General features: G+C 33.7%; 6 protein-coding genes across 10 annotated transcripts; 2 read left to right on the plus strand and 4 right to left on the minus strand.

The window, feature by feature from the left end:
- Nucleotides 1-6,088: 6,088 nt before the first annotated feature.
- Nucleotides 6,089-74,447, minus strand: LOC131848649 (protein stum). Its single transcript, XM_059198574.1, has 10 exons — nt 73,735-74,447; nt 37,042-37,175; nt 34,118-36,611; nt 17,465-17,777; nt 17,016-17,245; nt 16,273-16,396; nt 8,612-8,738; nt 7,656-7,736; nt 7,339-7,452; nt 6,089-6,728 (listed from the first exon to the last, which is right to left on the minus strand). Exons 1-10 carry the CDS (start codon nt 74,445-74,447, stop codon nt 6,640-6,642), a joined length of 4,419 nt encoding a protein of 1,472 aa, XP_059054557.1. The 3' UTR covers nt 6,089-6,639.
- A 21,181-nt stretch (nt 74,448-95,628) lies between these two features.
- LOC131848551 (thyroid receptor-interacting protein 11-like) lies at nt 95,629-166,597 on the minus strand. Of its 2 annotated transcripts, XM_059198467.1 has the most exons (9): nt 166,318-166,597; nt 156,163-156,216; nt 103,555-106,647; nt 103,011-103,195; nt 102,069-102,232; nt 101,126-101,329; nt 97,574-97,718; nt 96,441-96,667; nt 95,629-96,040 (listed from the first exon to the last, which is right to left on the minus strand). In XM_059198467.1, exons 1-9 carry the CDS (start codon nt 166,486-166,488, stop codon nt 95,823-95,825), a joined length of 4,461 nt encoding a protein of 1,486 aa, XP_059054450.1. In that variant the 5' UTR covers nt 166,489-166,597; the 3' UTR covers nt 95,629-95,822. The 2 variants fall into 2 exon arrangements, with proteins under 2 accessions (XP_059054450.1, XP_059054457.1); XM_059198474.1 differs by lacking the exons at nt 156,163-156,216; nt 166,318-166,597 and adding an exon at nt 151,300-151,432.
- A 1,167-nt stretch (nt 166,598-167,764) lies between these two features.
- LOC131848668 (zinc finger protein 62-like) lies at nt 167,765-176,311 on the plus strand. 2 transcript variants are annotated; one of them, XM_059198595.1, is made up of 4 exons: nt 167,765-168,259; nt 170,364-171,116; nt 171,415-173,469; nt 173,546-173,634. In XM_059198595.1, the coding sequence occupies exons 1-3, from the start codon at nt 167,966-167,968 to the stop codon at nt 173,203-173,205; spliced, it is 2,838 nt and encodes a 945-aa protein (XP_059054578.1). In that variant the 5' UTR covers nt 167,765-167,965; the 3' UTR covers nt 173,206-173,469; nt 173,546-173,634. The 2 variants fall into 2 exon arrangements, with proteins under 2 accessions (XP_059054578.1, XP_059054586.1); XM_059198603.1 differs by lacking the exon at nt 171,415-173,469 and having other exon boundaries at nt 173,546-176,311.
- Nucleotides 176,312-176,892: 581 nt separating this feature from the next.
- Nucleotides 176,893-180,986, minus strand: LOC131848590 (zinc finger protein 59-like). 2 transcript variants are annotated; one of them, XM_059198517.1, is made up of 3 exons: nt 180,868-180,986; nt 179,363-179,606; nt 176,893-179,223 (listed from the first exon to the last, which is right to left on the minus strand). In XM_059198517.1, the coding sequence occupies exons 2-3, from the start codon at nt 179,582-179,584 to the stop codon at nt 176,893-176,895; spliced, it is 2,553 nt and encodes an 850-aa protein (XP_059054500.1). In that variant the 5' UTR covers nt 179,585-179,606; nt 180,868-180,986. The 2 variants fall into 2 exon arrangements, with proteins under 2 accessions (XP_059054500.1, XP_059054493.1); XM_059198510.1 differs by having other exon boundaries at nt 180,722-180,986.
- Nucleotides 180,987-181,727: 741 nt separating this feature from the next.
- On the plus strand, nt 181,728-183,628 carry LOC131848684 (zinc finger protein OZF-like). The gene is made up of 2 exons (XM_059198614.1): nt 181,728-181,982; nt 182,595-183,628. Exons 1-2 carry the CDS (start codon nt 181,809-181,811, stop codon nt 183,618-183,620), a joined length of 1,200 nt encoding a protein of 399 aa, XP_059054597.1. The 5' UTR covers nt 181,728-181,808; the 3' UTR covers nt 183,621-183,628.
- A 1,912-nt stretch (nt 183,629-185,540) lies between these two features.
- LOC131848635 (pro-resilin-like) lies at nt 185,541-233,150 on the minus strand. Of its 2 annotated transcripts, none has more exons than XM_059198559.1 (6): nt 233,111-233,150; nt 223,935-223,969; nt 201,676-201,810; nt 196,538-196,660; nt 186,918-187,145; nt 185,541-185,872 (listed from the first exon to the last, which is right to left on the minus strand). In XM_059198559.1, the coding sequence occupies exons 2-6, from the start codon at nt 223,953-223,955 to the stop codon at nt 185,756-185,758; spliced, it is 624 nt and encodes a 207-aa protein (XP_059054542.1). In that variant the 5' UTR covers nt 223,956-223,969; nt 233,111-233,150; the 3' UTR covers nt 185,541-185,755. The 2 variants fall into 2 exon arrangements, with proteins under 2 accessions (XP_059054542.1, XP_059054549.1); XM_059198566.1 differs by lacking the exon at nt 233,111-233,150 and adding an exon at nt 230,137-230,157.
- Nucleotides 233,151-288,358: the final 55,208 nt, after the last annotated feature.

The raw sequence follows: 288,358 nt of genomic DNA on the forward strand, positions 1-288,358 counted from the left end.
CGATATAAGTTCGTATATAACACACTCGGCTCTATTACGCCCTCGCCTTCTGCTCGTGCTAAAATTATGCCTAGTGTGTTATAACCATCATAATGCACTTATATCGTAACATACTATACCATAATACCAAGTGTTATGTTACGTTTATTTAGAAATAAATTAATAAATCAACTTCAGACCATTCTATATTGGCGTGAAGTTGATTAATGAATTCTAAATTTAAAATTAATGACTTCTCATGATTCGTTAAATTATTTTTCATTAATTTTAATAAAGAAACATGAATTGGTACCAAATACTATATTTTATTTTAAAAACGAAGAAACGTTATATTATTACATTTTAATAATCAAAAGTAAATTGTAAAATGGTATTGTCATATAGGTACTACATTTCTAAATATGTTTTCAAATTTGGTTTCATAATAAATGCTAAAAAGATGTGAATTTTATTAGCTTCAGTAAAAAAGGTCAATATTAATATTATATTTAAAAGATGTAATAAAAAACAAAACAAACTATAAACAATAAACTTCAGGTTAACGTATTATAAATGAAATCTGTCTGAAGTTTACAATTTAATGTATTTAAGTGAGGACTGCTATTGTATTCCCTTTCCTGTTTTATTTGTCTTATTCTAAACTAGCTAGCCGCCCCGGCTTCGCACGGGTGTACACATGTATTATACATATAAACGTCTTGAATCACTATCTATTGCTAAAAACTGCATTAAATCTGTTTTGTAGTTTAAAACATCTAAGCGAACAGACACCGGAAGCGACTTCATTTTATACTATGTAAACATATTTATGTACACTATATTGGTTAGTTACTTGACATATATATAGTTAGTGAATCACATTTGTAGGTCTGTGCAAAACATGTAATACGCCATAATTGTCTGTATTTATTGTAATGCTAAAACATGGAAATAAAGCGATTCTGTAAATTATATTGTAGTATTATTGAAAATAATCACCTTTATAACATACTAGCTGTGCCCGCGAGTTCGTCTGCGTAGAATAGTGACCATGAGCAAACAAAGAAAAAACATTTAGTAATCTAAACTCAAAACAGCTAACGAATAAGTTTTATCGTTCTAGTTTTATAAATTACAAGTCTCCATAAACATTTTCTTCCCCTATGAAGCTGACGATCTACCTGATGGTAAGTGGTAACTGTCACCTATATACATCGATGCAGCTCTGTGACATACATATCTTTATTCTTTCACTAGACGTGCCTGCGCCGCATGAAATTGAAAGCCTATGTACCTAATATTTGTACGTATAATTAGTAAAAATCACGGGATCTTACCACGTTTTATATTTATTTGCTGAGTTCCCGATATTTCGATACTTCAACGACCATGATCACGGGTAAACTGATTTATTTGGTAAGATCTCGTGATTTAAATTGACCGCGTCAAATTTAAAACTATGTAATATTACTGATCATCAAAAATGTTATCTGTGCTTAAACTAAAGATTACAGTGTGTAGGTAAGTGTCTGCTATAATAATTATTATTATACCCACCTAACAGATTTTTTCTGTGATTATAAAATACTATACCGTATACGTGGTGGCGTAAACAAATACGATTATATTTGTCTCACTCATTCCAAACTGTTTCTGTATGAAAGTTAGAAGGAGACGTCAAGTGTTTTCTGTTATCCTGGTAGTTGAGTTTGCATGCGTGTGCGCATTGAGTTATTTATCAATGAAACACATCGATGTTGTACAGCTATGTGCGTACTACTAGGTTGCGCTTGTAAGTTGGGAGTACTGTGATTGGTCAAGAATTATTCAATAGGTTATCTGGATGGAAAAAAATGATGTATTTATCTCCCTCACTCCAAAGTGCTTCTTTCTAAAAGTTGGAATGAGACATCCAACTCTCTCTGTTATCCTGGTAGTTTAGTTTGTATTTTGAGAAATTCAGTGGAGAGTAGTTAATTTATTAAGTTGTTTAGCAACGATGTGTGCACATTGGTGTATATCCATCACGCTACAAAATGACATATTTATCTCTCTTACTCTAAAGTTGTCTCTTTCTAAAAGTTTGCATGAACCGCCCATTTCTTTCTGTTTACCTGGTACCTACTTGAGTTAGCGTAATTCTTACTGGCGTGCAGAGCAGCGGAACCGGGCCCGAGTCCCCTCACCAGACGATGTTCGCACCCAGAGGCTTTTAGACTCACGAGACCAGTTGGAGGGATGGAGGAGTAGATTGGAGGATCCAAGGACAGGCCTAAAATCTGTGGAGGCCATCCGGCGGACCTTCAGATTGAGACAGGTCCAGTGACCAGTCATGGTTGCTTCGGTAAGTATCTGTGCGAGATTGCCCGTAGAATACATGCGTACATTACAAGAATGTTCAGCATTCGTGGAAGAGCGTCGCGTCCTGGTTACAGTCATAGGAAACCTCTCGTTGCCAGCAGTTATACATGAAATGGTGAGCAACGAGAGGTCCTGGAGAGCAGAGAAGGGAGTCGTTTCCCTCGCTCCGCAAGGGCGCACGGGTTTCAATGATATTTCCTCAAGTTAATTATAAAAAAGTGTAATTCGTAAATGTATTTGATTTAAAAGTTGAAAGTAAAGAATAATTTTAGTTTGAATTGAATTGAAATGTTGATTAATCAATTTGGAGATTTCAAAATAAATTATAAACGACAGGATCACAGAATGAGTTCCTTGTAATTTTTTATAGATTATTGGTTGTACAAAATAGGCGCTGATTAGCGCAATCATTAATTTCATTTTCATTACATCCAATATCCTCGAAGCAATCATTAATTCCGATTTCATTATATCCAATCTCATCAGATCAAGAGTAAACCGACATGCAGATAAGGTGTCAAAATAAAATGTTTTCGTTGTAATTTTTTTATTGATTATTCGTTGTACAAGCAACTATAATTATATAATAATTTTCAAACTTAATATAACAATTGTTAACGAATTAATGGAAGAACTTGTCAAGTAACAATATTAATAAATGATATAATTGCTACACCGTAATACAATGGGGAATGGTAGACTTATTTGTTAAATTAAAACTTATTTTACCACAGTCAATAAACAATTACATAAAATAGGTGACACCCTGTTATCTAAGTTTAGATTTTCACCGCGAAGTGATTACAGCCGCCCATGAGCACCCGCAATACCAGGGGTTTTACAAGTGCGTTGCTGGCCATTTAATAAGGAATAAGCTCTTTTCTTGAAGGTTTCAATATCGTATATGTTCGGAAATACCATTGGTGATACTATATGATTTCACAATATGGTAGTGCGTGGCAATGTTTCTGGAAAAACTCATTCATCCAAATCATTAGGATGGAAATACTATAGATGTAATAGGTTACACATATATAGATATATATATTTTTCAAGAACTTATAGCATATATATGTAAGTATAACATTATGGTCCTCTGGAAGGGCAGCGCATGAGTGGTATCACGGGCGTCACATGATAACGTGATGACGACGGTTCATAAGTAAAATAAACTAAAAAGTTTCTTTTATATAGGGTTGTCACCTTTAACAGTTTTTGTGGCATTAAACCAAACATATTCAATATAATAATCTACTATAATAATAATGTTTAATATCGTAAGTAATTATACACAAACAATAAAAATATATTAATACTGCATTTATGTTAATATACCTGGAAAAATGTTAGAAAACTACTCAATTGATTTGCTAAAAAATGTTACGTGATCTCTACTTCATACAGTAATCCCTACTGTAACACGGTACTATGAAAACGCATTTCATATTACTCGGATATTAATCCGCCGTATATGAGGAATGTCCGTAGCATTCCTCAATATAACACGGGGATTTCACACATTATATTTCTGTACACTGAAATTTATGATTTGTACAGTTTATAATTAGTTTTATTACTTCATATTCATATTTGTATTTATAATAAATCTATAATCTGTATTTTTGTAAACATGTATAACATTTAGTTGAAAAGAATACGAGCTGAGTTTCTTGTTAGTTCTTCTCATCTCAAAATCATTCCGAACTGACGGTAGATTTGGCATATCATAAGAGTCTGTAATAGACCTACATGAATAAAGATATTTTGAATTGAATATGCATTAAGTTTTTATTTAAAATGTTCTTAGTTCAGTTTTATTTTAATAAAACATACGTATTTCGTTCATTTTATAGTTTTTTGTTATTATATTCGATTTAAACCCGCTTTAGGGAATAATTTACATGTTATTAGGGAAATTTCCTGCAACGCGTTTATCCTATAATACGAAACCAATCTATATTGCTATAGGGGGGATTACTGTATTTGATTCGTCCAAGTGGCCATTTTGGTCATATACAAAAATCTTATAGTAATTTTCATACAACTAGCGCGACATACGCAAGATAGAAGTTAAATACATACATACATCTGTATGTACCAATCTGTAACATTATACTGTGCTCCATTGTACTCAAACATAGTTTAAAATAATTTAGAATAATAATATTATTTTTAAGATTTGAATTAAATTTGGAAATCTTATTTGATTGAATGCTGATATACATCCGTTTTTGTACCGAACCGAATTTCCTTTGGGACAATACCTTTCAGATTATAATAGTCTTTTAGCGAGAAGCCAAAAGAGTTCAGTTACAATCAGATTTTTTAAATATTTTTTAGATATTTAAGAATATTTCACTGCCTCGGTTATCTAGTGGTTTAGCACACCGCATTACATAGAAATCGTCCATACCGGTACCAACAATCATACTCATGAATACAAATGTTTACATTGTGCGAGGAATCGAATTCGCTACCGTCTATATAAGATAGTGTGCTAAACCACCAGATCACTGAGACCGTTATAGTTACTTATTATCATTATATCCGGTCTCCACTGTAGTTATACCACCTCTGTCATATAATATATATCTGCAGGAAGCTAAGAAAATAATATATTTTATATTTAAATATAAATTTATTTTATCCAATTATATTACATTCAAATTTCAGACAACCTAACGGCTACCCGACTGTATATCAGCAGTCTTAATATCGCGTAAACAGTATATTACAATTACAAACAAAACTTTCTCGCGTATCTTAATTCATATACGATCTCTATTGGTTCTATCTTGCGTCGCTCTATATTTATAAGTGTATATTTTAGAAGCACTTGGGGCTTAATACCATGTACATATGTGTTCACTTATTATTAGAAAGACCATAAACTGGCCGGAAAACTTCGTATGGAAGTTATTTTTTTTCCAAAAAACCACATTTCCAATGGTTGAAAGACTATTCTGACCAGCAGATAAATATTTTACATTTTTTTCTTAATGTCTTCACGTATTTATACGTTACTTGCACATTTAGGTAATTATTTACATTTAGCCAAAAGTTACTTCAATAACGTTATAGTCTAAACTTACGTTTGTTCAATGAATATTCGGATAAATCCACTTAATATGGACTAAATTTTAGTCCTTTATTCATAAAATTGTCATTTTAAAAAACCTCAATTTCATGTATTGAACTGTTTTGTCCTTTTCTAACACATTATTTTCGTCATTTGAGAGAAAGTGACAAAACACTGCAATAGTTAATATATTTGAAGTATTTAGTTTTTATGGATAAAGGGTTAATGGTCCGCAACTTATTTAGAGAATAACTTATTCACTAAATCTTTTTCCACTGTAATTACAATTGTACATATTATATATAAACAAAATATATACCATGATTATATTATTAATAATCTCTCATAAAAAGTATAATACTGCTGTTTTATGTTGCTGTTTTAGTCTCTCTGTTTCGATGCTGGTTTCTTCTAAATTACGCAATGGATATTAATTTAATCCTCACTATAATTTCGAGATTTGTTCGGAAGATATCGGTATATGTATATACAATATAAAGACATTGAAGGGATCACACACTATATCACTATACGATACAGGTTTGTATGTACATATGCACCGTGCGAGATATCGAACCCACGCCCATCGGAAGTAAATCGGAGAAGTAAATGCTAATATTGTATATACGCTATATTAAGGAAACCGTTATAGTTATTTAGTGGTAGTAATCAATCAATTGTAACCGACAGTATATCCGGTTTCTACTGAGTTATACAATCTTCATAACATACACTATATACGTACATGAAGCTGAGAAAAGAATACAATCACAGTAAATATCAAGTCTATTTTATACAATTATCTATTATCTTCAACTTTCAGACAACCTGACGGCTAACCGACTGTATATCAGCAACCTTAGTATCGTGTAAATACTACTTTAATAAATACACGCAGCGGTCCCGTCACGATTTCGTCATATTGTACAATTATCTATTACATTCAACTTTCAGACCACCTGACGGTTAACCGACTGTATATCAGCAACCTTAGTTAGTTATGTATTAACAGTACTTTAACAAATATACGCAGCGGTCCCGTCACGATGTCGTCATCTTGTACAATTATTACATTCAACTTTCAGACTACCTGACGGCTAACCGACTGTATATCAGCAGCCTTAGTGTCGTGTAAATAGTTTAATAAATACATGCATCGGTCCCGTCACTATGTCGTAAACGTTTGTACTGGTGCAGTGGTCGTGGTCGTGTCGTCGTCGTTACGTCCTCGTGTGGTTGTTGGCGGTCACCGGGGGCGCGGCTTCGGCCTCCTCGGCCGCCGCTTCCGCTTTTAATTTACGATATTTACCTGGAATTTAATTAAATATTTTCATTAATAATCTTCGTAATAAACATATACGCGAAAGTTTGTGACTATAGATGGATGTTGTGTGTTGTTATGTTACACTTTCACGCAAAAACTATTGAACGAATTTTGATGAAACTTTACAGTAACATAGCTTCATCGTCATACATCAGAGTAACTTATAGGCTATAATAAAATACCGAACCCCCGTCAAATTTAAACGGGGATCGAAATGTCGACGACCGTGTTGAGGTTCGAACCCGTAGTGATGCCTTCAGACTATAGTCGTATCCGTCACGCGGGAGTTGGCCTTCAGCCGCTCCATAAGTCCTTCCGCAGTTTGGAGTGCCATCTGTACTCGCACCCTATCGTTCGATGAAGCTGTAAAAGCCAGCTGCGGTCAACAGCATTAGAGTAGTCTAAAAAAAACAAAATAATGATTATTGTTCTGTTTTCCAACATGTCTGATGTTTTCTTGTATTTGTATATTTTTTGTACTTGTAAACAGTAAGATTCTTCCATTGAACCGTTTAACTTTCGCAAGCGTTTAGCTCTGAAGCTAAGCGAGTTAAACTGACGCTACAAATCTAATTAAGGTGATATTTTCACTTACGCGCTACTTTGACGAAGATCACGCCCCACCAGATGGACCAGCCCCAGCCCACCAGACAGAATAGCACCGTGAACAATTGCCCGCAACCCACCAATAAGTTAATCACGAAGGAACCTAAAAAAAACACATAAAACTTTCAAATCAACTCGAAAATCATTCATTCTTTTAGCCGCTTAGGAACGTCAAGATTTTGTTTTACGAAACTTTACAGATGTCATCCTAGACAACAGATGATGATGATCTGGAGAGGTTGTAACGGAAGGGTCTCGAGTGTTGACTGAAATATTACAAGTGAAGACAAAAAATAGACAACTTACCTATTCTATGTTTTGCACCGTCATGAACCCCGAACCTGGGTATTCCAAAACATAAACAGAACATGCCGCTGAATATTGTACCTGCAAATAAATTCAAAATATCTTTATTCATGTAGGTCTATTACAGACTCTTATGATATGTCAAATCTACCTAAATAAAATGATTAAACTTCCGTTGTCTGTTCGCTTAGATCTTTTAAACTATGCAACGGATTTAATGCAGTTTTTTTGCAATATATAGAGTGATTCAAGAGGAAGGATTATATGTATAATATATGTACACTCGTACAAAGCCGAGGCGGTTAGCTAGAATATAATAACTCTGGACAATCCACAGCGCCATCTAATGCCAAGCTAAGCAGAACTCGTATTATCGGTATTAGACAACTGATGTAAATACAAAGATAATTTTTTTTTGTAAATACATATATAATATACTTAGAATGCACGCGGAATAATACAAATATTCATACCCATGAGTACAAAATGTTTATACCGTGCGAGGAATCGAACTCATGGCTATCGGAAGTAAAGCAGTATACTAAACCGCTAGACTACCGAAGCCGTCATAATTTAAGCTCGTATACTACTCAAGGTAGAGGTTTTGCTTAGAATGACATTGAACATTTCTTATGTAATTGGAATTTCAGACTATATATATGGTAAGTAGTAATCGTCGTCTATCACGTTATCATGTGACATCCGTGATATCACTCATATGACGACACTAGTCAGAGTGTACCGCTAGGAGTTCGAACCACGACTAAGGTTCATGCGTTCAGTCCAGAGTACATAGAAGTCATGCTTCTTACTCTGTAATTTCACTTGCTAATCTGCATCCTACAAGCAAAACAAATGTCACAAAGTAAATTGCTTAGCGACTGAAATAAGTGAGACGGACAGATGACTTTTTACTACCTTCGGTATTTATTTCATTGTAAAAATGTATCACAAACCAAGTCCTGGCACAATGATGTTGCAGAAGAGACAGAAGTAGGCGAGTATGGTGGGTAGTACGGGAATGGCTCCGCGCATCACACTCGTGTGTTCCACTAGTGAGGAGTCTAACTTCTTGCGAGTGTCCTGAAACAAACAGTTTATCATTAAATATATAACAATGGTTTCGGGATGTGTCTGTGACGTTAAATATTGTTATTTACAAAAGTATGCAACCTCTTTGCTACAATGTATTTTATTCCTTTTTAAAAAAGAACATAGAGCAATCGAATTTTAAATATGTCATTCTGAGCTGAATCAATGGAGGGAAATTGCAAATCCTCTAAATATGTACAAAATATTTGTTTTATTTTCACAAGAACAAAAGGATAGTACAAATAGGATGTTGATGAGGATATCGCGTTTCTGTGCATCTGGCATGTTTGCTCTTACACGAACAGATGACTTCTATATTATAGAGAATTATAATAAAACAAATCTTACAAACGATAACGAAATATTTTATATCATAGCTTATAAACTCATCATCCTGCACAAAGGAAGATCTAAAAAATGCGACCGAATGCGCAAAAGTCGTCGCAATATTCTGGAGTAAGTGCATTTAATTGCCATTGAAACGAAAGAAGCTTACAAACCTCAACATCTTCTTCTAAATCAGTATCGCGTTTCATGAAGTCAGTTGTGATCAAAACCTTCACTTTTCTGGAGGGTTGTGGTGATGGGGCAGGGGGTATTTGCAATGTGGTCGACATTTTTGCAAACGTAACGCTTTAATAGCTCTATTCTCATCCAAATTAATTATACACTGTTTTTATATGAAATTTGTCATATTTATATATTTTATATAATGTACTAGTTCATTTACATTTATATTCACTTTCATTTTTCAATGACTATGCATTTTCAAACACAAAAGATATCGTTTAAACAAAAAATTTAATAAATAATATAACATTTGTTTCGATCCATTAACAAATTTGATTTCACTATAATTTATCACTAATAACTTGATATTTAGGTTCTATTTTGTTGTCTTTATTATTATTTTAAATAAATAATATAACATTTGTTTCGATCTATAAACATATTTGAATTCACTATAACTTATCACTGATAAATTGATATTTAAATTATATTTTATTTTATTTATTTCGTAAACATAAAGTTCACTGCACAAACATAACAATTTCCTGAATTTATAATGAGTAGTTTTCACTGTAAACTCAAGGAAGGTACTAACGAAAATCGGCAACTCGGTTCCTCATTTAGAAATTGAATGTTATTGATTGTAGGAACCATTGTAGTAGTTAAAATACGGCGACCTTCATTAAACTAACGTATTTTTATATGAACAGTGAGGAAAGTTTTAATTTTAATAAAAGATCATAATCGCGATGAAGAAAAAAGTGCCCTTCTCACGCGAAGAACTCCATGCATTGTTTTATAAAAATATGTTCTCGTGTCGACAGTTCTTATGAGTTTTGCAATGTTATGCAGATTGCATTGAGCGATCGTGCTTGCCAAGCATTAAATAATTGTAGTTGATATGGATCTATATAAATATGGTCACTTTGGCACCCAACTATGCCAATATGAATAGCCATGTTGGGCGCCAATATCCTATTTACAATAAGAAACTGTAGGTGTGCTATGCACACACACATACATATTGTTAATACAGAGATTGAATTACATCGCGTGGCACAGTGCACCTACTACACGTCCCTCCCCAGTCAGATATACGATGTAGTCCCGTATCGTCGCATTACAATTGTGATAAAATATAAATGTGTTATCATTTGGTAAAGCTCATGACACCACACCAGAACACACAATATATATGAATAGGAGAACCTTCCATTCATAGTAGATAAGTGATAACAGAGACCTGTGAAAATACCAAAGATACCAAAAATATATTGGATTATCCTTGAATAAATTCAAAACATCTGTTAAATCATATTTGCCGAGCAAAGCCTATTACTCACTAAACGATTACTTGAATGAGCGTGCATGACAATAGTTGTTCCTGCACGGGATTTTTATTTAATGTTAGATATAGACACCTGTATAAATATACATTGTAAATAAACTGGCTTATAAAAAAAAGTAATTTGGATCTATATACTGAGATGGATAGTGGTAAAAAATTATAATATATAAAATTTGACGTTCATAAGCGGCTAAAATGGTCTACATGAATAAATGACTTTTGAATTTGATTTTGTATACATAATAAAAAAATATACACTTTGGCGCCCAAGGTGGGATTAAATATGAACCAAATCAGAAGATATTTATTTGGCGCCCAACATGTGATAATCCATGTTGGGCGTAAAATGTAATGTAGACTAAACATGGCAATATTTAGTGCAAACATTTTATAATACATAGATGCCAAAGATTCTATATTTCTCTTGTTATTTGGGTGCATTGGGCTTAATATGGGTATATTTAGTCCGATTTTGGGTGCCTATAAATGTCTATGTTTCTATAGGACTATCTTGGATGTTAACATTTTATTTTTCTAATATTATAACAGCGAAAGTTTTGTATTTATGGATGGATAGATGGATGGATTCGTCCATCCATATTTGTTACTTGTTAACGCAAAAACTACAAAATATATTTTGATGAAACTTTACAGTAGCTATAAATTTCATACGGGTGAAATCGCGGGCACAACTAGTCAATTATAATTAATAAATTTCAACTCGTATAAATTAGCAACAAGTAAACAAGTTTTATTGAATTTACAATCAAGTATTATTCGTGAGTAGATAATATTATCAATTTTATCGTGAGTAGTACAGTATCACATCAGATCCAGCATAATATTTATTTATTTATTTATTTACTTACACAACTATTATTACAGGCCTAAGCCCAATACAATAGTGTATCTAATTCTATATTATACATGTTCGTTAATATAGCATATAACATACAATGTTGTTTTTGTGAATTCACACAGACTACATATGATTTTCAAATAAAAAAATATAAGAATAATATCTTTAATTAATCGATGGGATAATTGGACACGTCAGAGAAGCACAATTTATTAGTTAACGTTGTACTGAAAGGAATAATTCCTGATATTGTTATCACTTCCGTTTTTTCGAAATAATTACTTGTACCCCACAATATGGCGGTCTATGAACAGTGACTCGTATAAAAATGGCATTATACGAGCAGCCGGCGAACAGAACGAAGAATTCACACGCCTGTGCTAATGTTTTATACTAGTGCAGGATCACAAGATCAGCATGAAGTCAGGCCGCCATCCGTAGCGAATTAACAACAATGTTTTCTTAGGGTACCTTTGTTTAGTACCTTATAGAGTACCATTGTAGGGGGGGGGGGGGGGGCTTACAAACAATTTCCCCAGACCTAATTGCAAGTTAGTTCAGAAACAATTAGCCACACTATAAAAACTAGATGACACGGTGATTGTCGATGTAAGTACTTATGTGAAGGTCAGAAGGCGACGGCAATTCGGTGACCAGTGTTTAGTGTCGTGTTTGCACGCGATCCTTGACTCTGATTATATATACAGGCTGTGATTATATATACAGAGAGACGTAATGGCTATTACGCAGTCGCCATAAACTTCCTAGAATTCGTTTCAACTACGGCTGGTATTTAAAAAAAAGTACTCTTTTTTTTTTTTCAGTGAATTAGCTTTTGGCCGCGGCTTTGGCCGAATGTCCGTGGTTGGCCGAAATAAAAATTTGCGTATATGATAAATGTTTGGGTTTGGTGTTGTGCTAGTTTTTTTAAAGAGGCGTAAATATAAAAAAACAACAAACCAAATCAAATCTAATCAGAAATTTAGTCATGTAGGACTTCGTTATGAACGTAAAATTTTTTGTATTAATATTTTTCCGTACCGTCCTGTTCAGATACAGATTCAATGGAGAATCACTGGCAAGAGACTCAACTAAATTTTCTTTTTTTTAAAAGCCAGTTTAATTATATTGTGTACTTATGTAGGTGTCTATGTCTAACATTAAATGAAAATTCCGTGCGTGAACTACTATTGCCGTGCACGTTTTTCATTCAAGTAATTGTTTAGTGTTATTACACTAATGCTGGCTTTGTTCAGTAAATATGACTTAACAGATGTTTTGAATTTATTTAAAGATAATTCCAATATATTCTTCAATATCTTATTGTAAATTTTTATACCCATTCCCATAAAAGACCCGTTGAATTTTTCTAAACAATACTTAGTAACAACAAGTCTGTCCTTATAATACCATGTACATTGAACCTTTATTCCACTTATTTTACAATAATTTCTCTTAACACACACTCTTCACTAAACAAGAAAAGCACGAAGAGAAGAGAGAATGAACCCACAGAGCAGTCTTTCTAGTCTGTGACATATCTAAATATATATAACTCAAAGGTGACTGACTGACATAGTGATCTATCAACGCATAGCCCAAACCACTGGACGGATCGGGCTGAAATTTGGCATGCAAGAAGATGTTATGACGTAGGCATCCCCTAAGAAAGTATTTTGATTAATTCTACCCCCAAGGCGATAAATTAACGCGAGTGAAGCCGTGGGCAAAAGCTAGTTTTGACATTTATTTCTACTTTAATATACATTGCTTGTTTCATACATTCACAACATCATAAGATCGTTTATCATGATCGTAAGATTTGAAAGCGTAACAAACAAAATATCTTTACTCATGTCGACAAGATTCAAACTCACGACCTTGAGGTCTAAATCGGATGTAAAATCACTAGACCACGACGCGTTGAACGTATTAATAATACATACTAATATTATAAAGGGTCTTAAAAGTAAAATCTGTGCGTATATCTTTTTACAATTAAACGACTTAAGGGATCCTAATTTAAATGTGAAGAGAAGCAAAAGAATAAAAAAAAATGGATCTATATTATTTCACTTCTAACATCCCCCTGACTCGGTTTTTGGCATTGTTTTTTCTACGTACAGACTGTCGACCTCTGCAGTTTTATTATTTACACATATAAATAAAATTGGAGTGTCTGTTTGTAATATTGAAGTAACCGTTTTATTACTACATGCATATAATATAAATACTGTACATACACCAAAATAATATTTTTTTTAAATTTTTGTCTCTCTGTCTGTTTGTTCCGGGTTATCTCTGAAATGGATGGACTGATTTTGACGGGACTTTTATTGGCAGGTAGCTGATGTAATAAGGAGTAACTTAGGCTAATTTTATTTTAGAAAAATAAGACGATGTCGCAGGCACAGCTAGTACGTATATATGGATAAACTACTTTGTTCTAAATACGATTTATTAGTACTGAGGTATTTTGAATTTTTTAGTACATTACAGCAAGTTAAAAATAGATCAACATACATTAATAATAATTAAATTCCATATAATTTTCACGCATGTACAATTTGCTACTTTAATTGCCACCTTATAATTATGTATGTAGGTATGTAGTTTGCGTGTCAGTACTTACTCGAATGTTTATGATAATGTGTCGTTTTTATTATATTAATTTCAATAATAGATGACGTCATTTTGCAAATTAATTTCGCTCGTTTAGTACAATGTATATGCATATGATAAATAGAAATAATCTTTATTCAAATAAATACATTACAAGCACTTTTGAATAGTCATATTTTTTTATTCTATCACTCATTCGGAACGTAGATCCATCACAAGTAGAATGAACAAGAAATTTTTGAGTAAATGTTATTTTTTATATATTCTCTTTTGAGTAAATGTTATTTTTTATATATTCTTTATTGCACAGATAACACTAAGATATTAAGTTGGACTTATCCCTAGAAGAGATCTCTTCCAGTCAACCTAAAACAGTGGGATATGTGGTACTGCGTGGGTAATAACTGGTGCAAACAAAAAAAAAATGTCAAAAGCTAGATTTTTTTTTATAACACAGGGGACAAACGAGCATGCGGCTCACCTGATGGTAAGTGATTACCGCCACCCATGAGCACCCGCAACACCAGGGGAATTGCAAGTACGTTGTCGGCATTTTAAAAAGGAATAAGCTCTTTTCTTGAAGGTTTCAATATCGTATCGTTTCGGAAATACCATTGCTGGAAGGTGATTCCATAATGTGGTTGTGCGAGGCAAAAAGTTTCTAGAAAACTGCACTGTGGAAGACCGCCATTCATCCAGATGATCAGGATGATATTTCAGTTTCTGGCGGGTGGTACGGTGGTGAAACTCCGCAGCTGGTATTAATCCGAACAATTCCTCAGAAGCTACATACTTAGATTTAATAAATAACTGCACATATGATATTAATTATGATGACGTCTCATAAAAACTGAAGTTTCAAGCTTTCAATTGACATATAATTTATATTAAAATGTTGTATACTTTGACTTAAATCAATGTTTGAATGCAGAGGTGGCGCGAGTCGATTTGGTTGCTCGCGACTGTACTCGTAGATCTGCTCGCGGTTTTACAAGCGTGAAATTCATAGGCTGTGTTATTCTAACGCATAAACTATATAATTTGCAATTATTTGACGACCTCGGTGGTCTAGTGGTTTAGCACACCGCTTTACGTCCGATGGTCGCGGGTTCGATTCCTCGCACGGCACAAACATTTGTATTCATGAGTATGATTGTTTGTGTCGATCTGAGTGTTTGCTGTGTATAATATGTATGTATTTACGAAAAAATATGTATAGCTATGTATTTGTATCAGTTATCTAGTACCCATAACACAAGCTTTAGATAGCTTAACTTGGGTCTAGATGGCGCTGTGTGAATTGTCTTGAGATTATTATTATTATTATTATTGTAAAATTTATTTAAAATCGATTCAGTAGTTTCTACGTGAAAAATCCATCCATCCACACTCATCCACACTCACATACTTCTGCGTTCATAATATTAGTCAAATTCGTAATGAACAAAGGGCGTCATTTTTGGTTGTCAGCGTCACGCCAACCGACCGTCATTCCGCCGCAAGGAGTAATTACAAAGTCATATTTCTAGTGACTCACGCAAATTTAATTGTACCGTAGAAAACTTAGAATTAGTATCTAAGTCTAAAACAAGTAAACAGTCATAGTGACTTTGTATTTATATTTACGTCAAACGTCTAACTTAACGTTTAATTAAATCGTCAAATGGCTGAATAGTAAAACATTTTAGTCAATTAATTAATTTGCTTTTTACTTTACGCATTTTTTTTTATTTGAAAGATTAATAAATTAATTACTTCTCAAGTTTTCTGAGGAGGATGAATATATGATAATTGAAGGAGGGAGGAGTGGACCAGTGTTTTTATAAACGTGTACAAATTAATTTGAAAAGAATAAGAGCTGAGTTTCTTGTCTGTTTTTTTCTAGATCGAAAGCATACCGAACTGACAGATTCGACATGTCATAAGAATCTGTGTGTGATTAGATGAGATTTGATTTGAGTGCAAATAAAAGGCTGCCAAAAATATTTTACCTCTTCTTTGTTTAAGGAAAACTATGTCCATAGTTTGATGCTTTTAAACGCTCTCAAATATATATGATCACATCAAGTGTTACGTTCACTACAACTTTGATAATACGAGTAGTAGTTGTCATTAACTACTACTCGTATTATCAAAGTTGTAGTAGTCGTCTACTGCATGTAAGACTAAGTAGTTTTTATTCTTACCTCAGGCGGCAGGGTGGGTGAAAGACTCTTGTTCTTGGAGAACAAGCTGGTGCGCCTGCTGGATGACTGTTCGGAGTGTCGGCGGCACGCGCCACTCATCCAAGTGCACATGCGTGTGCAACAACTGGAAAAAAAATCATATATACTTATAATGAGCAATACAGAAATAAAAAAATAAAAAAAAGTTTTTGTTTGTTCGTCTGTACATTTATAGATATTATGGACAGACTTGGTCATACTTGTACAGACTTGGACAGACTTTGACATAACAATTTGAGTGGAGAAGGGATTGTTAATGATGGTCAGTATTGGGTCTATTGCTATATGCTGTATGTACTTATATCAATAAAAAAAAATTAAAAAATTGTCACAGCCACGTTCTTCGCCGTCAAGTTACTTGGCGAGTGGTCTGTCACTCAGTATGCTGTCACTTCTCTCGATCTCGGGCCGTTTCTTCTGCTAAGTAAAAGAACGTTAACTTACTTGGCTGGTTATCTATCACTCAGTATGCTGTCTCTTCTCTCAATCTCGGGCCGTTTCTTCCCGCAGCAACCAGTGTTGACCACGTGTGGTGACGCCGCCATCTCGGCCAAGTAAAAGAACGTCAACTTACTTGGCTGGTGGTCTGTCACTCAGTATGCTGTCTCTTCTCTCAATCTCGGGCCGTTTCTTCCCGCAGCAACCAGTGTTGACCACGTGTGGTGACGCCGCCATATCGGCCAAGTAAATGAACGTCAACTTACTTGGCTGGTGGTCTGTCACTCAGTATGCTGTCTCTTCTCTCGATCTCGGGCCGTTTCTTCCCGCAGCAGCCGGTGTTGACCACATGTGGTGACGCTGCCATCTCCGCCACGTTCCTCGCAGCAACTTCAGACACGTCGCTGACTCTCCGTCTACGTCCGCAGCATCCGCATAGAACGTCACGCAACTTCCGCTTGTGTTTCGTCTCGCTCTCAAATTGGATCGTTGCCGCCTGCTTCAAAATATATCATGATATGAATTTTACTGAAATTATAATTACTAGTGTTGGCCTAATGGTCTAAATTCGATTCATTAACTATAGACGATACGGACCGTGTGGGGCGTACACGGTCCGTATCGTATTCGTATCGTACCGTGCTTACTCTGTTTAATTAATTAATCCATCCCTATTACTATTCTAAAACATGTTTAAACTTTAGTATAAACATACCTTATCTGCTGCTTTTGCAATATTCGCATCTTTATCTTCTTCGTCTTTCTTCTTACAACAATTAAGTCTGCTCATTGTTCCTTTTTTCTCTGCTGGAGCTTCAGTATCTGTTTCAACATCGCTTTCTCCTTTTACACAGCATTTCTTACATTTCCCCATTAACCGGGAACCTATTGTAGGTTTTTTAGGTTCTTTGTCGGTGTCTGGTGTTCCTTCCTTGCTGTCCTTGGAAGATTCAGTTTTATCTTCTTTGGAATGGTTTCGATGGGCTCGGGCGGGAGGCTTTGGTGTTGTACTGGTGCTTTGGGGGAATCTGGTGGAATTAACATATTATTTAATAGTTGAATATGGAATGTTGGATCCGCTTGCGCTGACAGTATACGCTGGCGGGGCAACTATGAAGGGTGATAGGTGAATGTTGGGTGTACTTATCAACTGCAGAATTTCAAGAGTGTTCATCCATAACATAAATGCTAATGACATGAGTGTACAATAAAATAAGAATGTATATCATTACAGTATATATATTCATCACAAATGGTTTGGGGCTTAATTACATATGGTATTTGGTAGAAATTCTCGTTTAAAACAGATTATTTACGTTTAGATATGAACCATGTTACATTTGATGTTGAATCATAATTTACCTTACTTTAAATTACTGGAATGGCAAATTAGCTGCCATATCACCAGAGATAACCGTAATCTATACAATTAAACAGCACATCGGACATCAAGTTATCAAGAGACACTGTGATACTATACCCAGGAGTGGGTATATCAGAGGTCTAACAGGGTCTAACAGGGTCTATCATGCTTCTATATACTGTAAATTCACTGGTTGAAGGGTGAGACTTCAACCAGACATCTTACTAAGCAATGCGATACCCATGCAGACTTTAGACTTTTTAATAAAGTTAGAGTAATAATAAGTAGTTAAAGTAACATTGTCATTGCTACTCTCAAACTTGAAACAAAATCCCAAACTAATAATACTCTATACAACGTCTTCCTCAGTTAGAAGTAACATTGTATGTGTAGTCTCAAATTTAAACAAAATTCCAAACTCAGAATATTTTGATTCTAATTTTAATTTTGATTTTGACCTCGATTTTAATCTTATAATTTTTAATTTAGCTATAATTTTGTTGCGTTTTTTGACACGAGATGAGGAATATCATAGAATGAAAACAATAAATGACCAAATTGACAAGAGCAAGGACTTTATGTCGGCTGATAATGATGAAAACAAAATGGTACAATAGAGAATCGTTATAATGAACCAGCTGGTTTGTTTGTTGTGTTTGTGCATCAATAAATATAACAGTTTATAATGTTGCATGATCATTCACGAAAATAGTACGAGGTTATTGCATGCTGATGTTAACGTGCCATTTAAAATTAGTTTTAAGTATGTGTCAAGATTTTATATAACTTGGAAAGACAGATTGACAATCTATTCGATGAATATCTGCTTGTGGGGACTAGTCTATTCAGGTTACGGATGTTGATTACAATATTTCCTTTTGACAAAATTTGCATTAGCATATGCTGATGGTCGCTTTATTCTCCCTAAATTGAATTTAAAAAGCTGTATTTTTGTAAACATGTACATGATGATTTGAAAAAAATAAAAGTTTCTTGGCAAATTGCAATATAGCATATGCTGGTGGTCATTTTATCCTCCCAAAGAATTATTCTCCCAAATTTAAATTTAAAAGTGAATCTGTATTTTTAATAACATGTACAATCTCATTTAAAGAGAATAAGAATTTCTTGTAAGTCTTTCTCTGCTCAAAAGCATTACGAACTGACGGTAGATTTGACATATCAGAAGTCTATAATAGACCTACATGAATAAAGATATTTTGAATTTGATTTTGAAAAAGGGGTAACAATCATACTAGTGTCTATGTATATGTCCCATAAAATTTCCCACAAACAATGTCCCGTAGAAGACCTTACTCAAAAACATCTATTAATGTTACACAATTTAGAATCCCAATAAAGTCCGCAACGAGCATATTAAAAATTCTTTCAAAGTAGCTCTTATCGTGGAAAAAGTGAGAGAAAGTCGCTTACGCTGGCATGGCCATATCCAAAGACGCAAAGACGACTATGTGGTTAAGAAGATACATAGGATACCAAACTCGACCAATATTACGAAGCAGATGGACCAAGACAACCTTACTACTCAGACAACCCAGAACAGAGTTTTATCTGGCGCAGATGTACAGGCAGATCTGTCTCTAGATAAACTGGGAACATGGGTTGGGCAGAGAGAGAAAATCAAAAATTTGCAATGCATCCATCCGAAACTGGGACAGGTTGCTTGTATTAGTATAAAAGTAATTCTTCTTTAGGTGCCATCTCCTATCGGAGGTTGGCGATCATTATGGCGATCTTTACTTTGTCCGCGGCGGTCCTGAAAAGGGACCTGGTGCTCATCCCAAACCACTGCCTGAGGTTTTTTAACCAGGAAGTGCGGCGTCTGCCTGGTCTTCGGCAACCTAAACCGGCAACATAAAAGTAATGTCAAGGCCTTTAATATTATTTTCTATAGGTTACATTATTAATAGCGTGCTTTGAGAACATTTCTATTATTAAGCTTTGATTTCATACGTAAAACACACGTGGTTCGATTTGGCATTAAAAGGTATGGAATGTGTGACCATTTACCATTAAAATACTTTATGGTAATCAATACTAATGTAACTAGCTGTTACCTTCGACATCGTCCGCGTGGAATTTTTTTTTATGTAATCGTAATCTAAGTCACTCCTTATAACATTAGCTATGTCTGAAATCGGTCTAGTGTTACTATTTTGTTTAATTCCACTACCATTAGCATGTGTGGGAACACTTATATTTAGTGCGAAAACTTGACTATCGTTACGATCTTCTGTATTGGTTATCAAATTCCTTTCGTTATTGAATCTACACCCATATTAATAATAATAATAATAATAATATATTTTATTGACACCAATTTAAGTAGTTACAGTTATTCTCCTTATAAACTATTACATTTTTGTTAATATTACGAGACGTGTTTAGTCTTTGAAAGAGGCATCATCAGGCACTGAATAGAGTTCGGATATAGCTTGGAAGCCTAGTGTTGATTGTTCGGCTGTCGATCATACAAGAATTGGTCACCGAACAGTCAACACTTTAAACATATTTCTGTATGTCTATTCCTTGTTATAATTATTATTATATACAACAATATCTCGACGTCTCCTTTTTCTTTCGTTCAAGTATGTATGGCTGTAGTTGTAGTTCTTTGTTTTTGTTCGTTTGTTTGCTGGAAAAATATCTTTTTAGAGTTCAGCTCGCCCATGTAGTTTAGATTTATCGAATCACTGTTTTTCTTCCTTTGTATATACAATCTTTACATAGTATAAAATGAAATCGCTTCCGCAGTCTGTTCGCTTTGATCTTTTAAACTTTGATGCAGTTTTTAGCAATAGATAGAGTGATTCGAGAATGTTTACATGTATATTACATGTACACCCGATGCTAGGGTGGGTAGTAAAGAACCGTAGCGCGGTGGTTATCACCTCACTTCTGTAGCGTTATGTATGATGTAATGAGGTGTCGCCATATAATATATGTTTATTGTAGTATGTAGGTAGAATATTGTACTACTTATTGTACATTACTAAATTTATTGGATAGTGTGCTACATGGCTTATTATAATCGCAACGCGTATCTTTATTTAGTTTCTATTTCAAATGTATACAATGCTCTGGATATGGGCGCAAATAACTGCAACACAGTTTTTATAAACTAACGTAGTTGTTTCAGTTTAACATGTCATTGTTATAACTTTGTTTTTGGTTTAAATAAATTCTTTAATTCCTTAATTTGACGCTGAGTTCGAACGTGGACTACCTTTATATTCATAAATCTATGTTATCTGGAGAGGCTAATGGGAGAATGCCGAGTGTTGACAAAAATATTACAATTGTAGGCACAACTTCTATATATATATGTATAACTCAAAGGTGACTGACATTGTGATCTATCAACGCACAGCCCAAACCACTGGACGGATCGGGCTGAAATTTGGCATGCAGGTAGATGTTATGACGTAGGCATCCGCTAAGAAAGGATTTTGATTAATTCTATCCCCAAGGGGATAAAATAGGGGATGAAAGTTTATATGAAACTTTGTCAATTTTAATGCGATCGGGCTGAGACTTTGCATGCATAAAGTTACTATGACGTAGGAATCACCTAAGAAATGGTTTTGATAAATTCCACCCTTAAGGTGTAATTTATCCAATTAACGCGAGCGAAGCCGCGGGAAAAAGCTAGGAAAGAATAAATGCAATAAGTAGTGGCATGTAAAGAGCTGCTTTTCTAACAACGGCCATGGACAATTTTACTGACCACTTACACTTTGCATTGTAACCGTAAAGATACTTATCACAACATCGATCGAGAATCCTACTGACCATCCCACCTACGATTGTAGCCGTGAAAGTATTGTTTGAAACATGCTTTCCTATTTATTTTGCACAGTATCAAAATATAAACTGGTGTTGTTTAAATAGTGTTGTGTGGGTATAGTTTCTTGAAATGACGTGATTCATTCGAGTGGTCATGCGAACATTCCTATATAAAATTAGTAGGTACGTCTGTTACCTCTGCAGCGTGGATTGCCCTGGATATCTGATGGGGAAGGTAAATCGAATTGTTAAAGGAATAATTCATTATAAGAATAATAATAATCTCAGAACAATTCACACAGCGCCATCTAGACCAAAGTTAAGCAACCTAAAGCTTGTGTTATGGGTACTAGACAACTGATACAAATACAGACTTTTTTTCGTAAATAGATACATATTATACGTAAACACCCAGACCGATACAAACAATCATACTGATGAATACACAGGTTTCTACCGTGCGAGGAATCGAACCTGTGGTCATAAGGCGGTGTGCTAAATTGCTAGACGCCGCTGAAATTAACACTAGTAATTTAAATTATAATAATAATATACTTAACAATCGATTTGAGACAAAACAGATGGAAATTTTGTAGGTTTTGAATATACAGTGAGTAAAATAATATGGGGCTATATTTTAGTCTAAAGTATTAAATGAAACATAACCTCTCTTATTTTTGCAGGTGGAAAAATTTATAAAAAATAGTCAAGTTATTTTTCAGATTATTAATTACAAACATAAATGAAATCTTTGCCTCTTCATAATATAATGTATAAAGTTAGAAAATGTCAAATATTTGATCTATCTATTTAGGTTATTGGAATATTTTATCCTTTTCTTTTAAGCAATTTTTTTAATTTGAAAGAAAGGGACTGTAGTAATACTTGAAATTTTTATGGATGGTATATTTTGGGAAGTAAGTAGAAAACGGTTTTCAACATATCTTTTTTCAGACAATAATTACAGATACGGCATCTGTACTATACAGCATGGTGCTGTGCTAGACTGCCAATGACTACCGGTGGCCGTAGGTTCGATTCCGTTCTAATTAGTATTCATAAGTTTGTAGCTGGTGTTTTCTATGTATTCACAAAAAACATATTTAAGTATTTATATCAGTTAAGTACCTCTAGCTTTGCTTACCTTTAGATTAAATGGCCATGTGTTAATTGTACAGGGTTATTATTATTATTATACATATATTAGAGTTTCATTATGAAATTTCTGAGTTGATTTTGAAAGACATTCATTATACAGATTGATATATAAAATACTAGCTGTATCCGCGGATTCACCCGCTTGAAATTATTAGCCTATTTGTTATTAAACGTATGGACTATATTATTATAAAGTTTCGTTAAAATCTATTCAGTAGTTTTTGCGTGAAAGACTAACAAACATCCATCTATCCGTCCACATTCAAAAACTTCCGCGTTTACAATTTTAGTTAAATAAAATACCATATATGTGAATATTCTTGGCAATTCATTCAGAATGAGGAAAGAAGAAGAAAGAGGAGGTCATTAGTAATTGGCTAGTGGTCCTATTGCTAAATATGGTACATTGCTACCAACCTATAAATGACCCGCCCTGGAAACTATTGTGGATAACTTCGAAATGAATTTGTTACGATAGGCTAACTGATCTGACTGTCTTTAGTCGCCTGCAAGTATTCACTGGTGCCCCGCCAGCGTATACCATAAGCACAGGCGGGGACACCATTCCTCCTTCACCGCTGGGAACACTGGGCACGTGCCCAGTGCCCCGCGATGGAATGGGCCCTCTGATCTACTCTAGTCCCTACTCCATTACCAAACGATAGCTACTCTACTCTTGCCTGAAAATCAGTCTTAACTATTTGCTTACCGACTGTGGTTAATTTGTACGTAATTGTTATTTTTTTTATAAATATCTAGCAATAACTTGAACCCCTTATCACATAACGACATTTTAAAATTATTTTTGTCCGGTTTGTTTTGAAAGCAGGGCATTTCTATATACATCTATAAAGAGTCATGTTCAAAAATGACTTTGTCTATTCTAACAAAATAGTGCTTTATTACTATGGCCATAGGGTCCCCATTATCCTGTGCCCAGGGCCTCTAATAGGTGAAAGACGGCCCTGCTTATCATTCGTAAAAAAACACAGATTGTTTACAACACTACAATTTAAATTTTACCCGTTCTCATTGTCGTACCGCTTTGGCAGGAGTTCGTTTGGCAATATGTAGACCGTCCGATTATGTATCATTGTCTAAAAATCACATACAATTCACTAAATAACAACCATCTTATAATTATAAACATCACTATCGACATTATATTCGATTCAAACTGTAATCTTGGAAGCACTAATCATTTTGGACCATTTTGAATCATTTTGAACCATCAAAATGGAATCTCACAATTCATAGACATCCTTTGTTTTTATTGTCAATTGGAGGCAAAGGCACAATGTTGTACGTTTATATGTTACATACATTATAAATTTTGTTATATTGTAATATATATTTCACGGCATAGTGTTTTTTATGGACGGGCGAGGCGACCGGCATCCGAGGCCAGACTGGCATGAACCAATTTCTTAAGGGTTGTATTGAGTGCCAAGAATTGCGTTATGTGGCGTGATAGTTAATGGAGGGTTGTCGATACGAGAGCGTAACAGTACTAATAAGGGCGGTTGTTCCTCACATTTCGCTATTTTAATATTTTTTCCTTGACTAACATCCGATTTCTTTAATAAACTTCACTGGTTTGAATGTTAAATATAACCTTTCAAGGTTATTTGCAGAAACACAGTCAACTACAAATGTAGGTATGAACGTATATATTTTATATAAAAAACATATATCCAAGGAAAGTACAGTTTAGAACAAAAAATATGTTTCAAAATGATAATAGTCGAATTTCTTTCTAGCTCTCCTGAAAGGAAAATATTCCCTGAGTATAGTATGTTTTTATATACACATATATAGAGTATATTTATCTGAGTAGAGAAAAAAATTGTTACATAAAAAAGAAAGGCAAAATATTCTAATGACTGACTTTCAGGATTATAATATTAGATTTAGAATTCTTTTTATGATCATCCTTTCAAACACATTTATGTAGGTTTAATATTAATTACAAAGGATAATACTTGATGCTGGTGAATTCCTAAATTGAGATATATATTTAACCAGCTGTATCCGTGACTTCGTCCGCGTGGAATATAATTTTATTTTTCTATATTAAAGATTTTTTCTGAGACAAAGGTAGCCTAAGTTACTCCTTATTACATCAGCTACCTGCCAAAAAACGTCCCGTCAAAATCGGTCCAGCCATTTCAGATATTAGCCGGAACAAACAGACAGAAAGACAAAAATTGTAGAAAATGTTATTTTGGTGTACCGTATTTATATTCATATGCGTTTAGTAAAAAATGGTTATAACAATATTACAGACACTCCAATTTTATTTATATGTATAGATAATGTAACACCCCCATTAAATTCAGTTAACACCCATATATAATTAATATAGCATAGTGTTTAATAAATATGTAGTTAAATTTATATGTAGTTAAAGTTAATTAAGCATTAGTGAACTATATAATTAATACTAGTCCAACCGTATGGCTTTGGTCGTGTATTGTATACAATTACCAGATTTTATATTATGAAGTAGCCTTTGCCCGAGGCTTCGCTCGCGTTAATTTATCCCCTTAGGGGTGGAATTTATAAAAATCCTTTCTTAGGAGATGCCTACGTCATAGAAGCTTTATGCATACAAAGTCTCAGCCCGATCGTTTTAAAATTGACAAAGTTTCATACAAACTTTCATCCCCTATTTTATCCTCTTGGGGGTAGAATTAATCAAAACCCTTTATTAGCGGATGCCTGCGTCATAACATCTACCTGCATGCCAAATTTCAGCCCGATCCGTCCAGTGGTTTGGGCTGTGCGTTGATAGATCACTATGTCAGTCACCTTTGAGTTTTGTATTTTATTCATATTTTCTTTCACACAATCCATCCATCTTTTTTTGTTCGTCATCATTTGATAAAGATGGATGGAAAGCCTTTCCATCCATCTTCATCAACTGATAGGAATATTTAAATATAAGTTTATTTGAATCAAGAATTGTCTGTTCTATCTTATATATAAAATTCTCGTGTTACAATGTTAGTTACCATATTCCCCCAAAACGTCTTTACCGATTTTTATCAAATTTTACATGCTTATTATTAAAAAAAAAATTGTAAAACATCTATGTTAATGAAATAAATTTATTATTATTATTATTCAGTAGGTCTAAGAATCGGCTACTATCTATTTTTCATACCTCTAAGTGATAAGGATTGTCCACCCCTAACATTTATTTTTTTTATAATGTGGCATTAAAAATACAATCCTTTTTACCCTTCTACCCCCAACCCCTATTTTTAATAGAGATATTAGTGCTTAAATTTATATGGTAACACAACGTTTGTCGGGAGAACTAGTAATAATATATATACAAGTTTTATATGAAGTATATAATGTGGCATTAAAAATACATACTACCCTTAATTTTCACCCTTCTTTCACCAACCCTTATTTTTTTAATATATGTGGCAAAACAACGTTCGCGGGTTAAGCTAGTACTAATGAATTCGTGCGCACCCTCATATATTAATATACAGGATACGTTTTTTCCTTAATTTTTTCTCTTTTTTATTAAATATTTTGTTGTATATTTTTTTAAACCCCTTAAACTTAAGGGCAAAATTTACAAGACCATGATCCGGGCTGCTATTTTGTATGGATCAGAGTGCTGGCCCATAAAATGATGAGAAAGCGACGGATGAGAGACGACTGCATGCAACTGAAATGCGAATGTTGAGATGGAGGATAGATGAAGATGATATGGTGAGAAAGGGAGTAAATAACGGGATGACTGCGAACAGAGATGAATGGAAGAGAAAAACATATTACGACGACCACAAATAAATGGGATAAGGAAGAAGCAGATGATGATGATTTGTTGCATATATATTCTAATAAAATTAATCTTGGTGGGTAATCTTCATAGTACAGTTGCTTGATAGATTAGTAGTATTACCGGGGCCAGAATAAAGGCCTATTTTTGATTGGTACCTAGTTTATAAATAGGCTATATTGACAGCATGATGTGAGCATATTCAGCCATTGTTAAGGGGTTGTTACACTATGAAATATATAGGTAATTGCCTTGTAGGCGACGTAATACGTTCTTAAAATATTTTTATCTACCTGCCAATAAAAGTCCGGTCAAAACCCGTCCAGCCATTTCAGAGATTATCCGGAACAAACTAACAGACAAAAATGATAAAAAATGATATTTTAGTGTATGTACCGTATTTATATTCCTATGCATGTATTAAAAAAACGCCTATTTCAATATTACATCTTATATATAAAATTCTCGTGTCACAGTTTTCGTTCGCATACTCCTCCGAAACGGCTTGACCGATCCTCATGAAATTTTGTGAGCGTATTGAGTAGGTCTAAGAATCGGCCAACATCTATTTTTCATCCCCCTAAATGTTAGGGGTAGTCCATCCCTAAATTTTTTTTTATTTTAAGGCAAAACAACGTTTGCCGGGACAGCTAGTTTATTTATATGTATAAGATTAGTGGGTACTATCCCATTGCGAAAACAAGTCGATATTTTAACGTTCCAACCTTTGTATGCCTAAATAAATATTTCAAATAGAAATAAATAAACATCATCACCTGCATCTAGTTGCTAGCTACTTATCTCTTCGTGATATTTTGAACAGAAAACTACTAATGGACGGGGGAAAGGGAATGTGGATTGATGGTGTTATTGCTAGCAGATTTATTTAAAAGAAAACTGCATGAATGGATAGTTACCAAGTGTTTTTACTCAATTCAAGAGTTTTTGGAATACTAAAAAGATAAATTGTTCCTCATGACATTTAGATTTATATACAAATTGACATATACAATACAATAATTCATAATTATATAAAGAATCGATAATTTAATTTATTTAAGATTTGTACACTTGATATAAGCAGATTTTGCAAGAGCCATGTTTTTGTATAACATCATATATGTACGTACCCAAAATCTATTATAAATAAATTTATTATTATTATTACAATGTACTATGTCAGGTTGACCTCCACGCAGTTCCCCCTGGAAACCATCGTGATAAAATCTTGGTGAATTTGTCACGATGGGCCATCATCGTCACGTTGTTTGCTTGCGAGCAAAACACGATTTTTCTATATATATCTATCACTAGATCAAAATAAAATCTAAATTACTAGCTCTGTCCGCGGTTTCGTGTCATTCATCCGCATGAAATTTAAACCCCTTTGTGTTATTCTCTGCACCACCTATGGTTGACTGGTAGAAAATGCCGCTCGGTGTTAAGTCCGCCAAATGTACTGTACTATATATTGTATTGTGTGCATTAGAGTTAAATAAATAAATTATTCTGATGTACATATAAGCTTTTGTTTCATGAAAATCAGTTCAGTAATTTTTGCTTGAAAGAAAGAGTAACAAACATCCATCCGTCTATACATACATACTCACAATCTTTCGCGTTTATAATATTACTAAAATAATATTTATTTAATGTTTCAATATTTAGAGAAAATCTAGTATTTTTTTTCTAATTTTATAATTATAACATCTAATTCTATGGTGTAATTTGACAGTGTAATAGGTGCTTTACGTGTTCACATTGGACTCTGCTACCAAAAATCGGCACCATCGATCAAATTACGTTTAATTTCCTTTGCGTTGAAATATCTGCTTGTAATAATGAAGTTCGACAGTGCTTTTGTGTCTGACACTATTCCACCTATTATGTAGTAGTAATATAATGTAACAATGACTTTATAATGGGTCTATTATTAATAGTACTTACAAAGTATTGATACGAAGAGATAAGATTATATTTTTTAAACAGGGTGCAAATTAACTACAGATCGGACGCTCAGAGTTTGCGCTTCTTTCGGTCGGGATCGAATGGGCGATGTAACTTTGAATTGACGTACAATTTACGGCAATAGAATAGAATAGAATAGAATAGAATATCTTCTTTTTTGTCTTATTAGAGTGAAAACATTAAAATTTTAATAAATATTCCAATCTAAATATATATAACTCAAAGGTGACTGACGTAGTGATCTATTAACGCACAGCCCAAACCACTGGACGGATCGGGCTGAAATTTGGCATGCAGGTAAATGTTATGACGTAGGCATCCGCTAAGAAAGGATTTTGATTAATTCTACCCCAAAGGGGATAAAATAGGGGATGAAAGTTTGTATGAAACTTTGTCAATTTTAAACCGATCGGGCTGAGACTTTGCATGCATAAAGCTACTATGACGTAGGCATCCCCTAAGAAAGGATTTTGATAAATTCCACTCCTAAGGGGATAAATTAACGCGAGCTAAGCCGCATAAACGTATAAACGTATTAATTTTAAGCTAAGATTATTAATCGTTAACTACTGAATATTATAATAAAAACAATAATTTTTAAAGTCAAACCATATCAAATTACTCTGTTTCAAGGTTATTTGGTCACATCACTACAAAAACAAACATGCAGTTGATTATTTCATTCAGTTGACAGAAATGCAAACTCTGAATGGTCGGACTGTATCGACACATCTGATGTGTGAAGCTGGGGCAAATTGCTAGTTTTTCTTTACCGCGGACAATTAACACAAGCCATCTAGTCCCACGGTAAGCAGAGCTTGTGTTATGGGTACTAGACAACTGACATATATACCTATAAGGATTTTTTTGTAAATACAAATATAACATACAGGGGGAAAGAGGGTTGTTAGTAATGTGAACAATTAACCCCATTCGTAGCAATGTACCATGTCAGGTTGACACGCGGTTCTCCCTGGAAACCATCGTGATAAATTCCTGGTGAATTTATCACGATGGGCTAACTGACCTGACCTCATGCTCATCTTATCATCCTCCACTTGTGCCCTGCCTGTGCAAACCGTTGCAGGCGGGTGCAACATGCCATTATCATATATAAAATAACATAAAAAGTATAACATACATATAAAACACCCAGACCAAGTTGTTAGTATTCTTTTTAATAGGTGATAACGCTTAATGACAATAGGTTATGGGGTTTCCGTACATGCTAATGACTGTCGAGCCAACAGAAGGGTGATAGAAGAGCAGATAGGGTCTTAGTCCATCGTGGCTGATTCACCAGGAATTACTGACGATAGTGTCCAAGGGGGACCTCGTGGTGGTCAACCTAGTATGGTTCATTACTAGCGATCGGTCTATTAGTCCTAGTTACAAATCTAATATTAATATTACATTCGAAATCGTGTATGTCTATCTGTTTGTTACATTGTCATGATTAAACGGCTGAACGGATCTTAATGATATTTCATATTAAGATAGATAGCATCACGAGGATGAATATAGGCTATATTTTATCTTAGAAATGCAGACACAATCGTGTGTAACAGCTAGTCTTACTAATGTGACTCAGAGAAAATAGAAAAAAAGAGAAAATAAAAAGATTCAAATGTCACATACATAATGTTTTTGTAGAAAAAAATCTATTTCTATTTCTTACTAATATTATAAACGCGAAAGTTTGTGAGTATGGATGGATGTTTGTTACTCTTTCATCAAAAAATACTGAACGGATTTTGAAACTTTACAGTAATATAGCTTATACATCAGAGTAACCTATAGATTATAATTTCGAAAGTCATTATGTAAATTGGGCGTAATATAAAGATGTTAAGTAAGTGATACAGGCGAAGTCGCGTGTAACAGCTAGTTTACTATAAGCTATTGTTGTAAATTCAAATTGTTATATTTTATTTTGTTATATATACAATTCAGTTGTGGTATGTTTTCAAGGTAACAATTTTTTTTCGAACCGGCGACCCCGAGTCCTGCGCTGCGTCCCGTATGTTAATGCCGGCTGCGGTCACGCGACGCCGCGAGTCGACGCTCGATATACTGACCGTGTCCCCTACTACGGACTGCAAACTCACTCCTCACTCACTCTTCAACTCATCGACGAGTACATATTTTTTTTCTTTTTTACATAAATATATATGTGTGAACTAGTGTCCAGTAATTCTTTGTGTAATAGAAATGGCAAACAAGCAAGTAGTAACCATTGTCAATCTAAAGTGTTAGGAACATGAGCATAACTCGTCCGTTCTGTTCACTCGTATAATGCATCTTTTGTCAGAATCACTGATCATAGGCTGCCATCTTGTGTCCCACTATTCTCGAAAAACGGAAGATTCAACAAGAGGATATTATATGTACATGTCCTGTAATGTCACTGCAAAATGTCACCCTATAACCGAAACACATCTTACAAAACAAGCAGCTCGGCGGCTGCAGTAGGTGAGACTAAGTTACATACGTGTAAAGAATATTTGATAATCGGCAGCCATCTTGCTTATTTCTAAATAGAATTTATTATTGTATTATAGCATCTATAACATATTTAAGCAAGCTATTTGGCAGCTAAAGTAGGTGAGACTGAGATGCCTACGTAACTGACTTTGTACAAAACGTAGTCTCACAGGATAAACGTAGGCAAAATTGGGGTCAATGACTATGCTCTTGCTTTATTCGCTTTAATAACTATCTCATGCTCACATAGAACGTAAATTGACTGATTACAACAGATAAATTTGTTAAAACAGTTTCTAGGCGCCCTTCGATATCTACATCAAAATGTAAATATCCAAAAAAATATTAAAAAATCTATTACTTTTTAAGATGAAGAATGAATTCATTCATTCATAATTTTTATGAAATATTTACTTTACTTTCACTGAAAATTATAAATATGAAAGTAACTCTGTCTGTCTCGCTTTCACGCTGAAACCACTGAACCGATTTAAATATAATTTGGTACACAGATAGTCCAGACTCTGACAAAGGACATAGGCTACTTTTTAATGCGAAAAAGGGTTGTAAGGGGTTGAAAGGGGAGATGAAAGGTTATATGGAAGTATTGTCATTTTACGCGGACGAAATCGCGGGCGCAGTTATTAATCTAATAAATATAACGGCATTTACGAGCTATAACTATTCATATATTACCAGCATTATTACTAATTGACATTGTCAGATAAAATAATTCTCACTTTATTCTCACACAACATGTTCATAAATGAGTTTTGGACAAATAGTGTAATAATATGTGTTTTATAAGTACATTAATTTTATCGTCACAAAAATTACCCTGAGGTATAAGTAATAATAATAATTAGTGTGCCATGATACATTGTTTATAATAAAACTGTTTTTAGTATTAATAGATTAATCTATACATCTATACATATAAATAAAATTGGAATGTCTGTTTGAAATATTGAAAAAAACATTTTTTACTACATGCATTTGAATATAAATACGGTATATACACCAAAATAATATTGTTTACAATTTTCGTCTGTCTGTTTCGGCTAATCTCTGAAATAGCTGGACTGATTTTGACGGGACTTTATTTGGCAGGTAGCTGATGTAATAAGGAGTAACTTTAACGCTACTTTTATTTTAGAAAAGTAAAGTTAAATTCCACGCGGACGAAGTCACGGGTGTAGCTAGTTAATAATAATAATAACTCTGGAGGATAGATAAATAACGAACATAAAAAGTAAAAACATAAATGTTTTACCAAATCAGTTCAGTAGTTTTTTCGTGAAAGAGTAACAAACATCCATCCATCCATATTCATAAATCTTTCGCGTTTGTATTATTAAAAGATCATGAGGAATCGAACCCGAACTATCGGAAGTGAAGCGCTGTGCTTAACCGATAGATCACAAAGTATTGTGTAATTGGAGTGTAATGCAGTGTATAAGGGTCTTTACTTATTCGTTACTCAACTATTCACGTTATTGTCAGTTTAAATAACAATGAAACGTTTTAAACGTGAAACCGAGAACACCTCGGGTTATTAGGCATGCGAACCGCATGAAATCTCTAAGGTATTATGGTGAAAATAGATATCTGTGAGGGAATTAACTTTCCTTTCATTATACCCGCGAGTTACGGCTGTATATTAAGTAGGCTTCAAATAGAAATTGACAATTTCGATAGCAACGTAACTTGTTTGTTATGCATTCGGGATTGTTTATGTGACATTATATAAGAATAACTTTTTTTTTTAATTAAATACAATTTTTCACAAACATATTCGTCCGTGCCTTTTTTAATTTACTTTAATATTATTATATTTCTTTAATTTCCACTTTTGTACAACTCCAAAGGAGTCTTTGCTGCTATATGCTTTTTTACAAAGGAAGTGTTTCATACATTTAAATCTTTTTTCAGGCAGATTTAGAAGAGACTGGTAGTTTGTTGTAAACCCTTACGCAATTGCCAAAAAACGAATTACTAACTTTAGTTAAACGACATTTAGGTAAAATCAGTTTGTTATTGTTGCGTAAGCTTTTATTAGTGTAATCACTAACTCTTTTGAAATCGTCTTGGCATAAATAATATTTTCGTACATGTATTGAGAAGTTGATTAAGTGTACCCTTTTTACCCTTTTTACAATGGTGGCAAACAAGCGTACGACCCATCTGATGGTAAACGGTTACCGTACCCTACACGATGGACGCTTGAGACACCAGGGGAGCCATGTGACCCATTGTGAGCATTGCTAACCCTTAAGAAACCTTAATATACCCCCTACTTGATAAACTTCATGCTGTAGTCTCGTGAGAAAACCTCGGCAGGTAGTTCAGTTTACAATTTAGATTGTGTAGGCGGGAGGAAGCTCCTGTGAAACTACACGGTCCGAGACCACTTAGATTCTAGCATAACATAACTAAAATTTGTAAAAAATATACTCGTAAAATAAAATAGGGAATAAAAGATTCTATGGAAATTCACTATAGAATTTAGAACGAATAAACTTTTTTCTTTGGCTTTTTATAATTAGCCTAAATAATTTAAAATGCTTTCCAATGTCTCTGTTCTATACGGATGAAGAAGCGGGTACAGCTAGTATGGTATATAACTTTACATAATGTGTACAATTGCAATTGTTATTTATTAAAATCATCAGATTCTTTTACAAAATTATAAAGAACACTTAATCAATGAACAATTACCCCAATTTTCCAAACAATAAATTATAATTAATATATTTGTAACAATAGTTAAAAAGTGGGTCACTCACCCGCCATTGCTGTGAGTTGATTTATCCGACCCGCTTCCTTCGACCGGCTGGTGTACCGCCATCTTCTCAGTTCCCGGCGTTGACAAATTTGAACTTTGTACTTCTACTTCCGGTTCGCCTTTAACAAGCGTTTCCGTCACCTTTTCCATTTCCGTCGGGCCATTTTTCTTTTTTTCATTCACAACAACGACTATCGGTTCTACATCTTTTTTGGGTTCCACTTTTTCTTGATTCTCTTTAGGCTTCGGATTTTCTACCGGCGTCATAATGCTATCAACAATTTTAGTAGCTTCGGAGCGCATTTCTGCGGTAGTTTTATCATTTTGTTTGACGAGATCATTTTTAATGTCAGTTAACTTACTTGCAATCTCGTCTTTAGTTTCTTTTATCTCTGCTTTTGTCTTATTGGCAACGTTTTTTAATGTACTTTTAGTTTCAGCGGAGGAAGTTTTTGGTGGCACGGATAAAATATTCTCCGTGGATACTTCTGGTTCTTTTAATATGCTTTCTATTTTTTGTCGTGCCTTTTCTACTTGAGGATTATTGTAAGGTGGTTGTAAGAGCCTTAACTTTATGTTCTCCTCATTAAATACTGTTTTTTCTGTCGCCTTAGTATGTTTTGCTTGCTTTTTCTCATCAGTTTTATCGGACTTTTCAACTTCTTTAACGTTGTCTTTGTCCTTTTCTTTTTCTTTTTCCTTATCGTTATCTTTTAATTTAGTCTTATTTTTCTCAGGATCCTTTTCTTTATCTTTTTCAGCAACTTCCTTCGTTTCTGGTTTTGCATGTTCTTCTTCCTTATCGTCATCTTTCGGTGCTAATGAGTCTTTTGAACCTAACCTTTCAAAAATTCCTTTCTCCCTTGCCTTCTCCAATACATTTGGTAACTGATTAGTAACTGTAGTCACAACTTCTAAAGGCTGTGAAGTAATTGCTGCCGTTGTCATAGAAACAACGCTTTTTTTCGTCAAAATTACTAACTCTCCTTTCTCATTAGTAATTTTGTCATACTGCGTTTCATTATCCTGTTTGGTTACTTCATCTCCACCTGTACATGAATCAACACCCTTTTTAGCTTGTTCTTTTTCTTTCTTTTTAGCATCTTCTTTATTATCTTTATCTTTTTTGCCAGACTTAATCGCCTTCTTTTCATCTTTTCTTGCACCTACTTCATTAATTTTATTCATTGATTGTGATTTGTCTGTTAAATCTAATTTACTGTCTCTTTTTTTGAGTAACGGTGGTTTTTCGTACAAAGTCTTAGTGCTTGGTGTTCTCGTTAAACTTTTAATGCTATTTGTTCTATTAATTGTTTTTTTAGGTTCTGGTTTATTATTATTTGTTATTGGTTTTTGAATTGATTTAGAGCTTGGTGTTCGAGTAATAGACTTGTTTGGAGTTTTAGTCACTGGTTTTGATGTTGAAGTAACTTTAGGAAGGGCTTTACGTTTCTCAGGGCTGTGGTCTCTACTTACTGTTCTGCTAGGCTGTCTAGAATTTAATCTAGATGTAGCAGGTGTATTACCGACTGTTTTTATAGTCTTTCTAGGCATTGGCGAAGGCTTTGTGGATGTTTTAGCAGACTTAGGTTTCAAATCTTCTGTTGGGCTTTTATTTGGAGTGCCTACAATGGGAGACAGTCTTTTAGAATTAATAGATTTGTTTGCTGGTGGTGGCCCACCACGACCAGGAGAAATAGGAGGCTTTCCCCGAATATGAGCTGGTGCAATATTCAAAAACTGAGTGCTTTTACTCATAGCTCTTTTATCATGTGCCTGACTTCCAACTTTTATACTTTCATGAATACTACTAGTACTATTTGAAATGAATCTTTGATTTTTGTTGAGACTATTTTCTGGAAATCTTGATTTGGAATTATCTCGTCTTGATGGTGAAACAGAGTTTTGGCGTTTGGGTACCTTAGATGAATGCTTCGGTGATCCATCATTCGACTGAGGCTGTGACCTTGATACAGATCGAAGTCGAGATTTATGCGTTACAGGTTTGGGCATCCCGTCATCTTTGTTGATGAATTCATTGTTGCTAGCAGCAATGTTTTCGAAATGTAATATAGCTGAAGGGGAATTAGATCTGGATCTAAGGTTTATTTTATTTGGGGAGTTGCTTCTGGATGTTGTTCGTGAACATACAACACTTCTAATCGCGTCACTCCTTGCATTCTTATCCAATAAGCCCATTTCTTTTAATAGAGCTTCTTCTTCTTCTATTTTCTTCCTCTGTGCTTCAGCTTCATGTTTTTCTCTATTTAATTCACTTAATTCTCGAATCTCTTCAATATTTTCTTTAAGAAAATTCCTAGGTGAATGAGGCCTACTTAACGTGTGTATAAGAGGTTGTATTGTAGCTGCTTGAGCCATTTTATCGATTTTAGACAAGGAGTTGGTTCTTCTTCTGGGAGGTGAGTTTGTTCGGGAGTTGGCAGCTGATGTTTTTGGTGTGGTATGTCGTGAGGTCTCTTCTCTGAATCCTCGACCTAATAATATTAAACGTATATGTAAGTCATATCTATATTTATTATATAAGTATTTGAAAACCATTTAGAAAAATAAATGTTTTCAATACATGTGTCTCTGAAAAAAATATGGATTTGGTTATCACATGGATATGATAAGTACTTTCCTCTATTTATATCCATTATTTATATTTGTAATTACACCTGTAATTTGTATACAGGTATGCATATTTCCTGGATAGTGAATCGAAATAAAAAAAAATCAATTAACAGACTTTAGTGATTAATATTTCGCTTTGTATGGGTCAAGATCACACAGTGCCAAATTGACGTAGGAAGAATTTTTATAATCTAGATAATAGGTGTCTATCTATTAATGCACTGTAGGTCACAAGGTCTAAAAGAGTATAGGGCCGTGAATTGCCGACTACTAATTGTGTTAAAGATTTACCTTTAAATGGCGATACTCTTCCAGGTTTTATTTCAACTGGCAAAGACCTCGGACTGGAAGGTCGCGATGCAACTGGAGTCTCTGTTATGATAGCGAATGATGACTCTCGCTTTCTCTTCGATGTTGGCACCACTCTGGAAATAAAGAAAATGATTATCTATACTAATATAATAAAGACAGATATAATTATTTACTTACAGAATTTTAATGCACACAGTACAAGAAGTAAATGTACATTTGGCGGACTTAATACCATGCGGTATTTTCTACCAGTCAACCATAGCTAGTGCTGAGTATAATTGTTGGCGGTGCAAATAGAATCATAAATAAAATCTAGGCATAAATTTATCACGGAGAATGTTCTGAGGAATTGTTCAGATTAATACCAGCTGTTGAATTTCACTGTCGTTCTACTTGAAAGAAACTAAAATACCACTCTTACAGAATGAATGGCTGTCCTCTACAGTGAATTTTTCCAGAAACTTTTTCTGACGCACAAGCACAATGTTAAATCACCTATGAATCGAGCGTCATGTATTAAATGTAGTCCGAGACTGTTTCTACCGTTTAAAAATATTATATAAAGTACGTAATTATCTCACAGAGAGAGTAAGAATATTATTATGTGAGTCCCTTATTCTCTCTAAGTTCAATTACGGTGATCTAGTATATGGTCCTCGCCTTGTATGTAATTCTCGGAATATAATGCAACGCGTACAAAATGCTTGTGGCCGCTTCTGTTTTGACATACCTCCACGTACTCATGTCTCTCCATTTCTAAATAATGCATCAATTCTTAACATGGAATCACGGAGGCGGTTGCATCTCGCAGTACTGATGTTTGATATAATGACATTTAAAAATCCAGAATACTTATATAATAAATTAAAATTTTCATCTTTTGAAAGTCATTATGTCGGCGTCCCTAGATCAGCACGGGTTCCTTTAGCAATGTATTCTCACCGAACTGTTGCTTTTACGGGAAGTTTCCGCTACCAGGCGACTAAATGCTGGAATAATATCCCTCCACCTATAAGAGCCATTACTTCAAAACAGGTATTTAAGAAAAAGATAAATCTTTTTCTACTAGACAATTCCTAGCATTTATATATTATTATTATTTTTTGAAAGCCTTTGGTCGCTTAGGTAATGGTCTGCGTCAACAGTTATTTGTATTTGAATTGATATTGATATTGATACATTTTGATTTATTTATTTTATTATTTTTTTTCTTCTATTATTTTTATTAAGAATTAGTTTAATTTAAATTTTGGTAACATTAAGATTGTTGAGTGAATATGTCGCTGCACGCGATCGCACCACCACTGGGCTGCTACTGAAAATCAGTGTTTTGCTCGCTGAGCAAATTGTTCACTGAGTAGCTCAACCCTTTCGTATCCCTGTGGCACCTAATATATATTTTAATGTTTATTTTATGTTTTTTATTTTATTTGGAAGTTAAAGTATTATGTGTTGTATTTTTTTTTTATAATTATTTACTATTCTTATGTGTTATTTGAATTTTGTTTGTACTATCTTTGTTATCGGGATACGAATAAAGATTTTTATCTATCTATCTATCTATCTATCTATGCAATAAATATTCTTCAATGTGCAAATGTTCTGACCTGACTGCTTTGACCCTCATGCTATCATCTTCTAACAGTCTCTCGCCAGCATGTACCGTCAACAGAAGATTAAACACCATTTCATTATCATCGTTTAAAAATATTAATTCACTTATAATTTTTCTATTTTCCATTAAATTAAATTAGTTTTGACACTTTTACTTTGAAAAACGTAATTAACACCGTAACACGTATTTTGCCATGTTGTTAATGGTGTAACGAACATAACGATAATGGTGTTTCGTTCGTTATAGATCATAGACCACGTGGAACCATCAATGATGGTAACAATAACATAATGACTTGCGTTTCAATACAAATGGTTGATTATGGACGAAAATCGTAGTGAAATGGAAATTACGAAATGCGTTTGATTGATTGATTTTTTTGTTTTTATTCAATTTGAGACATGTGGCATTATTGGAGACGAGTCACTCGAGCGTTCGTGGCCTGGTTCCCCACCAACATGCTGTCCACCTTCATGAAGGTAGACTACTAGCTGAAGGGTGTTGTGCACCACCGATACAGTGGCAAACTGCTACAGTGATTGTGGTAACCACAAAGACTATATTCATATTTTATTATTTTCTACCAGCTGTACCCGCGACTTCGTCAGTGTGGAATTTTAATTTAATTTTTCTAAAATAAAAGTAGCCTAAGTTACTCCTTATTACATCAGCTACCTGCCAAAAAAGTCCCGTCAAAATTGGTCCAGCCATTTCAGAGATTAGCCGGAACAAACAGACAGACAGACAAAAATTGTAAAAAAATGTTATTTTGGTATATGTACTGTATTATATTCATATGCATGTAGTAAAAAACGGTTATTTCAATATTACAAACAGACACACCAATTTTAATTATATGTATATCTATATAAATAAAATTGATGTGTTTGTTGTCTATACATGTGTACAAATATATGTTAGTTCTTAAGGTATATATAATATGGGTCAATATTGTTGTATATACATATAGTATTAAATTGCCTGAAATAAATAAATTTTACTTTGGAAAGGTGGTGACATCTTAGAATATGAATAACAATAAAAAAATTTGCTATTACCTATTACCTAAAAAAAAACTTTGTACAGTCGTCAGCGAAGATATCTCGTCTTACCTATTTCATTACCTTTTTCTCGTCTTACATATTTACCTTTAAGTAACTTGCTATGTTTCGGTCAAAGAAGAGTGAGAACTGCCTCCGAGGCTCGTTGGTATGCCAATTTAGCTTTTAGGTATAAGTACAAGGAACAGTGCATACAATAATAATAGGCTTGGGGAATACACACAGCGTTCTCTAGACCAATCTTGAGAGCAGAGCTTGTGTACATTTTTTGTATATACATACATATACAAAGATATTACTGCGATATATCGCAATATTATATGTAATTATAGTTTTAAAAACGTTTGGTTTCCACAAATTTTAATTATCTTGTATTTAATGTGTTTCTGTATGTTTTATAGGGTTGCAATAAGAAAAAAATTCGGACTACTCTAATGCCGTTGCCCTTTACAACATCACCGGAAGACAGGGACGAGTGCAGATGGCACTCCAAACCAGCGGAAGGACTTTTACGGCGGCTGAAAGCCAACTCCCGCCTGACGGATATGACTTTAGTCTGAGGGCACCGCTAAGGGTCCGAACTTCGGCTCAGGCCGTCGTAATTTGAATCCCTGTTTGATTTTAAAAGTTAGTTGTCTTTATTAGGTACTTCTTTTAATATATCAATGGCAACTATTGCCTCGTCGTTATTGTAGAATAGAATAGAAAATCATTTATTCAAATAAACTTACATTGAAGCACTTTTGAATAGTCACCACATTTTTTTTAATCTACCGCTAATTCGGATAGCTGTCTCATCACAAGAAAAACGAGCAAGAAACTTGTGTGTTGCTGTTTTAAATAATTTTATTCTTACTTTACAATTTAAGTTTAAGTGTGTGAATACAAACTACCAATTAGCACTAATTCAATTAAATAATCAAATAGAAAAAATATTGAATACACAACAACTGGTTAAACAATTAATAAGAGTTGTCGTTGGACAGCCGTGATGTTCCTGATACATTTATAGCCACAGATGTCTAGTGGTTTAATACATCGCTTTACGATGATCGCGGCTTCGATTTCACGCGCGGTACAAACATTTGTATTGATGAGTATGATTGTTATCGGTCTGGGTGTTTTCTGTGTATATGTATTTATTTATTTTATTTATCCTTTATTGCACTATTTAAAATAATGTACAATTGGCGAGCTTAATGCCATATGGCATTCTCTATCAGCTAACCATTGGTTGAAAACAGAAAGCGGTTGAAGGGTAGTAATGGGATAAGGCATACTATTTGTATTTACCTAACTTAGGTATATATGTATATAGTAATAAGCTTACATACATACCTATGAACATACATATATACGTACTTAAATACTTGCTATAACAGGTACTATATATATATATATACAAAAACACAAAAATATAAATGTATAAATAGATAAATAATAATAATAATAAATAAATATATGTATATATATATATATATATATATATACAAATATGTACTAGTATGATTTGACAAAAAAATGTGTCTAAGACGTCAGGTATTGTTACTTATAAATGTATGCTACCTCATTTAGCTGCATTGTATTATATAACTTTAAAAAAAAAGAACACAGAACACTAATTTTTATTTGTCCTTCTGAGCTAAATCATTGGAGGGAAAATACAAATCTTTATTCTTTACATTAGTACAAAATATTAGTTTTATTTTCACAAGAATAAAAGGATAGTACAAACAAAATATATCAAAGTATTTGTATCAATTGTCTATTACCTAATGCAAGATCTGCTTAGCATGGGACTAGATGACGCTGTGTGAATTGTCCAGGGTCATTATTATTCTGTCTATCTATATAAATGACTAAACTGACTTATTTTAATATGGACTGTATAAAATAAAATGTTTTATACAATACAATTACTCAAAGGTCACTTCTTGACCTGTGTGTCATGAGAAATGATATGGTGCTACTTGTCTGCGTGTATACGCCATTTTATCGTTACAATGATGTGAAATCGTGTAAAAATCAACTTGATCGCAAAATAATGACTAATTTAATTTTCAGTCGTGGAATAACTATGAATCATAAAATATAATACTTAGTACATAACAAAAGTTCATAGGTTACGTTATTTGTCATTGAATTCACTAAAGATTAGAGGTTACTCGATCAATGAGGTTAAGCATCGTTGTGACCAGTCATTCCTTGGATGGGAGACCATAATGACTTTGCTTTTTCATTAGAGTACATAACAAAAGTTCATAGGTTACGTTATTTGTCATTGAATTCACTAAAGATTAGAGGTTACTCGATCAATGAGGTTAAGCATCGTTGTGACCAGTCATTCCTTGGATGGGAGACCATATTAACTTAACGTTTTCATTAGATAACTAGTCGTCGATTAATTTGAGCCATCTTTATTTATTAATTTGACTTTATTATTATCATTTACAAATTTTTCAATTTTATAATAAGTTTTTTACAAATAAAATATTTTATATGACAATTGAATTTTTTACTGGCAAGTTGAATACATACTCTGGCAGTTTGTTGTCATAATAAATACAAACTGAATTAGAAGTGAAACAATCTTGATTTTGAAGAAACAATTCTGGTAATGACTGCTAGGAGTTTGTACCGTGTCCTTCATTCCACTTCACGCGGATATCCGGCAAATCAAAACGTCACTGAAACGACCTTCGACCTGTTTCGGACCTGTCGATAGTGGGGCTAGCCGGCGCGTTGTGGCTGTCGACTAATTTTCGAATCTATGTGTAAAATAATAAATCCCCATTTCCCTTGGTCACTGAAATACGTCTTAACAGGTTTGAAAATTTTTCTTTCATTGTTTTTTATATGGGTCATTGGGCTCCCTAAAATATGGTCGTGCGCAGTGATGGCTGTCTCATCCGTCATACTCGTGAACGACTACTGCTTGTAGGGACTGGTCTGCTCTTATCACTACGAGTGATTTAATCTTATTGTGTACTTATATTTAATCCTAATAAATTAGTGCTGGTTGGTAGTTTGTATTCACACGTTTCGAATTGTATAATGTGAACTTACAAGGATTGTTTAAAAGAGCAACACACAAGTTTCTTGCTCGTTCTTCTTGCGATGAAACAGCTTTCCGAAGATTAAAAAAACATTGTTATGACTATTCAAAAGTATTTAAATTAAGTTTATTTGAATAAATAATTTTCTATTATATTCTATACTATAACATACGAAACTGTTACACAGGTGTGTTACCCTGTGAGGGTCAGGTTCACCAATTTTAGCCGCTTTTGCAGCTTGCTTTATAAGTTATGTTTCAGTAGACGGTAGATTTGACATATCATAAGAGTCTGTAATAGACCTACATGAATAAAGATATTTTGAATTTGAAGTTGTAATTCAGTGATCTAGCGGTTTATCACACCGCCTTACTTCCGGTTCGATTCCTCACACGGTACAAACATTTGTATTCATGACTCTGTTTGTATGCATTTGACTGTTTTCTATGTAATAAATACTTATATCAGTTGTACCCATAAACAAGCTCTGCTTTGCTTGAGACTAGATGGCGCTGTGTGAATTGTCATGAATTATTATTATAATTGAAAGTGTGTGTCCTACACTAGTAATATTTCTGCCAACATTTGAGACACTTCCATTAGTTTACATAGATTTAAGTTCAGTGTAAAGTTAGTCTTTAGTCTACGGAGGCGATTGAAATTAAAAAACATCCCAATTTCAACAGAGAGGATGGCTTAAAATTATCATCTACGTGGAATCCAGTCATAAATAAATTCAAGCAAAGTTCAGTAGCATCAATAGTCAATAAGTGTACGGATACCGTGAGTGCTGTGTGTCGCGAACTTTCGTTAAACAATCTAGTGACGGTAGATGAAAAAATAACTGCTGTCACCTATCTACATTGACATCGCTGTTACTCCAGTCAGCTCGTGACCACGGCTAGTGCAACCTAGTCGAAACGTCGAGGGAGGTAAATACCTTTATTTGCCATAAAATTATTCGTGTTAATACCCGGTTAATAATTTAAATAATGAATATAACATTATGTCTATATATATATATATATATATATCGGCTTCGGCTGTATAGATTATAATTAGATAAATAAACTTCGATAGAAGAAAATCAAAAAATAATCTAGCGTTACATATTCATTAGACACCTTTTACTAATTACCTAGTTAGTTCTCCATCAGATTGTTATCGGAAAGCAGAACAGTATTCAGTATAATGAGTTTATTCTTGTAAGCGAACGTTTCGAAACGATCTCGATTATCTTTTACTTGTTACGATTAAAATCAACAATGGAAAATTGTCACAGGCAACGCTAGAAAACGAGGCATGGACTAGTAACTCAGTGGTATCTATTACTATATTTATATACAAGTATATAACGCTTCGTTGATTCACTGACTGACATATATTTACAAATAACACGGCGAAGTTTTATTACGGACTAACTGTACCCGCGACAACGTAAGCTTGGAATTTCTATTTAACTTTAATTTAACGAAAATCTAATTTAACTTTATTTTTTTTAAATAAAAGTAGTATAAGTTACTTTCTATTACATCAGCTACCTGCCAAAAAAAGTCGTGTCTAAATCGGTGCAGCCATTTCAGAGATACTCGGAACAAACAGAGAGACAGACAAAAATTGTAAAAAATGTTATTTTGGTGTATGTACCGCATTTATATTCATATGCATGTAATAAAAAATAGATATTTTAATATTACAAACAGACACTCCATTTTTATTTATGTGATGATTAATACGTGAAGCAAAACCTTTTTGCCAAAATTGAGCGGACGGGGAGTATAAAAATCTATATATTTATAGTTACAGAGAAGGAGTGCAGAATGCTAATATTTCTTAAAATTATACAGGAAATATTAATTAAATCAATAAAAGAACATACTACCATTTTTTTTTAAATTGATGCTACTCCAAGGCACCGAGCTCAAAACCGTTGAAAGTTTCAAATACTTGGGTAGTGTAATAGCTAACGACGGCAGCATCGACAAAGATATCACGCACTGTAAGAATGCAGGATGGCATAAATGGAGAGAGCTGTCAGCAGTGGTCTGTCCAGGATTAGGTCAGCAGTAGCTGTCGGTCGGTCAGCGCAGTCGGTTCAGCGATAACATATGGCGCGGAATGCTGGCCACTCGCGAAACGGCAATCGGACATACTTCATGTCGCCGAGATGAGAATGCTCAGGTGGTCTGGCGGAATTACCCTCTTGGACAAAGTGCCAAATCACTATATCAGAGGCTCATTCAGAATAAGACCTATACTGGATAAGCTGGAAGCACGTCTTAGATGGTATGGCCATGTCATGAGGAGACCGGAAGACCACTTGGCCAGAAAAGTTCTCGATCTCAATTCAGGATCGAAAAAGCGTGGACGACCCCAATTAATATAGATGTCAGTAGTTAGTAAGGACCTTAAGGACAACGGAAATAGAGCCAGCAACAGTCCAAAATAGACACCACTGGAGAAGAAAGATTATGGGAGCCGACCCCAAATGAAGATGGGATAAGGCCGGAAGAAGAAGAAGAAAATTGTTGAACCCGCCAGCTCTAACGGTTTGCGCTGGTGGGTTTCCAGTGGAGGTTGATAAGATGATCACTAGATCAGTTAGCTCATCGTGACAAATTTCAAGGAACTGAACGGGTTTCCAAAGAAAACCATCATTGACGTCAATCTGACATAGTAGCTAGCAATGGATTCCTAAATCCACATTACTAACAATCCCATTCCCCCCAACTAAAATGTATTTGATACACAGACGCATATCTACTCTTTTGTTTATTATCTGTGGTCAAATTGAGTATAAATTAATATTCTTTGTCTTTAATAATAAATGTCTAAAGTCTTTGATAATAGAACCCTAATAATGTACAAGCTTAATTTTTTTTTCAAATTAAATCAAATTTATTGCATCTAAACAAAACAATTTAAATTCAGTCCAAACCAATTTAAATTAATTGTGGTCGAATTTCGACCACTATTATTGTAATCATTATCAGACGAGTGCCCTGTAAATCATAGGACACTGGTCCGGCATTCGACCCTGACATTTCTATGTGTAACCAAATCTAATGTTATTACCCGTTTACCATTTTATTTTTTTTCATGGATTGGACAGGTGCACTTTGCGATTTACGCTGGCGGGGCACCAGTGGAGGATGATAGGATGAGCATAAGGTCAGGTGTTATATTGTTATATGGAGACCATTGTGTTAAATTTCTAGTGAATTTTTCACGTTGGTTTCCAGGAGGAACCGCGTGGACGATCTAACATGGTACATTGCTAGCAATGAACCTCCATTAGTTCTTATTAGTAACAATCTCCTTCCCCCCAATCCCGATATTAGGAAAAGCCGATTTTGTCTTCTGTATAAATTGTTCATCTGATAGCGATAAAAAAAATCAAAAGGGAATACTTAAGTAGTAATAGTAATAAAGTAAACAGTTTAATTTTGTTTCGCTAACGATTTTCGCCACTATTGGAGCACCCGATAAGCACTTGGTTTGGTTATAAAAGTGCTTACGCGCTTTTGTAAGCACTAGTTTCATATGATGGTCTTTCAGATGTTTTACTTAATTGTTCAATATTTCTTCTATATTCGCAAGGAATAAGATTAATAATCATTACATAGTATAAAACAGTCGATGTCGCTGTATGTTCATCCCTATGTATGCTTAAATCTTTAAAACTACGCAACGGATTTTGAAGGGGTTTTTTTAAATAGATAGAGTGATTTTTGAGGAAGGTTTGTATATAATACATGTACACCTGGGCGAAGTCGGGGCGAGTAGCTAATTAATTTATATAACTTTAATGCAAACAGAACAATACGTAGCACATGGTGGGCTTAACACCATGCAGTTTATATACCTCCACGCCTTAAATTTTTAAAGCAATATCGTACATTTAAACATATATATTACCATTTTATTTATCATTTAATTTGTCGTAAACCATCGTGATAAATTCTTTTGAATTTGTCACAATGTACAAAAAACAATCATTGACCTCATGCTCATCTTATCATCCTCCACTGGTGCCCCGCCTCTTTGAAACCGATAGCGCAGGCTTTGGGCAAAATTCCATTATCTTACATATATATAATTAAAAAAAACACCATGCAGTTTATATACCTCCACGCCTTAAATTTTTAAAGCAATATCGTACATTTAAACATATATATTACCGTAAATATAAGTACAGATATCTTTTCATAATTCAATACAAACAATTACACAAAGAAGATATTTTTAATCCAACGCGGCTTTATCATCGGAAAAGTTAGCGTAACCCAAGAGGCTTTTTCTCAATTTTTTCCTCTTTGAAACCATATTTAGATAGAGAAAGTTGTGTTAGCAAGTGAAATAGCTGCGACCAGCATCTGAGGTCTTATATATATGATCCTAATAGGTTTTTTGGGATATTGATCACCTGTGCTTGGACCTGTAGCGAACTGGAGATTTTATATATATTATGCTTGACCCTTTTCAAAGTTTGTACCGTCGTCTATATACATGAACAAAACCATCATATTCTTGTGGAACATATGTTTTATCTTATCCTGTAATTTCACTGCCTAAACTTTCCTACAATCGAAACATATTTACATATGTAGCTTATCCACGAGCTTTATCCTGTACGGGGTGGAAAAGGGATAGACTGTGAATAGAATAGAATAGAAAATAATTTCTTCAAATAAACTTAATTTAAGCACTTTTGAATTGTCATTACATTTTTTAATCTACCGCTCATTTGGAAAGCATTGAGGTCATCACAAGAAGAACGAGCAAGAAACTCTCTAGCATTTTGGACTCTTTTAAGGATAATTGATCACCTTGACCTTGTTTGCACTTGTATATACACGATATATAGAAATGCAGATTTTTACATACAATGAAATGAAATCAAATGTTTGAACTGTGCGAGGAATCAAACCCCTGATGGTAAAGTGTGCTAAACCTGCTATATACATCACAGCACCATCATTTAAATCGTAGAACATATTATTATATATAAAAGTTCTTTATTCTGTAATTTTAACTTATAATAGCGAAAAATTTGGAGAATATAAAGTGTGAAAAATAAAGAAGAATAATAATAATTACTGCCAAATAGTGAGTAAGAAAATTATAATCTAGGCATTTAAAATCTGGGCTTAGATGGTAAGGGAATCGCCTAACCTAGATTATAATTAGTTATTGCCTAGATTTTTTTGAGGGATGATAATGGAATGGTGCGCTCGCCTGTGCTAACGGTTTCCACTATGACATATTCATCTTGTCATCCTCCACGGGGCACCAGTGGAGGATGATAAGATGAATATGTCAGCTTAGTTAGCCCATCGTGACAAATTAACCAGGTTATCACGATGGTTTCCAGGGGGAACCGCGTGAAGGTCAACTGACATGCTGCATTGCAATGGGGTTGCAATTACTAACAATAATACCCCAATATGATCGCCTAAATTTAGTTCCGTGAAGTGTATATGCTGCTTTATAGTAGTAGTTCATTTCAAGGATGTGAAAACCTTGGTCAGTGCGTGGTCTGTGAACAGGGCTGGTAGTAATTTATATAGCATGTTTATATATATAAATGGTGTATTTAATAGTTTTGATGTCAACGTTTGGCCTTTATAACATTTTCACGCTGTTTTTATTTATGTTAGCATCTCGAATTCATTGTTTTATGAATATTGTGCGCAATTAAAGGTGTGTTTATATGAAGTACTTCGCATGTTACACAGTATTAAAATTAACACAATATTTGGCATAACCTTGATGGAGTAGCAGCGTAATTTACTGCCTCACATATATATAGTTACAGATTCGATCCTTTAATAATAAATAATTCATATGAATATATTTTCCGGATTATTGTCTTACTAATATTATAAACGCGAAAGTTTGTGAGTATAAATGGATGGATGGGTGTTTGTTTCTTACTGCTTCACTCAAAATCTGCTGAACAGATTTCGAAGTAACTTTGCAGTAATATAGCTTATACACAGAATAACACATAGACTATAAATTTCACGCGGGTAAAACCGCGGGCAAAGCTGTATATGTATGTAAGGTCACGCCTTACATACATATATAAGGCTATCAACTTCGTCTGCATCACGTTTACTTGACATTTATCATTATATTTCGCATTAGACTTAACAACATTAGTGTAATCCGAAAAAAATTACAATAAAAGTTATATTATCCGTCCCTACTTTATGATGAGACTACTTGACCTGAGCAACTTCATCTTCTACGCTTACTTGACATTTATCATTATATTTCGCCCTATTTACATAATACCATTTTAAATTATAGCCTACATGTTATTCTGATGTATAACCTATATTACTGTAAAGTTTCATCAAAATCGGTTCAGCAGATTTTGTGTGAAAGGGTGACAAACATCCATCCATACTCACAAACTTTCCCGTTTATAATATTAGCAAGATGTTATGTATGTGACATGAAACCCTATTTCATGGTTCGTGTACTAAAGTTAAAGTCTAATACCCCAATAAGTAAAACCAGCAATTGCTCGCAATACGCAACGTTACTTTCGCCCGACACGCGCCGTCGGCCGCAACACACACGCGTGGTACAAAACACAGGAGTGAGCGACAGCGGGGAACAGAGTGGTAGCGATTTTCTAATTAACATGTTACGTTTTTGTATACAATACATTTTCGTTTTTTGACATCACAGCGAATAAATTATGTAACTCGGTAGTCTAGAGGTTTAGCGCGCTTTACTCTCGATGGTCGCGGGCTCTCAGGTTTCGACTTGGGATGGTGGAAACATGTATTCACTAAAAATATATATCTAAAACTTAGATATGATATGTTTTTTTTTTTGTATATATATATATAATATAATATATAAAATATATATATATATATATATAAAATATATATATATATAATAAATACAGACAAAAAATATAGTAAATACCCACACCGATACTGTTTGTATATTATATTCGTGAATACAAATGTCTGAGTATTTATATCAGTTGTCTAGTATCCATAACACAAGCTCTGCTTAACTTGGGATTAGATGGCGAGTCATAGAATAAAAAAGAACTAATAAATAGTTGCAAATACGATCTATCACAATGATCACTTTAGCAAAAAACCATCGCATGAAATGAAAGAACAAAAATCATATCAAAATCGGTCTATCTTCTTCGGAGCTACGACAGATATTTAAAAAACAATATTATATATAGTCGATTGAATGCGATCAGTAACTGTAAACAAACAAAAAAAGGGGGAATAAATATAAATCGCCGTAAGCTTGTCACTTGTTTCTGGACTTTACAGTCATATGTATAGTGCACAGTGACTAAACAAGGCCCTGTAATTACAAGCATAGTGCGTTATGCACAGGTTGAGAGCCGCTGGCCGACCTCGTGTGCTTTACAATAGTTTCTTATTAAGTAGGCTCAGTAAGTATCACATAGACTAAATCAGTTGTACAATCATTACATAGTATAAAACAAAGTCGCTGTCGACGTCTTTCCGTCCCTATATATGCTTAAATCTTTAAAACTACGCAACGGATTTTGAAGCGGTTTTTTTAATAGATAGAGTGATTCTAGAGGATGGTTTATATACCTATATATATGATACATATATACCCGTGCGAAGTCTGGGCGAGTAGCTAGTTCTATATAAAATTAAATTATATACATTTTTTTATTGAGGGTTTTGGCCTACGGTCAGGTGTTAGCACTGGTGGTAAGACCTACACAGAGCTATTGTGCTTGCCGTTTTTTTTCAAAGTTCGCTACCTAGGACCATCAGTGACAAGAATTAAAGGATATACTTAGGAGCGATAGTTTTTACCTCCTCAAGGTATTGTGAATACTTTCTATAGACACAGTCACCTATATAGATCAAAATAATAATTGCATTTAATAATGTCTAGTAAGACAAATTCAATATTGTCTACTAAGCACTGCTGTGTCTAAACAGTGTCACTCCACCTTACATTTTCCTATTGTTATCTAGTATATAAGATCATTATTTCTATGTACATATTCAGTTTATCATCTGTAATATACATCGTCTCGACCAACAACATCGTATCATTCACAGGCAACACTTTCCAAAGGAAATATTTCGCTTATCGTATCGTATATGAGTAGGGAGCCAATTGGGAGTAAATTGGGGGAAAAGTAAATGACAAGTTAGTTGATGCAGACGAAGTGCGCGGGTCAGCTAGTAAATAAACAAATAATCCTGGATAATTAACGCAGTGCCATTTAGTCCCATGGTAAACAGAACTTGTGTTATGGGTACTAGACAACTGATACAAATCCTTAGATGTTTTGTAAATACATTTTAGTCATCATCCACAAACAGACCAAAAGTTTAGGAATAATTGTTTAAAGTTGATAAAAGTCACTTGTAATATATTTACCTCTAAGTATTTCTAATGTATCTATAAATATAAATAAAATTTGAGTGTCTGTTTGTAATATTGAAATAACCGTGTTTTTATGCATGTAGCATTTGAATATAAATACGGTACATACACTAAAATAACATTTATTACAATTTTTGTCGGTCTGTTTGTTTCGGCTAATCTCTGAAATTGGTGGACCGCTTTTGACGGGACTTTTTTTGGTAGATAGCTGATGTAATACGGAGTAACTTAAGCTACTTTTATTTTAGAAAATTAAAGTTAATTTCCACGCGGACGAAGTCGCGTGTACAGCTACTTTTCAATATACAGACAGCTATCAGTTACATTTTAAATATATATAAGTATAGATAAGACAGGATTTCACTCTACGGTCTAATTCACTGAATCTGTGATAAAATTATAATTAATTATATATATAGAGGATATGATAGTCTTCCGTTTCTATCTACTAAACCACAATCTAGCATTTATTTATTAGTGACTAGCTCCTCGCCCCTGCTTCTCACGGGTTTACATGTATTATATATAAACAATATAATAAACTTTCCTCTTGAATCACTCTATCTATTAAAAACAACTGCTTCAAAATCCGTTGCGTAGTTTTAAAGATTTAAGCATACATAGCGACGGACAGACAGCGACAGCGACTTTGTTTTATACTATGTAATAATGACTTAGAAAAAGTTTTTTAATATGAGTATGAAGTGTTCGTTAACGATAATAATGTTTTTATAGAAAAACTTAAAATCCATAGCACTGACAATATTATCTGATTACACTAATAATGAGTGCGTAGCGATTTCTATGTTAATTATCGCATGCCTCTTGTTTTACTGTAATTATTTATATAAAAAAACATCTATTAAAAAGAGCAACACACAAGTTTCTTGCTCATTCTTCTTGTGATTAATCTGCATTCCGAATGAGTGGTAGAATCAAAATATGACTATTCAAAAGTGCTTGTAATGAGTTTATTTGAATAAAGTTTATAAGGAAATAGAAATAGAAATAATCTTTATGATTATTTCTATTTCCTTTATGACCAGCACAATGACCCAGATGAGAGCCTAAATACCGAAAATAGAGTCCAAATTACATTACATTAACTGCTTAATAAATAATTACTGTATCTTTACTTGACGGGTCATAAATTTAACTTATCAAACGCCTAAACAATATTGCATATCGACGCAATCAAGTAATGAGTTTTAAGTTATTTCACAAGTACGGAACCCGAGCGAACTCCTACGGAACCGCGCCATTGTTCGGCGGAAGCCCACTTGCGTAAATTCTGAGAGGTAATGAGTTTGCATGTCATTATAATAGTGCGCAAGTGAGTTCACGTATCACGTAAGATTGGGTCATATGCAGGGGTGACAATTGTACGAGATTTTTGAGAACAATTTTATAGATAGAATCATCTGTTTAATATCTGTATCTATACATATAAATAAAATTGGAGTGTCTGTTTGTAATATTGAAATAACCGTTTTTTACTACATGCATATGAATAGAAATACGGCTCACACACCAACTAAATAACATTTTTTACAATTTTTGTCTGTCTGTCTGTCTGTTTGTTCCGGCTAATCTCTATGTAGCTGATGTAATAATATAATATCTTCCAGATAACCTTTGTTAATACAGTTAATATCTGAATAAAGGCTTTATTATATAAATATATACAATTCAAAGGTGACTGATATAGTAATCTATCAACGGACAGCCCAAACTACTGGAAGGATCGGGCTGAAATTTGGTATTCAGGTAGATGTTATGACGTAGGCATCCGCTAAGAAAGGATTTTGATTAATTCTACCCCCAAGGGGTTAAAATAGGCGATGAAAGTTTGTATGAAACTTTGTCAATTTTAAACCGATCGGGCTGAGACTTTGCATGGATAAAGCTAATATAACGTAGGCATCCCCAAAGACCGATTTTAATAAATTTCACCCCTAAGGGGAAAAATTAACGCGAGCGAAGCAGCGGGCAAAAGCTAGTTATTATTATATAATGATTTCTTCGTCAGAGGCCAAATGTTTTAAGATTGACAACCCTAGTGAAACGAGACCTTACTCATATATATTTTAATACTACATAATAGACCTATAATCTTCATTTAAATAAACTTATTTGTCAGCACTTTTGAATGGACTCTTTTTATTACTGTCAATAAGGTTATAGAAATATTCTTCTGAGAAGAATAGACAAGAATGCATTCAAGTTTTTTATAAATAAATAACTCTGGACAAATAACACAGCGCCATCTATTCTCACGGTAAGCAGAGCTTGTGTTATGGCTACTAAATAACTGATATAATCGAATGAATCGAACCTGCGACCATCGCAAATAAAGCGGTGTGCTAAAACGCTAGACCACCGAAACCGCTATTGACCAAATTACTCAACCACAGCGTTGGGTTGGCTTTCAGAATAATCCTATCATTACACTCACATTATTTTTAACACGTGTACCATTCATTTTAAGTTAGAAGTGCATTAAATCTTATATATAAAATTAGCTTTTACCCGCGGCTTCGCTTGCGTTAATTTATTCCCTTAGTGATGGAATTTATCAAAATCCTTTCTTAGGGGATGCATACGTCATAGTAGCTTTATGCATGCAAAGTCTCAGCTCGATCGGTTTAAAATTGCTAAAGTTTCATATAAAGTTTCATCCCCTATTTTATTCCCTTGGGGGTAGAATTAATCAAAATCCTTTCTTAGCGGATGCCTACGTCATAATATCTACCTGCATGCCAAATTTCAGCCCGATCCGTCTAGTGGTTTGGGCTGTGCGTTGATAGATCACTATGTCAGTCACCTTTGAGTTATATATATTTCGATTCTCATGTCACAATGTTACTTACCATACCTTCTATTATCACCCCTTATTTTTTTATAGCGTTATTAATTTATATGACAAAACAACGTCTGCCGAGACAGCTAGTAATATATATAAAATGACTCATTATTAAAGTTAGTAATAGATATTACCAATACCATCTTATATTTAACTATAATAGATTATCTTTCACAATATAACACGTAGGTTTGATAGAATAATTGTTTAGAAGATACACCACGCACATACATACAAAACGTAACCTTCGTTAGTGAAAGATGGTACCCAATGATGTCAGTCATTTAATTATAACTGACTGATGTGTGTAGGTGTGTCTTTGTTATAGTATCATCAGAACTAATTACTACTATCCCGCCGTGGGAAAGTTTCTTGTTCTCCCTTCGTTCGTATACCTAGGGAAAATATTAAATATCATATAGCATATTTATAACTCTGCGTGGTAAAAAAAAACAATGAAACACAATGAGATGACCAAAAGGATGTCACCACAAAAGAAGCGGCAGATAATACTATAATATAAAAATAAAAAAAACTATGCGTGGATTTAAAATCTCAATCTCAGGACAATTCAGACAGCGCTAAACAACTGATACAAATCCATAGATACGTTTTTTTTTTTGTAAATATACATAGATACATACATACTCATGAATACAAACGTTTTATCTAAGAATCAGCTACTATCTATTTTTCATACCCCTAAGGGATTGTCACCCCTAACATTTATTTTATATTTTATTGATGTTTTGTTTTATAATGTGGCATTAAAAATTACATGCAATACAAAATTTTTACCCTTCTATCACCAACCCTTATTTTTTAATAGCGGTTTTAATTTATATGACAAAATAATGTTTGCGGGGTCAAATTATATTATATTGTATTATATTATACTAGCTGTTCCCGCGACTTCGTCCGCGTGGAATTTAACTTTATTTTTCTAAAATAAAAGTAGCCTGAGTTATTCATAATTACATTAGCTGCCTGCCAAAAAAAGTCCTGGCAAAATCGGTCCAGTCATTTCAGAGATTACCCGGAACAAACAGACAGACATACAGACAAAAATTGTTAAAAATGTTATTTTGGTGTATATACCGTATTTATATTCATGTAGTAAAAAATGGTTATTTCAATATTACAAACAGACACTCCCAATTTTATTTATATGTATAGATGTATAGATTATATTATTATAGTATATTACACTATATAATGGAAGAATTTGCATGCAGTAAACATAGATTCATCTAGAAATTACGAAATTGCAAAAGCATACACTGATCCTACGCATAACCGTTGCATATTGAATAATTGCATCGATTTGCATATGACATGAATACTCAATCCATTATTAATATTAGGTACACACTTACGTACTTTGGTAGGTATTGCAATTTTAACGCAATGGGCGTAAGAAGTATCTGTTAAAAGCATGCATCTAACTTAGTTATTGTATACTAGCTGTGCCCGCGGTTTCATCATATGTATGTACTTACAAAAAAAAATCTATTTTTTTTTATACCACTTAGGTGGCAAACAAGCATACGGCCCATCTGATGGTAAACGGTTATCATAGCCTATGGACGCCTGAAACACCATGTATATGTATATGTATCAGTTATCTAGATACATATACATAGATATATAAAAGTGTAATAAAGAATAAATAAAATAAAACAATAAATAAAAATATATATTTTTTTGTAAATACATACATATTATACATAGAAAACACCCAGAGCGATACAAACAATCATACTCATGAATACAATTTTTTGTGCCGTTCGAGGTATCGGACCTGCGACCATAGGTCCTAAAGCGGTGTGCTACACCGCTAGACCACCGAGGTCGTCGCATACTTTGAGAGTTTTTCATTGACGGTGCTTTGTATATTTTCTGTGTTTGGGATGGCTATATTATTATATTTATTTTTATCCGTACACATTCACAAACTTTCACGTTTATAATATTAGTAAGATAATACGGAAACATGACATGTAAGCTTATCAATAAACAAAACCTATTAAATTTGTCTAATATACTGACTAAAAAACAGTATATTAGTTAAAAATAATATTCCAGGATAATTCACACAGCGCCATCTAGTCCCAAGCTAAGTAGAGCTTGTGTTATACATACTACACAACTGATGTTATTACATAGACGCACTTTTTTTGTAAATACATACATAATATACGTTAGAAAATACCGAAACCGATAAAAATAATCAAAGTCATAAAAAAAAAAAAATTTGTACCGTGCGAGGAATCGAACCCACGACCATCGAAAGAAAAGAGGTGTGCTAAACCGCTAGACCACCGAGGCCGTCAAAAATGTAATTAAGTATGCAGAACGATTTCTAATTCGTTTATTAAACACAACAAAAAATATTTCATTACTTTGTACTATTGTATGTAGGTTACGTTACCAAAATGCTCTTTCACAAACCGTTTAAACTTGAAATTTGTCTATTGCATTACTGAATTAAATATGAAACACTCTGTACTACCACCTCTAGTGATAACTGTCGCCTATATACAGGTGATAGCAATATTTATTTTTATTTATTTCAGGCAACTTAATAATATTATATAATTAAATGAATAATAAATAGTTGCCGATTCTCAGACCTAATGAATATGCATAAAAAATTCATAAAAATCGGTCAAACCGTTTGGGAAGAGTACGGTAACTAATATTGTGACACATGAATCTAAATATATATAACTCAAAGGTGACTGACTGACATAGTGATCTATCAACGCACAGCCCCAACCACTGGACGGATCGGGCTGATATTTGACATGCAGGTAGATGTTATGATGTAGGCATCCGCTAAGAAAGGATTTTGATTAATTCTACCCCCAAGGGGATAAAATAGGGGATGAAAGTTTGTATAAATCTTCTTAGATTTTCGACTGATTAAACTGAAATTAAAGATTGGAGCTACTATGATGAAGACGTTTGCTTGAATAGGATTTTGATAAATTCAACCCCCATGGGGATAAAATAAGAGATGATCATCATCTGCTTCTTCCTTATCCCAATTCTTTGGGGTCGGCGTAATATTTTTTTCGCTTCCATTCATCCCTGTTCGCAGTCATCGCGTTATTTACTTCCTTTCTTACCATATCATCTTTCACACAGTCCATCCATCTCTTTTTCGGCCTTCCTCTGCCCTTATAACCATCCACATTCATATGTAACACCTTTCTTAAAATATTATCCTCGTTCCTACGCATTACATGTCCATACCATGATAGACGATTACTCTTCAACCTCTCTGACACCGGTGCCACTTTCATACTACCTCTAATGTATTCATTCTTTATCTTATCCATTCTTGTCACACCACACATCCACCTCAACATTCTCATTTCAGTTGCATGAAGTCGTCTTTCATCCGTCGCCATAAGGATAAAATAAGGGATAATGCAGGATATAAATGTATTAGTTTGAACTTATCAGTACCTAATGGAACGAATAAATTAAGACGAACAAAATAGTTTTTAGTTCTTTAGGCTACTTTTATTTTAGAAAAATGAAGTTAAATTCCACGCGGACGAAGTCGCGGGAACAGCTAGTTATATATATAAGATATATATACTTCTAGGCTTCGCACGAATACTTTATAAATCTTTGAATTTCTCTGATTGTTATATACTGTAATACGCATGTATTATATACTGAATTGAAAGGTAGTGAAAAATATAAATATGAATACAAAAAAATATTCGTTCATAAGCGGCTAAAATGTCCTGCATGAATAAATTATTTTTGATTTGATTTGATTTGAAGTTTACAAAGCATTAGTGATATACCAAATGAATTTCAAGGTCAAACCTGAGGAAAATAGCATCAAATTGGTATTAATCTATTTCTGGAGAGCACACTCGGACTGTAATTGTCTGAGTGTGTCGTTATGTCAATTACATCAATCACAACTGTGACGACTTGGTAATTGTGACTGGCGACCAGAGTAAAACTGTGGCAACTAGATGGAGGTATTGGAACCAGAAGGTCTTAAGGGTACTGTAGAAATTCGAGATTCTGGAGATCAGGAGAGTTATTGAATGAAATACAGTTATAAGGTTACAATCGAATATTGATCTAAACACGTATATACTTTTTTTTCGAACTACTCTAATGCTGTTGGCTGCAGCTGGCCTTTACAGCTTCACTGGGCGATAGGGGGCGAGTGCAGATGACAATCCAAACCCGCGGAATGACTTATTGACCAGCTGAAGGCCAACTCCAGTCTGACAGATATGACTTTAGTCTGAGAGCACCCCGCTAGGGGTTCGAACCTCGGCTCAGGCCGTCGTAACATCGGTCCCCGCTTGAATTGGAAGAGGGATCGATCGGAGGGGATATATAAAAAAAATTACATATATAAGGTATGACAAAAAAATCTAAACAGCGTGTTTTTTGAAACAGCGCCATCTAGTTGTACTAGTATAAAACTATTTTGACTCGAACAGGTACTACAAACCAAAACATTACAATCGTGTATATAAGCTTTATTGGTCGGTTTCAAAACAGGTACAAAAAGTGTTTTTTTTTTTTTAAATGTCAGCTGCGGCGAACATTAGAGTAGTCCCAAAAAAGACTAAACTTTGCCGAAAGTAATACACAATTTTACATACAATGTAATTTAGGAAGCAACCAAATTAGTAAATAACCAATGATGCATAAACGCATGCAACTGCCGTGTATGTTTTTTTTTAATTCAGACGTATATTAATCGGTTTTTAACCGTAAAAATGCAATATTGTTGAATTAATTAATAAATTTAGGTAGGAAGGTACTTCGACTTCGAACTGGTGTACAGTGCATGCTATAGATTACTAGCTGACCTCGCAAACGTTGTTTTGCCATATAACTTAAAATCGCTATTAAAAAATAGGGGTTGTTGGTAGAAAGATGAAAATTTAAAATTGTTTTTTATGTCTCATTATAAAAAAATAAAAAAAAAATGTCCAAAAAATATAAAATAAATGTTAAGAGTTGACAACACTGACCACTTACGGGTATGAAAAATAGACAGTAGCTGATTCTCACGCCTATTGAATATGCATATAAAATTTCATAAAAATAGGTCAAACTCTTTCAGATGAGTATGGTAAATAACATTGTGACACGAGAATTTTATATACAAGATAGAACCTAATATAACTTTCCGGAACAAAATCTCAAAATCATAATGAAAACCGTAACAAAATCAGTCCAGTTTAGAGGGAGTACCAGAAACTGGATGTCAGTGTTGTAACCAGAAAGTCCTAAGGGTACTGTAGAAATTCGAGGTTCTGGAGATCAGGAGCGTTTGTACTTATTGAATGAAATACAGTTATGAGGTTACAACCGTATATTGATCTAAGCGCGTATATAAAAAAATTACATATAATAACAATAATAATAATCTCAGGACAATTCACACAGCGCCATCTAGACCCAAGTTAACTAGCTAGACCCAAGTTAGCTAAGGCTTGTGTTATGGGTACTAGACAACTGATACAAATACATAGATTTTTTTTCGTAAATACATACATATTATACATAGAAATCACCCAGACCGATACAAACAATCCTACTCATGAATACAAATGTTTGTGCCGTGTGAGGAATCGAACCCGCGACCATCGGACTTAAAGCGGTGTGCTAGACCGCTAAACCACCGAGGTCGTCGAGTATATAGAGTAAGTATAATTAAATGCTATATCATACTCATGAATACAAATAACATTGATTGTTTTTATTCTGTCTGGGAAATTTCTATATATACATATATAGAAATTGCCCAGACAGAATAAAAATTATGTCGGTGTTAATAAATAAAAAATCGTAGAAGTTAACCTAGCGGTTCATCGAGGCCAGTATTATCTTTTAAGAAAATACTGGTCCGACAGTGGAATATTTGTAAATACTATTTATTGCATAATGTCTCGTTATGCATTATAATTAAAACATATAATAATTAGGTACAACTGTATCTAAAATAATACTCATACATATTTAGGTACATAGTATAAAGCAAAACCGTCGTCTGTTCGAATATATCATTTAAATTACGCAATGGATTTTAATTTAGTTGATAGTGTCAGCAATATATAGATTGATTCAAGAGGAAGTTTATATGTATAATACATGCGTGTCATAGTATAGAACAAGCCGAGAAATTCAAAGATTTTTAATGCATCCGAGCGAAGACGTGACGGGTCGATAGTATTAAATAAGAGAAAATTTATTTACGTTGAATGGTACAACCTTTAGTAAAGAAATGTAGGTAAACATTCATCATCATCATCATCATGGCAGCCCAGAAGACGCCCACTGCTGGACATAGGCCTCCACCAAAGATCTCCACGACGATCGGTCCTGCGCTGCTCGCATCCAATGCCTTCCCGCGATCTTGACCAGATCGTCGGTCCACCTTGCTGGAGGCCTTCCCACGCTGCGTCTTCCGGTCCGTGGTCGCCACTCGAGGACTTTACTGCCCCAACGGCCAACTGTCCTACGAGCTATGTGCCTAGGTAAACATTACATTACATTAAACACCACATCCAATATGTCGGATTGTCCGCTCCTGAGACACTGGATATCGCTACACTGCTGCGGACCCAGCATAGGCATAAATATATGAATTGAATGAATAAAATTGTCCCCTGCGATCGATCCCCCGTCCAATTCAAACGGGTATTGAAATTACGACGGCCTGAGCCGAGGTTCGAACCCCTAGTGGTGCCCTAATACTAAAGTCGTATCCGTCAGGCGGGAGTTGGCCTTCAGCCGCTCCATAAGGCTACTTCCGCGGGTTTGGAGTGCCATCTGCACTCGCCCTCTATCGTCCGGTGAAGCTGTAAAGGCCAGCTGCGGCCAACAGCATTAGAGTAGTCCGAAAAAAAAAATTGTAATTTACTAACATACCTTATACATGTATTATTTTTCTGTATCTATTTGTTATAATTTTTGTTTTATTTTTCTTTTAATTAATTATTAAAGTGGTGCCTTATTATCTCTGATCAACGCGACTGTTGACAGTTAGAGAATGCCATCAGGCATTAAGTCTGACATGTACATATACACTTTTATGCGCAAAAGAATAAATAAATAAATAGTTTATAAGTTGTTTACTAATATAATATGGATAAATATCCGAAATAAATGAAATAAACAAAAAAAAAATTACTTCCCAATGATTCTATTTCTGATTACCGTCCAATTTACCAATTTGGGAATTACGTAAACAACTGGTATAATAGCTTCAATTAAACCTAACAATAGCGTATTCTAAGATAGACAGACTCACAATGTTATTGCATCACAGTAGAGAAAATAAGAATATAGAAATCATATATTATGTATTATATATGGATAATTCAATTTTGTTTCTTTATTACAGAGTAACAAAATTATCTTATGCACACTCATAATCATGATTACATGTTTGTTCTTCATGGATATACAACGGACTGTGTTCTGAGGAATTGTTTGACATGAAGCCTAGTGCTACCTTTTACCACAGATAACATAATATTACATACTTTTACCATCGCATCGCTCGCCGTCGACAGGGAGTTCATCCCGACACGCTGAAACCTAAGTGGTCTCTGACAGTGTGGTTTCAGGGAGCTTCCTCTCGTAATATTTTAAAATTCCCTCCTTAAATTGTGGAATGAATTACCTGCCGAGGTTCTCTCTAGCATAGGCTTTTTCAAGAAGGGCTTACCATATTAAGGTTTCTTAAGGGTCGGCAATGCGCACGTAACACCCTTAGTGTTTCAGGCCTCCAAAGCCTAGGGTAACTGTTTACCATCAGATGAGCCGTATGCTTGATTGCCACCTTCGTGGTATAATAAAATGTTTGTTTCGTTTGAGGAATTAATTGCTTGTATTGGTTTGATTGTTTTCTATGTATGTTAGGTACCTATGTATTTATATGTATTTCCATCAGTTATCAAGTAACCATAACATAGCTCTGCTTACCTTAGCAGTTACCGCAGTGAGAATTCTTCACAGTTTTATTATTGTTGTTATTATCAAGGTTACTCTATCTCATCCGTCATACTCGTGAACGGGTGCTGCTTGTAGGGACTGGTCTGCTCTGATAACTGTGATTAATTTCTTTCATTACTCAAGTAGCTATTATATTTATTTACTTTATGTTCTTGCCATTTGTCAGTTTGTATTCACAAAAAATCCTAAATAAGTACTTTTAAATAGTATATGACTATTTAAAAGTGCTCGTAACATTTTTTATTATCGCTCATTCGGAAAGCAGACTGATCAGAAGAAAAACAAACAAGAAATTTGCGTGATGCTCTTTTAAATAAATGTTGTTCAGCATTATTTATTTAGGATTTTATGTGAATACAAACTGTCAAATGGCAAAATCTTTAAGTAAATAAATATAATAGCTACTGAGCACTTTTAAATAGTCATATACTATTTACATAGTCACATACTGTTTAAAAGTGCTCATAAAAAGTTTATTTGAATAAAGATTATTTCTATTCCTATTATATTACGAAATCTGTTTTTGTATTGTTTAATTGTTAACTGATGTACATTGTTAATGAAATCATCAGTCGCGTAAATGATAAATCGAAACTTGACAGCAACATACGCATAAAAATATATATTCTGTCAATTATAAAATATCTCGCAACTAATGTGAGCGAGATATTTTACAATCGACAGAATCTCCTTAAGTCCTCTGCCTTATTCAAGACATGCATGTAATAATACATAATTAATTACACATCATTACCACAGATAACATAATATTAGTAACAGATATAATTTTTTTATGCAACGGGAAAGGTAAGCAAGCTGACACATTACATGAAAATAACGTTTTTATTATCGTCATTATGTGACCGTGATACTACTCATCCACCCCTTTAGAGTACTTAAATGTTGTGCTTATGTACCCTGTAATTTTTTATTTCATGACAGATCGTATCCTCAAATTGATACGTTCAAACGTTCAAATAGTCAAGATGAAATCAAATCATATGATGCTAAGAAAGCAGCTTGGAGACCGAAATACCTTTTTTTAACTCTAGAATTCATACTGGGTACAAGATAACTGCCAGATTATATATAAAATGAAATAAAATTTGTATAAAATGTGGTGGCATATGATAATTTACATCACTATTATTTGTTTCAGACAGTGTTTTAGTCATTTCTTACATGCAATAGACAACAATTGTCACTTTTAAATATAATTAATATACGTAATATTTATAGAAAAACACCCATGAATACAAACAATCATATTCTTGAATACAAATGTGTCATGCGAGGAATAGAACTTGCGACCATCGGAAGTAAGGCAGCGCCTTAATTCCGATGGTCGCAAGTTACATCGGTTTTGGTCGAGCCTACTGAGGCCGTCAAAATATTCAATTACTAATTGTTTCACCCGCGTGAAATTTATAGCCTATATATTATTCTGATGTATAAGCTATATAACTGTAAAGTTTTATCAAAATCCGTTCAGTAGTTTTTGCGTGAAAGGTAATAAACATCCATATTTAAAAACTTTCGCTTTTATAATATGTTTAAGATATATAATAACAGTTATGGAACTTCAAGATATTCAGTAAACATCACGGATAGCTATCGAGAACTAAAATGCAATTCAGTTTCATATTTACGTCATTTTCACTTGTTTTGAAATTAGTTGAAAGTATATTTATATTCGTAAATAGCAATTATTAAAAGCGTTATTTTGTAAATAGCAATTTTTTACCACAAATCAAAATAACAATGAACACAGGCGTCTATTCAAAATCGTTCATCCATTTACAGGCAATGAAGTTTTTAAGTATTTTTATAAAAACAACATTTTCCATTCATGAAAATCAATGAGCGAGATAAAATGTTGTAATACAATTATCTAATACTGATAATTATAAAGAGACTGATTGACTGACTGACTGATCAAAGCATGGCGTTAACTGATTGACATGAGAACTGATTTCTAGCGTGTTTTCTATGTATAATATATATGTATTTACGAAAAAAGAAATATATTATGTATTGGTATCAGTTATCTAGTACCTTATATTACAAGTTTTAGGTTATGTTATGGGTACTAAAATATATAGGAAATATCTAGACCGATACAAACAATAATACTCACGAATACAAATGTTTGGACCGTGCGAGGAATCGAACCCACGACCATCAGAAGTAAAGCGGTGTGCTAAACCGCTAGACCACTGAGGCCGTCGACAATACAATAAGAATTACCAATTGATCATCATATTGACTTTATTGTTCACACGGTGATGAATTGGAAATCATTTCAACCCACGTCAAACCCAAAATTGTGGGTGTATGACTTACAATGACTTGGTGAATAACAGGTCAAGGTTATTGAGAAAGATTCACTTTCAAAAGCAATACTTCACGTATTACAAACTAAAAAAATCTAGTACAGTTACATACTAGCCAAACTTAAGAGGAAACGCTATTAACACTACCCATCCTATGTGGTTGTAGCCCATTCATGGATAAACGAAATATCTCCTTTAGAAAGTTTACACTCTATCCTGAATAGATAGAAACCATCGCTCCTAAGAATATCCTTCAATTCTTGTCCCTGACAGGTCTAGGTAGTGACTCTGAATAAGGGCAATAACAATAGATCTATGTAGGTCGCAATGCTACAGGTACATGCACCTGACAATAGCCCAAATAACCCAATAAAAAAATACTTTCCGCTCTGGTTTCGCACGGCATTTACCATTAACGAATTAAGTATTTCAGTATTTTATTAAATTATATTGTAATGTTTATGTATGTAAAGAAATATACCTAAAGAACATACAAGAAAAACAAATGAATGTTACAAATTAATAAACGAATTAACGCAAAATTGCTATGTGGTTTATTTATATGCGATCGATGTGGGAGCGAGAGGTATACTAGCCAAATCTCTACAATCTACTAAAACTTCTTGGCCTGTTTAGAACTATAGTAAATTCTATATTAGAAAGACTATACAGAGCTGCACTAGCAGGCTCTATATCAGATTTGTCTGGACAGAAGAGAAACACGCGTGGGGAAGGTGAGTGCTGAGGGTCTCCTTAAACCTACAACCATGGTCACAAATTCCGTGGAACTGCTCGGAGTTTCCCTCTTTGCCACACGATGGACCCAGCACCCGCACTGTTTATACATGGAATACTGAGAAGTTAGCCTCTCTACTTAAAGAAGTTATTTTAAAGAAATTAGATAATGCTTATGTATAAATAATAAATAAATAAATGATGTAATATTTACGTATTTTAAAGGAATTATTTAATGTTTCAACATTTTAAAGAAGAGATAATAAATAATTACGTAAAATATACGTATATTAAAAATTCTGATAATATTTAAGTATTTTAAAGAAATAAGAAACTATCATACAATAACTAAAGAAATTATAGGTTTAGTTGGTTGTAGTATAACTACCAACTAATCCTCTAATTTTGTGAAGTTATATGAATACAATACTATACGTACAATTTATTATTATTTTACTGACAGGTAGACTTTGTAAGATGTCCCCCGAGTGGGTATTTCTGTCTATCTATTTCAGCCATCAGCAGTTTGCCTTGTAAGCTGTGTTTCTGCTGATGAGTGAGAGAAGTCAGGGAAATTACAGGGTACAAAGACATTATATCTTATTCCTTCTAAAAGGCAACATATTAGAGGGTACTACCACCGTTACATAATGACGGTGTCCTTGATGCTGCTTATGTATTTTGTCGCTACCACCTACCATTAGGTGGTCTGTCATCTTATTTGCCACTAGTTGATTGTCTACGTTTCATTTCTCCACCTTTTGCAATATTTTCTATTGCAGCTCCGCTTCTATTGGTCGTAGCGTAATGGAATATAGCTTAAAACCTTCCTCGACAAATGGACTATTCAACACAAAAAGAATTTTTCAATTCTAACCAGTAGTTCCTGAGTATAGCGCGTTCAAACTAACAAACAAACAAACTCTTCAACTTTATAATATTAGTATAGACTACAGTTACATAATAAAATTGTTTTGTAGATAAAATGATTAATAATGACAAATAATTTAAACAATTTTTTTCACTAAATGCATCACGTACAAAAAAACAGACTGTATTTTACGTGATGATTCTAATGACCGGAATTCGATGATAATTATGATGACAACTGACAAGATGTGATGTAGACAGACAGATACAGATATAAAATCATTATAAAGTCATGAGTAAACATTGAAACGTGAATTGAAACAGCCTGTATATAGAGGTCAATGGACTTATCTATCTAACATTCGTGATATGAATTATATTATTATTATATTCGTGATATGATATGAATTTAAGGAAATAGCAAAAAGGTTAGTCGACATCACAGGAGACCGAAGAGATGGCAGATACCTCGGACAAAGATTTAGTATAGCTATTCAAAGGGGGAAAGCTAATAATAATAATAATAATAGGTTTTAAAATAATACCTCTATTTGCCATAACATTTGTTCGTGTTAAAACCCGGTTAATAGTATAAATAATGTATATTAAACACGAAAGTAAAAATAACAATATATTTTAGTTAATATATTATATTTTTTAAGGTTTTTAGTTGTAAGTTAACAATATTGTTATGTTGAACTGTGTTAGGTAATAAACTGCTTATATACAACAAACCTGAATAAATACAGCCCCTACTAATATATCTAACACATAGCAAGCTACTAGGCAGTAGAAAAAGTTTTTTTTTCAGGACAATTCACACAGCGCCATCTAGACCAAAGTTAAGCTAGCTAAAGCTTGTGTTAAGGGTACTAGAAAACTGATACAAATACATAGGTATTTTTTTCGTAAATACATATATATTATACATAGAAAACACCCAGACCGATACAAACAATCATACTTATGAATACAACAAATATTTGTGTCGTGCGAGGAATTGAACCCGCGACCATTGGAGGTAAAGCGGTGTGCTAAACAGCTAGACCACTAAGGTCGTCAGTTGAGACTAATGTATCCACACAGACGCCTAGACGTCTTAGTATACAGTTTACGCTCCATTTATGGTATAGGTTCCAGGGAGTCTTTGTGAGAGTGTTTTAAGGAATCAAATATTCTCACCGTTGCTTCTCAATACATTTACAAAAATATCATGTACGCCAGGAAAAATATAGTTTCAAAAGAGTTTATGATTACTCTAATAAAAGCTTACGTTTTACAACAAACTACCAAATTTTTTTCTATCTGACCGAAAAAGGATTCAAACATAGCAGGTATAAAACATTTCTTTTGTAGAAAGATTATTGTAAAATTCAAGAGTTTGTATCATCACCTGCTTCTTCCTTATCACATTTATTTGTGATCGGCGTAATATGTTTTTCTCTTCCATTCATCCCTGTTCGCAGTCATCGCGTTATTTACTTCTTTTCTTACCATATCATCTTTCACACAGTCCATCCATCTCTTTTTCGGCCTTCCTCTGCCCTTATAACCATCCACATTCATATATAACACCTTCCAATAGAAAGAACTCAAAATTCATACCGACAATAATAATCTGATTGCAATAAGAAACCGCAATGCACTTCATTGCGGTTTTTGTGTTGATTATCGCTTTTATTTGTTATTATGTAATTATTTATTTAGAAAAGTATCTATTCAAAACAGCTATACACAAGTTTCTTGCTCATTCTTCTTGTGATAAGTCTGCGTTCCAAATGAATGATAATAAATATTACCATTCAAAAGTACTTGTATTGAGTTCATTTGAATAAAGATTATTTCTTCTTTCTTAGATTATTTCACTGTAAAAGATCTTAGTTTTTTTTTTTAATAAGGGGAGTTAACGTTAACAATTTCTTGTCATTTCGGCCGAGACCTTGCCGAAGTCGCAACTGAACCGTTCGTTTATTGTTATTTTTTGTGTACAGACGTAAAAACCTTGGTTCTTGTCGGCTAATCATATGATTCGTCATTATTATAAAGTAGTTAGTTGTAGTATTGTTTGGGTGAGTAATTTTGCGTTTGATTCTTGTTCTTTTAAAGGGCATACCGCCTTCCCATTCCGTGCTAAAACTATTTACATTTATACCTTCATTGAAATCTTTTTTTTTACAACCTGTTCTATAAAAAACTGATTTTAATTGAGAGCAAAATGGTATGGTAAAAAAATTTAATAAACCTATAATGATATCTGATCTATGGTCTATCTGATGGTCACGGTGGTGCAGCGGTTTAGCATACCGACTTACTTCCGAGTGGTCGCGAGTTCTTTTCCTCGCACGGTCGATTGTGCCATTGAAGTCATGTTCTAAACATATTTAGGGTTACTATTAAATCGAAAGAAAATCTCTATAGATTTTCTTTAAAGTGGTAGCACAAACTGACACCCGTAGTACGAAACTTACTCGCTTATACACTCAACCTCACTAATACAAGATTATTATAATTAACTATTAACGTGGATGGTAGGAAAGAGAGAAGACGCCCTAAAAAAGATAAATGGATTGTTTGAAAGATGATATGCATAAAGAAGAGTATGCTCAGATATGCCAGCCGATAGAGATCAGTGGAAGAGAATGACATACTGTGCCGACCCCAAATAACGAGATAAAGGCAAGGCAATTAATGATATCAATTATAATTCGAATAGAATAGAAAATCATTTATTCAAATAAATTTACATTGAAGCACTTTTGAATAGTCATCAATTTTTTTTAAATCCACCGCTCATTCGAAAAGCTGTCTCATCACAAGAAGGACGAGCAAAAAACTTGCGTGTTGCTTACAATTTTGTTGTTTACATTTTAAAGTTTGTGTATGAATACAAACTACCAACTAGTTCAATTAAATACTCAAATAGAGAAAATTAAATATAGAACCAACTGGTTGAATAAATCAGTCGTAGTGATAAGAGCAGACCAGTCCCTACAAACAGCTCTCGTTCACGAGTATAACGTATGGGCCAGCCATCACTGCGCTCGACATACTTTAAGGAACCCAATGACAATTAAAAAAAGACCTTGCAATAGTTTATAGATTTGCAACTAAAAAAGAGCCATATACTATAGACAAAGATTATACTTTTATATTGTTGTTTATATTTAATGGAGCATCGATTACGACCTTTGTATTGCTTCCTATTTTTTTTTATTTATATAAAAAAAACTATTATTATACAATACTACTTACATAACAGTATTTATAGTACATTTTTATTTCACAATATTTTTTAAACACAAACCTTAACACACACAGGACACGTTACAGCACCTTAACGCACAGCTAATCCACAAGGACTAGCTGTGCCCGCGTGAAATTTATAGTCTATATGTTATTCTGATGTATAAGCTATATTATTATAAAGTTTTAATAAAATCCGTTTAGTAGTTTTTGCGTGAAAGAGTAACAAACATCCATCCATATTCTCAAACTTTCGCGTTTATAATATTAATAAAAAAAAAAAGACTTTTTCACTTTATTTATATTAGTAATCTTAAGATCATGTAAAGTTGTTATCTAAATAGTATAAAATGAAGTCGTTTCCGCCGTCTGTTCGCTTAGATCTTTGGAACTATGCAACGGATTTTAATGCAGTTTTTAGAAATAGATAGAGTGATTAAAGAGGAAGGTTTATATATAGGCCTATGTGAAGCCGGACCGGGTACCTAGTTAGTAATATAGTTAAAGGTTAGTGATATTATGATTCATACTCGTGGATTTAAAATAAAAACCATATTATAATTTAACGTGGGTAGAGGTAGAGTCAATGACATTACCCTACATGGTAGAGTTGGAAAGCTATTAATTTTACAAAATAAGGCAATCTAAAATTTAAGCTATTAATATTTGCTTATCTGTTATTTTTATATTAATTTGGTTAGTGTATATCTACTGAGTTTGCATTCCGAATGAGCGGTAGAAATAAAAACTTGACTATTCAATAGTGCTTATATTAAGATTATTTGAATAAAGATTATTTCTATTTCTATTTCTGAGTCTAAGTTACAGGCTATAGCTTAGTTTTGGCTCCAGATTTCCCACAAATTATATTTGTGATTTTTATTTGTTAGCATTTATATAATAAAACTAAAATTATGTAATTTGTGGAGATGAAATAAAATATATTTATTATTATTATTATTATTTCTGTTATAAGACCGCCTTTTGTTATTACTTTTCTATTTACTGTTTGTCTAAGACGTATGCTACGTTTACATTCAGCCGCTTCCCCTGCTACTCGCGCTGCCGGAAGTATTGCCGGTCGACAACTGAGCGAGAGGGCTGAATGTAAAAACACGGTGCCACTCGCGCTGCCAGTCCTTTGACTCGCGCTCGAAAAACCGACAATCGAGGGACCGCAGGACAACGCGATTGGCAGCGCCAATGGCATGGGAAGTGTTTCCACTCGTGTTTACACTCTCGCGCTGCTCACTTCCCTGCCCACTCGGGCTGAGTGTAAATTGGGCATTAGGTGTTGTTACTTTTAAATGTATGCACCCTCATTGCTACATCGTATTATGTAACTTTAAAAAAAAAATAAAGAACACTCGATCTATATATTTGTCATTCTGAGCCAAATCAATGGAGGAAAAATACAAAATCCTTTACACTAGTACAAAATATTTGTTTTATTTTCTCAAGAACAAAAGGATAGTACAAACACTGTTTTTTCTTATCCTATATCTGCCCTGTACACAAAGACTTTAATATTATTATTCTTATTATTATGTTTCTTTTCTATTTTTCTTTATTTAAATTATTAACCGGGTCTTAACAGGAATAATTTTATGGCAAATAAAGGTATTTATCTCCCTCGACGTTTCGACTAGGTAGCACTAGCCGTGGTCACGAGCTGACTGGAGTTACAGCGATGTCAACGTAGATAGGTGACAGCAGTTTTTTCATCTACCGTCACAAGATTGTTCAACGAAAGTTCGCGACACACAACACACGGTATCCGTACACTTATCGACTGTTGACGCTACTGAACTTTACTTGAATTTATTTATGACTGGATTCCACGCAGAAGATAATTTTAATATTTCTTTCTTTTATATATAACTAGCTACTCGCCGCGGCTTCGCCCAGGTGTACATAAATACAATAGAATAGAAAATCATTCATTCAAATAAACTTAACTTAAGCACTTTTGAATAGTCATACAATTTTTTCTTATCTATCGCTCGTTCGGAAAGCTGTCTCATCACAAGAAGAACGGGCAAGAAACTTGTGTGTTGCTCTTTTAAATAATCCTTATAAGTTTACATTTACAAGTCGAAACGAATATACATATAAACCTTCCTCTTGAATCACTGCATCTATTAAAAAAACCGCTTCGAAATCCGTTGCGTAGTTTTAAACATTTAAGCATACACAGATACGGACACACAGCGATGGCGACTTTGTTTTATACTATGTAATGGTAATTTAAAAGGACTTAATACTAACCTATACGGGCCTTAGCCAAGTGTGGGAGAAGTTATTCTTATTATTATCGATATGCTTCATTTTCACAAATTTATTATTATTAATAGTAAATTAAAAAAAAAGTAATTGAATAGCAGTTTAGCGCACAATTTTACTTCCGATGGTTGACAGTTTGTTCGGAGTAAGATATAAATACAACTCCACCTAGTTCTTTTCTTTTAAAAAGTGGAAAATCTTCAAAAGATCGTCACCCCGGCGGAAGGATGGCGGGGTGGTGTGTGAGACTTACTCACCAAAAACCACACGGTGTACCTACGAGCCCCTATGCCGCAGCCAGGGGATAGGCGCTCGTAGGTGCATGTGTATGTAGCCATAAGCTAAGCAGAGAGAGAGCAGAGATTGTGCTAGAGGTACTGGACTAATCAAATACTTAGATACATTTTAATTTTATAAATACGATAAAAGTGTAGTTATATGATAGACGAAGTCACGTGAAGAATATAGTCGTTTAAAATAAGATATTTATACCGGAACTATTACTTAAATGAATGACGTTTATTACGAAATGTCTAATTTCATGTGCTAGTCATTTTGAAAGTAAGACGTACCACTTAATAATTATGTGTAACAAACAGTATTTGTTGATTATGTTATATTATCGTATCGCGAACTAATTGTAACTGTATAAAGAACAGGTTTTTCCAAAACTAGTTTTTTATACAGTTAATTTTTTACACGTTCCAGAGTTCAATTCGAATGGTGTTTTCAATATCATAAGCATAAAAAAAATTGCTGAATTACGACAAAAAGTGAACTGTGAAATTAAACAATCAATAATTAAACAAAACCTGGACTATAACAAATAGTGAACTTTGAAAATAGTGTTAGAATAAGATTTCATATAATTGTATATGCAGTGTAAGAATTCATAATGTGTATTGTTACATTATGAATTCTTACATTGCACAATGTAATGAAAACTGTGAAATTAGTAGTAGTGTAAGATTTATATAATTGTATATGCATATTGATAAATCTAATCCTCCAAATAAAGATGGGTGACACTGCATGTTGTCAACTCACCCGGCCGGCCAGCGGTGGTTCTGGGCCAGACGGATAAGGTCTGCCTCGGTGTCACTGTTAGGCAAATTGTAACATCTCGGCTGGAGTTGTACAAAAATGGAAATTAAATAAATATTATAATATTAAAGTAAATTAAAAAAGGCACGGACGAATATGTCTGTGGAAAAATGTATTTAAATATAAAAAAAAAAAAAAAAATATCATAAGCTGAACTGAAAAACACTTAAGCGATTTGTATGCGGATTTCGCTAAGGTATAGTAAGTTTTACTTATAATTTTTAATACAGTCAAGTTTTTACATGTTCCAGGGTGTAATCTTATTCGTATCGTATTTACAATATCATAAACTGATCTGAAAAAACACTTAATATATTTGTATGCGGTTTTCACTAATGTATAGTAAGTTTTATTTAAAATTTAATTTTTGTTTTATGCTAATCGGTTTATAAATAAAAAATATTATTAAGAAACAATATTAATAGGTAGGTACACGCTGGTTAATATAATTAAAAAAAATATCTATTACTTTTCATTCCACTTGAAAATATTGCAAATATGACGAACAAAATTTGTAGAGGTTAATCTCTTCCAGACAACCATGAATAGAATGAAATAAACGTAAATAATAATATATCAAACATTATATATATGTTAAAAAATGTACACATTAAGAAACTAAGTAATAGGGTGGAATTGTTTTTGTTATTAACATATTTGATTTTTGTTTTTTATTGTCGTATTTTTATGTGATTTTGCTAATCATAATTTTAGTTGTCATAGCGCCATGAAAGAGTTTAAATTTTAATAGTTCTTGTTTTAATTTTATAGTACTGGGCTCTGTCTATTTAAGCAGTTGGGTAAGGTCCCATACCTTACCCAATATTAAGGAGACTCATTATGTAGTAGTATCTTCAAGAAAAAGACAACCATTTCAATTTTGATGAAATAATCGGCGGTAAATCTTACAGATAACAAAGAATTATTTAAATTCAATATGTTTTCTCTGAAATTTCAAGTAACATATAGATTGTATTTTCATTATTTTATATGACTCTTGAACGCTATGTACTATGTACCTAACATTATGTGCATAAAGTTTAAAAAATAATTAAAAAGTACTCACGGTTGCGCAGACGCCGGCTTCGGAGGTACGCTCTTCACTGCCCTCTCAGGAAGCACCTTGAACGCCTCATCTTTACCACTGTCACCACCTTTACCAACAATCCTAACCGTCCTCTCTTTCCCTGAACCGACACTTTTCACTTCAAAACTCACTTTATCCTTCGGACTATCGACAACACTACTCGATTGTCGCGACGACAAATCGAAATATCGGTCCTGCGCGTGAATCAACTGCGTTACAGTGAACGCCGGAGTTTCCTCCTCGTCCGATGTTTTCGTCGAACTTTTCGATAGAAAATCGATTTGCGGACCGAATAGTTCGCTCCGATTGAAGTATCGATCGTCCTCTATATCTTTGGACGGCGATGCCTCGTCTAATCGCGACTGTATTGTTATATCTAATAGGTTGTTGTTTAGTCGCAACGAGCGTTCCGTCGCGAATGCATAAGGCGTATTGGCAAGTTCCTCTTCTATGCTATTGTAGCGGCTTCGGAACAGTGATCGCGGGGTCTCCCCACCGTCCGTATCATATTTGCCCCCGAATAAGTCGTACTGCGCGAAACGGTTGTTGATCGTATCGAATTTTGGATCGGTTATCTCGTTTCGCTGCTCGTCAGTGGGTTGGGTGTTGGATTCGACTTGCGGTGTGCTGGATGGACTCATGTTGATTTGTAGTATACCGTGCTCGTCTTTGAACTTCAATTTTAATGCCATCTTTGTATTATCTTCTCATTTTTCGATTGGAGGTCGGATCTGGAAAGAGAATAAAGTTTATTAGAGCTAGTTTTTCTACAAAGTCATCTGCGTGTGTAACTTAGTCTCACCTATTTCAGAAACCAAACAGCTAGCTTCACAATCTGTGTATCGGTTGTAAGGCTAGATTAGGCAGTGAAATTGTAGGATACGAGGCATGATAAAGATGCCTGATGATCCTACACAGTTTGTTTTATTTTTTTTCTATAATCTGAGGACAATTCACACAGCGCCATCTAGATCCAAGTAAAGCTAGCTAAAGCTTGTGTTATGCGTACTATAAGAACCAGATCAAGAGTCTCACAAGGAATAAGTTTCAAAATTTAAAACTAATTTATTTATAATAAAAAACAAGTTTTTTTCTAATGCTGTTTATGTTTTACAGCATCATATATTTGATCCAAACACGCGGAAGGACTTATGGAGCGGTTGGCGGCCAACATCCGATACGATTTTATTCTAGGGCATTTTCAGCTCAGGATATGTTCGATCTGAACACATATATGATTGAATCTACAAAATTATAATTAGACTGAGGTACGTCAATGGAGTATAAGATACATTTTTAAACATGTTTATTTATATTAGACGAATAGGAACTGCAATGAAATTGGTAATTTAGAATTTATATCATAGAGATACGTAAACACGTTGTTTATTTTTAGTAACATCTGCGGCACAGTCAGTTAATCGAGGTTTCGGAATAGATTACACTCTATTCTCCTAAATTTGAATTTAAAAATGAATCTGTATTATTGTAAACATGTACAACATTTTGAAAGAATACGAGATGAGTTTCTTGTCAGATCTCATCTCGAAATCAATCTAATAGGGATGAGTGGAAGAGAAAAACATATTACGCCGAGCCCAAATAAATGGGATAAGGAAGAAGCAGATAATGATGATGATGTTACTGAAAGTTAAATAAATTAATAATGGTCGAATTTCGACCACTGGGCGATAATTGTTCACTATAAATTGAATGACGGACATAAAAGTTACTTGTAAACTATGAACTCTCATTTTATGCAGTCGGTTTATAATGATAAACATTTGACCGTCCAAATAGTCCTAATTAACATTGCTCCGGCAAGGTCCTTGCCTCGTATATGACCAACAACCCGCTTACAGCACGCCATCGGCAATTACAATAACCTAAAAACATAAGAAACGTCACATTTCTTGAGCCTCTACATAAGGGTGGCAGTACAGTGAAGGCGATGCGAAAGATTTAAAAATTTGTCGTTGGAACCGCAAAAAGGGCCGTCTCTCACCTATTAGAGGCCTTGGGTATTACGATAGTGGGGCCCCTATGACTATAGTATTAAAGCACGATGTTGTTAGAATAGACAAATTCATTTTTGAACGTGACTCTATAGATATATATATGCGGATACCCTACCTTCAAAACAAACAGGCAAAAATAATTTTAAAAAGTCTTTATGTGATGACAAGTTTAAGTTCTTGTTAGATATTTATAAAATAACTAGCTATACCAGCAAACGTTGTTTTGCCTTAAAATAAAAAAAAAAAATTTTGGGGTGGACTACCCCTAACATTTAGGGGGATGAAAATAGATGTTGGCCGATTCTCAGACCTACTCAATACGCTCACAAAATTTCATGAGAATCGGTCAAGCCGTTTCGGAGGAGTATGGGAACGAAAACTGTGACACGAGAATTTTATATATAAGAAGATTAACAAAAACGAACAAATTAACCATAGGCGGTAAGCATTTGTTAAGACTGATTTTCAGACGAGAGTAGAGTAGCTATTGGTTATCGTTTGGTAACTAAGTAGGGACTAGACTAGACCCAAACCATCGTGGGGCATGTGCCCAATAACAAACAGTCTGAAAGTCCACCTGATGGCAAGATAGGTTTTCTCACGAGACAACAGCATGGGGTTATTCAAGAAGGGTATATTAAGGTTTCTTAAGGGTCGGCAACGCGCACGTGACACCCCTGGTGCTTCAGGCGTCCATAGGCTACGGTAACCATTTACCATCAGATGGGCCGTATGCTTGTTTGCCACCATAGTAGTATAAAAAAAAAAAAGACATAAAGCCGCATATAGTCCTTCATACAGGCCATTATAATGACCTAGAAAGGACAGCAGTGACATAATGTTATGTTGATATTTATGTAACATGTAACTTCTTGTTTAGGAAATTTGTTTTTACATATATTATTAATACTTTAATATATATGTTCATATATTTGATAGAAACTTAATTTGAAAACGATGACTTAAATTTTTAGATATGTTCTTTAACAATATATCATAAATTTAAAATACATACACGAACCGCGCTACGGTCATCACGTTATCATGATACCACACAGCTTAACGGTCCACCCTGTGGAGGCCTTCTCACGTCTTCGCGGTCGCCACTCGAGGACTTTCCTACCCCAACGGCCATCTATCCTACGAGCTATGCGCCCTGCCCAATGCTTCCCACAATGATAGTGACTTGACAGAAAAAGAGTTGTTTGCCCTTGCTATTTACCTACACCCGCATTTCATTTGTTACGTAGTGATTCTTACAACAAGGTTAAAAAGCTGGCTCGTTTAAATAAATAAACAATACTGATTGTAACCAGTTAATTATGCATACCCGTACACTGTAATCTTTAAACATTTTTCGTTACCTACACTCAGATATCGATTGATCGGTATTCACTTCATTATGTTAACTCACTCCCCTCTTGCATTCGGAGCATTCAATCACTTGCCAGCTTTAAAGCATCTGTCAAAACCCATTTTCTTTCCCTTTAATTAATTTCTTATTATTCTCTTAATTAATCTTCCTTCATTCTTTCCAAATATATGTGCACTATTAAGTATATGTACGTGTAAGTAGATATGTATTAATATGTATATATATTTATATTTATGTATGAGTCATATATATTTATTTTTATTTATTACCTACCCTGTTCTTATTTTTATTTCTCTATCCAACTAAAGGTAGTCTGGAAGAGATTGCTTAGCGATAAGACCGCCTTTAGTATCAAAATATATTTTCTATTTTAATTGGTTTTTTTATTCTGTAATTGGTGCAATAAAGAGTATAAATAAAAAAATAAAAAATATTATTTTTAAAAGACAGCCTAGGTGGTTTATCTGTTTAGCATACCGCCTTACTTCCGATGGTCACGGGTTCGATTCATCGCACGGCACAAACATTTGTATTCATGAGTATGATTGTTTGTATCGGTCTGGGTGTTTTCTATGTATAATATTTATGAATTTATGAAAAAATATATATTTATGTATTTGTATCAGTTATCTAGTACCCATAAGACAAGCTTTAGGTATCTTGCATCTTGATGGCGTCTTGTGAATTGTCCTGATATTATTAATATTATTATATTATTATTTTAAAAGATTTAGCAGTAATAGTTACAAACTATTCAGTATTAGATACAAATTTAGCAGTACAAGGCGAGAAGGGACACCCGTAATCGCCCAGATGAAAACTTACTTCATCTTCGTTACATTTATTTATTTATATTTATTTAATAGAATGGTGCTTCCATATGCGGGTAATGGTATACGCTGGTGTGGCACCAGTGGAGGATTATAAGATGAACACGAGGTCAGGTCAGTTAGCCCATCGTGACAAATTCACCAGGAAATTATCACGATAGTTTCCTGGAGGCACCGCGTGGAGGTCAACCTGACATGGTACATTGCTAGCAGTAGGGATATTAAGCTACATTACTAACAATCGTCTTTCCCCTCTTCACTACATATTTTGTTCACTTAACGAATTGAACGCGCGACCATCGAAAATAAAGCCATATTCTAAACCGCTACACCATCGAGTTGGATGGGGCCAAGCTATATTAATAAAAAACATAGCTTGGCAGTGTATCGTGGGTTTTACACTACAAGAATTTTAATACAAAACTTTATTTTCTAGGTTATATACCGTAATTCCGCGTCACTTTGCTGGACGCGGAAAATTTTTTCAATGGTATAAAATTAAAATGTTTCAAACACAGTTAGATTTTAACCTAGTGGCGATATTTATTTATACTTAACATGTGATGTTTTTACTACAACAATGTTATGCTGATTACTGCAAACTTATTACTTTCAACTACTTATAATAAAATTATGGAAGTTACTAGAAAACTTTCAATTATTTTTTTTAAAGAATTGGAATGGCGAACAAACGGCTCACGTGATGGTGGTAATGGTAGCCGTTTTTTTATATAATTGGATTGGCAAACAAACGCTCCACGTGATGGTGAATCGTAACACTTACAGTAACAGCACTACCACATCGCGTTATCATGTGACACCCATGTTACTACTATTCAGTTGACATTTCAAGATATTATGGTGCTCCCGCCCGAGATGATGTACCTATGCAATTATAATTGTTACAGACTATGTAAATACTATAAATGACGTAGTGGAGTTACTTGAAGCAGTTATGCTCGCTATAACATTCAAACTTGTGGCGGCGTGGTGGGCTGGATTAATGTGTTCCCTCTAATATGGTTGAGTGCAATGATGGCTGCCTCATCCGTCATACTCGTGAACGGGCGCTACTTGTGGGGATTGATCTGTTAGGGTTACGAACAGTGGTTATTTGCTATTGACGAAACGAAAAATATATTTTCTTTTGGTTTTAGTGCCGGAATCAAAGTTTTTGTAACAGAGACATTGATTACCAATGATTCTAGCTGGTCGGTTCTGAAATGAAATCGGCGAGATACCTTGTGTAAGTGCAAACGATCTCTGTGCATTTTGAGAACACATAACTTTTTAGATGCTATTTTAGCCTTACCTCCAAATTACCGCAACTGAACGTCATCCTTGGCGTTGATATATCCAATCAACGCCAAGGATCTCGAGATTTGGCTTCATATTAAGGAGAGTGTCTTAAAATTAAGGAGACACAATGAACATTTCATAATATACTTACATGAATATATTTTCTTTTGGTTTTAGTGCCGGAACATTTCATAATATATCATGAATATATTTTCTTTTGGTTTTAGTGCCGGAATCAAAGTTTTTGTAACAGACTCGTCCTTTGCGGCGAGATATTGCATCTCTGTGCATTTTCTACAGCATATATCATGGTGAGTGTTCTGAGGAATTGGCCGGATTAATCTCAGCTACAGAATTTTACTATCGTACTTTTGTAACTAAAATACTATTCTGACCTTCCTGCAATGGTATTTCCAAAACGATACAATATTGAAACCTTCAAACCTTTCTTAAAAGGCCGTCAACGCACTTACAATTTCCCTGGCTTTGCAGGTGTTCAAGGGCGGCGGTAATCACTTACCATCAGGTGAACCGCAAGCACGTTTGTCTCATAAAAATATTGCCATAAAAAAGAAAGAAGATGCCTGACTATAAAAAAAAGATTTGATGAAACTGATTCAGTTTTATGAAATCAAATCAAAGAGCGTCTTCTACCTGGCTTTGGGGTTGTTATACCGCCTACCCTTTAAAAACTAACAAATTCATGTACAAATATGGACATGCAGATTTATTCATAACAGCTGACATTAGTCAAGACCTCGAGTTTGATTCGAGGTCTTGTATAGCGAATTCGTGTATGAGTAGTTCAACAAAAAATTGGAATTAACATGTATGGAATTAAACATATGTAATTATACTAATGGATGATGTTTGTCAAATATACTTACTGTAATATATATAATACTAGCTGTGCCGGATTCAATCGCGTGAAATTTATAGCCTACTAACTGTACCCGCGACTTCAAGTTGTAACTTCAAAAATGATGAATTTCTATTCAGAATTCCATGCAACTCAATCAACAGCCTAAAGAATGAGTTTCAGGCTCATAGCCTTAAAAATTACGATACTTCCAAACGACCTTTCATCTCCCCTTTCTTTCCCTTACAACCATTTTTTCGCATTAAAAAGCCCTAGCCAATGTCCTTTCTCAGGGTCTAGACTATCTGTGTATCAAATTTAATTTAAATCGGTTCAGTAGTATTGGCGTGAAAGCGAGACAGACAGACAGACAGAGTTACTTTCGCATTTATAATATTAGTAAGGTAAAAAGTATCATTTTCTTTATGCGGTTGAATACCTGTATTTTGATATTCTTCATAATATTTCGGTAGATATTATTAAACATATTTTCATAGCGGACGATATTTGATCTACGTTTATTATTAGTTTATTAGTAAAACTCTATCCAGTAATAAATATAATATATTAAAAAACATATATAACATATTTTAATAAATTATAAATAATTTTTAAAATCGGCCCAGTAGTTTTAGAGTTTTTTCTTTACAAAAATACATATATTTTCTTTTTGTAATATTAAAAACATTTTCAATGTGGACGATGTTTGAACTCGCGCTGTCTTCCCCAAGCTAATTACATTAAAACAATGTCTACGATCACCAATTATGTGTAATCTAGAACAACTAAGGAATATTTCGCGAAACTAATTTATATACCCAGTAGTTAAATTTTAAATGGGTTTTCGTATACGGAACCGCGATCCGTCCGTCCGTCACCCGTCACAGTTATTACCTATTCGTTTTCTAGCTTTGCCTTAAACTTGAGGTCGGTAAAGTAATTTTTTTTTCACAGGAGGCAAACGAGCTTGCGGTTCACCAGATGGTAAGTGATTACTGGCGCCCATGAGCATCCACAACACAAGGGGAAATGAATTTTAGCTTTTTTCTTTAAGGTTTCAATATCGTATCGGTTCGGGAACAGTGGACGGTGATTCCACAGTGTGGTTGTGCGTGGCAAAAAAATTCTAGAAAATACTGTGGAAGATGCTATTCATCCAAATGATCAGTATGGTATTTTAGTTTCTAGCTGGTACACGGGAACAGTAGTGAAGTACTTGCAGTATATATAGTGAATTAGTAAAGGTATTTTACCATCGACTATAAATGATAATTTATAGTCGATGGTTATAAAGTACTCTGGCAATTTACAGGATGGGAATCTATTATACGGGTAAATGATGTCTAGTATTACGGATAAATAACGGTAATATGGCAGGGGAACTGTCAAATTAAATATGTAGATTGAATTCGCTTTTCATTTATATTAATACTTAAATATAGTGCAATAACATACAAAAAAATGGCCATTAACGTTCCATACAGATCTTAATTTAAAAAAAAGACCATTTAGAATAAAATAGAATAGAAAATTCTTTATTCAAATAAACTTAAAATTAAGCACTTTTGAATAGTCATTCGGAAAGCTCATCACAAATACGCGCAAGAAACTTTGACTGTTGCTCTTTTCAATAATTATTGTAAATTTACATTTTTAAGTTGAAATGTGTAAATAAAAACAACAATCTATCACTAATACATTGTCAAAATATTAAATACAGAATCAACTAGTTGAGTAACTAAATGAGAGTTAAATCAGTCGTAGTTTAATATTCTAATACTGCAGACCCTAACTGAGAACAATTTTCTTTAAGCATTAACTTATAAAATTATGTCACAAAATTTATGATTATTGTCACACTAGGTCACGTTTTATTGACCCTTTATTTAGGACTCTTGTCATATTATGTCACGTTTTCTTGACCCCATATTTAGGGCTCTCGTCACATTATGCCACATTTTCTCTACCTCACACCCCCTCAATGACGTAATATGGATGGCCCCTAAGAGGTCACCGAAACTACAACGGTAGCAGTACGTAGCGAAGTCCAGCGATACAGCAACCTTGACACAGATCACGGCGAGATGTGGGCTCGATAACCAACTTATTTAAGGAAACTGACCCAAGGACAGTGTTGATCGTCCTTGGTACAGTTGTGCGAACGAATCATATTAATATAATGAAATTAGTAAAAAGTTGAATATATGTCGGCGAAGAGGGTATTCTTTTTATTTAGAACTGATATTATTGCTAATAGCTCCATTTATGGTATAGGTTCCAGGGAGTCTTTGCGAGAGTGCTTTAAGGAATCAAATATCTTCACAGTTGCTTCTCAATACATTTACAAAAATATCACGTATGCCAGGAAAAATATAGACAATTTCAAAAGAGTGATTACACTAATAAAAGCTTACGTAATAATAATAAACTGATTTTACCAAAAATTACCGTTTAACTAAAGTTAGTAATTCGTTTTATGGTAATTGCGTAAGATTTTACAACAAACTATCAGAGTTTGTTCTAAATCTGCCTGAAAATAGATTTAGATGTCGTATGAAACACTTTCTCTGTAAAAATGCTTATTATAGAATTGAAGAGATTGAATGATATTAATGTTTTTGTAGAAAAAACTTAAAGTTATCTGAATGAGAGCATTGATAACCAACATAGACACCGCTACACAGGTTTCTATGTAGCTATTATCGCATGCCTCTTACTTGTTATTGTGTAATCTATTTGAAATAGCATTTATTCAAAAGAGCGACACACAACTTTCGTACTCATTCTTCTTGTAATGATTTCCGAATGAGTGATAGTATAAAAAAATATGACTATTCAAAAGTGCTTCTCATCTTGAAATCATTCCGAACTGAGTCTCTATTAAGAGTATCAGTCCACATTACTTACAATCCCCTTACCCCCTGGGGCTGACGGGGTTGTAATGTTTAAAATGAAGGTAGATCACATAACGAGGCTGTTATACTATATGAGATATTTTGTAATATGGCCCTTTCAAAGTCTCTTGAACACTTCATCATGGCCAGGCCAACTCCTTTATTTATTTCCAATACTTTTTTATTAGCCAAAATCTCAAGCTTATTTTTATTTTTAGTTCATATTAATTATTTTTCTAATAGTCAAAACCTGGTAGGTTTTGCTTATCAAGCGAGATTTCGTCATTTACTACAGAGAATGTATTTGAAATAATATTCAAATAATGAATCTATATTTTTGTAATCATGTACAATATCATTTGAGGAGTATAAGAGCTGAGTTTCTTGTCAGTTCTTAGCTCGAAATCATTCCGAACTGACGGTAGATTTGACATATCATAAGAGTCTGTAATAGACCTACATGAATAAAGATATTTTGAATTTGAATTTGCTTTTATTGAGTTTATTTGAATAAAGATTATTTCTACTTTTATTGATGATAATTGAGAGGAACTTGAAAGTCTTGTTTGCTATAAAGTTCAAACTTCCAACACCTATTAAAGTAAATTAGATTCAATTTTCAGTACTTAGGTATTAATATTACAGTATTAGTATTTGTAGTTTCGTGGGCCTGAGTCAGCAACTCGATGTCAATGAACCGACAAATTCATTTGTACCATAGACGAAAATAATTTAATAAAGTGCCGTGACGTTATATGATCACATATGATTTGCAAAAGAAAATTTTGTTATATTGTATTTTGTGTGTTTTAATTTAATTATACAAATGTGATGATTATTATGGGACTATAAATTTAGAAAATGATAAGGTTTAGTTTTTTTTTAATTGTATTTATTTAATTTAGTACATTGTGATGATTATGTGATCTATAATTATTATAATTATTTTAATCACTGCGCACATTTTTTTAAGAAATTGTAATAGATTTCTCATCTATGTATGGTAAATGGTAACCGTTACCTATATACATGAACAGCACTACGGCCATCACGTTATCATGTGACACCCAAAGTATTCACCAAATCTTCCGTCTGAAACACCAGGGGTACAGGTGCGCATTGCCGATCCTTAAAAAACCTTAATATATGTACCCTTCTTGAAAACCCCCATGCTGTAGTTGTAACTTTTTTTATAGTCTCGTAAGAAAACCTCGGCAGGTAGTGCATTCCACAATATAAGTGTACGCGGGAGGAAGTTACTCTGAAACCTCACTGTCCGAGATCACTTAGATTCTAGCGTGTGGGGATGAATTCCCAGTCGATGGTGAATGGTACGATGGTAAAAGGTAGCCGTAAGCACCATGTCATTTATACTGCAATGATGCATTTACCATCAGATGGGTCGTATGCATGATTGTGGCAAACATGCATACGACCCATCTGATGGTAAATGATTACCGTACCTATGGACGCCTGGGACACCAAGGGTGTCACGTGTGCGTTGCCGACCCATAAGAAACCTTAATATACTCTTATTGAAAAACTCCATGCTGTAGTATATCTATACTAATATTATAAAGCGGAAAAGATTTTTTGAACGCGCCAATATCAGGAACTACTGGTTCGAATTGAAAAATTCATTTTGTGTTGGATAGTCCATTTGTCGAGGAAGGCTCTAAACTATAAAACATTACGCTACGACCAATAGGAGCGGAACTGGAATGACAAATATTGCAAAAGGTGGAGAAACGAAATGCAGATGAAGTTGTGCAAGTCTCGGTGACTTGCGCAACTTTATCTGCGTTTCGTAGGACTGTTATTAAAAAATTTTAATTGAGATTCGATTGAATATCTTGCCAGTTCTCCTTAATAGAAATAGAAATAGAAATAATATTTATTCAAATAAACTCATTACAGGCACTTTTGAATAGTCATATTTTGATTCTACCACTCATTCGGAATGCAGATTCATCACAAGAAGAATGAGCAAGAAACTTGTGTGTTGCTCTTTTTAATAGATATTTTTTTTTATATAAATAATTACAGTATAACAAGTAAGAGGCATGCGATAATCAACATAGAAGTCGCTAGGCACTCATTATTAATGTAATCAGATAATATTGTCAGTGCTATAGATTTAAAGTTTTTCTATAAAAACATTATTATCGTTAACGAATTCTTCAATTTTAATTGGATCTATATACCGAACTGGATAGTAGGGAAAAAATTATAATATAAAAAATTTTACGTTCACAAGCGGCTAAAATGTCCTACAGGAATAAATAATTTTTGAATTTGTTTTTGATCATATTTAAAATATTGTGGGACAGATTATTAAATTAAATTATTAGAGTACTTTTTTTTGCTAAACTACTCTGCACTATTGCACTGTAAGTAGGTATATGGTATATTCGCCCCATGATATTGGGATTCGCTTAATGAAATTGCTTGGGTGTTTCACTCACCCCGTTGTTGGAGAGGCACCATTAATCATCATGTTGCTGTAATATGTGAGATTAATTTCCAACTGGGTATTATCAGATAGTCTGACTTTTGAAGGATATTGGTAATTTTTTATTGAAAATTCCCGTGTGATGTAAGAAATATTTATCTTTGTGATTGGTATCATAAAAGTAAATACCTAACTACCATCGGTGGTCTAACATACCATCTTACTTCCGATGATCGATTAGAAAACCGGGTGTCGTTTTTTTATTATTTTCATGAACAGAACGATTAGCAGAAAGACAAGTAACTCGAAAGATTATAGTAAGACTTAACAGTGAGTCCGAGTATAATTGCTAGCCGACACAATTGACTAAAATACAGACTTAGTGATTTTATATACAGTAAAATAAAAAACAAACCAACTGTAATACTAGTGTGAATATCCTATTAGATACAGACAAACAAACTAGCTTTAAAAAAGAGAAATTCAGTTGAGATTTTTGCCAGTTTTTCCCAATAGCTATAGAATATGCTGGCGGTCACTCTATTCTCCCAAATTTGAATTTAAAAATCTGTATTATTGTAAACTATATTTGAAAAAAAATACGAGTACGAAAATACGAGTTTCCTGTCAGTCTTTCTTAGCTCGAAAAGACTCCGAACTGACGGTAGATTTGACGTATCATAAGAGTCTGTAATCATTACTTAGTACAAAATAAAGTCGCTGTCGTTGTCTGTCCCTATGTATGCTTAAATCTTTTAAACTACGCAACGGATTTTGAAGCCGTTTTTTTAATAGATATTTAACAGAATCACTCAGATTCTAGAGGAAGGTTATATATAATACATGTACACCCGTGCGAAGACGGTGCGAGTAGCTAGTAGACTTATATAAATAAAGATATTTTGATTTGATTTGATAGAATCTGTAAACTGGACTGAATGATAGAGGTAAAGAATATTATTACAAAATACTTGACATTCATAAGCGGCTAAAATGTCCTACATAAATGAATGATTTTTAATTTGATTTGATCTTCAGACCACTGTCAGTTGTCAGTCAAAGCGAAATGCGCTCTGTAAAGTAGTAAACTGTACATTTTGATTTCTCTGCGATTTCTTAAACAAAAAGCAAATTCGGTGAAACTTTGTAAAATATCATTTATATATTTTTTGACACCTGTTTTTATTTTTAACATTAAGGTACGATGTGACCGACTCACTTCAGATTCGATTGTACCTATCTCGGCGGCTATTCCTTTATTTATTTAAGATAGGTACATATTTATTATTGAATAGTAATAATAAATAACTCTGGACTATTAACACAGTACCATCTAGTCTCACTGCTTGTGCTATGGGTACTTGACAACTGATATAAATACTTAGATATATATTTTTTGTAAACACATTCATAATATACATAGAAAACACCTTGACCGGTATAAACAATCATACTCATGAATACAAATGTTTGTACCGTGCGAGGAATCGAACCCGCGGCCATCGGAAGTACAGCGGTGTGCTAAACCGCTAGACCATCGAGGCCGTATGACTCGCCAAACTGTAGAACAGTTTGTCGGCAAGATATAGCTCATATTTATTAATAATAAGACTTACCTACACCTATAGGGGAAAAGGGTGTTGTTAGTAATGCAGACTGATGATCTCATTGCTAGCAATGAACCATGTCAGGTTGACCTCCATGCGGTTTCATCTGGAAACCATCGTGACAAATTCAGGAAGAATTCTAACTGACCTCATGCTCATTTTATCATCCTCTACTGGTGCCCCGCCAGCGTAAACCGTTAGTGCAGGCGGATGCACCATTCCATTATCATCCATAAAAAAACTACCTAAATCTCTAAACGTAAATTTATACACTCTATCTATAGGTAATACACTTATTAATAATTTACTTTTTAACAATCTTTTATGACTATTTCAATTTGAAAAATGGGGTATACGAGTGAAACCTTCGGGTAGGAACAACTTGACATTTAGGTATGATGCCTATGGGACTAGTGGTCGTAGACATGATCGTGACAAAAGTTGGTGATAGTGTAGATAAGTTTCATTAAGTTAATTTATTTAATAAGTATTAAGTCTGTTTGAAATCTGCCTGAAAAAGATTCTAATGTAATATAAAACACTTTCTCTGTAAAAATAATTATCATAAAATTGAAGAATTTGTAAATAATAATAATGTTTTTGTAGAAAAATATTAAATTTCATAGCGCTTATAATATTATCTGATTGCATTAAGAATGAGTGCGTAGCGGTTTCTATGTTGATTATCGCATGCCTCTTATTTGTTATTGTGTAATTATTTATTTTAAAAAAATATTTAAAGAGCAATACACAAAATTCTTGCTCATTCTTCTTGTGATGAATCTGCGTTGCGAATGAGTGGTAGAATAAAATTACTATTAATGACTATTCAAAAGTGTATTGAGTTTATTTGAATAAAAAAAAATTGCAGTTTTTACTGTATGAAATTATTCTATCCAGAGATAGAAAATAGTAATATCACCAATACGTGATCCAATCTATTACATAGGTCATACTATGTAACTCAAATTCGTAATACATTAGTCAGTTGTTTTTTTAATAATTCTTACTACCAACCTTTAAAAATGATGTCACAATCACAGCCAAAATGGAACAAATGCAAAAAACACACAGTCAATATTATGGAAGATCCACAAATAGTAAACAGTCACAAATTTCACATTTTCACAAACTTGTCTCAACACACTATACACTGTTCGAGCGTCGTCATTTGAATTTAATTTTGAACACATAATAAATAACCGTTACGGTATCCACCATGATTGTTTTTTTGGCGCGAAAATATGTCAGCTTAGCTGTCATTTTAAAAAAATAAAACTATTATTCTTTTTTTTTACACTACCAACATCACGCGAGTCCAGTAAATTTATGTGGAAGATTAAGAAATAACGTTTTCCTCGTGAAAAAAAGTTAGCTTCAACACGTGAAGGTTATATTTCAGCTCGTCGGCCATGATATAAGAATTAGCACAACAAATCACTTTAAGAAAACTCTTTTCGGCCACGTTTTGACAGCACAGATTAAAAACAATTAATTTTCGAATTTAGAATGTTAGCTGACGCGTTTTATTAAAGAGGAATATTTAAAAAAAGATTGTTTATTTTTGTTTTGCGTTTAGTTTCTAAGGCTACGACATGGCTTATAAGGCAGTTGTGAATCTACTGACCATTGTACGAAGAAATGGGGTGTTAAGGGGTGGTGAGTGGCAAATCGCGGGGGTGTGTTGTTAATCACACGAGGTGGAATAATTTTGCTTTTTAATTATGGCGGAGTGCGTTTAGAAAACTGATTGTGCTTTTATTGGCGTTCGTTATTTTCTTATTGGGGTTATGATGTCATGTTAAAACATCGTTTAAGGGAAGTGATAAGTTTCGCTTTCTACAGATAATAACGGGTTTCTTGCATGTTAATACGTTATATGTAACTAACAAAATAATTATAGCTAATGTAACGCACAATTTATATCTATATACCATTACTAGACTGTAAAAACTCATCTGCATGGGTAGATCAGTCTCACTTATTTCAGATGCCAAGCAGCTTGCTTTAGAAGCTGTTTTTGTCGTAGGGTCAGACTAGGTAGTAAAAGGCATGACCTCTTAGTTAGTAACATAGATATCACAAAATTACGTGATGTTGTTAGTGATGCCTATTCTGATGTTGTCACTCCGGAGGTCTATGGTGTGATACGTAGCATGTAATTTAACTGTTCTTCTATTAGTACGAGTTTTTGAATAAGAATTGAAATGAACTTTAAAGTTATAATGAATGAGGTCTATTTACATAAAAAAAATTGAAGGTTTGTGAAGGCTCTTCAACCCACCTTTGGAACCGCAGCTGATGTTTACTAGGCTAAAGCATATTCACCCTCGAGGACATAGCTGAAAATCAGTGTTTTGCTCTTTGAGTGATTCTCCACACTGAAGAATTGAAATGAACTTTAAAGTTATAATGAATGAGGTCTATTTACATAAAAAAAATTGAAGGTTTGTGAAGGCTCTTCAACCCACCTTTGGAACCGCAGCTGATGTTTACTAGGCTAAAGCATATTCACCCTCGAGGACATAGCTGAAAATCAGTGTTTTGCTCTTTGAGTGATTCTCCACACTGAGTTATGGACCAGTTTTGTATTGCTATAGCACACACATGCAGGTTTACCCTCATTGAATTGTTATATTATAGGTACTTGTCATGTGATGTTATGATTAAGACTATATGTGTGTACTAAGATACAAAACTATTATCTATCTAATAGGCTTCATAATACAACTACCTTAATCATTACAGAAGTTCTCAACCCATAGGAAATTGTTCACATTGTCTGTTCCTGGCTCGCAGGCCATTTTTTTTAGTAGGTAACGGTTTATGTTGGCGACACACTAATGGAGGATAATAAGATGAGCATGAGGTCAGGTCAGTTAGCACATCGTAACAAATTCACCAGAAGTTTATCATAGTGGTTTCTAGGGGAACCGCATGGAAATCAATCTGACATGGTACATTGCTAGCAATGTACCATGTCAGTGTTGTAAATAAACTGGATTTCCAGTTTATTTGTAAATAATTCAATTGAGTTTCTTGCCAGTTCTTCTCAATTGGATCTATATACCGAACTGGACGGTAGGGAAAAAAATTCTAATGTAAAAACTTGACGTTCATAAGCGGCTAAAATGTCCTACATGAATAAATGATTTTTGAATTTGAATTTGAATTTGAATGGAGTTGTCGATCCACATTACTAACAGTTAACATTGCTGCCTGCGGGTCATTATTATATTACGAGAGTTGAGAAGGGTATATCATTAATAGAGACTGTTCATATTTTAATAATGCTATTACATCATACATATATATATGTATTTATTTTATATATTATGTATTTATATATGAATACGCAGTGTGAGGTACTACTGTTGCTATTTTATACGTAGTTTAAGAGGTTCCTTTTTTTATAATTTTTGTTCAACAAACAGTGTACGAACTCAAATATCTCGTATCTATCTTTAACAACTATATTCATATCTCAAATATCTGGTATATCTGGTATCTTTTTTCTGGCAATAAATAAATATTATTATTATATAATAATAATAAGTTTTATTGTGCAAAAACATAGACCGATACAAACAATCATAATCACGAATACAAATGTTTGTGCCGAGCGAGGAATCGAACCCGCGACCATCGGAAGTAAGGCGGTATGCTACACCACTAGACCACCGAGGTCATCATAGAAAAAGAAGTTGTATTATGATATTTTCATAATCGGTTTTAAGGTAAGACTTGTCGCCTGTCCTAGAAGAATAAATAAACCTAAAAGAAAATTAAAAAATAAAACATGATATTCCTAATTTTTTTTTAGGTCATTGGTGATTTACTGGTTTTACTTTTAATATGACTAACCCACAGTTGCTGGGTGCATTCAATTAATGTTGGATTCATGTTAGAAGGCAGCATAGGTGTGTCTGGTGCCGCGGCCCCGAGTTTCTGATTACACCCATAAAATTGCAATTCGGTCATTGCTTCTGCACGAAAATATAATAATTTCTATAAGACTATTTTTTTAACAATAATAATTTCTTTTTATTTATAAACTAGCTACTCACGCCGGCTTCGCACGGGTGTACATGTATTATACATATAAACCTTCCTCTTGAATCACTCTATCTATAAAAAACCGCTTCACAGTCCGTTGCGTAGTTTCAAAGCATATGTACGTAGGGACGGACAGACAGCGACCTTGTTTTATACTATGTACCTAATGATATAACATTCTCGTGTCACAATGTTACCATACTCCTCCGAAACGGCTTGACCGATTTTTATAAAATTTTATATGCATACTCAGTAGGTCCGAATATGCATATAAAATTTTATATCGGCTGCTATCTATTTTTCATACCCCTAAGTGAGGATTGTCCTCCCCTAACATATATTTAATGGACATGTTTTTTTATAAAGTGGCATTAAAAATAGATACACCCCTAAATACTATTAAAAAATAGGGGTTAGTGATAGAAGAAGATATTTTCATCCTTCTATCATCAACCCCTATTTTTTAATAGTGAGTTTAATTTATATGACAAAACAACGTTTGTGGAGTCAGCTTGTCAACCCTCCCTTTACATCTATCCACATTCATATTATACACTTTCCATAAGACATGGTCCTCATTCCTCCGCATAATATATGACAGAATAAACGATAATAGCAAATTTACAATTTAAAAGTCTCTACTAAATTAAAAATGACACCGTGTAGATCTAACTTGCATAACCGTGTAAATTAACTCACACTTCAGCTCCATACAAATATATAAAAAATACCACAGACACAGATAATATAATACCACAGATAATTCGAGAGATGCCGTTAAATAGATTTAAAAAAGAATTACGCCAATGGCTCGTTAAAAAATGCTGATACTCTTTGCGAGAATTAACCTGACATTTAATATTTTTATTTAATGTAATTTAATTGTAAGAATTATAATTTGCATGCCCCTGAATGTGAGGCGAGCATTTGTACCTAACACTGTAAATGTTGAAGTAAAAAAATCTTATATATAAAATTCTCGTGTCACAGTTTTCGTTCCCATACTCCTCCGAAACGGCTTGACCGATTCTCATGAAATTTTGTGAGCGTATTGAGTAGGTCTGAGAATCGGCCAACATCTATTTTTCATCCCCCTAAATGTTAGGGGTAGTCCACCCTAAATTTTTTTTTTATTTTTTAGACAAAATTTTTAGTTTCTATTTTTTTATGGTACAACATACAAAAATACATACAATCCTAAATTTTCACCCTTCTATCATTAACCTTTTTTTTTATAGCGTTAATAATTTATATGGCAAAACAACGTTTGCCGGGACAGCTAGTTATCTATATATATATATATCTCGCCATGGCCTCAGACTAAAGTCATATAAGATATATTATAGTCCATTGTACAATGTTCTTGTATAGCCAAAAACCGTACCAGGTGAAAAATTACAGGAGTACTGTCGCCAAGCAGAGTAACGAAGAGATACCATCATGAAAATCACGACCACTCTGAGTGAGTATACGACTAAAGAAGATATTTTATAGCATAGGGGACAAACGAGCTTACGGCTCACCTGATGGTAAGCGATCACCGTCGCACATGAGCATCCGCAATATCAGGATAATATCAAGTATGTTGTCGGCCTTTTAAAAAGGAATGTCTTTCCTTGAACGTAGCAATATAGTATCGATTCGGAAATACCATTGCTGGAAGGAAAATATGGAGTTATTTTATTGCAAATATATAATTAGGAGGAAGTAGTATAAAAAGGTGCAATCCAATATCTATTTATTGATTTACTTCCGATAGTCGCAGGTTCGATTCCTCGCGCGGTGCAAAACAATTATATTCATGAGTATAAATATTTGTACCAGACTGAGTTATCTATATATATATATATATATATATATATATATGTATAAAAATGTTGCCATTCCAGAGATTTCTCTGGATTGTCTTTTAATAACAAAAACTTTCTTTTATACCCTAGAATATCACTGTCACATCGAGGGTTTGTTTAAAAATGAAACAACATGTTAAATTATAATACCAATTTTATTAACATCTTAATATTAACATTACAAAACTAAACATATAATAATTTGAACATATATTTTACAAATGAAATAAATCGTAAATGCTATAGCGTGCGCTATAACTACAAAATAATATCAATATACTTTAATTGTTGACTATAATATATTTGCGCAAAATTATATTAATTTTTATTTAATTATTAATATTATTAATGGCCATACAATTAAGTCAATTTAAACATATTTATAACTAGCTGTACTCGCGACTTCGTCTGCATGGAATTTAAAGTTATTTTTCTAAAATAAAAGTATCCAAAGTTACTCCTTATTACATCAGCTACCTGCCAATAGACCTGCCATTTCAGAGATTAACCGGAACAAACAGAGAAAAATTGTAAAAAATGTTATTTTGTTATATGTACCGTATTTATATTCATATGTATGTAGTAAAAAACTGTTATTTCAATATTACAAACAGACACTCCAATTTTATTTATATGTATAGATACACAATCTGCAATAAAAACGATGTTTAAAACAAATAGTAGCATTTTTAGCACACCGCCTTACAGTCTATTGTCGCGGGTTCGATTCCTTGTTCGGTGTAATACAAACACTTGTATTTATATAAGTATGATTGTTTGTATCGGACTGGATGCTTCTGTATTTACAAAAAAAGGTATAGAGATATGTCATATCAACAGTCTAGTACACATAACACAAGCTCTGCTTAGCTTGGTACTAGATGACGTTGTGTGAATTGTCCTGAGATATTATTAAAACAAATATATTAGGTTGTACGGAAAGTAATTTCGTTTTTTCCTAACTTAGGATTTAATTGTATTTTTTGCACTCAACTTCACACTTAAGCCGTATAATTTTTATATGCTTTGAGAGCTCATATAGCAAGGCTTGTGCGTGAAAAATTACAATTATTTCTACGCAGTAGTTTTTGGTTGGTGCCCTTTACATATGGAGAGGAATAAGCAGCATTTTCGACATATCTTACTATTTTACTACAGAAAGGGCAAAAATGCTGTTCAAGCCAGAAAGAAATTGACCGACGTGTGTGGAGAAGGTGTGGTAACAGTACGCCAGTGCTAGAACTGGTTCGCTAAATTTCGATCCGGCAATTTTGATGTCGAAGATGCACCACCCTCGGGAAGGCCGGTTGAAGCTGATAAAAGAATTGGTTGATGCGAACCGGTGAACTTGAGTGTACAAGATACAAATAAATCTTTCATTTTTTTTTATCTGTTTTTTTTATTGTATGTATTAATGTAATTAATTTTAGGTAATTGAAAGATTATATATTATGGAAATATTTTAATGTTTCTTGTTAATAGTTCAAATTTCATGTTTTAATATATTTAAATATATAATTTTACATTAAATCTTAAGTTAGAAAATTGAAATTACTTTCCGAACAACCCAATAATTAGGATATTAAATATGACCGAATAAGGTCTACTCTGGTTTAATATCAATAGTTATTTTAATACAGTTCTGTACTGATTTTTAAAAACGTATTTTTTTATGCTATTCGAATGGTAAATAAACTGACGGTCACCGGATGGTAAGTGGTAACCGTCGCATATATACATGAGCAGCATCACGTTATCACGTGACACCCGTGATACCATTCATGCCTTACCATTCCAGAAAGCTAACACGTTAAGACTCTTATCCTGAAAACAATGTCAGCTAGTTCCTATGACTAAGATTATATTGCTAGTATTATTAAAGCATATAAAAAGGCTTTATCCATTATCATTGGATATAGTTTCCAGAGTAGATCATCTTAAATTCAGATATTGCTTTTATTTTTCATATGTGCCATGCAAATTCCTATTCAACGCATTTGGAACAAAAAGAAGTTGATATAACTCTTTTGTTTGTTTACCGAGTGGAATGAACTACTAAACTAAGTTTTACAGTAGCTCGCTGCAATACGCCAGTGGAAACCGCATTTAATTTGGTGTAGCCGTTTTTGAAGTTACTGTACACAAACGCACAGACAATAATTGTAAATGAAGGTATCATGTGAGGTCTGCAAAACCACTCATATGTTGCCGAAGAACTAAGATACCATTTCAGTGCAATATGTAAAAATTGTTTATTTTAATTATATATATATATATAAACGAGCTTGCGGCTCACCTGATGGTAAATGATTACCGCCGCCCATGAGCACCCGCAACACCAGGGGAATTGCAAATGAGTTGCCGGCATTTTAAGAAGGAAAACCTCTTGAAGTTTTCGATATATCAGAAATACAATTGCTGGAAGGTGATTCCACAATGTGGTTTTGCGTGGCAAAAAGTTTCTAGATAACAAACTATGGAGGACCGCCATTCATCCAGATTCAGATATTTCTGGCGGGTGGTACGATGGTGAAATCCAGCTGGTATTAATCCGAAAGATTCCTCAGAATTAGTACCTCTATGGTTTGACAGAATTATCATAGATAGTCAATCAAGAAATATCATAGAAGTCTATACGGTTAAGTTAAGTTACAGCGATCTGGTCAAGATCTCTGGAAAGCATTGGATGGGAGCAGCGCAGGACCGATCGTCGTGGAGATCTTTGGGGAGGCCTATGTCCAGCAGTGGACGTCTTCCGGGCTGAGATGATGTTGAATAAATCTACCCAGTTCGACATAAACTTGGAAACTATTTTTTATTACTACAATCACATATTGTCTTTTAAAACATGTTTCAAGATGGCGCTCTCCGTGTTTCTCGTTTGATTGACTCCCGTGTCTAGTTGCGTCACAACTCTATTTTCTCTATGGTCGGACTCTATTGATATTTGCGAGGAGGTTTCAATGGAGTCTATGTTTTGGAATAAGAGATTGTTGGATCCGGTTGAGGGATTTCTTTTGTGACCAGCTTCGTAGAGATTCGGGGCTGAAAGGAAAGTAAATTAATATTATAAACGAGAAAGTTTGTCTATGGACGTTTTTTACTCATTCACGCAGAAACTACTGATCAGACTTTACAGTAATATAGCTTCTGTATCTATGTGTGTGAGTGCGTGTGTATGTGTGTATTTTCTGTATTTTCATTTATGTGACTATTATGTCATTTTCATCTATCTCCAGAAATTTCCAGACAGTTCTATAAGTATTCAAAAAGGTAGCCTTTTGAGGTTTGTTTCTTTTTTTTAAACATAAAAACATATTAATATCTCCCCACTTAAGGAGACGAGATGGCAACTTATTATTATTATTTTTATTTTTATATTCTCTCAGCTATTGCTGGTTTTTTTTATTATTATCATTGTTATTATTATTATACAATCACATACCTGTAGTTGTTGAATTCCTTGAGGTGGGAGTACTACTCCTGCTGCTGGTTTGCGCCAGCCCCATCATGTTCGGTAACGGGGTTCGAGGTTTGGACTCGTTTTCTAGAAACTTCACAAACTCTGCGGCTATACCCTCCGAGGTATTGGCTGACCTCGCCAGGCCGAGCCTCTCGCATTCTTGCTGATTGAAGTCAAGGACCGTTGATAGTATTTTTAGGACTCGAGTTCTGTGGATTTAGTTATTAAGAACAATAATCAGTTTTTTTTTAAATGGAATGGAACACTAGCCTGCGCTAACGGTATACGCTGGCGGGGCACCAGTGGAAGATGATAAGATGAGTATGAGGTTAGGTCAGTTAGCCCATCGTGGAAAATTCACCAGGAATTTATCACGATGGTTTCCTGGAAGAAACCGCGTGGAGGTCAACCTGATAATACAATAATAAACCCATTGCTTAATCATAATAATAAGAGGTACCAGTGTAATAAAAAAGCCGTGGAGACCGTCCCAGTTGTTTAGTTGATTAGCACACCGCTTTATTTCAAATGGTAACAGGTTCGATTCCTCGCGCACGGTACAAACATTTGTATTCATGAATATAATTGTTTGTATCGGTCTAGATTTTTTCTATCTATATTATGTATTTACAAAAAAAAACTAAGTATTTGTATCAGTTGTCTAGTACCCATAACACAAGCTCTGCTTACCGTGGAACTAGATGGCGCTGTGTTGTCCAGGGTTATTTACAATTATTACTCCTTGGATAACTATTTTTTTCACCCACAAGTATAAATAAATGTTAATTTTTGCCCTAATGCCTTACTCCTTCGAAAACATTTTTTTCACCCACAAGTATAAATAAATGTTAATTTTTGCCCTAATGCCTTACTCGTTGGAAAGCTTTACTATTTTTTTCACCATGTGGGTATAAATACCTGTTAATATTTGTCCTAATGCCAAACTCCTCGTAAAACAATTGTTTTTACTCACATTTATATATAAATGTTCATCTTTGCCCTAATGCCTTACTTGCCTTACTCCTTGGAGAACTATTTATTTCATACACATGTATAAATAAATGTTACTTTTGCCCTAATTGACTATTGGATAATAAATATTCTTGCATCCTCACCTGTTCTGTGCACTCTGTGCTGCGGCCATCACGTAATTAATGACAAGATTCTTCACCAGATTCTTGTCGACCTTGTCTTGCTGGTTTGATATTGTATTGTTGTATCTCTCTTCCGCGGCCGCCACTGACACTTGCAGTGTGCGTACTGATAGAAAAAACATATATTACAAATTTAAAGTGAAAATTTACAAACCTAGTGAAACATGGGAATAGACGCATTATTCGAAAACTAGCTTTTGCCGCGGCTTCGCTCGCGTTAATCTTAGGGGTGGAATTTATCAAAAACCTTTATGCTTTATGCATGCAAAGTCTTAGCCCGATCGGTTTAAAATTGACAAAGTTTCATACAAAGTTTCATCCCCTTTTTTTCCCTTTGGGGGTAGAATTAATCAAAATCCTTTCTTAGCGGATGCCTACGTCATAACATGTACCTGGCATGCCAAATTTTAGCTCGATCCGTCTAGTGGTTTCGGCTGTGCGTTAATAGATCACTACGTCAATCACCTTTGAGTTATATACATTAAGACTAGTTAATTAAAAATTTAAAATGAAAATTTATAAAACTCATGGAAAATGTCATCTGGGAATAATCACTTTATTGTAAAACTAGCTACCGTAGTGTATATGTCTTATACATATAAACCATCCTCTTTAATCACTCTATCTATTGCATAAAACTACATTACATTCCGTAAGTAGTAGTAACGTAGTTTTAAAGATCTAAGCTAATAGACAGCGAACGCAACTTCAGTTTATATTATGTAAAGATTTGAAATGCACATTCTTAAAGCTCTCAAAGTATGCTGTATAGGAATAAACGTATTTATTGTAAACTAAGGAATATTACTAATATTATAAACGCGGAAGTTTTTTAGTATGGATGGATGTAGTTTGTTACTTTTTCAGGCAGAAACTACTGAATGGATTTTGATGAAACTATACAATAATATAGCTTATACATCAGAATAACATAGACAGTAAATATCAAGCGAGCGAAACCGCGGCATAGCTAGTTTATAAATAAAATATTAAATAAATCTTTTGATACAAATTTAATAGCTTTATATTATTATTTAAGCAACGACTCTAATTGATTTCAATAAGAGTTAATTTAAACCTATTTAGAAATAATTATAAAAAAAAACAATGATTACAAAAGTATAAAACAACATTAATTATCAAAACTTAGAATAATGTTACAAAAATAATAATTAATACATAGAAAGTAATTGAAAAGAATTACACTAAAATTACAAATACGAACGAAACGAATTGCGATAAGTTGTTCAGGATTATTATTATTAAAATTGTAATACCAGTAATCAGGCACAAAAAACCTGATATTAATCACATTATTAAGGATAACACAAAAATGACTACTATAAAATTACTAGTAGTACCAGTATTGAAATAAAAAAATACAGTGGAATTCGGAACATCTATTTTGAAGTCTATGGACACAAAGAAAAGGCATCAGATAAAATTACAAAAACATACAATTTTACTTAAGATTTTTTATAAAATACTAATTAAACTCTACTCTTACCATGCAGATACTGATGTTTGCAGTTTTCTCACTCGACGATAAGGCACGTACGATCTTAAAGTATTATTCAGTCACTGGGAAGGGGATCAAAGACTACAGACACTTGCGAACAATGAAATAATAAAAAGAAACTATACATCAACTTTTTGCGTTTCACTGTCAATTTAGATTTTGTCGCATTCATTTATAGAGCTACGTATGATGGTAAACCATTAGTATAATATAAAATTAACTAAGATATACATTAGTAAATATCAGTCTTTGAACATTAAAGTTTCAAAGATATAGATTTCATTATTAATAATCCTATAGAATTTAATCAAGGACTGACAATACAGAAGCATATAAATGAATCGAACAAATCCATGTTTGAATTATTACAAGTGTAAAATTTCAACTGCAAAACTGTGGTAAATGTTGCAATCAAAGACACTAACTATCAAAACAAACATGATGACAGTGGACTTTGTCTAAATAATATACAATATTATTTTGATGCGGTTCCGATCGGTGCGAGTAGTCATTGTCCCCCGTTTCAAATTCTACCAGTACCTGAAGTAATACTCAAAGACCATATGGCAGTTCTTCTATTGTCTACTCTTCTACTCAATGGAAAAGATCTAAAGGAAACGATAAATAATACTTGCATTGGAAATTACCCATATAAATTTAGTTATATACCAGAAAAAAATAATTAAAAACATAAACATAGAAGAGAGACAGATGAAATTTCCAATGCAAGAATGAAACAAAACATAAATGCACTCAACAACGACGTGTGCTATATCTTGCAAGTGCAAAATGAAAATTAATGCGACAATGAAAAATCTTGCAAATTATATAAAAGACATACAGACAACATTCTCATTCAAGATCTTTACGACAATATACAAAAATTGAAGAAAGGCTTTTTAAAATTGCATAATTTTTCATCACAAACGAACACATAAAATATAAAAGCAAAAATGGTGATTAAAAAAACACAGGGACGTCACGATGTGAAGCCAGAAGCCTCAATCAAATCCCATATGGTAATCTGAGTGTAACGCGGACTTGCTCGCTGTAATACACATGCCAGCTAACCGCCGACTGTGAAACAGGTTGCAGCCGCGGTGTGATAAAGCCTCACAGTTACCAAATGAGATTAGACCGAAGCAGGCAAAAGCTCGTCTCTTGAAATGCTATTTTCATACGTTTCAAATGAGGAATAACGTATTTTATAAGTCTAACCAGTTTTAAATACTGTTAATGTTTTCTTTTTACTATAACCTTACTTTTCTTATTGTTCATGTAACGTTTATTACATTTATACTTACCTACATTATTCAATGTTCTATTAATTATTTAATTATTAAGGGGAGTACAATAAAATATGAAAATTTCATAACAATGTCTTAACAGATACAAACACTACATGCTACAATTTGTATGCGAAATCAATAGTAAATGCCGAGACACACGTTAAAGCAAACTAAAATTGACACAACACAAACATCGTCTAGATAAAGCAAAATCTAACGTTCAACTTACATGTGTCAATAGTGTTGCTATGTTTTGTGGTATTGCAGTGTTTAACTGTATACCATCTGGTAGTCTGGGAGTAATAATCCCAGAATTACCAGCTGATATTTGGTCAAACAACTGCTCGATATAAGCCGGTTAAACTTGATTGTACTCCACGGCTAGTTTAACGGTTATGAAATGATTGCGATTGAAAATTATTCACTTTGATTTGTCTCAACTGCTAGGTTAGTGCTATAACTATATAAAACTAGAGAACTAATTATAATTTAATAACAATGTAACAATCTAATGATAAATTTTCTAATATTAGTTTATAACTACTACTTTCTACAAAAAAAATTGTGCACAAAACATACATTTTGTTTGATTACAAAAATTCAAAAACTTAAACAATTTTAAATTATACTTAGATGCATTTAATTTAGAAACACAGTTATTAGTTTTTTATAAATGTATTAACAATGTTATTAAAAATTGCATACCTTGCTCTTTCAAATCGTTGATCAGTGCAGTCTTCGTTTCAACTTGATCGCCCAATCTTGAAGCTGCTCTGAGACCCGCTAAAGATTCTTCTAATTTATGATCCAACCTTGATATTTCATCCCGTAAACCGTTGTTTTCACGTTTTAGTTCTTCCATTTTATTTCTTATCTTTTCTGTGGCAGTATGGATGTCACGCTCTTTGTCTATAATAATTTATATGCAATATTAACAATAAAATATTTTTAGTACAGTTTTATTCAATTTTTAATAACTAGTATTACTACATTACAATAATTCTTTTTAAATAAAATTAATCAAGTATTATTAAAAAGCTATTACTATTATACTTTTTAACTAGATTGTTCCATTGTTCACACTCTAGGTAAGAAACAGGAAATATACAGTTGATCTATTTTGTAATAGAAACAAAAGCTCAGGCAACATCGTATGACTAAAATCAAATTGTTTCTATGACACATAAAACATGTCACTACCACAAGAATCTCTTTCTCATATATTGGCACGTTATATTTACCTTAATATACTGTTATTTTTTTACAACAATCAACTCTGTTTGCTTTATGAACCTCAGATAAAAACGGAAACCCTAACTAAACAGATCATGAAACCACACATTTGACGCAATACATTATCTTAAAAATAATTAGTTGAAATGTCATTCTAGTTACTAATTTTGTCTTAAAATTGGTTATATTGCTATTTTACTTTATTGAGTTCTGTACATGACTGCTATTGTACAATTCGTCATTTTGCATGATTTCGTCTTTTGATTTCACCTTCTATCATAAACACTACAAGGAAACAACAAACCAACAGTTCAGTATCAATTATATGTTCATGAATCTTACAATTGAAAAAATATATTCGCAGCTTCATTGCAATATTGTTATAGGTAAGGAGATATTTATTAAAGAAACAAACCTAATTGGAACTGTTCTAGCACCACTTGTAAATTGGTTAATGCAGCTTCACTTCTGATTCTGGCGTCGTCTGCTTCGCTCAGTCTAGCCTGCACTTCCTCGCGCTGTTTCTCCAGAAGTTTTATTTGATTCCTGAGTGTTTCTACTTCTTGATTTGCTCGAATACTGGAATAGAAATATGCAAACCAACATAAGTCCAACAGTAGAGTATACGTGTAGTCGATCGAGAACAATATCTTAACTATATTTTAAAGGATTAGGTGTTATTTTACAGCACGAGTAGTAGTTTCGTCGCCGAACAGTCAACACTAGGCTTCAAAGCTATATCCGAACTCTATTCAATGCCTGATGATGACTCGTTTAGAGACGAATCACGTGTCGTAATATGGATGTATACTCAACAACAGTTGTAACGGTAGTTAAGTTTCCGCACTGTATTTTTGTGTTTTAATTTCTAATTGTAACGGAATTGAAAAAAAATAATATAAATCCATTAAATAGTGTAATATCTTAACTAGTTTTCGGCCTGCTATATATATGAACAGTGTAGTGTTTAGTAATTTAAGTCTTCTTATATCTCCTAGTATATCAATTGTTATCGCCATAATATCGGCTTGTTAACCACAGTTCCACGTCTTTAGTCCGCAGCGTCTTTTTAAATTACGCAATGGATTGTAATGCAGTTTTCAGTAACAGATAGAGTGATTCAAGAGGAAGGTTTATATTTATAATTCATGAGTGTAATAATAGAACAATTAAAAAATGCAATGATTTGTTTGCACGGTAGATACACTTACAGTTTGTATTGGTATGCGTATTTTCTATGTCTGTTTCTAAATATGTATTTCAGCATTTATCAAGATGGCGCTGAATGAATTTGGGTGTCCTAGGTTATTATTGTTACTAGAGACACGTCTCGAAAGATCGATCATATATTAAGTACCTGTTACTTGTGTAGACAGTGCTGGTTTGTTTTGCCCTCTCTTCCACTTGGTTCAATCTTGTCTGACACTCAGTCAATTTTTGTTCCGATGTCATTAACTCTTGCGTGTATGTTTCTTCCATTTCTACTAAGTGATGTCGCAGACGTTCTAGTTCTCTTGATGAGTTTTGCTCTTGTTCTGCTAACTAAAAAGCAAAGAGCAAATATTTTTAGGATATTAGTTCACTGTCTAGGTGTAGTTATTTCACTTGTCACAAAATTAACTTTTTTTCTGTCAACATTCTTTTGTCTATTCTAAAAACAACATATTAAATTAAGATTAAAATTATCAATTATTTTAGAACACATATTTTTGTTCGTTTTATAGTCTGTTCTGTATTTATACAGGGAAGGACAATGAAATTTCAAAATATCAGTGTGTAAGTAAATTTAAGGTATACCTATAAGATTATACGTATATTTTTTTTTAATGAAATTTATTTCATTTCAATTTCTCCCGGCAATTGATTAAAATGACAATATAAAATTAATAAATATTTATTACCTGTAAATTCTCTGTTCTAAATTTCTTAACAGCTTCTAATTGTATAGCTAAACTTTTGTCGAGGTTATCACGTTCTTCGGTTAAGTTCTTTATAGTATGGCTCGCTTCTACTAACTCCTCATTTGTTTTATCACAACTAATATTGGCACTTTGATTTAAGTTCATTATTACTTCATCTCTCTCTTTGAGAGTTACCTTCATTTTTTCACAATCTGAACAAGTATTAGTATGATTCTGCAGTATTTTATCTTTTTCTTCAATGACACTTTTTAACTCTAATATAACATGATTCAATCTCTGTATTTCGTTATGGTATTGAATGCTTTCATTATGTTTCAAAGTTACTAAATTTATGAGCTCGTTCTTTTCAATTGTAAAATTGTCTAATATTGTTTTATATTCTAAGCAAGCCTTTTCATACTGATCGAGTTTATCTTTGTAATTTACAGATTCCTGTTCTCTTTCTGTGAGGTTACTCTTTAATACAATAATCTCTTTTTCTATTGCGTTCTTTTCTTGAACTAACCTTGCATATTCATCATTATGAGGTGTAATATTATCTGTAATTTTCAATTTGTCAGTCAATTCCACAATAGATTGATTTAATTCTTTTATAGTTTTTTCTTTATTTTCTATTACATTTTTATATTCAGTACAAGATTTTTCTGTCTCTTGTAAGCTAATTGTTAAGTTAGTAATTTCCGCATTCTTGATATTAATTTCATCCTTAAGAGAAATTAACTGTTTATTTATATCTTCTTTTTCACAGTGGAGTCTATTTAATTCGTCTTGACTAAGACTTGATTTTTGACTAGTATCATTTAAGGTAGTTTGAATTTCTTCTAAGGATTTTTTAAGTTGCTTAATTTCTTCATTTTTATCTACTACGTTTTTCTCAAGGTTAACAGAATGTTGAGATAAAGAATTTATAGAATCATTATTTTTACATATAGTAGAATTCAAACCATCTATTAAAGTATCTTTTTCTTTAAAATCATTTAGTAGCTTCTCGAACTCCTCTTCTAAATGTTTTATTTTAGAATCCGTTGAAGATAATTCCAATTCCAGTTGCAATTTGCTTTGAATTATATTTTTATTTTCTTCTTTCAATGATAAAACTTCATTATTAAGGAACTCTTGTTGAATAAGTTTAGCTTTTAATTCCTCAATTGTTGACTGAAGTTCATAAACATTTTTACTCTTTTCTAATAAATCTGTATTTTCTTTAACAAGCTTATCAATTTTATCGTGTAATCGCATGTCCTCTGTAGTATTTAGTTCTTTTGTAAGACTCGTAGAAGTGCTATTTTTAGACGAAATTGTATTCTCTAAACTAATTACTTTTTCTTCAAGTTTGTACTTTTCGTTTTCAACTTCGGTTTTATGCCTGATTACCTCATCAAGTTTAATTTCCAAATCTTGTAATTTTTGATCCAATGTTACTTTTAAGACTTCTAATTCCTTGTGTTCACATGATTTTTCATTCAAGGAGTTTTTCAAATCATCTACTTCTTTTGTAAGTAATACCTTATCATTTTCTATTATATGTATGTCTATTGAAAGCTGTTCATTTTTAGCCTGAGAACTATTTAACCGCTTCTTTAAGTCGTCAGCTTCATCCAATGCAATCTTCAGCTTTTTTAAATATTCTGCATTTGTATCACTTACTAATTCTTCAACAGCTTTTGATTGATTTTTAAATGTTTCTAATTCAGTCAACATCGAAGTGTACTTTTCTTTCAAATCTGTTAAACTCTCCTGTAAAGTATTTTTTTCTTTTCTAACACCGTCTAATTCTTTCTCTATTCTGTTTATCTCAGATTCAAATGTTTTGTTTATCCTATTACAATCAGCCAATTCTGTTTCTAATTTTACTAGATTGTCTTCATGTGTTTCTATTATTGGTTCTAACTTGGACGTATTCTTTAAGGCCGCTATTTCAGATATTAGAAAATCATTATTTTTCTTCATTTCATTTAATTCTCTCTCAAAATGTTGGATATCATTAGTTAGAAAATCATTTTCAGTGGTTAGGTCATCAATCTGGGTTTGCAAATGGTTGGAATTCAAATTTTTTTGGGAAAGTTCATGTTTTAATGAATCTATTTCTTTTTTGAATGCATTGATTGTTTTAAAAACACTTTCTAATTTATATATAATTATATTATCACCAGCAGAAGGAATTTCGCCGACATAATCGACAGGTAGTTCGAAGTTAACATATTTATTATACAATTGTGTAATTCTTTCTGACTTTACTGTTTTATTGTCTACGTTATCCAAATTTCCTACTTCTTTTTGAGTTAATTTATGTTTTAGGTCATTTATTTCTCTTTTCAAATTTTCTATAACACTTTTAGCATTATCGTCTATGTTAATTTCATCTAAATCCACTTGATTAGAACTTCTTCTGTCCTTTAAGTCATTAAGCTCTTTTAATAAATCATCGTATCGCTCTCTGGGTACCATGTCAGATAGTTCACAATGTTTAGAAGAGATTTCCATTTCGTGCTCCAATTTTGTAACTTGCTCTTGCAACTTAAATACTTCTTCGTGTAAATCTTGATTTTCTTCTTGAAATTTCTCAGCATTTTCTCTTAATAAACTGTGTATTCTATCTAAATTTTGATATTTGTGGTGCAATGTATCTAGTTCTGAATTCACTTTTCGTAAGTTTTCAACCTCTCTGTCTCTTTCCCCTAATTTAAATAACAATGTTTTAATTTCACTTGCATACTCATCATTACTGTTTTTTAAATCCTCGTGTTCCTGTTTCAAAACTTCGAAGTTCTTCTGCAATTCCTTTTTTAACGATAAAAGTCTTTCCATCGCCATTTGATGTTGGGCATCTAATTCTTCAAGGCTTGTCGTTAAATTTTGATTTTCTTCTCTGAGACGATTCAATTCTTCTTCTGTATCAGACCTCATGTCAATAGTGCTGCGTTCTTTTAGGGAGGAAATTTCATCTTGTAAAGCGCGAATTTGTACTTCATAGTGATTTTGATTACGGTGATCGGAATTAGATGTTTCAGGCGGTGGATCCCAGTACCAACTGGACTCTTCATCTTTGAGGCCGTTTTTCCTAGAGACTCTCTGAAAAGAAAGAAAATATTTTTTATTAATTTCTTTCTAAGTAAAAGAATTGTTAGCTGACTACTTATTTAATAAATATTCTATTGCGTATTAATTAATAGCCTAAAAATAGAAAGCAGATATGAACAATATTTTTGATACTTTTTGGAATTTGTCTAATATTAGTCTTAAACATACAAAGCTGTCATGTCATATCCTGTAATTTCATCTCCCCAACTGAGCAAATCTTGCACATTCCAGTTTGCTTGTCTACTAAAGTACTGCTGAAAATTTGTGGTCACTACATTCTACTTAATTTAATTTAGAAATTATACTATATTTTTGTAATTATGTACAATACTCGTTTGAAAAGATTAAGAGCTGAATTTCTTTTCAGTTCTTAGCTCGAAGGCACTCCGAACTAAATATGTAACAGACTTACATAAAAATATTCAAATTTTTTGTTTTCAATAGTCGAGTCTACCTCGGTAAAAGATTAAAGGCAAGATGACCGTACAGTTAAAGTATAACGGTTAACCAATATTGAACCAAGCATTACAGTGTGTCACACTACGTTTAAACATGATACGTTATCTGCGCTTATGGCGACTGAGTCACGACTAACATATTGTACTTTTAGTGGATTGTTAAGTTTTATTAACACCAAACTACACGAACTCATAAAATTCTAGGAAACATAGCCTCATAGTCGACGAGTTCAGTGGTTTAGTGGTTTAAGCACGCCGCCTTACTTCTGATGATAGTGGATTCAATTCCTTGCCCGATACAAATATTTGTATTGATGAGTATGTTTCTTTGTATGGTCTGGATGTTTTCTATTGATATTATATATGCATTTAAGTATTTATATCAGTCAGTCTAGTGTCCGCAACACAATCTCAGCTTAGTTTGGAACTAGATGGCGCTGTGTGATTTGTCCAAGAATATTATTGTTATTACTGTTTAAAGTTTAATGTTTTAGTTTCTTAGAGATTTGTAAAAAAAATCACGATTTTTGTCGTCATGTTTGAATATTTTCTGTGTAAATATTTACAATTACTCATGAATACAAGTGTTTACATCGTGCGAGGAATGAACCCCACGACAATTGGAACTAAGGCGGTATCCTAAACCACCAGACCATCGAGGCCGTCATACTGAGTTAACACAGAAACATAAAGTAATAACTTAAACGATATTAACAATTCATGAGTACATTCGCCATTTAGCAAGTGGTGCGTGAAATACTGATAAGAAACAACGAAACAAGGCAACTTAGCTGGTTGGTTTTCCAACATTATATTTGATAACAATAAAATTAATATACCAACTGAATTGGCAAACGTAGCGCAAGATGTCGCGAAGTTAGCTGAAGCGACGAGCAAAGGGTTTCGGGTAATAACTGGACGAGAAGTGCTGAAGATCGTACGCCTAGCAGTTGCGAGCACGTTATAACTGGATGGGAGTGTTGACTATGCTTGCAAGGGGAGCCTATACCCAGCTATGACTAATATAATTTACTCTAATCGCAAATATTTCATGCAATCGCGCATAGAACCTCTTTTTTAAAAGTACTAATATATATATATATATATATATATATATAGAAAAAACCCAGATCAATACAAAAAATTATACTCATGAATACAAATGTTTGCACCGAGTGACCGAGAAGAATCGAAGTGGCAATTGCTCGTAGGACATCGGAAGTAGCGACCACGGACCGGAAGACGCAGCGTGGGAAGGCCTCCAGCAAGGTGGGCCGACGATCTGGTCAAGTGCTGGAACCGATCGTCTGGAGACCACCTATGTCCAGAGACGTCCGATGATGATGATGAGAATCTTTACAAATATATAATTTTTTATTCTCAACTATTAAATCAAATCACAATTCATTTATTCAAGTAGAACATTTTAGCAGTTTATGAACGGCAAGTTTTTTGTATTAATATTTTTCCCTACGGTGCATCTTTTAGCCACACGGCCTAGCTCTGTAACGGCCGATAAAATTTCAACCATATCTTATCTTAATCCAGTGTTAATAACGATTAACTATAACGGTAGAATTCAACAGGGGCTTGGCAATGTTGGTCAATTGTCCCACATTACTGTTGATATAACTACCATAAACGTATATGTTACGGCTGTAATAAGAATACATGAAGATCAGTTAAATTTTAATTTAACAAACACAAGTAACATAACAAACATCTATACATATAAATAAAATTGGAGTGTCTGTTTGTAATATTGAAATAACCATTTTTACTACATGTATATACATATGGTACATACACTAAAATAAAATTTTTGTCAATTTTTGTCTGTCCGTCTGTTTGTTCCAGCTAATCTCTGAATTGGCGGGACCGATTTTGACGGGACTTCTTTTGGCAGGTAGTTGATGTAATAAGCCGTAACATAGGCTACTTTTATTTTAGAAAAATAACGTTAAAATCCACGCGGACGAAGTCGCGAGTAGAGCTAGTACATAATAAAGATAGAACCGAACCGAAATTGAATTTACAGGTAGATGACGTAATAAGCAGTAACATAGGCTACTTTTATTTTAGAAAAATAACGTTAAAATCCACGCGGACGAAGTCGCGAGTATAGCTAGTGCATAATAAAGATAGAACCGAACCGAAATTGAATTTACTTCAACGTAAATATTTGATTTGTAACTAAGTATTGTTTTTTTTAATACATTTCTCTTCCGCATTAGGTCGTAACGAAATCCGTGAAGTAACAAGCTGTATCCCATCACCTGTGCACCATTTTATGTACCATTGTTAGAACACGCAGGCCAATAACCAGCTATAAAGGTCCGTATACATTACACTAGAAATTAGACCAGAATTTCTTCAGTTCTCAGTTTAAACAACGTTTATAACTAAAAATATTATCTAAGGATAATTCACACAGCACCATCTAGTCCCAAACTAAGTAGAACTTAAAAGGTACTAGATAACTGATAGAATATGTAAGTACCTTTTTTTGTACAAGTATTTAAATATAAGGGTTGAAGGGGGTTGTTAGTAATGTGGACTAATAACCCCATTGCTAACAATGTACTATGTCATGTTGACCTCCACGGTTCTCCCAGGAAATCTTGGTAAATTACAATTTTCAAGATGGGCTAACTGAATCAGACTTTATCCTCGTTTTATCATCCTCCATTGGTGTCCCGCCAGCGTAACTGTTAGCGCAGGCGGGTGCATCCTTCATTAGCATCCATAAAAAAAACATCCATAGAAAACACCCAGACGGATACAAACAATCATACTCATGAATACAAATGTTTATACCGGGGAATCGAAACCCCAACCGTCTGGAGTAAAGCTATGTGCGAAACCGCTAGACCTCCGAGGCCCTCAATATATTGGAATTTCATAAAAAAAACTTTAGATATATATAACAAATTTTATGATTTTAATTTTTTTTTTTGTAATTGTCGCACTGTTTGTTATTCTATTTTTTATTTGTTTAATGTGTCTTTTAGTTTTTCTTCTACTGAATAAATATCATTTCAATTCATTCATTTCATTAATAAAAAAAATTTATTCCTATAAGTCGAATAAATTTTTTTTAGTTAATGCAATTTCTATACGTTTGTATCAGGAAAAGCTAATGCGGAAATGATGTGAATACAATGGCACATAAACCGACGCAAGTCAGGGCTCTAGATTAGCGTGAAGTGTACGCCTCTAAAGTGGCTTTCATATGCGATTAAGTTTGTGTCCTATTGAAATTACTTGAATCCATATAAATATTTTTTTTTAACATTTCACACAGCGCCATTTCGACCCAAGTTAAGCTAGCTAAAGTTTATGTTATGGGTACTAGATAATATACATACATATTATACAGATCGATATAAATCAATCATAATCATGAATAGGTAGGTAGCAAACTTTTTCCCGAGGAGATAAAAAAAAGGACGAGCACTAGATCTATACATGTCGCAGTTCGACAGGTCTTACATCTGATTGAACAGAGATTAAGTGCGTAGCGGTTTCTATATTGATTGTCGCATGCCTAATCTATGTTAATCTAAATGTAATTAAAACAATATTTATTTAAAAGAGCAACACACAAGTTTCTTGCTTATTCTTCTTGTGTTGAGTCTGCATTCCGGAATGAGCGGTAGATTAAAAAAATGTGACTATTCAAAAGTGCACATATTAAGTTTATTTGAATAAAGATTATTTCTATTTCTTAGCACCTGACTATATCCCAAAACCTTCACTAATAAAAAAAACCACTACATAGTAATGGCAATGAGTTATACAATGAGTTTTTACGTAACGACCAGCTTAGAGACGGTTACCAACAATTATGGAAGTTGAAAAGAGAATCGGCGGAAATTTGGTCAAGGTTCGAACGGCGCTAGTACAGCCGTACACACTTAGATCGCATGTTGGATGTGACCATGTGTCATAGAATAGAATAGAATAGAATTTTATTAACTCGTTTTTACAGTAATAACATAGAAGTACAAGAATAATTTACACATTAAAAAACGGAGTTAATGTGGACCACAACTCAGCATAATGCTGGAAATAGCTTCCAGCTTGATTTTGAGTTGGGCCCACAGTACGGACGCGCATATATTACAATTAAAAAATACGTATACATAAACTTAATAAATCAGATATTACACAATTGCTTCCCGGGACTGTCCCGCTTTGAATAGTACTTAAGGTGAGCATTCGTCTCGCTAAGACGCGGACAGTGGTAGAGCAATGGAACAGAATTAGTCTAAACTTGTTGGTTTAATGATGAAATATTTCATTTTTTGCTCGTAACCACAGTTCGATACCAAAGGTATATTCGTGGAATTACCCTTAAATAAATTCAAAACATTGTTAAATCATATTTACTGAGCAAAGCCTATTCACTAAACGATTACTTGAATGAAGAGCCTGCGTAGCAATAGTTGTTCATGCACGGGACTTTCATTTAATGTTAGACATAGACACCTATATAAATATACATTGTAAATAAATTCACTTTTAAAGAAAAAGTAATTCAATTAAGTTTCTTGCCAGTTTTTCTCAATTGGATCTATATACTGAACTAGATGGTAAAGAAAAAATATAACGTTCATAAGCAGTTAAAATGTGTCATACATGTATAAATGATTTTTGAGTTTAATGAATAAATATAAATTTGTAATGATAAAGTAATTAATACAATTTAATAAAAAAAAATACAATAGTATATCCATACCATAATTGAAATAGAAATAATCTTTATTGAAATAAACCTATATTTATATATAGGTTTATTACTATTTTAATACATTATTATTTACGGCTATTATTTATTATTTGCCGGCCTCTGTGGTCAAAGCGGTTTAGCACACCTTACTTTCCGATGGTCGCGGGTTCGATTCCTCGCACGGCACAAGCATTTGTATTCATGAGTATAATTGTTTGTATCGGTCTGGGTGTTTTCTATGTATAATATGTATGTATTTACGAAAAAAAAATCTATGTATTTGTATCAGTTATCTAGTCTTCACAAGCTTTAGCTAGCTTAACTAAGGTCTAGATGGCGCTGTGTGCATTGTCCTGAGATTATTAATATTATTGTAAGTATAAGTGTTTATATCGGTCTAGATGTTTTCTATGTATAAAACTTTATTTTATTTACATAACTTAATTGTACAGCTAAGAACCTAAAATTAAAAACATTAAAAAATATAATATAATAACTAAAATATATTATTAATAGGCGTCCCTTTAGACAAAGTTCCGAAGATACTGGCAGCGTTCCCCCTTAGAATTGCTAGACTAATTCTTTGTCCGAGGTAGCTGCCAGCTTTTCGGTCTTCTGTGGTGTATCTATGTATAAATGTATATGTTTACAAAAAAATGTTTAAATATAGTTTTTTTTATATAAATCAGTGGTCTGGTACCCATAACACTAGCTTCGCTTGGTATTAGACGGCACTCTATTAATCGTTCAGGTTTATTATAATGATTTTATTTAATTACAGATCAATAATCATTTTATGATTATTAGAGATGAGTTTATTTAAAAAGTACATTTAAAAAATTAATAATATATCATACCTGAATATAGTCCACGTCTGGCAATAGTGAACACTTAACAACTTGTAGCACAACATACACTATATATAATTTCATACTAAATATACATTAATGCCAATTTACATATAACACGATATTTTTAAAGGCTAATAAAATCGCTCTATCTATTGCTCCATTAAAAACCGGCGAGTAATTTAAAATCTAAGCGAAAAGGCAGTGGAAACGACTTCACTATAGACAACGTAGAGTTTTTTTTTTATTTATATGAATTTTATTGAATTAGATATAACGACTGACGAAGAGAATGACATACTGCGCCGACCACAAATAATGGGATAAAGGCAAGGCAATGATGATGAACTTTATTGAATTATACAATAGGTGGACTAAATGCTATTAGCATTCTCTATCAGCTAATCTTAGGGAGTGTAGAGATACTTGTAGGTGGTTTTAGTTAATAGAATAAAAAATAAGGATTATTTAAAAGAGCAACACACAAGTTTCTTGCTCGTTCTTCTTGTGATGAGACAGCTTTCCGAACGAGTGGTAGATAAAAAACAAATTGTTATGACTATTCAAAAGTGCTTAAATTAAGTTTATTTGAATAAATGATTTTCTATTCTATTCTATTCTAATATATAAAATATTAAATAAATATACATATACATAATAAAATATATTATACAAACATATTATGAACGTACATACACATTTCACATATATATCTTACTAATATTATAATCGTGAAAGTTTGTGAGTATGGATGGATGTTTATTACTCTTTCACGCCGACTACTAACTACTGAACGGATTTTGATGAAACTTTACAGTGATATAGATTCATCAGAATAACACATAGGCTATAAATTACATACAGGTGAAACCGCGGGCACAGCTTAGTATAATATATTATTAACAAAATACACATATAAATAAGATGATGTGAATGAACTTTGTTGCAGTTTTATGATACACGATTTAAAAGATAAGTAGGTATTAACTCTTTTAAATAAAAGATAAAGATATAGAGAAAGAACATATAGAGTTCTTTACCTTTCGGTAGTGAAATTAATTATTATTATTGACGGTTTCGGTGATCTAGCGGTCTAGCACACCGCTTTACGTCCGATGGTCGCGGGTTCGATTCCTCGCACGGCACAAACATTTATATTCACGAGTATGATTGTTTGTATCGGTCTGGGTATTTTCTATGTATAATATGTATTTACGAAAAATTTATCTATGTATTTGTATCAGTTGTCTAGTACCCATAACACAAGCTTTCGCTAGTTTAACTTGGGTCTAGATGGCGCTGTGTGAATTGTCCGGAGATTATTATTATTATTCGATTAAAATAGTGATATGGACGATTATGACTTAATCGATACAAATGACTCGTTATAACGATGTACGCCTATTGCATATCTATAATAGACAATTGGGTATATGCATGAAACCGTAACGACAAACTCAACGAAGCGCGTCTGTATATAATATTAGTATAGAAAGGTTCCATAATACAAATAAATAAATTCATGAATTGAATCCTTACTTCCCTACTAATATATTATATTATAAATGCGAATGTAACTCTATCTGTCTGTAGCTTTTAATGCCAAAACTACTATATCGATTAAACCTCTCATCTGCAAAGGAGCCAATTATTGGACTCGGATATTATAATAAAAAAAATCATTTAACTTTTGACAAATGGTAGCTGTCAAAATGACATTAACGTCCCATCTTTTTTTTTGGTTTTGTTTTTCCCTTTTTAGGGAAAGGCAAAAGGACTCAGCCCATACAGCCAGATTAACGCCCCATCTGTGAGAAGTCCTGTAATTGGTCTCACAGATGAGTCGTAACTGTCATTTTGACAGCTAACAGTTGAAAAGTTAAATGAAATTTTATACACAGATAGTCTAGACCCTAAGAAAGGATATAGGTTAATTTTTAGTGCGAAAAAGGGTTGTAATGGAGAGAGAAAGGGAGATGAAAGGATGTATGGTAGTAGCGTCATTTTTAGACACCGCCTTATATCCGATCGTTACGGGTTCGATATCTGGCACGGTACAAACATTTATATTCATGAGTATGATTATTTCTATCCGTCTGGATGTATATGTATTTAGAAAAACAAAGTATTTATGCATTTATATAAGTTATCTAGTGGGTACTATAACCCAAGCTCTGCTTAGCTTGGGACTAGATGGCGCTGCGTGATGTATGTCCAGGGATTGTTATAATTTTAAATATTTTGTAATCACAACTATTAAATACTAAAAACACACGTTTATATGAGGTGCCTCAGTTGACAATCATATATTTTACGCTCTGTATACCTAATATTATGTAAGGACAAAGGTTGCACGCTATTTAGTTCCCAATTGCGCTTTGAAAAGAATCATTAAAATACTAACGATCAATATGCGTATATATATGTACATATATATATATATGTATTACAAGTAGTATACTTAAAATATATATTTTTTCATTTAATAGGACTAACAAACAGTAATACACTATATATTATGTGTTAGGTTTCACATCATTATTGTCGGAAAATCTGATATTATAAAAATATTAAAAGAAGGTAGTTTCATATCTTCTCTGTAAAAAAGGGAGGGTTTTTGTAAGCTACGGCATTCGGTCTTTGAGCACAGGATGTGCTGGTTGTATTTTTAATGCTAAAGTCAATTGTGTTAGACATATAGTTAAATTAATGCTATATAGTTATTACTTTATTATAATACATACTTTTACTAGCACACAGAGTTGATATATCTTACATACAGGATACATTATATATGTATATATGTTACAGTAGTGTATATAGTATATGTAGTCTGTATTGACTAATATTTTGGGAATAGATTAAGGACATGTAAATTTAAATTATTTCATTTCATTTCATTATAATATTTAAATTGAATAGACATATTGATTTTTATTTTCATACTTTTGTGATGAGACAGCTTTCCGAATAAGCGGTAGATTAAAAATAACTATGACTATTAAAGAGTGCTTAAATAAGCTTATTTGAATAAAGGACTTTCTATTCTATTCTATACCAGCTGACCCAGCAAATGTTGTTTTGTCATAAATTAATATCGTTTTTAAAAATAGGGGTTGATAGTAGCAGGGTAAAATTAAGCGTTGTATGTACTTTCCAATGCAAAATTATAATAAAATTAAAATCAAAATCTTAGTCAAGAAAATAAAAAAACAATACTTAGGGGTGAATCACCCTTATCATTGAGGTATATTAAAATTAGATGTTAGCCGATTCTGAGACAAAATTTCATAAAAATCAGGACGATTCGGAGGAGTTAGGGAACTAACATTATAACACGAGAATTTTATATATAAGATTCACTATATCACTGATTCTAAATTCTAAACGCGGGACATACGTACAGAACAATAGGCTGCCTGCCACACTACTGTTACCACTGTTCGAGCTACTCGTGCAGTTTTCAAAACACGGTCAATTGTACTCAAGAACACTATATTATGGCTAGAAGTAGGCGAATTCAAATATATTTTTAATAATAATTTGTTAACAATGGATTGGGCGTAAGGTGTATATATTGGTTTTAGGGTTCAGAACCAAAATGTGGAAACAGAACCCTTACAATATATATTAATTACCACCTGTGCCCACGGTTTTAGCCGCAAGAAATTTACAGCCATGTGTTATTCTGATATATAAGCTATATTACTATATAAATTCATCAAAATCTGTTAAGTAGATTTTGCGTGAACAACAACATACTCCCAAAGTTTTGCGTTCATATTATTATTATTATTAAGATGTATTTAAAAATAGTTTCTTTTATTGTCTATCAGTTGTTTTGCTTACCTTGACTTGCTTAGAACGAGATGGGTAAAAATATATAATCATTACTATATTAATATGCGATGCAAAAACTTTGTACCTACCCCTTTATATGAAAATTGCGCGGATAGAGGAGAAAAATATTCAATAATGTAACTCAAAATAGCCAAAGAAAAGGAGTCATCGTTCTAGCTTCATAAATGACGACTTTCCGTACAAACTTTCCTTTTAACCCCTTACAACCCTTTTTTTTTCACGTTAAAAAGCCTATGTCCTTCCTCAGAGTCTAGACTATCTGTGTACCAAATTTCATTTCAAACGGTCCAGTAGATTTGGCGTTAAAGTGAGACAGACAGAGTTACTTTCATATTTATAAGTGATACATGAATACACCATTTAACTAAAATAGAGATATTTATGTACACAAATAAAATGTTTATTAACTCTCTCAAGACAAACAGGTCTCGCTATAATGCCAAAACTACTGGACAGATTTAAATGAAATTTCATACATAGAGAAAGGACACTTTTACATTAAAATAGGGTTGTAAACAGAAATAGTCATACAATAGACATACATAAATGTGGAATCGCAAATTAAACACAACCGCATAATCGCCTAGAAACAATTTTCACATGACCGACTGCTGACGTCCTTCGCGCTGATGATCAACGGCGGAACCGTTGCGTGCACATTTGTCTTCATAATACACATGAATAAAATAGCAAACAAATAGCAACCTTCAAACCATATAATACCATATTTCTACCGTCAACCAGTGTGATTTGCAAGCAGAAGTTTATTCAGAAGTACGTATTAAACGCAGAGAGAAGGACGTTTTATGTAGAAGTGTCTAAACAGGGAAGAATGGAAGAGAAAACATATTACGCCGAACCCAAATAAATGGGATAAGGAAGAAGAAGATTATGACTCACGAAATGCAAAGAGAAGCACTTTTTATTTAATAGTGTTTAAACAGTGAAGAATGGAAGAGAAAACATATTGGGCCGACTCCAAATAAATAAATGATGACTCACGAAACGCAGAGAGAAGCCCTTTTTATTTAGAACTGCTTAGACAAGGAAGAATGGAAGAAAAAACTTTTTTTTTTGATGATAATGGAATGGTGCACCCGCCTGCGCTAACGGTTTACGTTGGCGGGGCACCAGTGGAGGATGATAAGATGAGCATGAGGTCAGGTCAGTTAGCCCATCGTGACAAATTCACCAAGAATTGATCACGATGGTCTCCAGGGGGAACCGCGTGGAGGTCAACCTGACATGGTACATTGCTAGCAATAAGATAATCAATCCACATTACTAACAATCGCCTTTCCCCCCTCCATAAGACAGTTCTCGACAGTCTCGACAGTCGACACAAAAATCACATACAGATACAGAGTGCTACAGAATGTAACCGTTTTGTATTAAAATTAATCGGAATTTATCACGATGGTTTCCAGGGAGAACCGCGTGGAGGTCAACCTGATATGGTGCATTGCTAGCAATGGGGTCATGAGTCCACATTACTAACTATCCCCTTCCCCCTAGAAAAACATATTAGGCAGACTGACAGACAGATGATGATATGTATCTGTATATAGGTAAAAAACCCGCATGTTAGGATATTTTTTTTTAATGAGTAATGGGGCTGCGCTGTATAGGTGCTCCTCATTGAGGTTGTACCTATGTGCAACAGCAACTCAAAACCATCCAAAACTGTACAAATATATTTTATCCTCAGGCGGTTTGGTGTGTAAGTTGGATTCTATTGAAGTGTAAGATATGTCAGTGAAATTACACAGTTATTTCTCCCAAACAACCCCATTAACGTAAAACGCAAAATTAAAACCAATTCCAGCCGATGGAGATTGAAATAGTGGTTTCACAACTTATTCTACTTCGAATTTCTGTACTGATAACATATTACTAATCGTGCACTTTTACAAATGTCTACCTGAAAAGTACTTGCATCCAAAACCGTAAAATATGGTATAAAAAAAACTAACCGACCTTTTATTATATTATACATTCATACTCCCTCACACACAGCCGTTTTTGACCTAAAAAGAATAGTAATAGAGGTCATTGTTAAACAGCGTTATTTTCCCATTGAAAACAGTAGAAAAACTTAAGTTTCCACGTCAAATGACATGTTCGTGCGTTTTGAATGCAAAACAGCATTCGTACATAAAACGCAGAGGTAATTTAAACATTGCGGTTATGGATATAGAGTTGCAATTGTGAAAATTGACGTTTATTGTTATGACAATTGTATATTGGCGTTTTGCAACGTCCATTCAATGGGCTCAGGCCAATGTCAGGCTGCGTGTGATTGACGGATAGTCTGTATTGTGGCACAGACTATTTATTAGCAGTTATATAATACAGATACATCGCTTTAAGAGGTGGGACTTTCTGTATTCGATGATGATGGAATAATGCACTCAACTGCCCTAATGAAGCACCAGTTGAAAATGATATCATGATGAATGAAGCTGAACTTACTTGCTTAGTTAAATATATATTGCAATTGACACTAAAAATTTCATACGTCATCATTACATAGTATAAAACAAAGTCGCTGTCGTTGTCTGTCCCTATGTATGATTAAATCTTTAAAACAACTGATTTTGAAGCGGTTTTTTTTAATAGATAGAGTGATTCAAGTGGAAGGTTTATATATATAATACATGTACACCCGTGCGAATCCGGTAGCCGGCGAGTAGTTATGAAATAAATAAAAAAACATACAATTTTAATCGTATTCAAAAATATATATATATATTTTTTTTATTCCTTTACGTAGACAACTACCTGCAAATGTAACTAAAATGTTTACAGCTTGTTTGTTGGAGGGAACTGGCTTTCGTGACACAGGTTCACCTATATCGAAAGCCAGGGTTAACTGTATATAATTGCAGTGTATATTTATGAATAAGAATTTATTATATTTAAAAATTATTATTATTATTATCGGTTTTACACTTTACTTAAACATGTATATAGTAACACATATACATCTATAACTAATCAATGAAAACAATGTAATTAATCTGACGATTCATTACTCTGCGCCATGTTTTTTCCCCGCCTCCCTATAATTTTACGCGCATGCGCGTACCACGGGAAATCAGCTGGAACTCGGTCATGGCGCGCACTTCATGTTCGCATCAAATTATGTGGGCTTAGGTGCTTGGTATGACCTCAACGAGCGTACTCTTTGTGTGTGATATAGCAAAACCACTTTTCGTTAATAGTAATAAGGTTCGCAATGCTGTGAACGAGTTTCTAAGTAGACAGGTAAGTATTTTAAAATATTTAGACGATTTTCAAGAACACAAAAACTGCATAGTCATTTTACTAGTTACTCTGTGCTATACCTATTGGATAGTAGGGATAATTTAATATGCCTTTTGCAGTGTACACACAACTGAGATATCTAATTACGACACGTTGACGACCTCGGTAGTCTAGTGGTTAAGCACTCGCCTTACTTTCAATATTTGCGGGTTCGATTCCTCGCACGGTAGAAACATTTTTATGCATATATTGGGTTTTATATGTATGTATTTACAAAAAAATAATGTATATATATATTTATCAGAATGGACTACCCTAGCATTATAAAACCGACCCTTAATATTGAGATGGTTTCCAAGCAGTAAGGCTTTTTAACTTTTTGGCCCAACAGTTTAAAGACAATACAACAATACACAGTTCATAACTTTTTGAGGGTAGGTTACGTTCTGTTAGAACTATCTTTTTATAGTGTTGATTAATTTATTGTAACAGCAAAAATTGTATAATTTCCAATATAATGTAAATTATTACTGAACAATAAATAAAATAAAAAAATATATCAGTTGTTAAATACCCACCATAACACAAGCTCTGATTAGCTTAGGACTAATTGGCCCCATGAATTGTTCAGAGATCTTATCTTAATTAATTAGCTGTGCCCGCAGTTTCACTTACATGGATTCAATACCCTCTACATGCTAACATATAAGCAAGTTTTCATCAAAATTCTTTCAGTAGTTTTTGCTTGAAACAGCAACAAATATCCATCCATACTCACAAACTTTCGCGTCATTATATCAATAATTTGTAAAAAAGCAGACGAAGCCGCGGTTAACAACTAGTAAAATACAAAAATACATTGGAATTGAGAATCTAAGTCTTAACGAAGACGGTTCAAAATTGAAAAGCTTCTTTCCGGGATCAAGTGAGTTGTAAACGTAATCGCTCGCAGCTGACGTTTGCATGTGGATAAGACCTTGTCCTCGTTGCTAGGCGATAATGAGTTAGTTATTATCAATTATTGGTTACATAGGCACTGCATACATTCAGGGGCGGATCGTGAATTTATGGGGCCCTGGATTAAATCTACTTAGAGGCCTACCTTTTTTTTTAACGTGTGGAAAATCTTCAAAAGACCGTCACCCCGTCGGAGGGAGGGCGGGGCGGTGTGTGAGATTTGTACTCACCAAAAACCACACGATGTACCTGATGTACTTCTGCTTTACGTTAAATCATTACAGTATTAGCTGGTAGATGTCGCTATTCATGAAAAATAAAGACGTCAACAAGGACTGTTCTATTTTTGATTGGAGAAAAAGGAGAGTGAAGTTAGAGAGCCTTCGTGCCCTAGTGATTTACAAACATGACTTCCACCTAAAAGGTAGTGAGATCGAATCTAGCCGACACCAAAATGTATTATATATATTATTATAAACATAGGCGCTCATAGGAGCGCCTATGCCGGAGCCAGGAGATTCGCATGTGCATTTCCACCCCAGCTCCGACGGCGACGGCCCGCCCTGTAGGTGTTGTAGGGCAGGCCCCGTCTCGTTTACGGTTAGGGCGACCTATTTCACACTACTCCATTGTGGAGGCGTGTGGGTACACGCGCACACCTCCGGGTATTTGGATTGGGGGATTGCCTACTTAGGGGCCTACCTACCGTAGCTTATATTCAACTAAAAAAATACACCGACCAAAAACAAGCGACCAGAAATTCCCCGTTCCTTTCGATAGATTCCCCGCCTTTTGTAAAACATTTATTTTCATTGTTTTGTACTTACTGTCCTATGTTTATGTATGCGCAATAAAGAGTTATTATTATTATTATTATTATAGACGCGCATTTGCATTTATTGATTGAGATCAGGGTTGCCAACCTTATGACAGGTTTTTTTAATCGTTTCAGTGGGGTCTGGGGCCCTTTTGTATCCTCGGGGATCTGGGATGCAGCCCAAAAAGCCCTTAGGTAGATCCGCCCCTGAACGCATTGGTACTAATAACATAATAATTACAATAACCCAGGACAAGTCAGCGCCATCTGGTCCCAAGTTAAGCAGACCTTATGTTATAGTCTATCAACTTATTACTGTTTCCTTAATTATTTTACTTGTTAGTAATGTGGACTCATGACCTCATTACTAGCAATGTATCATGTCAGGTTGACCTCCACGCGGTTCCCCCTGGAAACCATCGTGATACATTCCTGGTGAATTTGTCATGATGTGGTAATGATCTGACCTCTTCATCTTATCATCCTCCACTGGTGCCCCGCCAGCGTAAACCATTAGCACAAGGAGGTGGACCATTCATTATCATCCATAAAAAAAACTATTGAGTTCATTTTCATTCTCTCTATTAATATCTCGTTGACATCAACAAACGGATAACGGAGTAGATCGTATGTTTACATACTGATTCGTAATTATATTTACTTTAACATAAGGCCTCTGCTAACCTACTAAGAATGCTATGTGTCATCACTACAGGAACAGACTAGTTTCTTGTTCATTTTACTTCTAGTACAATATACATATATATTATTAATATTCCGCTTTTCTTTCGCGTCGCGGTCGCGGTCGCGGGTTCGATTCCTCGCACGGCACAAACATTTGTATTCATAAATTGTATCGGTTTGGTTGATTTCTATGTATTTTATGAATGTATTTACAAAAAAATATATATCTAAGTACTATATTAGTTGTCTAGTACCCATAACACAAGCTCTGCTTATCGTGGGACTAGATGGCGCTGTGTTAATTGTCCAAGGTTATTTATTATTATTATTTATTTATTATACTTCATTAATGTCAGCTTTTTAACATTCATTATAATATTATGAACAACCATTCACATAATGTATGACAAATAAAATAAAAATAGAACAACTACTAATTCCATCAGGATAAAATAGAATCAACATGGAATGAAAAGCGATTGCAAACAATCATGAATACAAATTTGTACCGTGCGAAGAATCGAACCCGCGACCATCGGAAGCATGGCGGTGTACTAAACCACTACACTACTGAGGTTGGTCGTAATATACTCTAGCTGTGACAAGTAGATGTACTACAAATTATCGTGTACCTATTTGCACTTGCAGCTTATGTCAAGGGAGATTGTGTAACGTTACCACAAGAGTCATTGTCGCTTTGTAATATCCTTTAACAAGTGCCTACACTTACTTTCTGTATGTTTAGAGGTTAATGAGAACAAAATAACAACTGTAGACAATTCAATGAAATCCATGTAGGTTTTATACACTTAGGGGGGAAGTGAGAACAAAACAATAACCCTGGGCAAATCACTGAAATCTAACTAGTACAAAGCTAAGCAGAGCTTGTGTTATGGGTAATAGACAACTGATATAAATACTTAAAAAAATATTTTCGGAAATAATATATCAAGTAACATAATAATATATAAAACTTTTCTAAAATAAAAGTAGCCTAAGTTACTCCTTATTACATAAGCTACCTACCAATAAAAATCCCGTCAAAATCGGTCTATTCATTTCAGAGATTAGGCGGAACACACAGACAGTCAAAATTTTTACAAAATGTAATTTTGGTGTATGTACCGTATTTATATTCATAGTAAAAAACGATTATTTCAATATTACGAACAGACAGTCCAATTTTATTTATATGTATTCAATTGAAATAAATTATATACTTGTATTAATTTATGTATGTACCCTGTAGCCTACTGGCAAAAGATATGGAGGTCACACCTACAAATTGAGAAGTTTGCATATAGCGAGAAGTTATTATGTTGTATATATATATAGTAATATATAAATATAGCAGACCCTGCCACGCGTTGCAGTAGCAATAAAATAATATTGCGATTATAAATTGAGATGTAAGCTATCCTATCTTTCAAGTTGGATCAAATTGCTCACAATGTGCAAATCAAATTTGCAATTGGTTCAGTCCAACGCGGACAAAAGATGTGACACGTGATTTTTATATACAGGTATTAGAATACTTTAATTTTAGTCATCAGGAACAACAACAAAATTCAAAATCCATTACAATACAAAAAAGAAAAATTCGTGTACTGAAAAGCTCTACTACATATAGAAATAGATCATCTTCTGCTTCTTCCTTATCCCATTTATTTGTGGTCGTCGTAATATGTTTTTCTCTTCCATTCATCCCTGTTCGCAGTCATCTCGTTATTTCTTACCATATCATCTTTCACACAGTCCATCCATCTCTTTTTCGGCCTTCCTCTGCCCTTATCTTTGTTCAAATAAACTCATTACAAGCACTTTTGAATAGTCACATTTTTGATTCTACCACTCATTCGGTCATGAAGAATGAATGATCAAGAAACTTCTGTGTTGCTCTTTTGAATAGTTGTTTTTTTTATGTAAATAATTACAGAATAATAGTAAAATGCATGCGATAATCAACATAGAAATCGCATACGTACTCATTCTTAATGCTATGAATTTTAAGTTTTTCTACAAAAACATTATCGTTAATGAACTCTTCAATTTTATAGTAAGGTTTTTTATAGACCTCTCTGTTATAAGGCAGGCCGTATACTATCCCCATTTCCGTGTAATTGTATTCCTAACAGAAGCAAATCTTATATTACAACCTTTCATTACACATCAATTATTATCAAAACACAATGTGTAATGTTACAGGACAGTCTGTCGGTGTATAACATTACAAAACGCCAGTGACCTGAGACCTGGCCTTAACCGCATATAACAATAATAATAATAGAGGTAAGATAATAATATTGTCCCGCAAATAGAAAAAAAAACCTTATTAACAATATTATAAGGACGAAAGTTTGTGAGTATGAATTTTTGTTTTTTACTATTTCACGCAAAAATTACTGAAACTTTACCGTAATATATCTCACTAACTGTGCCTGCGATTTCACTAGCGTGAAAATTATAAATTATATGTTATTCTGAGCTATGTGGGTACTTTGGTTATTATATTATGGGAGTTACTTAATTAAAATGATATTAAAAATAAAGCAGTTATAGTTCAGCACATTTGTTTCATTGACGTCTCCTATACGAACATACATAAAGCTATATTATTGTAAAGTTTCATCAAAATCCGTTCAGTAGTTTTTTGCATGAAAGAGTAATAAACATGCATCCATCATCATAAACTTTCGTGTTTATAATATTAAGATAATAAGATACATCAGAATAACACATCTTCATATTATATAAGGCAACAAACCAAGTTGTAGCCACTGACTGTTAGCTTATAACTTTTAAATTACTCAACGGATTTTAATGTAATTTTTAACAGTAGATAGAGCGATTCAAGAGGAAGGTTTATATGTATAATACATGCGTGTTATACTATAGAACAAGCCGAAAATTTCAAAGATTTATAATTAAACAGTGCGAAGCCAGGATGAGTTCATGATATAATATATAAGAAGCCAAAAAATTCAAAGACTTATAATGAAACAGTACGAAGCTAGGAGGAGTTAAATAATCATATAGAAACTTCAGTTTGGAGCATGTGGATCTTAATAAAATTTCATATAAGAATTGCCATCATAATTACCTCAGCATACATTTTTCAAATTTAAACATTTTACTATAAAGAATACTACATATATTGTTGCTATCATGTTTGTGAGGAGAAATAAATAAAATTCACAAATAATTTATTTATGTACTACATTTTAGCCGCTTATGTATGTCAATTTTTTAACATTATAATTTTAATTTGTATCATAATCATAATAATAATCATAAATATCATTATGATAATTTTTGAGATATAAGATATTTAAAAAATATATATATATTATCTCAAAAAAAGCAGAGGAATCCGCAGGAAAAATGTAGTATTGATTACGCAACAAATCAACAATCATGGTACTTGCACTACGACACAGTTGTCCGGCCGAGCGCAGTGGTCACGTCAGGCCACCAACCTATTGTTTGTGGTTGAAATGTTTTGCAGGTGAAATGCTCAATTGGGCACCGTTGTACCACTGTCACGTAATTATTGGAAATGGTGGTCGACCCGTGGTCGAAAACAAACTTTAGTTTTGAGCATGTGGATCTTAATAAAATTTCACTTAAAAGAATTTATTGTCTCAGGATATATCTTTTATCTCAAAAAAAGCAGAGGAATCCGCGGGAAAAACTACTACATACATAGTATGTATATATATATATACATACTACATACCTAGGTGTAAACGTTACGCTCACAGCATCAGCTGAGTCAGCCCCTTTTGCCCAGAATATGCAGTATGAGGTGCTACTGTTACGTAGTTTAAGAGGTTCTTTTTATAGTTTTTGTTCAACAAACAGTGTACGAACTCAAATGTGTATTATTATATTATATTATTATTATAAATAAATTCTCATTTTTCTTAAAGAGAAATGGCAACTTACCACCGGCTTCACAGTCGACCGGGGTTCAGGGAGGGATGAGAAACCGGCGTACAATGCGAAGCACAGTTCAGGCCGGGGTTCAGGGCTTTATTGTTATTATTATTATTATTAAACATACATATTTACGTAGGTATAGAAAGTATTGCTATAAACGGTCAGGTATTTTTTAATCCACTGCAATCATAAACATAGCAAATGGTAAACGGTGATAACCTATAATTTTTTTTATAAACACAACAACAATACTAGGTTCTGTTCGCGATATTCATTTAATTGAATTCATAGCAATATACTAGTACTAGTTGGTAGTTTGTATTCACACATTTCAACTTAAAAATGTAGAGTTACAACAATTATTTGAAAGAGCAATACGCAAGTTTCTTTTTCGTAACGTAATAAAAAGTACGAAAAAGAATTTCGTTCTTTTTGTGAAAAAACAGCTTTCCGAATGAGCGGTAGATTAAAACAATACTATAAAAAATGCTTGAATTAAGTTTATTTGAATAAAGGATTTTCTATTCTATTCTAATTACCTTAAGATACCAAAGGACAGTCTGTTTTATTCACTCAGTATTAGATTGACAGAAGACCTCTCTTAGGGATAAATTCACTTTTACTTTTGCTCATTAGGGATAAATAATTTTGAGTGCAGAATATATCTTACATATATACACAATTCTCGTGTCACAATGTTAGTTACCATACTCCTCCCAAACGGCTTGATCGATTTTTATGAAATGTTATATGCATATTCAGTAGGTCTGAGAATCGACTATCTATTTTTCATACCCCTAAGTGATAAGGGTTGTCCACCCCTAACATTATTTTTTTATTAATTGGGCAAAATTTTTTTATTTATACTTTTTTATTGTGTCATTAAAAAATACATAACCCTAAATTTTCACCCTTCTATCACCATCCCGTATTTTTTTATAGCGTTATTAATTTATATGGCAAAACAACGTTTGCCGCGACAGCTAGTACATATATATATAAAATACTACCTGTACCAGCGGTTTCATTCGCATGAAATCTGTAGCCTATAGTGCTATTCTGATTCGTGAAAGAGTAACAAACACCCATACTCACAAACTTTCGATTATAATATTAGTTAGATTAATAAGTTTATGATTCACGTACCAAACTCTTTTGTGCGGTTACAACAGCGCCATGTTTGTACGCCTTTCTTTTTTAATTTCGCAAAGGTTCAAAGTTGGTTTTACAAATAACTTCGAGTTAAGTGATAATGTAAAATGCGTGTGAGCAAACCCTTTGTCTTTTTTAGAGATCCGTATTTAATTAAGTGAAGTTTTGTGCGATTTGTTTAGAGGATTTTTTTTTTAATTTTCTATATGAATTTAGAATAACAACTAACGGCTAATTTGACTATACGAGTAGCCCCTGTAACATACATTTGTAGTTGTACCAGAAATGTTTGACGTCGTATTTTTTTTTAATAATTAATATATATGTGCAAAAAATAAATTATTTATCAATATAAAATAAATTATTAATATTCTGAAGGCTATTGTAAAATAAAATAAGTCGTCCCCTTCTGAGACACTGATTGGGACACGTGATAACGTATAACATGTCCCACGCAGGGAATGTCCTAAAGTTCTTTACAAGGTTCAATAATTGTTACTAAGAAAATGGACTATTGTTGTCTGAAAATATATTATTATTATTATTATATATATATTTCCCTTTTTACGAGGATAATACGATCAAACAAGCGGGCCTTAGCCAAGTGTGGCTAAAGTTTAAAACTTATACGAGGATAGTACATGTGATGATGAAAGAAATTTTGTTACAATACGTAATGTGTTAAGGGTGACGGATTTTTGTTACAGTTCTATTGTCGAAAGGGGATTTGCAACATGTCTAGGTGTTTCCTAAGACTTTTTGGTATAATTCCTGTGGAACTATTGGAACTGTATGGATGGTGTTCTTTCCATTGTTCTTTGGCTATATTTGTATACTTCGTCACTTTTTCATTGACGATATATTCAAATTCAAATTCAAAAATCATTTATTCATGTAGGACATTTTAGCCGCTTATGAACGTCAAATTTTTACATTATAATTTTATTTTTTCCCTACCGTCCAGTTCGGTATATAGATCCAATATTATGTTTATAATATAAGTTTATAATGTTTTATGTATTATGATTAGAAATTTTTATTATTTTATAGATCAACCACTACAACTTTAATAAATTGTCCAAATTAAAACCTGAGAGGAATTTGTAAACCTTTGCATTAGTCACATATACATATAAAATACCATCGAATTCAAAATACTCCATTGACAGTCACCGGGAAAAAAATCATATTTGGTTATCGGTTCGAATTTTTTTAAATGTAAATAAAACCTCTCAAAGTATACGCAACCCTACGCTACCATACGCACACACAATGGTTTTTACGCTCTTTTTTGGATTTTCAAACGTGTGGTCAATGACATACAGGAATTTCTACTGACTCCCTTTGTTCAGTCACAAGACAAGATGTCTGTACTCTACATGATTATCATACAGAGTGAAAGGTTTACAGCCAGTGCTCAATCTGAAAATGTAACCCTAAACGTTAATCATAAAGAACAATTAAAATAAACCTTTTCACGATTGATTCACTGCCTAAATGGAGTAGATAGAGACATAGTTTACCGTCAACGTTAAATATAGTAGAGTACATTGTTATCAAGACCTTCCAACTAGTACAGGATGAACCTACCGATCTCTCTCGGATTAATTTGGTTTGTTATCGGTGTTTTCATCACCGGCAAGTCAGTCAGATGTATAAACGTAGTATTCAAAATTCAAAAATCATTTATTCATGTAGGACATTTTAGCCGCTTATGAACGTCAAATTTTTACATTATAATTTTATTTTTTCCCTACCGTCCAAATATAACTATGTATATATTTGGACTAAAAGTAACCTGACTGATTGAGGGTGACGCAGCTGAAATCAAGTCACAACGCGGGCTTCAAAACGTTCATGGCCTGGGTCCCCACCAACACGCTGTCCACCTTCATGAAAGAGGACTACAGGCCGAAGGGGGTGGTGCATCGACGCTACCGTGGCAGATTGTGCCGTGACCATAGAGAAGATTTGAATTTATATTTTATTATTATTTCTTATGTATGTTAGCCTATAAGGTATTTATAATATAGGCCATATAGCCTGAATATAAAGAACCTATGTGGTACATTGTACAGGGAAGTTATAAAACTTAATAAAACTCCACACTCGTCAAATCCACCGTGAAGTATGCGCCTGCGCAGCTTTTATCGTTCAACAAACCCTTCCGCTATCTCGCTCGCTCGCACCGACCATGCGTATATACCTCTGTCGCACTCGTGTTAGAGAGCCACGTAGCCTGTGTTGCTAGGCAACCGTTTGTTTACACAGCAGTTCTAACAAGTTGAATGATCGACATTGTATGCGAAATCGTAACATTGAGTTTATGTTGGATTGTATGATTGAATAAAAGGAAAAGCAATAATGTAACTCAATACGCAATATATATAGTAATAACTTTTATAGTTTATAAATAGCGTTGCCAGACGTCCCGTATTTTCCGGGATGTTCTGTATTTTAGGCTTAGTTTAAAATGTTCCGGCGCGTTAAATCGCTCGATCTACGCTAGACAACTTTTGATAATTTGTCCCGGTAAAAAACTAAATTCCCGTATTTTTTTGCCTATTTAAGTTTGCTCCTTATAGGCTGAAAAAAATCTGGCAACTCTAGTTATAAATCAACCAAAACCCGATCGCCGATTCATAGTTCTTTCGCTGCAAATGCACACAAAACTCATTTGCAAGGAAAGAAATGACATTTATCTTTTATAAACCAACTCAGACATGAGTAGTACCTCAACTCCTAACCCTAATGGACCGAACACCAAAATGGTATGTAGAGTCTATGGGGATTTTTAATAATTGATAATAGATTGGTGCACCCGCCTGCGCTAACGGTTTACGCTGGCGGGGCACCAGTGGAGGATGATACGGTGAACACGAAATCAGGTTAGTTAGCCGACCGTGATAAATTCACCAGAAATTTATCACGATGGTTTCCAGGGGGAACCGCGTGGTCTACCGGACTACATTGCTTGCTCTGGGGGTTGTGAATCCATATTACTAAAATCTCTTTCCCCCAGTAATCCCTATTGGATTACTGACCTAATTCCTATCCATGTAACATGTCAGGTTGACATCCATGCAGTCGCCTTAGAAATGGTTATGGTCAATTCCTGGGCTAACGGATGTGATTGATTATGATCCTATCTTCCTAGACTGGTGCCCCGCTAGCGTACATCATTAGCACAGGCGGGTGCATCATTATTAAACTTAAAAAATGAATACAAGGATTTTTCAACTAAAAAGATAAAACTTTCAATCTCTGTGACACATTCTTTAATAATAATAATCACTGTTTAGAATATAGGGAAATTATTAAAAACTCGTGAAATTACTTTTAAATTTCAAAAGGTTTCCCTGATACATTTCTTTTCAAACAATTCAACAGTATTCTGAATATAATTAGTCTAAATTAGTATGTTTCTAATCTTATCAGGTGGAGAAAAAATATACGTTTATTTGTTTTTACCATAGTTTTGCGTCTTGTCTTTTTGTTGATCTGCGCCAGAGATCTAAAGGGGCCGATTATATCACAAGCATGCTAGGAGCGTGATGAAGTTAAGAAACGCATGCGAATTAAAAAAAAACAATAGGGAATGCGAACAAACCGACAGGTAAATGACACAAGCAACCACGTCATAAAATTATATTTACTGTGAAACTTCAGTTTTTTTGACATTCGGATTAATTTTGTTTGTCTTGTTGAATGGATGCACGAACTATCTATACATATAAATAAAATTGGAGTATCTGGTTTGTAATAACCGTTTTTTACTACATACATATGAACATAAATACAGTACATACACCAAAACAACAATTTTTAAAATTGTTGTTTGTCTGTCAGTTTGTTCCGGCGAATCTCTGAAATGGCTGGACCGATTTTGACGGGACTTTTTTTGGAAAGTAGGTGATGTAATAAGGAATAACTTAGGCTACTTTTATTTTAGAAAAATAAAGTTAAATTCCACGCTGACGAAGTCGCGGGAACAGGTAGTTATTAATATAATTCTGATTTTTTATGTATTTGCTAAACAAGGTGAGAACCCACCTGGTGGTAAGTGGTAACTATCATTTATATACATGAACCGCACTGCGGACTTCACTCATGTAACGGTCGTGATAACACTTATGCGTTGTCACATAGAGGACTAAGATGTAATGAATCTTATTAATGTAATTTCACTGCTGCTGAGAACCCTTCAACAAAAACACAGTTACTAGGTGCCTGAAATAGTCTGGGGTAGCCAGTAGAATAGAAAAACCTTTATTCAAATAAACATAATTTTAGCATTGAATAGTCATAGTTATCATTCTTTTAAGCTCTTTTAGATAATCGATATCGATCGACAGATAGATCGATAGATAATAGATAAGATAAGAAAGATAGATAGATAATACTGAGACTTTGTAAAGTCCAATATCAATGGTTTAAAGAGGGAAGTGCGTGTAGCTCGAGGTAAAATCGCAAATAATTAGGTACAGTCACCTATGCTCAGACAAAACTACGACCTACCGCACAACACGAACAGAACCATAACGATTCCCGATAACATAAGATTTTCGAAACGATAAATAACAAAAGAAAACCGAGCTTACATCACCCGTCCACTAGGGTTGCCAACTTTGACAAAAAAAAAACTTAAAAACTGGCTTGGATTGGAAAAAATAAAGTATGCATTTAAAACGTATTTTTGTGTGCTTTTAATACTAGAGCTGTGACAAAAATCACAACTCATAACTGACATCTAAAATTTCGTTCAGTAATTATAAATCGTTAAGTACCCATAATGAGTATTTTGTTTTACGCATCACAGTAAAGGTTGAAATTAAAGTATTTTTGCATACTTTATGTAAAAGTATACAGTATAATTACCAAAAATATAGCAGAATACGATATTATAAAGTATGATTGGCAACCCTACCGTCCACAGACTACAGTATACGGTTCATAGTTGCAACATGTCGCCCGAAGATGGGTAATTTAAATTTATTTGAATTACAATGAGTTATTTACTTGGTAATGTTGGTTTATTGTCGCCGAGGTCACGGGGGGGTTAGGTTACGACACACCAAGCAGGGTTGCCAACTTGAAATCACTTAGCCTCGTACCAACAATAATAATAATAACTTCAGGTCAATTTACAAGGCGCCATCTAGTCCCAAGTTAAGCATACAATATACATAGAAAACACCCAAATCAATACAAAGAATCATACTTATGAATACAAATGTTTCTTCTGTGCGAAGAATCGAACCAGCGACTATTGACCTAAACCGTTAGACCACCGAGACACTAACGAAGAAATCTAAAATCTGATAAAATCTTTCAAGTTCAAACATCAGCTCAGTATTTTTAACCTACAAAATACGGTCAAAATATTGTTACATATTATTTATATCATTTTGTATCAATATTTTACAGAATTTATACAGAAATTTAATGAGTTTAATATGTTTTCCTGTAACGTATTAATTGTTTGACTTCATCCGGAAGTCTTCAGGATAGCTACGGCACATCCTTTACGTCTCGCCTCCGGCTTAAGAGAGGAACATTATTGTAATGTAAATGACGGCAGCAAAAATGCTACTGCTATCGCCCGTGATATTTCTGTGTGCTGCATAGTGCGCTAGTAAGCCCAGTAAGGCTCCTAGCAACTACTAGCACCTACTGTGTTGTCCATTACATCGCGGACGATACTCGACCATGCACCGATATGTATTCCAATTGCTTTCTAAAATAAAAATAATATGAGGGAAAATGCCCTTGTGGCAAAGTCTAAAAATCGCCTCTTTGTATGAGGAACCTTGCGCGGTTGGCATCCCTGACGCCAAGTAGCGTCTCGCCTTTTTAGATCGGGTATCTGGCAGTGAAAGCTGTGTATGTAACAAGATGTACCAAAACGTCGGCTCGCTCATGAATTCTAATATTCGAGGTTCTCGGTTCTAACCCTTGAGCTTGGTGACGTTCTTCAACAATAACTAGCTGAATCCCGCACTGTTACTCGCTGATAAATGTATTTATCGTATAGTTTAGTTTATCTAGTACAAACTCATCATTGCCTTTATCCCATTATTTGGAGTCTGCGCAATATGTCCTGTTCAGCCGTCATATTTGAACTAACCCTCTTTTTATACATATCATCTTTCACAAAATTCATCCATCTTTGTGGTTGTCCTCTCCCTTTCCATCCACGTTCATGTTAAACACTTTCTTTAAAATATGATCCTCGCTCCTCCGAATAAAATGCCCGTTATTTACAAAAGATTTGTACACAATATGCTTATTTATTGCTAATCCACAATCGTCTATCTTTTCACTTCTCAAAGGTTGACTGGGAGAAAATTCTACAGCCTTAAGTTCACCTTTTGTACCATATTTTATTGGCCAATAAAGCAAATAAATAAAAAGAGCAAGAGCAGACAAAATTTGTTATAAATTTGAAAGATTGGGTAAAAGGATAGGAACTAGTAACCTTAAGTTACGCTATTTGCTACTCATGTATCACAGAGAATGACATATTGCGCCGATTTCAAATAATAGGATAAAGAATAAGAATAATTTATTGCTGCTAATTACATTACTCGAAAGAAATACATTTAAAGGATACTTAATTAATGCCAGCAAAGGGTCAGGATGCTCCTGTGCACAAACAAGGCAATGATGATGATTATACCTATAACACAGACAGGAGCGTTAATCCATTAATAAATCTTAATAAAATCAATCACAAAAAAAAAACAAGAAAAAAAAATTGTGGACCAGAAAATTTCTATCTTTTTAAAAGTCGGTGAAAAACTCCAATTTGACACTTGACAGGTGTCTCGTACGAACCCGCATTCTCTTTAAAAAAGAGCGTACACGCATGGCTCATTCCAGTCACGTACCGCCGTTGACCGTCGTAAGTAGAGCCTTTCAACACAACCAGTAGCTTACGTACTCGTCTAGTATTATTGAGGATAGGGTTGCCACACGCCATTTTCAAAGGACATTTTTAAGAAGGGATAGAATTATTATAAAAACGAATTTTACAAATATTACATTTTTGTAATTGCTATATTTGACCAACTAAAATCCTTCTATAGTTTATTTATTCCTGGTCTTTTAATAATAGCACTATTTATTCGTAACATAAATTTATATAATATTCCAACAGTTCTAGTTAAATTACTAGCTGACTCGTCAAACACTGTTTTCCTTTTGTATAGCCAACCTTTAAAAAAAAGCTTGTCCTTTGTTGATCACAAAGGACAAGCTTTTTTTTAAAGGTTGGTAATGAGGGTTCATTACCAACCTATAAAAGAAAGCTTGTGACCTATTGTCAGACCTACAAAACACACAACGATAATTTCATTAAAAAAAGATCATACTGTTTCGGAGCAGTTCCATAACAAGCTGTTTTCTGTCCAAAACGAGATTTTTTTAATATTAGATAAAATGTATAAAAACTTCAACAATAAAAACATTAATTTAAGAGAGCAACACGTAAGTTTCTTGTTCACTCATCTTGTGCTGACACAGTTTTCCGAATGAGTGATATATTTAAAAAATGCACGACTATACAAAAGCGATCTAAAAATTTATTTGAATAAAGAATTTTCTATTCTATTAATTAACGTTTCAGCTGAGAGACAACCCTACAGTTGCAGCTCAAACAGAACTGGATATAGTGGTAGCACGAGTTAAACCAAACGCGAGTAGAATGAATACAGATGGTAGAAATAGACAAATTAGTAGAAACGATGCGGGATGACGAATATGCAACACAACTGTAACTGGTTCAACGATAAGATTGTAATCTTTTAAAGTACGATAAAAATGAAAGTTCATGTTCTGTCTTGTATTATTTTTGGTCAATGTAACATACAATACGTGAGTCTATTTATAATGGATGATAATGGAATGATGCTCTAACGGTATAGGCTGGTGGGGCACCAGTGGAGGATGATATGAGTTTGAGGTTAGGTCAGTTAGAGCATCGTAGTAAATTCACCAGGAATTTATCACGATGGTTTCCAGGAGGAGCCATCAAGGTGAATTCACCAGGCTAATTGGCCTAGCCTCATTAAAAAATCATACCTGCTGAATATAAGTCAGAGAATCTTGAAGTTTACAATTGACGATTAAATTACAATTCATGATCAGTGTTATATGATATTTGCTCAAAGAACAGTATTTTCTTTATCTTTATTACTAAACTGGATGACTTCGTTCTATATCTATTCTATGTACATATACATACATACATTTCATTATAACTGAGTTACACTCATGTCTGTAATTTGACCTAAAATTTTAAAACATTGAATACAGTACTCTCTTAATGTCAGAACTGTTTGTTGTGTACTTGTAACAAACTTAATACAAAATTAAAAAAAAAAAGAATGGCACAAAAACCATAGTCTAAAGTAGCAATTTAGAAACTAAATTATCAATTCTGAATTTTAAGTTCCTACAACTTTAGGCTTTTTTTAGGCTTCTTAATCCCCTAACGAAAAAGAAGGTGTTATAAATTTGGCGTGTGTGTCTACCTGTGGCATCGTAGCTCCTAAACGAATAGACTGACTATGGTGCTTTTTTATTGTTCGAAAGCTGACGTGATCGAGACGGTTTATATTATTTAAATCATTTTTAAACCTCGACCTTTACAATAACTTTCAAGAGAATTCTAAAAATGTAAAAACAAATGTTTTACCAATTATTTTTATCGTGAACACCGTAACAATTCTAAGTACGCTGAACAACTTTAGTTAAAACCAACATTCAAAATACAGATAAAACGCTAAGTTAAACATGCAGGGATGACATTTTAGTGTCATCGGCCGAGTGTAACCTCACTGTCTCCATGTACCCTACAAAGTCAACACCAACTGAGTCAACACGCATCGCAGAATGTCCTCCTCCTGACATTTTAACGGATGTGTACTTTAAAACCTTGGCATAAAAGCGAAAGTTGATCAATTCCCGTTGGAATTCGGGTACTCCAGAACTATGATGGTCTTTATCAAGAGAATTTGAATTAGGTTTTTTTTTAATGACAAACAAGCTAACCGCTTACCTGATGGTCATCAACAAACGCCGCTTATATACATGAATAGCATTACGGACATCACGTTATCATATAACCGTGATACCACTGATGCGTTACCATTCTGGAGGACTAATACGCCAAGTCTCTAAACCTGTAATTTAACTGCATAATCCACCAACTGCCAACCCCACAACTGAAACAGATTACAAAGCAAGCTGCTTGGTGGCTGAAATAGCTGAGGCTAAGGTACCCACGTAGAAGCCTTTTTATAGTCTATCTTGAAAATATATCTGTAATTTGCAGCAGCAAGCAACCAAGTGCAGAGTAGCAGTTCGCAGCAACAACAGAGCACTCAAAGCCAGTCAAGTAACGTCAATCAACAAGGTACCTCTGATAGATCCTACTATTTATTTATTTATTTATTTAAAACTTTATTGATTTTGTATAATAGCCGGGCTTAATGCTAATAGCATTCTCTACCAGCCAACCTTAGGGAGTGCAGAGATACTCGAAGGCGGTTTAGTTTTAAGAAATTAAATGTAATTATATTAAATAGATATAAGATCATACATATACATGATAATATACTATAGTATTCAGGAATTATTATTATTCTACTAATATTATAAACCGCGAAAGTTTTTAAGTATGGATGTTTGTTAATTTACTATTTCACGCAAAAACTAATCAACGATGACATCTAATTGTGATGAAACTTTACAGTAATATAGCTTATACATCAGAATAACACATAGGCTATAATTTAAACAGATATTATGTAAATTGGGCGATATATAATGATAAATGTCAAGTAAGTGTGACGCAGATGAAGTTGCAAGGGTCTGCTAGCGATCTATAAAACTTCTACTAGAATAAAATATTGAGGGTAGAAATAAAACTGCGTTGAAATGTTAGCACTCAATTGTCCCTTTACGAGCCTACAAAGAACTTTCTGTCGTATCATGTAAAATAAAATCTTAAGACATTCACATTAAAAATCAAATTTGCACTCCGTAGATCTGTAATGTCAATTTCAAAATAGGTTTTGCAATTTTTGATCTGTCTATAAATATATTTGAATATTTTTAAATCCCTAACAATAACCGCCAAAAGTATAACACGAATGTCAATGAACGGATTACAAAACCAAAACTGATACATGTTGCATTAAAAAAATATTAAAATACACAAAGTGGACGGAAAAAATGTTGGTCAACGAATCGACAAACGCGTAGACCAGTGGTTCTCAAAGTTGACTGCGCCGTGGCCCACGTAACACGTACCAATCCTGGGATTCGCATCTAAGCTTTCTTACAAAAAAAGGTATATAAACTGTGACTCTTCATACATTTCACTAGTAGACGAATTTTAGCCTTATAAACGTCATAACACGACTCGAGATGCCATGACGTGCTCAATCCATGGGATTGCATTATCATTCTTACATACATCCTAGTAGTATCAGGACGTGGAGAAGGAGTTTGTTAGTAATGCGGACTTTTGACGCCTTTACTAGCAATATACGATGTCTTATTGACACGGTTCCCCCTGGAAACCATCATGATAAATTCCTGGAGAAATTGTCACTATGGATCTCATGTTCATCCCATCATACACTGGTGTCCCGCAACGTATACCGTTAGCGCACAATTCCATATTTGAAAAAAAGATGTATCAGGGCCCGCTCAATATTCGCATCGACCTACTAAGGGGTCATGTCCCATAGTTTGAGAAACACTGATCCAGACGATTTTAAATTTGTAATATCATACTGCTTTGAAAGGGTAATCGTTGTACTGATATATAATTTATTAGCATATAATACAGGTCATATGAGCGATGTTTTTGACCCTACTGTTGTATGTACAGCAATATTTTCTCTCTCTTTCTATTATGTAACAGAAAGAGAGAGAGAAAACATGCTGTACAACAAAAAAAAGAGTCCTAAGTAATATTATATACTATTTAATAATATATGAGTGAGTAAATGAATTTTGTTTTGTACATATTCATGATTAACTTTAAACTAAACTATAATGACAAACAAACTGACGGATCACCTAATGGTAAGTGCAACCGTAAAGACACGAACCGCACCATGGATATCACGTCATCATATCACTGCTCGGATATCGTCAAAGCGAACCGTATTATAGACATCACGTCATTATACCATTTCAGAGGACTAAAATGTCGTGCCTCTTTTCCTATAATTACACTGCCTAACTGCAGCCTACAGCCGAAACAGCTTACAAATCAAGCTATTTGGCTGTTAAAATAGGTGAGACTAAAAAATACAGCATAAATTCATATTGTAAAGCTTGATGTTAAGTTATAGTGATAACTATCCAAAAATATATCTGTGGAATATTGTTATCTATGGTCAAATTTCAAAGTACGGTTCTATCTTGACATCTTCCTTCTTGGATGAAAGGCTGGCCTAGTTACATACATATAATATATTATATTTTATTATTATAACATAATAATTATACTTAGGTCATATATAACATATGACCTAAGTTTAATTATTGTAATGCTTAAAATACCAATAAATGGCGTCTTGCTCAGACATATTTTCATACATATATTATTGCAAAGTATTGTTTTAGATAATAATAATATAATATACATACGGCCAGCTCCATGGTAAGTGCTAGAATTGGTAAGTATAATAACCGAAGACTATTCTACACAGCGCCATCTAGTCCCATGTTAGCTAAAACTTGTGTTATGGGTACTAGATAACGGATACAAATACATAGATTTTTTTTTCGTAAATACACATTATACATAGAAAACGGCCAGACCGATACAAAAAATCTCATGATGATATTTGTGCCGTGCGAGGAATCGAACCGGCGACCATCGGAAGTAAGGCGGTGTGCTAAACCACTGTACCACCGAGGCCGTCAAACGACATAGCACTGTGTATTCAAGGTTATTTATTTATTGTATGGTAGACAGTATTACTTACATACATATATACATACATACACCGTGAGAAATGAGCCTGTTATACGAGAACACATAAGCAGCGAAATTGATACAACATTGCTAACCATTCCAAGAATGTTTAACTTTATTATAGACACAATAATATCCTTGGATTTCCTTGACGGCCTCGGTGGTCTAGCGGTTTAGCACACAACCTTAAATTCTGTAGTCGCGGGTTCGATTCCTCGCACAGTACTAATATTTCTCTGAATGAGTATGATTATTTGCATTATTCTGGGTGTTGTTTATTTATATTAATGTATGTATATATAAAAAAAAATATCAGTTGTCTAGTACCCGTAACACAAGCTCTGCTTAGTTTGAGACTAGATGGCGCAAGGCGGTGGAAATTGACAAGGGTTACTTTATTTTAAACATATACGGATCATAAAAATAGAAGGAAAGAGGGAACTAATTGCTTTCTTTTATAAGCTATACGGATCGTAAAAATAGAAGAAGGTGAAGACCAAGGCACAGCTACATCAAACAGATAAAGGAAAAAGTTGGAGTGTCGTATCAACAACTAAAGAGATTGGAAGATCATGGAAAATGGCAAGAGTTTCACCGACAAGAGAGCAGCTCTTAAATTATGAATGAATACGGATCTACTCTCTATTCTCCCAAAATTTAATTTAAATGAATCTATATTATTTTAAACATGTACAACATTTATTTGAAAATAATACGAGCTGAGTTTCTTGTCAGTTCTTCTCATCTTGAAATCATTCCGAACTGACGGTAGATTTGAGATATCATAAGAGTCTGTAATAGACATACAGAAATATATATATTTTGAATTTGAATTTTTGAAATTTGAATGTGATCGTAACATTCCAACATGTTACAACATCAATTGAAGATACGAGTATGAACCTTCGAGTACTTTAAAGTGAGTTTATCATCACGTGTAATGGATTTTCAATTGACGTCCACTTACTATTATCTATTCATCATCATCTATGAACTTATGTACTGCCACTACTTTGGAGGGGGGGGGGGGGGGGGGGGGGTTGTATTTTTGAGACCCCTTAGTTATAAGGGTTGTCCATTCCTAATATTTTTTTTTATCATGTACCTATTTTATATGGTCAGCTAGTATTAGTATAAATTATAGCAGTTACTAAGATTAAAAGTTCTTTTCTCTGATTACTCCAGCGAACGATTGAGTTGACATATGTCAACTCTTTATCCTGTTCGAATAGGAAAACGACGTAAGTACTGACTGACACAATTATAATGTAATTTTTATCGATACCAGCACAATTCTGAAAAGTCACATCAAACGTTACGAACGATTCTGAGAAGTGGGTGTCGGTAAAATTTATCGATACGTTGCATTAATATCGGTAATCTTATCTCGCCACTATTTTATTAATGGAGATTTTTACCGAAATACAATTATTATCTAAGACGCTACATTTGGATTTTTAAAGTATCTTTTTTTAGGGTTCCGTTTGATAGAATCAAACTAATATCGAATTATTCATTCCTACGGTCTCTCATTACTATAACAATGTTTTTGTTGTGCTCTACTTTTATCCTATTATTTTTCTTTTAATTTAACATAATATTTTAATGAGCTATCAACGAACTCTTTTCCTAAATTCAAGCACTTTCTTACGTCTACGTATTTTGTCTACACACAAAAATAAATTCGTTGCGAATAGAACATTAAACGACATAAGTACTGACACAATTATAACGTAATTTTTATCGATATGAGCTAAATTCTGAATAGTCACATCAAACGTTACGAACGATTCTGAGAAGTGGGTGTCGGTAAAATTTATCGATATATTGCATTAATGGTAACGTATCGGTAAATAATCTTATCTCGCCACTACTTTGTAAATGGAGATTTTTACTGTAATACAAATATTATCTACGACAGACTATATTTGGATTATTAAAGTATCTACTAGGATTTTATTTTTAGCGTTCAGTACATAGTGGATTCAAATGATATAAATATTTGACAGCCTCGGTGGTCTAGTGGTTTAGCACACCGCTTTACTATACCGACGGTCGCGGATTCGATTCCTCGCACGGTACAAACATTTGTATTCATGAGTATGATTGTTTGTATCGGTCTGGGTGTTTCCTATGTATAATATGTATCAATTTACAAAAAAAAAATTCCATGTATTTATATCAGTTGTCTAGTACCCATAACACAAGGTCTGCTTACCTTGGGTCTAGATGGCGCTGTGTGAATTGTCCTGAGATATTATTATTATTAATATTATTTAATTTATTTTTCTTCTTACCGGTGGACTAGACGACGCTGTGTTAATTGTCCCGGGATATAAAAAATGTAGTGTAATGAGTAAGAAATTTGCACCTCTAGTGAAAATTCCTAGAAAATAAATATTTTTTTAATTTTTATTTCATTATTTATCCGGAATCCTCATTGTACGAGAGCGATTCGCACTTGACCGGTTTATACATTTATTTCTATTTATTTGGGTCGTCTGTAATAATTTAAGTGCGGTGTATGATACTGAATTTTCTTATCACTTTAGCTTCTTACATAATAAGTCAAGTTGTAATAGGCGCCATGTATTGATAATCTTAAAATTATATTCCTAATCATACATTTATGACTGCTCTTTTTATGTATGACTATTAACTCGGTCGGTTTCGCTTGGGTTATTATGAGTGCTCTATTTTTTTTTTTAAAAAACAGTCGATTTTATTTGCTTATAAACTAACTTCTTATAGGTGAAAGAATTTTAACAATTAGTTATATATTATTTTTAATTTATCACAAATAAAAAAATAACGGTAATAATACAATAAATGTATACAATGACTGTAGGCGACGCACCACGTTATCAAAATGTTGTATTTTTTTTTTATAAAATTAATTTTATTATTATATGTATGTATATATACATAAATATACACGATACGTCGTTCTTTGTCATTTTTTAATATGAGAATACATATAAGGGTGCGCACAATGTAATTAATATAAATCTACCCGTTTTCTACACAATATTGTATATATATATATATATATATGTGTATATATATATATATATGTATGTATGTATATTTTATATATAATGATTATTATGTAGTTATATGTATGTGTATATGATATGTAAATTGTACATCCAACAACTAATTGTTATACCTCGACCAGACACAGTCTAATCACTCCTCTCCATCCTAAGGTTGCCTGGAAGAAATCGCTATTTAGCGATAAGGCCGCCCATTGTTACGTCTATATTATAATTATTTTGTTATTATTTTCATATTTAATGTACATATTAATTTATGTAATTATTCTTTCTGTGAGAGGAACAATAAAGTGTTTTTCATTCATTCATTTCATTCATTGTAGTCGGATTCATACGATCGCGGTGACGCTCGGTGTCACATATAAAATAAGTGCGTGCTCTCAGTTTCCGAAAATAAGTCGGTATTTTAGTTCCATCCTTTACAATGACCATTCTAAAACTATAGAACAAAAATCAATAAAAATTGATACAAAAATAAATATATAAGAGAGTTTGCAACAATATGACTTAACTTAACTTAATATGTACAAGCAGGGAGATAAAGGATATTTAGTAATGGGGAATCGTAAAGCTATTGCTATCAATATACCATCTTAGGTCGACCTCCACGCGGTCCCCCCTGGAAAGTATCGTGGTCAATTCCTTGTAAATTCGTCAGGATAGACTAACTGCCATAACTTCATGCTCATCCTATCATCCTTCACTGGTGGTGGCCAGCGTGCAGCCTGCGCTGACGGTAGACGCTGGCCACTACCAGTGAATTCAACCATTCCAAATATCTGTGACGACCTTGCAAACATTTCTATTTATAAGTGTTTGTATTGGTCAGGAAGTTTTCTATGGATCTCTATGTATATTAGGTATGCATTTAAAAAAAACTATTTAAATATTTGTATCAACTATCTAATTACCCATTAATAGCTTGTGGATAGAGATGACGCAGACTGAATTGTCATGGTTTATTATTATCCTCACTTATATTATAAATGCGAAAGTAACTCTGTCTGTCTGTCAGGCTTTCACGCCAAAACTACTGAACCGATTTAAATTAAATTTGGTACACAGATAGTCCAGACACTGAGAAAGGACATAGGCTTGTAGGCTACTTTTTAATGCGAAAAAGGGTTGTAAGCGGTTGAAATGGAGAGATGAAAATTTTATGGAACTATTGTCATTTTCAAAGAATGAAGCTTGAAACTGTGAGTTAGGTTATTGAATATTTTCCCTTCATATAGACACTATAACACGCGGACGAATCCGCGGTCACAGCTAGTTATTAATAAAAAAAAACAAAATGGTTTCTACGGGGCACCGAGTGGAGATTGATCTGCGAAAATAATATCACTAGTCTCCATTGAAAATTCAAAAATTTCAAAATTAAAATATCGTTATTCATGTAGGTCTATTAAAAACTCAAATGATATGTCAAATCTACCGTCAGTCCGGAATGAGTTCGAGATGAGAAGAACTCAGCTCGTATTCTTTTCAAATAAATGTTGTACATGTTTACAATAATATAGATTCATTTTAAATTCAAATTTGGGAGAATAGAGTGACCACCAGCACATGCTATTGCTAAAGCAAATAGTCTAATCAGTGTTCGTAACCCGAACACTGTTGAGCAAAGCCTATTACTCACTAAACGATTACTTGAATGACGAGCGTGCATGGCAATAATTGTTCATGCACGGGATATACATAGACACCTATACATTGTAAATAAACTGGCTTTAAAAAAAAAGTAATTTGATTGAGTTTCTTGCCAGTTCTTCTCAATTGGATCTATATACAGAACTGGACGGTAGGGAAAAAAATATAATGTAAAAACTTAACTTTCATAAGCGGCTAAAATGTCCTACATGAATACATTATTTTTTAATTTGAATTTGAATTTGAACAGACCAGTCCCCGTTCACGAGTATGACGGATCGGATTACTAACAATCCCCTCTCTCTACCATGAGTCGGTTAGGTAATTAGTTTTGTGACGAGGAATTTGAATTTATTACTTGAGCGTTTGGCTGATTTCTCATAATTATTGCGACAATAGACGCCAAATTCTTGTTAGTATCGCCCATTTAAATACGCCATTGTTATTTTTAGTGTTACCTCGTTTTTGCAAAACTGATAGTGTAACCGTCACGTTTGAATTGAGGGGTAGATAATACGGTATGCAAACGGATGTCTCCACCACTGTACTATACATGTTATTTTTAATGGTTGATAATGGAATGGTGCACCCGACTGCGCTAACAGTATACGCTGGCGGGGCACCAGGGAAAGACGGCAGAAAGTCAGGTTAGTTCATCGTGGTGAATTTGTTTACGTTTAATTCCTAGAGAATTCATCAAAATTTGTCTTCAAGCTCATCCTATCATCTTCCACTAGTACCCCACTAATGTAGACGGATGTTTCATTATTTATAGGACCATCATCTTCATAAGAAGTGAGGCTCTTTCCTATTTTCCTTTGATAACAATTTCGGGGATGGCACAGATGCATCAAGCAAATTAAAGAAAAAATTGGAGTCGTGTCGTATCAACATATAAAGAGGATGATGGAAGATCGTGGAAAGTGGCAAGAGCTCCGCCGACAAAATGGTTGGTTATAAAATAAGGCCGTAAAAAACCTCTATTAACTTTTCTGCCTTATATTTAGATTAAAACACTTTATTTACACAAAAATCGAGACATCCCTACCAAATAGCTACCACTATATTGAAATTTCACAGCCTGATAAAATACATGATGAATTAGAATCATATTTACTTAAACATACCATAACATTTTTATGCAAACAAACTGTAGTAACGCCCTAAGCACTACAGGTAAAAAAAAAGTTGTCCGATAAGAAAAAATAACGGTCAAACCCATTTCCCGCCATTTTTACTGTCACGTTTATTCTTATCTATGGTTTGAAGAGGTGTAAAAGCGATGCTCCATTTGACACTCGTAGATTAGTTGAAAAATTTCAAAGGCGTGCGTAATATACATGTTAATTGTTTGAAATATAGTTTTTTCAAACACGACGCCCGATAAATGTGTTACGTTCGCTAATTACTTGCGAATATTCATGAATACCGAATGTAGGTAGTTACAGGTATGTCATTTCGTATTCAGTGAGCACTGTTTGTACCTTATCTTCAAGTATTCGTAATCATTTCCGCTCACTTATATTACTGTATAGGTTTTAAGAAAAGTGGAAACTCCAGGTATATCGAATACTATTAAAAAATAAGGATAAATGTTCAAAAATTCTTAAATATTAGGTTATTTGAATAAAGAATGTTCTATCCTATTCCTGACATGGTACAAAATAAAGTCGCTGTCGCTGTCTGTCCGTCTCTATGTATGCTTAAATCTTTAAAACTACGCAACGGATTTTGAAGCGTTTTTTTTTAGTAGATAGAGTGATTCAAGAGGAAGGTATATATATATATATATATATATATAATACATGTACACCCGTGCGAAGCCGGGGCGAGTAGCTAGTATAATATAATAGTATTAGAGACTTTAAAATATCGTCTGCTTGGGTACCTCAGTCTCACATATTAGACCAGCCATTTGGCTGTAAACTGTCTCGGGTGTAAGGTGCAGATTAGCTAGTGAAATTACAGGAGGCATTACATCTTAGTCAAATTTCATACAGATCTGTTCAGTCTTTTACCGGTAGATATTAAGTTATTTAAAAGCGGATTTACCAAGCAAGCCAGGTATAATAAAAACTGTTTGACATTACCTATTTATACATGTATGCTATGCTAATGTACAAAATGACATTGAGAAAGGAATCAACAGACGTGTATCAATTCTAATGTACCTAGCTTGTAAAATTACAGATCGCGAGTACTGGCTGTGAGCACGCGAATCGTAATTCCATTGTCTGGATTAAAAAAAAAGAGGACACCGTTAATTGTCTATGCTTCAAATGGCGACTTTTCCGGACAAGTATCTTGTTTACTAGAATGCAGAAAAATTATAGAAATACGATATTAACTCTTTATTGCTGGGTCTGGCTGTTTATGGCATCCGTCATACTCGTGAACGGGTGCTGCTTGTAGGGACTGGTCTGCTCTAATCACTATGACTGATTTCCTCTTATTAATTGTTTAACCAGTTGGTTATATTCAATATTTTTTCTATTTGAGTATTTAATTGAATTAGTGCTAATTGGTGGTTTGTATTCACACTTAAACGTAACGTAACGTAACGTAGAGTATAGATGTATAGATGATGACGACCTCGGTGGTCTAGCGGTCTAGCACACCGCTTTACGTCCGATGGTCGCGGGTTCGATTCCTCGCACGGCTCAAACATTTGTATTCATGAGTATCGGTCTGGGTGTTTTCTATGTATAATATGTATGTATTTACGAAAAATAAAATCTATGTATTTGTATCAGTTGTCTAGTACCCATAACACAAGCTTTAGCTAGCTTAACTTGGGTCTAGATGGCGCTGTGTGAATTGTCCTGAGATTATTATTATTATTATAGATGCAAACAATACACCACACTAAAGTAGATCTTTTACAAAGTATACCGCTGTTACTCCTATTTCAGCCCCTAAGCAGCTTGCTTTTTAAGCTGTTTCGATTGCTTTTCAGTAAGAAATGGCAATAAAATAATAGACTACGCTGATTCTCCAAACTGCAAACGCATGAGAAAGACAGAATATCTTTTTTCCGAACTATTCAAATGCTGGTAGCTGCTGCTGTCGTTTACAGCTTCACCAAACGATAGAGAGCAAATGTAGATGGCGTTTCAAACCCACGGAACAACTTATGGAGCGAGCTAGCAAAGAGCTCCACACGGTTCTCCTTGGAAACCATCGTGATAAATTCCTGGGGCTTTACCACCATGAGCTAACTGACCTGCCCTCATATTCATCATAGCACCCACCACCGGTGCCCTGGCAGCGTAGACCGTTAGCGCAGCAGGTGCGCCATTCCATTATCATCCATTAAAAAATGTCTTCTCGTGACGTAGCCATATTGGATCAAATCATTAGCACTTATTGGTTGTATTATTGACATTTCTTACGTATTTCATCTTGAATTAATGTCATTCGCGTCTCTATAATGATTATTTAACACTATTCGTTTGTTTGTAACTCTCGATTGTAGAAAAAATCTAGTACAACGATTAACAGAATTAACTGCTTCCAATATTTATGGGGAAAAAATAAATAAATATTCAAAGCCGAGGTATTTCTTATATATAATATTAGTTACAAACTCCTCCGAAACGGTTTGACTGATTTTTACCAAATTTTATAAGCATATCGAGTAGGTCTGAGAATCGGGTACTATCTATTTTTTTTATTTCGTTGCCGCTGTCTATTCGCTTAGATCTTTCAAATTACGCAACGGATTTCAATGCAGTTTTGAGAAATAGATAGAGTGATTCAAGAGAAAGGTTTATAAGCATAATAGATTATTGTTATAGTCATAATATGTAAATTGTAACCTACCTATGCGAAGCGCACGCTAGTGTATAATAAAATCAACTTATATCTTGACTCTAATACTCTAAAAATAATTAAAAATATTTAAAACAGTAATTACAGGTTGTCAGTAAGATATCGTTTTAAACGATAACGGCCCATTTTATATAGCACATTTATTTATTTCAGGCTACTAGGCCCATATTATAAATACCTTATAGACTAACATACATATGAAATAATATAGAAATAGAAATAGAAATAATCTTTATTCAAATAAACTCATTACAGGCACTTTTGAATAGTCATATTTTGATTCTACCACTCATTCGGAATGCAGATTCATCATAAGAATTTTATAGTAAGCTTTTTTGCAAAGGAACTGTTTAATTTGACATTTAAATCTTTTTTCTGGCAGATTTATAACAGACTCTGGTATTTTATTGCAAAATCTTACGCAATTGCCATAAAACGAATTACTAACTTTAGCCAAACGACATTTAGGTAAAATCAGTTTGTTATTGTTACGTAAGCTTTTATTAGTGCAATCACTAACTCTTTTGAAACTGTCTATATTCCTTCTGGCATAGATGATATTTTCATAAATGTATTGAGAAGCAACGGTGAGGATATTTGATTCATTAAAACACTCTCGCAATGACTCCCTGGAACCCATACCATAAATGGAGCGAATGGCCCTCTTTTGTAAAATATAAAATATAAAATTAAGAAATTGAAATCGTCTGAGTGGTCACGGTACTGACGACCGCAATTTATGTCAAGTTGCTTATTAATTTAAATTAAATATATTGGTGAAATTAGAAGATATTTTTATTGTATTTCATTGTATATTGTAGAGGGACGATTTGGTGTTATTTACATCATTAGCACACCCGTACGGAGCCGGGGCGGCTGGCTAGTTTGTAAAGTTATCAGGTACCTGACAATTGACGACGTCGGTGGTCTGGCGGTTTAGCACTCCGCCATATATCCAATGGTCGCAGATTCGATACCTCGAACAATACATTTCTATTCATTGTTATCATTATTTGTATTAGTATGGTTGCTTTTGTTTTGTATATATGTATGTATATGTAAACATATCTATATTGTTGCTGTGTTCTTTCATTGTTACATTGATACTCTTTCACGCAAAAACTACTGAACGGATTTTGATGAAACTTTACAGTAATATAGTTTATGCATCATAGACTATATTTTATATTGAAATTTAACGCGAGTGAAACATCGGGCACAGCTTGTCATCAATAAAAAAAAAACGTTGTCACGCAATCCAATGTGGACATGACTCTACAATGGGTATAAACGGCAAGAAATTATAAACCCGCCATTTTTTCCGCGCAATCGCAACGTCACGTGTCATAAAATAATAGTTTGTTATTCATAGTTGGATATCCACGGAGTGTGTCAAGGATCCAACGCAAATATAATTACTTTGGACACAACAAACTACTTATTACTGTTTAAATTAATTAAATATCATTGATGATAATCTTCACTGTGGAAATTTAATGTTTAATTATACGCCGTTTTGTGATTCAGGGTTGCGTTCGAATTTACAACTAGCTACGCCTTCGGTTTCGGCTGCATGAAATTTATAGCTAGCTACTCGGCCCTCGGGCCTTCGCACGGGTGTACATGTATTATATATATAAACCTTCCTCTAGAATCACTGCATCTATTAAAATAAACCGCTTCAAAATCCGTTGCGTAGTTTTCAAGATTTAAGCATACATAGAGACAGACAGTGATAGCGACTTTGTTTTATACTATGTAATGATATGTTATTCTGATGTATAAGCTATATTACTGTAAAGATTCATCAAAATCCGTAGTTTTTTTACGTAAAAGAGTGACAAACTTCCGTCTATCCATCTGTACCGTGGAGAAGGGGATTGTTAGTAATGTGGACACATTACCCTATTATTAGCAATGTACCATGTCAGGTTGACCACCACGCGGTTCCCCCTAGAAACCATCGTGATAAATTCCTGGTGATTTTGTCACAATGGGCTAACCGACCTGACCTCATGCTCATCTTATCCTCCACTGGTGCCCCGCCAGCGTAAACCGTTAGCGCAGGCGGGTGCACCATTCCATTATCTGTAGTCTTTACTAATTACTTATTACTAATATAATATTATAAATGCGAAAGTAACTCGGTCTGTCTGTTTCGCTTTCACGCTAAAACTACTGAACTGATTTAAATGAAATTTCGTACACAGAGAGTCTAGACCCTAACAAAGGGCATAGCCTACTGTATAATGCGAAATGAGGGTTGTAAGGGGTTGAAAGGGGCGATGAAAGATTGTATTAAAAATCGTCATTTTTGAAGCTTGAACGATTGAACTTTTTTCTTGGCATTTTGGTTTAGATTATTGAATAGTTTTTCTTTATTACGTCAAGGTCACTATAACACTCAGACGACGTCGCGGACACAGCTATTCATCCATAAAATAAAAAAAAACTCCCGTCAGTTGGATCAGATATCTGGATATTGGCCCGATGTACTGATATTTTAAGTTTACCATATCTGTCCCTCATAACATGGATATACGGGGGGGAATGGGATTGTTAGTAATGTGGACCAATGATCTATCTCATTGCTAGCAATGTACCATGTCAGATCGACCTCCAAGCGGTTCCCCCTGGAAAACACCGTGATAAATTCCTGGTAAATTTATCACAATGGGCTAACTGATCTGACTTCGTGTTCATCCTATCATGCTCCACTGGTGCCCCGCCAGCATAAACCGTTAGCGCAGGCGAGTGCACCATTCCATTATCATCATATAAAAAAAAAACATGGATATAAGTTCCGCAGAGGCTAAATATACTCACAGTTACAATGATAATAACAATTTCTGTTATCACCTTTGAATGTTTCCGACTTTAGTAATACTATTACAAATTAAATTTATCCATAACATCTATTTACAAGAGGTTAAGATAAGTATTTCGTACTGGAAGAAACTGAGAACTATATCTAATCTTTATATATAAAAATTACGTGTTACGTTGTTTGTCCGCGATGGACTCCTAAACTACTGAACCGACTGCAAATTTGATTTGCACTTTGTGCGCAATTTGATCCAACTTGAAAGATAGGATAGCTTATATCTCAATTTATAATCGCAGTATTATTTTATTCAAGAACCTTAGCCACAGTAAGCGTAACCAGGTCGGCTAGTATCTAATAAAAATCAAAACGAAAGGGAGCGTATGACGTACCGTGTCTTGCATCAGAAAATACAGGTTTGAAATGAAAAAAAAAATTAAAAATTAAACAAACCTAACCTATGCAACCGCAGCCTACTCCGAGTGCTAATCAAAGACAAACACGGCGGTTACAAAAAAAAATATAGAATACACATAGACAAAAAAGGCAAACATTACAAAACTTACCCAAGTACGGCCGAGGATATCCTACCCGCAAACAAAAGATAACCTTATTCGAACTCGGGCGTCACTTTTGAAATTTTAAATTTCGAACGAGTTTATATTTGTTACTTGGGTACAGACGTGTGTAAGGGACGAGGCCCAAAGTACGACTAAGTAACGAGGCGGCGCCTGCGCTTGAGATACGCCTTACTCACACACACATGAGGGGCGTCGCCCACACACGCGCACGTGTCTCAACCATTCTAAATTCAAAATGGGGGTGCGTAGGTCAAATAAATCTATAATCAATACACTTTTTGGATCGTTATCGATATTCAAATTAAAGATGGCGCGATACCGAACTTCCGATATAACAAAACTATCAATAATATAATAATATTCTCAGAACAATTCACGCAGCGCCATCTACACTCAAGTTAAGTTAGCTAGAGCTTGTGTTATGTGTGTTATGGGTACTAGATAAGTGATACAAACACATAGATATATATATTTTCGTAAATATTTACATATTAATAATAATCAGGACAATTCACACAGCCCCATCTAGACCTAATTTAAGCTAGCTAGAGCTTGTGTTATGGGTACTAAATAACTGATACATAGATACATTATTAGATACGTAAATACATACATATTATACATAGCAAAACACCCAGACTAATACAAACAATCATACTCATGAATACAAATGTTTGTGGCGAGGAATCGAACCCGCAACCATCGGAAGTAAGGCGGTGTGCTAAACCGCTACACCACCGAGGCCGTCTGTGTGAGAAAAATAAATAAATACTAATGAAATACTACCGTCGTCATGGTAGTATTTCATCATGATGATAATGATGATGAAATAGTTACTACCGATCTTAATGCCTTTCGCCAAAGAATTAATCCGAAAATTAATCAAGAGTCGTCAGGTAATATTGTTAAGTATGTTTCGATCGAAGAACTTTATAAGGCAGTGAAATTACAGGATAAGAAAATTGACCACAGGTTAGCCTGTGTTTTTTATAGCATAGGCGACAAACGAGCTTGCGGTTCACTTGATGGTAAGTGATTACCGCCGCCCATGAGCACCCGCAACACCCCCTGTATTGCAAGTTCGTTGCCGGCCTTTATAGAAGGAATAAGCTCTTTTCTTGAAGGTTTCAATATCGTATTGTTTCTGAAATACTATTGCTGGAAGGTGATTCTACAACGTGGTTGTGCGGTGCGAAGTCTCTATAAAACCGCACTATGGAGGACCGCCATTGATCCAGATGATCAGGATGGTATTTTAGTTTCTAGCGGGTGGTACGGTGGTGAAACTCAGCAACTGGTAATAATCCGAACATTTCCTGAGAACACTCACCGTGATATATTCCGTAGAAAATGCATAGAGATGCAATGGCTCTTGTGATATATAATGTGTATTACTGAAAGGCGATAAGGCCGCCCAGTGTTATAAATAAAACTAAAATAGACCTAATTAAAACTATTTGGATGTAGCGTGTCACCGAGTTGACATAGTCTTTGGAATTTTAAGCCTCTCTATACAAAATAAGAGTGACTAACATAAAAGAATAAGGTTTGTGTGTTTGTACAAGTGTATTGGATTCTACCTACTCAGTTTAAATTACATTTTTGTCTGAGTTATGATCGGAACATAAAGACAAACTGCTATTCAAACTCGAAATCATTAAATATAGGATCTTTCGGACTCTTGTGAATTTCATATTCTTTCTACTACGATGTAGTTCAACTGGCTACTTCAATTGAGAAGAATTATAAGCGTTAACGGTTTACGCTAGTGGAGCACCATTGAAGAATAAAGTGAAAATGAGGTCAGGTCAGTTAGCCCATTGTAAAATTTTTCCAGGAATTTATCATGATGGTTTCCAGGGAGAATCGCATGGTCTGACATGGTACATTGCCAGCAAAGGGGACAACAGTCCACTGCTGCTGTCCAATTTGGGTGTCTACTATAGTTGAGAAGAATTATCCGTTTGCGGTAACGGTTTACGCTGGGGCACCAGTAGAGGATGATAAGGGGATGATGTCAGATCAGTTAGCCCATTGTGAATTTTTTTCCGGGACTTTATCGTGATGGTTTCCAGGGAGAACTGTATGGGGGTCTGACATGGTACATTGCTAGCAATGGGGCCCATTAACAAACCCCTTCCCGCTATCCAACCTATTATTATGAATAGTTGCTATAAATAGAATAGAAAATAGAAAATAACAATATAACTATAAACTCACCCGCCTCGGCACGCGTATCAAACAGGACAAAGCAATATAATTTTTATCAATAACTTTTATACAGCTCCTTATCATCCCTATTCACAAACGGATCAATACTTTTATCTTATTTTCCAGCGTTGTAACCGTAGTCTGACTATGAGATGAGAACGAGTTATAAATAAACTATTGGTTAAATATAAGCAAGTGAATGTAACTACATATTTTTTATTATTTATATTATATTAGTTGCTCTCGCAACTTCATTCGCGTGGAGTATAATATTAAATTATAGTAATAAAATATAGATAGAATTTCAAATTATTTAAACTTTAAGCTAATTATAAAAAGCCAAACAAAAGTTTTATCGTTCTAGCTTCAAAAATGACGAATTTCCGAAGTTTCATCTCCTATTTTACTTTAAGACTAAAATTTATACACACTTAGAATATCATTTATTTATATTTAATAAAAAAAATAGGGTCTAAGTTTCCAGCTTTAAAAATGACGATACTTCCATACAACCTCTCTATCCCATGCAAAAAGGGTTGTAAGAGGTAGAACCTCTTACAACCCTTTTGGCATTAAATGGCCTATGTCCTTCCGCAGTATATGATATTAAAAAGTAACCTATGTCTTTTCTCAGGGTCTAAACTATCTGTGTACCAAATTGCAATTAATCGGTTCAGTAGTTTTGGCGTGAAAGCGCGACAGACAGACATACAGTTACTTTCGCATTTATAATATTAGTAAGGATTCTTGGAAGTATGTCAATACTTTAATTCAATTCAAAATATCTTTATTCATGTAGGTCTATTACAGATTCATATGATATGTAAAATCTACCGTCAGTTCAGAATGACTTCGAGATGAGAAGAAATGACAAGAAACTTAGCTCATATTCTTTTCAAATAAATGTTGTACATGTTTACAATAATACAGATTCAGTTAAACTCAAATTTGGGAAAATAGAGTGACTACTATTTTTTTATGTAATTAGAACAAACAAGCACACGTCTGACCGGATGATAGTGGCAACCGTCGCTAATATCTATGAACAGCATCACGGACATCATGCGTTGCCATTCCCGCGGGCTGAGATGTCATGCCTCTTACCCTGTAATTTCACTGCCTAATCTCACCCAGCAACCGAAACAGCTTACAAAGCAAGCTGTTTACCGACTAAAATAGGTGAGACTGATCAACCTGACTAGTTTTTTCTATTCCACGCGGACGCACGCAGACGAAGTCGCGGGCTCAGCTATGTGTTTATAAATCCTAAAAAATTGAATGAGGTGACTGACCCACGCTGACGAGTTTTTTCTATTCCACACAGACGAAGTCACGGGCACAGATAGTGTGTTCATAAATCCTAAAGACATTTGATTTGCATACATTTTTTGAACCTGAGACCTCGGACCGTGGGTCCCGTGATAAGTATCGTGTATGGCTTCCCTTTCAAATTAAACTATATTACCATTTTTGTTTGAAAACATTAATATTTAGTGTTTCCTGTCGGAGCTCAAAAAAAAAAAGAAACTATGTTAGGCTGATTTAAATATATTTTTAACCTACTCCAAAAAAGGTGGAGGTTCTCAATTCAGTTGGTTTTTTTTTATATATTTATTACTTCAAATTCCGTCGTTTAAAAACTAATTTGAATTTATTTTTTTATTTAAGAGTGTTTACTTTTAGATTGGTAGCATTTTTGTTTAAATTATCAATATGCAGTTTTTGCTCTCAATGACCAGGAAAAAACCATGTTATAGTGATTTAAAAATATTTTAACTGACTTCAAAAAAGGTGAGGTGAGGTGGAGGTTCTCAATTAATTCACTATTTTTGTGTTTATTACTTCATAACTCCGTCGTTTATAAACCGATTTGAAAACAGCTTTTTTATTGGAAAGAGTATACAGATGGGCATCCATTACATTTTATGTTTGTGGGGGTTTTTTCCACGCTTACAAATAGAACTTGAATTTATTCAAATATACTAAAATTAAGAATATTTTAGAGTTTACGCATTTCTCGAATTGAGTGTCTGTCTGTATGGTGAGATATAACAGTGAAATTACAGGGTACATGACACCTTAAACCTCTGGAATGGCAACAGATAAAGTGACAAATACTACAATTAGAAATGGTTTCATGTGTCTATATTTTATAAAAATAAATATTTAAAATTATATGTTACAACTATATGAAGAACCATATATAAAAAATTGCCTTCATAGCTAAGATGTATAAATTAATTAATCTTAAACTGACGACGTCCTTCGTAAAAGCACAGATGAAATAATATTAGATACAGATACCCCATCTCATACAAGAAAATGTAACTCGGGGTTAGAGCAGATCCAACTTTGGCGCCAGGAGGGGATCACATAGTCGTGGTCAAGTCAAGAACTTATAATTTAATTTTGATAACAATAGATACAAGTAAAAAGTAGGTATTTTATTATTGTACTTAAGTACTGTACTTAAAAATAATAAAATCTGTATGGTGACAAAATATATAAATAAATTCATTATGTTTAATTAGTGGTCCATCTAAGTCCTGGGCTAAGGGGGGTATGACCTCCATGACTACTCCCCTGGATCCGCCGTTGATTCTACGGGCTATTTAAAAAAATATATATTGGACTTACCTCTGACTGCAACGAAGTTTGCAAATCATCTGTTAACTTCTTCAACGATGCAATCTACGACAAAAATATTGGATACCATTATTCACAATTCGAGGGACATCCTTTTTTTTACATTACGTAACAATGAAACGGTTACCGTAGTCTGACCTGTCCATTCGCAGAATATATTTATTTACTAACAAAAGAAGGTTAATTTTGTTTATTTAATAGAAATAATAATAACTAGACAGTGGTAGAAATACAACCGTAATTAATTTAACATTCAGTAAGATCATCATTACATAGTATAAAACAAAGTCGCTGTCGCTGTCTGTCCATAGGGACATCCATAGGAATATGCGTAAATTTTTAAAACTACGCAACGGATTTTAAGTCGTGTTTTTGTTAGATAGTGATTCAAATCAAATCAAATATAGCTTTATTCATGTAGGTCCATCACAGACACTTATGCCAAGACAAATTAATCTAATCTATCTATCTAATCATCTATCTAGTATGATACTTAGTGTAATAATTACACTACTTATTGGATACTTTAACATGGCAGTTAATACATCCAGTAACAATTTTTAAGACTACAGACTACAGACTACTACATGACCTAAAAACATTATACAAAATAAATAAAATTGTGGCAGTATGTCCAATTAACAGATAAATTAATAACAATGATCAATAATTATAACTTTTTGAATGTCAATAAAATGTAATTGATATATTTTGCTATCATATAGAAGAAAGCTATCAAGAGGACGGTTTATATGTACACTACATGTACACCCGTACGAAGCCAGGGCGAGTAGCTAGTACACAAATAATATTAAAGACTAACAATTTTAATCTATTCTCAACGTGACCAGAGAGTTTAACAATAAACATATATACTATATGCGTGTGTCAAATACTTGGTGGTGAGTTGTAATATTTTTAATTAATTTTATTTCATTCTCTGGATAATTTCTCTATATAAACTATAAGTGTGCGAAAGTTCATATCCATACATCCGCGCAATTTTAATCATTATCTGGTCAATTCTGTCTCAATTGGTATTCAGAGAGAATTATATTATCATGTAGTAGCAATTTGTGTTATGGATACTAGACAACTGATATAAATACTTCAATATTTTTTTGTAAATATATACTCAATTACATATAAGACACTCAGATCAATAAGACAATCGTACTCATGAATACAAATATTTGTACCTTGCGAGGAATCGAACGCGCGACCATCGGAATTTAAGTAAGTAAGTAAGTCATTTATTCGCATTACAGACAGATATGCACATAACAATAAAGCCCCAGTGACAGTATCAGGCTGCGCTGTAATATGCCTTTTTTCAGTAGACATGCAAATTTTATGAATAAACCCAATAATTACATATATTAATATCTACATTATAACAATTAGATTAATATTACATATTTAAATTTATAGATTATTAGCATTATTACAATTATTATTACTTTATTATTATTTATAATATTTATAATTGAAATAATCGTCCAAGCTGTGTCTCCAATCGTTAAGCGGTGTGCTAAACCGCTAGACTACTGAGCAATGGCAAACAAACTGACGGCCTACCTGATTGTAAGCGGTAACCGTTGCGGGCATCTCATGAAGAGCACTACGGTGATAGCAATCATCATTACCTTGCCTTTATCCCATTATTTGTGGTCGGCGCAGTGTGTCATTCTCTTCCACTGCTCTCTATCGGTTGTCATATCTAAACATAATCTTCTTTTATTCTTATCATCTTTCACACAATCCATCCATCTTTTCTTAGGGCGTCCCCTCCCTTTACATCCATCCACATTCATATTATACACTTTCCATAGGACATGGTCCTCGTTCCTCCGCATAACATGCCCATACCAGCTCAATCTGTTACCTCGCAACTTTTCTATAACCGGCGCAACTTTCAAACTTCCTCGTATATACACATTCCTTATTCTGTCATTCCTGGTGACCCCACACAACCATCTTAACATTCGCATTTCTGCCACATGCACACGCCTTTCGTCCATCCCCTTTACGACTATAGTGATAGCAATCAAAATCATTAATATCTATAGAAAGGTTACAAGAATAGAAGTGTTCACTTCATCACCATCTTTCTTATCCCATTCATTTAAGGTCGGCGTAACATGTTTTTCTCTTCCTTTCATTCCTGTTCGCAGTCATCTCGTTATTTACTCCCATTCTTACCATATCATCTTTCACACAGTCCATCCATCTCTTTTTCGGCCATCCTATGCCCTTATAACCATCTACATTCATATGTAACACCTGCCTTAAGAGTTATAGAAGTATATAATTAGTAAATCACGGGATCTTACCACGTTTTCTTTTTGTTGAGCTCCCGATATTTCGGCAGTGTTTCAACGGCCATGATCACGGGTAAACTCACCTTAATAATATCGGGAACTCAACAAATATAAAACGTGGTAAGATCCCGTGATTTACTAATTATACTTATAAATAATGACCGCGTCAAACTTAAAACAGTATAGAAGTGTACTTTTAAATCAGTAAATCTAGATCTACAGAGACAGATACAAAGAAAGGATGAAAATCATTTATCAATATGTAAACACTGCACATTTATTTATTAGCTGTTGCCTGAATAATGACTTGTCATCGATAGACTTTAAAAAAATAACGGACCAATCGCGTGGATCGGTTTTAAATTTCAAATTTGGAATCAATTTAAATGCGCGCTGCCAATAGGTCAGAGTGAAATGTATTCGCATTGTAAGTGGCTGTTACGTTGTTTTGTTTTTATGTAAAAAAGTTACGTGCGTGCACGAGACCAAGAATTATACAGCTATAAGTTTCACAATGAAAATAACCATATCACAAAGTAGTTGACCATATATGCATGTTTTGAATTTCGTACAAACATATTAATGTCCGGATGAACTTACTTTGAACTTAAAAAACTATAGATTTACTCTCACACAAAGTAATATATGGTTGTACGAAACAGATGAGGCAGTGAAATTACAGGGTAAGAAGCATGACCTCTTAATGTTTAGGTACGGCAACGCATGACTGGTATCACGATGTCACATGATAACGTGATGTCCGTAGTGCTGTTCATGTATATATGCAACGGTTACCTACAGGTGAACTGACTGTTCATTTGCCATTCTAACTGCTTAAAAAAACCTAATTCGGTTCTGGACAAGCTTTCAAACGTCTTTCAACAAGTTATAAAGGTTTTAATAGTATTTCCCTATCTAAAGCTCAAACTTACAAAAGGTACAAACTTCTAAGAAACACCGAAATATATCACCGTTCTTTTACAAACAAACACAACAAAAGAATCGCGGCGAATTAATCTAAAACATTGAATATTCAATATGCTTTGACATTTGGGGGCATCTGATTATAAATAAGCAAATTAATAAAATAAATATAGAACACAGGAAAAACACAGGTAACGGTCCCTTTTTTAGCAAAAAAAAAAAGACTCAGTAATTCCTAAATATTAATTTGTTTTTTTAGACTTAATAAAAAACTAGACTGCGTGTTAATGGAATGGTATGGCTGCCAGCGCCAACGGGCTACGCTGGCGGGGCACCTGTGGAGGATGATAAGGTGAACATGAGGTCAGGTCAGTTAGCACGTCGTGGTAAATTCACCATGAATTTATCAAGAAGGTTTCCAGGGGGAACCGCGGAGGTCAACTTGACATGGTACATTGCTAGCAATAAGATCATCAGTTCACATTGCTAACAATCCCCTTTCCCCCCAACTGACGGGAGTTGGGTACAGTAGAAGCTTCTACTCAGATGCTGTGCTGTGTTCACCTGTTTCAACCAAGCAGCTTTCTTTCCAGCCTTTGTTGAGATAGGGTAGTGAAATTACAGGATACAGAGCAGATCTGGTATGGCTACAATCATACTTTTGAATACAAATGTTGGTACCGTGCGAAAAATCGAACCCGCGGCCATTGGAATTAAGTGTGTGTGCTAAACCGCTAGACCACCGAGGTCGCCAATAATATTATTAGGGACTAGTTGTTATAAAAAAACAAATGACAAATCTATGATAAAAAATATTAGACCCATTGTCTTTGCAATTCGTCAACGTCCGAAATGATGATAAGAATCTAACGCAGGAGTCAATAGTATTTCATTTTTTTTTATAGTTAATTTAATAGATTAAAAAAGTAATCCACATGTTTTTCTTTATGATCAACGAGGGTGACTAATATACATACGGCTAGCTCCATGGTATGTACTAGAATTGGTAGGTAATAATAATAACTGAACTCAATTCACGCAGCGTCATCTAGTCCCAAGCTAAGCAGAGCTTGTGTTGTGGGTACTAGACAACTGATATTAATATATAGATACATTTTTTTGTAAATACATATATAATATACATAGAAAACACCCAGACGAATGCAAACAATCATACTCTGAATATAAATGTTTACATCGTGCGAGGAATTGATCCTGCGACCATCGGAAGTACGTTGTGCTTTAACCGCTCGACCACTGAGGCTATCTTATCATCAATAACGATTCTCTCTTCATTCTTTCATATTTGTTAACTAACTGAGCCAGCGAGTTTATACTCGTATAACATTTTTGGTAAACCAATTGGAATAAAACAAATACTAAACTTTCAGTGAAGCTTACAACAATAAAATACTAGAAACCTCATCCAAAAGGGTTAAGACTTTTCTGAGTTGGGATCCATATTCCGCTGGTGCCGAGCCAGCGTAAAGCGTCAGCGCAGGCCATGTAATTTTTTTTTATGGATGATTATGGAATGGTGCACCAGCCTGCACTAACGATTTACGCTGGGGGGCACTAGATATACTTATTTTATGAGGCATTATTATAACTAAATTAGGAATTGACAGCCCCGGTGTTCTAGTGGTTTAACACCTTTTCTTCCGATGGTCGCGGGTTCGATTCCTCGCACGCTACAAACATTTCTATTCATGAGTATGATTGTTTTATTGATCTGAGTGTCTTCTATGTAATTGTGTATGTATTTGCAAAAAATATAAGTATTTGTATCAATATTAATAATTTTAATATTAATATTCCAAATTGTTATGAGTAATGTCTAGAGACAGATCATAGATATTATTGAGAATAGGCGAAGAAAAATGTTGGGGCACTTGATACGACACGACGAACTAATTAACAACATTATAGAAGGAAAAATAGATGGAAAGAGAGGAAGGGGAAGACCAAGACACAGCTATATCAAGCAAGTTAAAGAAAAAGTTGGAGTCGTGTCGTATCAACAGCTAAAGGGACTGATAGAAGATCGTGGAAGGTGGCGGGAGCTCCACCGACAAGAGCACAATTCTTAAATTATGAATGAAAATGTCTATTACTCATAACAATTTGGAAGTAGATGGCCATGGTACATGATGTTTGTATTGATCTTGTGTTTTCTATATATACTAGCTACTCGCCCCCGCTTCGCCCTGGTGTATTGTACATGTATTGTACATATAAACCTTCCTCTTGAATCACTCTATCTATTAAAAGAAACCGCTTCAAAATCTGTTGAGTAGTTTTAAAGATTTAAGCATACATAGGGACGGACAGACAGGGACAGCGACTTTGTTTTATACTATGTAATGATTGTTTCATCATCTCAGCCCGGAAGACGTCTACTGATGAACAAAGGCCTCCCGCAAAGATCTCCAAGACGATCGGTCCTGCGCTGCTCGCATCCAATGCCTTCCAGCGATCTTGACCAGATCGTTGGTCCACCTTGCTAGAGGCCTTCCCATATTATGTATGTATGTACAAAAACACAAGCTCTGCTGAACTTAGCACTAGATGGCGCTGCATGAATTTTGCATGGATATTATTATTATTATATTATTAATTATAACAATCATGTGGCCATTTAAAACTCCATCCGATCATATTGCAAAGCCCTATTCCAACATAGAATCATACAAAAAGCTGTCCATTATCAGTAGATAACGTACTACAAACAGATAACACTATCTACCCTATACGGTCAACTCCCCTTGGGGAGACAGCCTTTGTTATATTGAACCTTATCCCCCTATATATAGGGGTGACGTTAATCCTAATATTTATGTTTATTTAAAGTGCAGATAGAAAATAGAGGGCGTGTAAGTTAGGACATCTGCATACTGCCTGTGAACGGTTTCGATAAAAGAAAATTACGTGAGACTTGTTTTATTTGACGGCCTCGGTGGCCTAGCGGTATAGCACATCGCTTTACTTCCGATGGTCGCTGGTTCGATTCTCACGGTCTAAATATTTGTATTCATGAGTATGATTGTTTGTATCGGTCTGAGTGTTTTCTGCCTGTTATATGTATGTATTTACAAACACTTTTTTTCGGACTACTCTAATGCTTTTGGCCTTTACAGCTTCACCGGTCGATAGGAGACGAATGCAGATGGCACTCCAAATCAAAGGAAGGACTTATGAAGCAACTGAAGGCCAACTCCCGCCTGACGGATACGACTTTGGTCTGAGGATGTAGATACGTATTTATAACAGTAGTCTAGTACCCAACACTTGCTTTGCGTACCGTAGGACTAGATGGCGCTGTGTGAATTGTCCTGAGATATTATCATTATTTATTTATATAACGTTTTGATATTACCACGGCGTCGGTATGTATATTGTACTAGCCGAACTGAGCAACTCGTCTGCATCACACTACTTGACATTTATCATTACATTTCGCCCAATTTACATATATATCTTTTTAAATTATAGTCTATATGTTACTGGTGTATTATCTATATTACCGTAAAGTTTTATCAAATTCTGTTCCGTAGATTTTGCGTCAGAGAGTGATAAAAATCCATCCATCCATACATACATACAAACTGTCGCGTTTCTAATATTATTATGATGTGTCAACCTAGGTGTTTTGTATATTATGTATGTATGTTATATTTATATCAGTTGTCTAGTACCCATAACACAAACTCTACTTAACTTGGGACTAGATGGCACTGTATGAATTGGTCACCTTTATTATTATGTTTTACTAGCTACTCGCCCCGACTTCGCACGGTTGTACATGTATTATATATATATATATATAATTCATTCCTCTTGAATCACTCTATATATTTAAAAAAACAGCTTCAAAATCCATTGCATAGTTTTAAAGATTTAAGCAAACAACGGACAGACAACGACAGCGACTTTGTTTTATACTATGTAATAATGACGGCCTCGGTGGTCTAGCGGTTTAGCACACCGCCTTACTACCGATGGTCGCGGGTTCGATTCCTCGCACGGCACAAACATTTGTATTCATGAGTATGATTGTTTGTATCGGTCTGGGTGTTTTCTATGTATAATATGTATGTATTTACGAAAAAAAAATATCTATGTATTTGTATCAGTTGTCTAGTACCTATAACACAAGCTTTAGCTAGCTTAACTTGGGTCTAGATGGCGCTGTGTGAATTGTCCTGAGATTATTATTATATTATTATTATAGATATATATATTAATTATCAGCTACCCTCCTGTGCAAAATTTAATCTCCTTTTCAGAATATTTTTCGAGTTTAAATGTTGAATCCAATGTATGTGAAAATTCACACAGCGCCATCTAGTCCCAAGCTAATGTATCTACAAAAAAACCTAAGTATTCTTTTGTATCAGTTATCTAGTATGCATAACACAAGTTCTGCTTAGCTTCGGACTGTTTTTTTTAATATCTATATAATAATTCATGTAGGTAGGATTTTCTCCAAGGTCCAGTAGTTAAATTAGCCAAAATTGCTCCTTATAATATCTTATATTATAAGGGGTAATTGAGGCTATCGGCGAGTGAAAGTTCTATCAAAATCAATCCAGCCGTTTCAGAGATTAGCAAAACAGACAGACGGACAATATTTTTTGGTGTAAATACCATATAGGCAAATTCAAATTTAAAATATCTTTATTCATCTATTACAGACTCTTATGATATGTCAAATCTACTGTCAGTTCAGAATGATTTCGAGATGAGGAGAACTGATGAGAAACTCAGCTCGTATTCTTTTCAAATAAATATTGTACATGATTACTATAGTAATTGTAGTATAAAATAATAAGTATTATAATACAGATTCATTTTTAAATTTGAATTTGGGAGAATAGAGTGACCAATCTACTCAGTGTTTGTAACCCGAACAATCCAATCCTCCCAAGCAGCACCCATTCATAAGTATGACGGATATATTATACTTTATATGCATTTAGTGAGAAGCTCTTAATTTGTAAATACAAACAGACACTTCAATTGTATACATTTAAAGCACTTTTTAGATAATATGCACAGAAAAGAAATAACAACAGTAACTGTCCCTCTTTTTTACTTATTTTGTATGTATGAAGTAAAAATTTTTTGACTGTAAAAGTAGTAAAATAAAAGAAAAAACTAAATTTAAAAATATTGAAACAATGAAGTGGAGGTGGACAGGCCACATTATTAGGGAAAAAATACCAAAATGAACAAAAGACATTACAGAGTTGTACCCGAAAGGACACAAAAGAAGCAGAGGCAGACAGACCAAAAGATGGAAAGATGACATCAGGAAGGTAGCAGGGAAAGTTTGGACTCGGAGTGCAAGGGACCGAACCCTATGGAAATACTTAGAGGAGTCCTATGTCACATGACAGACTGTTGATATTCAGATGTGAAAAAAAATAAAAATAATTATTACTAAATTATAGACTAACAGGACCACAGTTTCTGCTGTAAATTTGTAACGTAATGTTAACAGTAAATAAAGGCTTTTATTATTATTATTATTATTATCCAAAAATTCTCATCTCCCCTCTTAAGGAGAGGAGATGAGAATTATTATTATTATAACTAAAAAGAACCAATAATTTGTGTCCCAGAGCAAACAATGCACTGAGTTACTTCCTTTTTACAACAAAGGTAAAGAAAGAGGAAAGGAAAGTATATATGTATACTATATTCTTTTATGTATACTATCAGCAATAACACAATCACACATTATTACCTTCTTCGGTCACATCTCACGAAAAAACGACGCATCCATATAGCAACTTGTCATACAGGGTGGAATTGATGATACTAGACCCTGTGGACGGTCACCCATGCAATAGACCGACCAAATCAAAGCAGCAATAGGTGGTCCACTCCACGAGTGTACCAGAATGGCAGACAGTAGAGACAAATGGAGAGCTGTCATGTGGTGGATGACATCAGCCTCACATCCCACTACATAATGACCACAACCGTTCTGACAAGAACGAAGCGAATGAGAATAATACTGTGTTGCAGTATATATATGTGTGTGTATTTATTGATGTGAATAAAGTAAATATCTATCTATATATATTATAGGTAAGTAGTAAGTAGTAAGTAAGTCATTTATTTGCATTACAGACGGATATATACATAATCAATTAAGCTATAGTGACATAAGCAGTCAGCGTGTAATATTCTCTCCGTATGCATGCAAATTTTTATTACTAAACCTAACAATTACATACATTAATACATATTAGATACTGCTAGATTATTCGGCACACAGTTTGCTTTAGCTCAGTGAATAATAAGGTCAATAGAAGTATAATAACAGCATATTGTTACATCTGTCTTGATTATTATATGTTATTATGTATACATATTAGTTTATGTAACTGTACGTTATATGAGAGGAACAATAAAGAGTATTTCTTGATATTAATTTCATAATACCACTATAGTTGTGTCATGAAGCCATCAAATATAAGAAGATTTTAGTTACATTTTATCTGTCAAATAGTTGTGTACAATTTTTAGTTTATTAAAGCCTAATAATGTAAATCTAGTTTTAATTAATAATTCAACACTATATTCATATAAACTTGAGAATGATCAAGTCAAGATTCACTACATTCATTTAAGAATTACGGGAGGCATAATAAATATGACTTTTTAAAGATAATATTATAAGAATAAAAAAACTTAATAATTATATCATATATTGATGTCGTAGGTTAATAAAATTGAACTTTATTACTGCTACAAAAAATGCAATAATTCTATGACTATTACGAAATAAGAGCAATATTATTTACGTAAACATTAGATGTCAAAGTTTGACAGCTGTTTTATAGGTTATGTTTTCATTGTGAAAAACAACAATACACCGTAAAAGACCTACCTCGAGCTCCTGGCGGCGACATTTCTCCTCAAGTTCTGTTACTAAACCATCACCCTTTGCAGCTTCAGCACCAGTATCCTCAACTGGTGGCTCAGACAGAACTTCAGAAGCAAAGGTCGTAATTTGTCCTTTCAGGCTGCTCAAACTTTGATTAAGGTTTAACCACGACATTTTGTACACGCATATCACAATGTATTAATCAAATCAAACTTCTAATGTATTGTAATAAACGTAAACAATCAGAAAATTGCATTATTTTGCAAAATGACAAGACCATGTCCAGTTGGCAAAAGCTAGGGATGCGATTTACGAGTGCCTGAATCGATTGTGAACAATTGTTATTATTCGATTATAACTGAAATCATACCTACAAGACAGATTTAACGAAATATTACATTTTGTTGTTTTTAATTGAGTTTCTGTTTGGATTATAATAGAAAAAAATACGCCTGCCTAAATCTATTTAAAACTTAATAACTGTATGATATTATACAATGATGATATTATTCATTTTGATTCTATTGAAATTCCAGTTACACACAGCGAATTACTACTATTATTTTATTTAAGTTTAATTCCATTATCTGATTTATGATATGCCAAATAAAATCTTTCAGACGCTAATAGAACTCAAAGTAAAATTAACTATATTCAAACCACTCACACCTTTTCAACCAATTTACTTTCGAACTGTATATAATATCTAAAATCTAAATACTCTAATGAATATTTTTTTTTTGTAATCGCGATAAAAACGGTAACAAAAGCCAACCATGGAAGTAAGGCATTTGCGAATTATTTGTCGATGTTGATAACGAGAAAAAAGAAATTAGTCAATTCATAAGTGGAAAGGCAATAATACATCAATCTGTCAGTCTATTTCAAACATGCTGTAAATTTATATCTATTATTAGTGCTGTAAATAAATTACTTCATGCAGTTCCGGTTTTTTTAAGAAATCGGGTATGCCATTGACTAATTCGGATGTCGCAATGTTCTTGTTTTTCTAAAAATTTAAATAAAATTATTATTTAATTAAGAAAAAAAAAACCTATTTTAAAACACGTTTTGGATAATTGTTTTGGAATAATAGTAGTTTTTGAAGGAAACAGTAAAATAATTAAACAGTAAAATATTTCTACACATAAATTAGTTTACAATAATTTCTATTGAATTTTATAAACATAATTATAATTTCTAATCATATTTCTGATTAGAAATTACAATTATGATTATAATTAGAAATTAAATTATTATACAAAAATTAATTCTCCTAATTAGAAAGAGGTGATTGTTACTTTTACCTCAGTTAACATAATATTGCATACTTATACAATATTATGTTATCTGTGGTTACACTGTTCCATTAATTTCCACTAACATCTTTTAAAAAAAATCTTCCACTGACATTTTGGATTTCATTTAATCTGTCATTTAGTTGATTTTGCTTACTTTACTACAGTGTCGGTTTTTTGTAAATGAATAATTGAATATCGATTTACACCGGTTTTAAATTAAATATATCTGTTTCTTGTTATAAAAGCAAGTTTAAACGATTGTTATTTTTCCTACCACTGTTTTGAATATTACATTCCTTGTTCACTTTACATAGAATACAGTTTACTATAAAGTGCCTAACCTTTAAAAAATGGAGCAAGATGAATTGTCCGAATTTTTGATTACAAAAGAAAATAAGAAATTACTTCCCGAACAAGAGGTTAAGAGCCATGAACCGGAAGAGAGTATAAAAAGGGAGCCATTGACCACAAAAAACGCGGTAAATTTTTTATTAGCGGGAACGCTCAGGCAGAAAGTGTGCAGATATTGTTTAAACGTCGCAACTCCTTTGTATGAATTGGATCGAGTTTACCAAATCGGTACTGAGACAATTTTATATAAAGTCACCGTGAGGGACATGATTGCAAGTTTTCATCCTTTCAAGGTAGAGTATTAAATTTACGTACGTTTGGAATAGAATACATCATTGTTTTGAATATCTGTTGCTGGACTTTTCTTCATAGGGTCTCAAGTAGAGTTTATATAGTTTATCTGCATTGGTACATCTGACTCACAAAGCAGCTTGCTTTATAACATTTTTTTTCTATATTTATTTGGAATGACAAACAACATGTAACATTGAGACAGTGGTACACATGTCAATGTTTTTATACAAATTCTATCTCAGTAAAAACTTTTGTTTAATGTAAATAGATTTCAAACAAGCTTACTGTCCGCCTGATGTTAAGTGATAATCACCTATTTGCAAACAGCAATATGTTATCATTTGGCACCTGCAATATCAGATGTGAGCTACCTTTCTGTAGACCTATGATGTCAAGATTCTCTACCCTGTAATTTCACTTCCTTACATTCTTTAAATGAAATGCATCCTATAAGATACTTGGTAGCTATTTTGTTTTTTGGTAGCTATTTGGTATAGATCAGACATATGAAGTTGTACTTAAGCAGAATTTTTGCAAAGTCTTCCTTGATAAAACAATATCTATTTTTAGATTTATGAATAAACTAGCTGTTCCAGTGACTTCGTCTGCATGGAATTTAACATTATTATTCTAAAATAAAAGTAGCCTAAAGAACTAAAAATTATTATCTTCATCTTAATTTATTCATGCCATTAGGTACTGATAGGTTCAAACTAATACATTTATATCCTGCATCATCCCTTACTTTATCCCCATTGGGATTGAATTTATCAAAATCCTATTTAAGCGAACATCTTCATCACAGTAGCTCCAATCTTTAATTTCAGTTCAATCAGTTGAAAATCTAAGAAGATTTATACAAACTTTCATCCCTTATTTTATCCCCTTAGGGGTGGAATTTATGTATGCTTTATGTATGGAAAGTCTCCGCTCGATCGGTTTAAAATTGACAAAGTTACATACAAACTTTCATCCCCTATGTTATCCCCATGGGGGTAGAAATAATCAAAATACTTTCTTAGCGGATGCCTACATCATAACATCAACCTGCATGCCAAATTTCAGCCCGATCCATCCAGTAGTTTGGGCTGTGCTTTGATAGATCACTATGTCAGTCAGTCACCTTTGAGTTATATAAATTTAGATAGAAAAGAAAAATATAGTTGTTATTAAAATATCTACAGGTACAGCATGAAGCCGGGGTAGTATTATATAAGTTGTGTATTATATAAACTATGACTATAGTATTATATAGTATTATATAAACTATGTATATATATATAGTATATATATAGTATTATATAAACTATGACTATCATGCATCAACAATCTGTCTGTTGGAATGCAATTGATCTTCTAACAAAGGTCTTCAACATTTTTCATCTCTCTCTATCCCTAGCTACCCTTGTCCTATAGAAGTGGTCAGAGTCATTGTCGAATGTCTATGGGATGGTGAAGGTAACATTTGACATGTCCACATTTTGTTGCTATATTTGAATTCTATATGGGACAAACCATAATGTTTGGTTTGTTACCAGTATTTTCTTCACTAGAAAGTCAGTATAAATTGGCACAACATTTATTTTGGTATGGCCAGATTTGAATTCACAACCTATTTGTTATAAGTAGTAATAAAAACTAGTGGTGTACCTCTGAATTACCATTGTCAATAGCATTCTATCTATTGCGATTTTGGTGGCTTTGGTCTTCCCTACAGATGTAAGATTTACTCAGTAGGTCTACCACGAAGTGCAATTCCGAAATTTCGGATCGATATTTCGTGTGATTCGTACCATGAAAAACGTTCATTCCGAAATTGTGCCCGAAAACGGAGAATATCGTTTCGATCGTCCCACAGGTTACATGTGGATCACAAAATCACACACAATCACATACCTCCTTGGTATAGACAGTGTATTTTACTCTACTTTAATGCAAGTTGTAAATTAGCACCTCACCCATTAAACTCATTTATATCATCATCCAATGAGAAATTTTCAAAAAAAAAACAGCAGAGATACAAATAAAATTAATAAAAAAAAACTTTAATGCAACCATATAGTTGTATTACCATGCATTAATTAATATTTTTCTCTATTACAGGTTATAGATGAACCAAACTTTCCAAATAGAATCTGCGATAAATGCTTAAATCGCACTTTCAGTGCATATTTATTCACTCAACAATGTGATCAGTCTGAAAGAGCTTTACGCAACTGTTTTGATGATATATATGAGAAACTTGATAAACTTGATCCTTTAGAACGACCCAAGAAGAGAGGCAGACAGAAAATAAATCCAAATTATAATGTAATATATTCAGAACATGAAAAAGTATTTAATTATGCTGACCCATTAATAAATATTATCAATATTGGAACCTCTGTAGACAATACAAGTAATGGATATAATGAACTCCAATGTCCACGGTGCTGGCAAATATTGCCAAACTTGGATTCCTTGTTGAACCATGAGAAACTACATCCAAAATTTATGTGGTATAATTGTCATATATGTGGCAAATCATTTGCCAAACGATACCAATTAAAAAGGCATGTACGAAGCAGTCATGAATTGGGTAAGAAGTTGTCATTACCTGATAGCGGTTTTAAATGTACTGATTGTGGAGTTGGCAGTGTCAGTTATGACCAACATTTGCGACACATTGAAAAACATAAGTTTCAAACTGTTATGGAACATTTAGTGCATAGGAATATGGATAAACTATGTGCTCTGTGTTTGAACAAAGATGGTCACTTAGTAGAATTAGATAAAACTATCAGTTTACATGGAGGCCATCCTGAGTTAACAGGACACAAAAGCATTTATAACATTGTGGGCTCAACTTTACCTGAAGTAAGTATAAATTGTTTATATTTCTAATATTTTCGCATACTTTTCAAAATTCTTATAAAACAGCTTTTCTTACCTGGGTACTTATAAAATAGAGTCTAAATATATCTGAAAAAAAAAAAAGATGTAACAAGAATATTGAAATGTACTAAGTATGATTCAGGAGTCTAATATTACTTGAAATATGTTATGACATTTGTATATCATACTTTTGTCTCCAATCACAAGGAATATTGATTAACTCTTCTTGTAATTTGAATAATATGACTTATTTGTCTTTACATTATTAATCATTTTCTAGCAAAAATCATACAAATATCAAGAATTACTTGTACCTAACACGGCTAAGATAGTAACATTAGTAAAGAAATTAACAGCCAACAAACAAACTTCAGTGGATCAAGAAAGAGACATAAACACAATGGCTGAAACTTTTGCTTTGCCTCATCCAATAATTATTTCTGTGTCATCTGTTAAAAGTGATAACACTTTGTTCATATTTTCAAGACCTCAATCATGTGAAGAAAATACAGCAATAGAACTAAATTGCCAAAATATTGAAATTGCAACTTCCGTAGAAAGTTGTTGCAAAAATAATAAAACCAGTCTCTATGAAATTGAAAATGAAAAATCTACTACAAATAAAGAACCAAGAGATTGTTCTGACATGTTGCAAACCAATAAAAACATTTTCACTTTTTCTGAACCATATTTTTTGGATATTTATAAAAAGGCAAACAATACAACATTTACTAATCCTGAACCCAAAATATCTAAAGTTAAAATTATCAGCCAACAAATATTTATGGGTAATAATTACGTTTTCGAAAAACGTAATAACCATGCTGAACTGCAAATGAATATGTCTGTTGTGGGAAGGCCATCTTCAGACGAATTTTCTGAGCCTGTTAGTAATTTTTCTATGGACATGATAAATTCAGATAAAAATGACAATAGAATCAAATTTGGTGATGCTATTAAGGAATCATGCAAGTTTTGTTGGATATTCACAAATACGGAAAAATGTGAAAAGTGCAGAAAATTTAATTATACTAATTCTCATAATAGGAATAATGATCGTAATATGATTACGAAATCAGATATTTATCCTAATGCTTGTGTCGATCAAGTCATCCTGGGTTGTGGCGAAGTTTTTGAATCAATTACAAATTCATCTGAGCATATTACAACATCAGAAGCAGATAATAAAAAAACTGAGCCTGCTAATTCTATTAAAGATCTGTGCAAGTTTTGTTGGTTCTTTAAAAATACAAGAAAATGTGAATACTGTAAAATATGTAATGATAATGATTCTATGACCAAAGCAGAGAAAATAAGTCATAATGTTTGTACTAATGTAGTTAAACAACCCACTAAACGAAAACTTACTGATGAGATAAGTGTACGACCTATGAAATCAAAGTGGAAGTGCAATATCTGTCTAACAGATAATGCAAATAGACTGACATGCTTATGTTGCGATTTCCAAAATTATGATTACGATAAAGTGATGAAAGTTAATTTAGGAAATGGTAAAAATAGTATTTATGCACTAATGGATGTTAATAAGAAAAATGAACTATCACAAAATGATATTAATGAAAATAATGATTCACTAAATGATATAAGTAACAAAAATGAGATCCCAGAAAAGGATATTGATAACAAAAATAAAAGCCCTATAAACTTTGACAAATTAAATTTAATCTTAAATTCCGCATCAGATATAATTGAAAGTGCTAAAGAAGCCACTTCTAATAACTTGACATGTCAAGATAATTTTAATAATACAATTAGTACTGAAACTAATAATTTGGAGATGGAAACTTGTGAGAACACTGGATTTTTTACTATTACATTTAATAATGGAACAGATTCTGCTAACAGCAATATGGAGATTCAAGAAGAAATGGATATAGTTATGGATGCACTACCAATAAAAACTACAGCAGCCATCGCCACTCCTAAAGTGTTATATAACAACACAACACCAACACCATTTCAATTTCAAATTGGTACAGGGACTTCTAGAAATGAAGGAAGAACAAGAAGATTCATAAAGCCTTTAAGAAGAATGGCAAACATGTCTTAAAAGTGTAAAATATTGAAATGTAATTACACTTAATTTAATTTCGAAAACCAGTGATTTGTTTATTTTTTTCTCTTATTATTTATGGAGTATTGTTTCATAATTTAACAGTGAATGGTGAAATAGATTTATTTTCAGCAGCAATGGAATGAACTATAATGCATTATTTATCTGAAGTATAATATAGGCTCTATATTATAAGTATATTGTAATTACGACACTGAGGACAGTGGAAATCTTTAAATATACCTTTAACGTAATTTTAAAGTACGTAATTAATATAATACTCCATCCTTCGCTTTTTATGCCTTTATTTTACAACTATTTTAATTTTTTGTTGCAGATGAATATCTTAAACAACTATACGGGTTCCAAAATATGCGAAAAATGTCTCAATAATGCAATAACAGCTTATATTTTTTTAAGTCAAACCTATTCCATAAGAAATAGACTGAGTATTTGTATTGATTCAATGTTAAGTTCTTTAAAACAAATAGTTAATCCAGAAGCAAAACTGTTCATTGAGATTGCGCAGAATACTATTATGGCACCAAAATCACCAGATTATATTGATGAAGATTTGTTCATTGATGATGATGATGAGGAATTTGATGAAGAAAAACTTAAAGTAGAAGTTTTAGAAGATGAATTTAGAATCAAATCTGCGAGTGATGACAGTGATGATGAAGAGAGAACAAACATTAAAAAAATATCTAATGATGTCTTAAAAGATGAAAACAATTGTAAGGGCACTATTGTGAAACCAAAAGAGTCAGAATGTGTTGATAAAGATTTGTTGAAAGATAACAATCAGAAATTAGATGAACAAAGTCTTGAAGAAGTTTTAGAAGATAAATTTAGAAAAAAATCTGAGCCTGATGGCGATGAAAGTAGGATAGACATTAAACAGGTATGTAATAATTTATTAAAAGGAGAAAACAATGATGTTAATAACAAAAACATATCGAATCCAGAACTAATCCACATGGATCATGTGAAAATGGATTCCACAAGTGAAGAATATGATTTCAAAACACATGTAAAATCTCCAGTCTGTGATAAAGATAACATAAATATAGATGATAATTCAGAAGATATTATTGATAATCCAGCTAAAAGAGCAACAAAGACTTATGTGAAAAAAAGATTTATCAATGGCTATCAATCCACATTTGCTTCTAATGAGACAGAACAAACCATGAATGATGTATGCAGCGAATTCTTAACTTTCAAAAAGAAAAAGAAGCCAGTTAGGAAGTTTTACAGCTGCAAATTCACATGTCCATTATGTTGCAAACATTTCCTTTCTGAACATTTTCTAACTCGACACATATTGAAACATGTTAATAAAAAAGTTAAATGCACAATTTGTTTGAAAGACTTTCAATCGAAATTCTATTTATATGAACACACAAAAATTGTACATTTGTTGGATGTAAAAAATTCTTGGGCATGCAAAGTTTGTGGTAGAACATTCATAAGTAAAAATAAATTTATTAAGCATAAACGAACCCATAGAAACAAAGAATGCCAGTTGTGTGACAAATTATTCTCAACACAAAGACAATACGATAGTCATATGCAAAGACACACAGCCAAATTAAGAGAAATCAAAGAGAACAATATTCAAACGTGTAGTTTCTGTGAAAAGGAATGTTCAAACGACAATAGCCTTTCAGTACATGTGAATAAAGTGCACTTACAAATAAAACCGTACAGTTGTGATATGTGTAATAGACAATTTTATACGGAAACAAATTTGAATTGCCACCAAAAAGTCCATAGTTTATTCTCAATTGAGACTTGTCAAGTGTGCAATAGAGTATTAAAGTCTAGGAAATCTTTGGTCATCCACGTGCGGAAACATATTGGCGCGAAACCGCATAGCTGTCAAATCTGTAGACAGTCGTTTTACTCGCAGAACAAATTGACGGCTCACATGAGAGTTCTACATGGCGGTAAATATTGTTGTAAACAATGTAAGACTGTATTTATAAATAAGTCTGATTTGAGAGATCATGTTAGTAAAACACATAATATGATTTAACATAATGTAATAGGTATTTAAGTTTGCACAGATTAAAACAAGTTTAATCTATGTAATGTAATGTTTAAGAAGTCAATACAGATATAATTTTATAATTTTTGGAATTATTCAGATAAAGAATATTTTGTTACTGTGATTGGTATAAACATACATTTACTGCAAATTAAGGTATACATTTTTGATGCAAGAAACTAAGGTCTAAAAAAAGCAGATTAATAATTAGGTTTAATACAAAATTCTTCCCCTTGAATTAATTTTACTTTTGTTTTATAAATAATGTAAACATTGTGAAAATAATTTAATAGTAGTAATTTTATATTCAAGGCTCGAAATATTTATTAAAAATAATATAAAGTATGATTGTAGCGTAGAATACTTTTTAATATTATTAATAATAATTTAATATCTGCTTTTTTTTTCTTCTGAATTGAATAAAAAACAATATTATTTTTTTCCTCTGAATTGAATGTAAATTTAATACTAGGCCTATTAAATTTTCAATTTATAACCCACGATTTCGTACGCGTGGAATGTAACTATTTTTATTAAAATAAAAGTAGCCTAAGTTCCGTAAAAATTGGTCCAGCCGTTTCAGAGCAAGAACAAGGCAGACAATTTCCTACTGCTACTACTTTTTACTTATGATGTAAGTACAGTATATATATTTATACTTATATATACTTTCTTATGCATTTAAGAAAAGTTAATTTGAAATTACAGACAGATACTTAAATTTTATTCATTTATATAGATATATTTATTAGTTATTTTCAATTATATTTGTCGGAAACAGTCAAGTTGTGAATCTCAATATTCATGTTTTGGAATATAAATAATAGTCATAATAAAATATATTTAAGGCACCTATTTTTGTGTAAACTTCTTTAAGACCAGAGTAATTGCATTAATTATATGGAAGCATGGGGTTCATATAAAAAAAATAAACCTTTGTATTTCGTAACACTAAAAACACTTACCCAAAATATTTATTATTTGCAAGTGGAATAAATATTGTTACTATACTGCTGTGTATAGTTATAAAACAAGAATATTTATGTTTGTAGGTTTAAGATTTACTTTAATAAATATATTTAGAATTATGTAAACATTTTTTTTATTGTTGGTATTCTATTTCAACATAATATGATCGGTTTTGTGGTATTTTGAATTGCAAGATACATAATCAGGGGATTGATGTGTACAGACATATAATAACAAGAATAATAGTTTTATTTTAACATTTATAACCGAAAAAAAAAAACACAGTGTAATGTAATTAAAAATCATAATTATCAAATCAACGTAAATAATTTATACATAAAAACAAATATATAATATAACCCTGGACATATTTTATCGCTATTAGATTTCAAACTAAGCAGAGCTGGTTGCAGTTAGAGCAGGCTATTTGAGAGGAATCGAACCCATGAACATAGCAAGTAAGGTGGTGTGTTAAACCGCTAAACCACAGAGGCTGTCCGCAGATGTACTCAAAGAACTTCTTTATTCTGTGGATATACTCAGACAACTCATGAATTGCAAGGTTTTTTGGGGCGAGATCTAAGCCTGTGGATGTTAAACATTTTTCAACAGTCTTTATTAATTTTTAATCTATTAGATTCATAATTTGTTGTAATTAATAATTAATACAGCACCAATTCATTCTCATCTACTTTTGGTTGCCTTTTATCTTCGAATAAATAATAATATTCCTTTCCCAGCTCTTTCACATCACGCGGATCAAATTTCTTATCCTTATTCTTCCAATGAACTTTCTTAAAATGATTCCTCATCTCCCTAGCCAAATAAAACATTGTGTCACACAATGGACAACGTATAGTTTTTTCTGTATGTTTCTTTATTTTATGCGTATTCATTATACTTGATGATCTGAATTTCTCTCCGCATACATCACATTCATACGGCGTAACACCTGAATGTATACGTTGATGCATCTTCAAACACACGCTGTTCGCGTATTTCTTCCCACAGATGGTGCAGTATCTCGTGTTTTGTGTGGAATGAGTCTGGATGTGCTCTTTCAGTCGTTCCTTCCCACAGAATGTCTTCTTACACATGTTACACTCGTAAGGCTTTATTTTCAAATGGAACCTGTTAACGTGCGACTCCAGCTCCCCTTTCCTAGTTACCATATGTCCGCACCAATCGCATTTCACTACCTTTAGGTTCTTTTTCGGTTTCACTCTCTTCTGTGTATGCGTGTACTTTAAATGTCTCTTTAAATAAATTGGTTTTATTAATTTTCTACAGATTGGACACTCTACGGGCTCTAAATGAGCTTGTCTATGCAATTTTAACATTGATTCTGTTTGCAACGTTTTACCGCAAGTCTCACATTCGTATTGACTATCAGTGTTCTTATTTACATTACAATAAATCATGTGTTGTGGAAAAAATGCTGTTGTTATATGCTTGTTACAATCAGTACATTTGATGACGTCATCGCAATGCATGCGGCTGTGTGCGTGTAGTTTTTTTATATCGTCAAAATCAACGTTGCAAATTTTACAAGGGAATCTAGCGTCAGGTCCGTGGGTTGCTATATGATGCATCAATTCCTTTTTAGCATCAAACTTAATTCCACACATCGGACACTCCAAATTGGTTCTTCTTCTTTTCAACTGTATACCATTGTGTATTCTGAACATGTGTTCTTTTAATTTTAGTATTGTGTAAAATTGTTTATTACATAAATTGCAAGGATATACACCTACAGCGTGTTTAGTATTTTTGTGATTCGACAATTGCTCTTCAGTGTGAAACGAGGATGTGCATACATCGCATTTGTATTGCCGTTTGATCCATTTGCAGATTTCAACGTGTTCGTCAAACGTGGCCTTAATTTTAAAGTCCAAATCGCAAAACTGGCACATAAAGTTTTCTCTATGGAAGCGATTTAAGTGATTCCTTAATGTAACTTTCGAATAAAATTGCTGAGAACAATGCGCACATGTGAAGGGATGGTGATCTAAATGTTCACGATTCACATGTCCAAGCAACGCTTCTCTTTTTGGACATATGTAGTCACAATCTAAACACATAATTTTAGTAGCTTCGTTCATCATTTGTTCTCTATAGGAGACTAAATATTTATAATGCATACACGGCACCTCTCTGCAGTCTAAACATCCATATTTACACTTGTGAACCTTTAAGTCTGCTTCTTTAAAATGTTTTAAACACATGATACATTGTGGATCGCCATGTTTTTTCTTCATATGCGTTTCTAGAGCTAAAGATGAATATAATATGCGATCGCAGACTTCGCATTCATATATATCATCTTCGTGGTTCAGTTTTAAATGCTCCAGAAAATTTTCTTCTGGCATAATGTTAAAACAGAGTCTACATCTGGCTTTATTGTGTATCTTGTAATGCAACGATAGAAGTCTTTTTGTCTTTAATACTTCATAACATATTTTGCATTGCAACGGTTGTATTTTTTCCGTTCTTCTTGAAATTTGGCACACCCTCTCGTGTTGCAACCACTTCTTTGTAGTAGATATGACTCTTTTACATTTCATGCATTTGTAAATTCTGTTTTTCAATCTCTTTAGTTTTCTTTTCTTCAATTGTGAACCTAATTTTATTTCTTGTATTATATTTACCTTGATTGCATCTGATTTTTTGTTATTTTCATATATTGTATTTGTTTCAGCATTTTCTATATTATTAGACGAAGATTCTATTGCAACAACTTCAGTTACAGCTCTTATATCTACATATTTATCTATATCTTCATTTTCTTGTAATACTATTAGAACATTTGAATTTTCACACTCTCCATCAGATGTTAATTGATTATTTAAATCTGTAATCTTTATAGACAAGTCTTCGATATATTTATTAAGTATTTCAGATGATTTTATAGTATTGTAAATGAATAGATAGCATTGTATTACATTTTGTGAGCAGTGACTGCAAATGAAAGGACTTGCTAAGATATTTTTAGCCTGTAAGTAAAATGAACGCAATTGTTATTAATAGGTATCTTATTGATTCTGATATTTAGTACCAGATTGGTCTCGGGTCATGGACCAAGTCTGAAGTTAGGTGTGGTGAATGACCATATAAAAGAGGTGCAATACTTACATCTCCTTTAAAAACATAGTACACGATATCCTTAATTAGTTTTTTATGCGAATTATTATTCATGACTATATCAAATTCTGTATCTATAGTCCACAGATTTTCATCATTCGCGAGGCAAATACCACAGAATTGGGTATTTTGACATAAACTTTTGAGTTTTTGTATTATATATTTTATATTAGATTCGTTCATTCCGAACTGATCCAGTACTTCCTCAGTCATTTCTGCTGTAATGTTATTATTTCTGTAAATGTGATAAATTGCTTCGTTATTGATTTTGAAATGCGTATTATTACATGCACAGTTCAAAAAAAATATGGGGTCGTAATTGATGGTAATGGAATAGTGCACCCGCCTGCGCTAACGGTTTTAGCTGGCGAGGCACCAGTGGAGGATGATAAGATGAGCATGAGGTCAGGTCAGTTAGCACATCGTGATAAATTCACCAATAACTTATCACGATGGTTACCAGGTGAAACCGCGTGGAGGTCAACATAATATGGTACATTGTTAGCAATGGGTTCATTAGTCCACATTTAAAACATCTATTCAAAAGAGCAATACACAAATTTCCTGCTCATTCTTCTTGTGATGATTCGGTGTTCCGAATGAGTGGTAGAATAAAAAATATGACTACTTATAATTACCAAAACGTGGTAAGAACCCGTGATTTTTACTAATTATACGTATAAATAATGACCGCGTTAAAATTAATATAGTTTATTAAAAATATGGCTATTCAAGTGCTTGTATTGAGTTTTTTTGATTAAAGATTATATTTATTATTATTATACTATGCTGCACCTGCCTGCGCTAACGGTTTATGCTGGCGGAGCACCAGTGGAGGATGATAAAATGAACATGTCAGCGCATCGTGACAAATTCACCAGGAATTTATCACGATGGTATCCAGGGGGAACCGCATGGAGGTAAACCTGACATGGTACATTGCTAGTAATGGGGTCATGAGTCCACATTACTAGCAATCCCCTTCCCGCCTCTGTGTCTATATTAACCGTGGATAGTTTTCTACGGCCTTACATTTATATCATCTTATATTTATACATCTACATTTTCATATTGTCCGATAAGGGAGTTAGAAGATTATGACTACAAATAAAGATAGAATTGGGTAAGCACATATGCAATAGCATTCTGTATCCCTCTGTCTACCTCGTGAGGAATTTGCCGTGAAGATAGATATATTTTTATATAAAAAAAATGTTTTCTGTAGTTTGCGACTCTACAGATGTACAGTACGTAAGGACTGTACTTATTATAAAAATATCTGAGATTCTTTGCTATCTTTTTTGTTTCCAATCCTACAATTTAATTTTTAAACTTAGATTTATACCCTACCTGTGATACAAAAGGAACACACCGGTATGTTCCAGTCATAATTTGTTTACGTGATTTTCCGCAGCACTGTTTATGCCTACTTCCTTACTGATAATCTATGGATAAATGTGCTTTTATTACGTCGTGTATTATTAGAAAATCGTTACCAGTTAAAATGTCATTTGTAATATATCCAGGTAATTTAAATATAGACACTAATAAATGAGTAATTTACGAAGTACACTAACAAAAAGAAAGTAAAATTACTCTAAAATACAAGATGGCGTTCCTGTTGTCTTCTAAAGTATAGATATAAAAATACTCTATGCTCAAACTTGACATGTATTAGTGATGTGCCTATGAAAGTAGTATAACGGCGCGGGTGACTTTTTTCTATAGGAAGACGTCAGCAGGGGACAAGCAATTCAGTGTTGCTTATATTACATTTGGTGCAACTCTATAATTAAATTTATTTATATTATTATCTATTAGAACTAAAGAAACTTTTAGAATCAACATTTACTATTTGTCTTACTAAGAAAATGTGGACATACAAGCCTATTTATCTATAACGATTTCTATATAAAATATATGTTATTGCAGACTTTTTAGGGCTATTAATAAAAATAAGTCTACCATTATCTTAGTGTAACTGTAATAACGGTCTAAGGTCTATGCAACATACGCTAAGTAAAGCTAAGCTCACTGATTAAAAAAAGTCGACTTATTTGACGTTTAATTATTCGTCCAATTTACACATTATCATTTGAAACTCTCTCACATTGTTGTTGCATTATTCTGATCTTTTACAGATGACCCTAATTAACAGATTTACATAACATCCAAGTTTATAAAAAGAAAATAATACAGATATATTGAAGTACAATAATTTAAAAAAGCAATAAAGGCAAAATTATCGTTGTACTAACGCTGTGCGTGTGGTTAAACTCTAATGAAGCTTGGAATGTTGACATTGACAGATCATTGTTTTTGTTATTGTTATTACATTAAATGCTTGGATGAAGAAATTAATTGTTATTTTATTGTATTTATATCGTAAGATTAGTTATTAGAAGTTCAATATTAAACTATTACATATAACAGCGACATGGACTTGTTGAAGCTATTTTTAAATGACAAAACATTTAAAAACACATGTTTTCTGTGTTTTAAGAATAATGAGAATTATGTCTCTATATATCAAGATTTTAATGTATACGATGAATGTACCAATTGGAACATTTCCCTCCAAAATATGATCAAATATTTGCTACCATTACAAGTGAGTAATAAACAAATATAACCGGGGCAAATATTTATTTTTGAATCTCAAAGCAGTAAGACATTAGGAAAGCAGTTGTTATCTGTCCTCAATTCTTGGTATCTAATCTAATCTTTGATATTTGTTACAAGAATTATATTATCTGTGGAAATAAATTTAATCTTCAAAACCTATATTCCTACATAGGTTTTATGAAATTGTATATAATGTAGTCAGAAGTTTCTGCAAGGTTTGGGCATTTGGTACTTGATCCTTAGCCTGTTTAATATAAAACCTGGTTTAAAAATTCTTAGTATTGAAAATATATGAATTTTAATTAACATAGTTCTGATGTATATAACAATAATGGTCACATATTTAGACCATACTGACTGCCATATCATCTGGCAGTTCAAGTAGCTACTATTGGACACTTTTTTTTTATGTAACTGGAATGTCACACAAGCTAAGAACCCTAATGGTTAATGCCAATCATTATTCACATCCATAAACAATAACACTGATATCACATCATTATTATTCTATTCTATTCTATTCTATTCGACTTCTATCCATTCATAAAAAAATTAAAAAATGTAAAAAAAAACTATACAATAAATTTCTCTATTTCAGGACATCATATTCCATCAAGCTTGTGATATCTGCACACATTTGATAATTAAAATGTATATCATTTTGAGGAAATATAATAAAAAATTAGAAAAATACAACTTAATCATAGAGAAACTGATCAGTCAAGTTGACAAAACATCATTACTCCATTTAAAAGAAACTGGTAAAATGTATTTCAATCTTGAAGAATCAGAAAACAACAGTTTAGAATATATAAATGATCATATTGTAACAGAAGAAGAGGTAGATACCACAAAAGAACTCAAAACATGTGAAGAATGCAATATGAGCTTTAAAGGTGTGGAATTATTCCATGAACATAAAATTCTAACTCATAGAAATACTAATAAATCTTTGGTGTGTGAAATTTGTGGTAAAAATTATAAGACACCACAATCGTTGAAGGATCATCTCAATAGTCACACAGAGAAACAGTGTCCGAACTGTAATAAAGTTCTCAAAGCCTCGTATTATAAAGAACATATACGTAAACATGAAATCAAGGAACGTAAAAAACGGAAGAGGCTTCTCTACAATTGTAATGATTGCCATTACAAAAGCGTCAACAAATGCTCACTGAATGCACATATTAATAAAACACATTTACATGTACGTCCATTTGTATGCGATATATGCTTCAAAGGGTTTCACAAGAAGAGCACCTTGATAGAACATGTTAAGATACATGAGAAACGTAAGGATTTGAGGTGCGAAATATGTGGAGAGGGTTATGTATGTATGAAAACATTGACAGAACATTTAAGGTTGCATTCTGGTGATAGACCATACAAATGTGATATGTGCAATGCGAGCTTCGCATCGTCTGGCCGTAGAACAGAACATGTGCAACGTAAACACATGGAGAAGACGAAGCCATGTTTGATTTGCGACAAAAAGTTTAGTTTAAAGAAAGAAGTGAAACGCCATATGAAAGTAGTCCATAAAAATATTGATCCAACAAATTCTCAATTATTAGATTTAAGTTCACCAACTCCTGAAATTACTCATATTGATACAATAATGTAGAAAATTAAAAGAATAAAATATAAATATGTTGTATTATAAAAAAAAACTAATAAATTTATTACTTAATTCCTAATATATTTTACTTACCACTCATTTAATAATTTAATCTACCACTGCCACTCATTTAATCATTCAATCGCTCATTTAATCTACCACTCATTTGTTATTTTAATATCACTTCTCACTATATTGTTTATTATTGTTGCATCTCAAGCAGCCTCAAGTCTAATCGGTCACATCCTGCAGATACGTCTAAAATTTACAAGTGCTTACTTTATATCTGAATACCTTCATGTTTTAAGCAGTTGAATAATCAAATTCAGGAATGCCAAATATTTTAGTACAGTCTTCTAGTGTGGTACCGACCAAAATATTTATGAAATTAAATTTCTAACGACATTGGTTTGATTAAAAAACAACATTATCACATTAATGTTTATTTTATAAAAAATAAGGTACAAAAGGACATTATTATAACAGTATTCATTTTTTACTATACAATAAATACAAATTGTAAAATGAGTATTATTTGATGACATTATCAAAATAAATCTGTCATCTATTCATTAAATAAATCGTCAAAGTCAAAATGTACAATATTATTGTAACAATTACAATTTATGTAACATTTACATTACAATTTCAGAATTGCCACAAGTTGCAATCCTAAGTGAAACGTAGTTAAAATCTAATTACAATATGCAAGTTATAATTGTTATTTTATTACTAATAGAGACTTAATAATTTAATGCAGTAGGACACATATGGTATGTATTTAAAATGCATATTTTAAATACTAATTTAGAGCTGGCAACTGGCTGAAATACATCTGCTTTCAAATATTGTTTGAAAAAATGATCTTTTCCGTATACCTACTTCTATTGTTTATATCTAATTTGCAATATATGCTGAATTTAATAAAAAAATTAAGCAATGTTTAAATCAATACATTTTTTACATCGTTAAGAAAATATTAAAAATACATTTTATTGATAAAGTAATGATTTTGATGTGTAATATTTTTTTTAAGTAATTAATGAGACAGCAAAAGGTATGTTTATTTCTGACCCACGTCTATGTAGCGTCATTTCATAAATACGATTATTAATTATCGGATTATTAATATTTTCTATATTTCACTGTAAGAAATAAACCTTGCATTTTTGGTAGGCCTATTTTATGTTTATTGTAGTTTTTATTCATATTACAATATAATTTTGTAACATTTACAAAAAAATGGTAAAATTGGCTCATTATGAGCTAGTAATATTAATGTATCACTCAAAATGGTAAATATTGTGGTAACTCAATCTTAAATACTACATTCTTACATTAACATATTAATTTTGTTTACCATAATACCGTTGGCGGATCAATAGCTTGTTTATTTAACTCGGTTGCTAACTATATCATTTGAAACATAGATTTAAAATTTTGTGAATGAAACATTTCACAGTTGTAATTGAAAACTTTCTGTACCTATTAATTGTAATACAAAACCGCAAACCTATCACTTCCTATATATATTGCTACTTTTACATCACTTTCATGGCTGTATGGGCGCAGTTCCTTTTACCTTTCCGTAAACTATATAATAGGATAAACCAAAAAAAGATATTTATTTAAACGACACGTTTCACTTTCACGTGCGATTGGAAGTGTTAAAAATTTGCGTGGGAAAACCAACTCGTAAACTTGAGTGATTGCATTTTACAATTTTTTGTGTTCACACTTTCTTTTAATAAAAATAAAATATTTTTATAATATACAGATATTATTTCCCAAAGACAACGTTAAGATTTATAAATTATCAATAACGCTATATGTCTTTGCTTTTATCAAAGTCAGATATCCGCCATTTTGGAATGAAAATTATTATAACAAGGCGCGAAAGCACGCACGAAGTTTGCGGGAATGCGCTCACTGGCGACGCGTGCGGTCTTTCTCGATCTCTTTGTCTACATTTATATGCTTATTCTTTCCTGCCTGAAAGAGTGTTATGTGTAAGGGCAGCTTAGAAGCTATTGTTTTAAAATTGAGAATTGTTAGCAACCGCATTATATAATAAAGCGGCAGGTCTTATAAAACAATCACAATTATACATTGAACATTTGAACACGTTTTGAGTCTTAATTTTAATATTGGTAACCGCCTCCTTGGCTAGGAGGGACGTAACTCTGGCCCGGTCCACTGCTGGGTCCCGGGTAACCGGCTGGCTGATCGGGATATCGGGCTTCACCTTCATAGGTTACCTGAAAGTAGTATAGTAGGTTGTTACAAACTGTATCTTTATATATCTTTTTTATGTCTATGCTTTTTATAACAATTATATTTATAGATATCACTAAAGAGTTCGCGTATTTATCTTTTGCTCTCTTGTACTTGATCTCCTTTCGAATTTATACAGCTCCATACATAGGGAGATACTTACTTAATTAATTAATAATTTAATTTCAGTCACTTTGTTTGATAATTAAGTAATATTACATAATTTTATTAATGTATTAATCAATTAACAATTGAAATAACTTAGATAATATAAGTAAATTTGAATAGTCAAATTTTTTTAATTCTATCATTCATTCGGAACGCCACATCGGACTCATCACAAGAAGAATGAGCAAGAAACTTGCGTGTTGCTCTTTTAAATAAATGTTCAGAATTAAATTAAGAATTTTGTTATTCAGTTACTCGTACCCTATATACATTATTACATAGTATAAAACAAAGTCGCTGTCGTTGTCTGTTCGTCTCTATGTATGCTTAAATCTTTAAAACTACGCAACGGATTTTGAAGATGTTTATTTTAATAGATAGAGTGATTCAAGAGGAAGGTTTATATGTATAATACATGTACCGTGTGAAGTCGGGGTGAGTAGCTAGTTTTTTTATATTAATTGTCTTATTACATATTATAAAATAAAGTCGCTGTCGCTGTCTGTTCGTCCCTATGTATGCTTAAATCTTTAAAACTACGCAACGGATTTTGAAGATGTTTATTTTAATAGATAGAGTGATTCAAGAGGAAGGTTTATATGTATAATACATGTACCGTGTGAAGTCGGGGTGAGTAGCTAGTTTTTTTATATTAATTGTCTTATTACATATTATAAAATAAAGTCGCTGTCGCTGTCTGTTCGTCCCTATGTATGCTTAAATCTTTAAAACTACGCAACGGATTTTGAAGATGTTTATTTTAATAGATAGAGTGATTCAATAGGAAGGTTTATATGTATAATACATGTACCGTGTGAAGCAGGGGTGACTAGTTTTTTATATTAATAGTCTTAGATATACCTCAGCGTTGAATCCATTTCTCCAGTCGGCTGTGTATTTTACAATCTGTGTGCGGCCATCAGGCAGGGCGACCCTGTATTCTCCCCTGGTGACGTCACCGTCAGAGATGGCGTTGTGACTGTAATCGTTGCCGTCCTCGTTCACGGCATAGGCGAAGTCGAAGGGCATGCCGGGCTCGTGGTGGTGATGATCATGGTCGTGGCTGTGGTCGTGATCATGATGGTTTATCTGGAATTTTCAAGTTTAGAATTAATTTTTAGCAGTCTTGAATTTTTTTTAGGCCGCCGTCTAGAGGCGGTAGCATCTTAGGGGATGTAGATTTCAGAGGATAAAAGTCACATGTTCACTTGTTTTCTCATGGTTTTTTCTACTTCCCTATAGAAAATTATTCCTATCGAAATCTATAATATATTATCGCTGAGTGATAGATAAGATCAGCAGTTTATGTAACTTTAAGGCCTTATTTACTACAAATGAAAATTTACTATTTTAGAAAGGTACCTAAAGAATCTAAGGAAATAAAGTAGCTACACTCATAAAAATCCGACACTGGATTTTAGCAAAAGCAATGATGATCATGGTCATGGCTGTGCTCATGGTAGTTTATTTGGAATTTTCAAATTCAGAATTAGTTTTTAACAAAAGTCGGACCATCGATTCCGCCCGGTAGATCCCGCGTCAAATTCCAACGGGCATCGTAATTACGGCTTGAGCCGAAGTTAGAATCCCTATAAAGTGATCGTGAGTCGACCTCCACGCGGTTCACTATGGGCTGAAATTATATCCTCCACTGGAACCGTACCAGCGGGGGGAAGGGGTATGTTAGTAATGTGGATGATGATCCCATTGCTAACAATGTATCATGTCAGGTTGACCTCCACGCGGGTCCCCCTGGAAACCATCGTGATAAATTCCCGGTGAATTTATCACGATGGGCTAACTGACCTGACGTCATGTTCATCTTATCGTAAACCGTTAGCGCAGATGGAAGCATCATCCCATTATCAATCACTAAAAAACAAACCGTACCAGCGGATACTGTCAACGTAAGTGTTGCAAGAGTTAATGATTATTATCCATTTAAGAATAAAATATGAATGTAAGTATTAATTTTAAAAATTTACCATCTAACGATTACTTTATCTGACCTTCAGAATATTGCAACTGTATCGAATTTCATACAGCAATCCATGCAGAACAACCAAATGATATTGTTTTATCGAAACAATAACACATTCGCGAGAAATCGTAAAGTTTCACAATCATATGTTCGATGTTTCGAAATATGGATTGGAGTGTAGTTTTTTTAACGGTAATGTGTTTGAGATTTTTATTAATAATGTGTAATGTAACTATAAATAAATAACCCTGGACAATTAACACAACGCCATCTAGGCCCACGGTAAGCAGAGCTTGTGTTGTGGGTACTAACCAACTGATATTAATGCTTAGATACTTTTTTGTAAATACATATACATAGAAAACATCCAGACCGATACACGTTTGTATTATACTCATGAATACAAATATTTGCACCTTGCGAGGAATCAAACCCGCGACCGTCTGAAGTACAGCGGTGTGACCGGTAGACCACCGAGGCCGTCATAATAATCACCTGAAGGTTAGTTATATATTATATTAGATATGAATAGTACCACTTTTATGTCTAACTAATGCTGTTGGCCGCAGCTGGCCTTTACAGCTTCACCGGACGATAGGGCAGTGCAGATGGCACTCCAAACCAAATCTCCTCAGGATAGAGTGTAAACTTTCCAAAGGAGATATTTAGATAGACAGATAGATAGATAGATTATGTTAACTGAAGGGGAAACGCGACATATCGCGTTTCCCCATCAGTTTGGCAAAATTGATAGATTTTTGTGCACAGACCTAGGTTTACTATATGTTTGTTTAATTAGCGCAATCATCATCATCATCATCATCGCAGCCCGGAAGACGTCCACTGCTGGACATAGGCCTCCCCCAAAGATCTTGTTTGCGCAATGTTTGTTTTAAATAGTTTTATATTTTCCACACTATACTACGTTGTGCTAAATAAATGATTTTTATTATATTACTTTCAGGTAGCTACAGTTACACAGGCAATCGACGGTTTAGATTACGATGACTACGCTGGTAAATTCTCTAAACTAACAGTAACCTATAGACTGTAATATTTTTCATAGTTATAGATGTAGTATAGGAAGGGTATATTACGGTTTCTTAAGGGTTGGTAACATAACTGTGGAATAGACATAGGCCAAAAGTATGTCGCCACTAATAAACCGGCAGATATTATTAAAAAAAGAAAAAAGAAAATTGTTTATTTGGTACACTGAAAATAATTTTTAAAATTTAATTTACATTTTATATTAATAAATAGAGTACCAACTAGGTCTCCGCTCAGCATATGTCGTGACGGGGTGCCACGACGCTGGTTTTCAGCGGACACCGTCATATACAATAAACATAATAAAATAATAATAATAATACACATACATACATAAATCCAGGCGGACAACACAAAGCAAACATTTACGACATACTACCATATATAAATAAACATCACACATAAACTACATACTGAAAACATAAAATAAATATAAATTCTGGTGACACTAGTATTACCCTGCATTACCCCACTTTTGTAGTGCAGACACATCACGGCACAGTTTTCTGAGTGAGGAGTATTTTATTTATTTTTAAAAATTTTATTATTATTATTATTATTTTCGCATTTATTATAATAATAATAATAATAACAAGATTAAGAAAAAAAAACGTCTGTCACTCGCACGTGACACCCATGGTGTTTCAGGCGTCAATAGGCTATGGTAACTGTTTACCACCAGATGGGCCGTATAAATAAAATGAATATCTCTTAATAATTGTATTCGACGGAAAAAAAATAAGTTTTTCTATCAACTGCGTCGAATCGAGAGTCGCTAAGATCTTGAAATTGGATAGATGAAGATTTGTATTATACGAGAATCGAACCCGCGAGCATTGGAAGTAAGGCAGAGTGATAAACTATTGCTATTTTACTTTAGCCGGCTTCAATATAAACAAGTTGAAACAAATGGACATAGGTGAGTTCATATTAATAATTATTAAATATAATAAAATGTATATCATATCGTATCATATCATATCACTCGTGAACAGCTTCGTGGGTGGTGACTGGATATATACTTCGATGCATGTGTGTGTAAAATATACGTTAGTATGTTTTTTTTTATTAATTTAATGTAAATATTTTATATGCATAATTATAAAAAAAATCTGCACTCTTTCTGTAATATATATAAATTTCGCAATCTATAAGAGTGCGAAATTTTATTGGCAATCGTCAAAACCGTAAAAAGTGGTATCAATTTTTATTCACATCACTACATAGTATAAAACAAAGTCGCTGTCTGTCTGTCCCTATGTATGCTTTAATCTTTAAAACTACGCAACCGATTTTGAAGCGGTTTTTTTTAAATAAATAGAGCGATTCAAGAGGAAGGTTTATATGTATAATACATATACATACGGGTGTACCCGTGCGAACCCTGAGTGAGTAGTCTTAGATATAAAATTCTCGTGTCACAGTTTTCGTTCCCATACTCCTCCGAAACGGCTTGACCGATTCTCATGAAATTTTGTGAGCGTATTGAGTAGGTCTGAGAATCGGTCAACATCTATTTTTCATCCCCCTAAATGTTAGGGGTAGTCCACCCCTAATTTTTGTTTTTATTTTAAGGCAAAACAACGTTTGCCGGGACAGTATAAAGATTATCGTTATATAATTATTACAGATTATGGAGAAAGACTATCAAGTAAGTAACTAGCCATTTAGCTTTACCTTATACCATACCAGGTACCATTACCTAACTAAGACTTTCGGGCGAAAAGAGATTTTTAGTAATATCACAGATAACATAATATGTAATATGGACTGATGACCATTTCTAGCCATGTATATCAGGTAAATAATCCTTGATAAATTCCTGGTGAATTTGCTACATAGGGCTAACCAACCTGATCATCCTTCACAGGTGTCACATTTGTATTCATGAGTATGATTGTTTGTATCGGTCTGGGTGTTTTCTATGTATAATATGTACCTATGTATTTACAAAAAAAAATATCTATGTATATGTATCAGTTATCTAGTACCCATAACACAAGCTTTAAATAGCTTAACTTGGGTCTAGATGGCGCTGTGTGAATTGTCCTGAGATTATTATGATTATTATTATTATTATATATATATTTATGGCCACTATGGTCATGTTATCTCTGTCTACCCTGTAAGGAACTTAGCGTGAGGATAGAATATATTTACATTCAATTGGTCTGTTCATCGTGCATCTTGTTGTCTTACTCCTGAGATTATTATTATTATTATAATTATATTGTATTATAATTGCGTCTTATGTATTTCTGTTGCTAGCAGCTTGTTTTATAAGCTGTTAGAATCACAGTTAAATTATATAATGGACCTTACTAACTGCTAATCGTGAGTTAGTTCTTATTAATAAGTTATTTTACAGTTAACTGTAATCATGTTTTAATATTCCAGGCGTTGAAAGTGGTAAGTCTATTTAAGATTCAACAATTAGTGTTGTAATCATATCTTTATTATCTTAATTATTACCATCTGTACATGCGAGTTCGTTCGCATGTAATTTAACTTTATTTTTCTATAATAAAAGTAACCTAAGTAACTCCTTATTACATTAGTTATCTGCCAAAAAAAGTCCCGTCAAATTCGGTTCATCCATTTCAGAGATTAGCCGGAACAAACAGACAGACAGAAAAAATTGTAAAAAATGTTATTTTGGTGTATGTACCGTATTTATATTCATATCCATGTAGTAAAAAACGATTATTTCAATATTACAAACAGACACTCCAATTTTATTTATATGTATAGATTTTCGATGGCTGCTAAGGATTAGCGGTTTGGGGCACCGCTTTACTTCTTCAAACATTTGTATTCAAGAATATGTTACAAACAAACACATTGGTTTCCATGTGTTTTCTATGTATATTATGTATGGATTTACAAATCTGAGTATTTATATCAGTTGTCTGATACCCATAACACAAGCTCGTTTAGCTTGGGACTAGATGGCACTGTGTGAATTATCCAGGAATATTATTCAATCGAGCTTCGAACCCTTAGCGGTAAACTAAAGTACCCTTAAACTAAAGTCGTATCCGTCAGGCGAGAGTTGGTTTCAGCCGCTCCATAAGTCCTTCTTTTGGTTTGGAGTGCCATCTGCACTCGCCTCCTATCGTCCGGTGAAGCTGTAAAGGCCAGCTGCAGCCAACGTAGAGTTTAGAGTAGTCCGAAAAAAATTACCACAAATGTAAATAAACTACCAAATAGTGAAAACAGCATTATTACATAGTATAAAACAAAGTCGCTGTCGCTGTCTGTCCCTATGTATGCTTAAATCTTTAAAACTACGCAACGGATTTTGAAACCGTTTTTTTAATAGATAAAGTGATTCAAGAGGAAGGTTTATATATATAATACATGTACATCCGTGCGATGCCGGAGTGGGTAGCGAGTAAAAATTAACAAATCATAACAATTAAAATATTAAATATTTCATTATTTTCAGTCCGACAAAAGCTGAAGTTTAATAAATTCTCGTTGACTCGTAAGACAACAAGATGCACGACGAACAGACCAATTGAATGTAAATATATTCTATCCTCACGCTAAGTTCCTTACAGGGTAGACAGAGACAACATGGCCATAGTGGTCATAAATATCAATACATAGAGTCAAAATTATTTCATCATGAAGGTAATTTCTTACCATTTAAATTAATTTAAAAAAATATCTACTAATTTATTTATTTATTTATTAAAACTTTAATACACAAATACATACACATGGCGTACTCAACACCGTGAGGCATTTTCTCCTAGTCAACCATTGGGCAAACAGAGTTTTGTGGGCGGTGCATTAAAAAATTTGGAATTGAAATTAAAAAAAAAAATAAAAAAGTAGATAATTTTAATATAGTCGAGTTACTCTAGAAATAGTCCTTTTTTATTATGTTTTCCGGTGTCGGTTGTCTAGCGGTTCAGCACACCGTCTTACTTCCGATGGTAGCGGGTTCGAATCCTCGCACGACACAAACATTCATGAGTATGAATGTTTGTATCGGTCTGGGTGTTTTCTATATATAAGATATGTATGTTGTGTAATTACGAAAAAAAATATCTATGTATTTGTATCAGTACTCTAGTACCCATAACATTAGCTAGCTTAACTTGGATCTAGCGCTGAGTGAATAGTTCTGTGATTATTATTATTATTAAATGTATTTTTATAGCACAGGGGACAGGCGAGCTTGCGGCTCACCTGATGGTAAGTGATTATCGCCGCCCATGAGTAACACCAGGGGAATTACAAGTTCGTTGCTGGCCTTTTAAGAAGGAATAAGCTCTTGAAAGTTTCAATATCGTGACGGTTTGGACATACCATTGCTGGCAGGTGATTCCACAACGTGGTTATGCATAACTAAAAGTTTCGTTTATTATTGGTTTCAGTGGATCCTTCATTCACAATTGGTAATATAAACTTCTTTATTTTATTACACACGAGCAACGGCGGATCCAGGGGGGCATCATATGGGTCATGACCCCCCCCCCCTGAGCTCAGGACTCTAAGTCCTGAGCTCAGGGGGACCACTAATTAAACATAATGATTTTATTTATATATTTTGTTACCATACAGATTTTATGTAACTATATACCTTTAATATTTAATTAATTATATTTAAATAGTGCTTCTCTGAATGTCTTCAAGAGAACGAAAGAAAGGTATAAAAAAAAATAAAGAAAAAAAACTTTATTATAGTGTCTATGTGTTTGATTAGAAGTGTGGGTATTTTATTGATTATGTTAAATTTTCAGATAGCAGTAAAGGTAAGTACTATATATTATACTATATATTATTATTTAATAATATTATAAATTTTATTTAAAAAATAAATTAAAAATAAAATGTTAAAGAAGGGATGTTGTACTTTCACGCAAATACTACTAAACCGATCATCATGAAATTTTGTACACATGTTTTTGGAGGTATTAAAATGAACATAGAATACTTTTAAAAAATAGACAAATAATTTTTGGATACAATGCGAACGAAGCCGCGGGTAAAAGATAGTAAATAATAAATGCAATATGTCAGGTTTATTCAATGGATTCAATGCGAGTGAAGCCCGCGGTTTCACTGTTCACACGGGTGCGGATAAAAGTTAGTAATAATAAAAGCAATATGTCAGGCCCGGCTAGTGTAACGTGATGAATTTTCTAGGAATGAACCACGTTTTTTATATAGATTTTTAATAATTATATTATTTTATACATATACAGATACAACAGAAAATGATAGGAATGAAAACTATATACCAAGCAAGGAAGAACAAAATCGCAGCAATTGTAATGATATCTTACTAATATTATAAACGCGAAATTTGTGAGTTTGGATCGATGTTTATTATTCCTTCACGCAAAAACTACTGAATGGATTTTGATGAAACTTTGCAGTAATATAGCTTATACATTAGATTAACACATAGGCTGTAATTAAAAGAGATGTTATGTAAAATTAAAAATATGCACACATCGCAGTTGCAAATAGTTAGACTACGTGGCTGGTCATATAACCTATATTGTTACGTAACTGAATTGGTAAACAATCTGACGGCCCGCCTGATGGTAAGTGGTACAATCGCCAATACCTACATAATAATAAGAAAAACTCAGGACAATATACACAGCGCCATCTAGTCTCGAATTAAGCAAAGTGTTTTTTTGTACAATACGGGACAAACGAGCATGCGGCTCACCTGATGGTAAGTGATTACCGCCGCCCATGAGCACCCGCAACACCAGGGGAATTGCAAGTACGTTGTCAGCCTTTTAAAAAGGAATAAGCTCTTTTCTTGAAGGTTTCAATATCGTATCGGTTCGGAAATACCATTGCTGGAAGGTGATTCCACAATGTGGTTGTGCGAGACAAAAAGTTTCTAGAAAACCGCACTGTGGAGGACCGCCATTCATCCAGATGATCAGGATGATATTTTAGTTTCTGGCGGGTGATACGGTGGTGAAACTCAGCCGCTGGTATTAATCCGAACAATTCCTCTGAACACTCCCCGTGATATATGTAAGTTTGTTATAGATACTAGACAACTGATACAAATATTCATTCATTCATATATTTAATATGTTTCTATTGTAAATACATAATATAATGTACATAGAAAATAGCCGAACCGAAACAATCATACTTTTTAATATAAATGTTTGTACTGTGCGAGGAATAGAACCCGCGACTATCCGAACTATGCAGTATGCTAAACCGCTAGACCATCGAGGTCGTCTTTTGAGAGTATCTAAATATGTTTTTTTTTCTTTTTCTTTAGATGTTCAACCGGATATGAAAAGTGTACATATATCTGAAAAAACTTACAGCGGACCGCCGGTAGTGAAATATCCCGATCATTATTATGATGATGTCTAAATCTTAAAACAATTGTTTTATTGACTACCTCTTAATTACATGAGTTTCGAACAGTTAAATAATAATAATCTCAGGACAATTCACACAGCGCCATCTAGATCGCTTATATTATGGGTACTAGATAATTGATACAAATATATAATATTTTTTTCGTAAATACATACATAATATACATAGAAAACACCTAGATCGATACAAACAATTATAGTCGTACAAATTTTTGTGCCGTGCGAGGAATCGAACGCGCGACCGTCGGATGTAAGGCGGTGATTTAAACCGCTAGCCCACCGAGGCCATCAAATGAAGTATGGTAGTAATTTATTTAACGATTTCGATGGTTAATATAAATATTTGGTACCATGTCAGGTCGACCTCCACGTGGTCAGCCTGGAAACCATAGTTATTAATTACTGGTGAATTGGTCATTTGGGCTAACTGATCTGACATGCTCATTCTATCATCCTCCATTGGTGCCTCGTTAGCTTAGGTGGGTGAAAGAAAGAAAGAAAGAAAGAAAGAAAGAAAGAAAGAAAGAAAGAAAGAAAGAAAAAATATTTTTTCAGTGCTTTTCAATAATGTGAGTGCACCATTTTTATATACCTATTTATTATCATCCATACAGAACAAAGAAGAGAAAAGAAGTAAATCTCTGTTCTGCGATCATGTATTAGAAAAGAAATATATAAACATTCGTACCTTCATAAAAAAAAACTTGTGTATAAATTTGTATTACTGTCTGACTGGTGATAGAAACATCAATAACAAACAAATAAATTTGATAATAGGTGGCAAACTTATATGGTATATAACCCTACTGTCTTATTAACAACTTAATATTGCTTCCTTAATATTTAAAACGGCTCTATAAATACTATATGGTTGTAGCCCATTCAATCATAAACATATCTCCTTTGGAAAGTATACACTCTGCCGTGAGGGGATAAAAACCATCGCTCCTAAGAATATCCTTCAATTCTTATCCCTGACGGGTCTAGGTAGATCGCTGTGCTACAGGTCTAAAGCACCTGACAATAGCCCAAATCCACTAATAAAAAAAACTACATATCCTAGTACTTACTGGTTGTGAGGTGGGGCCGGGCGGTACGTAAGTAGGGCCTGGGGTCGGTCTGGGGCCTGGGGTCGGCCCCGGGGGTACGTAGGGTCTGCTCGGGGTCGGTCTCCCGGGGCTCGGTGTTGGATACTGTAAAATAATGACATAAATTAGTATTGGATTATTTAGATTAATTTTATTATATTTTAATTATTTGTGCTTTATTTATATCTTTATTATGTTATATACCTATTTAATTTATTTTTATAGGAAATATGTATTCAACATATCGCAGGCCTCTTACTTGTTATTTATTTCATATAACATTTATTCAAAAGAACAACACACAAGTTTCTTGCTCGTTCTTCTTGTGATGAGTCTGCATTCCGAATGAATGGTAGAATAAAAAATATGACTATTCAGAAGTGCTTGTATTGTGTTTATTTGAATAGAGAATATTTCTATTTTTATTACGTTAATGGTAAATGGCCTTATATACATGAGTAGCACTACGGATATCACGTTATCACGATACCCGTGATACCACTAATGGGTTCAATTTCAGAGGATTAAGATGTCATGCCTCTTATCATTTAATTTATATTGCTCTATCTCTTATTATAAACGTAATATCTCCTTTCGAAAGTTTTCACTCTATCCTGATGAGATAAAAACCATCGCTAAAAATAAGAATATCCTAACCCTAAGCCTAAGAAACCCTAACCCTAAGAATATCCTTTAATACTTATCCTTGACGGACCTAGGTAACAAACTCTGAAAAAGGGCGAGCACAATAGATCTATGTAGGTCGCAGTGCTACAGATCCAAACACTTGACTATGAAAAAAAAAATATCCTGTAATTTCACTGCTTTATTTTAGTCTACAATACAAACACAGCTTACAAATTACATCGCGTGACTGTAAATACATTAGACACAGTTAATTTTAAACTTTCGTGTTTAATATACATTATTTAAATTTATTTGTTTATTTGTCATAAAATTATTCGCATTAGACATAGATACCCACGCATACAAATTTATACAAAGTGTACCTTGAAAAAAAAATATAATAACACTTTACACCCACATAAGCTATTAAATTCTAAATAAATTTACTATGATTGGCATACACATGTAACAATTACGCTTCCTTCCTTAATCGGCTTTATATAATAACATATATAATGTACATACACCCATATCGCCGCCATGTTTGTTTTTATAACTTCAAACTCGCAATTACCGCCAACAATGCACTTCTAACCTTGCACGTTTATTTAACAAACTATTCAAATGTCAAAATAATTTAACTGTTAAAATATTGCTGCGAAATTATTGGCCGTGAAATGTTAAGGTGTATGACCATTATAATAATTGAAGTTATATTTTTAGTTTATGGTTTGAATTCTCCGTTGGAAATTAGTTTCGTATCAGATGTTTTGTAATCTTGAAATAGCGCCATCTAGTTATTGCCCTTACAACTAACATTGTTTATCTATACATCTATACATATAAATAAAATTGTAGTGTTTTTTTGTAATATTAAACAGCCGTTTTTTACTACATGCATATAAATATAAATACAGTACATACACCAATATAACATTTTCTACAATTTTTGTCTGTCTATCTGTCTGTCTGTTTGTTCCGTTGTATAGAGTAGTGCTTTTATTATTTATTTTATTTTATTTATACTCTTTATTGCAGCAATTACAGAACAAAAAAAAACAATTAAAATAGAATTAAATATTTATTTAGAATATATAGTAAATTTGACTAAATATTCAGGTAACATAATATTAAGTCATTATAATATGAGTACATTTCAAGTTTTTACGCCAAATTTAATAGCAAATTAGTTACGATTTGACAAAATACGTATAGTGCCTGTGTTAGTTGAACGGCAAATGCGTAAATCAAAGAGAAAAGTAAATATACCAAAGGGAGTAAATAAATAATGTATAATATGAATATTGTAATGCGGTCCCTGACGGGTCTAGGTAGCGAACTCTGAAAAAGGGCGAGCACAATAGATCTATGTAGGTCGCAGTGCTACATATACTACAAAAACCAAATAAAAAGAATGCGATAATTTTGCTGGAGCGTGAATGACATAAGTGAACAGGCAATAAAGAATGTGTTGCCATATCTTTGGAACTATTTACACTAGAAATATCATTGTTTTGTTAGTTAGTGAGTGAAAAATCTAGTTTCAGAATCATGAAAAAAACATTTTTGGGTTTAATGATAATATCCAATTATTTGTGACGTGCGATATGTAGAATTGCAAATCATGAGACTGGTCTTCCGCACCCCTTAGGGTGGTGAAGATTGGAAAAAAAAAACGATAAAAAACTTTCCTTTTTTATTTTCTTTATTTTTAATTTCATTATATAATTTATTTTTAATCAATTATACCTATAAATAAACGTATGTTTTAAGAAATCGAACCTGCTACCAGTATAAGTATATTATAAGCATCATCTTCATCATCAACCACCGAGACGTGATGTTTATGCCTTTTACTTCGCCATATTTTCTTATGGGTGATAATGTAATGTGTTATCGGTTTACGCTGGCGGGGCACCAGGGGTGGACGAATAATATGAGCATGAGGTCGGGTCAGTTAGCCCATTGTGGCAAATTCACTAGGAATTGGATGGTTTCCAGGGACAACCGCGTGGAGATCAACCTGACATGGTACATTGCTAGCAATGGGGTTGTCAATCCCCAACATTAACAACTCCCTTCACCCCTACTTCGCCATATTACCTATACCATTATTATTATAATTACATATATTAATAATTTGCATTTTTCTTCATAGTAATAATTGTTAAATAATAATATATAAATAATAATGATTTCAAATTAGGTTCTATTATTTTGGAAACTTTCCAGAGGGGACTTTTTTTGTTATGGGTAAGTAAGATTTAAGTCTAAATGTTGTGTTTATTGACGCGTAATTTTTTTGAAGGCAATATACAAATGGTTCCCAACCTTTTTAGTGCCATGCCCCTAATAAATATCTTAGCCTTTTAGAAATACATATGTAGTTTTTAGGACGATATCATTAGGAAATTACTATTGTAACTTTAATTGTAAGTTATTTATATTATTAACCGGGTCTTAACACGAACTAATTTCATGGCAAATAAAGGTTAAAAATAGCTAGTGTAATTGTAAGTTTTCAAAACATACAATGAAATTTATAGTCATAATTTTAATATAGAGTCCATATTCTTAATTGCCCCCCTTGACAGCAAAATTAAATCAACGTGGGCCCATGCCTGACGTGATCGTTTATTCTTTGACAGGTTTTGATAGACAGACATTGGTTTATTTATGTCATTTAATGGGCAGGAAATTTAAAAAAATCTTAAAGCTATTTATTGAGAAAACGTTAGTTTAAAAGGTAAGTATTATCGGATGAACAAATTTTATATAGCTAGTGAAGCTTTTAAGTAAGACTGACTCTTGGCACGTTTTTTTTTCATTCACCTTAATTATCAACAATAATCAACATCACAACCGGCCCGCTCGACTACACAAGTTTTCGCAGAGTTTTCAAAAACGGGACAATTTTGCGTCCCAGAGTTCATTTTGGGGACACCGGAACTCGTAATTATTAAAAGGGATAGTCCCGTTTGAAATGGGACGTCTGGTGTCGCCCATGGCCGACATGTCTGCCACAGTGGGTCGTGGGCCCCACTTTGAGAAACATTGCATTAGACAGATTCAAGGTAAAACAATTGTTTGACGAGACGTTTTAGATTATTTGATAATGTTTTTATTGTTTTAAAGATTACTGTTGAGAAATAATTGTTATAGTCTTTTAATTGCATTGGGAATGTTTATGTAAATCTTATAGTGTAATACATTCACTATCCATACCAAAATACCTCGGTGGGTTAGCGGTTAAGTACATCGCTTTATTTCCGATGGTTGCGGGTTCGATTCCTCGTATGGTCCAAACATTTGTATTCATGAGTATGATTGCTTGTATCGGTCTGGGTGTTTAATTCAAACGAAGGTCATTTGTATTATAAAAAGTTAGTCTTTGTTTGGGAGAAATACATGTCAATAAAAATAAATTTGTTTTGATACAAACCTACATTTATTAATACTTATACTTCATTGATTTTGTGTTAATGCGTGTTAAATGTACACTTGCATGTCATTTGAGTATAATCTATATAAATCGGTAATTGATACCAGTTTTCGATTGTGCCACATCCCTATTTAGGGAATAGCAAGAAGCTGGCAACATTGGTAATGTCAAATTTATCTCTGTGATAAAAAAAACAGACTAATGTTTTTTTGTACTGTCGGAATAATAATAATAATAATAAATAATCCTGGACAATTAATACAGCGCCATCTAGTTCCACGATAAGCAGAGCTATGTAGTGTGTTATGGGTACTAGACAACTGATATAATTACTTTTTTTGTAAATACATATAGCAAATACCCAGATCGGAGAGAAGAGGATTGTTAGTAATGTGGACTGATGATCCCATTACTAACAATGTACCATGTCAGGTAGCGAACTTTGAAAAAGAGCGAGCACAATAGATCTATGTAGGTCGCAGTGCTACAGGTGCTACAAACATCTGACAATAGGGGGAAATGGGATTGTTAGTAATGTGGACTAATGATCTCATTGCTAGCAATGTACCATGTCAGATCGACCTCCACGCGGTTCCCCCTGGAAACCATCGTGATAAATTTCCGGTGAATTTGTCACGTTGGGCTAACTGATCTGACCTCATGTTCATCTTATCATCCTCTATTGGTGCTCCACCAGCGTAAACCGTTAGCGCAGGTGGGTGTAAAATTCCACTATTATCTACTAAAAAAAAAAAAATACCCAGATCGGTACAAACAATCATACTCGTAAATACATTGCATTGTGTGAGAAATCGAACCCATAACCATCGGATGTAAAGCGGTATGCTCAACTGCTAGACCACCGTGGCTGTCAAATTATTACTTTGCTAGTATCACAGATAACATATATAATTAAAGATAATAAAAAGGTGCAAGACGGTGCAATCCACTGTCATTGGATCAAAAATAATTTCTAGAATTAACTATCCCTACAAGATCGCCTTGTGATCTTCATGAGATGAAATTAAACTGACATTTTAAATGGACTTACTGATATTCCGTTGTTATTCGTCGGGAAGGGCACTTTTGGGGGTTCATAATTGTACCCCTTGCTGGGGGGTAGGTATTCGTTTGCTCCCGTTGCCATAGCAACCACGGTTGATGCCACAAGACAGCAAAGCCACCTCTGAAACAACATAGTATTTACAATATATATAATATTTTATATTGAAAAATAAATATAATAATAATATGGGGCCCTGAACCCCGGCCGACTGTGCTTCTGCCGGGGTATGTTGCCATCTCCTCTCCTTAAGAGGGGAGATGAGAATTTTTGGATAATAATAATAATAATAATCTCAGGACAATTCACACAGCGCCATCTAGACCTAAATTAAGCTAGCTAAAGCTTGTGTTATAGGTACTAGACAACTGATACAAATACATAGATATTTTTTCCGTAAATACATACATATTATACATAGAAAACAGCCAGGCCGATACAAACAATCATACTCATGAATACAAATATTTGTGCCGTGCGAGGAATCGAACCTGCGACCATCGGACGTAAAGCGGTGTGCTAGACCGCTAGACCACCAAGGTCGTCCAATGTACATATAAATCAATATGTATATATAAACTCTCTTACAATAAAATAGAAGAGAATTCTATTCTATTCTATTCTAAATTCCCTTCCTCCGACTAAACTTCCTCTGATCAAATTGAAATGGTGATCGAAATTACGACGGCCTAAGCCCACGTTCGTACCCCTACGGTGCCATCAGACTAAAGTCGAATCTGTCAGGCAGGAGTTGGTATTCAGCCGCTCCATAAGTCCTTCCTTTGGTTTGGAGTGCCATCTACACTCGCGCCCTATCGTCCGATGAAGCTCTAAAGGCCAGCTGCGGCCAACAGCGTTATAGTAGTCCGAAAAAAAGTGTCCGTTGTCTGTTTGCTTAGATCTTTTAAACTGCGCAACGGATTTTAATGCAGTTTTTAGTAATAGACAGAGTGATTCGAGAGGAAGGTTTGTGTATAATACTTGTAGACCCGTGCGAAGCCAGGTAGGTAGATGTATACCGTCTCTACCCCCGTCCTCAGGGGCCCTCCAAAGGACTGACAATTTATCTCACACATTTATTCTAAAAATGTTTTTTGTTAAATCTTTTCTGTGTTTTGTTAATATGTTTTTTTCTTAAATCTAATGAGCTTTATATTTTACTTTCCAAAAGGGCTCTGAATTCTTGTGTGCCCAAGGGCCCCAGCCTGTTTAAGATGGCGGTGTGGTAGATAGTTAAATATAAGTAGAGTTACTAAGTATTCTTTTATAACCGTATGCATTATTCGTTTGACCCCGGTTTTTCTCGTTACCGTCGCTATAATTCAAACTTGTATGAATAGGGTTGTCACTTTTAATTGTCTTTTAATATTTTTTATTTATGTAACATAGTTTACTTTTCTCCTAATATGCTTTAGTTATTTTAGTCTTCCAGATATATTAAACATAATAATAATAATAATAACCCTGAACATTTCACACAACACCAATTAGTTCCATGTTAAGCAGAGCTTGAATTATGGTAACTGATATTGGTATAGAAATACTTTTTTATTATATATATATTATATATAAAACACCCAGACCAATACAAACTATCATACTCTTGAATACATAAATTTCCATCATGCATGGAATCGAACCTGCGACTATCGAAATTAAGGCTGAGTGCTAAATCGCTTGATCATTGCAATCAGTGAAGTGTATAAGCGGATGAAAGTGTGTAAGGATGAATGTACTTAGTAAGACATACAAATGTCTTACTAAGTGCATTCATCACTCAAAACATACCCAAATATATACTTGTAACATACACTCAATTGTCGTACCTAAAAAGCGCCAACCTAATAAGTGACCTATAAAATTTATTATTCTAACTTTCGGTGCTAACCCTACATGTGACGGGCGAGTGAACGCGCCATACAAAACGGAGTAGGCAAATTTTGCATACAATACTTTATGGGAAATTGTACCGACTACAAAAAAGTCGTATCCGCTATAATATATCGCGTGTCATATTCGCACAATAGAGTCGATACCTAATAGCCTACTCAGCACAGTGGTTTAGTAATTACACTCGAATAAAGTGGTAGTGAGTTTGAAACTCAGTTTTTTAATAATTTTATCTCAGTGCAATTCACACAGCGCCATCTAAATCCAAACGAAGCAGTACTTATGTACCCATAATACTAGACAACTAATATAAGAACATAAATATTTTTTGAAAATACATACATAATATACATAGATACCACCCAGGCTAATAGAAAGCATATTTCCTATGAATATATTTTTACTGTATGAGGAATCGAACTCACGATCATTGGAAGATATAGTTTTGTATGTAAGGTTATTATGGTATGACAGTTTTTTTTGGATTACTTTAGTGCTGTTGGCTGTAGCACAGATAACATATTATTACATGCTGTAGTTAGCCTTTACGGCTTCACCGGGCGATATGGGGCGAGTGCAGATGGTACTCCAAACTCGCGGAAGGACTTATGGAGCGGCTGAAGGCCAACTTCCGCCTGACGGATACGACTTTAATCTGAGGGCACCTCTAGGACTTCGAACCTTGTCTCAGGCCGTCGTAATTTCGATCTCCGTTTGAATCGGGGGATCGATCGAAGGAGAAGTGTATACGATCAAAGTGTAAAGTAGTGTAGTGTAAAGGTAACATGCGCCTGCGCACAGTACCTCATGCATTACGACACATCACAATGCACTGCATCAATAGTGCAAGGCCGGAGTTCGATGCCACTCGCTCCACACTGCGACTTGTTGCTTACAATACTAATATAGCTATCAATGATCGTGTTATATATCTGTCTTATATGATGACGTGATACATGATATGCTTAGCTGTTTAACTCTCTAGTCAGTGTTTATTTATTTTATTCGTTTACTCATTTATTTATTAATTGCTCACACTTTTGTATAATTATCTTTATTTATTAATGTAACAAGTGCAATAAAATATATTTATTTCATTCATTCAGAACAACACACAAGTTTTTTGCTCGTTCTTCTTGTGATGAGACAGCTTTATGAATGAGCGGTAGATAAAAAAAAAATGTTATGACTATTAAAAGATGCTGAAATTAAGTTTATTTGAATAAATGATTTTATTTTTAATTCTATTTTATTCATTTACTATAATACGAGTATACTATAATACTGATAGAGATATTCAGTGGATTACATATATAGTAGTAAATATAATTTATTTCGTTCCGATTGCAGTTGCACGTTACACACAAACTGTTACTTAGCAACAATACTTATTTTAAATGTGATGGATTATACTTTTTCTACTTCAATCAATGTGCCTAATACGGTCCCTTAATCCATTACATTTAAGACATTCTACATCTCTACATTTAAATAACATACATAATATAAAACAATATACAGAAGAGTAAACAATAGAACTACTAGCAAAAAACATATCCAAAATTAAATCTGTTAAAATACTAACAATTTCTGTTGGACCTATACCGCCCATAACCTGATAGAGATATTCAGTGGATTACGTATACAGTTGTAAATATAATTTATTTCGTTCCGATTGCAGTTGCACGTTACACACAAACTGTTACTTAGCAACAATACTTATTTTAAATATGATGGATTATACTTTTTCTACTTCAATCAATGTGCCTAATAAATACGAGCTCTGCTTAGTTTGGAACTAGATGGCGCTGTGTGAATTATCCTGAGATATTATATATCGACACGTAATTGGACGAATAAAATTGGAGTACCTCTTTGTAATATTGAAATAACCGTTTTTTACTACATGCATACAAATACGGTACATACACGAAATTGATATTTCTTACCATTTTTGTCTGTCTGTCTGTTTGTGCCGGCTAATCTCTGAAATGTCTGGACAGATTTTGACGGGACTTATTGGCAGGTAGCTGATGTAATAAGGAGTAACATAGGCTACATTTATTTTAGAAAAATAAAGTTATATTCCACGTGGACGGAGTCGCGAGCTCAGAATATACCAACTTTAGTAAAGTACAATACAATTCCTGAATAAAATCGATTTAACAGGAACGGTTCTCGTTGATGTCTTTTGTAGGCAACTGTAGTTTTAATATCGTCAATTAAATAGAAAAATGTCATTTTTCAAAATTAGAAGCTATTATTGCCTCGTTTTATATAAGTCAATTACATTAACCACGCCGTCTTAATCACTATCTAAATACTTATAAAATTTCTGTGTAAATTTAAAACTTTAAAGGAAAAAAGAATTTAAATAAATTATAAAATAAAAAAACTTTACACAATGATATGAAAAAAAAATATGATTTTTCAAGAGAAATATATATTTATAGTTATTTTTCTAGCGCAATAGTGGAATTTAAGACTACCTAGAAGTCAATTAACGCTATATACATATACATATATAGGTATATAGTTTGGTAATGAATAATTCTATTCTAACGAATGATAAAAATACTTAATTTCAGACATCAGATTATACAAAATATTCTATTTCTTATGACATAGTATGTACGAATTTTTAGATACATACTAACTAAATAACTAAATTGAAATATCTAATAAAATGCCTCAACTATCAGAAATCCATAAATCCTTTTGTATAAATTATAGAAACCATTTATTAACCTATTACAAACTTATTTTTTATAGTACAAAAATTGTAAATAATATCTAAAATAATATATAAGCATGTACCTATTTTAGATAATATTATATCTATCAACTTAAAACTAATTACTTTATGAAATGACTAGCTGACCCGCGCAACGTCGTCTGCATAACGCCTGACATTTATCATTATATTTCGACCAATTTATATAATATAAATTATAGCCTATATGTAGTTTATTTATATATTAAAACTTTACTGCACAGATACACAAATAAAGGTGCACCTGGCGGACTCAACACCTAGAGGATTTGTTATTGTGATTTATAAGTTACCGCCTCGGCTCGCACGGGTGCATTGCTGATACTAAATATACATACTACAGAATGTCCTTATAAACAACGTTTACAGCTTTTTGTCATTAGACAGTACAAACATGTTTTGTTTAGCGCCGCCGGCCTGGCCGGTACCGCCACACCGCTATGTCGCTGCATTTTAAATGTTGCCCAATTTACACTCAACCCGAGTGGGCAGGGAAGTGAGCAGCGCGAGAGTGTAAACACGAGTGGAAGCACTTCCCATGCCATTGCCGCTGCCACTCGCGCTGCCCGGCGCTCCCTCGATTGTCGGTTTTTCGTGCGCGAGTCAAAGGACTGGAAACGCGAGTGGCAGCGTGTTTTTACATTCAGCCCTCTCTCTCAGTTTTCGCCCGGCAATATTTCCGGCAGCGCGAGTGGCAGCGGTTAAATGTAAACGTAGCAAATATCTTCAGATATATTTATTTAAATTACATGCTGTAATGTATAGCCATTATCTAAATTAAATTATCTAAATTAAATTGACAATGTATTTAAGGTAGTTAATTGGATAAAAATTATGCTTAAAATCACTTTGTAAATAAGCCATTTTTTCCCATAAAATGTAAAGGATAAAAAATGGTTATTGTGGGTTATCCTTAAGAGATAGACATATACCATCGCAGACTTTTTTGTTGACCTTTTTTAGGTGTACAATACTGTAGTACATTATTTTGATATATCTCGTGGTTCAGCCAGCGTTTGCAATGTAAGCGCTAATAAATGTATTTATTTACAACATCACATTAGAAACCTCTAAATTTATCAGTGTTTCTCTACAATATTATGCATGTAATATACATATAAACCTTCCTCTTTATTAAAAAAACCGCTTCAAAATCCGTTGCGTAGTTTTAAAGATATAAGCATACATAGGGACAGACAGACATCGATAGCCACTTTGTTATATACTATGTAGTGATATTACTGTAAAGTTTCATCAAAATCAGCACAATAGTTTTGCGTGAAAGAGTAACAAACATCCAACATGAATGGATTCATCCCTACCATAAATTCTACGATTTGGTCAGGGTCTATAGATAGATGTAAATGCATAGATAAGTGTGTTGAAAGTTCAAACTAATTTACCTCGCAAACTCACCAGATAAAAATCAGATAGCAATCCTTACAAGAGCAAACATTTAGATAATCATTACAAAGTGCATCAATTGTAAATAATTGGCGAAAACTTAAAACAATAGCATTTCGCAAAGTTCAAATGGAATGATCGGGCGCATTGATCTTTTAAGTCATTGTTAGGCGGCTAATGATACGGTTTATTATGAACCTTCTTTTAAACACAATATGACATATATTTCGTTGTTTTATTATTTTTTTATAACGACTGAACTATCTTACGAACCAAATTTGTTACATTTTTCTCTGTCTGTTTCATTTTTTATTAACGACCCGGGTTAAGATCGCAGTCTGCAAGTATTCTAGTAATCTTTGTTTAAATATAATAAGATATTCGGAGTATATAAGTCAGGGTTCCTTAGAATGGAAATAACGTTAATTAGAAATAATAATAATAATATAACAGGACAATGAGACTTTCAGAATGAGCGGCGGATTAAAATAAGTATGACTGTATAAGTCCGAGGTTGTTGAATAAAAATACTGTATTTAACAATATTATTTATGTCTATTTCCCACCATATTTGATTCAAGAATAAACATATTTTCTTTTTATAATTATATGGCAACGGAAAAACCATATACAGCCTTAACCATATACAACACTGACTATTGAAAAGTCCTTAAATTTAAGTTTATTTAATAAATAATTTTCTATTCTATTCTATTCATCTAGTCTCATGCTTAGAGCATAGGTACTAGACAAGTGTTGGAGATACATAGACACATTATTTTCTAAAAACATACATAATATGCATAGAAAACACGCAAGCCGATACAAACAATCAATCTCGTAAATACAAAAATTTGTACCGTGAGAGGAGTCGAACCTGCGACCATCGGATATATAGATTTTTTTAAATACATACATATTATACATAGAAAACACTCAGACCGATACAAATAATAATACTCATGAATACAAATGCTTGTGCCGTGCGAGGAATCGAACCCGCGACCATCGGAAGTAAAGCAGTATGCCAAACCGCTAGACCACCGAGGCCGTCATATAAGTGTCATGTATATTATATTCGTATTCATGGTATTTATTTAAATTCAATATTTATTATGACGATACAACACGAATATGACATTTGTGTACGCGCCTATATTTACATTCATTGTTATCAATGTAATAAATTACAACAAGATATCGCGTACAAATATATAAATATATAATCGCGTATATATACTTGTTTGATGTTCCATGGAAAAGAACAGAGCTGGCCAGACAGGCTCCTATTTCTCTGACATTGAGTCTACTCAACGGTGTAGTCGCTTTCCAGATCTAGACATATTTACTTGTAATTTGCTCGAGTTTCGTAGGATGGCAGTAGATTATATATGTAGTATATTAAATTAAAATTAGGTATTATTTTCCTTTTGTTTCCTTGTTTAATTAGTGTGTATGTATTAGTAATTAGTGTTTATAATTGTGTGTAGCTGTATACAATCCTCCTAAGTGGGCACATTGGTAGACTGTAAAGCTGACTTAGTGTAACGTAAATAAATAAATAAATATTGAAATAACGGAAGCGCCACCTAGGCGGCTCAGTACAGACTACTGCCAATAGTTTCCCTTGCCGGGCCTGTGGTAGGCCATGCCGTTCTCGTATCGGTTTATACAACCACGAAAAAAGCTGTTCACGGACCATTACGCCATAAATCGTCTATAATAGACGCATAGGCCATTATATTATATTGAAATAATCAACTCTAATTAACGCTATATATCTTTACATAGTATATTATAAAAAGAAATTGTTTCTGCTGTCTGTTCGCTTAAATCTTTTAAACTATGCAACGGATTTTAATGCAGCTTTTAATTAAAATTAAAATTCAAAAATAATTTATTCAAATAAGATTTTTAGCCGCTTATGAACGTCAAGTTTTTTATATTACAATTTTTTCTAGCAATAGTTTAATTTTTCGGACTACTCTAATACTGTTGGCCGCAACTGGCATTTACAGCTTCACTGGACGATAGGGGACGAGTGCAGATGGCACTCCAACCCGCGGTAGGATCTATGGATTTCAAGCAATAGATAGAGTGATTAAGTTTTTTTTTCGGATTACTCTAATACTGTTGGCCGCAACTGGCATTTACTGCTTCACTGGACGATAGGGGACGAGTGCAGATGGCACTCCAACCCGCGGTAGGATCTATGGATTTCAAGCAATAGATTAAGTGATTAAGTTTTTTTTCGGATTACTCTAATACTGTTGGGCTCAGCTGGCCTTTACAGCTTCAATGGACGATAGGGGACGAGTGCAGATGGCACTCCAACCCGCGGTAGGATGTATGGATTTCAAGCAATAGATAGAGTGATTAAGTTTTTTTTCGGATTACTCTAATACTGTTGGCCACAACTGGCATTTACAGCTTCACTGGACGATAGGGGACGAGTGCAGATGGCACTCCAACCCGCGGTAGGATCTATAGATTTCAAGCAATAGATAGAGTGATTAAGTTTTTTTTTCGGATTACTCCAATACTGTTGGGATCAGCTGGTCTTTACAGCTTCACTGGACGATAGGGGACGAGTGCAGATGGCACTCCAACCCGCGGTAGAATCTATGGATTTCAAGCAATAGATAGAGTGATTAAGTTTTTTTTTCGGATTACTCTAATACTGTTGACCTTATCTGGCATTTACAGCTTCACTGGACGATAGGATACGAGTGCAGATGGCACTCCAACCCGCGGTAGGATCTATAGATTTCAAGCAATAGATAGAGTGATTAAGTTTTTTTTTCGGATTACTCTAATACTGTAGGCCGCAACTGGCATTTACAGCTTCACTGGACGATAGGGGACGAGTGCAGATGGCACTCCAACCCGCGGTAGGATCTATGGATTTCAAGCAATAGATAGAGTGATTAAGTTTTTTTTTTCGGATTACTCTAATACTTTTGGGCTCAGCTGGCCTTTACAGCTTCACTGGACGATAGGATACGAGTGCAGATGGCACTCCAACCCGTGGTAGGACCTATGGATTTCAAGCAATAGATTAAGTGATTAAGTTTTTTTTTTCGGATTACTCTAATACTGTTGGGCTCAGCTGACCTTTATAGCTTCACCGGTCGATGGAAAGCAAGTGCAGATGGCACTCCAACCCGCGGAAGAGGTTCGAACTTCGGTCTTTCCGTCGTAATTTCGATCCCCGTCTGAATTGGACGTGCGACCGATCGGAAGTAAGTGATTCAAGAGGAAGTACATAAGTTTTGGAGGTAGTTAAGTGTTACACATATAAACATAGATGTAAACTTAACTACCTCCAAGACTTAGCTAAATTAGATTAAATTTTATATGTATCCTCGGTAGATAACTATACTGTTAAGTTAGTGATTGGTATCCGAAAAATATATCTGTGGTGTATTGTTATCTATGGTAAAAATTCAATAAAAGTACGGTTCTGTCTTGCATCTACCTTCTTGGATGAAAACCCAACCGCGTTTACACGGTGTTTATTTATTGTAATCTCTAAAATACCAATAAAAAGCGTCTTTCTGAGGCGTATTTCCATACATACAATCTCGGTAGACAACTTAACTCAGAGTGCATAACTCAGAAGATCAAACAATTATGTACATAATGACGATTATTATCTAAATGCGGGCTATAATTTAGAAAGTGTGCAATAGTTTTAGATCCTCGTGCTGTACTCCTCCCATGGTTGCATTTGTAACCCGAATGCTTCGCAGAATTCGTGATCAAGTAACCGACTGATTAAGGTTTCAGTCTACCGAAATAAAATGTTTTAGAAAGCCTGCCAGTGGTTTATGGTCAAATAGATAGATAGATATATTTGTTTGTTACTAATCACACACATGTTCATAAGAATAGACAATACATAATACAACATAAGATTTATAAAATTGTGTTATTATGTGTGATCTGTAGCAATACAAAAAGGTCGAAGCTCAGCGTGGAACATTGTTCAGGGAACAAAACACTGATTTTTAGTTTTAACCCATTTGAGGGTACGTGAAAATAATAATTAAAATAAATATAAAATAAAAAGAGCAATATTATTGATGATTGTCTGTGCGGTGTGTATAATAAAACTCAGAACTTATATCTTGTACTCAAAAATAAATATGATTATATCAGACCTGCAGAATATACTTTTTATATCACAATTATAATTAGATTGAATCTGTACTATTTATACATTTAGTTCAAGTTTATAGGCAGGGCTAAGAGCAGGGCAGGACAACCTAAGGGCTTTTTGGGCTGCAGACCAGGGCCCCTAGGATACAAAGGGCAATAGTAATACACTTCCCACTGAAACGATATTTAGAATATAAAAAAATATCTAGAATGTTAGAAAATCTATCATAAGGTTGCCAACCCTGAGATCAAACCATGCAAGTGCATGTCTATCGAAAGGAACAGTGAATTTCTGGTCGCTTGTTTTTGGTCGGCATATTTTTTAGTTGGGTAATATAGGTAGGCCACTAAGTAGATTTAGCCCAGAGTCCCACAAATTCACGATCCATCTCTCTTTATAGATACAATTAATATTAAATATTTAAAATATATTGTGGTGTTTATCTCACTCAAACTAGATGGTGTTGTATTGAAATCTGTTTAAGTCAACAGACAGATCTCTCAACCAGTGGTAGATTAAAAAAAAGATGTGATGACTATTGAAAAGTGCTTCAATGTAAGTTTATTTGAATGAATGATTTCCATTCTATTTTACAACACACTGTCTGTCACCCAGTATAGTTTACGTGAAGATATTGATGTAGCAGAATTGAATATTTTAATCAGGTCCCAAGGCATGTTTATTGCATACTGTATTAGTAATAAATACAGACAAAGATACGATACAAGTATCTCGATTTATATGAGAACTCGACCTGTTACGACTAAACTCGACGGCCTCGAAGGTCTAACGGTTTAACACACGGACGCGGGTTCGATTCTTTGCACGGAAAAAATCTTATGAATTGCGAAAAATTATAAATGCGAAAGTTTGTGAGTATGGATGGATGTTTTTTACCATTTCACGCAGAAAGTAATGAACGGATTTTGATAAAAGTTTACAGTAATATAGCTTATAGATCAGAATAACACATAGGCGATTTTCACGCGGTTGAAACCGCGGGCGAAACTAGTAACTAATATTAAACGAAATAATCTACATCGGCAAATTTTAATTATTACAACAATCAAATTATATTATTAGTAAAGATCAAAAAACTTATTTGTAATTTCGACTCTAATCCCTTGTAATAAGTGTTACGGTCTTTTCACATACACCTACGTAACAAATCGGAGGCTTTCCCATAAAAACAATGGTCACAATATTCAGGTCGTAATGTTGGCAATGCGTTATGCAATTTTTACACAAAATGCACGTGTGAAAAAATATTAAATATGACCCGTGTGTACTAATTCTGTTTGTAATTATGTTGTACTAGGGATACGACCCGGCTTCACACGCGTATTATTTTATTTTATTATGTTTATTGTATATGAAGGTCTCCGCTCAGCATATGTCGTGACGGGGTGCCACGACGCTGGTTTTCAGCGGAGACCTAGTTGGTACTCTAATTATTAATATAAAATGTAAATTAAATTTTAAAAATTATTTTCAGTGTACCAAATAAACAATTTTCTTTCTTTCTTTCTTTTCTTTAAAGTTTGTGAGTATAACTGGATTAATGTTTCTTACTTACAAAAACATGTATATTCACAAGCGGCTAAAATGTCCTACCTGAATAAATGATTTTCGATTTGATTTGATTTTACACTCTTTCACATAAAAACTACTCAACGGATTTTGATGAAACTTTTCGGTAATATAGCTTTGCATCAGAATAATATATCATTACATAGTATAAAACAAAGTCGCTGTCGCTGTCTGTCCGTCCCTATGTATGCTTAAATCTTTACTAACTACGCAACGGATTTTGAAGCGGTTATTTTTGATAAGAGTGATTTAAGAGGAAGGTTTATATGTATAAGACATGTACACCCGTGTGAAACTGGGAAGGGTACCTAGTTTTTATATAATTTAAATAATATTTTTTTAAAACCTTATTAAAACTATAAACGTCAAGGTATGGTAGTATGTATGGATGGATGGATGAATCGTCTCTGTTAATATTTCACGTAAAAACTACTCAACGGATTTTGATGATACTTTACAGTAATATAGTTTACACATTAGAATAACATATAGCCTATATGTTATTTACATAATATATATTTAAATTATAACTTAAAAAGATATTATGTAATTGGGCGAAATATAATTTTATATATAAAATTCTCGTGTCACGGTTTTCGTTCTCATACTACTCCGAAACGGCTTGATCGATTCTCATGAAATTTTGTGAGCGTATTGAGTAGATCTGAGAATCGGCCAACATCTATTTTTCATCCCCCTAAATGTTAGGGGTAGTCCACCCCTAATTTTATTTTTATTTTTTAGACAAATTTTTAGTTTTTATTTTTTATGATACAACATACAAAAATACATACAATCCTAAATTTTCACCCTTCTATCATCAACCCCTATTTTTTTATAGCGTTATTAATTTATATGGCAAAACAACGTTTGCTGGGACAGCTAGTGATATAAGTATGATGCAGAAGAACTTGCGCGGGTCAGCTAATCTAAATATATATAACTCAAAGGTGACTGACATAGTGATCTATCAACGCACAGCCCAAACCACTGGACGGATCGGACTGAAATTTGGCATGCAGGTAGATGTTATGACGTAGGCATCTGCTAAGAAAGGATTTTGCTTAATTCTACCCCCAAGGGGATAAAATAGGGGATGAAAGTTTGTATGAAACTTTGTCAATTTTAAACCGATCGGGCTTTGCATACATAAAGCTACTATGACGTAGGCATCCCCTAAGAAGGGATCTTGATAAATTCCACCCCTAAGGGGATAAAATAGGTGACGAAAGTACTGTAAAGCCGCAAAAACTATACCTACTAATAATACTTCATAACGCGAGCGAAGCCGCGAGCAAAAGCTAGTCGATCCATAAAATTTAATGAAATCGTAACTAAAAACATCATATATTTATTACATTATCAATCTGTTTTACGTTTAACGGTAATTACAAGTTACCTATAAGTTGTTACAAAAGGGCATAAAAGTTAACCAAATTGTTTCCACGTGTTAGAAAACTAATAACGTTGCGTAAGGTATTACAAAAAATATCTATTATGTTGAACATTATATTTAACAGTTCATCGTAAATCATGATAATGGATAAAACGTTTGTAGTGACAAGAAAATTGGGCACAACATTTCCTGGTTGAACCCTAATGTCAGGCGTCGAGATAATTTGGCCGGTTTATCTCTGTAGGGTTGTCACAATTTATACATATATTTAATTAAAAAAAATTGAATTGTTGAGTGAATTGTCCTGAAATTATTTATTTATTTATTTTGCACTTAATGCCCCTGATGGCATTCTCAACCATCCAGTCCTCGTATTGATCAGAGGTAATAAGATACAATATAATACCAAAAGATATTTTGTATATACCTTTTAATAAATTCAAAATTATTGTTTAGAAAATTTTAATTACTTATATCTTCGATATTTTAAATAGATTATTTACGTGACAAGCTTGCTTGGTGTTAGTTGTTCATACAAATTGTGATGTTTTAAATATATTAGACATATATATAAATTAAATGGTAATATTATAATATTAAATTGAAACTGATAAAGAAAGTCAGCACAGCTACAGCAAGTACAAAATCATAACAATACAGTTGACAACCCTAAACATATCTGCCATTCTTGAGTGTATGAAACAAATAAAACATCTTATAATTAAATAACCATTAATAACCATGTTAATTGCGTCTCCGTTTCGCGATTAGTTTAAAAATAATGCTTGCAATTATTAACTGACTTTCAAAGAGAGATATTATTACCAGTGGTGGATGGTAAAAAGTCATTGCGTAGGTACTTCAATTTTAGCTATTTCAGTCGCCAGAAGGAGGTGCAGCTAAAAACAAGCTACTTAGCTTGCTTTGTAAGCTGTATCTCTTTCGGTTGGAAGGTGAGCATGTATGTGCTGCAGATTAATCTGTATCTTTATTTTAAGTTGATTGCTTTGTTTTGGGGTTCATAAAGCCATCTGCCTTCGTTTCTTTTATTTGTGCATTTATTTTTTCTGTACCTCATATATCGAGTTTGTAATTGGTGTATAAAGTATTTATCTATCTATCGTTATTCTAAACAATCAAATACATAATATCTATATTCATGTAAGTCTATTACAGACTCTTATGATATGACAATAACTACTGTCCGTTCGGAGTGCATTCGAGCTAAGAAGAACTAACAAGAAATTTTTCAAATGTGCTTGTTTATTATAGATTCATTTTTAAATTCAAAATTGGGCTGAATATGTTTATCTATGTCTATCTATCTATTGTAATGTACAATATTTATTTGAAAAGAACACGAGGAAAACTGAGTTTCTTGTCAGTTCTTCTCATTTCGAAGTCATTCCGAACTGATGGTAGATTTGACATATTATAAGAGTCTGTAATAGACCTACATGAATAAAGATATTTTGAATTTGAATTAATCTATTGTTGTTTTAGTCTATGTGTTTCGTTATCTGTGGGTACCAAAGTAGCGTTCTACCAACCTCCATATAGAAGTGTACATCGACAATGACCGCACACGACACCGTCCTCGTCGGCGAAGACGACGACTCAAACACACCATACCGTGCAATCAACCGGTCAACGCTCCTCACGGGTTCCCGCTGTTGCCCCTCCGATCGATCCCGATTCAATTCAAACAGGGATCGAAATTACCACGGCCTGAGCCGAGGTTCGAACTCCTAGCGGTACCGTTAGACTAAAATCGCGGGAATTGGCCTTCAACTGCTCCATAAGTCCTTCTTTGGTTTGGAGTGCCAACTACACTCGCCTCCTACCGTCCGGTGAAGCTGTAAAGGCCAGCTGCGGCCAACAGCATTAGAGTAGTCCGAAAAAAACAATGACCGAAATAATATTGATCACGACTATTTTCTAAAGCTATTATTTACAATTTGAATAGTGTAATCATTACTACAATCCACACGTGCGCCGGTGTGGCCAATGTCGCCCCTTGACCTACGGCCGTATTGGTCTGTACGGTGATTATATAATATATGATATAATATGACGATCGGAAACATGTGTTGTTTTGAATATAGTTAAAAGAAGTGTATATTTTTTCACGCCAAAAATACTAAATTCTAAATCCGACCGAAAGCTGAACTGGCATTTTAATCAAACGCAATTTTTTATCTCTGCCAACGTAAACATTAGACATAGACAAAATAGATATTTATTTTATTTAAAGACGATTTTCTATGACAATAGGAAACAATATAATTTTGGTTATTTGTTTCACAGCTATTAGCATCAGGATATGTTGTTTAGAAACATTTGGGTCGTAAAATTGCATTGTGGGTAGTACTTACGGTATTTCGTAACATATTTGAGTTTAAAATGATTCACAAAAAACTTATATAGGTATTAGAAAGTTATGATATGCGAAAATTATGATAATGTACATATTTTTTATATAATATTTCATAATCTGTGGAAAGTAGGTAATATTTGTTAAATTAGGAACACTGTTGTTGTTTAACAACAATAGTAAACATTCATATTGGAACATTGGTAAAATAATATTAAAAAGATGCATAGATACTATATCTAAACTAGCAGTTACACGCGACATCGATCGTGTTGAATTAAAGTTTAAAATTTCTAAAATTAAAAGTAGTTTAAGTTCTCCTAATAATATTAGATATCTGCGAGTGAATTTCCGGTTAAAACCGTTATAACCGTTTTAGAAAGATAGATAGGTAAATATTTTTATTTTTTTTTATTTTAGCACTGTTTATACATTCATGTATATTTAGTCAAAAGCCTTTAATTTGTTACATACAGACAATTTTATTTATTTACATAAATGGGAAAGTCTCTCTGTTTGTTATCTTTTCATATATCATCATCATCATCTGCTTCTTCCTTATCCCATTTATTTGTGGTCGTCGTAATATGTTTTTCGCTTCCATTCATCTCTGTTCGCAGTCATCGCGTTATTTACTCCCTTTCTTACCATATCATCTTTCACACAGTCTATCCATCTCTTTTTAGGCATTGGATGCGAGCAGCGCAGGACCGATCGTCGTAGAGATCTTTGGGGGAGGCCTATGTCCAGCAGTGGACGTCTTCCGGGCTGCGATGATGATGATGATAATGATACTAGCTACTCGTCCCGGCTTCGCATGGGTACATGTATTATATATATAAACCTTCCTCTTGAATCACTCTATCAATTAAAAAAATTCAAAATCCGTTGCGTAGTTTTAAAGATTTAAGCATACATAGGGACAGACTGCGACAGCGACTTTACTTTATAGTATGTATTGATGCTTTTTATTCATATCCTATTTATATACATATTATATACATTATTATATTCTATATTATATAATATATATGCTATATATTATATACATATTACATAACGGTATATTTAGATAAATAATATAACTATATTTCCAAAAGTAGACGACGTTTATTATTTCAACACACGCAACAATCGGCGATTCTTACCCAAAAATCGTTTGAGAAAATGTGTGGAAACTGTTTATTGTTAAACGAATAAATAATAACACTGAAATCTCTATTGAAACCTAAAGTATTGTATTGAAGAGAGAATAATTCTTATTTTTCGAGACTAAATCTTTTTAAAACCCCGAGTTTACCCAACTTGCTCATGAATCAAGAAACAGTTCATATGACTAATCGTAAAATTACTTGAGTCTGGCCCTTGCTAATACCGGTTTTCTCAGCAGTAATGGATCCCGGTTCTCTATAGTCCGATGAAGCTGTAAAGGCCAGCTGTGCCAACAGCATTAGAGTAGTCCGAAAAAAAAGTATATCTTTATATAGTTAAAAATTAAGTCGTTTCCTCTGTCTGTTCGCTTAGATCTTTTAAACTACGCAACGGATATTAATGCAGTTAGATTGATAGTGTGATTCGAGATGAAGGTTTATATGTATAATAACTTTTGCCCGCGGCCTCGCTCGCGTTAATTTATCTCCTTAGGGGTGGAATTTATCAAAATCCTTCTTAGGGGATGCTTAAGTAATAGTAGCTTTATGCATGCAAAGTCTCAGCTCGATCGGTTTAAAATTGACAAAGTTTCATCCCCTATTTTATTCCCTTGGGTGTAGAATTAATCAAAATCCTATCTTAGCGGATGCCTATGTCATAACATCTACCTGCATGCCAAATTTCAGCCCGATCCGTCCAGTAGTTTGGGCTGTGCGTTGATAGATCACTATGTCAGTCACCCTTGAGTTATATATAGATTACATGTACACCCGTGTTCTCCATCCAGCGGTTTAGCTCACCGCCTTACTTCCGATGATCGCGAATTCATCCCTCGAATGGTACAGACATTTGTATCAATGACTATGATTGTATCAATCTGGGTGTTTTCTATGTAATATATATATAGAAAACGTATGTATTTACAGAAAAAGTATCTATGTATTTATATCAGTTGTCTAGTGCTCATATTTTTTTTATTGGGATTTTGGGGCTATTGTCAGATGCCTGTAGCATCTATAGCACTGCGACCTACGTAGATCTATCGTGCTCGCCCTTTTTTCAGAGTCTGCTACCTAGACCCGTTAGGGACAAGAATTGAAGGATATTCTTAGGAGCGATGGTTTTTATCTCCTCGGGAAAGAGTGTAAACTTTCCAAAGGAGATATTTCGTTTATGCATGAGTGGGCTACAACCACATAGGATGTGAAGCGGCGTTTCCTCTTCAGTTTGGCAGAATGTACAGATTCTTGTCGTGCATAGGCCTAGTTTAGCCATATGCTTGTTTAATTAGCAGTGTCCTGTGAGGGCCCTAGTCATCATGCATATGTTGTTTTTACTCAATAGCAGTAGTCTATTGGAGTATTTGTTCGAGTAGCCCGATATTAGGGCTTTTGAATGTGTTAATCCTGGCATTTCTTGCCAGTGATTCAGTGCTTCTCGTTTGGTTATTACAACACGAGCTCTGCTTAGCCTAGAACTAGATGGCGCTGTATGAATTGATGGCTATCACCTACCATTATTGACCGTCAGTGTAACAGTTACATAAAAAAATGTATAAAGAAACAACAATACTCCATTACGATCCAAAAAAGGTAGCGACATGACCTTTTATTTCTATTATAATACCATCTTAACAACATTGACAGACAGACAAATAAATAGCGCCGATCTCCACAATAGGGAACGTGTGTGGCAAACCGGAGTTATATAATTTGCGTTTATTAAGACCATTATTTGAACATTAACAAACAAGAGTTATTTAAGCTTTTTTATGTATGATATTGAAATGCACCATTTGTATTTTTGTTTGTGTCAGTCTGGGTCTGAGATGAGTCTGATATAGACCTACATGAATAAAGATATTTTGAATTTGAATTTGTGTGGTTGTATCATGCATAAACGAAATATCTCCTTTGGAAAGATTACACTCTTTCCCGAGGAGATAAAAACCATCGCTCCTAAGAATATCCTGCAATTCCTGTCCCTGACGGGTTTAGGTAGCGAACTTTGAAATAAGGCGAGCACAATAGATATATATAGGTTATATTTGTGTGGTTGTACTTCACTGCAGTCCAGTTCATGCATAAACGAAATATCTCCTTTGGAAAGTATACGCTATATCCTGAGGAGATAAACATCATCGCTCCTAAGAATATCCTTCAATTCTTGTCCCTGACTGGTCTAGGTAGCGAACTTTGAAATAAGGCGAGCACAATAGATCTATGTAGGTCACATTTGTGTGGTTGTGGTATTGGTATGGTTGGTACACCTGACAATAGTCTAAACCAAAATAAAAAAAAATACTAATAAAAATGCATTGTGAAACGGATATTAATTAAAAAAAAAGACATATTACCATAAATCTGTGCGATTAACCTAGCAATAATTCATTGCCTCACTTAATCTGCCTCAAAAGCCTTAAGGCTGTGTTTACACATGCCTAACCAGACTTATTCTAAATAACAAATATACTTATGCAACATAGAAATAGAAAACAACGATTTTTATTGTTCAACTAATGATTTTTTTTAATTAGAAAATTTGTTAATATTCGTTATTTATTGCAATGTTACTTTTTAAGTAATTAGAATAACAAATCAAAAATAATTTATTCATTTTGGAGATTGTTGTCGATTATGAACGAAAAGTTTTTTGTATTAATATTTGCTTCTCTACCGTTCAGTTCAGTTCAGTTCAGGCAAACATTGAAAAACTTACGCGGCTCGCACTAAGACGTGAACTTGCACCCCCCAGGTGGGTGCGGAGAACTTGTGTGTGTCTGTCTGTTGTTACAACTATACTAGATTAATAAGGTTTGTCTGGAACTGCAGTAAATTTTATATTAGAACGTGTATGTAAATTCAAATTCAAATTCAAAAATCATTTATTCATGTAGGACATTTTAGCCGCTTATGAACGTCAAGTTTTTTAGATTATAATTTTTTTCTCTACCGTCCGAAATAACAGGCTCAAGATTTGCCTGGGCAGGGAAAGAAACTCGAGCGGTGAAGGCGAGTGTTTACGTACGGAAAGGAGCCCCATAAACCTACACCCAGTATACAATTAAATTTAATTAGATGTACATTATATTTGACCTTTTTTTTCGTTTGTTTTTTATATTGTGTGATTGTATTGTATTTTTTATATTGTTGAAAAAGCACTGAATAAAATATTATTCTTTCTTTCTAACTCAAAAATTAAAAATTTTGGAAATTCCACTTTATACCTGCGGCATTAAAGTCTAATTTCAAAAAAATATTTAACAAGTTGCCAAAGGAGTTAAAACAATTAAATAAAAGCAAATTAAAAAAAGAATTGTATAATTAGTTGTTATCTAACTGCTTTTATAATATAGACGAATACCTTTCACAAATGGTGAAAAAGTGACTAATACTAACAAATTAATTAATTATAATAATATATGTATGTAATGATGAGCAATGTATAATGACAATATTTCAATTGACAATTGTCTGTTGCATGTCAGAAATGACTAAATGTGCGAACAATATAATAATATTCAAAATCATCCACATCCAATGTACATTTTAGGCAATAAAATTTCATTTCATTTTAAAAATTTTTAATTTCTGACACCAGTATTGCACTACATATGTTCGTATATAAAAATCCATACTATAATCATAGACATGTCATGACATGTCACACAGTACATTACGAACAAAGCAGAGGTCAAGTAATCTAATATAACAATCACGTGATATGATGACATATAAATTGCATCTGACATACAATGCATGTAATTTAGACTTTATGCGTGAAGCAATAAAGGCCATGGAAAGTAGAGGGAAATTATTTCGGATTGGTACTATCATTGTCCTGCTATTGAAAGTAAGGAGGTGGCTTCTGTTTTTACACGACTGCAAAAAGGAGGATAATGTTTATGTATTGCCAGCTACCCAGGTGTACAATAGTGTACAGGTTTTATATATATAAACCTTCCTCTTGAATCCTCTTGAATCAATCAAGGTACAGTATGGTTGGAAACTCTTTTTCAAGCACGCAAACAAGTTGACGGGCAATACAATTTTCTCTATCCAACCTAGAAATTGTTTAGCGATAAGACCGCCTTTTGTATCAGTTAATAAGTATATATTTAGTATTTAAACTATTTCCTATATTTAATGCAATGAAGAGTGTAAATAAATAAATAGATAGATATACCAGATGCGACATTCGTTTTCTTAAAAAAATATAACTATTCAAAAGTGTACTGAGTTTATTTGAATAAAGATTATTTATATATAATCTATAATAATAATCTCCGGACAATTCACACAGCGCAATCCAGTCCCAAGTTAAGCTATTTAAATCTTGTGTTAGGGGTACCTACTCGATAACTGATACAAGTACATAGATATTTTTTTTGTAAATACATACTTAGAAAACACCCAGACCGATACAAACAATCATACTCATGAATACAAATTTTTGTGCCGTGCGAGGAATCGAACCCGCGACCATCGGACGTAAAGCGGTGTGCTAGACCGCTAGACTACCGAGGTCGTCAGATCAATTATCACCATATATACTCTTACAGAAAGTATTTGGTCCAATAAAGATAAATGAATAAATAGAAAGCGACATTAATTTTTTTATAAAAACATGACTTCAGATAAACTCAGTATACTTTTGAGTATACTGAGTTTATCTGAATAAAGAATATTTCTATTTCTATAAAAAAACATCTCTCCATATTTATTTAGCTGACAGGATGCAGTTGTGACGAAAATATAGAGTCGCAATGATGTACCATAGAGGCAACCAAGATAATCACGCAGATACAAATTGACATACAGACAAAATTACGGCGCGTACCTCACGTAACTGCAATCAAGTATGTAATGGTACTCATCTTGTTCTGATGATATATGGCTAGTTCAGAAATCTATTCACCTACTTCAATAACTTGTTCTTATAAAAAACTAGCTACTCACCCCGGCGTCGCACGGGTGTGCATGTATTGTATATATAAATCTTCATCTTGAATCACTCTATCTATTAAAAAAACCGCTTCAAAATCTGTTGCGTAGTTTTAATGATTTAAGCATACATAGAGACAGACAGTGATAGCGACTTTGTTTTATACTATGTAACTAGCTCTTCGCCTCGGCTTTGCACGGGTGTATGTGTATTATATATATATATATATATATATATATAATTTTCATCTTAAATCACTCTATATATTAAAAAAAGCCGCTTCATTGATTTCATTACTAATTAGTCATAGAACTAAGAAATTATTGATTTAATTTAGTCATGGAATTCTGTAAATTAGTCATGGATCTAAGCAATTATTGAGTTTAATCTAGTCATATAATTCTGTAAATTAGTCATAGAACTAAGAAATTATTGATTTAATCTAGTCATGGAATTCTGTAAATTAGTCATGGATCTAAGTAATTATTGAATTAAATCTAGTCATAGAATTCTGTAAATTAGTCATAGAACTAAGCAATTATTGAATTAAATCTATTCTTACCTTACTACTGCACGAGTCCATGATGAATTTTGTACCTGAAAATTGATGTAATGTTAATATAAGTCGGATTTATTTCAATTATTTCACTATTAGTTAAATTCCATCGTCACTATTGCTTATTAACTCAATAAATAAACATATATATATACTAGCTACTCGCCCTGGCTTCGCCCGGGTATACATGTATTATACATATAAACCTTCCTCTAGAATCTCTCTATCTATTAAAAAAACCACTTCAAAATCCGTTGGATAGTTTTAAAGATTTAAGCATACATAGGGTTGGACAGACAGGGACAGCGACTTTTGTTTTATACTATGTGAGTATGGATGGATGTTTGTTACTCTTTCACGCAAAAACTACACAACGGATTTTGTTGAAACTTTACAGTAATACAGTTTACAGTAGCTTACACATCAGAGTAACACAACTATAAATGTCATGCGGATGAAATCGCGGGCATAGCTAGTATTAATATATGTTGAATTTATTTCAATTATTTCACTATTAGTTAGTTAACTTTCTTTGTCGCTATTTTTTATAGCTAATACGAGTAAATCATCGTTACATAGTCATGACATAGTATAAAACAAAGTCGCTGTCGCAGTCTGTCCCTATGTATGCTTAAATCTTTAAAACTACGCAACGGATTTCGAAGCGGTTTTTTTAATAGATAGCGTGATTCAAGAGGAAGGTTTATATGTATAAACATGTACACCCGGGCGAAACCGGGGCGAGTAGCCAGTATATTATATAACGATCTACTTTAGGGGAGAGTAGTTGAACGGTGTTGTACTTTATGCAAAGTCGTCTGTGTAAATACTTTTTCATACATTTCCGCAGTTAACTTTGTAAGCTATGATTTGATGGATGAAAAGAAAGAAAGAAAATTGTTTATTTGGGTTGGGTGAGATATGGCCGTAAAAATATTTGTTTGTTTTCTGAATGACTTTGAAATGTTTTTTATTTTTTTTACTGTTATATATTTTTTATACAAATAACGTTACCTCGAAAAATATGCAGTACTTACGCGAAGTACTGCATATTTTTATACAAATATCAGCTCGTAGACTGTAAACGAAGCCCGGTCGCCCAAGTACTGCATATTTTTTTATTACAAAAATGTTTTTTATTCATATAACGTTATTTAGTACATTCTAGACGAAGCCCGGCCGCCTAGGTACTGCATTTTTTAAATACCAAACTATTAGTTTATATACAAATAATGTCATAGTAGATTCTAAACGAGGCCCGATCGCCCAAGTACTGCATTTTTTTTTAATACTAAACTATTTTTTTATACTAATAATGACATCTAGTAGACTCTAAACGAAGCCCCGTCGTCCAAGTACTGCATATTAATAGTTCATAGATAATAAAATGACTATTATAAGCAATAAATGGCCATTAATTTTATTTATCTGACTGTACCTTTATTAATAGTATCTGTGTGCGAAGATGACAGGTGTTTAAAAAGCTATTTCTCTAATGTGTTACTAGTTATTATATACTAGCTGATCCGCGCAACTTCGTCTGCGTTTCATTTCCCCACCATTTACAATATTTTCCATTGCAAATCCGCTTCTATTGGTCGTAGCGTAATATTACATATCTTAAAGCCTTCCTCGATAAATGGATTCCTATTGAATACAACAATATTTTTTTCATTTCGAATCAGTAGTTCCTGAGATTAGCGCGTTCAAACAAACAGACTCTTCAGCTTTATAATGTTAGTATATATTAGAATACATAGATTGTACAATAATGTATGTAATTTAAGTAAAAAAAAGAACATCTTCTAAATATATATAACTCAAAGGTGACTGACATAGTGATCTATCAACGCACAGCCCAAACCACTGGACGGATCGGGCTGAAATTTGGCATGCAGGTAGATATTATGACGTAGGCATCCGCTAAGAAAGGATTTTAATTAATTCTTGGGGGTCCAAGGGGATAAAATAGGGGATGAAAGTTTATATGAAACTTCGTCAATTTTAAACTGTTTGGGCTGATACTTTGCTTGCATAAACCGACAATAAGAAAGGATTTTGATAAATTCCACCCCTAAAGGGATAAATTAACGCGAACGAAGCCGCGAGTAAAAGCTAGTTTTATAATATTAGTATAGATTATAACAATCGTATTAATATTAATAACCCTTGACAATTTATATTTAACTATCAGATCTGGCCACGCGTTGCTGTGAATATTGCGACTATAAATTGAGATGTAAGCTATCCTATCTTTCAAGTTGAATCAAATTGCACACATTGTGCAAATCGCTTACGCTGGCAGGGCAGTGGAGGATGATAAGATGAGCATGAGGTCAGGTCAATTAGCCCATCGTGCTAAATTCACCATGAATTCATTACGATGGCTTCCAGGGGGGACCATATCGAGGTCAACCTGATATGGTACTTTGGGTTACTATTCCCCAATACTGCCAGTATTGGGGAATATATGTCAAGAATTTCATTTACTCCTATAAATGTATATTTGTCAATACGTATGATACATATGTCGAGCGCAGTGATGGCTAGCTCATCCGTCATACTCGTGAACGAGTGCTGCTTGTAGGGACTGGTCTGCTCTTATCACTACGACTGATTTAATCTTATTGTATATTTATATTTGACCCAAAAAATTAGTGCTGGTTGGTAGTTTGTATTCACACGTTTCGACTTGTAAATGTAAACTTACAAGGATTATTTAAAAGAGTAACACACAAGTTTCTTGCTCGTTCTTCTTGTGATGAGACAGCTTTCCGAACGAGTGGTAGATAAAAAACAAATTGTTATGACTATTCAAAAGTGCTTAAATTAAGTTTATTTGAATAAATGATTTCTATTCTATTCTATTCTTAACTTCGGTCTAGATGGCGCTGTGTGAATTGTCCTGAAGTTATTTATTTACTTCTATGGCTACCCCGTCTAGGATAAGAGTCGTGAAGGTATATTAATGTAATTGTAATGTTCAATTCTCAGTACGAGGCGGCCGTCGTAAACACAATTCAATCGCGTGGGATTATTTCACAAGTTACTTGATTAACTTAACCATTAAGTTAGGGGACAAAGCCGTAAACTTCTCGAGTCTTTTTAAACGTCGCCGAGTTATTTCTTGTTCTAAAACGGGATTTGCATTGAATTTAAAAATAAGTGTTAAGTTTTTTTTTATTATTTTCAAAAATACATTCATTCATACTGACATTATGGTGTAATGCGTAATTTTGTTTGTTAAATATAGTAATAATAATAATAATCTCAGGACAATTCACACAGCGCCATCTAGATCCAAGTTAAGCTAGCTAAAGCTTGTGTTATGGGTACTATTATGACTGCAAACTGCTTAATCGTTTTTGATGAAATTTCAATGTTAGTTACATAAAATATTTATAGTATATAAATAGTTATATAAAAATGTATCTAATAATAATATCGGGAGCTCGATAAATAAGTAAAACATGGTATGATCTAATTGTACGTACCTATCTATACATATAAATAAAATTGGAGTGTCTGTTTGTAATATTGAAATAATCGTTGTACACATACATGAATATAAATACGGTACACACACCAAAATAACATTCTTTACAATTTTTGTCTGTCTATCTGTTTATTCTGGCTAATCTAAGAAATGGCTGGATCGATCTTGACGGCACGGATTTTTTGGCAGGTAGCTGATGTAATAAGGAGTAATTTGGTAATGTTATTTTAGAAATATTCTTTTATTTAGAAGAACAAAGTTAAATTCCACGCGACTTATTCGCGTGGAATTTAATAGCTAGTCGTTAATATAACTGAGTTAATATAGACTATATTATTGTAATATTTAAATTTGAATAGTATATTTTGAAAACTGCTTAATCGTTTATGATAAAAAAAAATCTCAGGCACAGCACTTGGACTACAGAACGTAACAAAAACTATAAACAAACATATATTTTTTTTCTCAGACACGGGATTCCTGTTACTGAGCCACATAAACTATAAACAATTTCCTGGCATTTTTTTTCACAAAAAAAAGTCAACGCATCTTCAAGACAGGTCGATGGTACGATTAATTATGCGTAGGCACTATGGTGCACCCATAAACAATAAGGAAGTGTGGTAATTGCGAAAATGGTAAACTTCAACAGGTAAATGGTTGGAGATAGTTATCGAAACTTGTCGACAAAAAAAAAACTGAATTTTAATGAAAAAAAAAAACGTAAAGATAAGTTTATTTGAAGGTCTTTACGTTAAATTTATTTTTATTTAAATAACCAGGTAGTTTATTACGAAAATACTTTTGTAATATACTACAATAATAATTATATCTTCATAACGAATATCCTAAACGGAGTAGTCAGAGGTATTGTCAACTTTCGACGACATTTGAAACACTATCACTGTTTGTCGATTTGTTAACGGTGTTTTTATTACCGGTGAGTCAGTGTCGGTCAGATTTGAAATTATTACCTTTCGATCGAAACATTGCATATGTTTAGAATGAAAATCAAATTCTTTCAAACTCAAAATCTTATCTATATTATATGACTAGCTGTTGCTCGCGGGTTAGCTCGCGTTAATTTATCCCTTTAGGGGTGGAATTTATCCAAGTCCTTTCTTAGGGGATAAATACGTCATAGTAGCTTTATGCAAGCAAAGTCTCAGCCCGATCGGTTTAAAATTGACGAAGTTTCATATAAACTTTCATCCCCTATTTTATCCCCTTGGGGGTAGAATTAATCAAAATCCATTCTTGGCGGATGGCTACGTCATAACATCTACCTGCATGCCAAATTTCAGTCCAATCCGTCCAGTGGCTTGGTCTGTGCGTTGGTAGATCACTATGTCAGTCACCTTTGAGTTATATATATTTAGATAAAAACTGGGAATATACACAATTTTTACTTTTACCTATTCTATTTCATTAGCTTATCATTACATAGTATAAAACAAAGTCGCTGTCGCTGTCTGTCTTATATCTTTAAAACTACGCATTGGATATAATAGATAGAGAGATTCAAGAGGAAGGTTTATATGTACTATACATGTACATCCGTGCGAAGCCGGGGTGGGTAGCTAGTTAGTCACATAACGTCGCTCTATCGGCCCGATTTCTACCAATGACGTTCTATGAAATCGATCGATTTATTATAATCGATCGAATTCATAGAACGTCACTCAACGTTTGACGTTCTCTATGAATTCGATCGATCAATACAATCGATCGAATTCATAGAGAACGTCAATATAATCGAAAATGTAATGTTTTTTCGAATTATGTTTTCATCATAACGTTTCATAAGAGATTATTTCATTTCATAGTTAGCTACTCCAGGAGTTACAGTAACGTTACATAATCCATACGGACGGTCTTCAAACTGTAATTTAAAACAAATCAGTCGTATCAGACGACTAAAGTGATAATAAAATGTTACAGAGATATGTCTTATGAGATATACGATTGCATCGAACAAATCAACCAATGGCTTTATAATTGGGACAAAATTATTGTAGTTTTATTTATTTATTTATTAAATTAATCCTTACTAATATTATAAATACGAAAGTAACTCTGTCTGTCTGTCTATCTATCTCGCTTTCACGCTTGCACAGCTAGTAGAATATAAACTTACAGCCAATGGAAATACAGCTTATGAGAGTGAATTAAAGAAAGAGATAGAGACAAGTCAATTGGTTCCATAGCATTAATTACTAGCTGTGCCCGCATCTTCGTCCGCGTGTTATAGTGACCTCGACCAAACAAAGAAAAAATAGAAAGAGGTAAATAAAATGAACAATTTTCCATTACAAACTTCTTCAAAAAAGGAGGATTCCCTTAGGTTAAATTTTTTACCCCCTTAAGGGTAATATTTTTACAATCTTTGAATGTCATATTTATTTGTATTTATACAACAACCTCAAAAATAAGGTTTAAACTTCTTTTAATTATTATTACTTATAATAAAATGAAGTTTAGTCCTAGGATCGATGGTTTTTATTTCCTCAGGATAGAGTGTATACTTTCCAAAGGATAAGAATTGTTAATTGTTATTAAATAAAAATATAATTCATTTTACTATTGCTTGCAATTAAATAAATATTAAAACTCGTTTGGTTGTCGCAAGCTTTATTCTTAAGTTACAAAAGCCGAGTCAAATGCACGTAACTTGCTGTAATCTACGATTTAATTAACTTAAATCCAACTTACGAATGCAACTTGAGGAGTCGTGGTTAGTAACCGCGGATTACTTTGTTGACACGGTTATTTATTTAGATGTCTTTGAAAATGGTTAACTGTTAATTAAGGTACAGTGTAATTTTAACTTTCATTAAGTTAATATTTAATGGTTGGATGGTTATTTAATAAATTAGGTTATGTTGTAAGAGGAGGTATGAAGGGAAGTAAGTTTGTTGTGTCCTTGAAGGTTAAATAGATCTATCTTCACTTCACTAAAAAGAGCAACACACAAGTTTCTTGCTCAATCTTCTTGTGATGAATCTGCATTCCGAATAAGTGGTACAATCAAAATTTGACTATTCAAAAGTGCTTGTAATGAGTTTATTTGAATAAAGATTATTTCTATTTCTATTTCTTCACGCTAGTTTTCTTATGGGATTAGCAGAGACAATCCAGTGCCATAGAGTTCAGATCCTTTAATAATATATTGTTTTGATTTATGACAGTCTAGCGGTTTTGCATACCGTTTTACTTCCGATAGTCGCGGGTTCTATTCCTCGCACGGTGCAAACATTCTGTGTTCATGAGTACTTGTTTGCATTGGCCTGGCTATTTTCTATGTATAATATGTAAAAAATAGCAAAAAAATGTCTTTGAATATTTATATCATTTGTCTAGTACTGATAACACAAGCTCCGATTGGCTTGGAATTAGATGATGCTGTGTGAATCGAATCTTCCAGAGATATATGATATTACTAGTTATTCCCGCGGTTTTACTCGCGTTAAATTTTAATATATAAATTTCAATAAAATATAGCCTATGTGTTATTATGATGCATAAGCTATATTAGAAATAGAAATAAATAGAAATAATCTTTATTCAAATAAACTCATTACAAGCACTTTTGAATAGTCATATTTTGATTCTACCACTCATTCGGAATGCAGATTCATCACAAGAAGAATGAGCAAGAAACTTGTGTGTTGCTCTTTTTAATAGATGTTTTTTTTTTATATAAATAATTACAGTATAACAAGTAAGAGGCATGCGATAATCAACATAGAAGTCGCTACGCACTCATTATTAATGTAATCAGATAATATTGTCAGTGCTATAGATTTAAAGTTTTTCTATAAAAACATTATTATCGTTAACGAATTCTTCAATTTTATAGTAAGCTTTTTTGCAAAGGAACTGTTTTATTTGACATTTAAATCTTTTTTCTGGCAGATTTATAACAGACTCTGGTATTTTATTGTAAAACCTTACGCAATTGCCATAAAACGAATTACTAACTTTTATTATTATTATAGAATTACTATATTTTATTATTGCAAAGTTTCATGAAAATCCGTTTAGTAGTTTTTGCGTGAAAGAGTAACAAATATCCATACTCACAAAACTTCGCGTTTATCATATTATATATATTAATAATTTTGTAATGCAACTGTTAACATACTGTTTTTAATTTTTCTCTGTGTTCAATACATATACGATTATTAATATTCATTCGTTTTTTTTTTATTAAATAAATAGCTACTCAGCCCGGCTTCGCACGGGTGTACATGTATTATATATATAAACCTTCCTCTTGAATCACTCTATCTATTTAAAAAAAACCGCTTCAAAATCCGTTGCGTAGTTTCAAAGATTTAAGCATACATAGGGATGGACAGACAGCGAAAGTGACTTTTTTTATACTATGTAATGTTAATTATTTTAAACACAACTAGAAGTACAGATGGATGTTTGTTACTATTTCTTGAAAGAAGTTTCTAGATCACATCCATATCCTAATTTATGTGGGCAGCGCAGCGGGATGTAGGCTAGTTTATTACAATTAAATAGATATATACAAAGTGGTACTGCTAGCTGAAAGGTCCCAGATTATCGCTGGTTAGAGTTACAAAGTCAAGAAACGTCTGACGACATTGGCCGTATCTAGGAGTACTGCCCTATTTTATTATTATTATTTTCTCGAACTTGACAAATGTATTTAATTTATTAAAATACATTTCTATCTCAGTGTGTCAGAATAATTTATTTTATGTTAATTTTTTTAAGGTTTTGTGTTATTGAAATTGATTTTAAATAGGTGCGTGAAAAAAAAGAAATTAGCTCATTTTTATTGTTAACTGAATTAAAAAAAAAGTAAGTTTATCGTTTTTCTTATTTATTAGTTTAAATTATTTAAACTTATAGATTACTAAGTATTAAACGAAATTTTAAAACTTTTATTACGTCGTCTGTCTGTCTGTCAGTACAAAATATTATTGAATTACATTATTATATTTTATTGTATGTTATAATACAATAATATAATTCTAGATTATAATATAAGTTATGTTCATATTTTTATTTTTTTTATATTTATTTTAACTCATTTTATCGTATCCTTTAAATAAATGGTACTAAATACAATTTAATTCGATTTTATTTCATTTTAATTTTCACTATTCACGTGATATTATTCATGAATTAAATTATTTATTAATTAATTTCTTTTATATGTCTTATAAAAGAAGTAAATGCTTTATATTAAATGTAAATTAATTTTTAATTAAATTTTCACTAAATATCACATGACTTTGTAAATGAATTATATTATTTTCTAAAATACTTTTTATATTAGACTTGGCAGATAGATCGATGGTTAAATCTATTATCCGAAGATTACGCATAAAGAAAGTAAATACATTAAATTAAATGTAGGTTAATTAAGTAAGTTAATTATTAATTATATTTAATATTATATTTTCAGTAAATTTTACACGACTTTGTAAATTAATTAGATTGTTTTCTAAAATACTTTTTTATTAGAGTTAGCAGATAGATTGACGGTTAAATGTATTTTAATTAAAATTTCACCAAATTTCACATGACTTTGTAAATTAATTGGATTATTTTCTAAAATACTTTTTTTTTATTAGACTTAGCAGATGGATCGATGGTTAAATCTAATATCCGAAGATCACACACTCGTACACAAACACACACTTACTTTTGTATATACGAACACAGACAGAGAGTAACGTGTTTCGCGGCCGACTGGCTGTATCTTCACGGATTGCATCTTATATAGTTGATCTTAATTCTATGTTGCATTGAGCAAGGATGCGCCGTAGTGGGGCAAGTTTCCGGGTCGGCAGACATTATTCCGGAATTTCGGCATTGAAAAGGGTTGATTTGTATAATTGGTCTCCAATTATTTGATGGTTCATCGATTTTCGTACCGTCGCCAATTCAGGGTTAACGCAGTGCAGTATTTTGCATAATTATCGCCTCTTGAGGCTTTAACTAGAGATTTTTTAGTTTCATTAATGTTTTTAGCATAAATGGATACTTGAAATTACCATCGCTAGTTACATCTAGATAGAGTCGCCGTAGTGGGGCAAGTTTCCGGGTCGGCAGACATTATTCCGGAATTTCGGCATTGAAAAGGGTTGATTTGTATAATTGGTCTCCAATTATTTGATGGTTCATCGATTTTCGTACCGTCGCCAATTCAGGGTTAACGCAGTGCAGTATTTTGCATAATTATCGCCTCTTGATGCTTTAACTAGAGATTTTTTAGTTTCATTAATGTTTTTAGCATGAAGGGATATTTGAAATTACCATTGCTAGTTAGATCTAGATAGAGTCGCTGTAGTGGAGCAAGTTTCCGGGTCGGCAGACATTATTCCGGAATTTCGGCATTGAAAAGGGTTGATTTGTATAATTGGTCTCCAATTATTTGATGGCACATCGATTTTCATACCGTCGCCAATTCAGGGTTAACACACTTTAGTATTTTGCATAATTATCGCCTATTGAGGCTTTAACCAGAGATTATTTCGTTTCTTAAAGTTTTTAAATTTATATTAAACACTTTGAAAATTACTACTGTTAGTTATACCTAGGTAGTCTTTAAACGAATACCAATAAGTAGTTATCAAATCGTCTCTTATTTTGCCTGTTTCGTAATAATAATTAGACAGTGAATAAACTTCCATTTTAGCAAAATACTAAGTTTGTGCAAAGTCGTGTTCTTGGGTAAACTCGGTTAACGTAACGCATTCAATCTTTGTGCAATCAGATAAAATTTTCAGCACCATGAAATTGTAATTTTTGGTACAAAAATATTATTATCATTTATAAACTCAGATCTTGATTGAATTTGAGATGAAGATAGATATATTAGAGTAGGACGAATATAGTCTATCTTTTATGTCAAAAAATCAGAACAAGTCAGACCATAACATCTACTTTCTGAGAGAGAGACGAACTTCTTAGCATTCCATGTATTCACCATGCGGGTGCCGGGTCCATCGTGTGGCAGAGAGGGAAACTCCGAGCAGTTCCCGGGAGTTGTGATCCGGGTGTAGATTTAAGGAACCCCTTTGCGTAAATATAACTTATAATAATGAGAAAAACAAAGGACTCGTACAAAATACAATAAATTCTTCTGCTTTGTAAAGCCAAAGTCATTTCAAAATGTCAATTATATATAGCATTGAGGCGTATGTCTTTCTGTACGTTTGTTTCTAAACGGGTGTGGCATAGTGCTACAAATATCATGACGCGAGAGTTTAGTTCATAAGTCGTAACCTTTTACTATATAGGTTTATAATACATAGTGAACCATCGATTAACAAAACGTTTACTATAAACCTAAATAGGAAAAACTATAAAGTAACGATAGGGATAATAACAGGCCATTGTCCCGGAAGACACAGCGTGGGAAGGCCTCCAGCAAGGTGGACCGACGATCTGGTCAAGATCGCTGGAAGGCATTGGATGCGAGCAGCGCAGGACCGATCGTCGTGGAGATCTTTGAGGGAGGCCTATGTCCAGCAGTGGACGTCTTCCGGGCTGCGATGATGATTGTCCCTTTAACAAACACTTGCTAACAATAGGTGAGAGTCCCGTTTGTCGGGGCTCCTTTGAAGTCGAAAACACGGCCGCTGACGTGATCCTGGAGTGCTTGGGCCATACAGCGAACACAAATCCTCGGAAGGGTGAGGTCGCTCCGTGAACCCTGTGAAGACATCAGGCAGCTTCTGCGTTTCTGGCAGGACCTTGGCTGGCTACTTTAGTGGTCTACTCTATAGGAGTTAAAAACCATCGCTCCTAAGAATATCCTTCAGTTCTTGTCCCTCACGGGTCTAAGTAGCGAACTTTGAATAAGGGCGAGCACTATAGATCTATACAGGTCTTAGCATCTGACAAGAGCCCAAACCTCCCAATAAAATAAAATAAATGTAGTCTCCGATCAGAGTCCTAAATGCGAAGAATACAGTCCAACTTACAGTAATTCTAGACTATAGAGGTAGTCAAATCAGCACATAATCGACTACATACGGACCAAATATAACCTGACATTAAGGGTGACGCAGCTGGAATCGAGTCCTAACGCGAGTTTGAAATCGTTTGTGGTCCGAGTTCCCACCAACATGCTGACCACCTTCATGAAGAATGACTACCAAAGGGTATGGTGTATCGACGCTACCCTGGTTGATTGCCGTCATCAGTGCCGTGACCACACAGACAATTTATATTTATTTTTCTATTAATTTTAATATGAAAATTCAAATATCTGCATTCATGTAGGTCTATTACAGACTCTTATGATATGTCATATATACCGTCAGTATAGTACCATCAAAAAAAGTTTATTTGCGATCGTTTTACCAAAAAAAAAATGTAATGACTATTCAAAAGTGCTTCAATGTAAGTTTATTTGAATAAATGATTTTCTATTCTATTCTAATGGATTATCTCGCGGAGATACTAGTAACAAGCGAAATTCTGTTTTAAACGACGTCAAAGGCCACAAACTATGAGAACCAATTGTGTTTGTTACAATCAAGTAAACACGCCGATACAATGTGACAATGTATTGGAAAAACAAACAGACAAAAACTACTAGCTTTGTCGATTAACAGTTTGGTATAAATGCAATACTGCTTCAAGTAGTGGGAGAAACTTTAGTAATGACACATTGTAATCTAAATTAAATATTGTAATGGGTGAAAACTGTGATGTTCAAATTCAAATTCGTGTAGGACATTTTAGCCGCTTATGAACGTCAAGTTTTTACATTATATTTTTTCCCTACCGTCCAGTTCGGTATATAGATCTAATTGAGAAGAACTGGCAAGAAACTCAATTGAATTACTTTTTTTTTTTAAATCCAGTTATTTACAATGCATAGGTATTTATATAGGTGTCTATGTCTAACATTAAATGAAAATCCTGTACATGAATACTATTGCCATGCACGCTCGTCATTCAAGTAATCATTTAGTGAGTAATAGGCCTTGCCCAGTAAATATGATTTAACAGATGTTTTGAAGTCATGCTTGCTATAAGCTCAAACTTGTGGCGGCGTGGTTGCCCGGGTCAATGTACTCCCACTAATATGGTTGAGTGCAATGATGGCTGAGCTCATCCGTCATACTCGTGAACGCGTGCTGCTTGTTGGGACTGGTCTGTTCGTGTTACGAACTGATTAGACTATTTGCTTTTGCAATAGCATATGCAGGTGGTCACTCTATTCTACCAAATTTGGGTTTAAAAATGAATCTGTATTATAAACCTTTACCTACAACATTTATTTGTAAAGAATACGAGCTGAGTTTCTTGTCAGTTCTTCTCATCTCGAAATCATTCCGAACTGACGGTAGATTTGACATAGGACAAGAGTCTGTAATAGAATTAAATGGATAAAGATAAGTTGATTTGAATTTTTTGAGGATTGAATTTTGAATTATATGTATAATTATATATATACTTAATAAGTAAGTATAATTATATAATACCTTCAACTATTAGAAAGAAAATAAATAACGAGATGACTGCGAACTGGGATGAATGGTAGAGAAAAACTACAATGGAAACAATTCAAAAGATTCAAATACTGTAAAAATCGGTGAGAAGTTTATTTTCTTAAATAATTAAATCGGCTTCGGTGGTCTAGCGGATTAGCATACTGCTTTACTTCCGATGGTCGCGGGTTCCATTCCTCGTACGGTGCAAATATTTGTATTCGTAAGTATGTTTGTATCGGTCTGGGTGTTTTCTATGTATATTATGTAAGTATTTATATCAGTTCTCAGTACCCATATTACAAGCTCTTACTTACTGCTTACCATGGGACTAGATGGCTTTGTATTAAGTGTCCAAGATTATTTATTACTAGCTGTACCCGTGACTTCGTCCGCGTGGAATTTAACTTAAATTTTCCAAAATAAATGCAGTCTAAGTTACTCCTTCTTACAGCTACCTGTCAAAAAAAGTCCCGCCAAACCTCCGTCCCCTTAGGAGTGGAATTTATCAAAATCCTTTCTTAGGGGATGCCTACGTCATAGTAGCTTTATGCATGCAAAGTCTCAGCCCTATCGGTTTAAAATTGACAAAGTTTTATATAAACTTTCATCCCCTATTTTATCCCTTTGGGGGTAGAATTAATCAAAATCCTTTGCTTAACGTCATAACATTTATCTGCATGCCAAATTTCAGCCTGATCCGTTCAGTGGTTTGGGCTGTGCGTTGATAGTTCACTATATCAGTCAGTCACCTTTGAGTTATATATATTTAGATATACTCTTTATTGCAACAGATACAGAAAATAATAAAAATAATAAATTAACACAAACAGTTACAAAAGGCGGTCTTATCGCTAAGCAATCACTACCAGGTCGCCTTTGGGTAGAGAAAGTAATGATAAGAAATATAACATAAAAACTTATGTAAATTATTGATATCTATATATAGATACATGTTTCGTCATACTTTGAGTAAAAACAACATATGCATGATAACAAGCATATGGATAAACTAGGCCTATGCACGACAAAAATCTGCAGATTTTGCAAAACTGAAGAGGAAATGCCACATCCTATGTGGTCGTAGCCCACTCATGCATAAACGAAATATCTCCTTTGGAAAGTTTACACTCCATCCTGAGGAGATAAAAACCATCGCTCCTAAGAATATCCTTCAATTCTTGTCCCTGACGGGTCTAGGTAGCGAACTTTGAAAAAGACCGAGCACAATAGATCTATGTAGGTCGCAGTGCTACAGGTGCTACAAACATCTGACAATAGCCCAAACAACCCAATAAAATAAAAAAAAAATTCGTCATCCTTTATTTTGACCTTCTTACCACATAGTAGGTGATTTAATACTATATATTAGTTTTCATTTTTATTATACAAAACATACTACTGCATGAAATAAGATAAAGAAATAATAATAAAAATAAACTTTTATTTCACACCAATATTTACAATATAACATCATAATATATAACCTAAATGACTTTTATATGTGTTATATAATCTCGTTAACGGTATGAAAACAGCATTATTATTATTATTAGTTTTTATTCGTCCGCGGATGAATCCGGAAATCGTAGAATTGGACACGGTTCAAGATATTTAGATCAACAGGGTTTGTAATATTGAAATAACCGTTTTTACTACATGCATACGGTACATACACCAAAATAACATTTTTTATAATTTTTGCCTGTCTGTCTGTTTGTTCCCGCTAATCTCTGAAATGGCTGGACCGATTTTGACGGGACTTTTATTGGCAGGTAGCTGATGTAATAAGGAGTAACTTAGTACTTTTATTTTAGAATAATACAGTTAAATTCCACGCGGACGAAGTCGCGGCAACAGCTAGTAAATAAAGAAAATGTGACGTTCGTGGTGCTATTCACATGTCTAGCAAACGGATCTCTCTTTCTAACAGGTGTAAAGTAAAGAAAACTGTATTCAGCAGTCGAGTAAAAGTTGTGTGTGGTCGGAAGTTCGGTAATGCTGTCAAATTTAACAATCGTTTGACATGTGTATCGAAACGGTTGTCCAGTGTCCAACAGTGACCTTTCATTACGTGGTCAGTGTTGCCAGATTGACTGTCGAATAAGAATAAGAACTAGCTACTCGCCACGGCTCCGCACGAGTGTACATATATAATATATAAACCTTACTCTTGAATCACTCTATCTATTAAAAAAATTGCTTAAAAATCCGTTGCGTATTTTTAAAGATTTAATCATACATTGTGACGGACTATTATTACGGATATTTGTTTTATACTAAATGTAAATGTATATTGGACTCCAGTCTCCGCAATTAGCCTCTCATTCGGGCCGTTGTGCGTGCAGAGCCAGACTACTAAAGTAGCCAGCCAAGCTCCTCCCCAAAGCACAGAAGACTGCTGGTGTCTTCACAGGCTTCACGGAGCGACCTCACCGTTCCGAGGATTTGTTTTCATTGTTGGGCCACTGCAAGCACTCCAGGACTACGTGAGCCGCCGTTTCTTCAGCTTTAAATCAGCCCGACAAAGGGGACTGTCTGTAGCATCAATTTTGTACAAGTGTTTGTTTAAGGAACAATGGCCCGTTATTGTCCCTATCATTATTTTGAGGTTATGTCTATCTAGATTAAGTAGACATGTTGTTAAGCGATGGTTCGTTTTTGGAATTGCCACTGTTTTATACTATGTAGTGATGTAATTATAATGTAAGATGAGAATTATTCTTTATAGCGAAATACAGATTACAAGGTCTTAAGATAAACAGTACGTTTCACTGTCTGTCTTGTATAATTACTGACTACCCGCGTATTTTTAAACTTCGATATAATTTTTCTTTTTTTGAATGGCGCTTATTCCACAGCTCCTCTTTATTTGACGACCTCGGTGGTCTAGTGGTTTAGCACACCGCTTTACGTCCTATGATCGCGGGTTCGATTCCTCGCACGGCACAAACATTTGTATTCTATGTGTATGATTGTTTGTGTCGGTCTGGGTGTTTTCTATGTATAATATGTATGTATTTACGAAAAATAAAATCTATGTATTTCTATCAGTTGTCTAGTACCCATAACACAAGCTTTAGCTAGGTTAACTTGGGTCTAGATGGTGCTGTGTGAATTGTCTTGAGATTATTATTATATTTAATCTTGCCGGCCTTCATTCCTGTTAGTTTAGACATTAATAATGAACCTGCAATCTTAAAGCCTTAATTTTTATTTCTCCCAGATTATCTCGTAATCGCCACTAAATCTCCCAAATTTAGGGGAAATCATACTGGCATCACTGCCTGCGGTCAGATGAACAGAGGAAATCATCACATCTCTATTACATTTGTACGTGACATTTTTAAATGTCAAAATATTTCTCTAGAAATTTAGAAGTTTCTAGAGTAAATTAGATTTTATTGTATTGCTTGTTCTTCTTGTGATGAGACAGCATTCCGATGAGCGGTAGATTAAAAAAAAAAATGTTATGACTATTCAAAAGTGCTTCAATGTAAATTTATTTGAATAAATGATTTTCTATTCTATTCTATTCAGACCTCGGTGATCTAACAACCTCGGTGGTTTAATACACCCTTTACTTCCAAAGCTTGCAGATTCGATTCCTCACACGATGCGAACATTTTTATTCAAGAGTATCATAGACCTAGACGTTTTCTATATATATTTCTAGCTGCGCCCGCGACTTCGTCCGCGTAAAATAACGATACTTCCATATAACGTTTCAACCCCTTGCAACCCTTGTTTTGCATTAAAATGTAGCCTATGTCCTTTGTCAGGGTCTAGATCACCTGTGTACCAAATTTCATTACAAATACAAATACAAATACAAATATCTTTATTTTGCCTGAAAAGTGGTTTACAGGATTTTAAAAATTATAATTTATGTATCACACTTTTCACCAGAAACTGGCATGCAAAATTAACAGTGTCCATTTATTATTATAAGATTGTACATATTTCTCAGTTTCATTTTTATTTTCATCATTATTAAATTAAATTTAAATTTCTGGGCAAAGTACTCCGATTACCTACTTCATGAATTAAAGTACTCATCAACAGAGTAAAAACACTTATTGATCAGCCATCTTTTTAACTCTCTCTTGAACATATTTATCGGTAGTATTTTTATATCATCCCGCAACTTATTGTAAATTTTTATTGACATACAATAGGCATTTCTGCTATACAAGTTTGTAGTATTGTATGGGAGAATGAGATTATTTGGATTCCTTAAGTTAAAATTACAGTATTCACCTTTTTTTCTAAATAATTTGATATGCATTCTTACAAATATGCACACTTCGTAGATATATTGACATGGAACAGTTAATACATTTAAATCTTTGTACAGTGGTCGGCAAGATATACGTATGTCAACATTACATATTGCTCTGATGCATTGTTTCTGAGCTATAAGGACCCGTTTAGCATGATATGAGTTGCCCCAAATCAAAATGCCATATCTCAAAATGGAACTTACGTAGCCGTGATATGCCTGTAAGCTTGTTTTTTTATTACTAATCCTTGTTAATCGCCAGAGAGCATAGGCAAATGAATTCATTTTATTGCATATTTTATTAGTGTGATTTTCCCAAGAGCATCTATCATCCAATAGTATGCCCAAAAAAGTGATTTGCGAAGATTCTTTGATAGTGTTTCCAGCACAAGTTACGTTTAAAGACTGTTTAACTCTATTTTTGTTAATAAATTGTATATATGTAGTTTTATTGTAGTTTATATTCAAATTATTATTATGTAACCATTCTATAATTTTCGTAATTGTTCCGTTTATGTCATTATTATATGTTTTGTCGTTATTGCAAGGTATCACTACAGATACATCATCAGCAAACATAGTGCAGTCATACTCTGTGACATTTGGCAAGTCATTTATATAAAGCAGGAATAACAAGGGTCCTAAAATACTTCCTTGTGGAACACCGTTTGTATTTAGTCTAATGGTCGATTTATATTCATTAACTTCCAGGCTTGCGTCCATTTTTGATATCTCTACGTATTGTTTTCTATTACTTAAGTAACTACTTAGCCATTTACTTGCTAATCCTCTTATTCCATACATATCGCATTTATAAATTAATTTTTTATGTGATACAGTATCAAAGGCCTTACTCATATCAAAAAAGACAGCCGTGACATGATTGCGCTTATCCATATGTGATAGCACATTATTTATAAGAGAAAAAGCAGCTGATGTTGTCGATTTGCCTTTTCGAAAACCATTTTGAACCGATGTTATCAATTTAAATTTTTCTAAGAAATTTATTAATTGATTTAACATTGCTCTTTCAAATATCTTTGAAAAGTTGGGTAGAAGAGATATCGGTCTGTAATTATCCACATCAGAAATACTCCCTTTTTTATGAAGTGGTTTTACTATAGCCATTTTTAATGGTTCCGGGAAAGATCCAGTGTTAAATGACAGATTAATTAAATAGCTTAGCACAGGAGCAATTTCATTTTTACACATTTTTAGTACCTTTGTCTGTATTTCATCGTGGCCAGTCGAGTTTGTAGATTTAAGTGTGTTAATTATTTTAATAACTTCAAACTCATCTGTTGGTCTTAAAAACATGCTGGCATGGTTCGATTGTATATTTATAATATTATAATTACAATTTGAATTAAAATTTGCCATGTCAATATAATAATTATTAAATATGTTTGCAATGTCATTCGGATTATCAACTATCTCATCATTTATTAGAAGTCTGTCAATATTTCTATTAATAGGATTTCTTTGTGTTCTATTTTGTATTAGATCCCATGTAGCTTTACAAGGATTTTTAGACTTTTCAAGGTACAATGTATTGGCCAGTTTTTGAGAATGTTTAATGCATTCTTTTAGTATTTTCGAGTATTTTTGGTACTTTATCTTTACATTGTTATCTCTTTTTTTATAATAAGCGAAACGTAAGTGTCTCTTAGTAATTGTAGACTTCTTTAAGCCTCGTGTAATCCACTTTTTAGTGTTTCCTTGCGATTTTACTTTAACTTTTATTACGGGAAAACAAAGATAATAAAATATTTTAAAGATATCATAGAACGTGGCAAATGCAGTTTCCATATTGGTTTCACTATACACATCCGCCCATGATAAACTATGTATGCATTTACGAAATTTAGAGAGATTATCTAAGCTGTAATCTCTTTTTTTGTAATACCAAAACTTAGGTTGCTGTATTTTATCTTTCATCTCAATAGTAAGAGATTGTGCCGTGTCGTGGTCAGATAGTCCTAACTTATGTATTTCACTTTTTGCTTCAGGTATATTACTGAGTATCTGATCTAGACATGCCTTTTTACGAGTAGGACTAGATATGTGTAATTTAAAGTTAAAATTTGCTATAATTCTTTTCAATTCCGTCGTTTCATTTGAATTTTTTAATACGTCTATATTCAGATCGCCGACTATAATTATTTTGTGTTTCGTTTTATGTCTCAATTTTCCCATTAGTAATTTAAATTTATCAAAAAATGATACAATATTTGAGGTTGGTGTTCTATAAACACATATGATAATATATTTCCTAGATACAATCTCAATTCCACAACACTCAAAAACAAAATTTTCAGCAAATTCATTTAAAAAGGATAATTCTTGTGCTGGAATAAGATGAGAGCATAGTATACAAACTCCACCCCTCTTTTGGTGGTGTCTTGAATATGTTGCTGCTAGTTTATATCCTGCAATGTTTATATTTCCTTCACTCCCAGTTTTTACAAATGTTTCACTGAAACATAATATATCAAAATCTTTATTGTTTTCTGATAATTCTTCTATAGTAAGTTCTATTAATTCTTTCTTTCCCAGTAATCCAGCTATATTCTGATGAAGAACAGCAAAAGAGTTGTTACGGTTGTTCACGAAAAAGACTTTTTATCGAAGTGTGAGAAGGTTTTGCATTGTTGTATGTTGGAGTGTAATAATTTGTTATTAATTTTTGCACTAATCTGACATGTGTTTTACTCCCTTTACTAACATTTTCTGTGTTTGTCTTACTTGGTTGAAAGTCGTAGGTAATTTCATTTTTATATTTTTTATTGTTCTTATTAGTACGCGACTTGTTAAGTGTTTTTACTTGTTTTTTCTTGTAACCCAAAAATTTATCGTCATAATACATAGTGTCAATTAGAAAATTCAATTTACGGCACATATCATACATAAAATTTTTGTCATAATAATTGATGTCATACAAATCTAAGAAAATACAATTATCAAAATTTTTGCAACATATATTTAACAATTCATTTAATTTACTTTCATTCAGATGTATATTGGTTTTTATGCCAAGTACTATTACAGTTGGTTTGCGATGCAACTTTAAGAAAAAACTGAGTTCCGCAAATAATTTACTTGGATTACTGTCACATTCTCCGACACTAACTACAATTTTATCATTTGTATCAGCATTTAATGTCTCCGTGTTTTTCAGAATCTCTTCACAACGCGCATTTGGTTTAACGGTTGAAGTTATCTGGTAATTTTCATAGTTAGTAAATTCTCTAGAACGATATAATGTTGAAGCCATTCCACGACACTGTTGTCCACCAATTATATATATTTTATTGGATTTACGTTTGGTAACATGGTGTTCGCATACATTTTCTTTGTTATTTTGCACATTTTCTTCTAATATACTGTGTTGTGTATCATTAAATTCTTGACAATTTGTATCAACTTTCTCGTCTATTTTCTTTTTTTTTATTTAGTTTAGGTGTTGATTTTGGTGTAATACGACATATATTTTGTAGTTGTTTTATTTGAAAAATGTTTTCAGCTAATCTTTCTTTTAAACTATTATTTTCGAGTAACAAATTTTCAATTTCATTGTTAGCGCTACCAAGTTTTTGTTCTAATTCCTGTAATCTTTTGTTGAGATCTTCCAGTTCGTGCTTTCTAATTAGGTTAGTTTCCGGACAGCTTCTGTTTAGAGTATCACTCCTGAGATTGGAACAATCTGTATCGTTTTCATCAGATAAAGAGTCGAATGAATTTTGTATTGGTACATTATATTTCCTAGTAGTAATATTGCCTAATTGAGAGGAGTTGTGTATTAATGTTACCTGGGATGTTTCATTGGGTGCTACTATTAAACCCTTTTTGAAGCTGGAGGAAGCAGTAGTGTTTTTGCTTTGGGTCGGCGTGCTTGTTTTTCTTTCAGATATTGTGATTCTTTTACAATTTATGCAAATCCAGTCATCTTTACGACTTTTATCCATTATATAATAAAGCTTCTCCTTCTTAGCGCAATTAAGATCATATGATTGTTTACATTTTATGCATTTAAGAAAATGTTTATCTTTAATGATTTTGTGGCATTCGGCACAGTTTATTTTTGGGGCCATATTTAATGAAAATAAGTTGTCTCAATAAGTAGTATTTTAGCTTAATATCATATGTAGGGGTAGTGGCCGTGGTAATGTACCTAAGTGGTAATTTAATATATCTGAGTGAAACCCGGCTTAGATAGTTCAATTTCCGAACGAAGTTTATTTTTGTAATATCAACACTTTGACATTGACAGTTTAGTCGGTCGACAAAAATATTCTTGATTGACACTTGACTGATAGTGACAATATCCAATCAGCTGATTTTGTTATCTTGTTAATTATCCAATTATTATCGAATTAATTGTTTTGTTTACTTTCTATGTCAAATTTGAATAATATAACGGAATTTAGTGTCTCACCAGTGTTCTTGAATTGTTGAAAATCTTCCGAATTCTTGATAAAAAAAGTGCTAATTATTTGAGGTTATAACAAGCAATATCCCAGGCGAAGTATTTTGTATATTTTGGTGGATTTTCTACACTTTAACTTGCATTACAGAATTTTTATTTTACAGAGCATTAACAGTATGTGTTTACAATCTAATAGGCAGTACGTCAGTCCATTCCATCCATTTAATTCGGTTCAGTGGTTTCGGCTTGAAATCGAGACAGACAGACAGTTACTTTCGCATTTATAATATTAGTAAGGAGTAAGGATGTATGTCATCATCATTGCCTTGCCTTTATCCCATTATTTGTGGTCGGCGCAGTATGTCATTCTCTTCCACTGATCTCTATCGGTCGTCATATCTAAACATACTCTTCTTTTATTCATATCATCTTTCACACAATCCATCCATCTTTTCTTAGGGCGTCCCCTCCCTTTACATCCATCCACATTCATATTATACACTTTCCATAAGACATGGTCCTCATTCCTCCGCAGAACATGCCCATACCAGCTCAATCTGTTACCTCGCAACTTTTCTATAACCGGCGCAACTTTCAAACTTCCTCGTATATACTCATTCCTTATTCTGTCATTCCTGGTAACCCCACACATCCATCTTAACATTCGCATTTCTGCCACATGCACACGTATTAAGTATGTATTTAGAAAAAATATATATTGTATAGATATCAGTAATCACTAGACTACTGATATGCGTACTAACGCATAACAAGTTCTGCGTAACTTGGGACTAGATGGCGCTTCGTAAATTGTCCTAAGATTATGATCCTACTAATACTAGACACGCAATAGTTTGTGAGTATGGATGGATGGATGGATTCTTTTTTCTTTCATTTCATTACTGAACGGTTTTTGATGAGACTTTTCAGTAATACAGCTTGTACATTATAATATATCTAAATATATATAAATCAAAGGTGACTGACATAGTGATCTATCAACGCACAGCCCAAACTACTGGACGGACCGGGCTGAAATTTGGCATGCAGGTAGATGTTATGACTTAGACATCCGCTAAGAAATGATTTTGATCAATTCTACCCCCAAGGGGATAAAATAGGGGATGAAAGTTTGTATGAAACTTTGTCAATTTTAAATCGATCGGGCTGAGACTTTGCATGCATAATCCTATTATGACGTAGGCATTCCCTAAGAAAGGATTCTGATAGATTCCACCCCTAAGGGGATAAATTAAAGCGAGCGAAGCTGCGAGCAAAAACTGGTAGGCTATAAATTTCATGCGGATGAAACTGTAGGCACAGCTAACTAGCTGTGCCTCAGTTTCTACCAAAGTAAGTTCCAGGTAACTACCTGGAACTTACTTTGGTACTATGTATGTATAATATAAGAAATGTGTTCCAATTATATAGCAAACAATCTTGTTTAAAGACATTAACTACAATGAAATCTAGACAATCAGACACTACGCAATCAGGAGACGAATAAAACCAGTGAAATAAACTAATTAACGCGTCTCCACACCTTTCGATGTTCGCTAATTAAGTTTGACATTGTTCTAGATGTAGAAACTTTAGTACTTATTTCTTAAACGTAAATCTATTATTTTATTTAGCAATTTTTTTAACTCTATTGTTTTTGATGTCTCCCAAATATTGTAGCGTGATGTTAAGTAGACACGCAAGTTTTTCGTTAATTTTTCTTGTGATGAGTCTATGTTCTGAATGAGTAGTAGAATAAAAAAATGTGACTATTCAAAAGTGCTTAAATTAAGTTTATTTGAATAAAGATTATTTCTATTTCACGTAAATACCTATTCTAGGTTTATGCTAATTTCAGTCATCATCATCTGCTTCTTCCTTATCCCATTTATTTGTGGTCGTCGTAATATGTTTTTCTCTTCCATTCATCTCTGTTCGCAGTCATCCCGTTATTTACTCCCTTTCTCACCATATCATCTTTCACACAGTCCATCCATCTCTTTTTCGGTCTTCCTCTACCCTTATAACCATCCACATTCATATGTAACACCGTCCTTAGGATATGATTTTCCTAATTTCAGTAATAGGTAAAAAATTATTTCTAGAATTAAATTATAATTTTTTTATTCAAATAAACTTAAATTTACTTACTTTTGAATAGTTATACTTATTTCTTGAATCTACCGCTCATTCGAGCCTAAAGCTAAAATGACGTACCATCTACTATTACCTCGATAACAGGAGTCAAGGAACTGGATCTACATAGTCAAACCATGCCATTAGCATGGAAAAACTGGTAAAAAGTTAGAACTTTGATACATCATCTAACTGAACAACAGGCGCATGTAACCTCAATGTATGAATTGACTTGCGGTAAACACATTTAACAATTTGAATGTATGGTTTTTGTTGGAACAACTATTATGTAGTGTGAGAGGTCGGGGACGCTCGGTCACTGGGCAACTGTGACAGAACCGCTTTATCTAATAAGGAACCATTTTTTATTAAATGATAATATAAATAATTTCAGGAACATATTATAATTACTTGGTACTTTAGATTAAACCTTAATATACGATTCTTGAGAAAATCCATGCAGTAGTCTCCAGAGAAAACCTCGGCAGTATTTCCACCATCAAATTCTAAGGTACCATCCTGATCATCTGGATAAATGGCGGTCCTACACCATGCGGTTTTCTAGAAACTCATTGCCACGCAAAATCATATTGTGGAATCACCTTCTAGTAATAGTTTTTCCGAACCCATACGATTTTGAAATCCTCAAGAAAAGACCTTATTCCTTCTTAAAATGCTGGCAACGCAACGCTGGCTTTTACTTACAAATCCCCTGGTGTTGCAAGTGCTTATGGGCGGCAGTAATCACTTACCTTACCTTTATTGCAAATATAAAATAAATATTTTATTGTGAATTTGGGACTAAAACATATACAGGGTGTCCCGTAAGTAATAGACCAACGGGTTAAGGGGAGTAGTGAGATCTATTATCTAACAAGAATACTAAAATTTACAGTCCTAGGTTTTGTGGTTATTAAGTTATGTGTAACTATATGTAAGTTAGACTGTACTGTCTACCCGCATAACCTCGGTGGTCTAGCGGTCTAGCACACCGCTTTACGTCCGATGGTCGCGGGTTCGATTCCTCGCACGGCACAAACATTTGTATTCATGAGTATGATTGTTTGTATCGGTCTGGGTATTTCCTATGTATAATATGTATGTATTTACGAAAAAAAATTATCTATGTATTTATATCAGTAATCTAGTACCCATAACACAAGCTTTATGTAGCTTAACTTGGGTCTAGATGGCGCTGTGTGAATTGTCCTGAGATTATTATTATTATTATTATAACCAGTTGATCCACTATTAACGGGGCATCCTGTATATATACTAGTAATATAAAATGAATTATTATACATATTATAACTTAAATTGATTTCAATCAAATTGCGTTCGCATTTGATTAGATTGTCGGTTATAAGTCGGTTCATCTATAATTATTTTTTTGTACAATTTGCTCTATATTATTTACACTATTTTTCTTCTTGTGATGAGACAGATTTCCGAATGAGCGGTAGATTAAAAAAAAATGTGATGACTATTCAAAAGTGGTTCAATGTATGTTTATATATGAATATGATGAATAAATGATCTTCTATTCTATTCTATTCTACTAGGTCTACGCTGAAAACTAGCACTGTAGCGTAGGCTGCAGCAATATGCTGAGCAGTGTCTTTTTTTAGCAAATACTCTACCATTATCATATTGGTTTCTAATTGTTTTATTATGTTGGTTCTTTCGGACTAGTCTAATGCTGTTGGCTGCAGTTGGCCTTTACAACGTCACCGGACGATAGGGGGCGAGTGCAGGTATCACTCCAAACCTCCAGAAGATCTTATGGAGCGACTGAAGGCCCGCTGTCTGAGGGCACCGCTAGGGGTTCAAATCTCGCCTCAGGTCGTTGTAATTTCGATCCCTGTTTGCATTGAACGGGGATCGGAGGGGGTTATGTTGTGGTTGTATGTATATATACGTATGTATACATGTATACATGCTGCCAATTTAATTTAATGTAAGCATGTAGTATATTCCTAAATATATATAATTACATAATTTTTTATATATTTCCAATTGGTTCCGTTTAGCATAACATTGGCCAATACAGCGGCGTCGTATACATGAGTGATACAATATTATTATTAAATAACAATTTGTCATACTCCTCTGTTACATTAGATCATTTGGAAGTCATTAGATGACTGATGATGGCGGCGAGCTGTTCGTGCAATGATGATAATCATACACCTTTTTCAATATTTAGTAAAATATTTTATATAAGTGAATTTGAATTACATTACTAACAATTTGTATAACATTTCATCCATTCCAAATTTGAATTTAAATGAATCTGTATTTTTGTATACTTGTACAAAATTTATTTAAAAAAAAAATACGAGCTAAGTTTCTTGTCAGTTCTCATCTCGAAATCATTCCGAACTGACGTTAGATTTGACATATCATAAGAGTCTGTTATAGACCTACATGAATAAAGATATTTTGAATTTGAATTCAAATTCATTTTCTATTAATAATAATAATTAACTTGACGACCTCGATGGTCTAGCGGTAACACCGCCTTACTTCCGATGGTTGCGGGTTCGATTCCTCGCACGGTACTAATGCTGGAAACATAGTTTCCAGCGCTAAATTATAATCCGCATTGACTCTGTGTTTTAATGTGTAAATTATGCTTTGTACTTTGTATATTATTATTGTATGAAACGAATTAATTAAATTATATTCTATTCTATTCTATATGCTACTTAAAATTATGCATAAGGATGGTGTTACATATGAATGTGGATGGTTATAAGGGTAGAGGAAGACCGAAAAAGAGATGGATGGACTGTGTGAAAGATGATATGGTGAGAAAGGGAGTAAATAACGAGATGACTGCGAACAGGGATGAATGGAAGAGAAAAACATATTACGCCGACCACAAATAAATGGGATAAGGAAGAAGCAGATGATGATGAATTAATATATTAAAACAATAAAAAAAACATTACAAACTCTAATATATATAAGAATGAAAGAAAACATTTATTGACAACCATTATTGATATGAACATACATTTAGACATTTGACATATATATATATGTATGCACACACACGCATACATATATACATACACACGTACATACATAGAACAATATTTGACATACACACGCATATACATATACTATTTTGTTTATTGTTAAAGTCTATAGTCGAATTTCGACCGCTGGACGACCACTAGTTTTTTTTTAAATAGTGTCAATTTTCATCAGACCTCATTGCGTAACTTTCTGCCGTTTGATTACCTAGTTAACTAACTAACTTCAAATTTTATTACTGCTCCTTTTTAATGTTGTTATCATGTGGTACAAATGAAGCATTATTATTATTAATTTTATATTCTATACGTGCCATATAATCTGGCGATGGTAATTTGTTAATTTGCGACTTACCTGTATTTTAAAAATGAGTCAAGATGTAAAAGCGACCCGTGGGGAGTAATGTATTTACATTCAGCCGCTTCCCCTGCCACTCGCGCTGCCGGAAATATTGCCGGGCGACAACTGAGCGAGAGGGCTGAATGTAAAAACACGCTGCCACTCGCGCTGCCAGTCCTTTGACTCGCGCACGAAAAACCGACAATCGAGGGAGCGCCGGGCAGTGGCAATGGCATGGGAAGTGTTTCCACTATCGCGCTGCTCACTTCCCTGCCCACTCGGAGTGAAATGTGGGCATTAGAATTAGTGTGAAGTGTCGTTGAAATATAATAGAAAATCATTTATTCAAATAAACTTAATGTAAGCACTTGTGAATAGTCATAGTTCTTTTAATCTACCGCTCATTCGGAAAGTTGTTTCATCACAAGAAGAACGAGCAAGATTCTTGCTGTTGCTCTTTTAAATAATCATTGTAACTTTACATTTCCAATTCGAAATGTGCGAATACAAACCACCAACAAGCACTAATTTATTAGGGTCAGATATTAAGTACACAATAGGGTTAAAATAGTCGTAGTGATTAGAGCAGACCAGTCCCTATAAGCAGCACTTGGACTCCTTAAGAAAATATATCAGTTTTATTTATCACACATACAAATTCTCACTAACGATGATGTAGACAAATCGTTCTAGCACAACAATGCTTATTTAAGATGAGTAATTGACAGCGAACAGCAAAGGTCACAAGTTCGGTTCCCAGCGCGGCGTTTTCGGCATTCCGCTACTGAAGGACGAAGTGTCTCACGATTCGGTACAATCCTGCATAGTTTCGTGTTTATTTCACTGAGTATCGTCTATGGTATATAATATTTGTATATTACTACACTAAGAATAGTAATAATAATCTCAGGACAATTCACACAGCGCCATCTAGTCACAAGTTAAGCTAGCTAAAGCTTGTGTTATGGGTACTGGATAACTGATACAAATACATAGATTTTTTTCGTAAATACATACATATTATATATAGAAAACACCCAGACCGATACAAACAATCATACTCATGAATACAAATGTTTGTGCCGTGCGAGGAATCGAACCTGCGACCATCGGAAGTAAAGCGGTGTGCTAAACAACTAGAGGGTGTTAAAATAATATGGATAATTTATTTCTTTTATCATTTACAATATAGATCTTACAACGTGCACCTGCGGTATTAATAACCCTATCGCAATGTTCCATGTCAGGTTGACCTCCACGCGGTTCCTGGAAACCCTCATGTTAAATACCTGGTGAATTTGCCACGAGTGGCTAACTGACCTGGCTTCATACTCATCTTATCTTATAACCTTTAAAATCTTAAAATTAACAAAATATTACATTGAAAATTAATATATATTTTTTATATATTTATATAATATATAGCTGTACCCGCGACTTCGTCCGCGTGGAATTATACTTAATTTTTTTTAAATAAAATAAAGATTCTAAAATAAAAGTAGCCTAAGTTACTTCCTATTACATCAGCTACCTGCCTAAAAAGGTACCGTTAAAATCGGTTCAGCCGTTTCAGAGATTAGCCGGAACAAACAGACCGACAGACAGACAGACAAAAATTTTGTAAAGTCGTTTTTTGGTGTATGTTGCGTATTTATATTCATATGCATGTAGTAAAATACTGTTATTTCAATATTACAAACAGACACTCCAATTTTATTTATATGTATAGATATACAAATATATCTATTTTTATGACGTCATACGGACGACTGATGTCCAGATTTTAAAGGTTTATAATAATAATAATAATAATAATCTCAGGACAATTCACACAGCGCCATCTAGACCCAAGTTAAGCTAGCTAAAGCTTGTGTTATGGGTCCTAGACAACTGATACAAATACATAGATTTTTTTTTTCGTAAATACATACATATTATACATAGAAAATACCCAGACCGATACAAACAATCATACTCATGAATACAAATGTTTGTGCCGTGCGAGGAATCGAACCCGCGACCATCGGACGTAAAGCGGTGTGCTAGACCGCTAGACCACCGAGGTCGTGATTTATAATATGAAAGTATATGAATATTGTGATTTTATTCACACAGCACCATCTCTAAGCTTAGCATAGCTAGTGTTTTTTTTTAGTGTGTCATAATGGAAAGGTGCATCCGCCTGCGCTCACGGTTTACGCTGGCGGGGCACCAGTGGAGGATGATACGATGAGCATGAGGTCAGATCAGTTAGCCCAACGTGACAAATTCACCGGGAATTTATCACGATGGTTTCCAGGGGGAACCGCGTGGAGGTCGACCTAACATGGTACATTGACAGTAATGGGAGTTACTAGTTCCCATTGCTAACAATCGCCATCCACCCGCATAGCTAGTGTTATGGGTACTAGACAACGGACAAAAATTTGTGAGTATGGATGGACAGATGTATAGATTTTTTTTTATTGGGTTGTTTGGGCTATTATAAGATGTTTTTTTTTTAAAGGATGATAATGGAATAATGCACCCGCCTGCGCTAACGGTTTACGCTGGCGGGGCACCAGTGGAGGATGATAAGATGAACATGAGGTCAGGTCAGTTAGCCCAACGTGACAAATTCACCGGGAATTTATAACGATAGTTTCCAGGGGGAACCGCGTGGAGGTCGATCTGACATGGTACATTGCTAGTAATTCATAGGGTTCATTAGTTACTAACAATCCCATTTCCCCTCTATTGTCAGATGTTTGTAGCACCTGTAGCACTGCAACCTACATAGATTTATTGTGCTCGCCCTTTTCCAAAGTTCGCTACCTAGACCCGTCAGAAACAAGAATTGAAGGATATTCTTAGGAGCGATGGTTTTTATCTCCTATAGAGTCAAGTTCCGCCTAGAAGCACAGAAGCCTCCTGATGTCTTCACAGGGTTCACGGAGCGACCTCACCCTTCCGAGGTTTTGTGTTCGCTTTATGGCCCAAGCACTCCTACTAGATGTATAGATAGAGGTTTTTTTACTCTTTCATGCAAAAACTATTAATTTTTACATCAATCCTTACAACCTTACACCTTATATACATATATTATAAATTCGAAAGTAACTCTGTCTGTCTGTCTATCTGTCTCGCTTTCACGCCTAAACCATTGAACCGATTTAAATGAAGTTTGGTACACAGATAGTCTAGACTCTGACAAAGGACATAGGCTACTTTTTAATGTGAAAAAAGGGTTGCAGGGGGTTGAAAGGAAATATGGAAGGTTCTATGGAAGTATCGTCATTTTACGCGGACGAAGTCGCGGACGCAGCTAGTAGGCTATAAATTTAACGCGGGAGAAACATACCTATATTAAAAAAAAAGTTTCAACGATTATAATTGTAGAACTTTGATAAAAAAAAACATTAATTATAATTAATTTATTTGTTAACCTTTACCGTAGTTGCGGATCTAAATTTAAAGTAGCATATAATTTTTAACCGACAGTGACGAAATAGTGTAATGTTATGCGTTTCACACGTACATATAGTAATTACGAACGTCCAAATTGTAATGTAGGAATACGTGCTTTATGTCTTTAATTTATGGCCCAATTTACTTGTTAACTATAGTTATACAGTATATTTCGTTCGATAAATTGCTTGCTTTAACAATCAGTTCATTATACTTAGTTTATTTTAAACTATCAACATGCCGCGACTTCGTACAAGTGTAATTATTGTACCAGCGTCCAGTTTTTTGAATACAATACAGGGCATTGAAGGAAGGGAATTGTTAGTTATGTAGAGTGATGACCCCAAGAGGGTCTCATTGGTCTCGCGGTTTGGCATACCACTTTTCTTTCGATGGTCTCAGGTTCGATTCCTCGCTCGTTGCAAGCATTTGTATTCATGAGTATGATTTTTGTATGGATCAGAGTGCTGGCCCATAAAGGCGACGGATGAGAGACGACTGCATGCAACTGAAATGCGAATGTTGAGATGGATGTGTGGTGTGACGAGGATAGACAAGATAAAGAATGAATACATCAGAGGAAGTATGAAAGTGGCACCGATGTCAGAGAGGTTAAAGAGTAATCGTCTATCGTGGTATGGGCATGTAATGCGTAGGAATGAAGATCATATCCTAAGGACGGTGTTACATATGAATGTGGATGGTTATAAGGGTAGAGGAAGACCGAAAAAGAGATGGATGGACTGTGTGCAAGATGATATGGTGTGAAAGGGAGTAAATAACGGAATGACTGCGAACAGAGATGAATGGAAGGGAGAAACATATTACGACGACCCCAAATAAATGGGATAAGGAAGAAGCAGATGATGATGATTGTTGTATCGGTCTGGGTGTTTTCTATGTATTTTATTATATTATGTACGTATTTACAAAAAAAATGTATCTGTGTATTTATATCAGTTGTCTAGTGTACCCATAACACAAGCTTTGCTTAGCTTAGGACTAGATGGCGCTGTGTGAATTGTCCTGGATTAGTATTATATTGTAGTGAACTCTATATTTTTTTACTAATTACAGCGTATTGGGGTAAAGTGGATTGTTCGTACTGTTCGTACGAGTCGAGCGGCTGCGGTTGCGGGGAATCGGAAGAGGACCTCCACCACGTTGTGTGGGAGTGCTCCCTATATTCCGATCTCAGGGGGAAGCTGCTGGAGGGGATACGTCGCGGTGAGGGCGAAGGAGAGGGTCCGGTGTACTACCCGGACTTGGTGTCTACTGCGGAGAATTTTAGGAGGCTGCGGGAGTTCGCGCATCAGTGGCACCGGAGGCGGAGCGAGTACGAGAGGACTGCTGGTGGTACGCGTTCACGAAGGAAGGACACCGCTGAAGACGGAGAGCTGCCCGGCATCGAAGCCGTTTTTGTTTCGTCCGCTGCCCCAAAAGGGGGAGAAAGCGACAGAGGGGACATGAGTAGAATTAATTTGTAGGGGTCAAGAGATCGCGTGCTTTACAGCGCGTATTCCCCGTAGATTCGGCCAGTATAACCGAGAGGTTGGAATGGCCATGGGTTGGTGGAGGGTTGTTCGTACTGTGGCAGGCTGTGGAGGCGGAGCGAGTACGAGCGGACTGCTGGCGGTACGCGTTCAGGAAGGAGGGAAGCCGCTGAAGACGGAGTGCTGCCCGGCGCCGAAGCTGTGCAAGTTTCGACCGCTGCCCCAGAAGGGGGAGAAAGCGACAGAGGGGACAGGAGTAGAAATAATTTGTAGGGGTCAAGAGAATGCGTGCTTTTCAGCGCGCATTCCCCGCAGATTCGGCCAGTATAACCGAGAGGTTGGAATGGCCATGGGTTGGTGGAGGGTTGTTCGTACTGTGTCAGGCTGTGGAGGCAGAGCGAGTACGAGAGGACTGCTGGGCGGTACGCGTTCAAGAAGGAGGGAAGCCACTGAAGATAGAGTGCTGCCCGGTACCAAAGCTGTGCAAGTTTCGTCCGCTGCCCCAGAAGGGGGAGAAAGCGACAGAGGGGACATGAGTAGAAATAATTTGTAGGGGTCAAGAGAACGCGTGCTTTACAGCGCGTATTCCCCGTAGATTCGGCCAGTATAATCGAGAGGTTGGAATGGCCATGGGTTGGTGGAGGGTTGTTCGTACTGTGGAATGATGACCCCATAGCTGTTATACCATGTTAGCTTAATCTCCCTTTGGAAACCGTCGTGATAAATTCCTAGTGATTTTGTCATGATGGGCTAACTGACCTGACCTCATGCTCATCTTATCAGTACCCTGCCAGCGTAATCCTTTCGCGTCGGCGGGTGCACCATTCTGTTATCTTATATATAAAATTCTCGTCTTATATATAAAATTCTCGTGTCACAGTTTTCGTTCCCATACTCCTCCGAAACGGGTTGACCGATTCTCATGAAATTTTGTGAGCGTATTGAGTAGGTCTGAGAATCGGCCAACATCTATTTTTCATCCCCCTAAATGTTAGGGGTAGTCCACCCCTAAATTATTTTTTTTATTTTTTAGACTAAATTATTAGTTTCTATTTTTTATGATACAACATACAAAAATACATACAATCCTAAATTTTCACCCTTCTAACATCAACCCCTATTTTTTTATAGCGTTATTAATTTATATGGTAAAACCATAAAAAAAGCGCATCATTTTTCTTTTTTTTTATGAACTGAAGAACAAATTCTTTGTAATCATAACATGTTGAAATAATACTATAAATTAATGCAATAATTCTGAGTGTAATGTGCGGTTAGATCTATCTATTCTCATTTCACGGTATGGTTAATTTTGTACTCATCTTATTATAGCCTGCAAGCCAAGAACAGGTCAAGGTGACAAGTTTCCGCCCGGTACAAAACTTCTAAGATGATTAAGAAAGTTGCTCTTGACTTAATTACAATTTTAACTTCTGTTATGAGGCATATAATTATCAAAGTATTATACATAAGGAAAACTTATTATAAATTTAATAAAAACAATAATGTAAATTGAATATTGTAATGGGTGAAAACTGTATGCTGTAAATAATATAAATGACGTAGTGAAGTAACTTGAAACAGTGGCGGCGTGGCGGCGTGGTCAGTCAATGTGCTCCCTCTAATATGGTTGAGTGCAAAGATTGCTGGCTCCGTCATACTCGTGAACGGTGCTGCTTGTGGGACTGGTCTGTTCAGGTCACAAACACTGATTTGACTATTCGCTTCTGACGACATTCCAATAGCATTTCTTGGTGGTCACTCTATTCTCCCAGATTAAAATTAAAAAATGAATCTGTATTATTGTAAACATGTACAACATTATTTGAAAAGAGTACGAGCTTAGTTTCTTGTTAGTTATTATCAGCTCCAAAGCACTGACGGTAGATTTGACATGTCATAGGAGTCTGTAATAGACCTACTAGAATAAAGATATTCATGTATATTAATTTATTATATATTTAGTATATAATATCATAAATCGTGTACAACACGGCAATGCACCACCCCAGGTCATGTGCTGAAAAACAGCGTTGCAGCGCTCCAGCCGCTGCAGCATTATGCTGAGCACGGTCCTATTCAGTAGATGCTTCGACAAACATACACATGCAAGCACACGCGTACATACGTAATTTGTGTACTTTTTTTTTTTGTAATTGTCGCACTGTTTGTTAATTTTATTTGTTTGGTTATGTGTGTTATAGTTTTTTCTTCTACTGAATAAATATAATTTCATTTCATTTCATTTCATTTGTTCGCTGTGTGAATTGTTCCAGAGAGTATTATTATTATTATTACTATGAATTATAAAAAAAATGGAAAGATGAAAATATTTTACCATATTGTTTACACACTAAACAATATACGTGCGTTTGTGTTGTGTGTATGTGTGAAAATGAATGAGCAGAGTGAATGTATGCTTGAGATGATAAATGAATAAACAGGAGTTTTATTTAAACCACTTTTATTTAGAAAAATAAATTCCACGCGTACGAAGTCGCGAGAACAGCTAGTATATATGTATAAAATAATTTATAATCGTTGATATATTAGGTTCATTTACAAACGTCGTAATTATTGTTGGATGCACTAAATACTCGAGGCTATTTAATGATGTATCCAAGATTAATACTGGTATTTGCCATTCGTATTCTTCAATCTCTTGATTGAATAAATTGCAAAGTTGCATTCCTTGCGGCTTATTTAATAGTAGGTGCAACCTTACATGGGACATCAGTATGCAGACAATTCACACTGTCAGGTGCCAGAAGGAATGTGAGAATGCATGTTTTATTTTACCATAAAATAAAAAATGCAATCTTACATTCCTTTAGCAGACAATAAATGTCATGTTTTCAATAATAACTTGTAATTGCTTTTGATGGCAAATTTTTTTCGTATGACCATTCTTGATGTCGATAAAAGATATACCCTTATTGAGGAAAGTCCCCTCCGATCGGTCCGCCGTCCAATTCAAACGGGTATCAAAATTACGACGGCCTGAGCCGAGGTTCGAACCCCTAGCAGTGTCATAAGATTAAAGTCGTATTAGTCTGGCGGCAGTTGGCCTCAGCCGCTCCGTAAGTTCTTCCACGGGTTTAGAGTGCCATCTGCACTCGCACCCTGTGTCTGTATCTGAATCTGTAAAGGCCAGCTGTAGCCGAAAGCATTAGAGTAGACCATATAACCATCGTCATTGCATTTATTCCATTATTTGGGTTCGCAGTATGTCATGTTCTTTTATTGGCTGTCTTATGCAATAATAATAACCCTGCACAATTCACACAGAGCCATCTAGTCCCAAGCTAAGCAGCTTGTGTTATGGGTACTAGACAACTCTGGGGAGGAGGAAGACAAACTCCTTAGCATTCCATAGATTCACCGTGCAGGTGCCGGGTCCATCGTGTGGCAGAGAGGGAAACTCCGAGCAGTTCCAGGGACTTGTGACCCGGGTGTAGGTTTAAAGGGCCTTTGCCGACTTACATCAACACTCACGTTCACCGCCCGTGTTTTTCTCCCTGCTTAGTCAAATCTGGATGAAGTCTTTGCACTTTGCAAGTCTGGAAGAACTTATTGCAGTTCTAGACATGCCAAAATCTTTTAGATTGTGGGGAGATTTCGCTTTTACACCTCTCACTCCTTCGACCGCATGTAAATTAACCACATAGATATTTTTCGTTAATTCGTTAATTAGTTCTATATTTATTAGTTTTTATTGCATGATCATTAGGTATATTTACATACACTTTGTATAGCACCAATATCAATTTGTTAATTTCATGTTCTGACGTTATTGTCGTAGTTTTCTGACGTAAAAATATAAATACTAAGGTGTGATGCCTCCTTACTTTGTAATTTAACTGCCGTATCTATACTACCTTCAAGATTCGCATCTTCGCCGATATACCAGCTATCGTGTTGTTCGTTTCATATGAATTTGACTGTTTTATCGTCTCATGAATTAATCAAAGCCTTAACGTTGACAAGTTGAATCGTTTTACAACTAGTTTTTGTCGGGTTCTCGTCGACTACTGAATTAATGAGTGTAATTTAATGTACATTCGCAATTAAAGATGGGCTATTAACAACATATGTAGGTAATACAGATTGTTAGTCTTTAGTACTTATAAAATTAATTAATATTAAATTAGAACCACGGCCTTATGGTCTTGTAATTTAGCATTAACCATCCTACTTGTAATGTCCACTTAAAAAGCAGGAAGAGCTTTTTGAAAAGGACAAGAGCTCTGACCAACAACCCACATAAAGCCAAAATCGACTTATGAAAGTCAAACCATCCTGCTTCTTTGGACTTTATTCAATCTGGCTAATGTCCACTTAAAAAGCAGGAAGAACTTTTTGAAAAGGACAAGAGCTCTGACCAACAACCCACATAAAGCTAAAACCGACTTATGGAAGTCAAACCATCCTGCTTCTTTGGACTTTATTCAACCTGGCTAATGTCCACTTAAAAAGCAGGAAGAGCTTTTTGAAAAGGACATGAGTTCTGACCAACGGCGCATATAAAGCCATAGGCCAGTTATGGAAGTCAAATAATTCTGCTCCTTTGAACTTTATTCAACTATTTAAATTATTAACCGGGTCTTAACACGACTAATTTTATGGCAAATATAGGTATTTACCTCTCTCGACGTTTCGACTAACTAACTAAAATTATTCGTGTTAAGACCCGGTTAATAATTAAAATAATGTATATTAAACACGAAAGTTTAAAAGCAACTTTATTCAACTAGTTGTAGTACGGTAACCATTTACCATCAGATGCGCCATATGCTTGTTTGCCACCATCATCATTACATAGTATAAAACAAAGTCGCTGTCGCTGTCTGTCCGTCACTTATTATGCTTAAATCTTTAAAACTACGCAACGGATTTTGAAGCGGTTTTTTTTTAATAGATAGAGTGATTCTAGAGGGAGGTTTATATATATAATACATGTACACCCGGGCGACGCCGCGGCGCCGGGGTGAGTAATTAGTAGTAGTATAAAAAAGGAAACAATAATACTCATAAATAGAAATATTTGCTTCGTGCGAGGAATTGAACCTGCGATCTTCAGAAGGTGCCACATGCCGAAGCAATTTTTTGTAATAAAATATTATAAATTTATATAATTTACATTTTAATAAATTCTCTATATATAGGCATGTAATTAGTTTAACTGCTAAAATGGAGGTGTAAAGTTAACTGTCATTAGTTTGTTTGAATGTAGTGTCAAGGTTCATTCGAATAGTTAATTTAGATGCGTCATGGCTTAGTGGTTTACTACACAGAATTGTACTCAATAGGTCGTGGGATTAAATCTGGTCGACACCTAAAAAAATGTGCAATGTTTTTTTATACCACGATGGGGAAAATAAAACATACGGCCTCTGTGATGGTAAATGGTTACCATACCCTATGGACGCTGGCGACATACTCTCTCTGGCGGTATCGAGCTACTTAGCTTGAGGCGAGACTTCGCTTCGCTTTGTGTGTTCTACCGATTATACAACGGATTGTGTTCTGAGGAATTGTTCGACATGATTATCGATCGCTCGCCATTGACAGAGAATTCATCCCCACACGCTGGAACCTAAGTGGTCCCGAACAGCGCGGTTTCAGAGGAGCTTCCTCCCGCGTACACTTAGATTGTGGAATGAACTTCCTGCCGAGATTTCCCACGAAACTACAGTATGGGGTTTTTCAAGAAGGGTATATTAAGGTTTCTTAAGGGTCATATACGCACACGTGACACCCTTGGTGTCTTTTGTGTCCATAGGCTGCTGTAGACATTTATTATCGGATGGGTCGTATGCTTGTTTGCCACCATCGTAGTATTAAAAAAAAACAACTGCGAGTGGAACCGCGGGATAGAATTAGTCAGTAGATAAAGGCAATATTAGGATGATGTAATGTTACGTATCTTCAAATGAGGGCCTATTTGTATGACATTTGCTAAGCTGGTTATTTCACATGGATAGTTCTGAAACATATGTTTGTCTGTGAAGAAATAGTCTAGTCATATAATGATAGTTTAATTTTTCGAGTTTCATCAACAATTTAAGTATTTTACTTACTCAATATCAAATCAAATCAAATCAAAAAATGACGGACTCGGTGGTCTAAAAACCAAACAAATCAAATTAAATCAAAAAGTGACGGACTCGGTGGTCTTGCAGTTTAGCACGCCGCTTTGCATCCAATGGTCGCGGGTTCGATTCCTCGCTCGGCGCAAATATTTGTATTTATGATTATGGTTTTATCGGTCTGGGTGTTTTCTATGTATATTATGTATATATACGGGTACTAGACAACTGATATAAATACTTAAAAAAATATCTATGTATTTATATCAGTTGTCTAGTATCCATAACACAAGCTCTACTTAACTTGGAACTTGTATCTTTCGGAATTAAAGCGGCGTGGCCACTACACCACCGAGGTCGTTTATAGGTAGCTAAATACAGATATATTTTGTAATCACTGAATGGAATGCAGCTTCCGCCTGCGCTAACAAATATCTTCATCCAATGAAACCCACTGCACCATTCTAAAATACATTCATTCATTCTATTATAAGATAGATGAATTTATAGATGATAGCAATATATAGCAAGAATAAGTTTATTTGCGGACAACGTTATAATTTTAATTTTCATATTGCTTTCTTGATATATGATAGCGTAGCGGCTTTTGTATTGATTGCCGCATGCATCCTTATGTAAAGTGCGAATACTGTAACTACCATATAGTAATTTTTGTAGCTGTGACGTGGTCGTGTGGAATGAGTAGTCATGCTCACTAAAATGTCCAGACATGTGGCGGCGTGGTGGGCCGGGTCAATGGGCTCCCTAAAATATGGTCGAGCGCAGTGATGGCTGGCTCATCCGTCATACTCGTGAACGAGTGCTGCTTGTAGGGACTGGTCTGCTCTTATCTCTACGACTGATTTAATCTTATTGCATGATTATATTTGACCCAAAAAATTTGTGCTTGTTGGTAGTTTGTATTCACACGTTTCGACTTGTAAATGTAAACTTACAAGGATTATTTAAAAGAGCAACACACAAGTTTCTTGCTCGTTCTTCTGGTGATGAGACAGCTTTCCGAACGAGTGGTAGATAAAAAACAAATTGTTATGACTATTCAAAAGTGCTTAAATTAAGTTTATTTGAATAAATGATTTTCTATTCTATTCTATTCATAATTTAAGAGCTATGCTCTTGTCGGTGGAGCTCCTGCCACTTTCCGCGATCTTCCATCATGCTCTTTAATTCTTGATACGACACGACTCCCATTTTGTCCTCAATTTGTTTGATGTAGCTATTCTTTGGTCTTCCCTTCCCCCTCTTTCCTTCTATTTTCCCCTCAATAATAATTTTCATGAAATCATCGTGCCGTATCAAGTGTCCTAACATTTTTCCTCGTCTATTTTCTATTGTTTTCAATATCTGCCTTTTTTCTTTTACTCTGTGTAGTACTTCTTCTTCTAATTCTCTCCATCCTCCTCCAACACCACATTTCAAAAGCCTCCAGTTTGTCTCTTTCCTTTTGATTTAATGTCATACAAATAATAAAATTGAAATGTCTGTTTGTAACTTTAAATTGACGGCTTTTCACTATATGAACGTACTAGCTGTTCCCGCGACTTCGTACGCGTGGAATTAAACTTTATTTTTCTAAAATAAAATTAGCCATTATTAAATAAAGTAAATCTAGCCATTATTAAATAAGAAAAATTAAAATTATGTTTCGATGTAAGCGCCGTATATCTAAATATATATAACTCAAAGGTGACTGACTGATATAGTGATCTATCAACGCACGGCCCAAACCACTGGACGGACCGGGCTGAAATTTGGCATGCAGGTAGATGTTATGACGTAGGCATCCGCTAAGAAAGGATTTTGATGACTGATTTTGAAACTATGTCAATTTTAAACCGATCGGGCTGAGACTTTGCATGCATAAAGCTACTATGACGTAGGCATCCTCTAAGAAAGGATTTTGATAAATTCCACCATTCCAAGGGGATAAATTAACGCGAGCAAACCGTGGGCAAACGCTTGTTTAAAAATAAAATTATAAAATTTCAAATTTGGAACATCAGGCACAGAACATCGATGTTATTTTATGTACAATTTTGGACTCCTCGAACATTCCGTGGCGTCATTATTAAAATCTGCGTACAATATATTCTAAATATTTTTTTATTTAAATAAAACAAACCAAACATTGCAATATTCCAGCATACATACAGACATATAAAAAAATAAACGCAACATCAAGGAAGCAGCTATATAATAAAATATAATTAATTAAAAAACTGGAATACATAATACATCTACATATAGAATAAACGATCCATAATACAAAGACGTTGCACTAACAATTCAGTACAAATTAACACTCGTTTATAAATACTATCAACAATTTATAACTAACACCTACGTAGTTAAGTTATTAATCGTTAACATTGTAGCATAATGAAAATAATCATCATACATTGAATGAAAACGAAGGTGAGTCATTGCAACCTTCTGTACAACTTATACGTGCTCTGTACTAATAGAAATAGAAATAGAAATAATCTTTATTCAAATAAACTCATTACAAGCACTTTTGAATAGTCATATTTTGATTCTACCACTCATTAATTTATACATATAAATAAAATTGGAGTATCTGTTTCTAATATTGAAATAACCGTTTTTTACTACATGCATATGAATATAATATACGTATGCTATGCACACTATATTCAATTCTATACGATCCTAATTATCCTGAATACATTAGTAGTAAATTTCATTTTCATGGGGACAACACCAATTGCTCTCTACGGACTACCAGAAAATTCTTACTTCATATCCCGGCTCATTTATCCGGATCCATCCATTATTCTTTCGCCGTTCAGTTCAAACTCTGGAATGACTTACCTCTTGATATCCAGACCGCCACGAGAAAAAATTCGTTTAAACAGAAATTGTGGGAACATTATTTAAATTTGTAACTTTTTTACTGTCTTTCTACCTAACCTTTTATACATGTTTCTGTTATTTCCTTATAGTTCTCTCTATATATTTTTTTTCTTACTTTCAATTTGAGGCTGTACTTATAATTTGATTATCAGATCATTATGTATTTATTTATATATCCTTGTTTATATTTATACATACATTTATATATGTTTATTCTTATTTTTTTTTATTGAAATTGATATTTAAAATATTTTGCTTTATATTCATATATCTTTTTTTTTACTTTCTCATCTATATTAGTGCACCGCCAACAATCTTTCTCTGCACCACTCATGGTTGCCTGGTAGATAACGCCGCATGGTGTTAAGTCCGCTATATGTACACATTGTTTTTGTGCATTAAAGTTAAATAAATAAATAAAAAATATAAATACGGTACATACACCAAAATAACATTTTTTCAAAATTTGTCTGTCTGTCTGTCTGTTTGTTCCGGCTAAACTCTGAAATGGCTGGACCGATTTTGACGGGACTTTCATTGGCAGGTAGCTGATGTAATAAGGAGTAACTTAGGCTACTTTTATTTTAGAAAACTAAAGCTAAATTCCACGCGGACGAAGTCGCGGGTAGAAGTTATTTATATAATAAAATCGAATTTTTTTATGTGAGTATTATCTTATATATGAAATTCTCGTGTCACAATGTTAATTACCATACTCCGTACAAGGAATCGAACTCGCGACGTTCGCAAGTAAGGCAGTGTGCTAAACCGCTAGATCACCGAGCCATTAGTTATATAACATCATTATCCTCATGATCCTAAGTACTTTCTAATGTTAAACACATTAGATATAATTGAAAGCGTTAAATTAATTACTATTAATTATCACGTCATCTGTCTGTGTGTCTTGTCTTCATTAAACAATACAACGATTGACACCTCAATGGGTAATTGCATGCTTACGTCACTTGGCACGAAATGTCTGTACAAAACTGTGTTACCAACGCTTTATTGTAAAAAAAACTTATTACTTTACAAACACATGATGTTAAGTATGGTATCCCAGTGTACAGCATATTATGAATATTGCAATTTTCCAAAAAACAGCAATATTCATAATATTAATACTAGATTTAAAGACAAACTTGCTGTCCCCAAGTATCGTTTAGAAAAAGCCAATAGGTCTTTTATGGGAATAGGTATAAAATTTTACAATAAGATACCAAAGGATATATTGGAATTACCCTTAAATAAATTCAAAACATCTGTTAAATCATATTTACTGAGCAAGGCCTATTACTCACTAAACGATTACTTGAATGACGAGCGTGCATGGCAATAGTTTTCATGTTCGGGATTTTCATTTAATGTTAGACATAGACACCTATATAAATACCTATGCATTGTAAATAAACTGGATTTAAAAAAGTCTTTCAATTGAGTTTCTTACCAGTTCTTCTCAATTGGATCTATTGATTGCGTTAAAGTTGCTTTCTGTTTGCTTTGGGAGAAGTGGAAATTTTGTACTTAAATTTAAATGAAACGACGTTGTGTCTTCGCGGTTGTATTTTGGCGACTGATTGTAATGTACACAAACGGTGGCCGGCCGGCAGAAACACACATAACTGTAACTGCGGTCCGATATAGACCAACCATACCGCCCACCAAAAGGACTGTAAGTCCTTTTTACAAATGTAACTTAAAACTACACTGTACAATGTTTGATCATGACTTATTTCTGCATGTTTTAACTTTCCGCCCACCCTGGGAATATCATTCTTGTCCAGGTATAGGTTTAGTGATTTTAATCTACACTTCCTTTTCACTTTTTCTGTATTCTTTAGTAGTAGTCTATTTCTTCGGTTAATTTCTCAATATAATGTATGTGCTTCGTGAAGATTTAAATTCTTGTATCTTCTAATTTGTTTGTATTAGTTATTTTCTACTTTATAAATCTGTTTTTATATTTTACGCTTTGCTTTTTCTCTCTACAGGATACTCCGATTGTCTTCATATGCTTTGGTAAATAAGAACATCCTGTATATTTTTTAATATTAATCTCATTTTGAGGTGCATGTTCCATAAATGTTGTACATTTCTCTTTGAATTTTGGATTTTTGTTACGTTCTCTTACTGTATTTTCTGTGTTTCCATTCCGAATTTTTATGTTTTCTTCTACATCTACTTGAGCATGCATTACAACGAGCAGTTCATTGCTCGGTGCTGTATTTATCTCTCCAAATAGGATCCAGCCCAGGGATGTTTTTTGTGCACTTGGAGTCCCTGGTGGCCCTTTGATTAATTGATTTTCTATTATTTTTGAATAAACCTTTACACCCAGAAGCAAATCAATTACCCCAGGTTTGTAGTATGTTGGATCGGCTAAGATAAGTCCTTGTACATGTTGCCACTTATGTCCAGTGACAACCCGCTGTGGTATTTTGTTGGTCAGTTGTTTTGACATCACATATGCTGATATATGATGACTGCTATTGCTGTCCCATTTAGATGAAACCTGAACCTGCACCACTTGCTTTAATTGTGACTTCATAGATCCCATTCCAACCACAGTTGCCTTAATTGGTGTTCTCTCTAATTGTAATAATTGAGCCGCCTTTTCACTTATAAAACTCTGTTCAGACCCTTGATCAATTAATGCCCTTAATACAACAGCATGTCCTTTTTTATTCTTCACTGTCACCATTGCGGTTGCTAAAAAGGCTGTCTCCTTCCCGCAATTACTGCTATAATTCGACGCAATCACTGTATTGTAATCTCGCTCCTCTACTCTAAAATGCGCTGACACGTTAGGTTGTAATGACTTCTCCAGGTGACCGGACGTGTTAGCGTTGTTATTCTTATCTTCATGCAGTAGAGAGTGATGGCGCCTATGACATATGCGACATGTCATGGCTATTCGACATTTAAATACTGTATGTCCGGGCAATAAACAATTATAACATAAATTATTGGTTTTCACGTAGTGACTTCTTTGTTGAGGGTCCATTTTTGCAAATTCTTTACAATGACACAGTGTATGATTCTCTTTGCACATGAAACACGTTTTTTCAGTAGTTGTAGTATGAAAAGTTCGTTCCTTAGTAGCTACTGGCCTTTCTTTTATTGATGATGATGTATAGGGATTAACAAGCTCCAATGTACGAAATTTAGATTCCAGAAACTTCTTCAGCTCCGTCCACGAAGGTAAATCGTCTGAGTTTTCTTTATATGCATACTCTTCCCACTCCTTATGTGACTCCAAGTCCAATTTTTGCACCACCAAATATATAATTACTGGATCCCAAGAGTCCGTAGGTATATATAAATTATGTAAATTATTAATACATTCTGAAGTGGTATCTAGTAATGATCTTATATTGTAGGCTGACTGTGTAGATATCTTTTTCTGGCCAAACAATCGCTTTAAAATGGAGGCAAGTATCATACGCTTGTTTCCATACCTGTTTTTGAGAATATCCCATGCTTGATTGTAATTGTTATCTGTAACTTGTATGTGTTTCAACAGGTAAGCTGCATCCCCGGCAGTACTGGTCTTCAGATAATGTAACTTTTGCACGTTACTAAGTGATGTGTTATTATGCACCAATGATGTGAACAAATCATGATATGTAGCCCAGTCCTCATATTTCCCTTGGAATACGGGGATTTCAATTCTGGGTAATTTCACTTGTGAAGTCCTTTCTTCAACGTCTACATTGCTATACGAAGTCGATTGTTGCTCTTTGCTTCGAGTCTGCATACCACGTAACATATCTTTCAGGTCCGCTTCTAAACACAAATACAGGTCTTCTATAATAAAATAATCTTCATTGACAAAGTAAGGTATGTCGGCACGTTTATCTCGAGGTGTAGATTTGCATAGATTTTGATTAGCTTCTTTGAAAGTGTTCCAATATTCTTCTATGCATTTTAATCTAGTTTCTATGTACCCTTGTGTTAATCGTTGCTTTGGACACTTCTTTAAATTGATTTGTGCTCTTTGTAATAAGCTTGCTGTGTCTTCTATTACTGTCATGTATTGTTCAACAACGGACATCTTGTTTAAAACGACGTTTCGTAAACACTTCAAATCTTCTAAAATCCACTTTGTATTGCTGCTCACTCCCAACAGCAGTAAACAGCTTGAATATGTTTATAATGTTCAAGTTTTAAAACGTTGTAATTCTATTATTCATTATAACTCACAAAAATTAGATGTTTCTCGAACTCCTTTTGTCTTGAGACTCGAGTTACAGTGGGTCTTTTGTTCTCAACGCAGGTAAACAATGCAATTGCAATCCGGCTCGAAGGACCATATGTTGATTGTGTTAAAGTTGCTTTCTGTTTGCTTTGGGAGAAGTGGAAATTTTGTACTTAAATTTAAATGAAACGACGTTGTGTCTTCGCGGTTGTATTTTGGCGACTGATTGTAATGTACACAAACGGTGGCCGGCCGGCAGAAACACACATAACTGTAACTGCGGTCCGATATAGACCAACCAGGATCTATATACCGAACTGGACGGTAGGGAAAAAAAAATATAATGTAAAAACTTGACGTTCATAAGCGGCTAAAATGTCCTACATGAATAAATGATTTTTGAATTTGAATTTTTGAATTTGAACAGGACTTCTTACATTTTTAAAATATTTATATTTTTACTAGAAGTGCCCGCGACTTCGTCCGCGTTAATACTGATTCTAGATTCCTCTAGAATCAGTATATGTATTAAAAAACCGCGTCCGGAAGGTTTATATATATAATACTACATGTACACCCGGGCGAAGCCGGTGCGAGTAGGTAGTTTTATAATATACTGTTATACATTCATATATGCACCTTTATTCATATACCACCGTTGGTGGCTGCACCGATCCCAGCGCCCTACACACAATCCCACACACCCAGGTTTCATTTTCTTTGTAGTGGATGATCATTTTTTTTTTGTTTTGATAATGAATAGAATAGAATAGAAAATAATGTATTCAAATAAACTTAATTTAAGCGCTTTATAATAGTCATTAAGATTCGCGGAATACTATTACAATAATCTTAAGACAATTCACACAGCGCCATCTAGACCCAAGTTAAGCTAGCTAAAGCTTGTGTTATGGATACTAGATAACTGATACAAATACATAGATTGTTTTCGTACATACATATTATACCTAGAAAACACCCACACCGATACAAACAATCATACTCATGTACCAATAGTTTAGATCGTGCTAGGAATTGAACCCGAGACCATATAAAGGAGAGCGGTGTGCTAAATCACTAGACCACCGAGACTGTGTAGTTATTATAATTGAAGCACCTTGGAATAGTCATTCGGAAAGCGATTACAATCTTTGTGGCGTGCGAGGAATCGAACCCGCGACCGTCGGAAGTAAGGCGGTATGCCAAACCACTAAGCTACCGAGGTCGTCAATATTATAATGAATAATTCATTATAGCATAACGCCGTTCTATTCCGATACTGAACGTCTTTAGTGATGCTACTTTAATGTAATAATGTTGCCATTATATAAACATTATACCTTCAAATTAGGGTTTCGTAGGTATCAAAGAATGCTACGGTAGATAACACGTACTGTAGATAGTTCATTTCTTTGTAGTTAGAAATATTAATACCTATTTATATTATTTTTATGATTTTGAACACTTATTATGAATGTAAATATTCTTATTTGATGGCCTCGATGGTCTAGCGGTTTAGCAACTGCATTGCTTCCGATGGTCGCGGGTTCGATTCCCCCCACGGCACAAACATTTGTATTCATGAGTATGATTGTTTGTATCGGTCTGGGTATTTTCCATGTACATTATGTATGTATTTGTTGCTATGTATTTATGTATGTATCGTGAATATTAACTGATTGAACAAAGATTGAGTGCGTAGCGGTTTTTATGTTGATTGTTGCATGTCTAATCCTTGTCAATGTAAATCTACTTAAAACAACAACAACAACAAGTTTCTTTTTCATTCTCTTATGATGAGTCTGCGTTCCGAATGAGTTGTAGAATAATAAAAAAAACTATTCCCATATCTATGTTTAAAAAAAACAATCTAGTACCCATAATACAAGCTCTATTTAGCTTGGGACTAGATGGCGCTGTGTGAATAGTCCAGGATTATTAATATTAAAATTTTATAACGGCCAGTAGTCTCATATCTTGCCTAAATGTTAGATCTATGATTACTCCATCTATGGCACCAAAAGGGTTATGTTAAACCTAGATTTATGGCTCATGATGAGCAATTTACCTGAAGGTAGTTCTGTCATACTTATAGGTACCCAAAAGGAGGTCAACATGTATAAAGCTATCTCGAGATAGTAGCTTTGTATGTATGTCTTGATCCTATTTGGATGAATACTCTTAAATTAAACAATATTCTAAAATTAAGATAGACTATTTTTTACTATTTTTAAACTTTCGTGTTTAATATACATTATTTATGTTATTAACCGGGTCTTAACACGACCGGTTATGACCCGGTTAATAATATAAATAATGGAATTGTTACTAGATTGCGATAGCATGTTAATATAATATATCTAAATAATAATAATAATCTCAGGACAATTCACACAGCACCATCTAGACCCAAGTTAAGCTAACTAAAGCTTGTAACGATACAAATATATAGATAATTTTTTTTTCGTAAATACATACATAAATTTTGCCTGTTATCTTATAGAATCTATACATATATACATATAAATAAATAAAAAGTGTCTGTATGTAATATTGAAATAATCGTTTTTTACTACATGCATATGAATATAAATATGGTACATACACTAAAATAACATTTTTTACAATTTTTGTCTGTCTGTCTGTTTGTTCCGGCTAATCTCTGAAATGGTTGGACTGATTAAGACGTATTTACGAGTATGATAGTCGGTTTTGGTGTTTCCTGTGTATCATATGTACATATGTATTTAAGAAAAAAAACATATTTATTTGTATCATCTAGTATCCATAACACAAACTTCAGCTAGCTTAACTTCTATTTATGGTATGGGTTCAAGAGAGTCATTACGTCAGTGTTTTAAAGATTCAAATATCCTCACCGTTACTTCACAATACATTTATGAGAATATCATGTATACACGGAAGAATTTAGACAGTTTTAGAAAACTTAAAGACTGTACAAATAGAAACTTACGCAATAAAAATAAGCTAATTTTACCTAAATGCCGCCTGCACAAAGTCAGTAATTCATTCTATGGTAATTGCGTAAGATTTTATAATAAACTGCCAGAATCTGCACTAAATCTGACAGAGAGGCAATTCAAATCTTATATTAAACAATTTTTATGTAAGAAAGCCTATTACAGGATAGACGAATTCATAGAAGACAACATATCAAGTAAATAATTAGTTTATTAGCATACAACGTTATAATTTGTTTATCTCATTGCTTTCTTGATTCAATTATTTTAGAAATATGAAAGCGTAGCGGGTTTTGTATTAATTGCCGCATGCATTCTTATGTGAAATGTGAATACTATAAACATCAGATGGCAATTGTGAGTAGCTATGACGTGGTCTGGTGTTTTGAGTAGTCATGCTCACTAAAATGTCCAGACTTGTGGCGGCGTGGTGGGCCGGGTCATTGGGCTCCCTAAAATATGGTCGAGCGCAGTGATGGCTGGCTCATCCGTCATACTCGTGAACGGGTGCTGCTTGTAGGGACTGGTCTGCTCTAATCACTATGACTGATTTCCTCTTATTAATTGTTTAACCAGTTGGTTATGTATTCAATATTTTTTTCTTTTTGAGTATTTAATTGAATTAGTGCTAATCGGTGGTTTGTATTCACACACTTAAACTTAAATTGTAAGTAAGAATAAATTATTTAAAAGAGCAACACACAAGTTTCTTGCTTGTTCTTCTTGTGATGAAACAGCATTCCGAATGAGCGGTAGATTAAAAAAAAAAATTTTTATGACTATTCAAAAGTGCTTCAATGTAAGTTTATTTGAATAAATGATTTTCTATTCTATTCTTTATTCTATTCTTGGGTCTAGATGGCGCTGTGTGAATTGTCCTGAGATTATAGATTTTAGTGTAAGTGGGATGATGATGACGTTCCAAGGTGATGATTCATCACTGATGCTTATTTAATAGGAACCATAGATAATTAAATATTACAGTGGAGTTGGTAGCAATGCTCTTTTGAATACAGATTATAAATTGACCTTTATGTTACAACAAATCACTAACGCATCAGAGACGCCATTTTTGTATCGTACAAGGAACCGTCTAGGCTAATTGTTAATTTATACGGTTTCTTAATTACAATACAGTGTACTAATTGATGGGTATTAATGATTTATAATTAACCGACTTTATAAAGCGAGAGGTTAAATTTCAATAAAAAATATAGCCTATGTTTTATTCTGATTTATAAGCTATATTACTGTAAAGATTGATCAAAATCCGTTCAGTAGTTTTTGCGTGAAAGAGTAACAAACATCCATACTTACAAATTCTTACTTACTTCTACTTATAAAAAATCAACATTTTTTATATTATTAACCGCGTTTTAACATGAATAATTTTATGGTAAATAAAGGTATTTACCACTTTCGATGTTTCGATTAGGTTGCTGAAAAAAACTGCTGTATTTATATTTATTTAACAATATTTGCACACATGCGTAGTCGGGGAGAATAGCTAGTGTATCTTAATCTTATTAATATTATAAACGTGAAAGTTTGCGAGTATGGATGGTTGTTTGTAACTTTTTCACGCAAAAACTACTGAACGGATTTTGATCAATCTTTACAGTAATATAGCTTATAAATCAGAATAAAACATAGGCTATAATTTTAATAGATATTATGTATATATATATATATATATATATATATATATATATTTTTTTTTTTATTTTTATTAATTTTTATTGTCTGCCGCTTCTTTTGTGCCAACATCCTTTTGGCCAATTTTTTATTATGTGTTTCATGTTTTTTTATCGGGTCTGCTAGTCATTATAAAAATTTTAGATAAGGATTAATATCATGTTTATAAAAAAACATCTTCGTAAGTAACGCATTAAGTTTAAGTACTGATGAAATCATTACCTCATCAGTTTGTTATCTTCGACTTTAAATTTAATTGCAATTTTTAATGATGTTCATTGAAGTCATTAGTTCAAATCTATACATATAAATAAAATTGGAGTGTCTGTTTGTAATATTGAAATAACAGTTGTTTACTACATGCATATGAATATAAATACGGTATACACCAAAATAACATATTTTACAATTTGTCTGTCCGTATGTCTGTTTGTTCCGGCTAATCCCTGAAATAGCTAGGCCGATTTTGACGGGACTTGTACTGGCAGGTAGCTGATGTAATAAAGAGTAACTTAGGCTACTTTTATTTTAGAAAAATAAACTTAAATTCCACACGGACGATATCGCGGGAACAGCTAGTATATCATAAATATTCATATGATATAATGAGATATGGGTATTCAATGATGTCAGCCTTGATGCATTAATGAAAGTTATCAGGGGGTTAATCCCTAAAGGGGGTTCTTAAAGGGTCGCAACGTGGACGTGGACCCTCCTGGTGTTTCAGGCATCCATAGGCTACGGTAACCGTTTACCATCAGTATATACATACCATAGTAGCATAAAAAACCTAATCTTTAGGATTAACCTGATTTGTTACCGGTGTTTCCATCAACGGAGATTCAGTTAGAAGTAGCTTCTTGGCGATAGGAATAGCTGAGATAGAGGTTTTTACCAATACCTACGACTTTTGTACAGTCTCTTTTTGAAGCAGCTTTTATGAATTTAGAACAAAATAGTAATTTAATTTAAATTCATAAGCAGACTCTTAATATATTTGTCTGGGCAGGGCCCCTTGTTTCTCACAAGGGGCCCCTTAAACCTACACCCTGGTCACAAGTCCTGGTAACTAATTCGGAGGATTCACTGGGTAATTGGTGGTTTGTATTCACACACTTAAACTTAAAAATGTAAAGTAATAATAAAATTATTTAAAAGAGCAACACGCAAGTTTCTTGCTCGTTCTTCTTGTGATGAGACAGCTTTCCGAACGAGCGGTAGATTAAATGTAATGACTATTCAAAAGTGCTTCAATGTAAGTTTATTTGAATAAATGATTTTCTATTCGATTCTATTCTATTCTATTCTATTCTACTCGGAGTTTCTCTGCCACACGATAGACCCGGCACCCGCACCGAAAAAACCTGGAATAGAAATAATCTTTAAAATAAACTTTATATAAGCACTTTTGAATAGTCATATATTTTTATTCTACCACTCATTCGGAACGCAGACTTATAACTAGAAGAAAGCACAAGAAACTTATGTACTGCTCTTTTAAAAAAAATTGTTTTAAGTATACAAACATTAACAAGGATTAAGAAGAACCAGCAAGAAACTTGCGTGTTGCTCTTTTAAATAAATGTTATAGTATACAAACATTAACTAGTATTATGCATGCATGCGATAATAAACATAGAAACCGATACACACTTAATCTTTGTGCCATCAGATAATATTGTCAGCACTATGTATTTTAAGTTAGATATTGTCTATAAAAACATTATTATCATTTATAAGCTCTTCAATTGTTTAAGTTTTTTTTTAAAAGAAAATGTGTTATAAGAGTAATATTTCGTTTAAACAGAAATTGCGATAACATTATTTAAATTTGTAACTTTTTTTACTGTCTTTCTACCTTCTACACATCTTTTATTTTTTTTTATTTAAATAACTTTAATGCACGTCATACATAGGTAAAAAGTACATATGGCGGACTTAACACCTAATGGCATTTTCTACCAGTCAACCATGAGTTGTGCAGAGATAAGTTGTTGGCGGTGCAAACAATAATATATTATTTTATAGAATATACATGAATAAATATATATATATATATATACACATGTAACTACATAAATATTCCTACAAATATACACAAAAATACATATACATATACAAAAATATACCATACACACATAAATATATGACCAATAATCTGACAATCGAACATCTTTCTGTTATTTCCTTATAGTTCTCTCTATATATATTTTTTCTTACTTTCAATTTGAGGCTGTACTTATAATTTGATTAAATTATAAGTACAGCCTCAAATTGAAAGTAAGAAAAAATATATATAGATCAAATTATAAGTACGTACGTATTATGTATTTCTATATATATAACTAGCTACTCGCCCCGGGTACATGTATACATATAAACCTTCCTCCAGAATCACTATTTACTTAAAAAAACCGCTTTAAAATCCGTTGCGTGGTTGTAAAGATTTATACATAGGGACGGACAGACAGCGATAGCGACTTTGTTTTATACTACGTAATGATATTTATATATATATTTATGTGTTTTTACAGAAATTTATATTTAAATGTTTTGCTTTATATTTATATATCTTTTTTTGACTTTCTCATTTATATTAGTGCACCGCCAACAATCTTTCTCTGCACCACTCATGGTTGCCTGGTAGATAACGCCGCATGGTGTTAAGTCCGCTATATGTACACATTGTTTTTGTGCATTAAAGTTAAATAAATAAATAAGATATTTAAATGTTTTTCCTAGCAAATTGAGAATGATACGAATTTAAATCTATGAGTTTATCAGTAATATGATTACAATACTAATTAGAACATCCCACTATTCCACTTCTCACTACAATAATAATGTTATGTGTGAAAGTTTGTGTGTTTGTTACTCAATTACTCCGAAACGGATCAGCGCCTTTTATGACCATTGTCACAAGTGATATAATAGTTATGCTGAAATGAAGTATATATGACGGCCTCGATGGTCTAGCGGTTTAGCACGCCGCTTCACTCTCGATCGTGGGTTCGATTCCTCGCACGGTGCAAAACATTTGTATTCATGAGTATGATTGTTTGTATCGGTCTGGATGTTTTCTATGTATATTATGTATATATTTACAAAAATATCTAAGTATTTATATCAGTTGTCTAGTACCCATAACACAAGCTCTGCTTACAGTGGGACTAGATGGCGCTATGTTAAAAAAAATGTCAATAATAATATACATAAATAATTTTAGTTTGTCTGTGGAACGACAAAAGGAAAAAAAAAGATTAATTTATACTTATAAATGTTGTTGTTTGTGTCTGTGGGTAATGTTTTATATTTAAATGCATTACCTATATGCACGTTTTTAATAAAGTTACTTCTCATCTTAAACTATACCTTTTGTCATTTGAGAATCGAACCCGCAACCAAGTTAAATAAAGCAGCACGCTAAACCGGTAGAGTATTAAATAAGAGAGGCTATATTTCATATTTAAGTATATATTTCTAACCTGACATTACCTGATCTATGATTAATTTATTATTTATACAAGAGCATCTGTAAATAAATTGCATTTTTATCTATTTATTTTAGATCTTCATTATCTTAAAGGTCACCTTTAATAATATTAATTACTTACTCGGCTTATTTTGACGGCGTTGGTGGTTTAGTGGTGTAGCACACCGCTTTACTTCCAATGGTCGCGGGTTTGGTTCCTCGCACGGTACAAACATTTGTGTTTATGAGTATGATTGTTTGTATCGGACGGTAGGGAAAAAATAAAATTATAATGTAAAAATTTGACGTTCATAAGCGGCTAAAATGTCCTACATGAATAAATGATTTTTGAATTTTGAATTTTGAATTATCGGTCTGGATGTTTTCTATGTACATTATGTATGTATTAATGAAAAAAAAAATGTAATCTATGTATTTGTATCAGTTATCTGTAACACAAGCTTATCTAGCTTAGTTACCTAGTTAGTGTTTTCTATGTATATTATGTATGTATTTACAAAAACATCTATGTGTTTATATCAGTTGTCTAGTACTCACAACACAGGCTCTGCTCACCGTGAGACTAGATGGCGCTGTGTTAATTGTCCAAGAATATTTTTTTTATTATATGGTTATATGGGACACTTTCCTATGCAAGTCATATTTTTAATCTGTATTCTTACCATCCAGTTCGGTAGATACTTCGGTTGAGAAGAGCTGGCAAGAAACTCAACTGGTACATTTTATATGTTAGTTAGCTGTGCCCGTGATTTCGTCGGCGTGGAATAGTGAGCTTGGTTAGCATAGCATAGTATGTTTATTAATCTAACCCAAAGAAGCCGGGGGAAAGGTGATTGTAGCAATGGGAACTGGTAACTCCCCTTGCTAGCAATGTACCATGTTAGGTCGACCCTCACGTGGTTCTCCCTGGAAACCATCGTGATAAATTCTTGGTGAATTTGTCACGATGGGCTAACTGACCTGATCTTATCTTCATCTTATCATCCTCCACTGGTGCCCCGCCAGCGTAAACCATTAGCGCAGGCGGGTGCAACATTCCATTACCATACACAAAAAAAACCCAAAGAAGTAATGGAAATTGTTTCATGGCAATTCGTCTTTCCATACAAACTTTCATCCCCATTTTAGCCCTTTAAGGATACATTGTTTACAAACTTTGAATGTCATATTTAATCAACAGCCTAAAAAATAAGTTTCAAGATACAAGCTTTAAAAATGACAATACTGCAATACAACCTTTCATCTGCCTTTTCAACCCCTTACAACCCTTTTTTCGCATTAATAAGTAGCATATATCCTTTTTCAGGGTCTAGCCCAGTGGTTCCCAAATAGTTTTTGCTGCGTACCACTTTAAAAAAGACCTCAAACCTTGTGTACCACTTATTGTAGCAATCACACTAATATTATATATGTGAAAGTTCGTGAGTGTGTGTGTATGTTTGTTTTACTGATAGTCGCACGTACTCCTTGATGCAACTTCACGTACCCCTGGGGGTACATTGGGAAACACCGGTCTGAACTATCTGTGTACGGAATTTCATTTAAATCAGTTAAAGTAGTTTTTATCTGAAAGTGCGACAGACTTACTTTCGTATTTATAATATTAGTAAAAATGATTATTTTGACTTAAAAAAATTTAAAATACCACAAGTCAAATTGAATAAAACATCGTAAGTAATAATATATTTAGAACATCGTGTAATTATTTCTGACATAAGTGGTAGTTAAAATGTACCTTAATAACATATGTTCAAGGTATTCTTAAATTTAATAATATAATAACAAGATTTTAATTCACTTGTTAGTAATCTACGGTCAAATATAGTTATTTATGTGTTAATTTCCGTTGTAGACTTAACTCAATGTTATTGTATGTTATTGTACCGTGCGAGGAATTCAACCTACGATCATCGGAAATAAGGCAGTGTGTTATACCGCTACACCACAGAGGCTTTATATATATAATTTGTATATAGAAACGTTTGTATATATATATACGTTTCTACTCATGATCAGATTGTTTGTGTTGGTCTGGGTGTTTACCTATAATAATAATAATAATCTCAGGACAATTCACACAGCGCCATCTAGACCCAAGTTAAGTCAGCTAAAGCTTGTGTTATGGGTCCTAGACAACTGATACAAATACATAGACAATTTTATTTTCGTAAATACATACATATTATACATAGAAAATACCCAGACCGATACAAACAATCATACTCATGAATACAAATGTTAGTGCCGAGGAATCGAATCCGTGAACAGCGGTCGTAAAGCGGTGTGCTAGACCGCTAGACCACCGAGGTCGTCGATACCTATATTAAGTATCTATGTATTTTATCAGTTGTCTAGTACCCATAACATAAGCTTTAATTAGATGGCTCAAGATGACTATAAGTAGAATTTGAATACTAGTTTTGAATAAACAATAACAATAACAAACATTAATAATAACAATGGAATTACATACAAGGCATGTCTCAAACTATAAGCAGAGTTTGTGTTATGACTAGACTACTCTATATTATATGATATACACACAAAACACCCAGGCCAATATAAACAGTTATACTCATGAATGTTTGCACCGTGCGAGGAATCGAATCGGTGAACATCTGAAGTAAGGTAGTGTGCTAAACCACAAGACCACCGAGACCGTTTCCTGTAATTTTAAGGCTTAATTTTTTTTTTAATCTGAAAAATGGACATTTCTCAATAGTATTTTTTTTTCTTTTGTATATTTTTCTTTACTTTCTTGCTATCATACATTTCGACTTAAAAATGTAAAGTTACAAACATTATTTAAAACTAGCTGTACTCGCGACTTTGTCCACTTGGAATTTAACAAAAAATATTTTTTCTAAAATAAAAGTAGCCTAAGTTACTCCTTATAACATCAGCTACCTTCCAAAAAAAGTCCCGTAAAAACGGGCCAGCCATTTCAGAGATTAGCCGGAACAAACAGACAGACAGACAAAAATTGTAAAAAGTGTTATTATGGTGTGTTATTTATGTACCGTATTGATATTCATATGCATATAGTAAAAAACGTTTATTTCAATATTACAAACAGACACTCCAATTTTATTTATACACACAAGTTTCTTGCTCGTTCTTCTTGTTATGATACAAGCTTACCTAATGAGCGGTAGATTAAACGAATAATAACTGTTACTTCAAAAGTGAATTAATTATTTATTCGAATAAAGGTTTTTTATTCTATTCTTACACTACCCTATTTTGTAGAATATTATTTTTGAGTTCCAATACAGAAATATTATTCTTAATTCTATTATTTTATTATTCTATTCGATTACACAATAAGGAAACTTGATTAATTGCATATTATTAACTAAATAACTAACGATCTACTGTAATCCATTAACTGTTATATAAACCCCATCTTTAATTGCTAATTGAAATAAATTCTCTCACGGATTACAAATTAAAGGAAATTGAACCTAAAGGCGTTGAGTTAAGGGGTGAGAAGAAGGGATAGTAATGGTTTGGAAGGTCAAGATATACTGGACTACTATAATTTAGGTTGCTTAGCTCTGGTCAACTTTAAAGGTTTGTTGTCTGACTTAAATTATAGGATCTCGGTGTTATTTAACCGTCTTCTAAAAAAGGACAAGGTTCAAATTCGACTGCTCTTTTTTTGTGTACTACTTAAAACTCTTTTCTAAGTAAATCGATTTCAATGATTCTTTTTTATTAGAAAGCTGGTGATTTCCGTGTAGATATAAATTTTATTAAAATATAATAGTAGTTTTTTATTTCCAATAATAATGATAATAATAAACCAGGATAATTCACACAGCGCTATCTAGTCCCAAGGTAAGCAGATTTTTTTTTACTACTATGGTGGCAAACAGGCATACGGCCCATCTGATGGTAAATGGTTACCGTAGCCTATGGACGCCTGAAACACCAGGGGTGCCACGTGCGCATTGCCGACCCTTAAGAAACCTTAATATACACTTCTTGAAGAAGTTATTTACAATATGTTTAGCGAATAAATTATACGAATTCAGAGCTTCTGACTTTTTTTTATGACAGCGATGAGATCATAAGGAGCGCTTAGGTGGGTCGTCAGCTTGTTTGCCATTACTACATAAAACCATCATCATCATCGGCTTCTTCCTTATCCTATTTATTTGTGGTCGTCGTAATATGTTTTTCTCCGCCATTCATCCCTTTTCGCAGTCATCTCGTTATTTACCATATCGATACCATATATTCCATTTCTTACCATATCGATAGCCTCGGTGGTTCAGTGGTTTAGCATACCGTTTTACTATCCGAAGGTCGCGGGTTCGATTCGCACGGTACAAACATTTGTATTGATGAGTATGATTGTTTGTATCGGTCTGGGTATTTTCTATGTATAATATGTATTTATTTACAAAAAAAAAATGCATCCATGTATTTATATCAGTTGTCTAGTACCCATAACACAAGCTTTAGCTATGGTTCTAGATGGCGTTGTGTGAATTGTCCTAAGATTATTATTTTTTAAACTTTACAAAAATTCTCATCTCCCCTCTTAAGGAGAGGAGATGGCAACTTACCACCGGCAGAATCCCAGTCGGCCGGGATTCAGGGCCCCAGGGAGAGAAATCGGCGTACAATGCGGGCAGAATCTAACAGCACTGCTTTCTACATCTTTCCCGGGAGTGAGCCGCCTCGGAATCCCAACCGTCTGAGATGTTGTTCCAGACTGGTTGGGATAAGACCGTTCACCGACATAACGATTGGAATGATTTCGGTGAATGTCACCCCTCACATTTCGGTCTCCTCGTGAGCCAGGTCGAGATATTTTCTCATTTTCTCGGTTTCGGCTTTCGCGAGATTATTATGATTATTATTATTTGTATATTTTGTTTTCTGAGCTTTTTTTTGCTGGGTTTTACGATTTGCGGCGTATACCACACTTACGGACCAAACCCAAGTAAGTGCTAATTATAAGTATTGTTATTATTATATCATATTTCACACAGTCCATCCATCTCTTTTCGGCCTTCCTCTGCTCTTATAACCATCCACATTCATATGTAACATTACTACATAAAAACAATTCATTTTAATTGTTAATGTACTTGCGTCAATAAAGTTTTGTATCATTTCACATGAAACAAGGCAAAGATTATTGCTACAAATCATTGCAATACTATTGTTTGTGTATTGTAATTGAAGCTTTGAATATGACAAAGTGTCAAGGTAAAGTTTGAGGCACGTAGCCAATGTAAGTTTGAGAAGCAAGTGTATAATTTTAGCTAATAATTTCCCATACAATTCTATTTAGTGAGAGAAAATTATTAACTTACAATTCACACAACGCCATCTAGTCTCAAGGTAAGCAGAACTTATGTTATGGATACTAGACAACTAATACAAACATTTAGATTTTTTTGTAAATACATATACATAGGAAAAACGCAGGCCGATACAAACAATCATACTCATGAACACAAATGATTGCACCGCTAGACCACTGAGGCAGTCAAATTAATATTAGACTATATTAGGGCCAATGATTATTCCTTTTGATAAAAATACAATAGCATATGCTGGTGGTCACTACATTATTCATAATTGTATTTAAACAGTATTATTATAATCATGTACGATCTAGACGACCTCGGTGGTCTAGCGGTCTAGCACACCGCTTTACGTCAGATGGTCGCGGGTTCGATTCCTCGCACGGCACAAACATTTGTATTCATGAGTATGATTGTTTGTATCGGTCTGCGTGTTTTTATGTATAGTATGTATTTACGGAAAAAAATTATCTATGTATTTGTATCAGTTATATAGTACCTATAACACAAGCTTTAGCTAGCTTAACTTTAGGGTCTAGATGGCGCTGTGTGAATTGTCCTGACATTATTAGATTATATCATGTACAATCTCATTTGAAAAGAAAAAGAGCTGAGTTTCTTGTCAATTCTAAGATGAAAGAAAGCTAAGAAGCTTGCAAGCACTCCGAGCTGATGGTAGATTTGATATATCATAAGAGTCTATAATAGACCTATGTATATATTGTAATTTGATATAATTTTTTTTATTTTATATAGATAACTCAAGTGGTGGACAGGTTAACAAACTTACCATTAGTTGAGTTGTAATTCTGTTTATAGGATAAAAACACTAAGCGTATGAACAAAATATCATCGAGTTTTATTAGTTATTGTAGATTTTCAGTGTTGCCCGTTTTGTATGGAGAAAGGCCTTGGACGTGCCTTAAAGTGGTAACACTGAATAGGGCGTAGCGTTTAAAAATTGATACCTCGAATTCCTCACCTTGACACTTGGCGTGTTTTATAGATTTATTTACGAAACGAAAACAATAGCAAATGAATCTGTAACAGCATTCCCACATTGTTCTTCGGAAGATCGTTTGAATCAATTTCGAAAAAAAAAACAATTGTACTTTTCTCTATGGTGACCTTGACATGTATTTTATGTAATTTTTTTAATGGGGTATTGAATTAATCTTTGGTCTTGTTACGAACTGTGAAGGAATCATATTTCTTTCGTAGTACGAATTAGATTCGTTCTGTCACGTATTGTGAAAGAAATTGGTTGCTTAAAACAAATAAATTCATATTAATAAAAGTACTGGATAATTAACACAACGCCATCTAGTCTCAAGCTAAGCAGTGCTTGTGTTATGGGTACTCCAACAAAAATAGACATTACTACCTCTTCAATTATTTATTTAATAATATTTAAAATTCAAAATTCAAAAATAATTTTTCATGTAGGACATTTTAGCCGTTTTTTCAAAACATCTGTTAAATCATATTTACTGACCAAAGCCTCACTAAACGATTACTTGAATGACGAGCGTGCATGGCAATAGTTGTTCATGCACGGGATTTTATTTTAATGTTAGACACATGACATAATTAAGACATAAATAAAAATTGTAAATAAACTGGCTCTAAACAAAAAAATAATTTTATTACCAGTTTTTCCCAATTGAATCTGTATACTGAACTGGACGGTAGGAAACAGATTATAATATAAAAAAAATTACGTTCCTAAATGGCTAAAATATCTTACATGAATAAATGATTTTTGAATTTGAATTTGAATTTTTTTAAATTAGAATTTAGAATGTTTAGTTCTTTGATTTGATACGTCTCTCCATCTGCGACTATAGTCATGGAGTTTTTAGTTCTTTGATTTGATACGTCTCTCCATCTGAGACTATAGTCATGGAGTTTTTAGTTCTTTGATTTGATACGTCTCTCCATCTGAGACTATAGTATTGGAGTTTTTAGTTCTTTGATTTGATACGTCTCTCCATCTGAGACTATAGTCATGGAGTTTTTAGTTCTTTGATTTGATACGTCTCACTATCTGAGACTATAGTCATGGAGTTTTTAGTTCTTTGATTTGATACGTCTCTCCATCTGAGACTATAGTCATGGAGTTTTTAGTTCTTTGATTTGATACGTCTCTCCATCTGAGACTATAGTCATGGAGTTTTTAGTTCTTTGATGTGATACGTATCTCCATCTGAGACTATAGTCATGGAGTTTTTAGTTCTTTGATTTGATACGTCTCTTCATCTGAGACTATAGTCATGGAGTTTTTAGTTCTTTGATGTGATACGTATCTCCATCTGAGACTATAGTCATGGAGTTTTTAGTTCTTTGATTTGATACGTCTCTCCATCTGAGACTATAGTCATGGAGTTTTTTATAACGTTCATAATCCGCTATTGCCATTATACGTAATACGTTTTGGTTACGAAATTTCTTTGTCGGCAAGTGATAAACATATAAACGAACAGCCATTGTGTGAACGTTGGATTCCATTGTGATTCGTTACACTAAACATATTTCCAATTATCAAAACGATGTGTAGTACCGTTTGCTATTTGTTAACCGTATTTAGAAACCCTTAGTGTTTTTTTTATGGATGACTAGCTGTAAAGTAGTAAACTTGGCCCAATAACGAACAAATATTTAATCATTTAACCCAATAAAGGCCAATTAAAAAAAACTTTCATAATTCTAGAATGATTATGAATACAGTCAAAACTCTCAACTATACATTAACAAAAAAAACAATTGGGGGTATGGGGATCGTTAGTAATGGGGATTCATGACTATCAGCAATACTAGCTGCTAAGTGTAAACTTACAAGGATTATTTAAAAGAGCAACACACAAGTTTCTTGCTCGCTCTTCTTGTGATGAGACAGCTTTCCGAACGAGCGGTAGATAAAAAAAATTTTGTTATGACTTATCAAAAGTGCCTAAATTAAGTTTATTTGAATAAATAATTTTCTATTCTATTCTAGTAATGTACCATGTCAGGTACCTCCACGCGGTCCCCCCTGGAAACCGTCGTGATATATTCATAATAATAATAATAATAATAATATTAATAAATACATTTATTCAGCATTACAGTATTCTTAGATGCTATCTATCTTATATACTATACAACTTAAAAGCTAAAAGCTAAAACATACTAGTAACGCTGAATGTGACTCCTGTTGAATTTGTCACGATGGGCTAACTGACCTGACCTCATGTTCACCTTGTCATCCTCCAATGGTGCCCCGCCAGCGTAAACCGTTATTGCAGGCTAGAGGATCATTTCATTATCAACCACAAAAAAAAAAGAAACAATTTAATGAGTAGCAAAACACATAGACCAATACAAACAATCCTATCAGTCTGGGTGTTTAATAGTTATTTTTAAACTTTCGTGTTTACTATACATTATTTATATTATTAACAAGGTCTTAACACGAATAATTTTATGGCAAATAAAGGTATTTACCTCTCTCGATGTTTTAATAATCTAGTGACAGTGAAAAAACATCACTGTTACTCCAGTCAGCTCGTGACCACGGCTAGTGGAACCTGGATGTTTAATATCTGTATTTACAAAAATAAGTATCTATGTATTTATATCGGTCGTCTAGTACCTAGTACACAAGCTCTGCTTAGCTTGGTACTAAATAGTGCTCTGTGAATTATTTTATTTTATTTATTTATTTATTAAAGGAAAACCAAGGCTATTCAAGTACATCTTAAATAAAATCAATATATATGTCATAATAAGCCACTGACAGGCTTTCACTAATAACAATAGACTAATTCTTAAAAAAATTACATCACTACGTATAAAGGCATTATAAAGTTAACAGAGAATATGAAATTAATTAACAAGAGTACAAGAGTTATCTTGAGATATTTTTATTACTATAAGAAATCTAAATATATATAACTCAAAGGTGACTGACTGATATAGTGATCTATCAACGCACAGCCCAAACCACTGGAAGGACGCAGGCAACCGCTAAGAAAGGATTTTGATTAATTTTACCCCCAAGGGGATAAAATAGGGGATGAAAGTTTGTATGAAACTTGGTCAATTTTAAACCGATCGGGCTGAGACTTTGCATGCATAAAGCTACTATGACGTAGACGTCCCCTAAGAAATTATTTTGTTAAATTCCACCCCTAAGGGGATAAATTAAAGCGAGCGAAGCCGCGAGCAAAAGTTAGTATAATAATAAACTCATACATATATAATAACGAGTTTGTATATAGTATATTATATACTAAATCATCATCACTACATAGTATCACAGATAACAGAATATATATCACTACATAGTATAAAACAAAGTCGCTGTCGCTGTCTATCCCTATGTATGGTTAAATCTTTAAAACTACGCAACGGATTTTTTAAATAGATAGAGTGATTCAAGAGGATGGTTTATATGTATAACACTTTTACACCAGTGCGAAGCCGGGGCGAGTAGCTAGTAGGTGTACCTATATAATAAACGACTTTGTATAAAGTCTTTATAAATTAACAATTTTATAAATAAACTGATGAGTTCGTTGTTATCTTTACTTTGACTGAATCTCATTATAGTACACATTATTGCATATAAATCTATACATATAAATAAAATTGGAGTGTCTCTTTGTAATATTGAAATAACCGTTTTTACTACATGCATATGAATATAAATACGGTATATACACCAAAATAACATTTCTTATCATTTTTGTCTGTCTGTCTGTTTGTTCCGGCTAATCTCTGAAATGGCTGGACCGATTTTGACGGAACTTTTTTGGCAGGTAGCTGATTTAATAAGGAGTAACTTAGGCTAGTTTTATTTTAGAAAAATAAAGTTAGATTCCACGCAGACGAAGTCGCGTGTACAGCTAGTATAACTATACGCTTGTTAACTTAAACGTAATCGAGTTATTTAGTTTCCCAGTCGATACCTACTGCATGCTTCTGCCAATAAAGTTTTAATATTCAATTAAAATACTTGATTTATGGATTTAGGTCCTTGTCATGTTCCGTTTATGTTGCAACATTTGCGAGACTGTAAATCTAGTGATCATGTTTCAAGTATTTATTGTACGGGCAACGTCAATTGGCTGCTTATTGCAACGCAATTGCAGATATGATGTATTTCATCTCATATCATACTCGTGATCGTCATACCATAATATAATCCGTCATACTCGTGAACGGGTGCTGCTTGTGGGGACTGGTCTGTTCGGGCTAGGAACACTGAATAGACAAAATTGCAATAGCATATGCTGGTGGTCACTCTACTCATTCTCCTTTTTTCATACTCCATCCGTGCGGGGGGAAGGGGATTGCTAGTAATGGGAACTAGTAATTCCCATTGCTAATAATGTACCATGTTAGGTCGACCTCCACGCGGTTCCCCCTGGAAACCATTGTGATAAATTCGTAGTGAATTTGTCACGGTGGGCTAACTGACCTGACCTTCATACTCATCTTATCATCCTCCACTGGTGCCCCGCCAGCGTAAACCGTTAGCGCAGGGGGGTGCAACATTTCATTATCATCCCCCAAAAAAAAACTCCATCCGCGCAATTTTAGGGATAAAATGTTTTTGC

The sequence above is a fragment of the Achroia grisella genome, unplaced genomic scaffold (assembly GCF_030625045.1).
Source record: "Achroia grisella isolate CSIRO2021 unplaced genomic scaffold, CSIRO_AGI_Agris_v1 utg1090, whole genome shotgun sequence".
In the NCBI taxonomy this organism is placed as follows: domain Eukaryota; kingdom Metazoa; phylum Arthropoda; class Insecta; order Lepidoptera; family Pyralidae; genus Achroia; species Achroia grisella.

Coding starts and splice junctions, on each gene's coding strand:
- LOC131848649 (XM_059198574.1), bottom strand. CDS start 74,447: ATGGCATTAAAATTGAAGTTCAAAGACGAGCACGGTATACTACAAATC. Junction 37,176..73,734: donor AAGCCGGCGTCTGCGCAACC/GTGAGTACTTTT, acceptor CTTTATTTCCAG/AGTGGTGCCAACATCGAAGA. Junction 7,453..7,655: donor CGGTGCAAAACATAGAATAG/GTAAGTTGTCTA, acceptor TGTTTTTTTTAG/GTTCCTTCGTGATTAACTTA.
- LOC131848551 (XM_059198467.1), bottom strand. CDS start 166,488: ATGTCGTGGTTAAACCTTAATCAAAGTTTGAGCAGCCTGAAAGGACAA. Junction 156,217..166,317: donor GTCGCCGCCAGGAGCTCGAG/GTAGGTCTTTTA, acceptor TTTTTGTCGTAG/ATTGCATCGTTGAAGAAGTT. Junction 97,719..101,125: donor CAACGATTTGAAAGAGCAAG/GTATGCAATTTT, acceptor TTTTTCTATCAG/TACGCACACTGCAAGTGTCA.
- LOC131848668 (XM_059198595.1), top strand. CDS start 167,966: ATGGAGCAAGATGAATTGTCCGAATTTTTGATTACAAAAGAAAATAAG. Junction 168,260..170,363: donor CAAGTTTTCATCCTTTCAAG/GTAGAGTATTAA, acceptor TCTCTATTACAG/GTTATAGATGAACCAAACTT. Junction 171,117..171,414: donor TGGGCTCAACTTTACCTGAA/GTAAGTATAAAT, acceptor ATCATTTTCTAG/CAAAAATCATACAAATATCA.
- LOC131848590 (XM_059198517.1), bottom strand. CDS start 179,584: ATGACTGAGGAAGTACTGGATCAGTTCGGAATGAACGAATCTAATATA. Junction 179,224..179,362: donor ACTATGTTTTTAAAGGAGAT/GTAAGTATTGCA, acceptor TTTTACTTACAG/GCTAAAAATATCTTAGCAAG.
- LOC131848684 (XM_059198614.1), top strand. CDS start 181,809: ATGGACTTGTTGAAGCTATTTTTAAATGACAAAACATTTAAAAACACA. Junction 181,983..182,594: donor AATATTTGCTACCATTACAA/GTGAGTAATAAA, acceptor TCTCTATTTCAG/GACATCATATTCCATCAAGC.
- LOC131848635 (XM_059198559.1), bottom strand. CDS start 223,955: ATGGACTCGTGCAGTAGTAAG. Junction 187,146..196,537: donor CCGGCCCCACCTCACAACCA/GTAAGTACTAGG, acceptor TGAAAATTCCAG/ATAAACCATCATGATCACGA. Junction 185,873..186,917: donor GAAATGGATTCAACGCTGAG/GTATATCTAAGA, acceptor TACTACTTTCAG/GTAACCTATGAAGGTGAAGC.